We start from the raw sequence: 281,089 nt of genomic DNA on the forward strand, positions 1-281,089 counted from the left end.
AAGTGAAGAGATTACAGTAACTAACACAATAATACAATGAAAAAGCAATTTTTTCACTTGAAAAACAGTGTATCCCTTGCCAGCAGGTCTGGCAATAGACTCTGACATACTGCCTACTGTTTAGAGATTTTTGGGATAAAATGGTCGTCACAGCAACTTAAGTCCGAGGGGACTTTTGCTTGCAATTATCTGCAGTGTTGTGACAGTTCCATGCTGTGAGGAAAAATAAAAAAATACTACTGCTCCAATTCAGATGCCTGTTACGTGTGCATTATTTGTTCATATCCAAATAACCTATCTTTGCGGGGTTACATCCCTGCAGGCTATCACTGAAGGGTAATCCACTGATATTGTGGGTCTAATGGATGTTTGTGCATTGGAATCAAAGTGCAAAAGCGCTGTGTGCTGAATAAATAGTGTTCACTATTCACTATGCACTATAAACTTGGCTTATCAACATGGAAAGCAGTTAAGAAGAGCTGAGGCCTCAGTCGTGGAGCAGAAACTTAAGATTGCAGACGGACTGATAAAGTAAGTGCTCTCAAACTCTCTAGTGAGATAGAGAAGACTGACTGCCTTGACAGAAAAAAACATTATAGTATGACTGAATAAAATTAAACTGACAGTGCTTTGTAAAGACCCTTTTTTTGTCAAATGCAATAGATTATTCATCTAATTTAACATGCAGTGTCATATGATAATTTCTGTCTTTCATTTCCATTTCTGGCACATATGGTGTCTTTGTACTCCGCACAGAGGGCGCGGATATTGGTTGAAAGCAACTCTGTGTCTCAAAGAAGTTGAAGCCATCTCAAATAAAACGTTAAACACATAAAAAACTCCAGCATAGCATAATAACATATTACTACAAATATTTCAGGATGGGTTTATTTCACCATGTTGGCATCAGTCCAGTGTCTTTTTCAAAAATATGTTTTCTGAACAAATTGTAGGGAAAGATCATGGATTCAGTTGCAGTACTTGTTATAATGACTCATGCTTCAAATCATTTTTGCCTTTTTCAATATTTAACCAAGTACCACATCTTTCCCTAATCTTAACAGTGCTGTGAATGCCTGAAAAGAATTATAATAAATATGTATCATGCTTAAGTCGCTACAAATGCATATTGAATTGCAAGAGTATTGTAGAAAAGTAAATGAAATATGATGTCAGTGAACATTTTGCTGATATGGGTAACGCTTTTCTTTAAGTCCCCCTAGTTAGCATTTATCAGCAGTATACAAACATTTAATAAATGGTTTATAACAAGACTATCCTCCCAAGAGAAATGTCACAATAGGTCGTAATGTCAGTTGCCAAAAAGGACATATGTATGTATATGTACTGTATATATATAACAGCCATAGTAATTATGATCCGGAGCAGTGGTGTAGTTCAGTTGACGTATATAAAAGTTTTCCAATTTTCAACATTCAGAGGAGGAGGGCTGGTGGGAGGCTATAACCCAACAGTGGAGTTTGCCACATGAGACTGATGTTTGTCTCCCATTTCCAACTGCGAGTGTCACATTTCCAGAGGCAAGTTGGGACATTTTTCAAAACCGTAACTGCAATCATCCCCTAACCTTAACCCAGAGGTTATTATTGTAGCCATGACGATGGTCACTTAACTTTAAAGACACAGTAACTTTAACCCACACCACATGTTTCTCTAACAAAGTGATCATTGAACCCAAACGATGACGATTCCCTAAACCTAACCTAAGTGGTTTTTATGCCTAAACCTAACCAGGCTTTAACCACAGTGTTGTCGCATCATTAAACATCATTATTTTTTAATGGTGATTTGTAATGGTTTTGGAAAGCGCAAAGTATGTTGTCCTGATGATTACTGGTGATAAGAGCACCAGATTAGAAAACGCTCCTGTGTGTTGCTGTGGCATGCACATGGTCAAATGACGTATTTTGTCTCTTAATTTGGAGGACTTGTTGTTTATAACACACAATGATATATTTATAAGCACATATAAGGACATTCTAAGTGCTTACAACTATATTGTAGTGTGTTATAAACCATTCATGTAATGTTTATAGCTAAATAAGGGGAATTAAAGTACTGTAAAGTGTTACTCAGATATGTTCTGGAAGAATTTTGTTCACTAAAAACATTTCCTCATCATGTTGATAAAAACATAATTCAGACGCCTTATGTTTCTTTCCAAATATATTTTGTGTTGCAGATTACATTAGCATATAAATGTCTAGGTTTGTAAACGTGATTCAGATTCTTGTGGCAATCAGTTGTCTATCTTGAGTCTTTGTTGACCTGAGGGGGGTATCTGCGTTGTTCTTTGCAGAATACTGTATTTGCTTTTGTGATTTGTCATCAATCATCAAGTCTTATTAAAACACTGAGAGACATTGAATAGCCAGCCAGTTAAGTGCTCCACGCAAGACTCTAGATATGCTGTGTGCCTCAATCCTTGTGTCCTCATGTCCAGAATGGCTTAAAGTAGTCTTATATGTGGATAAACTCTCTCTGTAATATCAAACAGACAGTTTTCTGCCACAACTGTTCCCCATGTGTTCCTCAGACAAACAGCATCTCTCACTCTGCTGTATACTTTACTTTCCAAAAATCCATTTTAAAAGACATCCTGCCACCTGTCTAGTTGATGGCTGTGTGAAATTTTAAAGCCGTGGCTTTTAGACGCCATTTTATGATGAATCATTCCTTTCTTTCTTTTGATTTCTGTTTCCTCTTTCCTTCAGCACTGCGCCGTGGTTTAAAGAAGCCCGTGTCTGTTCTCTTCACAGGAGCTCTGTAAGGATTTGCACTGAAAGATTGACACAGTGGATGATGAGCACTTCGATATTGAGGTGAAGGTGGCCAAGTATAAGAAAAAGGTACTTGTCTTTGTAATGAAAATGAACAGAAGTTTAACTCTGTGTCAGAATTTTTATGGAAGCTAACCGCACTTGTACTTTACCTGAGATAACCTCTGGTGTATGAAGATCAAATACTTTACCCTCATCTTAATCCTCCTTCCAAGATTAGATCTATTTATGTCTCTAACCACATTAAAGTGAAATTATTATCTTGTATTCATTCAGTGCCTGAACTCACAGGAAATTGCAGAGATTGGTATGAAAAGCCCTGCGTCATGTCAGATTGTATTCATTCTGCAGACTTTGTGATCTGCTCTAATCCACAAAGGATAGAAAATATACAACTTTTTGTATTCATCTGTAATGGATCCACACCAGGCTTGAAGATTGCAATGAAAAATAGCAGAAACAGAAAGACACCTTGACTGGCCTATTTTCTGTTTCTGACCATCAGTAACAGAATCGCTGAAGTCTGGAGATATACTGGGACTAAACTGAAACACCATGAAGAAAGAGGCAGTGGCTTACTCTGCCTTACAGTATAATTTTCTTTTTCATATTTGAATTTGGGGAACGTTCTTCGCCTGGCATTTCAAAAATGTAAGTGGATCATCTACAGTGTTGCTCTCAGGAAATAAAAAAAATTGCAGCTGTTATCTTCTGTCACATTCAACAATTTAAAGGGTGTCCTCATTCATGACACTGACCCTTACCTGCTCACTCAATGTCAGTCAGTTTGAATGAGAATCTCAGCTAAACACCTAAAATGTAAATGACGGTGAAACTCGATATGACACTAGTGCTCACTGGAGTTTAATGATCCCTGACCTTGGAAATTACATTTCAAAATATGTCTCAAGGCAATGGGATGGATCTGTGGATAATGTGAAATATGTGGATCAAGGTTGGCTCAAGTTCATACATCAGTATCTCTCTTCAATAACATTTCTAGGAGGCACAGTACACTAACTATTTATAACATGTTACAGTTATTGTTAGGATATCTTAAAGGGGCACTCTAGTAATGTAGTGTTATTTCCATAAAGTTGGGGAACTTGCAAGAGACAAATTTAAAAGGTCATGGTGAAAAATCAATGCAGCCAATCCTGATTTTTAGTCACTAGTGTGGGTCAAGCTCCAAAAACACTGGATACTACATTTCCCATAATGCAACTCCATAGTATTTTTCCTTCTGTACCCTCCATGACTGGTAAATCTTTCACACTCCACAACTCCAGTTCAAAACGCAGGATTTCTGTAACAAATTTGAAGTTTCCTGATGGCATCATCAAAGTTATCTTATCAGACTTTAGAAAGCTCCTTCCAGAGCCACAGAAGACATTATACACCTCTTTTTACTAGTTTAGTAGTACTCCACATGATGAAACTGACTAGTGGATTGCCCTTTTTGCCCCTACTCCATCCTCACTGTGTGCGGTAGAGTTCTGGCTTTTTTTTTAGATGCAATTGATGTGTTTGATGCATTGCCCTCAAAGGACAACCTCTATACAGTATGATCAGTTGTCCATAACAAAAGAAATCTAGTTTAAAAAAAAATGCAATAGTTGGCTGGGACATTCCATTTGTGCCAAATCTTTCTGCTGATCTGTCACCCTAGATGACCTCCCAACACCCTTAGCAGACTGGACACACAAAGCTCAGAATTACAGAGTAGAAATCTAACAATCAACCCTCAGTGACAGTATATGTTGCCCCCCTGAGCTAGGCACTAGCACTCTACAATAACCTCTTAATAATAAAGTGGATAGGTATTTCAGTCACATGAAACGCTCCAGAGACTCAGCCTATTAATGTAACAGCTCACAGAACGTGTATTTTCCACTGCAGTGTAACTATTAGACAGTGAGTACGATACACATAGGTGCTCTGGGACTCTTTTATTCATATTGTTTTCTTCTTTTTGTTGCTATGTCTGTTAACTTTCATTTGAAATACATACTTGCAATATATACTCTATAAATCTTACTCATAACCTTTTTATGAAATGAGGACTCAGTTCTCTATATTAAAGATCTACAATGTGACAAAATGGCATATAAATTATGAGATTGTTATTATACAGTACTGTGTTTAACATAAGATCTTATCTACTTTACATTCTGAACTGTTGGTGGCAGTATAGGTCAGGATGCTGTCGCAATAACAAATAAGGGCTCTGACTCATGCTTACAATGTTCACTTTATCATAATCTCCACCAGGGGCTGTCCAAGCATCACCCTCCATTCATCCGTTCATTCTTTACTGATGCATGAAAGAAGGGGGAGGTGGAAGGAATGAAGTGCATTGGCAGGAAGATCACGCTTCACCCCACTGGATAAATAAAGTTAACTGCCCCACAGACAATATACAATATGTGTCTAATAATAAAATCCAAGCAAGACTTTGTATGGTTATATTCCAATTATATTCTTATCTAGAGCAACAGTGAGTGAGCTGGTAGTGTTTCAGTGGATTATTGAAACATATATGTTGACCAGCATGAACAGTAAGTATATATAAAATACCTATAACAAAAATACTGTGTCCCAATCCCCCATAGTCTTGCTCATGTCATATTGCCTTTTTTTCATACTGAACAGATGGCCTTGTTGTGATTGGACACAGATGGGGTTTCCGTGGTAATATCAAACATCCCACACAATGTTATATTTGCCCCGGCTTTGACTCCCAAGCAGAAATGATTTCAAAGGTTTATTGTCTGCTGCTGTCTTATGTGTCACTGTGCTGAAACAAGCAAGAAATAAGCCATGAGAACCCCCCCTATTTTGCCATAAATTGATAATAATACAGTCAAAATGGCTTAAGATGAAGTGTCTTTGAATTACCTCTCATGTATCAACCAAAGCCTTGGTTGTGAGATCCATCCAGAGAAGACTTACAAATAGTTATCTTTTATGTTTGTTGATGTGGCGTTGCCGGGATATAGAGGAGCCTTGTGAAAGTGTCATGGGAGTGATTCAGTTAAACATCTGTGATGGGAGGTGCCCACTTAATAACCCCAGTGACATCCCTTCTCTTACTCACCCCTCTTTCTTAACTGTGTATCAATCGTTTCTACATATGCACTTTCTTTCTCACACGGCATACTTGCATTATACAGTACAGTACATCCTGCATTTTAATAGATAGGAAAATGCTGAATGTTTCACCCGCATCTTTTAAAAAATATTTTCCAGTCAAATACCCGTTGCCATCCCTGTTTTTTTTTTTTAAGTGAATAAATTAAGATCCCACTTTAGGGATGACTTAAAACAGCAGGGAAATAACCACTGATGATGTGGCAAAGATCCATTTATGGACATTAGGTGGATGCCAGTGTGGTGTATTTTTGGTCATATGAGATCTTGGCAACGGCTATGGCCTGGTGAGAGCAGTTATCAGATGGACTGGAAGAGACAACCCATCTCTGTCAGCTCATCTATGGGCAAGTGTGTTTTTTTTTTTTACAAGTGATTCCTTTGTACACTTGCTGTGTTTGAAGAGCTCTCACACCTGACAGAAGGTTTAGGTTATGGGTGCTTAAGAATGCAGAAAGCCAGAAGCAAGAAATCTTTTCCATTGATGTATTTTTTAAAAAGAGGTTGAATTCTATCTTTTCTTGAGTAATGACGGAGGAATGTTAAAACATTTTTTTTCCATAAAGTTTGATATCTGCGATTTTATGCTTAACACCAACTCATGGGAATTCAGTTTACTTTGATGTCATGAAAAGGGACATGAAAGAGTTTTTACCTTTAAACCACATTCTTCACATCATGAGTCAAATTTTTTGACAAACTCTCATATTCTCCCCACTAGATTCAACATTTCGTGAAAGTCAACAAACCAGGGATTCTGTGTTTGCTTTGCTTAGACTTACAGCTGGTGTGACGGAGTCCCCCAGGGAACTGTCCCGGAGCCCCTGAACATGTCAAAGAGTTAGAACTCGAGCCAGGTGGGTCAGAGCGAGAGCTTTTAATCCCTGCTCGAGCGTTCTGCACGCTATGTATAATTGATCGCTATAAATCATTTTACACAATGGAAATGAGCCGTGGAAGGGGGTCAGAAGGCTTAGTGCAGGGAGAGGATTCAAAGCCATGTTCATTATGCACATTAACAGAAGAGGCTTGAATTTCATATGTAACAGTTTCTATTGCAGTGATCCACATATGTACTGTAGATCCACCCTGATCTAACATTATCGTTTATCAAACTGATCTATGATAACACTGTGCAAGGTTTTTCTTACATTTCCCTTAAAGCATCTAAAGAGGTCTGTTTAAATTGCTACATTTACATTTCTAGAGTAGAAAAATCCTTGTATATTGACATCAAGACAATATTCTTGTGTCCTTTTCAATGACTACGTTTACATGCACAGTAATATTCCACTATTATTCAGAATATGACAATATTCTGAATTTGACACTGGTCATGTACACAGCATATTCCGTTTGGATATTCCAAATGAGGCCTTATTCCAGATGTAGCATTTTCCGATTGAGACATGTGGGATATGCCGATATTATTCTGGTTTTAAGAGCATTCTTTGGACATGTATACAGCCTGTTCAGAATATGCCTCTCAATTGGGGTTTTTACTGCAGTTTGCGACACACGGCTTCTTGCCTGTTTACAGTCAGCTCTGTGTGTTGTAAACAAACCAACTAGCCAACAGTTTGCAAGGCTGGGATAGAGATACATGACAGGCTGGTTGTGTAACGCACCCCTGCACAGGCAAAATGACATACGCTGGAGCAGGAAGGCAGACAGAGGAGAGGAATGAGAGGAGAGTGGAGAGCTGTTCAGGGCGGGCTGGAAAAACAGAGCACGCCTTCTCCACGACGGGGACAGGGGGGGTTGGTTATTATCCTGGCTGACAATAACGACTCAGTGTGATGCACCAAAAACACTCAGCAGTGTAGTAAACATCATGGGACAACCTAGATACAGAATGTGCCTTTAACTATACATTTATAATATTAGTCATATTAATATCACCTATAATATCAAACAGCAGCTCGCTAATGATCTTCACTGCGCTGGTTTCCTGAGATCTTGTGATTCCCATTCCTACTGGAGCAGAGGGAAACCCTGAAAACCCTCTGCATGTATACGGAAATATTAGTGGAATATTCATTTTCATTAGCCATGTAAACAGCTTAGTAGGAATATTGTCTTTTTTGGAATAAGGGCGAAAACTGGAATATTTTGTGCATGTAAAAGTAGTCATTTGTGTGGTCATGATGTCACTCAATCTCCACACAGTTTAATACCCCAGTGTTTTGAAGTACTCTAGTTTCATCTCTTTTGCTCACTGAAACTAGGATCTTTGGCAGAAAGGTGGTGCCAGAAATGTGCACATTCATCTTTTTATCCTCTTGATAATCTTACTGTTTGTCTGTGAAATGTGGCAGACCAGAAGTAGGTATTAAGTCAAACATAAACCATGTACCTGGGAAATAGTCCAGATGTGTACTAACGCAGGTGTCTGTCATTTGCTGGCATTTTGGTCTTTGACATTATACAGTAGAGAGATACAGGAAGGAACAAGAGACAGATCATAATGACAATATGTGGATTTTACCCATTGACTGCATATAAATATGGATAATGGGTCTCCACCATGGTCTCCACTTCCTACAGCTGCCATATTACTTGTGTGACGTCATTTGGAGCCAGAGCCTGCGCAGTAGAATCAGGTGGCAGGATGACGGCCCGCGTGACACGCCCCCTCAGCCATCCTTCTACCTGATGGAGGTTTGAGTGCTGTTGTCACAGCTAATTAAAAACAAACTTATCAGAAAAATGAGCACTTAAGCATCAGCGTGATAAGAACTAATTAAAATGACAGAAACCATCTTTGTGAAAAATTTATTTGACCTGTCCTTTTTTTTTTAGATTTTTAGTTTAGCTCATGCCCCATCTGCTAACATGGAGGGGGCGGAGCTTATGACCTATAATGCAGCCAGCCACCAGGGGCAATCACGATGTTTTGGCTTCACTTTTTAGGAGCTGTCATGACATCCATATTTATATATTTACCCAGGATGCTGCAGGTATTTGGTATGCACATCCACCAGCTGAGCCCCGAGACATCCCAGATACCAATCATCCATCATACATGCACAGTGAGAGGAAGGCTGCAGAATGTGTTAATCCATATAAAATTGATGTCTGTCACTGATGATTGTAGTCTTAAAAACTAATTATATATATTTTTTAAAAACAGCTGTGTCCCTTAGATGTCCTGGCTGTTCATTGTTGTTATGGAAACTTTTGTTCTCTTCAGCTGTGATAATACTGTTGCAGAGTAACATATGTGACTTTCATCATTAACAATACCTCTTTTCTACAACTGAATCCAACTTTGAAGGCAAATCCTAACCCTGATGTCAGTCTAAGTCAAGGTGGCAACATACTCTTTTATCTGATCTAAAACAATATGATGAAATGATGACATTTTGAAGGTGTGTTGTAAGCAATATGATGTTAACCTCAGCACCAATTATAGAAGTATTTTTCCTCTGATGTCATATTTTGAAGGTATATATGTGAGGTAGCTTTGACATTGCGAATCTCTCTGGCCTGGGGCTGCAAATAACCTGCATATTGGTCTTTGGTCTGTGCATCCCTGACAGCAGCAGCAGCAGCAGCAGCAGCAGAAAAACAGCAACGAAGTTTCCTTCTTTGTGGCCACATAAACATGGACAAGTATCCATATGCTCAGTGCTACCTCTGCTGGCACTAACATGGTTAAGACTTATGTGGTGACATGTCCGTTTGGTTGTAGCAAAGTCACAAAACTCAATTGCTAAATCACACACACGGTACATTCATGCAAGGCCACAGACCTGAAGAGGCAGGTCATAAACTGGGGTGTGTGGCTGATGTAAACACCTAAGCTCATGATGTAAGTATATCAAGTGAGCATCAGCCTTGAGTATAAGGGCATTACACTAACTCAAAACATGCCCAACCCACAGCATCATTTTTGGCAATCGCATTATACCATGAAGTGATTTTGCATCAGGGCAATGAGGGTTTGGTGAACATGACGTTGTGTGCAAACTAGATCAGGAATGAAAATCTTAGAGGAACCTGCAAGATGAAGGGTGACAGGTTTATCTTCAAATACATCGTTTTTCAAAGGAATGAAAACACATTTTCAGATTTGTTGAGCTAACCTCCTCCCTCCACTCTGTCTTTGTCTCTCTCCTTCCTCGTGCACATTGTTTAACGTTTCGTCACACACACATGCAGCAGGCACATGCACACCACACACTTACACACAATTGCATCTGCACATGCACACAATCAACAGGCCGCATTTATGTCACTTTATCTTAAAAAAAACACATGCAAAAGAGCACCAGCCCATATGGTGCTCATTTCTGCACCAGTGGCCTAATGCTCTTAAGTTCACTCTTTGTTCTGAGCATCATTGTTTTAAAGGGAGCGACAAAGCGGGGCAGTGTCTCCATGCTGCTGTTTCATGATAGAAAGTAGAACACTGCAGCTATTGTGTTTGTCACCTTCTAACTCCCTGCATCTTTAGCAAAACTGCTGACAGACAAAAGGTCACAAATAGCAAGGGTGCATTTGGAGGAAAATACATCACACTTATCAATTTTCTTAGCTTGAAATACTGTGAATACGTACAGAAAATGGTGCTTGATGCATGACTATCATGTCACAGTATTGATGCTAAAAGTAAAGTCAGGGCTGTGACTAATATAATGGACACTGAGGTCATTTCCTCTATATTTTTTCTTGGAATTTGGTGGTTTGTAGCAACCTGGGGGTAGTTACATTGTGCAATGAAAAACTTACCACAGTGACTATCTGATTGGAGTATGTTTAGATTTCAGTTTTATTACTTTTAGGCCAAATAAATGAAACATAATGACGCAACAACAACGATCAAACAATTAAGTATTTCTCCACCATAATTATATTCCAAATAGTTTTAAAAGGCGTTAGAGCCTAAAAAACAACAAAAGGTGGTAAAAGGTCATCAGTCAAGTCAGAAATATAACTGAATATATCAATAAATAAGCGCCACCATTAGGTCAACATTTTATTCTGTTCAATACTTTGTTTTATAAACAAATTTCTACAAAACTAATGACACATTCTAATCAACCTCAGCTGTACTTTGTGTTTTGTGCTAATCAGCAAATATCATCATGCTATCACACTGCCATCTTTGTTTGGATCATTGTATTGAGAAAAATATGTTGGGTTGAAAAAAATATTCTCTATGGTGCACCAGACAGAATATTTTTTTTATTGAGGTAGTTGGAAGAATCTTTTGGAAATACTTTGACAGCCGTGTTATTGTTCTTGGTTTTTCAATGATTGCCATGTATTTATTTTTCAGGAGATCAGATACTGAAACAACAGCTGGGACTATATAGTGTTGACTTAAGGTAAAGTAGACTTCTTTTAAGTGAAAAAGTATTAAAAAAAAAAGTATAAATGAATGCAAGTAAGTGTCATGAAGATCACTTACTTGAGGTCAAATGAAACTAGTAACTATTTCTGTTAAACGGATAACATTTTAGGCCTGCCTGTGAGCAAACAGCCCTCTTTTTTCTCTCCAAGATTAACATTTCATAGGATCGCTCTTGACAGGTGATTTTCTTTCAGAGGCCCCCTAAAGCAAGGTTCTCAAAGTGGGGTCCGGGGACCCCCAGGGGTTCCAGTGGGTCACCAGCAAAAAGGGGAATAAATTATTTTCACTATAATTCCATCCATAAGTAACACAGTGACATAATGTATGACTATTTTGGTCATGAACTTCATACGCTTTCTGTAATAAAACATCTAAAAGCAAAATTCTTATCAGATGAGGGACTCTGGGACAAAATCTGAGTCCGTGGTCTAATTTGTTTCAGTTTAGGGGTCTTTGACGTGAAAAAGTTTGAGAATCACTGCCCTAAAGGATAACCAAAAAGGACACTCACTGCCTAAAGTCACTTTAACTATTGGGAGTTTTACAAGAGTTCTTCCCAGAGTTGACATATTTCATTTTTCGTTTGTACTAAACAGGCTTTGTCGCTAAGGAGTCTGAGCAATAGCTTAGCGTTTTTCAGTGCAAAGAGAAAGCCTAGATGTGCGATTATGTCTTAAAGGGAGGGGCTTGAACGGGTATTCAGTTATCATTGAGTGAAGTGGAGGACCGACTGCAGACTGGCTCCCTCTCCTCTCCTCACACTCGACTCAAGAGCTTTACTTTGTCCCGTTAAGATCCACAGGTAAGCGCAAAAACTTTAAACTGCCTGCATACTGAACTCTTTCGGCTCCGTCCTTTGGATGAAAGTTCATGACGCACTGATGCTTAAGCGAATGAAACATATGATGCCTTTTATGACGATGGCAGATTATCACATTATGGGTCTCTACTGTGCGCATGGGCTGCTGCTGCTGAGTCTACTTTTCACAATATGTTGGCTGTTTGCCGCTCCCTCTTTTGTGCGCTTTCCACGCCAGCAGTTAACTGAAGGCAAAGTAAACTCGTGATTGAGAGATATAATAAACTTTTCTATGGGTCGAGTCATGTAAATGTTTTGTCAACCGCGGGACTACACAAAGAAAAGCGCATATGTCCACTCCTGTAATGCGCGCTCACTGCTTCAGATTCCTATCGAACAAAGTATAAAGGGGCGGGGGGTGTCTCCTAACCCAGGCCAGGCCAGCCAAGTTTCTCATCGCCTCAGTAGCTTACATGGCACTAACTGCAGCCTGAAACAACTTTAAATGATTGCAACATAAAGTTGCAAATATGTTTAACATCACATTTTGACTGTTAATGTATGCATAGCATCCTCCAAACCCAAAAGGAAAAATGTATCCTTGAGCTATAACTGCAGAATGTGGAGTTCCTGTTGGAATTTGACATGTAGAAAGTGTAGTAAGTTAGCTATAGGCAAGGATGTGCCCCATATGGCTACCAACTCCCCACATGACCGTCAACGATCAAATTTGACCATAAAATCATGCTGAGATACAGAAGGCAATTGTCCTTAGTGTATGAAGTTTAAACACATCCAGCATCTCCTGCAGGCAAAGCCATAGGGCAGTGTTGCAAAAAGGCAAGGCCTGCTGCAGATGAATCCACTTCTCATCATTTCAAGGTATCACATTCTTTGCAAACCCACCACCCCTGAGGCAAAAGGCTTTCTTCAACTCTCATTGTACTTGAGTTAGCCAGCAAGTCTTTTGATCTCGCCTTTGTTACATAGTAGTATCTGTGAAATGGAAGCATGGAAAATGGAAGAGGATAGAGGGAGGGAGAAGAGGGTAGATCTGTAGATTCTTTTCTTTTTGAATGCTTTCGGGGGAGACAGCATAGTAATTGTCCATGAAACTGTATCTGATAAGTTGTGCAGTGTTTGGAAAACACGTGGAGAATGCCCTCCGCTCCTTATAAGGCGCAGGCCCAACCTGGTGACAGATGATTGGAATAGCCTCTGGAATGCAATGCATAACAGTCCTCTAGTACAGCGGCTCCCATTTTTTCTGTCTGGTGTACCCCTACAGCCCTGTCAGATGAACCAAGTACCCCTTCATTGACACCACCCATCATGTTCCAGATGTGTTGATCTGAATTGATGTGAAAATATATCTTATTTAACACAGTTTATTAGACTATAGATATTGTTACAATTTCTTCATGCAGTTGAGCTGTCAATGTTTAACTCAGTGTGGTCAAGTTTGCATTTGTACAACAAAGATTTGGAGTGGCAGAAACTGGAGGTTTTAACCTATTAGATGTGTTTCAACCATTAACCTGTTACCTTTAGCTACATATTTCAACCTCTTGTTCCTTTTAGCTAACTCTTTCAACCACGTATTAGTTATCTATTTCAACCATTTATCTGTTACCTTTAGCTATCTATTTCAATCATTTACCCATTACTTTTAGCTCACTCTTTTAACCATTTATACATAATTCTTTGCTATCTATTTGGACTGTTTACCCATCACATTTAGCTAAATATTTTAACCATTTACGCATTACCTTTAGCCATCTATTTCAACCATTCATCCATTACTTTTAACTAACTATTTCAACCATTTATGCATCACTTTAAGCTATCAGTTTCAACCATTTACCCATCACTTTTAGCTAACTATTTCAACCATTTACCCATCAGATTTAGCTAACTATTTCAACCATTTATGCATCACTTTTAGCTATTTCAAGTATTTATGCATCACTTTTAGCTAACTATTTCAACCATTTAATCCATTACTTTTAAAGGTGCAGTGTGTAGGATTTATTGGCATCTAGTGGTGAGGTTGCAGATTGCAACCAACTGGATAACCACCCCCACCCCCTCCTTCCATTCATGATGGAGAACCTTCGGTGGCTGTGAAAAAAATGTGAAAGGCCCACTCTAGAACCAGTGTTTGGTTTGTCCATTCTGGTTTACTGTAGAAACATGACAATGCAACATGGTGGCCTCTGTGGAAGAGGACCCGCTCCCTATGTAGATATAAAGGGTTCATTCTAAGGTAAAGAAAAAACAATGATTCTTCTATCAGATGATTATACACCAATGAAAACATACTTATGAATATTATATCCCATTTCTGCCAAGTCCGTTCTGCTAGATGCCACTAAATTATACACACTGCACCTTTAACTAACTGTTTAGCTTCTTTGCACGATTGCTAATACTTTACTTTACCCCCCTGCAACCAGGAGTACTAGTAGAATGCTAGCCCTGGTTGGGAATCAGTGCTGTAGGATGTTTTCTGTTTTTTGGGGGTTTTTTTTCAGGTTTTGCACGCCTGTTGACATGCATACATACCCTTTCACACTGCTATTTCTAGGCTGAAACACACACAGAAAACAGCAGGCTTTACACTAAAATGCATGTAGTGCTTTGTAGTGTACTTAGAGAGGGATTTTATAATTGGCACGATATGATATGGGTGCAAAAGAATCTGGAGGTAATTGCACAGAGTGATAACAGGGGTTTGGCAGTGTGGGGCGGGAGCCAGGGCCAGGGTTAGGGCTGGGCGGGCAGGATGTAGGGAACATTGCCATGCATTTCCGGAGTCTGGCTTTGGACTGCACAGTGCGGTGAAGGCTTCTAGTTACTGTATGCTGGCTCCCTCTCTCTCTTTTTCTCTCTTCATCTCCTTCTCCCTCCCTTCTCTCGCTGATTAAAGTTAAATGTTGGATAAGGTGACCATACTGCCTCATTAAAATCACAATGGACGTGTGCCCATGTAGGTTTGCATGCACAGTTATGTGTGTTACATGCATGCAGTGCACTGTATGCGGGTGCTTTGTTTTAGTTTGATCCTAGATACTCATAATCCACCACCATATCAAGTTCCAAAGCAAGAATCCAGAGTTTCCTTGCAAGGCAATAGTTTCTTACCACCACTAAGCTAAGGCAGCCAACCAAGTGGCAAACTGAATTTGAATAGAATGGAAAACTGGCAGGGGAAATTTTCTAACACAAATGATCGGACTGTTCTGTTCTTTTATAATAGATGTTTACCTATACTGTGTTCAGCGTGAAAGTTTTCCAAATGTGGTTTGGTTTCCAGTGACTGCATGCTGATATAGCAGTCCAAACATACATTGTTTCTGCACAGCAGGTGCCAGAGCTATTTTCTGGTTTCTTCTCATAACGGACCAGTGAAACTATGTCAAGCATGTTTCCTGTGTTCTAGTCTTTTGCCCTTTGGCTTGGTTTTATGTAGATTTGTTTGTTCTAAGAATGTAGTTTGAGATAGAGATGCCGCCCTACCACGCCAGCAAGAAAACACATGCAAAATTAGGGCTTTCTGTTTAATCAATAACATTGTTGTCATCAGTGCCTACCAGTTTGTGGAAATAAATTTAGTTTAGGTTTTAGGTTTGTGTCTTCTGGACAACTGCAGGAGTAGGACAGGGTTCAATTCATTTGAAGTGATTGTGATTGACATGAAGCTAACGCTCATGGGACTTTGGCCCTGGACTCGAGCCCCACAGCGTACTCGTTCTGTTCCCCCTCGCCTTTGAATTTGATAGCATGTAATTTGAATGTGCTGCATCCAGAACCGCACACTAAGTTGTATAATATGGTGAGCTTGGACAGACGGGCAGATTTCAGGGCTGGAAAAGAATTCTTAACTCTTCACCGGGTAACAACAGTCAAACAAGCAGTAGGCAAAACTGGTAGTGCTGCTTAATTGCTTTTGAAGTCACACAAGGGCATGAAACCTTAGATGGTGTTTATTTAGGTCCTGGAAAATATGCAGTTACAGTTTGTGATGTTTGTGATATATAAATTCCTGTTATTTGCCATTTTTAAAAGAAAAACCTCTCATGCCATGAAATTTCCCTCTGTGTAATTTAGCTTTATTCTGTTTGTTGTTCCTCATTATGCAGCCAAGCTGACATGGAACAGTTCTGTAGGGGAATATCCATGGTGCTCTAGGACGTTCTGGCATTTTTTCACTGTACAATTATACTCTGGTTGTCTCTTGGGTGATGGAGAATGCTGACTTTCATTCCCCCCCCGCCCCCCCTTTTTGTCGACCCATACCATGACCTATCATAGATTCACCACCGAATTAAGTCTTATTTAATCAAACCGCATTTACATAGCTATTTTCAAGCCGCAGATTCAATACAGTTTACATGTGTAAAGTATTTCACAATGATCCTTCCTCCTAAGATTTCTATCTTCATTTTCTTTCCAAACTAACTCCCAAACTTTGATTCTCTTGACTGAACCAGTCATGTGGGCATGAAAGACCTGTGTTTGAATTCCTCTGGGCTTTAGTCACACTCTGATGAAGAGGGTTTGTTAGATCAGCCTCTCACTCGTGTCGTTTTCTGACTTTAAAGTGCTATCACTCAAGGCCAGATTGCCTAATAGGCAGCATGGCATGTCAGTGCTGGTAATTGGCATATTGGCCCGCCATCTGCCAGTTGCCAGATGCCAAGCTCCGCCAGAAGTTTCATAGCTGTAAAAAAAAGACTATTGTATTCCTTTCCCTCAAACAAAATCTTTTGTTTTTTAATGGGTGATGATTTAATTCCGCGCAAGGCAGCCTTGCTTTATATCTTATAAGGTAAAACCTCCTTTCTTACTTTTGTGGTCTACATTTCATGGAGTTTTTGTCGATGATTGATTGTGCGAGAGTGAGGTCAGTGCTCCTAAGCAGCGCTTCTGATGTCATCCTACAAAGATGCATGTTCTCTCCTTCGTTCCCCAAAGCAGGTTTTTGGGAGAAGTGTACAACATTGTTGAGAGGGACATTTAGCCTTTGGGCTTCTTCTCATCTGATAAAACAAGCACAGGAAATGTCTCCGTTAGCTGATTGGCCTTGTGTTTTCCTTTTGCGTCCTCCCACTGGGACCTTAGACGTGCACAGTGTGTCCCTGTGGCAGAGAAACCACCTTACACGTCTCTCTCCTAACAGCTGCATTGACTTTCCCTTTGCCTCTCTCCTTTCCTTTAACACCAATCTGCCTCTGGTCCTTTTCATACCTCCCAAAAAGAAATGATTACTATAACTTTCACTCTCACATCACCTTTATACTTCTTCTCCTCGCCAGCTTTCCATTCTTTCCCCTCTTTGCCCCTGTCCTCTCTTCACCTCCGCTCTCCTCCTCCTCCTCCCCTCCTCTCAGCCTCTCGTCTTCCTCCCATAGCGTCCCAAAACTAAACAAACATGGCTAATCAAGAGCTTGTCAAATCACCTTCTAAAAGTCCCATATTTTAGGGTAATGGGGAATTAAGGGAACGTGGAGGTAATAAGGTGATGTAAATCCCAGCGGCGTGTGTGAAAAATACCAATGAGTGTGAACACATGACCGGTGAGGTCATGTGTTTACACAGTTAGCAAGGTTAACTGCTCTATGAATCGCACGGGGGGAACAGACAGGGCAGTGTGCAGGTCAGTTATAGGCCTGCTGGATTTATGCTTGTGGCTATAGAGGTGCTGTGTGTGCTGAAGTGTGTATGGCGAATGTGAAGGACAGCTTGGATAGTCTACGTTGGACGCCAGCCATAAGGGGAGTGAGAACTGGCAAGAGCGAGATCAGGCTTGTATGTGGTAATGATGGAAGCAAGGACTTACCTCATACACATAAAACAATCACTGTGTCCTTACATGGCTATCCACATGAGTCAGACTTCTACTGTAATTCTGTCTCATTCTTTGGAAGAGCTTAGAAGTTGAGAGTATTTTTTTGGACTGAATTTGGACCAAATCCTTAGTATTTCAATACAATTATTTTAATTCCTAGTGTAAAATCTAAGGACGATACAATGTTATCAGATGGTCCTACAACATATTAATACATAAAAGGGAAACATTTTGGGAAATACACTTATTGAACAAATATGCGTAAAGACCACTAATGAACATGTTGTATTTCATTTATTTAATCCTTACAAAAACCAAGGTGTAAAGCCACAAATTGAAATTATATGTGGGGTTATTTGCCAGACTATTTCTTGGTGTGTGGACCATTTGTCTGGCAATTACACTGGTCCTGACCAAGAAAGGGTCTGGCACATAACCCCTGATAAAACATTTAGGGTTATAGATTAGACAAAAAAGATAGTAATTCTCTGTGGGTTTCCTTCCCAAAGTCTTTCACATAGAAATAGTTATTTGATCTGTGATCAGTCATTTACTCAACTAATTGACTCGTTCAACACAAAATAAAATTTTATTCTTGATGTTTCTTAAACCTTTCTCGGTCTGGTACTTAAAATCAAACTCTGCACATGTGTCTTATAACGAGGCTCATTCTTGCAAATGGTCTGCATCCATCTTTCCCACCTGAATAAGCCAGTCAGGCAGCAGCACAGTCTGAGGTCTGTGTCGAGGCTACAGTCGGGAGCAGTGGTAATTGTTTAAGAGTGCATTTATAGAGTGTACTCTTTGTGCCTCCTAATCAGAAGCATACTCAGGCATTTACATATGAGCCTCTGAGGATTGCTCAGGAATGTATTACAAGCAAGGCGAGAGAACGGGAGAGTAAGAATGCCGGCCAGTGGGCCACTCTGCTATTGCCATTTCTTTCCACTTCACATGTCACTGCCCTGTTGGGAGGGGGTAGGTGAATGTGATTAAGGCTGAAGATCAAAAGCACAGAATGGTGGATGCAAACACATTCTTCCCTCAACGCCTGTAACAAATGTAGAGTATGTTTAGGTACTTTCAGCATTCTCTTCCTGCGTCTTTGAAACATGGATACCAACAATTTCTCAAAAAAAAAGGAGAAATCCAATGCTCTCATCTATCTACCTATCAGAGACCTTTACAGATTAGATCTGTTTTCATGGATTCATTTCAGTATGCGTTTGGTAATTTGTCAATTTTTCTCTCTGTACTCAAAGTCTAGTCTGGCAAGGGGACAAGGAGAACAAAAATATGGCCTCAAAAAACCATTTTAATCAGACAGTACTCCGTAGGGACAGAGGCTGGCATAGGAGAACTCTTTACCTCATCAGAGCTCTGCCAGTGGTGATTGGGAGAAACACTCAGTCAGGTTTTTATTGAATAACCCTAGCTCTGTACTGGAGGGGCTTTACTGTAATAGAGCAGCTCTACGGCCGCTGAGGTGACAGCCAAATGGTACTTATTAAACTAAAGGCTGATTCATACTATATGCCCTACTGCAGTTTAACCTTGTTGGAGGCTAACGGTTTGGCTTTAATGCTGAAGTCCAGTCACATTTTTTATGACTAAGATACATATGCATATGATTATCCTCTGATCAGACATCAGAGTTCACAAATTTCCTACATAAAAAAAGGTGAATACAATTATTTAATACAGACAATAATTTATACCAGTCCTCCTTTAATTTAAGTTGTACAATATCCACTTGAACTGTGTGTTCTTAGTAGTTTAAATCAAACTTTTCACGTTAGCAACTCCTGAGATGCCATGCTACTCAGAAATAATAGCTGTGGGTCCCGTCCTCTCTACTTATTTACCCAGTACACAGCTCTCTACACAAATTGAGCATGACGTCTAATGGAGTGTGAGCGTGGATTAATTACCCCCACATCTAGACTAATGGCTCCTTCTCCTCTGATTAATGATGACACGTCTCACGGAGGAGAGCACAGCTAAAACATATAAATAGTTTGATGATAAAAGAAGACATCAGCTATTTGGATATCATCATATTTACTCTGTCAGAGTCTTCTGATATGAAGTCTGTTTTAAATCTCATTAAAGTCAGAAGCTACTAAGCTCTCTACTGGCGAAAAGTTATTACGTGAAGAGAATGTACAGGACCTGGAACCATCTGGGTATTATCAAAAATAGAGCAATGAATGTAAAGTTTGTATAAAGTTATCCCTCTTTTAGCAATCAGCTAGAGCTGCATGATGATTGGTAAGTAAGTCGTACAACTAGTAAAAACTTTTTTTGAGATTTAGTACTGTTTGTGATATCAGGGAGCAAAAGTAACTGACACTGATACTTGATATTTGAGAAGAAATTTTATTAATACTATTTTGGCAGATAGTTGTATTTTTTGTAAATGCACAAACATTTTTGGTAGGGATCCCATGAGTTTGTTTTTGGGAAGCTATGACCAAAATATACCAAAATTTTTAATTGAAAAATAAGCTTCAGTGCTACCTGGTTGACAAACTATGTAATGGCAACACTGTTTCTAAATGACTAACACATTTTTAATCCTATACTGCAGTTTCTTGTTAATGAACATATACGCTGATACCGATATATCTGCATGAAGCTACAGCCAATATATCAGTGTGACTTGGTTTTATATTAATGGTAGTATATGTAAGCTAAAGCAGAAACCAGAATTAGGTGTTTGGGATGCTGGTGATTTTGGAAGGTTAAGGTTTGAGCAAATGATTTCAGGTGGATTGTTGAAGGTTCATTGGATCAGATGTTAAAGAACATACAAATACTGTAGAGTGCATTTAAGGGATAGGGATAGGATAGGGTGCCCATTCTGGCTGGCCTCATTAAACCTGCCTTAATGAGAAACAAAACACCCAGACGCCCCCCTAGAACAATGGGTTCTTGTTATCAAAGAGTCTGTGTCCCGTGTATGACGGAGTCTGGCTTGCATCCCAGCAGATTTTTCATGAGACTCGGTGTGCCTGAGACAGGTCCTGAGTCCTGCAGTGCCACTCACTCCTGTGACAGCCACCTGGGAGACCACCTTGGAAAATGGGCCCCTATTAGTTCAGGTTAGACTTAATGACCAGTAATGGTACACCGGCCAAGCCAAACTGTGCAAAAGGGCTCCGGGCAGGCCGAAATGAAATACCAGTCACTCAAGCTCTGAACATAAACACAAGGTGGGTGGTGGGTGGGGGTGAATAGGTATGTATTTAGGTGCCTGCATATGTGTATGAGGGGGCGCAGACATGCATCCATGTGTTAAAGAGCAGAGTTGACCCAGGTGTAGGAGACAGTTTTGAGCGAGAGGAGATGGGTGAACCCCCATGGACAGATTAGTGCCGGGGGGGACGGCTGTGGTTTTGGATTTATTCCCATTTAGCTCTGCTGCTTTGTGAACCAAATCTCATTTCCAGTTTTGCCATCAGCTAGAAAAAAGCTTGCAGCAACCTCGACGGAGCAACCAGAGAAGCCTCCTAAGAGCACCGCTCAATTATTTACAATTTCATGGCTGTCTGAGATATGTGTTATTCTAATAAATTTAGGAATTAGAAGGCTTAAATACCGCATATATATTAACCTCTAAAGCTGAATTTTATCCTCAATTTACTGGTAAATACCACATCATGCTAATGGCATTCAGTGATGATTACGTCTTCCATGGTCTAAATAGTCTGTGGTCTAGAATTAGCACAGGCATTAAAAGTAAGAAACTCCACTATTTAAAAGAGTATGATATGAGTCAATCAGCCACTGAATAAAATTACTTTTTACTCCCAAGGAGAATGAAGCACAAAGCTTCCAGGCCTGCAAAAGTCAGACAGAGCAACGTAGTATAATCTACAGTGAAAGAGACAAAGACAGAGGAAGAGAGAGAGCTTTGTTATGTCTCATGAAGCTCTAGGGTTTCCTGGAATTTCTGGCAATGGATTCCAAAGTCACATAACCACAGAAAGAGAGAAGAAATAGAGACAGACACAGAGTAACTCTGCTGAAGGATTCAGTTCAAGATGTTCTGCTGACTATAGCTGCTCTGCAACTGTAAGCTACAGATATGAAGATCACTAGTCTTTGCACTGGTGGTCATTTAGGCCCCTAAACTGACAGAAACAATGACCGTAGTACCAACACACCTGCAGTGAGTGCATATCATAAGATGACATACATAACCTTCTGTCTACTTACAAATTAAAGACTGTGGCTTGTGCCTCTCACCTCGGGGGGGGGGGGGGGTGAGAGGGAGGGATTGAGAGGGATAGTAGACGTGTACCTGCGCAAGACACTCTCTGGCTGGCTGCCACACTAATAATAACAGCCAGCACAGCCATGCACGAAAATGAGATCTGGTAAAGCTAGTGAACTTTAGCCCTGTAGAGCCCTGAAAGGATTTGAGCTATGAGAAGAGTGGAATGTATTTTTTGGATGGAGAGGTGAGCTCTCTGTCACTTAGAGAATGTGCATCCGCTGATTCAAAAGCAATGCTAATGCTTAAGTATGTTAAAATGTGATACAACAAAGCACCGCAAGCTAGAAGAAAGCTAACTTTTGCACAGGAGTAGGCTATGTTTGTTTGGTGTTCATCTTTGTCTAAATGAAAAAGCTCTATATTTCTTATTTCTGGCATCTTATCTGTCAACCAGTGTAGGTGGACTGGGATTAGGACTGGTTTACTCCACTGAATTTTCTGCTGACTTCTGCAGTCCTTTGTCAAAAGCTATGCTCTGGCTTTTTCTATTACATTCCTTCTTCTTCTTGTAACTACAGTATTGTCTTCCATGTGCTGTTTGTGCCCTCGATTTGCACTGGCTCACACTTGGTGAGGAGTATTACTGTAAAAGTCATGAAGTTCAGTATTGAATCCAATCTCCTAGAAAGAACTGAAGCAGTATTGATTTTCAATGCTTTTTGCGCATTTTTTATGCCTTTATTATATAGCGACAGTAGAGAGATGACAGGAAATGAGGGGGTAGAGAGATGGGAGTGACATGCAACAGAGGTCTGCGGCTGGATGCAAACCAGTGACATTGCAGTTCATGGTTGGTGCCTTAACCCCTAGGCCACCAGCGTGCTCCAAACTTGTTTATTAAGACAACACAGTACCAATTTCTACCTAGTTTAAAGGATGGTATACTAATGCAACTATGTGGTGCATGCAAGCCATAAAACACAAAGAAATGTATGCAGTTGAAAACTGGAATGAACGGTGCCTTATTCTATTTCAATGAAAGTTGCTCACCAGGTGCATAAGCCAAATAAAGTCTTTCAGGCTTCCTCAGTTTTCTGCATTTTTAGGTCCAAAGTGTACACATTTTCCCTTATCCAGTTAAGCTATCCGGATATACAGATCACAGTGTAGATGAGGTATTAATATCAGGGAAATAACTGACTGATTCGGCTCCTAGTGAACTTAATGGATCAAATTTTGATAACACAAAGAGCCACTTTGGGGTGTTATGACAGTCAGAATTATTTAACAGCTGTCTCTTTTGTAATGATTGTGTGTGGGAATATTTTCTTATGGCCCAGTGTGAATCACATGACCTGCAATTTCAACTGTGGCCTCTACGCCAAAATCCCCTCATAGCCCAGCGCTGTTCCTGCCAGCTTAGGCGAAACAAAATGCAGAGAATTCACGCAGGCACCAACAATTGGTGGTGGTAACGTACCAAAACATGTAATTATGCCAAAAAGGCAGGTAAAAGGGAGACTGCTAGTTTATGTAAGCAATGCGGGTTTCAAAATATTCAAAATATCAGCTTTGCAATTGTTTTATGAGAGCGTCAAGGCTAATTTCTTACTTTTAGAACACACACCTAGCAAAGTGTGGTCCGGTGTGCACTCCATCAAAATTAAAACCAAAAAGTACACCATGCTTTATTGCTTCAAGGATTCTCACAATAGGTTCAGGTGAGAAACACTTAATGTTAAACATAAGTGTGTTTGTTTAAGGAAAATTCCACAGTGTAGAGTGATAGATGGTGTGCGGTATAACTTAAACCTGTTGAGCGCCTTTTACCTTAAAAATGCCACTTATCTTCTCTTGGTCACTGTCATGGCCACTGACGCCCATTCATCAACTTTCTACTGAGTACACTGCTCAGAGACACCTTTTTAGTTTCCACACCTGGCTGAGGAGTCCCAGCACATCCACCATTGAATGGTTCGGGCCCGCATCAATTTACTGAGAACATGTCAGGGCCACACGAATGCAGAGAGAGAGAGAGAGAGAGAGAGAGAGAGAGAGAGAGAGAGAGTCATAGGATTAAAACAAAAACAGTATAGGTTGTCTATTATCATTCATTTTTCTGGCTATATGTGTGCAGCATGTGTCTTGTCTGTTCATTCCCTCAAGAAAATTGCCCCCCCCCCCTCCCCCCTCCCTCCAATACGACTGAACTGAAAGCACTGTCAGGGGATCGCTCCACATCCACTGTGAGTAATAGACCCTCTTGGTCAAGTCATCCTGCTCGCCCGCCACCCCACCCACAACCCACCCGCTCCTTAATCTCCTCCTATCTCTCTCCAGGAATGCAGCCCCTTATGTTGAAAAATACCTTGTCATCTAATACCCTTGAAAAGCCTCGCAGCGCACTTCAAAAAATTGGCATTCCACCCCGTGATTTACTGACTTGTGTGTTCAAACAAGGCAAGAAAGATAAAGATTTATGACATTTTGGAGAGATTTAAATAAATATGTCCTTTGTGCAAGTGATTTTTTCTTTTGTGTGTGTGTGTCTTTTTTCCTGAAATGGGCCTGTGATACATGCGCAAAAAAGGCAAACTTTTGTCAGGGTTCGCACTCAGCTGTCATGTTTTCAACAGGCTCTCAGTGTGTGAGGGCATTGCATCATGCTTTTTAGCCTCACTCTACCCTCATGTATGTTTCCATGTAAGGTATAATGGAAGACGTTCTCTTAGTGTGGTTTGAGTCAGCCACATAAATCACTCGGCCGTTTACATTCTTTTTTTTTTTTCAACCTTCCGATTTTCTCTGCCTTCCCTCACCAAAGTGTAATTTCTCTCCGGCCACGAAGAGCCACACGTCCGCCACAGCAGAAACGTGGCTTTTATAGGAAGCATGTCACAAATGTTCAGCAGATCCATTCTCTTTCCGTTTTTTTTTTTTTTTTGCCTTAGAGAAACACATCAGGAACCTCTCAAGCTTTATGAGAAATACATTTTTATGTTCCACTTAATGTTTCCAGCATGTCATGTTATTACCCATATACCAGAGGCTGTGGGCTGCTGTGGATCATGCTAATCATGTATACTTTTACATTTTAGTCACTGAGCTTTGGTGCATATCCCGAGTGACTTACACTTATTAAAACGGTACAAGTTCAGGATCTAGCCTCAGGGCCATTCAGCTAGACACACTGGCTTTTTTTTTGCAGTGATTGAAGCTGTAATCTTTCGGTTGCCTGGTTATAAGAAAATAATTGCACCTTCCCTCACAGATTTGAAAGAAAGCAATGTCTTTAATGCGTAGTAGAGGTAATTTCTGTTCTGTTCCGTCCTGTTTTTACCCTTTTCCGTTCGATTCTGCTTTATTGCCATCAGCTGGATAAACTGTTCTCTAGCTGCGGTGTCGGCAGTAGCAGTGCTTAGACTAAAACCCACCATATATCAGCACTCTGGTTCCACAAGTCTCCCTGGTCAGCTCACTAGTAGCAGATTAATGTCCTGTTGAGGAGACACAGACTCCTGCCCGGGCCTCATTTACTCTGACAGAAGGCTGGTGTCAAGACGAGATGTCCTAAAGGAACAAGCGAAGAGGCTGCTTTTCCCCTGGAAATGGATGCGAGAGAAGGATGAGGGAGCGATTCATGGCATGTCACATGTCCTCGTGTTCAGACTAGACATCCTATTCTTTTGTTTAAAACGATAGACAAAAGATTCTTTATAAAATGAGGCAGAACAGGACAGATTCGACTGCTGACTCGCATTTAAAATGGAGGAAATTATATCACTTCACTGGCACAAACACTTACTGGTTTAAAATTTGGTTTTAAAAGAGTGAAATGACTCGGTTAGATGTTTTTTTGTTTTTTTGTTTTTTGCAGTGCATTGAGATTACCATCAACTTTGTCTGCGGCTTCATTCAGCAGCTGTCTGTTATTACTTATTTACGATCCTGTTTAATAGTCTTTAAAGATGTCCCAGTGCACCCTAAGGTACTGAGAGACTCGATTATCATGTCCTTGTGTATTCAACATAACTGTGGTTTGTTTTGACAGGAAAACGATGTGGAAAAATTGCATTTAGTTATTAATTTGTCCTGTCTTTGTAAATACTATTAAAGACTAGTTAGATTTGTGCTCTACATATTAGATTTGCACTGCTGACGTCACATTTGGCTAACAGTGACAAAAAAAGATGGAGGCTTGACTGTAACGACCTTGTTGGATTACACAACAGACTGTTAATATCACACCTCAAGTGCAGGGGTGTGTGTTTACTGAGATTATTTGACATTCTGGTTATTTGCAGCAGAATATCTAAATATATTATTTCAAGGAGGTGTTTACATAAGAATGGCTGTAGTGCCGAAAAGCTAAAACCACCTGAATCCTGAGCAAACAGGAAAAGAAAGAGGGGGAATTATTTATTTATCGCTTTGTTCTCGGCTGTTCATTGTTGGGCAGCAATGAAAAAGACGTTCCTTTCAAAAAGTACAGTAGTATTGTCATAATTGGAGATATTTCAGTTGTTCATTATACCCAGTAATAGTTTTAGGAAGCTAGTGGAACTTTTCTTAGCTTCATATTTAGCGCACAGACATGAAAGTTGCATTAATCTTCTCATCTAACTCTCAGCAAGGAAGGGAATAGGCGTATTTCCCAAAAAAACTTTCCTTTCAGATGGAATTCAGGGATTCAGTGACTTGTTGATCTGGACAGTTTTGTGAAAACAGAAGCACAAGTCCCTTTATTTATTGCTTTGTTCTGTGTTGACTGCAGATTTTTTTCCGTCTCCCAGCAGTTTTGCTCCAGCGCTGGCAGCTCACAAGCACTCCAAAAATCTGCCCCAGATAATTTGATAAGTTTCTTGTGAAATGACATGCCCGCAGACTTTTTTTTTTTTTTTTTTTTTGTGGCAGGAGAATGTCAGAGCTGCTCCATATAGCGAGGGGGGCCAGATAAACAAACCGTTTCTAACTTAAGCAGAGTACTGTGGCGTTTGAGACGGCTGCTTTTTCAGTGAGAGGAATGTTCCCTTTCCAGGGGGCTCCGACTCAAAGTGCACTGCTGAGACTACAGCATAGAGCTCATATGTGAAAGTGAAGAAAGCTTTTGTGTGTGTTTAAAAATGAAATGTCAGCGCAGTGAAAAGATCGGTGCGCCTCTCTTTCATGAATCTGTAGTCGTGTGCAGGTGTGCGTGTGTTTGTGTGTGCCCGACAGTGTTCACTGAGATGTCACGGCAGGTCCAACATCGCCATCAGTCATGCTGTTTTGAGAGGGAGCCAACTCTGTGGCCACTGTGTAGTGAGTGTGAGAGCTCTATCTCGCTGTGCACACAGCATGCAAGAAAACCTTCCCTTTTTTTTTTTTTTTTTTTTTTTTTTCCTTCTTCCCAGTTTGGTTACGGGAAAAGGCAGCATTTTTTCCTTCCATATTTGGTCATATGGAGCACCGCCAGTGAGCAGTAGCCTTTTGATGCCGTACAAACATCCCTATTTTGTGTGGGATTTGTACTTTTGGAATGCTTTTTCTCCTATTCTGCCTGATTGTGGGTGCAGCATCTGAAAGTGCACTTTAAAAAGGGACACAAGCCTTTTAAAAGTAAATGATTGGAGAGAGAAAAGTTTCCTTTTTACAGTATTATTTATGATTTGGGCAGTAAGAATCTAACTCGTAATGCAAATGTTCCTCTTAAAACCAACATTTGAAAATAAGACAATGTTTTATAACCCTTCTTTTTCAGCCAACTGCTATATCAACTCAACTTGGACTGTTATTTAATTTGGTAAATTGGATCAGCAGCTGACAATTAAGAATTTATCATCTTAGCTGGTTAACTTTAAAGTGCTTCAAACAAGATTTTGAAACTTGCTGGAGCTGGATTTAGTAGGATGTCTTCAGAAATTTAAGTAAAGACCAAATATTTGCAGTTTAAATGGAGCACCTGTGCGCTAAAACCTGCTGTGGAAAAGCTGTGAGATTCAGATGACGGCTATGGCATCTCAGGGTAATGTTTTTATTGCAATTTAAGTGTGACTTAGCTTCAAGCGTGAGCTTTAAGAACACATAAACACACCCTCAGCCTGAAGGGGAACGCTGGCTGGTGATGTGCAGGTGTTTTTCAGCCGTCTCCCCACAGGAGAGAAAGGTCATAATACCTTCAGATCCAAACGTGTACAGTGTGATGAGCAGTGAGAGGGACAGCTCCTCAAACTCCCATCCATGTGTGGGACCCTGAGAGAAGAAAATATAAAAAGAACAGTGAGTCATAGTCTAAATATACGACAGATGACAGCGTGCTCAAAGTTTAGTGAGGTTATCTTGCTGACAGTGGAAAATAAAACACAGGATTCAAGAATGCAACACTGAGAGTAATTTGTTTTTATCAGGGCAACACATAGTTTAGAAAGTATCGAGCTACAGCTTCCTTTCCAAGAGGAATTTGTCACTTTGAAAGATAATTGAAACGAATGCTATTTATTATCACAAGTGTATCACAACATGCATTGGCTATGATAAGTAATTACTAAGATCTTGGAAGATGGAGGCATCACTACAATAAAAGTGAAATTGGCCAAGAAACACAATTGATAAGACAATCAGACTCCTTCTAAATAAGCCAAGATTTTAGCTATTTTTTGTAGATCACTTTATTCGGAGATGAAACCAAAACTAAGTACGCCTGAAATAATTAAAAACAAAAAACAGGAAAGTTGTGTGCACACACAACAACCGCATGTATGGAAGGTCAAAGTTGAACCCGGAAATAATTTAGTAAGGTGTTTACAACTGACAGTTTTGGTAGCAAGTACGTTTAGCTAATAAGTTTAGCTATCTGGAGCTTTGTTTAAAACCCCTGTGTCATGCCCTGTTGGAAGGCATTTAAATTGATGCCGTTGTATTCCCAGATCTCAGAATTTAACTTGGTGAGTACAATCATAGTACAGAATGATCCTTTAAAGGCTCTTGAAACGTATTTTCCCAATTAGCTTATTTCAATAAGCGACAGGTCCTACATGAGCACAACATTTTTAGCTAATTTGGAAACAGTTTTGGTTCTTAAAATTGGGTGGAGCTCAGTTTGAAGAAGATGATGTCATGTACTGTATGTCTGTACACCGATTAGAGTTTAGCTCATTTGAATCCAAATCTGTTAACAGCTGTGTGTTTGTTTGTGTTCACATCACTGTCAGTCAACTTTGACCAAACTACACCCAGAAAGTCCTGACGAAGCAGATTAGATGAGCGTTCAACTCTGAAAAAAATATTAAATAAGAATGTTTTTTTTCCCAACTTTGAATGTTGCTTATCCAGTCATGAATACTAATATTATAGAGATACTTAAATTTGAAACCACATGTAAAATACTACAGCTTTGACACTGTTTAATTGCTAGTTTGATTTTGCATTTGATCTTTCGGGTCACTGACTCATAGATAAATTCAGTGGTTGGTTAATCCCAGCAGTGCTTAGTGTAGCCTGCCAGCACCCTGTAAAGTATAATGCATCCAAGGTATTCCATTGAGATTTTCTTGGCTGTGCGTGTGTGTCTGTGTGTGTGAGAACAGATAACTTCAGTCAGTCTGTCTCTGTGTGTATGATTCACATGGCACTGAGAGGTGTTATAGAATGTGAACCATTGTCTGGGAATGCAGGAGTCTCGATTTTCCTCACCAAATGGAAACTTAACATCTTTAACCCTCAGGTCTTTTCCCTACAACTGGTGTGAAATTTCCCCTCGCTGGTTCGTCTTCTATCTTACAGCCAAAGTCAGCATAAGGGAGATTGTAGGGCGATTTGAGGGAGGATTGTGTCTAGTGGCCAAATCTGAAGTCACTAATGACAATGCATCTGAGGCATTCAAAATCCTGAGCCCATCTCTTACCCTTACCCTCAAAAACGTCGGCATGTTATCCCGCTGCATTTCTCGTGCCACAGTGGCATTAGCTTCTCAGGTTTGCCTATGAATGTCATCTGCTCATGCTCAGTGAAATTTTTCCTCATTCGAGCTGAAGCCACACTTTCAAAAATTTGTTTTGGAAGAGATAGAGTGTGAGCGGAAAGCAGATGGTATTGAGATTGAGCTGAGCTCTGATGCTATAGACACAGCTTAAGACCTCGGCTTTGACAACCAAACCGCAAGATATTGTGGTTGATAGTCACACTGTGGCATGCAGACAGATGCAGATACAGAAAAGGAGCTGGCCGCGTGGACATGAGTAAATCCTATAAAATTTAAACCAAGTACTAACCTAAATTCATACTAATCAAGTGTCTCTTCATATTTTAGCTGAACACGTAGTCTGCAGCTGTTGGCTAAACTGCTGCATTGTGGGCCAAGAGGAAAAGACACAGTGAGGAAGGGGTGAGAGAGAAATGCAATACAACTGGGTAAAGACAGTAGAGTCCGACCGATACTAGACTTTTCAGGCAGATGCTGATATTGATATTTTAGAGTAAAAAAAATGCTCACAGTATATCAATAGATAAACCTTTTGTAACAAACATGTAATGTAAGCTATTATTTTTGATAAAAGTCCTGTTAATTTGGTATTAAAAGGCAAGATATGTACTGAGCAGGACATTTTTCAAACAGCAAATATAGCAGTAAATTTTAAAAAGTAAACAGATAATTAAATCTGTATCAATTTTTATGAACAACTGTAAACAACACAAATACGATACTGTTAATGTTGAGACTATATAAAAATGAATTCTATAAAACCCCAAAAATAATCACATTGTTAATGAGCAAAAACTTTAGAGCAGCATTAAACTTTTTTGCCACCTTAGGGCAGATCTCCACAACAAGCTAAAACTCAAACACATTTGACACATTATGGCCTTGTAAAGTTGATAGCAAGCTCTTTACACACGCAGGAGACACTGAGCAACGTTAGCATTCATTTGGAGTTGTGTCTCTGTCCACCTAACACATGTCCACCAGTTCCTGAGAAAAATATCTTCCTTTTTTAGCAGCTAAATGCTCCACTGTGGTCACCAGCTAGTCACTAACTTTGTCAGCTGTTTGGTGGGTTACAGTGGGTTTAACTTTTTGCTGGAAATAGCTGAAGGAAATGAGATTGAACCAAAACACCAACGCTGTGGCCCGTTAAACCAAAACAGGGAACTGAAAGACACTAAAATGCTCTGTAGAGCTGAGATAAACTGCAGAGTGGAGTGGTAATTTTATGTGGGTTTGTCACTACGAGCAACCTCTTTCATGTTACACATAGTCATTGTTCATATAAAAGTAAATTGAGTTATTGTTGAAACAATAACTGTTGTTTCCCAAATTGCCTAAAACATATATGAATTTGAGTACTTTATATTTCCTGTTAACATTCATTGGCTTACAGAGACACCAATATATCTGTTATAAGGTAAAAGCAGCTGATATATCGTCTTGCCAATGTATCGGTCGGCCTCTAAAAGGCAGGCAGAGAAAGCGATACTCTAGATGACAGATGAAGCTGAGACAGGGACAAGCGGAGATGGAAAGAAAGAGAGAAATTCTTGGCCTTGCAGTGCCAAAAAAGCTCCAGTGAATTTATGAATACGCATCCACAGCCGCTCTGCATCCTGGGACTGTAAACGTGTTAATGCTGCCGAGGCCTGGACGTGTGAGAGGAGACACATAGCACACAGAACCACAACCACAAAGCCAGCTTTCCAAACACAGCACTGTAGGTGGTGATGGATATCACACATGTACACGCATTTACTATACCATAAACACACACATACTGCACTTTTAGTGGCCTCACGTACAGTATTTGCAGTATTACAGTTGTAAAAGCATCACACTCATCCGTATGTATATGTACCTCCTTTATACACATCTGCAGACTCTCACACACACATTTGTGTAAATATACAAAACCCATTAACAAATGTAAATCTTGTTTGTTAAATATTGTTTATCATGATGCACACAGACTGAACATATTTTAACTGCCCTGTCAGACTAGTCTCAGGAGACTCTTTACCCCTGCAGAAAACATTAGGTTTACCCAACTCAAACTGTCCCCAGAGCCCCAGCCAAAACAGCTGTTAGTGTGCACTACCTACAGGCATGCAGTATCTCTCTCTCTTTATTTCTCTCTTCCTCCCTGTTTTACTGCAGAAGCTTTATCTATGTGATAAAATCATCATAAAATGATATGCCAGAATACATTACCAGTATATCTTAGCTTACACTGAACCAATAGAACTCTCTCTCTGTCTTTTTTTTCCTTCTAGCCCACATGACTCACTCTCATTTTGTAGATGCAGTACTGCAGTTAGCCACTTGGGTAAATTGGAAAAAAGGTTGACATGCTGTGTCCAAGCGGCAACTACCACGGCTTTAGGCTAAAGCCAATGTGGAAGTACTAGGCTATACAGCGCAATGCCGTCGACAGCTGCTAGATGCTGGCTCCAAGAAATCCCTGGCTCCGACTCCCATTTAAAAAGTGTCAACTTCTGTCTGGAAATATTATTTCAATCATCAAGTCACACCTTGCTACTTCCATCTTTATATGCAGTTTATGGCCTTGTTGTATCCATCTCTATTAGTACATCCATGATCTACATTCATGAGCACACAGATGACACATTCCTGCCAACAGTTTTCCACTTTTTTCCACTGATTGACAGTTCAGGAAATGCAGCACTTCACCAACAACGTTAGGGAACAATGCAAGAAAATCAGCTTTGCTAATGTTTTTTGAATAAGTAAGTGCCTTCAATGTGTTAATTAGGCCTCTAGGTGACACACAATGCATTTTGATTAAAAAGAACACAATGTAAATATAACTGTGTTTATTTACAAGAAAACTCCACAGAGTACCTTTAAGCTAAGGTGACTATTGGCAGAGACAGAGCAAGAGGCAGTAATGTGGCAGTAATTTCTGTCGTGAGGGAGAGCTAGTCTGGAAGACACATGACAGCATTTGAAGAGAGACAAAGCTGTTGTTATAATAAAAGCCTCAAATTTTGTCAGGATGTGGAGGCAATTGTATTTTCATCCTCTGCAGCTTTTGACTAGAAGCCCTAGAATTTAAGTCTGGCTGACTGAATATTGATAGTTGAAGACAGCATGTGTCAAAATACTGAAATCCTGCCGCTTGCGAAAACTTCCAACCTCCAGTATATAGCCTATTCCATATTTTTCAATGATATGTGACATTATTTTGTATCATATAATTAGGTATAATTTTGCAACAATCAGAACATATTTCACTCTAGGGCTTGAATATGTCGCATGTGTTATCTGGTCTCCAAAGGTAGTTTGTATTCATTAGTTCTGAAAAACCAAAGGGTGTGTGGCTGGTAAAAGCCTGGAATTAGCTCATGAGTTCTGCAACTTAGCTACCAGTGAGACAGGTAGCTTGTGCATTGACACAAAGACTAGAAAGGCCAGGCTTTGTGCCCGTGCTTCTCTCACATTTCAGATTACTGGAATACCTCTATTCACCTGGACACCTGCACAGCTGTGACTCCATAGATACAAGACATAGGCACATAACTCTTCCTCTCCTCTTCTGTTCTGTAGAGGTTATGTGTTCCTCTGGAGGCCAAGAGGAGAGCGGCAGTATCTGTAATGTTTTCCTTTTATGTCCTGCTCTGTAAACACAGCCCTAGTAATAATGCACCATTTCTTCTTTTTAGGGTATATGGACAGATATGGCAACTGCAGGCAGTGGTTTGTGTTGGCACCGTTTGATGTTCTTGCTCTTTAATTTTTCACTTGAATGAGAATCAGTGGACGTAACCCAGAATTGTAAATATGTAAACCAGAATTTCTATTGGTGGTAGTTAAATTTTCAGTCTCACACCCTTGTTTGGCCTCGTAGTACAGGCGTCACAGCTATTATAAGAGGGTGGGAAAAGTCTGACCACTTTTTAAAACTATTAGTTTAGACCCCCCACCCCAAACACACACACACACTCTTTCAACATGTTTTTACCATGTTGAAAATCAGTGCATTGGTCTTTCCACTGCTTGCTTATTGAGAGAATACTCAGATCAATGAAATTCAATACCACGTTTTCACTACTACCTCGCACCCGAGCAGATTCTCACATAGCACGCACACACATACACACGAGCGTGCCGCTAACACTAGGTTGGAAGATGGGAAACATGAAAGGAAAGAGGAAAGCAAGATGGCAAATGAGACTAAAAGAGAAAGAGAGAAAGAAAGAATAAGTGAATTAAAAAAGGAAACATAAAGAGATGAAGAGGAGTAATGAAGAAAACAATGAAGGAAGTACCAAGGCAGGGAGGAGCTGTAGCTGTAAGCTTTTGTTGTTTTTTTTTATTATCTTTAAATCTTTTACTGCAGTGCCTCAATTACAGTAGTTGGTACAACTGGGCACCTGATAATTGTGTGAGGTTATGAAATTAATAAATAAATAATAAAAAACAGCAAAAAGCATTCATGAGATTTTTAGGTTCTGTTGTGATGTTATCCAGCCAACTTGATAGATTTGCTCACACACCCTCCTCAACCCTTTGGCACCTATGAATTCAAGAATATTGCTTTTCATGAAATGTGACAAATGGATGTTATATTGATGCCTTTTGTCATGAAATGTTGTGGAGTGCTTCTCGATAGCAGTGTTATGTGTGTAAAAATGTGTGTGTAAACGAAGCCATCAAGATAACTGGCTATCAACCTAATCTAGTTTAGAGAAAAGGCCTTAGGTCCTGCTGATTCTTCATAGTCGTAGAAGTAATTAGAAGATGAATGTAGTTTAATGGAGAATGCATAGCAGCACTTTGACTACACGTGTCCTCTCCACTTTACTCATTGATTTGATAACATGAAAGACATTAATTCAGCAGAAATTGCAGTTGCATGCAAGCATAAAGAGATCCTCAAGTTTAAATAAAAAATGAGTGGTTATTAAAGATGTCTCTGAATTAGTCATCGAATCAATTTCTGTACTTTTAGCTTTTTAATATCTTCAAATATGTGATCTGGGGCCAACCACTTCCTCTGGATGAAATTACAAAATGTACCCATAATTTTCTCATGCTAGTATAGCTAGATAAAAGTATCAAACCACCTGTTACAAGGCATCAGAATACAGGAAATGACATCTACTCTGTTAAAAATTTCCTGGGGAGGTACACCCAGACCCCCCCCTTAGTTTGTCCCACCCACATTTTCAATACTTCCTACGCCCATGCCCCGTAGACTCCACTTTTTATAACGAACTGGGTAAAACATGGATTTCTTGACAGATTCAATATTGCTGTCAGAAATATGATATCTCAAAGACATGTTTATTGTGTGTTGTAACTTTTTTAGACCCGATGATCTTTCAGCACCAGTTAACTTTGACTGCACCATCATAGGAAGACAACTTTTTATCAATGCTAGCGCCATACCTCTAGGAATAACAATGTTGGTCAGTTAGCTGGTCCACCACTCTGGTCCAGATGAAAATATCTCAACAACTATTGGATGGATTGCCATGAAACTTTGACATGCATGGTGCCCAGAGGATGTATCCTAAAGACTTTGCTTATCTCCTGACTTTTGATTTAGTGCTGTCAGCAGGTAGCACCAGTAAATTTCTCTTATTCAGTGAAATATCTAAACTTTTACAAGATAGTTTGACACAATATTTGGTACAGATGCTCATGGTTCCCAGATGATGAATCATACTGACTTTAGTGAAAAGGTAAGTCATGTTGCAACATGTTTGATGTAGCAAGTTATGTCAGGGCTAAATTAAATGTTTAACCATCATAAAGGCCTGTATATGACTGTTGCAGCTGTAACAAGTCACCATTGTTCCATTATTTGCCAAGCTCACAGCTGGCAAGCAAATAACTTACGCTAAACTAGTTTTTACTTGTTTATCCTCTCATTAATTCCCTTTGTTCAACAACCAAAGCAGTCACTGCACGCAAAAGATCCAAAGGAGGGGTTGTTTCTAGCTGGCATGTGAATGAGTAATTTTGAGGTTCTTTCATGTCCCCTCTGCTAAAATCAAAGGTTAAATAGGAGCATTTCTCGCATAGCTCCATAACCATAATGTGGAGATTAATGTGTTTGTCTAAAGGTTGTGATGGGATAGTTGCTTTGAGTATCACAGTAACAGATCTGACCAAAAGAACTGCAGTCTTCTCTTCTCAAAGAATGGTAAGCCAGTGTTAGGAACATTTCACCAAAGCCAAAAATAGATGTGCTGCTAGCCCGTACTTTTTCTTCAGCCTTACTCCCAGACTTTTCCTTGATCTACTTTGTGCCTCATTTGGCCGATAGGGGCCCATTGTTGTGGTGCTTTTAACTCAAGACTTCGTGAGAAGATAGAGGCATTATAAGGTGGTGTAATCCCAGTGGCTGTCAGGATAATATCAACTTGGCTTTTAAGGCTTTTTAAGAGACTGGCACTTAGACACTAGATCCTGTGCCAGGGTCTGGCAGTCTTGACAGGTAGTAATTTGACTGGTAAATGTGTCATTATAGCCATTGTAGAAGGTTGAGGCAGACAGGGAAAGAGAAAGAGGGGGAGGAGAAGAAAAAGAGAGACAGGTTAAGAAGGGAGGGTGCGATGGATGGATGCAAGTATTAGACTTCAATAGTGGAATAAATGGACAGATGCAGCAAAGGATGGAAGAAGACATTTCACAGTGGACAGGCGGAACTTGTTAAAAAGTCTGAAATGTCACAAACTTTTGACTCCAGGGTGCACAACTTCATGGAATGCTGTCTTTCTCTCGTTCTGCCTCTGTTAGCTTTTGCAAAGTGTGGGTGGTCCTTTCAGTGATATACACAACAGTACACATTTCTACATCTTACCCAGGGCCTTTTAGTACAAGCCACAGGCTGCTTCTTGTGCCCTACGCCTGATGTTCCCCCATGTAGAGTCTCCATTCATTGAGCAGAGCAATATATCAGCTTTAAAATACATCTCCTATAGGTTTATTATTCGTGTTAAGTCTTGCATAAACGATCCACTCTGTAATCATTTTGTTGACATACCAAATTTTATACCCTCTTTCATTGAAGGGATCATTTTGTAAAAGTAAATGACACGTTTTTTAAATGATCTATAACCCGTTTTTGTACAAACGTGTTTAATTGAACACCAAATGAAAACAGAGTCCTCACTGCTGCATAAATCATGCATTATTTGCAACAATAACTCCAAATTTATATGCTGCCGTGCTTGCATTACTAATAACTTTGTCTCCCTTGGCGTCGCTGGTTCTAGGAAGTATGTGATTAGACTGGTTATGTTTGGAGGCCTTGTCGGTTTTAGTTATTGCTCTCGTTTTGTCTTAATTACGGTCGTATGAATAGCCCCACATTCAAGTGTACCCCCCCCCCACCCGCCGCTCTACCGCCCCTCCTGTTTTGCGAATGACACAAACTGTGCATCCAAACATAGTGAGTGAATTCTTGTGGTGTTTAAAATATCCCTCCCTCCTTAGAGTCACAGAGGCTTTCACAGTGTAATAGCTGGGAGCCAAGGCTGTGTTTACTGTACAGGCTCGTAGGGAGGAGGAGACTGGGTGAGAAGATGCAGTGGGGCGGGATGGACTTGGTGTTGGGGGTAGGGAGGTGAGGTGAGGAGTTTCTTTAAAAGCGTCTCTCCTGTCTTTGTATTTCCTGTCCATGTGTGGGTTTACCCTTATAAGTGTGCATCTGTCTGCCCATTAGTATGCTTATGAATGTGGGTGCATGCGTGAAAATGCGCATGCTGTAATGCTGCATCTGCATGCTTGTGTGCATGCATACTTCTTCGACTCCTTCTGTGTGGGACTGCAGAGGGAAAAAAAAGGGAGCAGAAAACATGCTTATAGCACACAGGAAGCAGGGCTCAAGAGCCGAGTCATGTCCGAGAACAGAGTTTAGCCAAGTTCTGACATTTCACAGGAAAACAACACAGGAAAAGTTAGTAGTAGAGATAGGGAGAAAAGGAGAGACGGGACAGACGAGGGAGGGAGGGAGGGAGTTGGGGGTAAAACTGAGGGAAAGAAGGAAGGAGGTCACTGAGGGATGGAGGGAGGGACAACTAGCAGGGAGGGGAAGGAGCAGGCATTTGCCTTTTCTGTCAGCTGTGGCCGGACTGTGGGAGACTATTACTAGACGTTGTTGAATTGTATCTTTACTTTGTATTGGCATTGTGAGGCGCTGGTATGGTGTGAAGGAAAAGACATTGAAGGCTAATTCAAGGTATGACGGTCACAGTCCCTTCTTTGTTTCTCCTCTTTGTTCTGCACATACTTTGTGCCTCACTTGTTGCTTTTCAACTTCATCTTGTACCAAAATAGAGTTGGCACTATTGGGAACACACTATAGTATTTAAATGTGATGTTCTTTCAAACCATGAGCCATCATGCCCCTTTGTTTTTTTTGCTCAGTTGCTTAGTTAGCATGTGTTTGCTCTGCTCCAGTGTAGAGTAGATGTTGGTGGTGGTTTAAGCGGGGATCGTAGATGTATGATGGGAGGCTCAGCAGCTCCTGGGTGGTCTCAGTCCTCACAGCACAGCCAGTCACGTACCCTAACGGGGTATTTTTAGTGAGAATTCCCTTAACTGATTGAGTTAACATCCTGTGGTGGCTTGTCCTTCCTCTCTGTCTATCTTTGCCTTTCTTTTCAGTCATTTTCTGCCCAGTTCCTTTTGTTTCCACTAAGAGTTTGTGAGCCTAGATTGTAGTCACACTCTTTGTCACCTTGCTGAGGCTTGTAAACACAATAATGTGACATCACATACTTGGTCAATACTGTGTGTGGAAGGATGGATTGTACTTAGATTTGGTATTCTGATAAACCAGAAATCTGGAAATGAGCTCTTTTGTTTAACAGTTGAGAAAGTATTTTGCCCTCTTTGAACACTACAATGACGTCTTTTTTTATGGTTAAGTTCTTCCTGAAATTGAGTAAATTACAATGTTTGTGTTTGATGATGTCGTTCTTAAGGGCACAACCATGGAGGAAATGGACTTTGAGCGGCGCCGGGAGCTGAGGAGGCAGAAGCGGGAGGAGATGCGCTTGGAGGCCGAACGGTAAGACCCATTTAGCTGTCGTGAAGTGACACCTGCAGATTGGTGCTCCAGGATTTCCCAACTAATTCCTTTTTGCAAAGCAGCAAGTGTTAAGCAAGTCATACTTCCACAATGGCTTCATTTGTAGTCACAGATCACCTGCAGTCCAGTGGGGGTGACGTTGCTGTTGTTTACATAAGATCTTACTACTTAGCTTGTGTGAAGAATTCCTCCGCTGAGGGAGCAGCCTGTGTTGTGTAATGAAGCTCTGGTTGTCAATGCACAGCGCACCTCCTCTGATGTTCATGCCAAGTTGGAAGCAGAGGGAGCCAGCGCTGCTTTAATAGCACAAGACCCTCTTCCGGGTCTTTAAAAACATTGCTCAGCAAATATTGGCTTCCCCGACCCAGGCTAGGAGAAAAAAAAGGTTGATAAGCAATCAGATAAGCAATGTGATGACCTTTAAGTGGGAATTTTCAATCATGGCCTCCCTCCCTCCCTTTTTCCAATTTTCTCTCCCAGATACTGTGGCCATGTAAACTCCCCTTGATTCAATGGAAGAAATTGATTAAACTAAAGTTCATTCCAACAAATTGATTGAGTGGTAACACGCCAAGTGCAGTCATCAAAAATAGTAAAAAGGGGTTTTTATTGTGAGAACTTGATACATAGTGTGCCAAGGCATTTTATGGGGTCTTTTCACTGAAGTCTCTTCATCTGTGCCGCAGCCCTTCCAATTAAGGATGAGGTTGATGTGGATGCAGATACTGGGCAAGGTCACTTGCCTGTTTGATGTATCCCTGAGAAGCGTTTTATTAGAGCCAGTTAGTCCATTATTGGTGAAAAACAAGCTGACACTGCCGAATACATAGATGTTTCTCTCTGATAATTCTTTTTTATGACACAAAGAATACGTGAGTTGCATTTACCTTATTGATGAACAAAGCCTTTAACTCAAAATAGCATTTGTATCCGGAAAGATGGAGGGCACACTATCTGCAATACTGTAGTAGATTCACAAAGTAATAAAATTCAGGATCAGTCATCCAGACATTGAAAATAAATGTCCCTTGTACCCTTGTGAAAATAACTTCCACAAAGGTATTCTATGGAAACTCACAAGTCTGCCTTCTCGCAAATTGAACTTACTGATAGCTAAGAATTTTGGGTAGTGTAGGGAGCTCGATACATCTGACATTTAAGTTGGCCACATGATAAATTGAAGTCCAATATTCTGTCTCCACCAATTCCATTTCCAATGTTTTAGCCACTATGTTCACCAGCTATTGGCTAACTTTATCTGTCTGCTGTTTGGTGCTGTGCATTTCCAGCATTTGCAGTGGCCTGCTGCAGCTGGAAATTAAGTTGATCATAGTGGGTTTTTGCGATGCTAAAATGCTCCACACTCTGAACTGCAGAGTTGGGAGATAATTCTCTGTGGATTTGTGACTAAGAGCGACCCCTTTCACAGCACATACATACAATTATATGTAATTTGATCACTTGTTTATATAGAAATATTGATTTTCAGCTTTAATAACAATTAAATTACAAAGTATTTGTTTTGTGTTTCTGTTAGCATATAAGCATCACATGATATGCTATCTGAATTGAAATTGAAACCTTTGTCATCATTGGACAAAAGTATCAGCCTCACAAATCCAGTATCCATACTCTAATAGTGAAATTCTCAGGTGTGGTAAACAAATAATATATGACCAATTTGCTCACACACCTAACTTAACTAGTGACTACTTGCAGAGTCACTTTATCTACAGAGCCTCCCATCATACATCTTTATCTTTATCATGTGTAACATGAGACAGATTTCCAGTATCATTTAATGGGAAAGATTCTGTTCATGTTGCTTTAGTTTATGTTGTTTTTGTTACAGTTACAGTTATGCAATATTCTCCTTTTTGGCATCTTTTAGCTTGTACCTCTTTTAATCTTTTATGCCTCATTTCCTCAGATGCACTCTAAATAGCTGACTGAAGAGAAGGTTAACGCCTCTTTTCGGTTTCACAGAATAAAACCCCCATAAACCCATCACTCGCTAGAATTATTTATGCAGTTTTGCAGTGTTTATGTTACACGCAGACAATGGAATTTGGCAGAAAATACAGACTTAGAAGAGCCGACAAAGAGAGCAAAGTAGAGATGAGGAAGACAGAAAGAGAAATGCAGCGAGAGTGAAAAAGATTAAAGGTAGTAAGCACCTTTGACATTTACATTTTCAGCTCAGCAGGAGTTTGTTCATGACTGTTTATTTGGTCCGAGCAGCGATCATTTCAGCTGGCAGACGACATGCCACCCCTGTTATTGATAAAAGATTGCATCTCTACATTGTTTCCATTTCTGCCAATATATTGAAACAATCAATATTTACATGCCCCTCTTGCTTGGACTAGTCAAAACCACATGTTGTCTCATTGGCCTGCTTCCATTCAACCATCACTGAGCACGCTGTGAGAAGACGGAGAACACAGGGAGAGTTTGGGCCCATATAATAACGGCTGTAGGAATGCCAAATTCCTGGCTATTATAAGTGTTTACTGGCCAGGTCTACATGAGCTGTTTCCTACATGCTGGGACAGTGAGATTGTGTGTGTGTGCGTGTGTGTGTGTGTGCGAGAGAGAGAGTGTGTTTTGATATATGTGTCTCATGCTGGGACCTGTGTGTGCTATGCATGTGCATGCCAGTGTGTGCATGTGTGCAGAGTTAGGGTGAGTGCATGCATGCAGTTAACCATCAGGGTGCTCACTTTACTCTGTGTGTGTGTGTGTGTGTGTGTGTGTGTGTTTGGATCAGCATCAGGTGATGAAGGTTTGACAAGCTCCATTCACTTTTCTGATCTACAACCGAGTGCAAATGTGTGCAATTGTGTGTGTGTGTGTGTGTGTGTGTGTGTGTGTGTGTGAAGGGAGAACAGCCAAGCCTCCCCTGTTCTGTCTTACATCAGCCTCAGTTATAGTTGTAAGAAAATGATTGTTGACATAGAGGTGCACAATGGGCTTAGATTGACTTGTAGCTCTGTTCTGCTTAGCTTTCTCACACTCATGCTCTTCATCAGCGCTGAAGTATATTTTTGTTCATACACACACACACACACAGAGTCACTCACACTGGAATGTCTTAACTACTTTTTTCTCATTCTTTCCAAAAAGAGAGCACATGGATGTGGAATTTCCCCAGTCAATTCAGTGACCAAAGGGTATCTGCCACAGCTAAAAATAGTCTTCTTTTATAACAGTATGCATAGTTTACAACAAAACAGTTGCTACTCCCTGCAAAATGCAGCTGGAGCTCTTGAGCAATTCATTGGGGTGATATTCTGCATGAAGACAATAGTGAGTCATTATGTCAAATAGTGCATACTGAACATAACTTATTAAAGCAACATTAAATCTAAAGCCACCCAATGTTAATTTTGGAAAAAGGTTTCTTTGGTGTCCTTTTTAGGAAGTGTTTGTTTTTTATTTCCATCATCTGTCCTCTCGTCCTCCTCCTCTTTCTTGTCATTCTCCATTCGTCCTCTTGGCCCTCCCCTCGTCCAGCTTCATCTTCAACCTCTCTTCCTCCTCCCTCTCTTTCCTCTCCTTCTTCTACTCTCCTGTTGCGTCCTCCATCTTAACCTCCAAGTGCCTCATCCTCCTTCCTTTTGACCTCGCTCCTCCACTTAAGTCTTCACCCCCTCGTTCTCCTCATCCCTCTCCTCTGACTCCTCCTCTTCTCTCTCCATCCTCACTCTCCCCCCCCCCCCCGCCCCCCACTTCTCTTCCTCTTCCTCCTCTTTCTCCTCATCCTCTTTTTCTTCTTTACATCTGTGTTGGCCCTGCGCCTGAGAGACCAGGAAGGGCTGAGGAAATAACACCCATCCTCCGTGAATGAGCCATGCCAAACATCCCCGCCCCTGGTGAATGGACCGTTCCAAACATGACCTGGTGCTGCATCGTAAACCTTAGTTCTGACAGGAAGAGGGAGAAACAGAGAGATAGAGAGGGAGAGGCAGCCATGTATGTCAATTATACACTTTCCACATCAACTCGGATAAAACTTTTGCTATTGTTTCTTGTTGCTTACTCTCCACAAAAAGTGCAGAATTTGGTATTTATGTTCTGTATGCGTGCTATACTCCTGCTTCATCTGTGAATAAGAATAAATGCAAGCGAGGGGAATTCTATCATGGCTAACATTGTGTATTCCTGGAGCCGGCCCAGCAGAGCATAGGGTGGGGAAGAGAGACAGACGGGGTGCGTTGTGGTTCTTTGGGCCGGCAGTAGGAAGGGAAATAGTCCAGAGAGGCCAGCGTGGGAATGGGTCAGCATTTCTGACAGCCCAAGCCCCCACCCTCTTTCCCTCCTCTCCCTCTCCATCCCTTTCCTTCGCTCCTCTCTCCTCCCCTCTGTTCACAGCAGCTTTTTCTTTTTCTCTCTCTCTCTCTCTCTCTTTTACTTTTCTTCCTCTGTCCCCCTCTTACCGAGGAGGGGGTGAAGAAGTCTTTTCTCATGGGCTTCTCCCAAATTGTTTTCACTGACATTTCTGAGATATTTCTCTTTAAAGAAAATATTTAGAGATATTACTCCCTAATAGGGTCGCTGATGGCCATGTTTCGTGTCCACGCAGACAGTCGAGTTGTGAAATGTAGAATCCTGCAGGGTGTTTTGTTTTTTGTTTGTTTTAACAATTTATGCACATGTTTAAGAAAGCTGTTCATTTCATTTCCAGATGCATTATAGCTGCCACGTGGAAATCACGGTTTGGTTTGTGAAGTCATATTACATTACATGGCCACCCAAGAAAAGAGCATCTGTAGTATAGTATATAGTGACAGACACACATACCTGCAACTTATAACTGCAGCTACACATCATTCTGGGCAGGAAAGGGTGTCGTCTATGATCAAATCTGCAGATTACTCCTTTTTCCATTATCGTGCACACCCTTTCCTTTTTCGTTTTTCATTTCTCACTTCTCCTCTTTACTCTCACTCTCCATTTCACTTGCTCTTTCTTTTTTTTTTTTTTTTTCCTTCCCCTTCCAACCCCCCCACCCCCCACCTTCCTTTCCACCTCTCCCCATATTTCTGTGTCAGTATGCTGATAGAGTTTGGGGCCTAGGTAAGGAAAGGGATATTAAATCAGGGCTTCGGTTGTGTGTGTGACTCTAGCCAAGGCTGTGATTGACAGGAATGCTAATTCAGCTTTTAGGAGTTTGTTCTTCTCTCCTACTGAGGAATCTTTAACCCTGAGATTGTCATCGTCACCGCCACCAAGGACTTTTTTGTTCCATTTTTAGATGTTGTCGTTTTCTCTTTCTCATGACATTTAGTGCTGTATCTGGGACAACACAGTCCTCTGGGAGTTAAGGCAGTCATTTTGCAACTTTTTTTTAGTTCGCCGAAACAACATATCACTCTGGCATTTTAAATAAGGGTTAATGTACTTTCTACTGCTTGGGGATTCAATTGAAGTCGATGGAATATGAATGAAATTGAAAAAAGGGGGTTTTAAGAGGAGAAAACTATTTCTTTGAGACTGAAACTTCCATCTGGATTAGACCAATTTTGCTGAATTATCCGGACTAAGCACACACACATGCGCACGTGTAAAACACTGCCTGACGTCACTGATGTCACCGTCCCATAGGTCAAGCTTGGGCGTTAACAGATTCATCTGTTCTGTTATGACAACATTCCTCATCTGAGAGAACGAAACGGGAGGCGGGGGGGACAGCGGAGGGGAAGGAAAGGAAGAGGGAAACTGTTGTTCACAAGCTGTAAAACCTCATATAAACCCAGGCAGCTTTAGCTCGGCTCACCACACATGTTGCAATTAACATGCAATAGCACGCTTCGTCGGCTGACCTCAAAGGCTGCGCTGATGTTAGGTAGCTAGGCATGTGGTTAGCAGTGGGAGTGTAAAGGTCAGTCGGGGCAATGCAGATCAAGCATAGAGCTGAGTTCATAGATGTCAGGTGGCCAGAAACACAGCAGTTCAGGAAATGATTTGATACTTCAGAAGAAAAGGAAAATTTCATTCTTTGGTTTTATTGCACCATTAGACATTTCGTGATGGTCATTGGATTCTTATAGCTAATACTGTAATGTATTTCACTGTCAAGTGTAGTGTTATTTTTTGGGTGTAGCCTCTTTCCTTCAACCTGTCTACTTCTAACTTTCCTTCATATCCCAGAATGACTTTGGACCAGCCTCAGAGAAAGGCCTCAAATTGTTGCTTTCAAGCAGATTTAAGCACATAAATACAGTAGCTTGCTAGCCAACTGAATTTTAAACAATGGAGTTGTGTTGATTACATTCAGCGGCACCCTTTACTTAAACCACTGCATTTAATAAAGATGTGTATAATCCCACTGCATGTCTGCTTTGGATTTTGCTCTATTAAATGAGCTAGGGTCTGTAGATCTCAGCCTTTTCCACAATAGATTTATTTTCTTTAATGTCAGGGCAAGACGTTGAGACTAGAGTCGTTTTTTTGCATTAGACACTCAGTCTAATGCAAAAAAAACTAACATAATGTGTTCATTTATGAGCTTTAGAGGTGTTTGTAGACATATTTTGTCAGCTTTTGATAGAGCCAGGCTAGCTGTTTCACCCGGTTTCCAGTATGTATGCTAAGCTAAACTAAGCTAAGCTAACCATCTCCTGGCTGTAACTTAATTTTTACTGTACAAACATGAGAGTGGTGTCAATCTTCTCATCTAACTTCATACAAGAAAGCAAATGAGCGTATTTCTCAAAATGAAAAACTATTCCTTTAAACTTGGTAGGAGATATTTGTGTTGAAATGAGTGTATCAGCAAAACTTAGAGAATTCCAGAACTTCCAGAATTGTATCAAAACAAGTAAAAGTAAGCTTACTGTTACTGTTGTTAACTTAAAAAAATGTGATTTCTTGATTTAATGTGATAATAATGATTTAAACTCCCCATAGAGATATAAAATTTAAGTCTAGTCGTTCTTTTGCAGTGCATAAACACACTCTCTCTCACACACACACACACACACACACACACACCTCTCCAGTTTACTTTATTCCAACACTGACCAGACCAGGACGACCTGTGGGCCAGAAGCACTGTTTTTCTGGCTCTCTCTTATCCTCAGCCAAGCCATGTCTCAAGACTGAGTTTTTATCAGCTCGTGAAAACTGTAGTGATAAGAAGTATTGGTTGTTGCACAGCTTACAGGTCAGCTTAATAGGAGAAAAAGGAGAGAGAAAAAACTCCAGACAAATCCACTAGGTTTGGTCACTGTGATGATTACAGTCCAATGTTAAAGGACTTTGAAGTCTCTAACTGTGGAGCTAAATGGAGGACGGGAAGCATGAGGCGGGAGATGAGAGGTTGAAAGTTGAAAATGTCTCTTTTGTCTGCTCATTCTCTCTTTTCTTTTTTTTTCGCTGCCTTAGGTTGGCGAAGAATGATGATGACGAGGAGGAGGCGGCCCGCGAGAGGAGGCGCAGGGCACGCCAGGAGAGGCTGAAGAGCAGGGAAAGCGAGGAGCCCAGCGGCCAGCCAGACAGTCTGGTCATGACCAACAGCCACAGGTGACACACACACAGACACACACACAGACACACACACACACACACACACACACACACACACACACATAGCAACACAAGCTCTGTCTGTGATAAATAGTGTATGTAGTCAGCAGATGACTTCAGACTGCTTCACTTCCAATTTTTGGTCCAGCTGAGGAAGCAAAAGAGCAACAGGAAAAAGAGAGAACTGTCATGTCATCTTGCCCAGACATACAGGTTGTACCTCATCAATAATCTATGTGAGTTCCTTTTCTGTGAGGAAAAAATCTCAGACAAAGAATACCACCACATTTTTAACAACCTCTGCTGTAAAAAATATATATATTTATATTATTGTAGAGTTGAAGATTATTTAAAGCCTTTCCTGTGTTTTTTTTTTAAAGGAGACAGCTGTCCCTTTATGTAAACAAACGATAGCTCAAAATCAAAGCAGATTTTCTATTAAAGGACAATTCGTAACATTTAAGGGGGATGTATCATGCACATTTTCAGGTCTATATTTTTATTCCGGGGCTTTACTGGTATATTGCATACATATATATTGCAAACAAAACACACAGATCAGGCTGAAGCTCTGGCTTTTGATTTTCAGGGAGCATTTTTACATATATTGACAAGTTTTGCCTTTTACCATGTTAAACATAGACATCTGACATTATAACAGTGTAAAAATAACAGAAAATCACAAAAAAACTTGATATGAAGACAAAAAGAAAAGTTTCATCAGCATACACAATATCTTAATTCTAATATGTCTTAATCTTTTTTACATATGAGACAATCAATGCAATAACTGAACGCCACTTCCTTATCAATCCCAGCTGTCAGTATGACAAACAACCCATGATCTCATACCTATCCATCAGAGAGACTGCCACAGGAACGAAGCAGCAAAAAATGTCATTTCTATGCAGTTTAACTCTGTGACATCAATCAGTCTTGGCTGTGGTGGAAGTGGTGGGTCGCTCTGACATCTAGCAGCACAGATGCTGCTTTGTGGTCATGAATGTTTCCTCTCTATGAGCTCAGAGATACATCCTGGGCCCGGTCGAACAACAAGGGGATTGTGCGGGAGGATGCTGAGACGGGACCTAGCGCTCACTGGCCATTGTCGATTGTTTAGATGCAAGGATAATGTTTGCCAGACTGTTAGGTCAGAATAGTTTGAGTCATGCTGAGGTAAATGGCGGACAGTCGGTGGATTGGAAGAGATATCATAAAAGTTTTTTTTTTTGCGTTATGGTAGGTGGTATCGGAAGGGGTGTTTACAGAAACGGTAATTCAGTCAAGGGTAAAAATCTATTTTCCAGACCTAGAATCCAATAGATTTTTTTTTTCTGATTTGCTGTTTATTTCAAGTCCTGACCAATAGTTTATTTTAAAACATTTCTGTGGTGAGGACCTGTCAATACAGCCAAATGTCAGCATTCTCCACATACTGGCTAAAGAGCAGACAATGATGTGGCAGCCACTCTCTAAACTTTGATTTCCTGTCACAGTGTTTCATTTTTTTTTTTTGACATTTTTGCAACCCAGATTCTTTCAGCATTTTTTTGTAGCAGTGGCCAGTTTAAGTCACAGTAGAAAAAAAAACTGAATTGAATATATGTTACTCACATTCAAACCTGGAAGCTGCTTAAAAGGAACGTATTGTAGATCTCTGCTATTTGCCACTAAATAATTATGGAACAGTTAGGGGTTATGTGCCTTGCTAAAGGGCATATCATTGCTAACAGGAGATAATATTATACATTCACTTTTCTTGCCCACATTTTCTGAGCAGCTTTAGGCCTGCTGCTCAGCCCTCAAGGTTTCCTCCTCCTTATTAAAAAAAAAACCCTTACAGTGGAATGTCTGTCCTCTCTTGCTCCTCCTAGTGTGACAGAGACCGTGTCTGTGAGCAGTTCTTACGGAGGAGGCGGCGGAGACGACGAGGAACAAGCCCTGCTGGATCGCATGGCCAAACGCGAGGAGAGACGGCAGAGACGCATGAAGGAGGCGCTGGATAGACAGAGGCAGCTGGACCCCGCCGAGACGGAGGGCAACGACAGCGTGGCCACGGAGGAAAACAACGCCGAGGAGGAGAGGCCTTCCTCCTGGCGTAGGGGCCGTTACCGCGACAATGAAGAAGAGGAGGAGAAGACGGTGATGTACAGCTCAAGGAGAGAGGAGAAGGAGCAAGAGGAGCCAAGAGAGGAAGAGGAGGCTGCTCCTGAGGGTGGAGATGAAGCAGAGGAAGGAGTAGATGAAGAGGAGGAGGAGAAAGTGGAAGTCGTGGAGGAAAAACCAAGAAGATCTTACTTTAGAGAAGAGGTGAGTCATTTTTTTTATCTTGTACTCTTGTTTTCGTAAGTTTACTTTTGGTAACTGAAAGTCCCTGCAAATGTGATGATGTTTCCACAGGAATCAACTGAAGAGCCTAGAATGCAAAACGAGGTATGGTCATTGATTTATTGACTTTGTGCTGCACATCCTGGAGTTGATCACTGATCCTTCTTTCAAAGAACTGCTATAATCCTTTTTCATAGGAGCTCGCTGAAGAGGAAACACATTCAGTAGTCAGTGAGGGTTTACATCAGGCCAAGGCAGCAAATTCATTCGCTGAGAAGGATGCAGTAGCATCAGAGGAGGCTGAAGAGGTACCTGAGGATGATTATGTAGATAACACATCAGAGAACAAGCCTATGATACTGAGAAATGATACTGAAGTGGACAAAGAGGTATCTGAGATACTGCACTCAGAGGATAATGAGGTATATTATATATGTGGTAAGGATTTCCGTAGAGGTGTGATGCACAGCACAGAAAATCCCTCTGGGTAACTTCAGTGTCTTTGGAGAGATACGTAAAGAATACCTATAAGACTAAACCACACAAACTTCTCTTAATGAGACCATCTTGTTGACTTAGTGATTAATGTCGGAGCCAGACGCTGAAATTACCCAGATACCTTGTGTCGTCACAGTGTGGTTTGCGCCGCTGCAAACTGGAGGTAACTGAGCCAGCGTTTTATGAGGTGTGGTTGCAGCCAGTGCGGTCAGATTTTCAATAAGGTTAATGCTATGCTCCACAGAGTGGTCACGGTGTTTTTCTGCATGTCTTCCACCTCAGCTATGAGAGCAGCAACACTCCACATCACACTGACTTCGCTCTGAAAAATTTGCTGTAGCAGAGGAACATAATGTAATTTTTTTTAAAAATAAGTTTTGACTACAGGGGATATTGTAAAGAAATCATTACACCAGTCAAGAGTTTTAGACCATACTAGACCAGTATTTTGGGCTTATTATAAAACTTGAAAACAAAAATAATCAAAATGTTGAAGTGAGCTGAAATTGGTTGTGATTTTTCTATTAAATTGGAAATACAAAATGTAATAGTCAATAGCCTGATGAACTACAGATCCCTACCTTGGTTTCATCTGTCCACAATATGAGTTTCATGTGCAGCAATTCATTATTTTTTCAAGTTTTTAAGAGCCTCTGAACTCTTTTTGTCACGCAATCCATTAACCATGCCTCCCAAAAACAACGTCTGAGCCTTCTCTTACACAAACTAACTACGCTTTCAGGCTCCATAGACTGTTTTCAGTCTAGGTTTGACCTTTGATAATGTAAACAGCAGTGCTCAAAGACACCTCATGTTTCTTGGCACGTTTTCTGTTAAGATAAAGACATCACTCACGTCCTTGCTAAATATCTGAGACAGATGCGCCAAACACCTAAGTATTTGTAATAAACATATTAATCACAAGTTCTAAAGAGACTCTTATGTAGTGCTTTATTAGAGGCAGCTGTGCTGGAAAGCTTCACCAGATCAGCCAATATCACTGTATGTTAAAATGCATAGACAGTGTGAGACAGTATCAACAGGAAGACAAGTGTATGTTCTGTGTTAGAGGTTATTAATATATGGTCTTTAAACACTTGACTGGCAGCGTACATAATAATTATAAGTTATAAAACTTAAATTATGTTTTTGATGATGGATGACAGTAGAATCTACAGCTGGAGACACTCCCAGAGTGATCACATGTTAGATAATCCTCTGCTACCAGTAATTCTGGAGTGGACGCTGTGTTATGTGATGTTCTGTGTTATTTTATTTCAGGGTGTGCTCTCTCTCTCTCTCTCTCTCTCTCTCTCTCTCTCTCTCTCTCTCTCTCTCTCTCTCTCTCTCTCTCTCTCTCTCGTGCGCGACAATCCCGTGATGTCACATGATAGACCCCGCCCACTCAGCCCACCCACCAATAGCATCTTTGTTTGTTCACTGTGGTTGTTTGTGTGTGTGTGCGGCTGCAGGTGAACGAGAGAGAGGAGCAGAGCAAGCAAAACGGAGGGCTGCATGAGGATCTCAAACAGCACAGGAAACCTGAGAGGACACTCAGGTACACAGACACAACAGACACCAAGTCACCTCTTATGTATTATTAAAGACACTTGTTTTCCCCAAAGCAAAGTTCCAATGATTCATGTCCCAAATTGCTGTCAATGGAAAATCATAATTATCACCTGAATGTGGTTATTCTGTACAGTATTGCTAAATTATTAACAGTTCAAATTGTATCTTTCATCTCATCCTCCTTACTTCACAAGAAATACACCACATCATACATACCTACCATGATTAAATAGGCATGATACTTAGCTAATTGTAGCTGATTTAACAGTGATAGTTGACATACAAACACCACTATTCTCCAATTGCCCAAATACTGACTGTAAAAAATAATATTGGAGAAATGGTGATACTGATGTATAAAGCTGATATTCAATTCAATTCAATTTGTATTGTCATTAGACAATCCATTATATATTGCGTGATTACACCAGTATATTCATATATCAGTGCTTATCTACATTTGACCAGTTGTGGAAAAGTACTGCAGTAACTTAATACTCTTCTTAATACAACAGTTCGCTGAGAAGCTCAAGGTACCTACCAGCTAAAGATCACTGTTACCAAAAATAAGACATCCAGAAGTGAGGTGAAAAAACATTTAGTGCTTTTTAAAGTTTTCATCTAGTGTATTTGTTAAATGATGCAGGCTGGATCTTACATAATCTGAAAATGATGCAGAATAAATATTTATATCAGCATCTCTACTGTGTTTGCATGTGCTGAACAGGAGCACTTTAATCAAAGAGTAATTTATTGACGTTGCAGTCTGACATTTATCATTCAGGCTGGTATAAAAGTATGGAAAAATTGCCAGGGGCATCTGCAAAGTAATTGAAAGGTATACCTGAATCAGATTCTCAGGCTGTTTTTGTTGCTTTTTTGCTTTCTGTAGTGTGTTTTTGACTTGGGTCACCTTAAGTAAGTCTCCAGCCTGAAACTTTAGATGTGCTGTAACATTATCTTTGCCAAGGTGATTGTTAGTGTTTGTATTTGCAGATGTGCTCTGTTTGTTTGCTTACCCCTGAAAGAGAGAAACCCTTGAAGTGCGTGTTTAAATATTCAGATGGTATCAAATGTCAAAATGTTAACCTGAATGTCAACCAGTTTTGCGTCCTACTTACACAGTTTTTGTTTTCAAGTGGTGACCTGCACGCATCAGGTACTCTATTTGTGCGCCCTGACCCGTGTTTGTCTGTCTGTCCCAGTCGCAGCAGTGTGCGTTCCACCGAGGTGTCTGCGGGTGACGACCAGGACGACGCAGCCCGCCTGGAGGCAGAGCGCAAGCTGGAGGAGCTGAAGCGTCGCCGCGACGACGCAGAGAGTGAGGAGTTCGAGAGGATGAGGCAGAAGCAGCAAGAGGCCGAAGCCGAGCTGGAGGAGCTAAAGAGAAAGAGGGAGGAGAGGAAGAAGGTGCTGGAGGAGGAGGAGAGGCAGAAGAAGCAGGAGGAGGCGGAAAGGAAAGCCAGAGAGGAGGTGAGGAAGAGAAAGTGATGTTTTGATCATGTCTTCTTTTTTGAATCACTTTATAGATGCTGTTTGATCACTTCTACTCTGTCTGTATATGTTTCTCTTCTCCTTTTTATCCAATTTCTCCTTGAAATTAAAATTCTCCTCACTTTTTGTGTAAGGCAATAGAAACTATCATGATACTGCAGCTACTGTGCACATTTTACTACTTTTCGAAAGAGGTTTAAACAGTTTTTGGACATATTTGTGGAAACAGCATCTAAACTTCAGGCCTCTGGGTGGGTGGTTCCCATGGCAGCGACTGACAGATATTAGAGAGTCATTGCCAGGAGACATGCAGTCAACTTCTGTGGTGCATTACTGACTGGATATGACTATTTACTGGACATCATAAACCCGTAACACCTACACATGTTGATACAAGATGTTTTTTTAGCCTGTTTCAACAAGCACACATAGTGTAGGCTATGTATTGTTAGCAATTTAAGACATCTTTTCCTTTACAGCATTGAGCAATCCACTACCTCGCATGAATATAGTTAACCTAGCTTGATAGTTAGCACTGATTCACTCTAGACTTTAATTTTAGTTCTTGTTATTTCAACACCTGCTAACTCATTGGCAGCTCCTGTACAGTTTTCAACCTACATTATAGAAAGGACAGAGTGTAGTTAGTGTTAGCTGTCTCTGTTTCATGAGTCCAATACAGTGACCTGCAGGCAGGTTCACAGAGTAACGTAAAGTCTATGGGCCGAGGGGGAGCTTGCAGGAGAAACATGACTGCACATATTCAGTGTGCCTCACAACCCAGATGTAAACACGGAAACTCAAAAAAATTTTGGGTACATGCACCAGGCGAGCAGTTTTCATTTGACTGAATAGGCACCATCTTTGAGTCTAGTATCCAGTTCCCATAATACATCTATGGTTATCTGCCTGCTTTGCTGTTAGAACTGAAATTATGTAACTAATTATTTTAGTACCTTCCCACACAGATGTTGCACCAATCAAATTACAGTACTGACAGTGTCAGTTGATACCAGAAATGAATGTAAAGTGTGCAATCACGGCAGAAAAATTAGCAGGAAGTCAAACTGAAATTAATTTTTTTTTTGAGGATTTTAATTTCAGTCTCTATTTCTGCGTCTTGTTTCTTCTACTATCATTTTTAAATTTCACAGCCCCCTTCCTCTATCGTTGTTTCTCACACCAGCACATTCACATTGATTTACCCTTTACACCTGTGTGAGCTGAAGCTCATGCATCACACTCATACTAGCGCCGTGGCGACGTTATCTCGCCATACTTCACTGTTATCATGACTTAACCTATTTGGGTCCCGACTCGTAACTCAAATATGTCATTCCTTTTTCCTCCTCTTATAACGACCTCATCCTTATGTATCTCAAACATGATAACCTCCGCTTTCCTATGTGTTCACATCCATGCTCAACTGCGCGATGTCGTTCATTTTCTTTCTCAGGCACTCACTCTGAGGCCCCCGCATTCTTACTATTACCCTGACTGGCCGTCTTTGTTGATCTTGGCTCCAAACGTAGCGGCCCATCTCTCGCTATCTGCCGCTGTTCTTGTCCTCTTGTGTGATGTTAATGAGGCCTTTTGGTTTGTAATTAAAAGATGGCCCAGAGTTACAGAGAGACTAATTAACCAAGACAAGGCTGCTGGAGAGGGCTGATATACTGCCAAGTGCCAGCCCTCTTCTGAATACAGTACAAATGGTTCATACACTAATTGTAAAAAAAAAGAAACTGTTGATAGGCCTGTCTCAAGCTTTTCAAAATGGCTTTTTTTCCTGAGGCAGGCTATTACTGTAAATAAGAATTTGTTCAGAGTAATTGAATTTGTTCCTGACCTGCCTCATTGGATAAAGTAAGTGAATCAATTAGAAAGTGGCACATATCTATTGTCTGGGTTGGCTGCATTCCTAATTGTTAGTTGTCTGTCATGTTGGTGACTATTGGCGAATGTAACCTAATCCACACGTAGAAAGTGATCCCTGCACATATGATAAACAATCTGTAAATACACGTGAAAAAACGTTAAATATTTTTAGAAATTTATATGCACGAGAAGGATTTTTAAAAAGCAAATGTTAATGGATTAATGAACACCAAGTTAGAAATAGAAATGTGGAATACTGACATTTATTCAAGTTGGGTTGTATTTATTTGTAAAACTGGATTACATTTGGGCAAATTGGTTGTGGGTTGGAAAATGAATTTGTGAACACCACAAACTACTCACAATCATCATACACGTTTCTAAGTTTTGTTTTTATTTGTGGATCATGAAACACGCAAATTTGTCACCAGTACAAAGACTAATTTCTCTCCACAAAAATCGAGCATGGCTGAACAGGCAAAGAACAAAACGCCACCTTCATGTGCTCCAATTAAAAGCAAATAAAAATGATAAAAATGTCAAGGATTATTAATTTCTTTCTAATTTTGCACTCATAAGTACATCTGCTGAACTGATTCAACACATCTGTCTCTCTCAGGAGGAGAAGAGGAAGATGAAGGAGGAGATTGAGAGGAGGAGAGCAGAGGCAGCTGAGAAGAGACAGAAGGTGGAAGACACCATGGACGGGGAGGGCAAACCCTTCAAGTGTGTCAGCCCTCGTGGCTCCTCTCTGAAGGTCAGTCTGTCATTGTTAACCTCTCACCTCTGCCCCGCATCCAACTGCAGAGCGTCAATCCTGTTTTATTTGCCAATTGACTGTTCGCCAAGCTCCGACCCCCCTAGTTACAGCTGCTACGTCCGTCAAGCTGTCTGTTCTCACACGGCACAAATGCAGTATGATAATGAGTGTATGATTTACCACCTGAAATGTTTATAATATTTTAAACAGTGAGTCTCTGATTTCATATAGTCGATTACGCCGGCTGAAATGACTGTCGCTGGCAGATTTTATCAGCTGCGACTGACTTTCTTATGTTTCCAGGTGACAAAAATCTTAGTGGTGGTTACATACATGATATTGTGATATAATATATAGTGTATATGATAGCACAGAGTTAGTTAGCTGTAGTTACTAAGTATGAGAAACACTATTTAGCTGGTTATTCTCACATACTTGCTCATTTTTAACAGTTTCCACTTTTAATGTTACAAGTGAAAAGGCCAACCAATGTGTTCGGTTAGCATAACACTATCTTGGGCTAACATTAGCTGAGGCTACCCTAAATCCAAACCCTAGAAACTAATGTGCTAAGCTTGTTTTTTGGTTTTAGAAAGGCTAGAAGAAAACACTGGATCCTCCAAACTCTTAAGATGGCAAGTATCGCTCTTACTACAGCCCCTTGCACACCGCTTCACCGTGTGGAGAAATCTAATGCTTAACAGGCCTGCCATGCTAAGCTATGATTGGACGTTCATTGCACGGTTGGGGTGTTTAGCAAATTCATCAGCCATTTCTATAAAAACACAGATAATTCATTCATCACTTAAAACAACTGTAACTGTAAAACATGTTGCCTGTGTTGTATATTTCTGCCTGTATTTACATCCTGTCCAGCCCAGTTGTCAGCATAATGGAACAGAATAGTTCTCCAGAACCTGCAAATCCCACTCATCCGGCAGTGCAGCAAAGCTCAAGTTAAACATTCAAAATATTTGGAGAGATTAAGTGCCAGATGACCCGCATCTGCCCCTCTCACCTCTTTTAGCTCTCTGACTGAGATGAGGGACTTTTCATAAGTGGAAAAGAGCCTAGATAAACCAAGAGAGGAATGTGGAAAAAGTCCACTGCTGGCAAATTTTTCTGTTAACTCACTTGACTGTTTGCTGTTTAACTGCTGACATGCTAACCTGTTTATCAATCGCCTGTTTTCTGCACACAAGAAAGAGCAACCCGAAACAACCCAGTGCATGCCCCTCCCCCACTTCATCCAGAGATAAATGTCTGTCACGGCGAAGGAACGTTTAATTAACTCAAATGTGAATTCACGTTTCAAGTGTTGCCAAAAGCCAACTCCCACAAACTGAAAATCGAGGGGATTTCAGCCGGTGGAGAGAATCTAATTAGTGACAGTTAGCAGTAATATCCATCTGGCCTGTCCCGGTGAGACTCCAGACTCGAGGCTCAGCTTTAATGGTGTGAGCTCTGATTGTATTAGAATCTAAGGTTCTTTGTTTGTTTGTGGTCAGTTTTTGTAAATGATGTTGTTCTCCACCCCCACTGCGCCCACCTCAGACACAGCTTTACTTTGTCGTCATGTTCACCGTAGGTACAGCTGTATGTATATGTGTGTGTGTATGTGTGTTGCATAGCTCATACACTGCACAGCAAATTGTGTATGAATTGTTACTTGTTGTGTTTGTTTTATGGGTATATGTGACACTGTTACCATGTCATAATACAGTTGGATTGTGTGTTGTGTGTTCCAACATTGGATTTACATTTTTTTTACATTTTTTTCATCATACACTTGATTAAGTGAATGCCGTATACACAAAAAAACTTAACATAAATCTGTTACACACCATCTACAATCTACAATTTTTCAGTCAACCATTTTTCTGTTTTTGGGAACTCTGGGACAGCAGAACAAGCACAACTTGATGTATTATCACCGTATAGCGTATCTATGGCTAACATGTTAGCAAGCAGTTGCTTATTTAGACATATAGCCAATATGGCGTCCATTTGGAGTTGTGTTTCTGGCTCACTTGGTGAAGGTAAATCCAGTATTCACTCTCCATTTAGCTCTGTTTTGGTCTTCGCCAACCTCTGAGGGAAATATCTGACTCTTCAGCTGCTAAATGCTCCATAATTGAGCTCACCAGCTATCGGCTGTCTGTCAGCTGCCCTTTCTGCTGCGTCTAGAAACAGAAGAATTGTGTGTTATAAAACCAAAACAATGAGATGCTAAAACACCCCGTTGAGTTGAGGGGAAGTGCAGCGCCAGGCCATAATTCTCTGTGGGTTTGTCAGTACTAGCGACGCCTTTCACAATATACCTAGTCATATGGCCTGTTGTTAGCATGAAAATATTGATGAAGTGCCACTTTAAAAAGTTTAATGGGTATATGGGATGTCATTATAGTCCCATAAATGGAAAGAACACATGAAAAGGGACTCATATCTTTCTCATACAGTATGTTGCTAGTGCTATATAAAAACTACTCAACAACAGTTTTTTTTCCCTCCATTTCTCACATAAATTGGACATTTTTCTGGTCCATTTATGTGCTGAGTAAATTTTATGCCCCTTCAGTTCTTTGAAGCCTGTCAAAAGTCTGTTTCAAATTTCAAAATTGCATGTGTGCTACAGTATTGACAACATACAATCTCTTCTTTGTTGCCTTTGTCATTAAGTGGGGTTTTTTTTGCCCCACAACTGCCATATTGTGGCTCTGTGACACTGAAACATAGAGAAATAAGCCTCACTATCAGCAATCACCTCCCAGTAGGACATAGTCCCAGGAGCTGGTCAACATGTTATCAGCAGTAAACCAGCATAACGCTGCTATGTATTGTTGATAACATACAGTGTTTTCTGGAAGAGAAGGACAGAGGGACAGAATGAAGGACAGGCTGCAGGGATGCAGGAAAGCGATTAGGGTTAACAGGATTACTGTAACTGCATTCGGATGGCTACAGCTCTTTAAAACGCGACTGAGAATGGGGAATTTCCTGTCGGGGAGTATTTTGGGAACTCCCACATTTGGTAGCAGCCGATCGCAAGGTTTTTTTTCACAGAGGGAGGGGGAGAGAGCTTTTTCTGCTGTTTCTTCTTTTGTCTGTTTAAAGGCTGTTGTTTTTTTTGTGAGCGTCTAAGGAACACATGCATTGCCCCCCTTTTACCCTTTTTGCCATATATCATAAACAATCCCACAGAGAGAGATTCCCACAGTCTTAAGGCAGAGATAGGAAAAAGCTTGCTGTGTGTTGTTTCTCTGTTTGTGCATGTATCTCAGAGCATTTTGCACTGAATGGGAACAATCAGTGAAATTGTGCATCGCTGTTCAGGAGAATCCAACTTATTGAACATATGAAGAGGTCCAATACAATATGATAAAACGAGATGTGTGTTCAAAAGTCAATGTAGTCTGCTGCTTGCAAGAAAGTGAAGTACATAATGCTGTTTATGTTATGGACCATCTAAGGAGCCATAAGAGCAGAATCATGTGTGTAATTACTGACTTTCGGATATATAGCATTTTACAATAAAATTCCTCATACAAACAATAGATAAGTGATAAATGCACAGAAATTTGGAGGCTACTGAGGGGTGAAAGAAAATGTTGTGTTGCAGTGAAGTACAGTATGCATGTGCAGAACATCACTGCAATATTTATTAATCTAGAGCTCCATGACCTTTCTCTACAGATTGGAGAGAGAGCAGAGTTCCTGAACAAGTCAGCGCAGAAAAGGTAAAAAAAAAAAAAAAGTTCATGTTTTGTCACGGTAACAAAGCTTTTATTGAAGCTTGTAAGCCTTGCAGTCCTGTTTTGCTGAGTAGGAAAACTGTAACCCTGAGATGGAGGTGTAATTCCCACTTGTGTTTGCAAGTGCCTGCTGTTATGCAACTTCAGACCAAATGGTATATAACATTTAAAGCTGTCCCATTTTTCATTCTGGTACTCTGGTGTGTGCTAACTATTTGCTTTTGCCCAGCAGCACAGTGAAGGTGTCTCATTCTCCCATGGTGTCCAAGATAGACAACAGGCTGGAGCAGTACACCTCAGCTGCTCAGGTTAGCATTGCATTGACTGTGAAGAAGCAAAAGTGTTATTGAAAAAAGGAAGTAGAGTTTGTTGCTTTGTTTTTATTTCCATGCCATGCCAAACATCTGGCCTATTCATCAAAAATATTACATGACATCTCCTGGTAACAAAACCAAAAGAAAAACATTATATGTACTCCTATATACTTTCAGATAACATATGTATGTACACATTTCATATATGTTGTACACCGAATAGCAGAAGAAAGAAGAAAAATGCTACAAACCTAAAGTTTATCCTGATTAAGGGCTTCCTCATCTCCCAGGCGTACTGTTATATGTAACTGTAACTAACCTTAAGTCCCTCGCGTCAAAAATGTGTTTTCCTTCTTGTTCCTTCAGTTGGATATTTGAGCTTCACTATGCAGAATGATGTATGTGCAGAGTTTGACACCAGGAGGCTGTTTTCACATTCATCTGCTGAAAGTGGAAAGTTTCTCTGTGCTCACCAGAAATCTGAGTTTAAAAGGAGGGTACAAGCATGATGTTGGGAGGCAAATTGTGGTCAAGTATACATCTTAGACAAGTGTGATAGGTTTGATACCCTAACTTGAAGCCTCCAGCGATCATACACTGAGAATGGACTTTTCAGTGAAGTAGCAGACATCTTGTGTCCAGCAGTTAAACTTTTGAAATGGAACATATTTGCATATTCATAGATTCTGGACTTTTAAATGAAAGAGAAGAAGTAGGAGTAGTCATTTTAAGATTTTTTAACAAGGCAATTGAACTTTTTTGTGGAAAAAACATAATTCATCATTCAAAGCAGAGGATTTTATGTCCTAAAACATGTCTAGAGGGGATCTTTAAATGTTTCAAATGTAAATAACCAACTCAGTTTTTGTGCATCGTCCATGTTTAAAGAATAAAAAAAATCCATTTCTGTTTTTATCTCACTAAATTAAATGTGCAGTCACAGCCAGATAACCAGACTAAAGTGCATCCACGACTGAGACAAACTAGAAACCTGTATTCAGAAACATACAGTACTGCCAAAAATATATTTCCTTGTGGTTTTTGCTGTTCAGACATGTTTTTAAAAAGTCAGATTCCAGTCTTGATGTGCTAAAAATCCGATTCTGATCCTAAAAGCATCCATCCTGTGTCCTGTGTCCTAACCTGGAAACACAAAAGCAGTCAGATTTGGCATCATGTGGCTGATTTTTTTTAGTCGTCCCCAGTACTGATAATTTGAACACCCAAAGCAACACAGTAATATTTCTCAGTGCACTTTGAGGACATATCAAAGACACAGGAGGAATTTGTCACTCTTATTAATAGAAAGCTCATGTGGATTTTTCTAAAAAAAAGTATGTATACCTGAGCTTTAATCAAAACAGCCATGCCTGCTATTAGCCAGATTAAACCCACCACTCTGTCTCCACAGAGAGAGAACAAGGAGTCTCGATCCCCTCGCTCCGGAGCGGTGGATCTGCCCATGGTCACCGACAGCATACGAAACATCAAGAGCATGTGGGAGAAAGGCGACGTGTTCAGCTCGCCTGGGGGCGGCGGGAGCACATTCAAGGTAAAAGAGGACGTGTTTGAGGATGTGAGATAGTTGATTAAACTCTGTGAATGTGCCTGTGCGACTGGAGCAAAGAAAGAGAGAGACAGAGAGAGAGAGAGAGGAAAAAGCCCAATTCACTGGCACTTCCTGCTCCGGCCGGTTGCCGATGACGACCAGGCTTGGCTGACCTTTGACCTTGTCCAAACAGGAAGCAGCTGTGATAAAGACAGGCGTGGCGGGCCGCATCAACGACTGGCTGAATAAAACCCCGGAGAGCGGCAAAACGTCAGGAGCGAGGCCATCGGTAGGTCATCTCCATAGCAACCCCTGTCGCTGCTGCTTGGAAGTACAATACATACAGTGCAGCTCAGAGCCAGGATTTATTTGGATAGGACCCTATAGAGGGATTATGCATCATTATCATCATCTTTTCTTTATATCTCAAGATCTGCACATCTACTGTGTCCACTTGCAGTTGCAGTAAAGACAGAATCATTTCCAAATGATGCAGTAGAAGCAAGTCATGAAGAAGTCCTTTTGCATGTTTGTGACATTTTATCTGTCTGGCACCACCTGGTGGCCCCTAGTAAAAATAACTTGTAAAGTGTCTGAGCTTGCTACAGCCCACTCTTACATCTGTTAAAATATCCGGATACTGTGCATGTGGATATTGTAGACTTGGCAACAGTATTTTATCATAAGCTTATCGTTAGCATTGCTAGCAGACAGAGAGCAAGATTTTTTTGTACAGTATATGGCTCCATGCCAGCATATGAAGCATGCCTGTCTTCACTCCTGCCCATATTTCACCCAGACCAATATTTGTATTAAGGCTTTCCAGCCTGCAAGATTCTGGATAGTGCTCAGATGGGTAACACACAGCAGGAGAGACTGAGGATATGAAAGGAAACTTTAAATACAAATATTTCCAAATGAGAGTGTCCAACAAGTGAATATTCTGAAATCAATTTCCTTCAGAGTTCAAAACCTGGACGTCTCTCACCATAAATGTTGGTATTTCCAGTGTTAGGATGTTAATAAATCTTCCTCAATTTCACTTTGCGTTGTGATGGAGTGTCTTGAAAGTGGATCGCCTCAGACTCAGGCACACAGTGAGCAAGCTATTTTCCACTCTCACTACACAAGCACCTCTCTGCTTGATAGTGTCTGTCAACCTTTGCTCTCGCTCTTCAAACTCTCTGTCCTCCTCTGTCATTCCTTTCCTCTATATCTCAGGTACTCTGCCATTGCTGCAATATGACGACTATTTTCAAATTGACCTACAAACGCTGAGCACGGCTGATATGATGCTTTGTCTTTGCCTCTTATTTTCTGCCTCTCTTTGACAGGATCTGAAGCCTGTTGACGTCACCAACAAGAGGAGTCTATGGGAAAACAAAGGCGCCTCTCCAACCAAGGTAGCTATTATTAATTTCAAACCATCTACCGTCATCATGCAGAAAGATTTGTGGGGTGATCAGAGCACCAGATTTACCCACCAGGGAAAATCCAAGCGAGCATTATACATCCTGGAGTATCTCCAGATGAAGTTTTAACGATGCCAAATTGCTTTGTGGTCTTGGAAGGCTTTCTGGTGGTTTTTCATGGCTTCCCAGTTGTTGTCAATCAGGAGACTGTTTTGTAAAAGAGATGGTGTAGGAATATTAGACTAATCTCACGATATTTTGACCCTGGTGTAAGCAGCATTGGGAGTAACAATCACTTGTGTTTGTTTTTGTTTTAAAGAACTCTCATAGCTAGTTGACCTCACCGTTAAATCTGGAATAAGCCTGGAGAGGTAAAAGAGTAATTGTTCCACGTTTCTTCAAAGCTCTTATCACGAAATGACCTCACACTCTGCTGTCACACTGTCGACTTTTTGCTCTTTGTCATTGCCAAAGCTGTGCTCTAGTCTGCTGTGGTTGGACACAACTGCTTATTTTATCACAATGATAATAGTGTTTTGGTCCAAAATTATATATTTATGATTTGACGAAGGTATCACCTTGATTTCGCCTTGTCACATTGAATATTATTCAAATCTCTTCATGCACAAAGTCACAACATTTAAGAGGATGTAGTTATCTGCATTTAAAATGCACATTTTGACCAATAAACATCAAGTGTTTTCTGAAAATGCACATAGGGCAAATTGGAATGAAACTCATTACTTGTAAAGTATGTATGTTCTAAGTGAAAAGGAACAAAGTGAATATATCAATCAAGCCAGAGTGAAGCCAGTTTTAAAGAAGGATTACGCTGTTAACACCCATAACTTCTTAAAGCCGACTCAACAAAAATCCAGAAGATTACAGTTTAGTGTAAATTCTGTGTCATAAAAATCTTTCAAAGTATGCCTTTTGTCCAACTGCAGGCTGAATGCTTTTCACAAATGGCTGTATCACATCACCGCTCCTTCTTCTGACTCGCTTTGGACACAGCAACCACAATCACTATTCTCAGCCCAACTTCACTTGACTTTTTATTGCCCTAATGGAGAAACTGTTTACAGCATTTGTTACAAGTAAGACGGCTGGCTGAGTTGCACAATGGCAGTTCCACAGTATTGAATCATTGTTATCACCTCACATTTTCAAACACGTCTGACTAAACCTGACATGAATAAATTGTCTTATCTCTATTTTCATACATAGATAAAGCTGTTTGTAGAGCTGCTTAGTAGAAGTGAAACCCTGCATTTTAAAAAAAGGAGTTTGACAAGGATGTCCTACCTACCCACTTACTTTCTTATACATTTTCCTTCCCTCCCTTAGTCCTACCCTGGTAGTAGTGTGTTCCTGCAGCCAACAGCTGCAGCACAGGCCGGAGACTGTGGTCCGCCACAGTGAGTAGTAGGGTTGGAGGGCACCAGGCGGTGGTCTGCACTGACGTAAAATGGGCCCTGGACAGGAAAGGTAGCGGTTAGCGACCTTGTCATTAGCTAACCATGCAATGCTGTGATGTCAGGGAAGGCAAGATGAGCAGTACGACGAAGGGGAATCTGGATAGATTCAAGAGTCTGTATAGGTGGAAGTGCTAGATCAGAAGTGGATGTTCAGTACAGTAAGTGCTTGCTGCTTTGAAATTGCCTGTGGCTATGATAAGGAAGCTTTGCAGGTACATTTTGCTGAATTTCTGCATCTGTCTGCCTCTTTGCTATGTATTTACTTTCCTCTCTTCACGTCTTGCAGGTGGCAGGCAGAGGGGAGACCAAATCAGTCGCCAACGGTGAGTTTTTATAAGGCACCAGGAAAAGTGTCAGCTTGTAACAGCAGAGCTTGTGAATTTGTGTGCAAGCAAACACACAAATGGGTGGGCAGGCATGTGGGTACTGTAGGGTGAACTTGTGGCTCCAAAATGTCAACTTTTCAGAACCTCTCTGAAATACCGCATTGCTCTTAGTTTGGCCACAGTGCATTTTTTCATGTTTCTAATTGGTTTCAGAAACCGAAAGACTGGGGGTTTTCTCAACCCATAAAGGAGAGCTTAATTCTTTAGTTGAAGTAAAAACATGAAAATGACCACAATGAATTGTAAGGTTTTAACCTGACAGTGACAATATGCATTTCTAAGCATGTGAGCAGCTTGCTGTGAATACACAGGCATAAAACACAAAACATAGACAACCATGTGTCTCCTCCAATACATTTTGTGATTTCAGCTACACTAAAAGGGGATAACATGCACATAATTCAACGTATTCCCCAAAGATCGCATCTACACCCCTGCAGGTGTCTTGGTCAACCAGTAGGGGTAGCTAGTGATGAGATAGCTGCATTGACAAGGACATGATCCCTCACTGGCTTCCCACCAACCAACATTTCCAATTGTGTATATGTATGTATATGCACACAACTGTGATTAAACTGGTCTCCGTTTCTTCAGAAACACTTTTGCAGCATTTGAACCTGTGACTTTCTGGTCGAATTGTGCCACCTTGTCAAAGGCTGTTTGATTTATACAACACCATGTGTCCCAAACCCAATAACTACCCTATCATAGCCCACCCTGGAGTCTTTTTCAGTTTGCCATTTGCCCTTTTGCTCCACAGCGTGTTAGGATGCCACTTAAGCATTGCTTGCTATTTTAAATCTAGATCTGAGTGAAGCCTCCTCCTCCTTTTGTTCCCACAGCAGGCTGAAGAGGGTTTTGGCCTTGAGGGATTCCGTACATGTCTGCGCAATGTGTTGCCTGTTCAGTGCACAGGATCACACAAATACATATGCACACACCAATTTCACCTCTATAAACCTCACTTAACAGCCATCTTGACACCACTCAAACCTTTCAGCCTTTCCACTCATCTGCACGTACCCTTCCTCGCAACAAGCGTCCACTTCTACTGCTCAGACCACAGTCCTGCCTCTGGGAGCGTTTGAAGCAGTGTTCCTGCCAGGCCGGTTTGTCACATTAATAGCTGGTATGTTGGAGATTAGCACACCATCTCGGTCTGACTCTCTCTGATGACAGAGGCTTTGTATAGATTTTGTATTTCTTGCTGGTAGTTGGCAGCAGGACGTTACAGATATTTGACACCACAATGGACCACAAACATGTTAGCAGGCCTACACTCTCCACATGCTTGGCTCTAATAAAGAGCCTCTAAAATAATGTTGACTAATTTGGAAAAAGTGGAATAGAAATGTAATTGTCACTGACTTATTGAATTTAGAATATCTTAACAGCCTAAAAGACCTGTAGATCAATCAAACACCCCCCAAAATGCCCCTTTCAAAAACAGCCTTGTCAATGGAATTATAATTTTAAGAACTATAACCAAGAAACATATTCAAAACGGTGAAAAACTTATATTGATTTTAGAATTGTAAATGGGCGTCTCTTCCATAAAGTTTCATACAGTCAAATCTTTCTTGGAGCCAGCATCATATTGCCTTTAAACTGCATGTTGACAGCAGTTAACTTCACGACTGGTGGTGTTTGCTTGCTTGGTTCGACCCCTTGTGTCACAAGGTCAGAGTCCTTATCCCACACATAGTAAAGCCGCTGATATACTTGTTTGTGTCTTTTGCCAGGTATGGGACACTAATGTCTTGAAGGAGCCACTAAAGCTGGGGACCACGACAATCCAAGACTCTTCCTTTGGCTTTGTCTTAAATACCAAATAATGACCACAATCCCATGAGGGACCCCAAGAAAATGGAGGGACAGGAGAGACGCTGTCCGAGCACTGTACCGAAACAGCATCATATTTTTGTACGGTTGCCACGTATAGTGCCTTTGCACAATGATTTTTGCTTTCTAAAAGAAACAAAATGCTGTGAAATTTGGACATTTGTTATTACTATTACTAATTACTTTATACGATCCTGCCAGGAAGAAAAAAACAAATTAAAATTTAGATTTATCTGTTGTACTCCATTTTGACAGTTTTGGTAGAGACAGAGTAGATGAATTAAAAGTTTCAATCCACATTCCAAAGAGATGGGTGAAATCAGTTCTCTCCCTCATACAGTTCATTTTCCATCTCTTTTTTTATTTATATTTAAAGCAAAAGCTTCACACATTGCTATTTTATTCAACGTTCACCACTTCAGGATAGAAATATAAGCACTTCTAGAATTTAGCTGATTTCACTTTTATTATGTCTTACCAATAGTGCAGCAATGGTCTGAGTAATATATGTTAGCACATGTGATGTTTTGAATATGACCTATCATATTGTATCTTATATAACATCCTTATACTCATAACAAAAGGTATTTTGCTTTTTTTGTATCCAGAAACTATTCACCAACAGTCAGTTAATTTTGGTGGTGATAGGAGTGTTGAATATTCAGAAGGCCATTATGACTTTTTTTATTATCTTTTTATGTCATTTTATTTATGTTTTAATGTGTTTTGTCCTTTTTCTATTTCTAGCTGTTTTTGTAGCTTTTGTACCTGTTTGATCACTTTAAAAATCTTCGGACATTCCTCCTTAAAAAGCAGGTGCACAAGATGCCTTAAAAACTGTAGGTTTTTATAATGTAGGAATTCGGCAAACCAGCCATCTTTTTTCAGTCTACCTTTAACTTTTTTATTGCCTCTATGCACACTCTTATGCTCAGCGATAGTTTTGTCATTGAGGGCATACAAAGTAAAATCAGGGTGCCTAAGCATATAGCAAGATAGTAGTACAATACGAGGATATTTACCACTATGTAACTTCTGGCCTTATGATTGCAATGAAAACATGTATGACAGCTGAGGTACAGTACATGATCGCCTCATAGCAACTCTTTATGATATTAAGACTTTTGATTTTCATGTTTATTTTTCACTGACATGGTCTTAAGTAGCACACTCCCTTTCGTAGGTTTTGCGCGGCACAGGCTTTGATAATATGAACGGTTTGCCGGGGCATTAAATTGATCCATGTTACTGCTCAAAAGTCTGACAATCACATTCCATGGCTCCTGAAAAGAGCAGAGGAGCTGGACCAAAATATTTTTAAGCGTGATTTAATGTGACATTTATGGGTTTTTTTAATACAGTGGTTTCATAATGCCGTATTGTTTTTTTTTACAACCTTATGTCCATTTTATGTTTTTTTGAAAGTTCTTTTGTTTCCATGTTTAACCAGACACTTGTTGTTTGTGTAGCGCTAAGCCTATGCAAAACACACTATCTGTAGTCTCTCTAAACACTCCCAATGTCATAGAAGGGGGCAGTTTCCAACTGGATGAATGTTTTAAACATTGTACCCTTGACTCAACAACAGCAATAAAGACATTGAGGTATTCCGCATTGTTAAGTTTCCTTCCATAACTCTACAGTAGACAACATTTTATGCTGTATATGCCTATTGTAACACATATTGATGAAAGAATTAGTCACTTAATCAAATAGATCAATAAATAGGCAGAAAGCGAAACAGTTTTGACATTTGATCAATCATTAAAGTCATTTGTAAAGAAAGAATACTAAGAGTGTATAGCCATGTTTGCAGCTCTGATGAGTTTAGCGAAATGCTAATGAGAGCATGCTAACATGCTCACAATAACAATGCTAAAATGATTTTAGCATTGTTATGCTAACATCAACATAACAATGTTATGATGTTCAGTTATAATGTTGATATGTAATCTTAGTTTTGGTTCTAGCATGCTAACATTTGCTAAATAGCATGAATCAGTACAGCTGTGGCTGATGGGAAGGTTGTTAGTTTTGCAGGTATTTGGTCATAAACTAAGCTTGGAGTATTTGTCAAAATACATTTGTATCCTAGTGATGGTGCTGTAGGAAAAATAAGTGGCTCACCAAAGTCATTGGGATTCAACATCTGAATGTACAAAATATTGTGCCAATCCATGCCACTGCACAGCTAAAAGTGCCAACAATTAACTGGTTTCAGCTTCCCCAATGTGTGGATTTGCTGCTTTTCTCAATTTTATATCTGATTTTGAAGTATTGGTTGAATGAAATTTATTTTTGAAATTGTGATTTATGCATTTTTCCATATTTCCTGAGGTTTTAGACTAAAAGATTAAAAATAAACATATTCAACAGATTAATCGACAATAGAAATAATAGTCGCAGCCCTAGTAGCGCTTAACATGAATCAAACTACTTGTCATGTTTGTAAATTTATTTGCTCTAAGCACAGGCTTTGTTGAACTGACACACATAGGATCCAGTCATTGTCATGTCCTCTGCTGCCTTTAAGTGCCATCAGGAATATTGTAATTATGAAAAATGCGAACTTGAATCAAGGTGTTTCTCACAGTCAATTGGCCAAGATGTGATGTGTTTACAGTTCGACAAATGTTCATGGTAAAAGCTGTGCATGAAGTATTGATTTAAAAACAGTTACATGTCTTTTCTGCTTTTCACTTTGTTACTGTAGCACAAAGCAGCTCTGTGCTGTTGTCATCTCTCAAAAGAAACAACAACCACAAAAAAACAACCTTACAAGGTTTGTTTCATCTCCATCCAAAAAGTACTTTGAAGGGGAACAAGTTGTGTGCCCAATTTCTAGCATGGAATGAGGTGGATTACGATGAACGCTTGAAGGCAGCATTCCTCTCCAGGTATAACTCATCTTCTGCCTCCAACAATAGAACTGACAACACAAACCAGTCATAGAAAAGATATGTGGTCACATGATGGACAGGGCTGTATTAAGTGTGCTTTTTGGTGGTGGTGGGGGGGAATGATTGAACTTGTGTCTGACTGGATCTGAAAGAATAAAACCAGAAGTTCTTTCTAATCCCATCTCCTCCTCAGGGATACACGGCAGGTAAGAGCTGAGCATGGTGACCTCTGAGTGCATGACAGCGAAAAGGTCAATAATTGAATCTGCATTTAAGTACTTTGCACTTTTTAAATTAATTTGAGTGTCTGTTTTGTTAAATCTTGGTCAATTTATCTAAAACTTGAGTGGGCTATGCTGAATTATATTGATAAAGCTCAGCATGATCTAACAAGAAGCTGTTTCTCATGCAAAGTCATGAATGCTGAATTAAATTGGCTCAGACGTTGCCTAAGTAGACTCTTAAAGATTTTATGACGGCTTTTCTTTGATGTATTCTGATCTGGGCAGTGCATATGCTGGTGAAGAAGGTGCTAAGCTCGCCCCTGAGACTGCCGTGTTGGTAGCATGCTTTGGGCTTTGACTTAATGCTGCCTAATGCCGAAACCAGCACCCGCAACATTCCTGCCACTGTCAGACTGCGTGTTATTCCACAGTTTAAGCCAGACTCGGACTGACCGCATGCATTAAAGCAAATACACGTTTAATACCCCAGCCATGACAGCCCTCATACACTGTGAATTCTTTCTGGGTTTCCAGTCAGTGCTTTTCTTCAACCAGATGGTATTTCTCCTCTGTCTCTCAACTTTCTCTTCATATTTTCTCTTCACTGGCCACATGTGAGTCGTTTGACGTCAACTGCTTAATCTGATGACACAAGTAACAACCACACCGGGACTCCAAGCACCACAGTGTGTGAACTAGAGCAGAGATGTAACAGAATTTAAACAGAAGCATGACTTTTGGGCAGTAACCGTATACAGGGAAGGTGTAAATATGGCATGCAGAGACTGAATGTGCAGCTGGCCCCTTTGAAATGACTCAGAAAGAAAGAATAGGAGGAGCAGGGAGGGTGAAGAGGGAAGTGAGAGAACCAGGGATGCGTATGAAATAAGTCCCTATTATTACCAACAAACTAGAATAAACTTGTTTTTTTTATGATGAGGAATATGTTTGAGAAGCAAACTCCTGAGAGGCATCGTTCGTTGTAAAAATGTTTCCCAACCAGCAGCTGACCAAACTGGCGCTGACAAAAATAGCCTGTCTGAATGTGGGTCCCAGCTTATTGATTTACTGTGAGTACAGTGAGGTGAGCCAAACCCATTGTCTGGAGGAGTAGCTCCACACCTGTTCAAAAGCATGCTCTATTATTCTTAAAAATAGACCCTCACTCTCCCCCACTGTTCACCCCTACTGACATCGGTTTTTATGATCTGTTGATTTATAAGCATATGGAAAATATGTGGTCCAAGGGATTGTTGTGCTGTCATACTCTGACATATAACTGATGTATACATATATTTACACTGCATATAAGGAACGTAATGACAGCCTTATTAAATCCATCTCTGTAACCTTGACCTTGAACCTTAACACCCCCAGTGGCTGAATGTACTGTAACACTTACATGACAAAAATCAAGTGTTACTCTAAAAAGATATTTAACTGTATTGTCTTGATTCAAGTGTTAGTTTCTAATATTAGGGGTAGGGATAGTTTGACATTTTGGGAAATATGCCAAGAAGATTGATACCATTCTTATGTCTGTACGCTAAATATGAAGCTACACCCAGGACACAGTTAGCTTAGCTTAGCATAAAAACTGGAAGCAGGGGGAAAGAGCTAGCCTGGCTCTGTCCAAAGGTAACAACATCCACCTAAGAGCACAATAAATGAGTATGTCTTGTTTGTTTAAACTGTACGAAAACTGAAAGGTAAAAACAACAAGTTGTGGTTTTACTGGGAGGTTATGTGCTATTTCTTGGCTGGGAGCAGTGATCTCATGGCCTGTGGTTTTAACTTGTTCATCAAACTCTAAGAAAGAAAGCAAACTAGTTTCCATAATATCAAACTAATCCTTTTTTTACATGGCCAAAGTAGAAGCAGCAGAGACCGAGATATCTTGACTTTTAGTCCCTAGTATGGACCCAAAGTAAGTTCCATAACACTGGATACTACATTTCCTATAATGCAATTTTAACTCCACATCCCAAATTCATTACACTGGCTTACTAACTAAAACTAACAAACTCGTGATCATTTTCATTTTCAAATTCTGGTCTAAATTGTTTTCTGCTAGGATCTTTTTTTTTTTTTTTTTAAATCCTAAAAAAAAGATTTTTATTTTTTATTTTTTTGGCAATTTTTCTAAGTGTTTGTTGTTGTAATACTCATTCTGGCCACAAGAGCACCACTACCCCATGTTCTGAATAGGACTAAAAGCACTAAAAGTTTTCTTCCAGGTGAGTTTTAATTTATCCATGCATTCTAAACACAAGGTCCATAATTGGCACTAACCTGCTGTTAGCATTAGTTATGCTGACATTAGCCATTAGTCTGCTAGCTAGCAAGTGAAAAATATATTATTCATGGATAACCAACAGCTACAACCTAGGTTAAGTCGACTGAATAGCTAATGTTAGTTTACTGTAACATTAGTCATGGTAATAGGGACACTCCACCCCTTATGAGTTAGATGTTTTACCAATAAAGATTTAAAAAAATACCTTATGAGTGGGACATCTGGACACTTGCTAAGGGAATAGGATAATTTTGTACATTCAGCTAGATTTTGGCAATTTCAATTAATATGATTATTATTCATATTTATGATATAGAATTGGATGCTGTTTATTGAATATTGCAGTTATTGTGTGATGCTTATTCTTCTTGAACACTGACAGTTGAACCATTTGTACTTAGACAATTGGTTCTCAAACCATGTCAAGGACCCCCAAATTGATATGTAACAAGCCGTGGACCCCCATTTGATAAGATTTTGTCCCAGGGACCCCTATCTGAGGAGATAGTTGTTAGATATTATTAAATAGAGCATTCCAACTTTCTATACTGTAGGTGGGGAGATAACTGTGGAGAGAGTGAAACCTCTGATCAGAATAGTCATTCTTATACATTGTGCTAACTTCTAGTGAACAGAATATTAGTAAAATTGAACTACTCCCCATTTTTATGGGGACCCCCTGGGACCCCTTCTAGGACCCTTAGGGGGTCTCTGGACTCCACTTTGAGAACCAATGACTTAGACCAATCTAAATCACCCCTGAGGCCAGTCAGCTCATTTTGTTTGTTTAATATTCCAGATGGAAATCCAACATTTGACTTGTGGGTCCAACAATTCCATCCTAGAGATGTAATCCACGTCGGTGAAGGAGGAGGCCATGTAAGGTTAATAAGCTTTGTTTATTTATTTAATGAATAAAATACTTAAGTAACAGCAACTATGACTCTGAATGATGCTGTCTTGTTTCACAGAGGGCAGAATGAGATCTCCATACTGTTGGGGAGAAATTCAAACCTGATCAGCTGTGCGTAAGAAAGGTGTTATAAAGTATGACCCAAGCTATTCAAGCATATTGGACCAGTGAGCCAAACTTGATTTTGTTGGCAGATGAAAGTGCTCAGAGAGAAAATAAGAATGTGTTGTTAGTCTTACCTCATGAATACTTTTATGTGAAACACAGTAATGATTGTACCTTGTTGTGAACAGTTTAGTATAGGAAGTATTTTTTGAAAAGTGCCTGCCCTTTTCCAAACGGTATCCAAGGACGATTTCTCAGATGGTTTGGTGTAACAAATCATCTGGCACGTCAGGTTGGAAGAAAATTGTTCCTATATGAAACTGCTCACAACAAGGCATGTGGATTATCTTGAGTAATCGGGTCATGATTTCTGTAAAGAGACATTGCTTTTGAGTTTTTCAAATGTATTTCTTTGGTGCTTTGAGCGCCACAAACCGAGTGCCATTCAGCTCCATTGTATTGGAGTGACAGCAGTTATCTCTACGGCAGACATCTTTGCGGCAGATATCTCTAAAACTAGGCGAATCACACCGGAACTATCTGGATGGATAGATAGCACTCCGGGTAAGGTGGAAAATACATTTTTTTGAATTTTAGGTGAACTGCCCATTTAAGGTGAAATGAAAAGGCCTGAAAGATGGATCAAGTAAAGAACTATGGTTTATGATCAAATGATTGGTAAAGTGGTATTATAAAGCATACTTGCTTGATATTTTACTTACCATGGGTGCCATTGATTCTGGAGCAGTAAATGGATAATGTATTGGGATATCTTAATCTTCTCTAAAATCAATTATGAGGATGCATGGTAACCAGAGACCTTGTGGCAGAAACCACTGGGTGGTGCATGTGTAAAAGATCAAAGACATATCTTTGTAACAAAATTTACTTAGATACTGATGATAGGGGTCTTTCAAGTCTTCAGCTTACCATCTGGCTGGTTACCAATACGAAACTGACTTTTCATTAAACAAGTTTATTATACAATATCTTGTTTACAAGAGATTGCATGCAGTGAATTTAATCAGATAGTGTAAATGTCTTTTGTCTTTGTTTATGTCCTCCAAAAATATAGGTACAACTCTCATATAATACTGAAAAGCTGGAAACTTGTTATGTCCTCATCTGATCAGGTTCAGGTACTTGGCCAACAACGGAACCTTCAGGTGTGCTTGGACCCTTGAGTTGTGCACACTATGTTTTTCCTATAGATTTTATCAACAGAAAGAATGATTCATTTAAATGAAATTACTCTACTCCAATTAGCAATAATCTTATATCATAAATCATGGCAAACAAAGGCAAGGGTCTAAAAGTAAAAAAGGGAAGGGGAAAATCCACTACTTAAAGTGAGAAGCATAATTATAATGTATTGAGAGAGTGAGCTAAAAGAGAGTGAGATGATTGGGTCTTTTGAATGCTCTGCACGTTGTACAATCATTACTGTGTTTCACATAAAAGTATTCATGAGGTAAGACTAACAACACATTCTTATTTTCTCTCTGAGCACTTTCATCTGCCAACAAAATCAAGTTTGGCTCACTGCTCCAATATGCTTGAATAGCTTGGGTCATACTTCATAACACCTTGCTTACGCACATCTGATCAGGTTTGAATTTCTCCCCAACAGTGTGTAGGTCTCATTCTGCCCTCTGTGAAACAAGACAGCATCATTCAGAGTCATTGTTGCTGTTACTTAAGTATTTTGTTCATTTAATAAATAAACAAAGCTTATTAACCTTACATGGCCTCCTCCTTCATCAATGTGGATTACACCTTTAGGATGGAATTGTTGGACCCACAAGTCAAATGTTGGACTTCCATCTGGAATATTAAACAAACAAAATGAGCTGACTGGCCTCAAGGGTGATTTAGATTGGTCTAGGGCTGTGTTCCAAATCACATACTAACATACTATTCATATATAAGTATGACGTCAAATTGAGTATGTAGTAGGCAGTACGTTAGTATATGATTTCAAACACACCCTTAGTCGTTGGTTCTCAAAGTTGGGTCCGGGGAACCCCAGGGGTCCTTGAAGGGGTGCCAGGGGGTCCCCATAAAAATGAGGAGAAGTTAAATTTTACTAATATTCTGTTCACTAGAAGTTAGCACAATGTATAAGAATGACTATTCTGATCAGAAGTTTCACTCTTTCCACAGTCATCTCCCCACCTACAGTTATGGAATTCTCCACTAAATCATATCTAACAACTATCTCTTCAGATAGGGGTCCCTGGGACAAAAATCTTATCAAATGGGGGTCCATGGCTTGTTACATATCAATTTGGGGATCCTTGACATGAAAAGATTTGAGAATCAACTGTCTAAGTACAAATGGTTCAACTGTCAGTGTTCAACTAAAGAACAATTAAGAGTGAGCATCACACAATAATTGCAATATTCAATAAACAGCATCCAATTCTATATCACAAATATGAATAATAACCATATTAATTTAAATTGCCAAAATCTAGCTATCATTAAATGTACAAAATTATCCTATTACCTTAGCAAGTGTCCAGATGTCCCACTCATAAGGCAGTTTTTAAAATCTTTATTGGTAAAACATCTCACTCATAAGGGGTGGAGTGTCCCTATTACCATGACTAATGTTACAGTAAACTAACATTAGCTATGCAGTCAACTTAACCTAGGTTGTAGCTGTTGGTTAGCCATGAACAATATGTTTTTCACTTGCTAGCCAGCGGGCTAACAGCTAACATCAGTATCGCTAACGCTAACAGCAGATTAGTGCCAATTAAAATACATTTCTAGCCAAAAGAAAGACATGACAGTAATGTTACATAACTTGCTAATACACAATATATGTATCTTGTGTTTCGTGTGCATGAAAAAATTAAAACTCACCTGGAAGAAAACATAAATGCTTTTAGTCCTATGCGGTAGTGGTGCACTTCAGCCTCTTGTGGCCAAAATAAGTAGTACAACACCAAACACTTAGAAAAATGACACTGGCCAAAAAAAAAAAAATCACCTGACAAGACTTTTTTTCCACCTGTTTTCACAGACAAAAAAAGTAACTTAGAAAAACGATCCTGGCAAAACAATTTTTCTTCACCTGGCAAAACTCCCCCCACCCCCCACCCCTTTTTCACAGATGAAAAAAAACTCAAGGACTTTAGACTGTTAATAAGTCAGACACAGGATAGAAAACAATTTAGGTCAGACTTGGAAAATGGATCACCAGATTTTTTTTTTTCCCATTTGCCACACAGGTCTTCTCATTTGCCACATAGGTCTTCCATACATAAGTGTTAAATAAAGTTTTAAAAAAAAGAAAGGCCTATTATACAACTGTTTTCAGATGTTGGGTAGTACTTCTCTTGACTGATTATCATGTGCTAAATTGGTGAAATGCCTTTTCATTGAATCAAGTAATCATGCTAACAGCTGAAATAAATCACAAAGCATTGCTGAAAATGCAGAAATCTGCAGCAATTTTTTAAAATCTTGTAGTGTCACATACAGGGGAAATTGTATCAAATGCCACAGACTTGTTCAGCATCACCATCTGTACAACTTTGCTGAATTTGGTTACCATGGAATATCACATTTAAGAGAGATGGCAGTTAAGTAATATGGTGATGTTTCACTAATGGCCACAGCGCCCCCTGTGGGTAGAACTATATCAACATTTGTGTAGTGTAGCTTTATGTACAACATTCGCATGTTTGGTTGCAATTGAATTTAGCATTGAAGAGTTATGGCCCGTTAAGTGCATCAAGCCAAGCCTTCAAAATTTTGATAACCAATTACAGACAAACGGTAAGCGATACCCAAAAGTGAACTTATAAGTTTTATTTGGGGTCATCTAAATATGGTATGTACCAAGTTTGGTGAAGATTAGATGAAATATGTGCCAACAAAACAAAAAAATGTGTTTACCAAAAAATCCAAAATGGTGAAAAATTTTTCTAGGCGCAAATGGGCATGGCCTATATCAGTCACATCAGCATCATTCAAGGAATACACAGTGCAAATATTGTTTTTCTACACCTCACAGTTCATGATTTTTTAGCCAAAATGTAAAACGTGATAACCAACCACATAGTGGCACTGTTGGTACCATGCTTTAATATATTGAGTATTTCCACATGGGACACCTGTCCATGAAGTATGAATACTTCTGCACTTTTTATTTTTGAGATATCAACTTTCAAACATTCCTCCCATAGACTTTCCATTATAAATTTTAATACTTTAAAAAATTCTATTCAATCACTGTAATATGCCAGAAAGAAGACAAGTCGTAGTATAAATGTTCTTAACAAGCTTAACATTTTGATATTTGAATGGTTTCTGTAGCTTAAAGTTTTCAGAAGTAGTTTGCGATCGGAAAATGTATGGAAGAATAATAAATAAAGCTTTGAAGAACAATACTGTGAATGCTTGTCAGCATTCACACTAATAACACGATTTGCATGATTATCAGACTAAATCACACTTGTTATGACGGACATTTCTTACAGAGTAGCACTTTAAAGCCTTTTGAGCACCTGGAAAATTGTTTACAAGTGTACATATTAAAGCCAATATGAAACGCGTAACTTCAGATGCATCAGCGCATCCCTGAAGAACTAATGCAGCCCTGGAACTTTCAGCGCTGTTCAGACTCCAGTCAGCTGCCTGTAGCCTTGATCAGTGCCAAGAGGAAATGGCTGAGGATTAGGCCTGGAGCTGTTCAAAGCCCTGGGCCTCTGCTAGCAGTGCCCATGGTGGAATCATTTCAAATTCTACAATTGCTCCAATCTCACAGTATGCAGCCAACTTTTTTTGGTTGTTTTTTAAGGTTTTGGTTTAGTTGTTTGCACAAATGATAAAAGCACTGACTCGAGAAGAAAAGAAGAGAGATACAATCCATCTGTCCGAGAGAAACAAATCTCAAGGGCTCGTGGAAACATTACAGTCGATAAGATACAGAGGAAAATATCACAAAGACAAACAGCAATACGAATCAAAGCAGGAAAAAACATTAAATATACAAATAGAAGTTGAGAGTCATGTCATGGTTGTGTGTGTGTGTCAGTTCTGCATGAAAAACAAGGAAATTCATTAAAAAATGTCTCCTGTGTGGTGAATTGAAGTATTTTGATGCATTGTCTGTTTTCTTCTCTCAGGTTATTGCAATCCAAGATGTCTGAAGAAGAAGAAGTTGTTGAGGAGATGCAGTAAGTACCTTCACAACATTTTCGAAGCATTTCTAGTATTTTAAGAGAAATCCAGCTGATTTAGACTGATCACTTCTATCTTTTCCTGTGTTCCTATCTCCTCAGGGAGGAAGGTAAGTAGAGACTTTGAAAGCATTCATTCACTGTCTTTGGAAAGCAAAATGTCACTTTCATGCCTTCATTGCTAGACTTAGCTGACCTGATTATGTCTGCTCAGAGGTAGAAACCCAGCAAGAGGAAGGTAAAGGCTTCTGCATGGCTTCACATGTATTGCCTTGTTTCCGGTGTGTCTGCTGCCGTTACAGTGTCTGCTGCAAGTGATGAAAGCCATAGCAAGATGAGTGTGTTTTCTTTTTCAATGTTAACTCTTCATTTGTCAACACTAATCTGTCGGCTCATGTATAACTGTCACTTTTTTGTCAGAATTATCTCCATCCTATTTTTAGTACTGCAGTGTTTGGTTAATACATGTATATTTTTCAGTGTTCTCACAAATTTGACTTAAATGGTTCTGAGTAAAAGACTATGTGTTGCATTTAGTATTCCAGTGCATGCTATCACAGTATTTGGTCAAACAAGCATTATGATATTTGCAGTAAAAACTATAAAAACCTATTATGACTATGAGCAGTGTATCGGTACAATTTTGAGTTTTCATTTTTGTGACTATTTCCATTTTATATTGCTTTTACTTCACTGTATTTCAGAGGGAAATACTTCTCTTTTCACTCCATGACCTGTATTTGACTGCCATGAATTAGATAAGAAGATTAATACAACAATATGTCGCTGGAGCCAGCAACCAGTTAGCATAGCTTAACACACAACCATTTTCGTAAAACCTGTGGTTTGTTTTTACACAAAAGCAGTGTCTAGTTGTCACAATTCAGGTGAGTTGTTTTCCCCTCTAACCCTCTCACATGGCTTCAATTAAATAATGTTCAACGCCCGAAGCGGTTAAAATTATCCAATATTTCACAAAAAAACAAACAATAAATATCGAATAACAAAACGTGTTTTCCTACCACATTAATCATCTCTTAACCTCTGAGATTTATCTTGTGACCCTCTGGAAGGTCTGACCCCTAGGTTGGAAACCACTGGCGCAAAATAACTGAGCCAGCTACACCTCAACCTCAACCAGCTATACCAGTAAAATGCAATGGTCCATTTTAAGGGAGTTTTAAGAGGGTTAAAATGGACCAAAACCCATGAAACTCTCCCCTGAATTTCATGAGAAAATTATGGCATTTTAAGGTATAAATTAAAAGGTGGTTTCTACCACTAAAAACGCCTTAAACTGTGCAAATAATCCATAAAAATACCTTTTTATCAATTAATCCATTAAAGCATTAATAAATATCTTAATTCTATCATTATTAATGGGTAAATTAATTGTATTTTAAGGTTGAAAATGAGGGGATTCAGTGTCGTATACAACAATATATCCATCACAGGAGTCATTTTTTTCTGCAGAGGAAGTACTTTAACCTACAAAACAGAACTTTTACTTGCAAGAGTATTTTTACTAACTAAAATAAGTCAAAGTAAACAGAAAACAATGTCTACGAAGATTCTCAGTCATCCAGGTCATGGTTATCAAAGGAGAGTTGAATTGAGGGCAACTGGACCCTCGATTCAACTTTCCTTGGATAAAGAGAAAACATGATTGAATTTTTCTTTTGTTGAGATTTTCCTTTGATATCGGACTTGTTCCAAGCAGCTCACAGGCTCAGTTAGTGATCATTCTCTGTTTTTTAGCTTTGTTCAGAATGAATGTCAGACAGCAGCACTGGTTTCGGTGCCTCCTGAGAGACAATATCATAGTGTTCAGAGTTTGACCAAATCCCAGCCTCAAGCTGTTGGCCCAAGTCTCATTGATCCACTAATCCATAGTTTGCTCACTCAGTCGTGGAGACAGTGAAGGAAGGTTTTATGACTTGTTTTTGTCTCTAAATAACACTTTTTTTTTCTTTTTTTTTTTTTTTTTACTTTTGTAGCATATTATAGTAGAGCATTGTGTGTTTGTAGTGCTTCTTTTGTGTTATCTTCAGTTGAAAATGAGCAGAATTTGGCTTCATTAATCCCTGTTGTTCTTTTTATCTAGAGGAGGCTGCACCTGAAGTAGAAGGTAATAATCTTTTTTAAACATTTTTCATAATTTCTTATACAATAAAATAATATTCATAAAAGGATAGGGTAGGTTTGCTCACAGCATAGCCTATGCCATTTTAAACATTACACACATACTCATGCATTAAACTACATTTTCATGACTTTAGATCGTAAAAACTCTTTTCACATAGAGCCTCCACTTGCACACTACAGTAAAATGGCATTGTCTTCTCAATCACTTCTCATTCACATCAGCACTATTCATTTACTTATAAAAATATAAGCTTTTCATGTTTAGTATTCACTAAACGTTGCTGTTTGGCTGCAGATGAGCCTCCTGCTGAGTTAATATTTGATGAATCTCACTCCAAAATGAGATGTCTGCTTTGTGAAAATTGTGACATTTACTCAGATTAAATGACTGTTTTCATGAAGACTCAGTACAGAGTATTGTTGAAATTTTTGCTGTTTTACTGTCAGAATATTTGCATTTCAGAGATTTTACACATCTGAAACCTTCAACACCTCATTCATGACTGCAAAAAAGTTATCATCATATAAAATGTTATCCAGGGCCTTTATATCATAAAACATGTTGCTGAATTGTTTTTTCTAATGAGTATGAGACATATCTAATCAAATTTTCTTGCTTTTACCCCACCTCAGAACCTCCTCCAGCAGAAGGTATTGACATTTGTAACATAATGCATATAATAACCATCATCCAAATGCTCAAGTGTTAGCTGCTGCAACAAAAATGCTATCTACATTAAGCATAAAAAGCATCATATTACCTCAAAATTTGACATCTTCCATATGGCACATGCTTTTTTTTCTTGATCTGCAGCATGTTTAAGCTAAAGCCATTCTTTCAGGTGACATTAACATTGTAAGTTGTCCCAGAGCAACATTTACTGATGAGCTTTTCTCTATTTTCTTGCATTGACCACAACTAACTGCCTGTTCGCATTACTTTCACAAAGAGCCAGCAGAAGAAGGTAACGCAATCTCTGTTCAAGCTTTTCCATTGTGACATTTATTCAGATTAAATTACTGTTTTCACAAAGCCTCAGTACAGAGCATTGTTGAGATTTTTGCTGTTTCACCATCAACATATTTGCATTTCAGAGATTTTACACATCTGAAATCTTCAACACCTCATTCATGACTGCAAAAAAGTTATCATCATATAAAATATTATCCAGTGACTTTATATTATAAAACATGTTGTTGAATTGTATTTTCTGATGACTATGAGACATATCAAATTATATTTTCTTGCTTTTACACCACCTCAGAACCTCCAGCAGAAGGTAATGACATTTTTAAGTTTTTTTTAAAAGTTTTTTAAAAGGTTTTTTAAAAGTTGTCCCCGAGCAACATTTACTGATGAGCTTTTCTCCATTTCTTGCATTGATCACAACCAACTGCCTGCTCGCATTACTTTCACAAAGAGCCAGCACATGAAGGTAATGTAGTCTCTGTTCAAACTTTTCCACTGCATCACTCTGGTTTGTGCATCCCAGCATATTTTACAGTCATTAGTTGGGGAAAGAAGAATAAGCAGTTTTGATCTCTTCAGGTCCCCGTTACTGATGATTTCATATGTAGTACTGCTGTCTTCCTATTTGATTTCTCACTCATACCTTATTTATTCCAATAATCAGTGTCACACTTTTATAAAAGCTGTCTGATAACCAGATTTTGTGATGTGAACTAGAGTAAATACACCATAAACCAATATGACATGCATATAGAGACTCTTAAAAGTTTGAATTTTCCAGTACGAATTCTGAAGAGGAAATATATTTCATATTTTATAAAGTAGATATCAGCCCTGACTAATAAGATAAATACATTTCTATTCTATCTGCTGATGCACTAACATGTTTTCTGTGCTTTGCCGCAGAGATTCCACACGTAGATGAAGGTAGAGTATCTCCTTAATAAAGACATTATTTTGTGATCGTTGCTGTAGTTTCACATAAATGTCTGTTGTCTGCAGCGGTTCAGTTGGATAACCGCTGCAAACCTCAGCTTGCTCTATCAACTGTGGAGTGCTGTCCAGCACATGCTCACAGACACTCTCCGCCTGCCAAAATAAATATTGTATTTCAAAAACAGATCTTAAGAGACCATGAAAATAAAAAACCAAACGCTTTTCACACTGAGTGTCCTGGATTTCAGCATGCTGTCACACATGCTGTTCATTTTATGAGGACTGTATTGGACATCATGCATGAAATGATAATCTTTTTTTAAAACAAATAAATTGACTTAGTATGTAAAGAATTCAGCAATATTATTTGTTCCACTAATTATTCGCTTATATAGAATCTGTCAGTGTGTGGTGTGTGTGTCTGTCTTCTACTGCTCTATTAGTGTGAGGTTGAGTTAATTCACTGAATTTAACTGTGGTTATCTGCCCTTTTTGTTATGACAGATGACTCTAAACCCAAACCAAAGTAAGTCTTTTGTCATTTTGGTTTTAATCAGTCCACATCATCCAACTGGTGATAAGCTGGTCATGTTCTTATTCTAACCAGGAAATGTTATTGTATTGTAGGACATTTGCTCCACCTATGTCTGTGCCAAAGATACCTGAGGGAGAAAAAGTCGACTTTGATGTGAGTAATATAGTTTTAAGCAACACAAAGACACTCACATACACTTATGAACTTGAATGAGTTTGTCTGTGGAGGTGTGATGAGCAGATGCTTGTATAATTTACTGTATACTCAGTGTGTATCTGCTGATTTCTCTGTATGTGTAAATGTTTGTGATCTTTTATGTCAAAACATCTGCTGCAGTAGTTCAGAGTTGGGACTTTGGTTAGGCCTCAGGTTTAGTAAGCCTAAAACAAAGTCTTGATAGGGTTTTGGGAATGCATGTCATCAATGGCGATCCTCAGAGGTATGTCAATACAAACATATCTGCATGTGACTGCAGGACATCCACAGGAAGCGTCAAGAAAAGGATCTGGCTGAGCTGCAGTCCCTGATCGAGGCCCACTTCATTCAGAGGAAGAAGGACGAGGAGGAGCTCATCGCTCTCGTTAACAGGATCGTAAGTCTCCGAGGAAAGCACGCCAGACCACTGGAGTGATGCACTACCCAGCAAACAATTACACTGTGTGTGTGTGTGTGTGTGTGTGTGTGTGTGTGTGTGGGCATGGATGTGCAGGAAAAGCGTCGTGCTGAGAGGGCTGAACAGCTGAGGATCCGTACTGAGCAGGAAAAGGAGAGGCAGGCTCGTCTCGCTGTGAGTTCCTTCTGATCTCAGTCTTATCCTTTTCAGGACATGACTCAGTCTAAAAAGAGAGTCCAGTGCCTGATAACTGACACCCCGGTAGTTTCACCTAGCTTCCAAATTGCAGTTAGGGTGTCAGACATGTGTGTATACTGGTGGGGAATCTTCTCTGGCTGCAGGATGTGACAGATATAAGCTAAACAGCAGAACATGAACACTATAAAACATCAAAGAAAGGTCAATCTTTTAAAAGAGTGTATTTTACTGACGTCACATTATGAAATTTCCAGGTACATCTGTAGCGTTAACCAATGTTCAAATGGAATAGATTTGGATCAACATGGATCAAGTCTTTGCCTTTGATAGACTCAAGTATATTAACTATTATTCAGTATATGTGGGTAGACTGTGGGTAAAAATACTGTAACTCTTAAATTGAGTATTTTTGCTTACTTTAAAGGAGCTATAAACAACATTTTTTACAAATGGATCAAATAACAATGTGTAATGTAGAAGAGGTCACTCATAGTGACGAACCCACAAAGAATTATCAACCTACTCTGCAGTTCTGCTCAACTCTATTGACCTTATTGGCATTTTTCAGCTCATTGTTTTGGTTTTTCTGGCCCACAACCTTCATTTTGGTTCACTCTCACTGCTCTCATGACATAGTTTTCAGCCAAAGCAGACCCATGTTTCACTTCCTGCCCAGCACCAAGCAGCTAACAGACAAAGTTAGCTATTAGCTGGTGATCATACTCGATCATTTAGCCGCTAAAAAGACAGATATTTCCCTCAGGAGTACATGAATACCAAAAACAGAGCTAAAAGGAGAGTGACTTACATTCGCAAGGTGGCCAGAAACACAACTTCAAATGAATTTTATACTTTCCATGCTTGATGTCTAAATAGGAAACGGTATGCTAACAAGTTCACTATAGCTTAAAATTGTTCACAGTGTTGTTTCGTTGCTTCCAAGTAGCCAAAAATCAGTTATTGAAGGTTTAACTTGAAATTTACATAAAACCCATTTTACTTTTTTTTTTTACATGGCAAACAAACAATATTTTGTTCCTGAAAATGCTTTTGGTGCAGTAGTTAGCTTTTTTCTTCAGTATGGACTGTGTAGTCGGACAGAGACGATAGACAGGTATTGTGTTTCTTTTCTCCTGTGACCATGTTGTACAATCTGTACCTCAGGAAGAAAAGGAGAGGAAGGAGCAAGAGGAAGCACGTAGGAAGCAGGATGAGGATGCCAAGAAGAAGAAGGCCCTAACAAACAGGACTCAGCAGTATGGTGGCGTCCAACAGAGGGTCAGTCATCTCACACACACACAGACACACATACACACACACACACACACACAGACATACACAATAAAAACCGGTTGATTGCTTTGTGCTGATTTACAAATTTTCTGCTGTCACACAACATATTCTTTCTTTTTTCTCATATACAGCAAGATGGCAAAAAGGGAGCAAAGAAGCAGACAGAGAGAGAGAAGAAGAGGAAGATCCTGGCGGACAGGAGGAAGCCTCTCCAAGTTGACCATCTCAGTGAGGACAAACTGAAGTAAGGAAGGACTCAGAAGTAGTCATTTTTCGCATTTCTCCACATTTCCAATCTGATGCAAGTAGTTTGTTCGTGCAATTAAACTCTACATTTCAGTATAGCCTTTTAATTTTCTGTTACAAAAATCCTTCTGGTTTTTGCTCAAAAGGGAGAAGGCCAATGAGCTGTGGCAGTGGCTGCTGACACTGGAGGCTGAGAAGTTTGACCTTGGCGAGAGACTGAAAAGACAGAAATATGATGTAAGTGCTTTGCTCCAGGGTGTTCATGTGCCTACTGCTCCGTGAAATGACATTACAAAATGAAAACCTTTTTCCTCCACATTTTTTTAAAGTGCACTTGTGGAAAAACACACTTTTACAACAACAACGCCAGTGTGGAATTTAACGTCAGTTTGGTTTAATTAAGTTGGGAAACTTTTCGACATTTTGGGAAAAATGCTTATTTACTTCTTTGCTGAGAGTTGGATGAGAAGATCAATACCAATTTAATGTTTGGTAACTATTAAGCTACAGCGAGCTTAGCCAATATCCAGGCTTTAACTTAGCATAAAGACTGAAAACAGTGGGAAACAGCTAGCCTGGCTCTGTCCAGTGCAATATAACATGTTATTAGTCATTATTAGAGAGATTTAGAGGTGCTGCTAGGCAGATTTTGTTAACCTTGACAGAGTCAAGCTAGGTGTTTCCCCCACTTCCAGTCTTTATGCTAAGCTAAGCTAACAGAATTCAGGCTGTAGCATCATTTTTAAAGGACAGGCTCACAATTTTTCAAGTCTGTCTTAAAACATCTCAGGTACCCAAATGAACACTGAAATAGGTTTTTCTTGCCATAATGATGTCTCCTGTTCATACTGGCCATTAGAAGATCCCTTCATAATGCTCTTACAATGTAAGTGATAGGGGCCAAAATCCACAGTGTATGAAGCTTCCATCCAAATTAATCAAATCAAGTAGATATCTTTCAATGTTACAGTCTTTTTAGAGCCAAAGTTCCTCCTTTTGTTACTATACTGTCACCGCAGCTCAACAGGGAAACACTGTCCGAGGAAACCAAAAGAGGGAATTCGATGCTAAAAAGACTGTAAATGTGGTAGATATCCACTTGATATGACTAACTCAAACTGCTGAAGCCTCACATAAGCCTCAGATCAACTTCTAAATGCATTTTTAAATAGAATTACTGTGTGGTTACACTGTGGATTTTGTCCCCTGTCACTTACATTGAAAGCACATTTGAAGGGGATCTTTTAATAGCCAGTATGAACAGGAGGAATGACTACAGCGAGGAAAACCTCTTTCACTGTTCATATGGGCTGTTGTTTTAAGACACTGTTGTTTTAAGACAGACTTAAAAAAATTGTGAACCTGTCCTTTCACAGTGTTAGCTGAGAGTTGTATCAAGAACACAAATAAGCACATTTCCCAAAATGTCAAAGTATTTTTTAGGCTTTTGCTCACAAAATAGGGTAATTTTAAGATGTAATATTTGTGTAATTTAAATATGATTAAATAAAAATGATATCATCATGCCTAAAGCATCAAATTAGCTACAATATATTTACAACGTAACCTGATTTTGTACTAATATCAATCTAAATTAGGGGGTAAAATGATAATTAACACTGAAAATTGATGGAATACAGCCTACAGCCCTAAAAAGCCACAGAATAAGAAAGCTGAAATGGTATGTACCGTATTTGCAAGTGCCGGGCTGTCTTGACTCCTGAGGGCTCCTATCTAAAATGAATGTGGCTTGACTTTCAGATCAATGTACTCCAGACCCGAATCAATGAGCAGCAGAAGTTGTGAGTAACTGTTAATGAGGAGTGTGGGCCGCTTGGTTGTTGTGTAGTTTTGCTGCCTGTGTGTTGAAGGGTCACAAACTGAGACTGCGGCAGTACGAACAAAGCCGGGCGACTGCTGAGTGATTCAAACAGCAGGTGAAACTGGTGGTGTGTGTTGATGAAGAAGCCAGCAGGAGCTGGCATGTGGTTGTGTTTAATCCAGGAATTCAAGAGAAGTCCCAAGAGTCAGGTATTACTGTATGTTCCTAGATTTAGTCAGTATGGTGTCCTACTTAAAAGAAACGAGAAATTTTTGACATTAAAGGAACAGTTCCACAGGTAGGGATATATATATATACGCTTATTCACTTTTTGGTGAGAGTCAGATGAAAAGATCAATACCACTCTTTTATGATTAAGTGGGGTCAATCTTCTTGTCTAACTTTCTAACTAAGAAAATAACAAGGGTTCCTTCTATGTGTCTGCAAGTGTTGGTTATTTACACTAAGTCCACAAAAGTCTTCATGAAAAAGCTCACAATAATCTGCAAATTGTCTCCAGTACATAACTTAAGTTGTGTGTTGTCACTTTCTCTCCAATGTTTGACAGCCATATATTGATCTGAAGTCACATTTTGCTGTCAGGGCAGTATCTTATCCTTCATTTCTGGGTTTAAGCGACAGTTTTGACAGCTTATGATGCAAGTGCAACTTAACTTGCATGATAAACATTTCTGAGATTCTGCAGCTTCCCCTTTAGGATTCAGTTATGTGGTCAGGTGAGTCAAGAGGATGAGAGGTGAGTCCCCATCTGCAGGTGAAATTCCTCATCACAGATGAAAGCATCCTCGGGCCATCCTTCCCTGCTGAGCTCCTCTTTAGGGCCACAAGCTCTGTTCTTTGGCTCTGCTGGTGTCCATGTCTGTCTGTTGTTGTTCCTGTGCTTAGCCAGTCCTCCATGTTTGTCACCCCTCACAGATCAATCAGCTCCTGGCTCGCGTTCAGGACCATCAGGGGTAAGTCGCCATCTTTGATCCAAACCTTAGATTTTTCAGGAAATCTCAGGTGTGGCTCAAATCAGTAGTTTTTTTTTCTAAAGCCATTAAACTGGCTTTAGTAGGGAAATGACATTTAATGGTCATTTTCCTCCTCTTTTAAAGAGCCTCGGGAAAATTTTCATTCAGATCATACATTACTGACAAACCTCAAGTGCAAAATCTGTTTTTTAAAATTAATTTGGTATTTGACATAAAACTGACACACTTTCTTCATTATATTCAATGTGTTACATTATCTCTTGTACCCCAAGGCCTTTTAAGTCACATCATCCCTCTTCATATAAAATGGGAACATGTGATGCATTCTTTACTGACTGAGTTGTGAGCATAGATTAACATAGGCACAAAAATGACATGGCGATCTGTGCTCGGTTTGCAGCACAGATCGCACCTTCCTATGGCTGTAAACAAGTAAAAAAACATATGCATTGTGATTTTTACGTGTTTCATACAGCCATGGAGAAGATCAACTCAGTAGCAAATAGTCTGTTTTGTTCTTTTTTCTTTCAAGTTTTAAGGCATGCATATGACCTTCTACAGGTTTCATACCCTACTTAATATATTTTATTCTCTTTTAACCGATGCAGCCGGTCTTTCTCCATTCATCTATTACTCAACATCCATCTTAACATCTTCATCGCAGCAGTCTGAAAACATTGTGGTCCTGATCCACAGCTATACTTGAGCTTTGAAGTTGGTAAAATAGAGAAGCTGTGTGGTGGTTAGAGCAAACATCCCAAAACCAGACAGTCAAAGACTGAATCCCCACATCAGCCATGTGTCCTGTTGAGATATCTTTGAGCGCAACAAGCTACAAATGCTCATTTCTTTGTTGAAACTCTTCTGCGTAACAGTATCAGTTACAAATTTTGAAATGTAAACTGATCGGCGCCGCCATTCTCGGAATTGAATCTCTTGGAGAGTAAGTTTAAGGCAGAAAGCGAGATGTCTGTTGACTGTTGAATCAGCTGGTAAGTGTTTACTTTTCAAGTCAAATCTCTGGTAGATTAAACTGTGGGTGGATCAGGTCTTTATGGGCAAAGATGCAAAAAGAGAACAAAGGCAGCGTATCAAAGGTAAGACTACTGCTGAGAGAACGCAATCATCATCATTTCCCAGACATTTACCATCTGTGTCCTGTGTGACTTTGTGTGCTCTGCACTCATTTAATAGCATGATGCTTTGGTGTTTGCCCTTTTATCTCTTTCTATCTATTCCTCCATTCAAGTTCACTCTCTTCAATATCTACTCTCATTTTCTTAATGGAAACTACAGCACATGGGGCATTAAAGAAATGTTGCACTTCAGCCCCCATGCAGACATGAATATGTACTGTATGTCATACACTCCAAGGGCTGGGTAATACTTCTCTGGTACTGACTGAAATGTATCCAGAGCATCAAGTACTGAAAAATGTGTGTAAATGTGCTGTAAACTGACATAGAGTATTTGTTTGGATTTGTAATCTTGTTTACTTATTTACTTCTTATTCAAAATTTTCTCAAATTTAGACTGTTTTATTTAGGCAAAGTTCTTGTACAGCATTTTTAAGGTGGACTTTTTTGAGGACTAAAAAAGATTTTCTACAAAACCTGTTTTTCATTTAACAAAGGAAACAAAAGTGAGGTATCAAATAACCATTCAAAATTAATTAAATAAGACAATATGAAATAAATAATGATATTTAATTACAAAATATGGACTATGATGATGAAATTGCTAAATAATCCAATACATTTTTAAAACTCAGCTCATTATTATGAAATATTTCACCCAGCCTCTTTTCACAATGAGGTTATTTTATTTAATTCCAGCACTTTTTATTTAAAAATACCGCCATTCATCACATCAATCAATAAAAAGAAATGGGCAGAGCCAGTTATGTGATTGTCTGTTACATTTTACGGTTATTTATATGTCGTGTTTTTATTTTTAATATTATTATCTATTTTATAATATCTTATTTACACTTATACCACTTTGGGCCTCCATACTGCATCACCACTGGGATCAAAAATGTCAAATGACACTCAGCCTTATATATACACGCTATGATTGTTAGGAAGCACACTTGAGCAAACAAATGAAATTATAAAAATGGACTTAATAAATATGCATTTATGCACACATGCACTCAACTGTTAAATTTTTTTTTTTCTGTGACTCAACAGTGCCAAAGGAAGAGGCAAGGCCAAGGGCAGGGTGAGATAGACAGGCGTATCAGCGAGAGCTCTTCGTGGAGGCGTCTGAAAACGAGCACCAGTGTTGAATTTGATGACATAAACATACACTTAAAGGTTGTACACATAACCAATAAAGAGACTTGTGCTTTTGAGACAATATTTGTGTTTTCATATTTTGTCTTTACTTCCCAGCAATCCCCACTTGGATTATTTATTATTATTTGTCAGCTTAAGAGCAAATGAATCCAAATCAATCAGGTGGCAATAAAATACCTCTATTTATTCTTTCTTTTGGGAACCATACACAGAGAACCACAGTGCACCATAAATTTCACATGTAGGCAGCGATATGTAAACATAATTAAATCATCTACTGCAGTAAGCTGCAATAGTGCTCATGACACTAACCGCACACTTAAATAACACATTAATAAATAAAGATTCTGGTGGCATTACAGTGTCAGGACTTTCTATAGAGTACAGTGTGGTGACAACAGTGCAAAAATCAAAGTGATGGAGTATGTACACAGGACTGTGGTGCTGCGAGTCAGCTTATGTCTTTTCAATTCAATGAAGCAATCCCTGCTGTATTGTTACACTATGACTTTTGAGGTTCCATGGTTTCTGACACGACAGCTATTCCTAAATGAAAAGGTTGCAGATGAGGGGATGAATAATGTTTTATGATTTTATATAACCTGGAGCCAAAACATTTGCAGAAGGCTTTGTGGAGCTGCCAAAATAGCATCAAAACTTTCATTTCTGCTTCACACCAAAGTCCATTTCCATACTGGTTAACCACAATCTGTCAAAATGAGAAGTGCTTTACCTCTGGCTGCACTCACCATCTCCTCCAGGAGCCTTGGGTGGCAACTACAGTTTCTAAAGTCTTATCTTGAACATTAACTTACAGAGGCAGTGCATTGTCATACCATACTGTAGATGACACAAAAGCATATTTAAGGAGTATTTTAAATAAACACTTCAATTAACTTACATTTCTTTCAGGTAGCTGTGAGCCAATATGATACCTACGTTTGGGGCAGGGATCATAACAGTGCATTTTTTTTTAATGGATGCTAATCCAAATCTTCAAGTTTAGACATGATGAGTGCATGATGAGGAGATAACAGACCAACAAGATCAGGTTCAGCTCCCATTGTTGATTTTTCACCACAGATGTGTCTCCCTAATCTCTGCGATCACCTGGCTGGCTTTCTGCAACGCCTGCGGACAAGATTAAAAAAAAAAAACATGCACTGAAATGACCAAAAGAACCTCAACTCATCGGGGAAACACAGCAGACTACAAGGTGGGCGTCTGTTACCTGTAGCATGTCGGCGGCCTCCTTGCGCCGCTGGGCCATATCCTCCGACTCAGTCAGCAGATCATTGAGGAGGCCAGATTTATACAGCTGGCCAACAAGCTCGCTCTGGAGGCTGTCCTTCACATGGTTGACCAGGAAGTGCATCACTGCCTTCGGCACGCTGTGAAAGAGGGAGAGGAAACAGAGCGAACAGATGGTTGAGAACAAGGCGGCAAGATGGCCTGGTGATTGTGTTATCCCCCAGATGGAGGGGCTTTGGTTTGACCCACCAGGTGGCTGCACCTGTTTAAGTATCGAGCTGTTTAAGTACGAGCTACGAGTTTAATGTGAGGTGTTTAACTCTATTGAGCTCTAGGGGGACCTACACCCAAACAATACGGCAAAAAACCCCATTTGTTTTCCTCTTTCAGAGGAGAAACCTCTACTTCTCTAATTGTAAACAAATCTCACGAAATGACTCAAATCAACAATGTGTTAGTCCATCGCTCAGTTCTTTCCAGCTTCCCCAGACTGTGTGTGGCACTCAGCCCCAAGGCCATTGGTTTCTATTGAAAATGTAAATCTTTCAGTTTAAAAAAAAAAAGTCTAGCAATTTTCTAAAACAGTTTGGCAGTGTAGTTTTTAGCAAACATTACTCAAGCAGGAGGAAAAAGGCTATTTGTTGGGGACTATTTTCAGTTGCAGATTGATATATATTTGGTGCACTAGTGAGTATTTACAGCAGCAGCAGGATACTGTGTGTGTGTTTTTGGACAATGGAGCTCTACAGCACAGAGGTTTAGCTATACAGACACTTGTTAGGAGGATCAATTCCTTGTTGTTGTTTACAATTAAAAAATATTAAATATGACCAGAAGAGCGAGCTGCCTACCTGTCCTGGATGTTCTTGCGCACGATAAGGAAGTACGACTTGATAAGGCGCTCGATGACCTCACAGTCCCGCTGCTCACGTGACGATAGCTTCCTGGCAACTGGCACGGGCTTGAGGTGAGGGGAGAGAGTGTTTTAATTAGTCGTTCAATGAAAAATACTCCTAATCTCCCAAATGAGTGAAACTGATTGAGTTACCACATCGAGGAGGTTGACAGCTCCTTTAAGGGGGCTTCCGGGTCCCGAGCCTGGGGCCTCCTCTCCTTTCTTCAGCATCCCCCTCCAGTTCCCTGTGCCGTCCTGCTCACCTTGGGGCCCTGCTGTTGGGGCCTGCGGAGCCATAAACATGACCAAATCAGAAACGAAGAAATTTGAACCCTTACCACATCAACCAGAGCCCAAACTTTCGCTTGTCATTAGGGTTCACAGGGACAGGACGGTTAGGGTATGTAGCATAATAACCCTGACAGGATCATATGCAGGCGAGTGCATAAAAAAAGAAACATTCATAACTGAGCACAGTAAAGCCACTGACAGAATTAAATTTCTTTTTTTGGAGATAAAATTGGATGGACTCCTCCACTGCTCTCAGAGAATGGAAGTGAACTCAACTATTAATGCACCAGTTAAACTGAAGACATGATAGGCACGGCAGTAACCATTGTCACTCCTCTAAAATATGCATTTTTAGAGGAGTAGAGCTCAGAGCAGCTCGGATAGATGGTGCACAGCGGTTAGAAAATCCATCATAAAACAACTCCTATAATCTAAGTAAAAATAGACGAGGCAACCAAAGCGTCAAGAGGTTGGAAAAGAAAATAGAGGGAGGAGGAGGTATTTTCTCTGAGACAGGTGGACCAACTTTGGGGAAAACAGACTCTGCAGAAAACACAACGGTTGTTAGTGCATGTCCACACAGGCTGAGGAAGAGCGAAACAAGAGCACAGCATCAGCAGACAAAGATCAGAGTGCATGCCAGCAGCCCATGCCCATCCATCCATCCATCCATCCATCCATGCTCCATCACCAGCCCCACAGCCAGCAAGGCACAGAGCCAGCGAGCTGCGTATGTGCCCACCTTGGCACCGTCCATGACTGCTCCAGACGCAGGGGGCTCGCCAGAAACCACAGTTGGGCCAGCAGACTAGCAGGAATATGAGAGTGGGGATGGAGAGAGAAAAAAAAAAAAAAAAAAAAAGCACTGAGAAGAAATGTGGAAAGACAGAGGAAAGGAGGTTGGCAGTCGAAAGTCATTTGAGAGGAGGAGAGGGGACTTTCTGAGAAGGAGAGAGAAGATGTGGGATAAAATTCCTCGATGGAAACTATCCGAAGCATTTGGTTCACAGATCCTCATCCTGCAATTAACACTGCGTAAGTGGCCTTTATACTGGGGACGCTGCAGACTGCAACTCGATATTATAACACACTGTGTTAGATTTCAGAATAGTGGTATTTCTTTTACCTTATCCCTGGGTACTGCAGTGGGCAGCTCTCTCATCCTGTTTCTCCTTTGCTCCTAAGAACACACAAAAACAGATGTTGGCAAAATTATTAAAACTCCAACACATCCTAGGAAAGTATGTAAGATCTTTTACTGGAAATCACACGGTGAAAGAAGTTACTCTACTTTTCAAAGAAAATGCTTTAAGCTCTACCAACCACTCTGGTAATTAAAAGCACATTTCATCATTTAAAGGTGCAGTGCGTAGAATTTAGTGGCATCTAGCTGAACAGACTCGGCAGAAATGGAATATAATATTCATAAGTATGTTTTAATTGGTGAACAATCACCCGAAAATAGGAATCTTGTGTTTTCGTTACCTTAGAATGAGCCCTTTATATCTACATGTATCTACTCTTCCACAGAGCCTGATATTTTTTGTGTGTAACATGTATAAATCCCAACTTTTCAAAAGAAAAAAAATTACAGAACGTAATGATACACAAGTTGGTTCCTGCATAATAAAATGCAATTACCTAGAATAAAGTTTCTGGCATCCCTGTAGAAGCAAAGGTGTAATGAAATGAAATATCTGTTTGAATTTATGTGGTTTGAATTCCTCTCTTAAATATCCCAAGCGGTTATTTAAAGTTTTATTTGTATTTTTTTTTCTGGTTTCACAAATTCTGTATTACAGCTTCTCAAATTCTGCCCTGAAAAATTCAAGTCAGGTTTATAAATTCTGATACTTACAGCTTTTATTTGCTTCCATACATTTCATACTTTTTATATACTTAAATAATTATTAATCAATACATATAATGCCTCTCCTACCTACAGTATCCTATCTTGTCTCTTTATTCTGCCAGAAAAATATCTGTATTTTGGGGGCATTTTGTTGTGAGTACAGACCTCTATATTGTTATTCATGACCCCACAAGCATCTGCGAAGTCTGGGTGCTTAGTGTTGATGTAGGCCAGCTCAATTGCAACCAAGTTATGGACCTAATACAGGAAAAAAAAGGACAATTAAAGTCATCAAACCAGTATTCAAATTAAAAGTTCTCAATAAAGCACTGCAATCTAAAAGATGTTGACTTCCGGACATGAAAGCATGCATACAAAAAAGGAGATAAATGTGATGGTACCATCTCATTTGTGATGGGCAGCCTCTTCCTCAGGAGGGAGGTGACGACTTCCACAATGGCCTCATGCAGCTTAGGGAATCTCTGCAGCTCCTGCAGGACAAAAACAACATGAATATGGAAGTCTGCGTGAGAGGGGAAGATAAAATACACATGGTCCTTTCTTTGACTGAGGAGATGTGAGCGGAGTTGATTGCCTGTGTGCTGTAGTTGCTGCAGTGCTGGATGATCCGCTGCATCTCCTCGTGGACCAGCTCCACGCAACGTAAACTGGGCTCCTCCAGGCGTTTCACCTGCTTCTTCACCAACAGCTCGAAGGAAACCTCGGGCACAAACAAGGATGGACGTGGGCCCTGATGTAGAGGAGGAGAGGTAGGAGGTTATCGATTACCCAGAAGAACTTTTGTTACGTGAGCAAACACCAAAAGCAACAGAACATCGTTGGTAGGAGAAACTTTAGTGTCCCTAATGATGTCATGTTTACATAATGCACCAACACTCACTGTTGCATTCCTTATGGCTGTTAGAATATCTATGGTGCTGAGTCCTCCCAGAGGATCCACTGACTCCAATGTTCTGCCAAAAGTCTCGTGGAATATGTAACAAATTCTGGCTCCACCGCACCTGAAAAATAGCAGCAGGGGGATATTAGTTGGCGTGTGAACCCTGTGGTGTACTCTCCTGTCAGCTTTTCCTTCACAGAGGCTGTGCGTGCCTCAACTTACAAGTTGTATCATATTAAATGATGAAACCAATGCAGTTGTTTTGCTCATTTTCACTGAGCTGGCTCAACAGCATCACCATGTGGCCATGCACCGGCACTGGAACTCACAATTCTGCCGTCTCGATGTATTTGGCCGTGCCCTCGATGGTGTTGCAGTACTCTGTGGCGAACTTGGTGATGAGCTGGAGCAAGGTGGCACTTTGGTCTTCGACTGGTTCGCCGTAGCTGCTGAGCAGGGACTGGTACTGGGCTGCCAGTACGTTGATCCGTGTCTTCAGTTCAGGGAGACAGTCCCGGATGTGATGCATCAGTAACCTGACATTGTGATAGTAAAGGGCAGAGGGTTCTGTTTGTATGCAGATATGTCAAATTAGATTCTGAGCTCTGCATTGTCAAGCTAAATATTTGTTTTTTTTAAATAACAAGACAACAGCAATTTCTCTGATGGCTGACCAGGGCTGCTTCTGACAGTCACTGATGTTGACAGATGATGTTGCCCTGGTAACATGTCCATACACGCAGTATAAATATATCTGTGTCTTACTCTTTGTGCACTGACTGACCTGGAAAAATTAAGAATTAGATATTCTTTTTTCATTACAAAAGGCTGCAGGGATGTGGTTCACACAGGGAATTCTACCTATCCAGACTGCAGACTCATTCATTCAATTAACACGACTTAACAAGCACCGCTCTGAAAATGACATACTCATAATAAAACACGTATTATTCATAAACTCTTCTAATTACAGGTCCTGGTCTCTTCTGAAAGGTAATTCTTTGGAGTTTACTATCAAAAAGTCGTAACTGGTCTAAGTGAAACTGAAACAGATGTACAGAGGCACAAACATGATGAAAATATGTTTTTTTTTTCTTGTCTATTTTTCAAAGTGTTGATTTCTTTCTTTTCTTTTCTTTTTTTGATACTGGGATTTTAAAATGGTTCCCACCAAGAGAAGCATGAGACTTTGTCATGCTAATATTCATTTACCTGTTGAGGGTTCTTGCCAGGTATTTGGTTCCGTTTCTATTGGCAAGAGATGGATATTTCTTCTGCAGGAAAGCATGTTCATCCCGAATAGCATCAGCAACAGTCTTCTTATTGTTGATGTCCAACTGACTCCTAAAAGTCCAAATACAACACAACACTGACATTTAATGCTGGGCATGAGGAAAATAAAAATAAATGTCAGGATATACAGAAGACCATCTTACATTATTCATAACTGTCATTTCATTGTAACTTATATTAGAAACACCCCACAATGTGATACAGTGATAAAGGATAAACAACACACACTGATATATCAGCCACCATGTACCAACAGTGCACTCATATCTACCACCTATCTCTATTATTACACACTTGTCTTCATTGTGAATAATGGATTATTTCATAGTATTTATTGTACAATGACTGTTGTTTTACAGACCTGTTGACTACTCCAATGAGGCCCAGTTTGACAGGAATGACTCTGCCCATCAGCACATCCATAGCATCAGTGCCGGCGTCCATAAGGTCCAGCTTGGTCACCACAGCCAGGGTCCTCCGGCCTGGTTAGCCGCATTGGTTCAAAAAGTTCAGTTTGTGTCAAAATAAATGGTAGAAAGTCAGCAAATAAAGGTTGATTAACACTTGACCTGTGTTCTGTTCTGTAAAAGTGTACTCCCAATAGTGGGAAAAAAATCAAACTGTCATAATAGTTTTGGAAAATATCTAGTTTTAGTTTTTCTTACCATCAGGGTCAACCTCCCGGGCCACCTTGAGGGCCTCTGAGGTGGCCATGTCTGTGTTAGCGGCCGTGACAGCCAGGATGATGCAGTTAGGGTTAGAGATGTGCTTCAGGATTAAATCTCTAATCTGAACTTCGATGTCCTTAGGCTGATCACCCACGGGCACCTGAAGGGAACAGTACCAGTTAAAGAAAAGACACAGTACATCTCAATTTGATTCGTTAGAAACCGTAGCTGGGGATTTCTCAAATTAACACATGTTCAACCGGAGGGGAGGAACTAATGAGGCTGGAATCAAAGCCTGCGTACACTCGGGCTTTGATGGTACACGGTTTAGAAGCATCAAGCCTGAGTTAATAATTCCCTGCAGTCTACAAATATCTAATACACAAAAGCACCAACCAGACTGGGATATTAACACCAGTGACCAGGCATATCTTGCTTTTTAGGCTTTTTGTGTGTTTTTTAATGAATAGTTGTATCTTTTAAAAAAGGAAGTGTTGTATAACAAATTTCCTGAGGGGTCTGAGATGATCAAAGCCTTGTCTTGAGGAGTAGGAAGTGGGGAGTGCAGCATGTATTACCTTAGTGATTCCTGGCAGATCCACCAGTGTGAGGTTGACAACGTGAGGAGAAAATATCTTCAGATGAATGGGTTCATCACTGATTCCCTGCAGACGAATAAGAAAGAATAGATGCACACTGTGTATTGAACAGCACAGTACTGTTTTACAGAACAGAAGTTAAAAAAAAAAAAAAACATTTAAAAATCATTTCCGCAGAGCACAATCTTTTTTTTTTTGTTCTACTGACTGTCAATTCCAATGATAATAACAATACTTTAGGTAATATTTCAGTTCTCTTGAGGCTGTTTTTGCTAAGCTGGCTGTCTCTTAGCCCCGCTTTGTGCCTCTAATGTGTGAGAGTTACATTCCAGTCATGGAGCTAAGCAATTTTTTCCGAAAGATAAAAACCCAGTGATGTTTGAAAAACCTGCAAGGTCATTTAACAACACTCATCACTGTTCTGAAGAAATTCCTCAAAGACTTTTCTAAAATTCAGTTTGCTGCATATTGAAAATAAATGATGTTTGATCTGTTTTATAAGTTTCAACTGTGTTTCCTATCCAGGTAGCCTCCGTCTTTATTTGGATTAGGAAACAGAAATGTGTTAAAAATCTTTTGTTTTCATCCAGCAGAAGGAATATTTCTTCATTCAGATGTTTAGAAGGTATTTGAGGATTCTGGAAATACATTCAGAACAGCAGTGAGTGTTGTTAAATGACCTTCTGAGTTTTACTAACATCCCTGGGTATTGATCTTTTGGAGAAACACTGTGTTTTGAATGTAACACTAAAACATGGGAGGCACAAACTTGGGATAGGTGTCCTCTATAGCTGGCCTAGCATGGCTACGGGAGGACGAAAAGTAAAGCAAACATGGTTGACGCCTGACAATAGTAACTGGTGTGGGGAAGAAGGCAGCGAGGTATAATGTTGTGAAGGAGGGAACAAAACTAGAATGCTAATTCAGGTCTGCTGGGAGTATTCTGACTTCCAAGCAGGTAGCTAACACAGTTCCCGCTCTGAGACACTCACTCATGCTACTCAGAGAACTGGAGTTATGCAAATAACCCAAAGTTTTCTCTGAATCACCCTTCAAGCACCTGCAGGATATAAGATGCTATAAGATGAAGTTCTCCAGACACCTCGAGCCCTCAGCTACATGTCAAAAATGTTGGTGTGATTTTCCACTGTGGCCTCAAACTCCATAATCATATACGCTCTCTGTTGTAAAAGCCAGTTTTCTCAGCTCAGAGCTATTTCTGAAGGAAAGCTTTTCTCACATCCTAGATTTGGAAAAATGTTATGTATGCTTTCATCTCATCGAGACTAGATTATTTTAATTCTCTGTACATAATGTGTGTTAGTCACTAATCCTTGGTTTGCCTGAAGCTAACCCAGAATTTGCAGTTAGGCTCCTAACTGGCAAAGAAAGAAGGAACATACTGGCTGCTGCTGTAGTTGCCTTTGTTTTATTTACATAGCTTTGAATATGATCTTATTATTTAAAATCTTCTCATTACTTCAGCTCTCCTCCACATCACCAAATCATCAAACTAAATCCTTCTGTCAATCCCATACACTTGTCTGAAGAGTAAAGGTTCCTGCACCTCTATTGAAAATCAGCACCTACATTGTTTGTGATCTGCAGCTTTTGGTTGTGCAAATGTAATGTTTCATTGTGTTTCATCTTAATCACAATTTCTCATATTGTTTTGTAGGAAAGGAATTCTGTTAACTTCTTTTAAAGTGCTTTATAAGTAGTTGAGTTGTTTATCATACCAGACAGCAAGCAAACTGATACTGGACACGTTTTATGGGAATAATATGTGTCATAGATTTGTCATTCAGTCATTTTTGAGTTCCTTGCTTAACAGTAGGGATGTAAGCCACATGTGGTGCAGTAAATCTGGTATCTATAGATTAGAAAACATACAGAAAGACCTCTCCATCCTCCATCCATGTCTCACCTTATTATTCCCTGATATTCGCTCTGTTTCATTTTCAATTTCTTGCCTGATTTCATCGAAATCTGTGTAGATCTGCACAAAGACAAAAACATTATTAAGAACAGCAAGACTTTATGGTATTAATTAAATGTTTTGTATCACAAAAATTCATACCTTATTTTTGGTGTGTAGAAACTTCCCCCACTCTTCACCTTCTCTGTCTGAGAAACACAAGAAAACAGTATGTGTCAGAGTTTACACTTAGCATTCCTGAGGTAGGAAAGCACAGGTGTTAAAATACAACTACTCTGAGCAGGAGGCTAACGTTAGGGCTCGACTAAGCATGGACGACTGACAATAGTTACTGGTCTGAGGAGTGTGGCAGCAAGAATGACAGCTATAGTGTTGTAAAGGAGGGAGCAGAACTAGAATGCTACTTCGGGTTATTTACATGTGAAGACACCTGTGCAATGCACCTTTATGAAGCACAGTGCTTTTTCACACCCTGGCATCTGCAAGTGATCAGACAGTGACAGAGAAAGAACACAAATGGATATTAATTAACTGGAAATCATAAATGATGGGCATGTTCCCCCCATAGATGTGTGTGGATGGAAGAACCCCAAAACAAACTGCTGGGGGGTAGTTGATCGGTCTGAAACTCTGCTCAGATTAGAGGCATGTTAGCGCCTACCGCTGTCATCATTCTTCCTAGCATCACCAGGATCCACGTTGACCAGCTGGAGGATGAGAGGTCGCCTGGTTACGATGCCGGTCCCACGGGGCAGCAGGTCCCTGCCCACCAGGCTCTCCAGCACAGAGCTCTTACCACTGCTCTGAAGACACAAAATACAGATAAAGACATGAGTTAGATGTGGGATAAACCAGGAAGGACTTCCTTATCATGCAAAACTGATTTCACACACAAGGCCCTGATATACAGTAGAGCTGTGCACCTGTCTTTTACTCAGCAATGACCTGGTTGTGGATCTTAAAATAGGACTGATTGGAGATGATCAAAATAGACTTCACTGCCACTGCCAGTACTTTGCAAATAATGTCTGTAGCAGGCCACCTAAACATGCAGAGCTGCTTCCGTGTAGCCTAAATTCATTTTAGTAAGTGAATATGAAGTATTGCAGTAAATGTTGCCTTCCAAGTATGTCTCCTCTAATAATGTTGTCGTTATTTATGCATTCAGGTTATCAGGCTAGCATGACAGTCGCTCAAGATGCACACAATCACAGTATTTTACCTGAGTCCCCACTACTGCTATCTGCGGCAGCTGTATAATATCCGCGCCCACTGTGTTAAACACATCCTGAAGCTTGTTTATAACAGGAATAAGAGCCTCCATGCTCACGTTTTTGAGAATTAAAAAAAATTTAGCAGCTAATTTCGTGATGGAGCCAAAGTCATTCAATGTCCCACCGACACCACCATTGCAACAACACCCAATGGGTAGACTCTGTGCGGTGCTGGGAGTTGTAGTTTTCGACTGGGGAGCCAGTACAGCTCAGACTGTGGAAAAGACTACAACACCGGAAATAACGCGATAAACTACTTCTGTATCTTTTTTCTTTTTTTGCTGATCTCGCGCATGCGTACACCCATTGTTGATGACAGAAGAGCTGTTAATGAAGTAGGGTGGTTGACTTCCCCTCTTCTAACCTGTAATTTACTGCCTGGTTCTAAGTCAGTAAGTTAGTCTGCTGTTGCCAACCCTTCGTTAATCCACCATGCTACAGTTTCTGGTGAGTTTAACTGACATTATCGTGTGTGACATCGACATTTGTCAGGATGTTGAGAGACACCAGCGGAGGTAGCATAGCTAATGTGTTAGCATGAGTAAAATTCGAGAAAAAAGTTTCTGTTTTATTAAGTTAAAAAGTAGCTGTCAGCCACCAAAAAGCTAACAATGAACTGTGTTACCCTTTAAAAACCAATGAAGTCAGTATGACAGTAAAACTAATGTCTTGTGGAGTCATCATTTGATTGATTGATATTTCGGTCCTAAATAACATTTGTATTTTGTTTTCCAGGCTGGCTTCACTTTGGGGAATGTGGTGGGAATGTACCTCGCACAGAACTACGATGTGAGTTTGCTGCACGTCTCTCTTTATTTAAAAAAGGTCCTCATTTAATTTAACAGGTCAGTGACGTCATCTCCGTGACAGTGACCTATGCCCTCCGCCAGTGTGTATGTAGTTGTCGTACGCATTCTGCTGAGAGTCACCAGGTAACACGGTCACTTGTTAAACCGAAACACCGGCCAAAGCAAGGGTGTCTGGACAGGTGCTGCTAAAGCTGTTCAGTCCTCCCAGTGACCTGCATCAGTTTCCAGTTTATTACGAACACCTAGCAACCATAAATGCAATCTAATGAAATGGCTCTGCAACAACTCTCCCACTGAAGATCATAATGTCCTGTTTTTGTTGAAATTGTACAAGAGAAGTGTTGAATAAACTTCATGGTCATTTGGGAGGCTGTAGGTTGTGGTGCAATTGAATATTTTGGTTCCTCAACATAAATGGAGTGGACAAAATATTTAAGAAATACATTTCAGTGCAACACAATACAACTCAATTTCTAAATTGGATTTAAAAAAAGAACATTATAACTTTCATAAAGGCTGTTGTAAGTACACCTGATGAATTGGCAACTGTATATACATAAGATTGCATATTGACTGTAGGGCTGCTACTAACGACTATTTTCATTATCGGTTAATCTGATGATTATTTTCTTGATTAGTCATTTGGGTGATAAAATGTCAGGAAATTGTGAAAGTGTGTTTCTCAAAGCCCAAGATGCAACCTAAGATGTTTTGTCCTGACCAACAGTCCACAACCAAAATTATTTAGTTTACTATCACAGAGAACTAAAGAAACCAGAAAATATTCACATTTGAGAAGATGGAACCAGAGAATTAAGACATTTTTTCTAAAAAAAAAAAAAAAAAAAAAAAAAGACTTGAAATGATAATCAATTATCTAAATTATTTGTTTTGATTGACTAATCGATTAGTCGCCTAATTGTTGCAGCTCTAATTGACTGTACTGATTTTTTTCCACTTTAGGTTCCCAACATAGCCAAGAAAATCGAAGCTTTCAAGAAAGACGTGGAGGCCAAGAAGAAGCCCCCAGAGTGAGAAAGACGGGACCATGTTGCGAGCAAGAATAGACGGATTCTGCAGAAAAACTATTTATTTTACAGGGTTATGGTATAATGATGTACATTTGATAAAAGGATTGATAATGTAAAATATGTTTGGGAATATTAACAGTGCCTGGAGCAGTATTTGTTTCTGCCTTTAGTTTTATAGGCATGTTCTCATTGTAGCCTATTTTTTATAAGATGCAAGGAGCAAAGTGTGGATTTAAAGGACATTAAAACTACCTTGTGGGAACACTTTCAAGTCCAGTGTCATGGCACTGTTAGCTGGCCTTTTCTAGGATGCACAGTGGTGTTTTAACTCACACATGACATTCATTTTCACATTAGGTGTCCCTAAAGTGAATATGAAAAGAGTAAGCTGGTACATCAGAGTTTAAGGACTTTCCCTCACAAGCATCCTAATTGTCAATAACAACTGCCAAACTTTTTATGATATTGGTGCATACATATACAATTCTGAAACACTCAGCTTCCAATAAAGTTGCTGATGATGAATTTCAAAGTCTTTGTCTCATGAGTTATGTAATGATTTACTGGCACACATTTGCTTAACAGTACTGTATGAATTTGTGGAATCAAAAACAATATCTATATTGCTGCATTGCACTAGTACAAGAAGTGTTTTACTTGTGCTGTCACAAATCTGTCCACCAGAGGGAGCCACAAGCAAGGCATTAAATTTTACTGTCCCATTCATCCTAATGTATTAAAAAAAAAAGTATCTTAGCTTTGGCAAAATGTGATCTACTTTTTCTTCTTCCGCTTTCTTCCCTTCTTTTTCTTCTTCTTATTCTTTGACTTTGGCCACCCAAAGCCTCTGAACTCCAAACAGTCCACTGCATTGTGTGAAATGTAGTAGACATTCTCCATGGCTGCTGGGCTGAGGATGTCAACCTCTTTCTTGCTGGATTTGGCACTGGAAGACCTCTTTTTCGGTGTTTTTGGACTCCCACTCTTCTTGGCGGGCCTAGAACTGTGGGATCTTGATTTCCTGGATTTGGTGGGCTTTGGAAGAAATACAAGTGTTTTACTCAATTTAGATCAGTTACTCCACTTTGACTATAAATAGTTTGCATTGTCTGTTTACTGAACTTTACCATAGTGAAAGACGTCAGTGTCACTTCCTATATGATGATGGATGATCCATCCATCTGTAAAATTAGTTACTTTGTTTAGTATGCTATAATAAACAGTACATTTAGATGAACAAAATGATTTGTCAATAGTTCAAAAGCAGACTACAATTAAGGAATTTGCTTACTTTAAAGGATAAGCACAAAAAAGTGCATTTTCAAAACTACACAGTGAAATTGTTAATTAAAAATATATATCTTACCAGTTCTGGACTTGGCACTGTTCTAAGTGGCAACTGAATGGCTTCAACGGGGACAGTGATACCCCATTTGTTTATGTCCTGTTGTCATAGAGACAGAACAGACTCACTCATGAATGACGGGTTGGCCTCTCCGCCAAGCCTGTAAATTCTTAAGCTGCATCCGAGATGCAATTGTCCTCAAACACATCACAAAGCTGAAAAACTAAACGGAATCTGTAAGAATGCAAATAAAAGTCAGCAGATAGCCGTCTTCACCTTTTTTATTTTTTGTGCAGTGGGATTCATCACTTGTTAAGACAACAGCTTTCAAACTCTTTGGCAACTCTCATCAAGTTCTCCTGATTTAAAAAGCCCTTGCATTCACATTGTGAAAGTGTAGTTTTGACATCACTGTAACATTGAAATACATTCAGTAAATGTAAAACAACCGAATACCATGCAGAAGCTCTTGGATCTCTCAATCATGCACTACAAATAAATATTCATAACCATAATAAGTATGCAGTCACTATGAGTGTAAGAAATCCAATATGGATCCAAGAAACTTCTCAGTTGTGAGAAAGACACACAACTCAAAATAAAAATGCACTGTGCACAATTCATCTGACATCTTGTCTGACATAATTTCACAATCAATTCTGTGCCAATTTACTGCACATACAGTAGTAGTATGGCATCAAAAAACGAACTTTTCTATTGTTGCATTTCATCAATAGCAAAATAAGACTTGATTTCAGCAGTAACAGCGCTGGAGGTTTATAGATCACCTGCATAGAGCGATTCTTTTTTTTTCCCCAAGGCATACTTTGATTTAAAAAGCCCCTAGTACAGCAACACAATGACAGCAGGGTGGTGTGGTGACTGTCCTTCAACCAGAGGACTGCACTTCAAGTACAGTATTTGGCCTGCTGATATGTGTTGGAGAAACACAATGCAAATTTCAACCAGTTTCAGGGTTATTTACTCTGACTTTCCTCCTTGTGAGGATCCCACGGTGGGATCAATGGAGTAAATCACTATGTGGCAGTGATGCAGGAGCAGAAAGACATCTATACTGCAGAGCTCCATGCATTTAAGCCCTTGAGGGTGACAAAAAAGGGTTTAAAGGGGAATAAAGTAGCAGAGCTACTGCGTAGAGATGAGGTGGACTATCATGTGGATGATGCGGGAGCCGCGGGGGCAGCTGCACAGGTCCATGCTCGGGTTCCTGATTTTATCCTCCAGCAGCTGGTCCAGTTCCCAGCGCAGCTCCTTCACCAGCTCAGCCACCTGGGTAACACACACATTAACAAAATCAAGCTCATTTGGTTACTCTGGCTTGCCTTATATGGTAATTTTATTTCCTACATCAGGATTAATTTTCTTCTGCCCTCATCTTAGTTTTTTTTAACCTTCATAAATACTAACTTAACCCCCATAAATGTGTTTCTGTGCTTTATTACAGTGAATACAGACTGCTTTGCAGGTCATAAATGAAGTATGAAAGTTTGTCCTCAAATGATAATGATCTTGCTATAATTTTTATGTAACTGCTTTGGGCCATGCTTATTCATCATCAAAATAATACCACTGTTATTAAAAGTAAAGGAAAGTTATTGTTGATCTGATTCTAAACTGTTCAATCTTTCATCACTCTGACCTGATGAGAAGCAGCAGCAAAGCGGATCCATCCATCATCAAGGGAGATGACAAACTCTCCCTTGTGCAGCTCCACATTGACCTGACCGCCTCCAAACAGCACCAGCGGGTAAACAGACACCATGCTGCAGTCTCTGATGAAGACACGGCTCGTCTTCACCTTCTCGTGGTAAACCAGGTAGGGGCTGTTGTAGTGGCGAACCTGGCAGCACAGAGGAGAGTCACAAGGGTTGTTTCTCTTACTTGCTGTTAAATATGAAGCTACATCTTTTTATACTTGAATCATCTCACCGTGTAGTTGACAGAGGAAGGGTGCACATGCACGCAGCCGTCGTTCTTGGTCATGAAGCGCAGCTCGTTGGCTTTGGGTTGCATCTTCATCGCTCCTTTGCTGGTCATCTTGTAATTCCCCTGAGGAGCTCGCACCTGAGAACCGTGTCAAACACAGGGCAGCGAGTATAAAGCCAAGTCGGGATGTTAAGCATGAGAGATACTTTTATGCTTCATTGGCTTTTGTTTCTTATTTCAACAAAAGAGAGGATGAATACGCACTTGGACCACATTGGGGTAGAGGGCAGCACACAGCATGGCAGACATCAGCCGGATGTTGTCTGAATTCAGATTTGCCTGGAAAGGAGTAGAAGTGGTTAAATGTGTGAATCTGTTTGTATTATGGAAGGTTAAAATGTTTCAGTTTTAGAAATGATCAGATTTGCTTCAAGACCACGGTTACATCTTATCTACAGATTAAAAAAAAAACAACTGTTGATTTAAAAGAAGACTTCATTTCTGAAATAAGAGATTAGAATAAAGATTAGAATAATTTCCCTAACAAAAAATGAAAAGTGATATCAAAGGGTAGCAGAAAAAGCAGTGCTGTACAACTGATATGTTAATGTGAGCTGGAAAGAAAACAAAAAAAATAGTACAATAGTGCGTGTGTGTGTGTGTGTGTGTTACCTCAGGACCAGTTGCCTCCAGAACACCATCAGTGCCTTTAGAGCACATACGTTCTATAATCCTCGCCCTCAGTCCTTCTTTGATGAAGCCAATGTCAGACAACAGCTCAGCAAACTGCCTCTTCAGACTGGCGATCTCCTGCACGAGTTACAAAACACATGCATTAAGAAATGTTTAAGTTGGATACAAAGAAAATTCCTGTTGTATAAAACAAAAACCAAACTGTTCAAGCACTTCATTGTTTTGCATGCAGGTTTAGATTTAAACACTGCAAGAAGTGGTGAATTTAAAAAAAACAACCTGCAAGCCTCTCCAAGACAGAAAGTTCTCCCTGCAGTAAAGGAAGCCGGCCTGGTGGCCATTCTTCGCAGCACAGCACCATCCCTGAAAGAGAGGATAAGCCCATCACATTGATCATTTCAATAAATGAAAAACATACTAGCTTTAGAAGCTAAACATACAAAGTCTGTACCTTGTATGCCTGTAACAAAGCTAGATGGTCACTACTGGCCACGGCAAAGACCAGTTTCTTCTCATTGGCTTCCTCACGCTTATCCCATGGAGATACCTGGAAAACAAAGAGAGAGGACCAAATGAAAAAATGAATATGTCATATGAAAACAATCAGTGCTGTGATGCTGAGGAGAGAAACATATGGTCTCTCAATGGTACCGAGTGGTTGCCTTACAAATGGTGATTTGAAGGCCAGACTGGCCGCAATGGTGAGCGCTGGGTCGAGGCAGCGGAAGATGGCGCCGAACAGCATGAGTTTTCCAATGCGCACGTCCACGGGCAGGCAGGCCAGGTGGTAGCCCAGCGGGGTCAACCTCTCATCTGCAGTCAGAGCTCCCAGGTCCTGCAGGCGCTGCTTGGCTGCATCTAAGCTTCCCATAGCTGGGGGCTCGATGAGGCGAGAGAAGACGGACTCGAGCATCTGCTCTGCAAACACGTCCAGGATCTTTATTCTGTCAGGGAGAGAGAGAGAGAGAGAGAGGTAAAAAAAAGAAAAATCAGACAAAGAAAGCTAGAGAAAAAAAAAAAAGTAATTAGCCAGTTTCCTCTCCATTTCCATGTCATACATAAACCTTACTGTCTGCATTTACAGAGCGACAACACTAGCTGGCATTGTGCAAAGGGCAAACAGATGGATCTACCGGAGGCAGAGCTGCTCGAGAGGCACTCTCTGGATCTCAGGCAGCTGTTGCTCGGGCAGCTGGTGTTGGAAGCAGTGGCTGGTGAAGAGGTGGAAGCAGACCCCCGAGGCCACGCGACCCGCTCGGCCCTTCCTCTGCAGCGCGTTGGCCCGAGAGACCCACGAGTCCTCCAGGCTCTCCATGCTTTTAGATGCATCGTACCTGAAAATACAACCAAACGAGTATGACGTATGTGGATTATGTGGACGTGCACATATATAAATGAGGTTTAAGGTTAAATAAGGTTTAACTTTAGATTAAGTTACCTTTTCTCCTTCATCTTGCCAGAGTCGATGACATATACCACGTCGTCAATGGTTACCGAGGTCTCAGCAATGTTGGTGGAGATGATGATCTTGGTGACACCCTCTGGAGGCCGGCTGAAAACTGCCTGCTGCTCCTCGTTGGACAAGGTTGAGTGGAGTGGATACACAACACACCTGATGTTGGGGACATACACTTATGTTAGTTAGCATTTGACTTATAGATAGTGTTCATTTCCTATCCAACTGAGCATTAGATCAAAATGTTTCATGACGATATCACACACCTTTTACATTTTGTACAATACCTAAATTATATACATGTAAAAAAAGACACAAACGATTTTACCCACATAGATTATCCACATCTGGGTTTTTATGTGAAAATACCATACTGTGAATGATAACCATGTGTTTATCGTAAGTGAAAATGAGAATTGTTATAGTAATAACAATAATAACTTATATAGCTCTTTTCAAAATCAAGTTACAAAGTGTTTTACAAAGACAAAAACAAGAGAAATTACCAGATATATAATAAATAAAAGTAGAACTGATACAGTAATAATGACAAGCGAACTATGAATTACTAAAACACAGTAAAAATGTGAAGTGAAAATGGAGGAACCCCAAACGAACTTTAAATGTAATCATTAAAATTTTAAAATCAATTCTAAAACGTACAAGTAACCAGTGTAGAGATGCAGAGTGTGGACTATTCTGTTGGTTTTTGTGAGGAGTCTTGCTGCAGCATTTTGGAGTTATTTGAAGTTTGGAGATGTTGTATTGAATGAGACGGGAATACAGTGAGTCGCAGTAGTCTGAGCAGGATGTAATGAAAGCATGGATGACAGTTTCCAGATTCTTAGCAGATAAATAAGATTTAATGTTCGAGATGTGAAGTTGCAGAAAGTATGATTGAATGACTGACTTCACCTGTTGGTCAAAGTTGGAAAGCAATAAAACCGATGTTTGGCCATTGTCAGCTGCTAAAAGAATATCATTAAGAACTCTTAGAAGTGCAGTCACAGTGCTATGACCTGCCTTACAACCTGACTGAAATTTATCAAAGAGCCCGTTGCCATTCATATGATTGATGAGCTGCACGGCAACTATTTTTTCCGAAACCATAGCCAGGAAGGGAAGTTTAGATATTGAGGCAGAAGTTATTTAAAACGGATGGATCAAGAGATGGCTTTTTGAGAAATGGTTGAACTGTAGCTGGTTTAAAATAATTAGACACTTGACCAGATAAAAGTAGGGAATTGATAATGGCTAGGACAAATGGGGAGAAATACTTCTTTTAAGAAGTGAGTTGGAAGAATGTCCAGTGAAAACGATTCCATAACGAGGTAAATCAAAAATACCACAGAGGATGAATTCTGTTGTGTTTTATACCCTCACCAACACTAACAATAAAAGGACAAACACACACACAGCTTTCGACAGACCTGGTTGCACCCCTGTTGTTGAACATTCTGTTGGATTGCAGCTGCTCATAGAGCATCTTGATTTCAGCGAGGCCTGGCAAAAACACCAGCACTGCACCTGGAACACACAAAAAACATTTAAAAGATTACACAAACATAACTCAAGTCCACATTAAAACTGCCAAGGTATGCTGGATTACCCTCATGTTAAGAGTACATTTCTAACTCTTACCTGGGGGGTAGTTGTGCTTCCCATCTACGATCCACTCCAGCACACTCTCCACCAGATCCATGTTGATCTTGTCCAAGTCCATCGCAGCAATGGTCTTCAGCACAGACTTCTTAGTATCTGCATCCACAGAAAAACAAAATGTGATATCCAGTTTATTTGGATAAGATGAATGAGGTACAGTTTAAAAACCCATGAAACAGATCAGCTCAGTTTATGACACTTGTTCTCAAATAACCTTTGTATCTAACTGTGAGCTCCTGGAAGCTGAGCTGCTGGTCGGGGACAGAGTCTTTGACAAAGTCCTTTTTACAGAAAGACATGAAGTTCCACATGTCGTCTCCCAAGTCATCCACCAAGTCTCTTGACCCTCCTTTGCTTCCTCGCCCACTTGTGGAGGATGAGTTCTGCTTCCCTGAGCGCATGTAAGGGCTGCCATCCTCAATCACATAGCTGAGAAAGTGAATGTAAAAAATAAAAAGTTACAAAAAAAGATCAGTCAAGTATACTTGTTTGTTGGAGCAAAGGAGGAGGAACTTACTTGGTTTTGGCGATGGCATCTTCTAGGAAAAACTGGTCAACGGGAAATGTACGCCCTGGAATGAGAGATATTGATATTCATTAAGAGGAGAAAAGAAATCTGTGAACAGATGTTCAGTTTAAGCAAAATATAATTTGCAGGTTTGGTGTACAGTATGAACTACATGTGGCAAGTTACCTGGTATGTGGATAGTGGGACAGTTGTAGAAATATTCAGAGAAGAGGTTGGCATTGAGTGTGGCACTCATTAGAATAATCTTCATGTCTGGCCTCTGTATAATCAGGTCTTTGAGCACCAACAGCAGGAAGTCACTGACAGAAAAAAAGTGTGTAAATATGCATTTTAGGAAAAGATTTATGAAGAAACTGATCTTGTTATTTGCCAGTTTGAGATGTCTGCAATTGACTAAATTACAAAAGCTGCGAATAAACATCTAGAAATGTACGATGAAGAGTCACTTTCTGTGCCATATGTCACTGATCTGCATAATCTCACCTCTCCTCTGTGCGCTCGTGCACCTCATCCACAATGACGTGTGTGGTGCCTTTGAGGTCTGCCTCGCCCTCCAGTCTCCTCAGTAACACACCGGTGGTGCAGTACAGCAGTCTGGTGGCGGACGTCTGACAGAACACAGTAAAAAGAGATTATTTTATTACGTAAAGCTTGGCAACATATTGAGAGATTATTTCAAAATTTAAAGTTCAGGATGCTCTGAAATAGCCAGAGTGAATAAATGTTGCAAGTTCCAAATACTGCACACTAGATATATGTTAAATGTCCGTACCCTGACACTCTCCAGGCGGATCTGGTAACCCACTGAGTTGCCCAGGCGCTCTGCACGCTCCTGTGCCACCCTCTCAGCCACAGAGATGGCAGAGATGCGGCGTGGCTGGGTGCAGATGATGTTGGCTACCTGCTCCGCTGGACCATTTAAAGAGGCATCCAGAATGAACTGTGGGATCTGGGTCGTCTTACCACACCTGCAGAGGAGTAAACAGAAAATAAACATCAAACAGAATCATATAGATTATATGAAGTAAAGTAAAATTTTCCATACATACATACATGAGTCTTTGTGAATGCCAAGACTTGCAGCTCTGTGTGACTCACCCAGTCATCCCGCTGACTACCAGTACCTGGCACTGGTCCAACATGTCTAGAATGTTGTCTTGTTCTTGCCAAGCTGGCAGCTTCCTCCTCTGCTCCAGCATGGACCTGAAGCGCCTGGACGACTGGGTGAAAATACATTGTGAATTATAAATGCATTGTGCTGGAGAGGGTAGAGTAAAATATATCGGAGTGTTAAGATGTCTAAATTGCAGCAGGCCTCTTTTACCTGTTTCCTCCGAAACTCTCGACACAGCTTGCTGTTTTCTTGCAGTAGGTTGTCTATTTTCAGGTTGTGCTTGTTCACCATCCTCTTCCTCAGATTGACGTAACTCTCGCTCTCCACTGGAACGGCCTTGTCATCCTCCTCCTCATCCCTCTCATCCAGCTCTTCTGCCTCTTCTGTCTCTTTATCTGTAAAGACATAGGTGATGAGATTTCAACCCAATAACACAAAAACAAGTCTAGTATAAAGTATAAAGTCACTTGTTGACTCACAATCTAAGTGTCTCTGGCTGTAAGATGGAGCAGACCTCCTGCTGTTGGTGTAATTACTACTGCTGGTACTGCTACTCCTGCTTTCCTCAGAAGCATTGCTCTTCACACTCTTACTCTTTGCTATGGCAAGAGAGGGTGGAGGAGCTGCCACAACAGGTGGCGGCGTGCTGTATTTGTGATGACTAACAGCCAACAGTTCCCTCATGGTAGATTCATCCTCACACAAGGTGATGAGAGTGTAAACAACGGGTTCGCTGCTCTTCGCTGCGGCCAATGCCTCTCCAAACAATCTCTCGGTCACGCTGAGCCTCCCTGCAGCTCCCATGGACTCGTCATTGGTGCTGAAGGCTACTATCGGTGCCTGAAATGGGTAACGGTTTCCTTTGGGGAATCGAATCTCTAGTTCATACTCAGGAGGAGAATAGCTGCTGATCCCAGGCTGGCTGGGGCCCATCAGGTCTGGGGAACCAGCCCCAGACCTCCCTTTGGTGGGCATTTGGTGTTTGAACTTGCATTTGTTCCCAAAACGGCAGCCTTGCCCTTTCAGGTAGAATCGGCAGACATCACGGATGTTAACAGATTTTTCGCCATATCGATCTCCGACTTCACTGCCGTTCTTATTCACACCCGTGAGGAATAAGAGGTCCAGGGTTATTGTCCAGACTGTGTTAGCGATGCGCTCATTGAACCGTTCACCGTAAATGGCAGCTAGCGCCAGAGCCTCCTCCTGCCTCTGGCTCAAGCACTCATCCATAGGCACCCCCTCAAGACCATCAGGGGAAACTGCTTTCTGGCCGTAGTGCTCAGTGAAAACCTGGAGGAGGAGCTGTTCCAGTGTTGCCCCAAAGTCTCCTCCACCAACCTCCAGTGCCTGCTTGCTGCGCACCCTGTCAAAGCCATACCTATGTCGAGCAGAGATGGCAAAACAGATGTTAGGGGAGCAAGCACAACATTTGACTTCATTCTTTAAGTTCTTGACAGCACTGCAGTGAAAATAGTGGCTTCAGATCTGAAATCTGCAATAAAAAGAACAAAACAAATCTGTACATCACCTGCAGAGTTTGCCTATGGCAAATAAGGAGATAACAGGTTCAGGGGCAGGACGTTCATCGTCAGACTCTGGGTCATACTCTGGGCTCTCTGCTCTCTCCACAGGATCGTCTTTAGTGGCCCAAAACTGGCCTTCGTCACGATGGTCCAACTCATCAAATTCCTCCTCCTCTCCCCTCGAATAATCTGAACCAGATTCACTGAGGCAGAGAGGGTCGTATGAGTTCATATGAACTCACAATCTAGTATTCCAAGTCTCATTTAACAGATAAAGGGATGTAGCCTATTTCAAGCATATTTAGATAGATGTACTTACTCATAGGGCTCATCAAAGTCCTGGGTCTGTAGTTCCCGCAGCAACTCCTTGAGTTGTTCTTGGTTCTCATTAGTCATGAAAATCCTCTGCAAGGGCATGGTGCTCACCTCTGGTCTGATGCCGTCACCTGGCTTCAGGCATGTTCTGGGTCTCGCCAGGGATCTTGGCAGAGCCTTGCCGCTGCTATTCCCACCGCCTCTGCCGTCTCTGTCTCGATCCCTGCCTCCCCGTCCTCGACCGCCATCCCTGCCAGCACCACGGCCACCTCCACCACTGCCCCGTCCTTTGTTAGGTCTGGAGAAAAAAAAAAACAGATAGAGGCAGACACAGGGGCACAAGAGAGAGGATGATATAATTAACCCTGAGCACCCTGTGATCACTTTTAAATCTTATAATGAACTCCTTCACTATGAATGTATACCTGCTAGGCCGAGAGGGTCCAAAATCAAGGCTGAAATCATCATCGTCATCCCAGCGGCCAGCTCCTCCTTTTCTACCACCGCCTCCGCCTCCTCCTCCTCCTCCGCCACCACCTCCACCTCCCCTTGGCTTGTTAAATCTCCCTCCTCCTCTGTTGGGCTTCCCGCCTCTTCTCCTTGCACTCATTTTCTGTCAATAGATACATATGAGGCTGCAACTAACGATTATTTCCATTATTGGTTAATTTGTTGATTATTTTCTTGATTATTTGATCAGCTGTTTTGTCTATAAAGTGACAGAAAATGGTGAAAAATGACAGTCAGTGTTTCCCAAAAGTCTTGTTTTTGTCCCAAACAACAGCCCACAACCCAAAGATATTCAGATTACTGTCACAGAGGACTAAAGAAATCAGAAAATATCTACATTTAAAAAGCTGGAATCAAAGAATGTGGACATTTTTTCTTAAAATATGACTCCAAACGATTAATCGATTATCAAAATAGTTGGTAATTAATTTAAAAGTTGACAACTAATCAATTAATCGTCACAGCTCTATAGACCTAAACAGATTTTTTTAAAGCACTCCTCGACAATCATGGCTTACTCGAAATACACTGGCTGCCATACCAAAGTATACTCACCTTCAATCAGCGTCTTTTCATCGCAGCAAATAATCTGTGAAGAGAGGCAGGAGATTGTATTGTTTGAATAAAATCTTCTCAGCCCTTGAAGTATCCGATAATAATCCTGGATACACCAGAGAGAAGAGCTAGCTGTGGACACGGACAGAGCAGGCAGCTACTATAACATCCACAGAGTCGCACATAGCTGCGGGGCGGCTCGTTGTGGCTCCTCAGTTCAAGTGAGAGCAATGAGATGGTGGCTGACACACAGCGCTGGTGGCTACAATTATGCAACCCAACTGAGCATGCAGACTGAAGCAACCCCACGCCTGGCTGGATCACAATGTGTTATGTTATCAAGTTACAAAAGCGCAAGATATAGCCTGTATAAGAGGGAACGCGCTAGTGTGTCGGTTTATATATCAGGCTTCAGCTATATAACAAGCTAACAGCTAGCGAGCTCACTCCACACTTGTTTTTAACAAGCTAACAGAGCTAAAAGAAGGTTTCTCACAAGTCAAGTCGAGAGGATACACTTCTCAACAATGCCACAAAAATAAAGGTATATATGACAACAGATAAAAAAGCTAAATATCTTGATAAACTAAACTTTCCTAACAAGTGTACTAACCTGCGACAGCTGTTGAAACCACCGGTAGCTTGCATCTCTTTCATTGGTCGAAACTCTAGGGTTCAAAGTTTCTTTTCCGGTGAGGTTGAGCGAGGTCATATTAATAATAACAATAATAATTTGCATCATATATTTCGTAAATAATATTCGGAGGTCATTCATAGGTCATTTACAAAAGTAAATGCAACATGTGTTGAGCTAAACTGCGTTTTTAACAATTTCAATCATTTTAAAGCTAGTTCCGCATTGAACGTGTAACCATGGCAACAGCAGCTCGCGTCTAGCCGCCCCTACAACATAGACTACACAGAGTATAGTCAGGACTGGTTATTTTTAGGGTGATTAAGTGGACAAATATAGCATAAAGTTATATTGTGTCACTTTCACTACTTTTTCATAAGTTGTTTGACTTTTCACATCGCAGGACTTGGCCGCTACACAGCGTTTCCTGTCGGGTTTGAGCTGTCACGGATGTCTGGTGGGGTGTTATTATGAAGTCTGATTTTATAACACCCACAGCACACTCACAACTCCTGTCTGTCTTTCCTATCTGTTGGCTAATTTTTGTGATTTTTTTTTTAAACTTTCAGACACGAATGAAAGAGATTCTTTAAACACTCAAGGTAAATATCCAAGTTGCATACCTACAAAATTCACCTTACAGCTGAGGTGCTTGAGGGAAATATGTCTATGTTTTTGCAGGGGAAGAACCTGTGAAAGTGAACTACATTTTCCCAAATGGGGACAGATATGGTGAGTGACAAATGATGGATGCAGCTTTTCAATCCAATGCATGCTGTGGGTCTGTGTCACCTTCTCTTTTCTTTCACCCACAGAGGGGGAGTGCAGCAGATCTGCTTCAGGGGTGATAACAAGGAGTGGTTTTGGTAAACACACCTCAGCAAGTGGTATATACACTGGAGAGTGGCATGAGGACAAAGTATGTATTTACTGTGTGTGTACCTACTTACATCTGTGTACATGGTTGCATTTATTTTCTCATACATGCTTGCTCTATCTCTATCTCTGTTCCTCTCCCAGATGCATGGCAGAGGGACCCTCCAGCATCCCTCCAAAGCAAAATATGAAGGAGAGTTCAAAGACAACATGTACCACGGCACAGGAACATACACCTTCCCGGATGGCTCCATGTACACGGGCCACTTTAACAAGAACAGGTAAACTGTTTCATTTCCACAAGAGCTACAACACTTAGGATCTTACTTACATTTATACTTAAGGAATGTGGTTTAATTGGTGCACAATTGTTCAGGTTAGCCTTTTTTATTCCCAGAATACAGCAGCAAGGCTTCAGTTGTACATTTCCAAAGCAATCAGAGGTTTCTTCCACCTTAACATGACAAATCCCACTTAAATCTATAGTGGCAGGACTGAAAGACAGGACTAAAGTTGTTACAGTGTTGTGTACATTAACCCCAAGAACCCTAACATTCACAATATATCCTTTAACTTACCCTTAAGTACTTTTAAAGTTTTTTTCTGGGACCCAACTTGATGTTTTTTATTTTACTTCATTTTCTTGATGTGCAACATGTGCAATGTTACACCAAACATCATATTTTAGATGTCTTAACTGATGTGTTCTTCTACTGTAGGCTGGAGGGAGAAGGGGCGTTCACTAACACGGAGGGACTGGTGTGGATGGGGGAGTTTCACGGCAAAGCAGCGCTGGGACTGAAAATGCAGCACAACATATAGACTAAAAAAAGCATTTTTGTACCAGACTGTGTAAAACATTGTATGATATATTCTACATTAAAACCTTATAAGAAAAGACTATTATCTCGTCTTTACATATTCCTCTGTGCAAGAGATAAATAGATTTACTATACTAAATGCTGACAGATCACACACAGGCCTCACAGGCCTGAGATCACACATCCATGTATTTCTGTGTACTGATGGTTTAATATCATGCAATCAATGAGTCATGTCTCTTGCTCTCAGCTGTATCTCCTGCTTTATTGGTCCTGGTGCTCCAACACAGCAAGTGTCTCTTTGTGTGAGCCTTGTTTCACTCAGGAAATATTATACTATTGTTGTATTGTTTCTGTTCCAACTACATATCACTCTGCTTTCATGTAGCTGTAGGAGATGCATTCAGGTGCACTGAAGACCGGGAAGACACAGACACTAAATAATATCCCCAAAATGTTTCATTTGTCCCTGGTGATACTGTATCTTGACCCTATCAGGGTTAAGGATGAGTACAGGACAGTTTTACATCATTACACTGCCAGCCAATCATAGAGAGGGCATATGCTCCCATCCTCAGCCACAACAGCTGTACCCAAACTGTTGGAACATTGGCCCGAGGAAATGTGTGATGTGATGTGATGTGATGCGAGTGTGTGGTCAGTTTGACCTTTACTGTTTGTGTGTATGGGTGTGTACACAGCTTTGTGTGTTGACCAGCTTTCTACACTCTGTTATCCTGCACGACTTCCTCAGAGCTGCAATGTAATTCATAGTCAACAAACATTCACAATTGTTCAACATTGTTTAATAAGCAACTCTGATATTGTAATTTGTCTTTCTATTGAATAATGCCTCTACAGATCAGTAATTGCACATACCCCTGAACAAATTCAGTGTAGAGTATTCATCTAGACTATGCTTATATGGAAATGTGTAACAAAAACACATATATACTGTAGTAACATCCATACAATGCTTAACACATCTGGTAAAATATTGTACCAGATACAGTAAAACAGCTATTTTCATTGATTGTACAATTTTCAGGTAGAAAATAACATCTTGTATTGCAAACCTTCAGAGGCGATTCGAATGAAAAACCTTAAATACAACAATGGAGGCAATAACAACCAAATAAAAATAGAAAATGGCACTCAAATTTGGCACGAGATACAATAGTTGAAACGTAACTGACATAGATACACACTTACAATGAGTTATTGTGTTGAGTGACTGTGTGAAAATGTACTAACACCCCGACAACGACCTACGCGGCGGCAGTGCTTCAGGTGTTAGTTCAGTGTAAGAATGTGATGATAATGTGTATTCATCACAGCAGGTAGTGAAGCTAGAGTGAGCTATAGTTGCAATATATTATCTCCATAAACCTGAGAATCTATTAAGTATACAATATTATTTTCAAAGATTTCTATCTCCTGATGAAGAAAAACAGTAAAATCCCTTGTAATGCAGAACACAGAAACATTTTCTAATTGTGCTGGAAACATCGTTGGTCAAAAAAAAAAAAAAAGCTGTTCCAAATACAGGTACTCAGAAAACAGAACGGTGGCCATGCACATTTCCACAGAGAAGCACGAGTCAAGACTTAATTATTGATCTATACAAAGATAATACATAACGGCTCTTGACCCCTCACAGCGAGTAGATAACAAAAAAAAAGTGAGCATGCTATTAGTCTTCTGTGCTTGTTTGTGTGTGCTTTAGTAGAGACGTTTCCACTTAAGAGCTCTCAAGTACAAACTCTGATAGGTAGGGTAAGGTACAGTGAAGACGTACTAGAAAAAAAAAAAAAAAAAAAAACAGCACCATTTTTGTGACAACAAGTGCTCACCAAGGCCACCAGGAGCTCAGTGGTTTAGTGTGGTGGTCGGGCAGATGGAGAGGGAGGTGGCCTGTAAAAGTAGTGAAGACGGTGAGCTGAAGGATTCCTGCTATTCTGATAATTGCTGAGGTTGGATATGTGTGTGCGAACAAATCCTGGATGACATCAGTGATTACAGATTTGCGACTTCTGGATTTGATAAGATTACGGAAGTGTCTAACATATCTGGAATAGCAAGAATTCTGTGTAAGGTACATTTTTCTATTTTAAAAGTGAACAAATAGGATAGTTTCTTTTTTTCTTCTCCTCTCAACATCTGCCCTTTTTCAGATAACTGCTTCTATTCTTTTTGCACACACACTTTACATTCGTGAACACTTACAGCTGTCATATTCGTTTTTTTTTGGGTGATCATTATGCCATGAGAGGAAACGGCTCCCACTCTTACATTTGGACTATCAAAATGACCCTGTGGTCTGTTTCCAAAAAGCCTTTTTTTCCCCTAGAAAATGCATAAGAAAACGTTCAAATCCATCACCAACAATCTAAAACCCAATACCTATGATAGGCTTTGTGATTAAAATGAAAAAACCCACAAATTATCAAGACAAAAACTGATTAGAAATCATTTAAATTTACATCTTCTCTCAAAAAAAAAATCATTTATAATAAAAAAAGGTTACCACACACATTGATACAAATAAATAACGAAGGAGGAGTCAAACCAGCACCAACGGGATGTGGGGTAGGCAGTATAACTGGCCAAAACAGTCTCCTGCTACAGCGATATCAGATGTTTCTTATTAACTGCTACCTCTGTTCTTGCCTGTCACGTCCATGTGTTCACAGTAGTCATAGGCACATGTTAGCGTCAAGTGTGTGTGAAGTGTGTGGCGTCTATTTGTGCGTCTGTGCTCCTCAACTTTGCTCCATTTTTCTCTTTCATCTTCCATCTCCGAGGTGACTTTCTTCACCTCCGGCTTCTTTTTTCCCCTTTACCCTCCCCCTCCCTCCGTCACAGAATATCCTACGTCCCCTCCCTCTTTAAAATCGCACCCTAAAACCACTCCGACAGGCTTGTACGTGACCTCTCATTTGCCACAATCCCCTCCGACATTCACCCTCCCTCCCTCCCTCCCTCGTCCCTGCATCACGGATTCTGCAGCAGCCCCTCCCACTGGATCGGCTGAGAGAAGACCTCTCTCTCCAGCCACATCTCGTAGCTGTAGTGGAAGTCCTCGGGCAGGTCCACGCGCTGGCCCAGCACGCTCTGCAGGCAGTTGTCCACGGGTGCGAAGTCTCCGTTCTTGTTCTTGTCGTAGCGACGGCTGTTGAACTTCTCGATGCTCTCCCGGAGGGCGCACTCCTCTGCCTGGAAGTCCCAAGGCCGTGCGTCGATATCTGGGAGGAGGGGAAGGGTGGATAGCAGAGGGGAGGAAATATTTAAATCAATCTCAAGGGCACTTATTTTAATATATACTTGAATGTTCATACACCTACTTTCACCTTGTACTTCAACATAAGGGTAGCCAGCAGCTAATAAAATTATTTTCTTCTATTTCCAACTATTACCCCTCATTTCCCCCCTTTTTTTTTTGCTATTATCCATCTCTTTCTGTAACACTCATGGGGACAGATTACTTGCTCTCCCACAAGGGATGTTGACCCTGAAAAGTCCCTTTTCCCTGTTGCTATGGCAACACGATCCTGACTGTTCAGCGGTGGCTTTTGGGAGCATTATATTTCAAACACATGTATACAGACATAACCGCACGAACAGAAACATAAACACTACACACCCGCTATTAATTGAACAATTAGTATTTATTAACCTGAAATGTCATGTTCACACAGCTGGGGTGAGTGTATTCTTTATAATGAAGTCTCTGTTCTATTAATCAGCTCTGTGTGAGGGCAGAGCAAGACTGCTGGGACTCATTATCTCCATGACCACTTTATTTATGAAGAACTGAAATGCTAAACTGCCTTGTGGCATGAAGAGAATGACAAATAAGGGTCATTGTGAGTGTTCTGAGCACTGCAGATTGTCCTTAAATCTACTCTGAGACCCTACATTCCTGAGGAAAATGAAAACCATTGGCACTAGTTTAATTAAAGCTGCACTTTAAAATGTTTATAACATAATACAACAGTTTTTATCACCATAAATCATGAATAAGGGCTGGAACTATCTGTACAAATTGAGATACTGCTGTTATTAATTAGTCATCTTTTAATGTCTTTTGTGCACTCATAGTCTCAAATCAAAACATACTGAAAGGTTTAAAAGGTCTTTAACTAAACCCTAAGTGAACTTTTTTTTTTTTTTTACCATTTCCGTAGGCCCAGTCGTCATTAAGCCTGTGGCGGACCTTCTGGTAGATGGCCGACATGGTCTTCATGTTGCTCTTCCTCCACTGGCGGCCCAGATATTTGGTCTGGATCTTAAGCAGCTTGAGAACATAGAGCTGCATCATGGCCTGCTTCACCTTCAGGGCTCTCTTCAGGATGGGAGCAGACTTGAACACCACCAGCATCTGACGGGAGAATGAAAATGACGAGAGGAGAATTTCTGAGCATGCTGTGTGTTAACAAAATGTTCATCCATGGCTGGATTAAGCCGCTGACTTTACATGTTGCTACTGGTCAAGTGAGTAACTCAAATTTAATTTAATTTAACTTCCCCCCCCTTTTTTTACTAAAATTTTGATCATATCATATCATGAGTCACATTGGGATTTATACTTTTTACAGTCATGTCAGTGAACGTTTTCCCTCAAGGCTGCTCTCTTTGCAGTGTTGGAGGATTACTCACCATGGTCCTCGAGTGTTTCCACTTGGTCAGCTTGTTCAAGATTCTCAGTAGGTTTATACAAGAAAACAAGTTTCTCCAACAGAATTGATTGTTGTCTCCTGCTTCCTGAAAAAAAACACACACACACACACATCAAGGTCATAATTGGAAGCTGGAAGGCTTCTTTCCTTAGTGGCCTTCATCCAGTGTGGATCAGTCAGGTGTTTTGACTCACCAGGCTCTCAGCTGTGAGCTCAGGCATCTCATGGACCACACAGTGGGGGAAGTCCAGCACACATATACTGCAATGAGAACAGGGAGGAAACATCTTTTGTTTGTTCACTGCTGCATCAAAGTGTGTAAAATAATAGTTTAATTTAAGTCTTCTTGTCAGTCCGGTATTACAGCCTGCACAGACTGGACCTGTTCTTTCACCTGTAAAGTCCTGTCACCTGATTTTTTAAATTTCTTTCACACCCTAATCTGCTGCTGTGAAGCCATCTGTGCCACTTCCTGGATGCCTGCACTTGTACATTCGTGAGATACAGGACTTCCGCTCATACTTGTGATAACCTGTTTTATACTGTCATACCAGAAGACCATCTTTATCTTTAATCGTAATGGGATGAAGATAACGAGAGCTCACTTTTTTTTACTGCGTCTCTTGTGCCAAACTGAACCTGCCTGTCATTAGACAGCAAAACAAAAAGTGCAGTTTTTATACTGAGGATACACTGAGTGAAAAAAAAGATCTTACCTGTTTTTGGCACTGATATAAGACATGATGTTCTGGTTGAAGAACTTGAGGATGAGTGGGATACAGTTGGCAAACACCAGGTGCTGCGAGACAATCTCAAACTGCAGGAAAAGAGGAGGCGGCAGTGTGAAGAGTTAGTTTCTGTCCTAGAACCAAAATACTTTGATAAATATACATTTTACACAGTCTTATGTGGTCTTAAACCATTTTATAGATGAGGTAAAGAATGTTTAAGATAGACAGTGATGTTAATGACACAAATCATGAAAAGGAAATCCATATCTCTGGAAAAGAATAATCCTGCAGCTGATAATCTTGTATCATTGATGAGTTTCCTGTGTGGGGTAAAAGGTCAACAACCAGGAGGATTTCTATTTTCATGAGTCAGCTATGTAAATCCTTTACCTCATCCAGGAAGCTTTACCAAGATGAAAAGCATTCCGCTGCTGAATTATCATGAGCTCATATATCAGCATTTTGACTGATTGTGGTGGTTTAAATGTGCTAATTTTGCCCTGTTTTCTGCATGTAATGATTCCTTGCTGAAGATTATTAAGTATTTGCGTAAGTAATTTATCCTTTAAGACAGTTTTTTATAACACTGTGTCTGTGTGGTTGTAAAACAATGTACAGAGCAGTGACTGCATTATATGTGCAGTCTCCTTTTGTGGCAGCAGAGGGCGCTACAACTATAAGTGTGCAGAGCAGCCACTTGAAAAGATTGTAAAGGAATGTCCCTTCCTAGCAACAGAAAACATACCTCTGTGCCACTGCACTGACACTATTCAATAAGATAATTTTACATCTGGACAAGTGCAGCTGAAAGGAGAAATAAAACATGAAATAGGGCCCGAATCATTTTTTAGATTTTAGATCAGATGCTCTCTGTCAGTCTGTCTGTTTTCTGTCTTCATTGTGAGAACGTAGCTTCAGCTCTTGTGACGTACAAGAGAGGGGATGGTGGTCCAAGGGTGGGGGTGGAGAGGAGAATGAAAGGAGGAAAGTAATGGCACGCTTGACCGGATAATCAGGTGGAGGATAGTGAAGGTAATGTGGGGGGAGGTGCACGGCTACTGGTGAGTGTGTGTGTGTATGTGTAGGCAGACGGAGAAAGAGGAGAGAGAAATGAAAGAGAGGCCAAAGAAGGTAATGTGAGGTGTCTGTAGGAGGGAAGAACAGAGGTGTGTGTTGTGTGTGACCTGATAGATGTGGTTCAGTTTGAAGTGTTTGAGGAGCAGCAGCAGAAGAGCAGAGATGGCCTTGACAATGATTTCCTTGTGACGGTTCACGTCAATTCCGAGCTTCATGCTCTGAAGGACTGTGATACTGGAGGACACACACATACACACACACACAAGGTCTCAAATAACAGTTTTGTCTCAACAAGAGACAAATACAACTATGTTAATATAAAAACATGAAGAGACAGACTGTTCCCTCTTATTTGGAAAAACATATTCTGTTTCCTATGTTCAATTGTCTTTCAGTTCTCTCAGGTTGCTCTCTTCGTCAATCTAAAAAAGCCACCCTGCAGACCAAAAATAATCCAGAGTGAGTGTGTTTTTAAAAGTACTCCATTTGCACAGAAAATATGATTTGAAAAAATAGACTTTTCTCAGAGGTGGCAGCCTGATAAGCTCCAAATAGTGGTTTGAGGGAGCAAATAATGAGTAAATTTGCTTTTCACTTATTCTTTTTTCATATATTCTTCACATTACAAGATTTTATTAATTGATTACTGCTCAAAAACAGCTGTTATAAAGGGTGGTGAAATCTGAAAGCATATGGGTAAATTTGATCTTTAAACTGCCGGATCTAAATGTGGCTCTAGATGTCTGCAGGTGGATAAAAACAGCACCATGGGGGAAGAGATTCAAGGGCAGCAACAGTCTATCCACACTTAAGTACTTACGGCATCTCCTCAGGCAGCACATCAGCTAGGATGTTAATGGAGTCAGTTTTGGCTTTGGAGGTCGGAGCTGCGGCCAGCAGCAGTTTAAGGAGGGCAATCTGACGTAACACACAAAGCAAAATGTAGAGATTTTTATATCTTAGAATTAGGCAAAAAAACGCATATCTGAAAAACATACAATTGATTTTAAGATCTGTCCCCAACCTAAATTCATTCCCACATTTAACCAAAATAGATTTGAATCCAGCTTTTGCCTGTTTACACTGTTTTACTGGATAAAAACACATTTTATAGCAGATGAGTGTGATGTAATGTGTGTTTCTAGGGTCGAAAAAGCAAGAAAACATTATGGAATTTTCCATATGTTGTTCTGATTAGTAATTATATCAAATTAAGTACAATGACGGAAATCAATAATACATTATGAGCTACTCACCACATACTGGGAGAGGTTAGGAAGCATGCCCAGGTACAGCATCTCTGCCGGTGTCTCCTCCACCTCCTCCTCACCCTGTAAAGTCCATATATACAATATACTATCAAAACACACACACATACAGTATAAATCCAATAGGCTGTTAAATCCAATAGGCTGTGTTCATTGTCACATGACAATGACATGAGCAGAGACATGATATTTACTTATGGTGGAATAACTGACCAGGGTCATTGGACATTGTTGTAGCTCCTCCTCCCTCTTGATCTGGACTTCGGCAATGGAAACATATTTGTGCTGGAGGAGAGAAGGAAACCAAATGATACCACACAAGTGACTGTATACAGAGGTGTTGGAAGGATGTGTTAATTACCATTACTGACTGACATCCACAGGGGTATTCCTGTGTGTAACTACACTTCTCAGCCTGTTCAAACAGGGGGTATGGATTTTTAACTGGGATGCCAATGCCAGGGGGATTCAACCGCGAGTGAGAGTATTGATTAGTAGACACTCCAGCCATAATGAAATAAACGAGGAGGACATTTGAGTCTGAGAATCTGCATTAGTGAGTGGCTGAAGCACACTCACCTGTTTAAGAGTCTTGACACTCTCATGGATGGGTCTGGGCAGGCCCACGAGGGTCTCTGTGTCACTACAAAACAATGAGCAGCAAAAACAATGAGATTTCCAGTGAATCATTTCTTCTTCTTTATTTCAATGAATAATATACGGAAATTATTTGCTTCCAGGGAAATACCTACCTTCCCAGGGTGAAGCCGATGAACTTGTTTCTACTGGTCTCCAGGAAGTGCTCAATGTCTTTCTCCCTGTAGATACACAAACAGGCTACAGTCAAAGGAGTTTAAAGGAGCATTTACATGTGTGCATACGCCCACACACACACACACACACACACACACTGCATGAGCTTTCTGAAATCTCATCGGTCACACTGTGTGCTGCTGCTGTCTGTCTTACTGATCAGCATTTAATCAGAGCTGTATGTTGCAGCACTCGATTCAAGGCTATGCACTGACACAGAAATAAACAGAAACACACAAAAAGAGTTCACTAAAGGATAATCAGAATGTAGGTTCTCTGATAATTAATGCCTGATAAATGCAGCGTTAGTAAGTGTTTGTGTCCTCTTTCAGATGCATTATTCATGTGCCTGAAGCAGCAGCAGCACCCTGGGTAGGCACACAGGAATACACAGATGGAGAGCATATTGCCAGATGACAGAGACAAAAGAAAACTGAGAGAGATTTTTTATTTAATATTTAGCTTTAACCTCTCAAATGGTGGTACAGAATTAGGGTGGAAAACAGACACCAGTTGCCAGCCAAAAGGTGTTAAGTAGTGGCTGTGGGTGGGAAGTTTTCTCTACTTTAATGGTTGAAATGGCAGAGGGCCAGCCATCATTTGAAGGTTTTATTCTATGGAATAACACCTAAGTGCTTTTAAACTAATAAAACATGTGACAGACATCCTTTTTAAGCAGTTAAGAGCCATAGGTAAATGTATAATTTGTTTTTAATGCTATTTTGTGTGCAGAATCTGATTTAACATCTCCCGTCTAACTTTTAGTGTAGAGTATGGATAAAGTTTGTGATTCATCTTGAAGTGAGGCAGAGCTGAAATTGCTCTTGAGCACTGCTGATTTACTAGAATTACTGAAAAAACTGAATTAGAAACAAAAACTGTGCAATTAACCTGACTTTAGGGGCCCAGGGAAGGCCTTTAGGGAAGTTGACCCTCTCCGTCGGGGGTCTCAGAGGAGGCGGTGGCGGTGGGGGCTGGATGATGACATCACGGTCCAAGGGGTCCACCTCGCCTTCGATGCCGCTGTCTGTGTCCTCTGGGTCCTCCTCCTCATCCCGTGCATCGTCGTTCTTAAAGGGGTCCCGCTCGTTGTATGTGTCCAGGCTGTCTTGCTTGACCAGAGGCTGGGAGAGAGAGAGAGAGCAGGAGGTCAGCTGCACTGGGAGGATTGCTCATGTTAAGATTATCTATAAACACACTCCAAGGAGTAACTAAACCATCCAATATTTGTAACTTTGTAAAAACCTCACTGTGAACCGTCGTAAGGGACGACCCAGGTAAATTTCTTGTAGATAAAGCATTACAGAAAGCTGCTAGGTTTTTCTGATATATCAGACATTTGCCCCATTTAAAAGATACTATGAACAGCCTGACAAAAAAACTAACAAAATTCCAATTTAGTGATAGATCAAAAAGAAGCATTTAGGTTTACAATGTGAATGTATCTAAAAAGACTAGCACAAACTGTAAAAGAAAACACCAGTATTTTCATTTAAAGGAATTTAACATTTTGGGGAGTTACACTTATTCACTCTCTAGCAGAGTGAGATGAGATGATTGATACAGCTCTCATGTATGTGTATTCTTGTTAAAGACCTTTGCACACCCACACAGGTGTATCCAAAGCTATGTGCTAATAAGAGTGACAAAGCCAATTTGTTGACAGGTGCAATAAAACCAACAGAAGGATGAGGGATATGTCAGTCAAGTACAGTTTGTGCACACCCACAAAGTCCATGGAAGAGATCTAACTAAACAAGGTAAGTGAAAACACCTGTGCGGGATGAGTATGGGTGTGCAGTGGATTTAAAGATGACGCTAGAGCCAGGAGGCAGTTAGCTTAGCTTAGCATAAAAACTGGGCACAGGAGGAAACAGTTAGCCTGGCTTTGTCAAAAGGTAAAAACATCTACCAACCGGCACCTCTAAAGCTCACTAATAAACACATTATATCTTCGTTTTTTTAAAGTTACAGATTTATAGCAGGTTATGTGTTAGGCTATTCTTTGACTGCTAACAGTGACTTCTTCCTTCCTTCTCCCTGTAAAACCACAACTTGTTGTTTTGACATTTCAGTTTTTGTACACAGTAAACAAAAGTGATAAAACATATTAGTTTTGGCAGATGTTTTTTGTATTTTTGGATCGAGCCAGCAGAGATGTTTACCCATTTCCAGTCTTAATGCTAAGCTAAGCTAATCATCTCCTGGCTCCAGCTTCATATTTAGTGTACAGACATGAGAGTGGTATCAATCTTTTCATCTAACTATCAACATGAAAGCAGATAAGCTTGCAAACATTTCCCAAAATGTAAAACTATTCCTTTAAAAAAAAAAGAAACAGTGCTGTTTTTGAATTCTTCTCTTCTATCTTGTACAGACCACTGTTGTGTTGAAAACCGTAGAATTACCAAAATCCTTAAAGGGCAGCTCAAAATCAATGTGACATTTTCCCAAAGTGGGAGGGAAAAGAAAACTTTCCACAGCAACCGCAAGCAACATTTCTGGTTCAACTTACCACACATCTGCATTCAAAGAGATACAGGCATAAAAACAGTAAGAAAACCTAATAAGGCCTTTTAGTTGAGCTCTTATCTACAAACAATTCCATATCAGTTCAAGTGCGAAACACACATTCACACACATACACACACACATAGTATCTCAGTTCAAACCATTTCTCCAATGAATGACTGGGGCAATAGTGCAAGCGTCAGGCATGAGTCAGCGTTCTGGACATTAGTTGAGCTAGTGCAGTCGATGTATGGTGTGCCAGTGGTAGTACTAATGCTGGACTACGTGAGGAATATATAGTGAGTGTATGGTGGGAAGAAGGAAGAGAGGGAGGGAGAGAGGAAGTGAAACTGTGTCGTGAGCCATTCTCTATGGAGAAGCCATTCTCTGCTATGTGGGAGGTAAAGCTAGTGTTTTTCTATCAGGGTTAGGGGGCAACTGCTTTCAATGACATCCATTTAAGAGGTTAACTGAAACCCAAATATAACACCCTCGGAGGAAAAACTATATTCAAGACCTCCTCAATGAATGCAATTTAATGACATTGACCCCTAGTCCAGAGTCTACGGTGCAAGGTGATTTTTGAGGCCAAACCTGGTAGCAAATGTGATGAAAACTACAAGGGGAGATGCTACTACTGTTGATGTCTGAAGTGACTGTCTTTATGGGACAGTGGAGAGTGACCGCTCCAGCGCCAATGACAACAGCCAGCAAGTCAGCCCTGTCTCTCAAACCCCGCCCCCGTACCGAGCAGGCCGCAGTGGAGGAGGAGAGAGGAGGAAGAGGAGGAGGAGGAGAGAGGAAGAAGAAATGAGAACATGGAAGGGACGATATGAGGTGTAAATGGAGAGTGAGGAGAGAACTGAATTGAAAAGTGAGACTAAATAATACTGTGTGAAGGAAAGAGGAAAGGAAAGTGGGAGGACAGGGAGGAAGAGGAGGAGGATAAAAAGCAAGAAGAAGAGGAGAAATATTAAGAGAAAAAGCAAATGAGGAGAGGAGCAGGTGGACGAAAAAAAGGGCCATGAGGAGGCTAAAAATAAGTTAAAAAATGTCTATGGAAGTGATGGAGACATGGAGGCATGTGTAAGAAGAAGTAAATGAAAGGAGGATAAGTTAAGAAAGAAAGAAAAATAAGAGACAAAGGAAAATGGAAATAAATGAAGAACAAACATGCAGTATTAGATGTCCAGCACAGAGTAGGGTTGCACCAAAACCTTAACGTTTCTGATCTATTTCTGTCATCAGATTAGTTTGGAGTGTCTAGATACAATTATTTAGATAACATGAGTAATTAAATTTTTCAGTGTTGTGAAACATCACTCTCTACGTTTTGGTGCATCCCTGTGTGATCAAATGAGGTTTAATAACAGGAGGAAGAGAATAAGAGAAGGAGAAAAAGAAAAGAGCAAAGAGAGGGGAAGGCAAAAGGATAGAAGGTGGCGGGGATGTGGGAGAGGAGTGCAAAAAAGTCCAGCTCAATGCAGAGAGAAAATGCAGAGGGAAAAAAAAACGAAGAGGGAATTTGTGGGTAAAGACCTGCTTCTTGGGAAAGGGACTGTCTCCTTCCAAGCTATCAACAAAGGCACTCTGTGGGGACACAAGGAAGAGGGGCAATGAGAAACCAGAGGGCAATTAGAGAGAGAGAGAGAGAGCCTGTCTGGTTAAAGCTTTACAAACAGCAGGCTGGGCTGAGATTCCCAAAGCCGTCCCAGCACCAAGATCATCTGTGGTCACTGACTTACAACAGGGAACTGATGATGTTGGCACCAAAGCACTTTTGGAAAACTGGACCCAGCAAAGAGTTATAGGAGGAGTTACAGAAGGAATTCGATAGTCACTTTACTGGAAACAGATGAAGCAAATAATTATAAAGACTTAGCATTAGTCTTGAGTGCCTGTATGATCTCAGTTAGCACTTATGATGTTATTGTTGTGCAGATATACTGTAGGGTTAAAGATACCACGCACACTTTTGTCTTCTGTGTTACCGGGTTAGATAAACAGCTGGATGTTGGAGCACAACTCTGGGACTGTGTGTGAAACTGCACTGCTAGATGTGTTTGAAACGAACATGTCGTTCTCGGTGAATGCATATTCGATTTTTGCATTTACACTATGTGTTAAACGAGTTAAACGAGACAAATGAGACTCTGAATGTGTGTGGCGTGTTTGTGTGTGTGTGTGTTTGTGTGTGTGTGTGGGGGAGTGTGTACCCTGCGGCTGCGGCGGCCTCTCTTCTGCTGCTGTTGCTGTTCGATTAGTTCCATGGCGGAGGCCGGTGGCGACGCTGCTCTCATGGCTCTGACCACCTTGATACTGTCCTCTGGCAGTGGGGGCAGGTGCAGACGCTCGCGGCCCCGCACTTTCATCTCCTGCAGCTCCTCAAAACCCCCCAAGGTGAACTGGACAGTAATGATGGAGATGGAAAACACAGAGATTTATGAGCTTATGAATCAAGGAGAGGCCTGAACACAAGTGACTGTATCTTTATCCAACAATTCATTCTTCATACTTTTCTCAAGAAATAAAAAAATCTAGTATGGTTAGGTAATTGTAAGTGCAATTGAACGTTTATAAAAGTCCAGGCAGAATAGGCAGTTTGTAGGTAAATGGACTGACCCCCAGATTTGGACCACTGCTTTAAAATATGTGCAATTTGTGGGTAAAAACAAATATAAAAGCAGCAACAAATGCACACAAACACAGAAGTGCACAGATGAATGTGCATTCTCCTCAGATGTATGAATGGTTGTGATGTACTAACCAAGATGGTCTTCCAGAGCAGCAGAAGTACTTTCTTCATGGGGAAGTGTGGCGCATTCATGCTGCAGAACTTGGTCACCATGGTGAAGAGGAGCAGGGCAAAAGGCTCACCGTTGTACAGAGGTGACCCTGCAGGGTGAAAGGTTACAGACAATATATTTGGACTGGATATGTGAATATATGAAAGCAACTGTGAAGGTATACACTCCTTTCAAGATACAACGTGATGGCCATAAATTAGGGATTTTTTTCCAATTATAGTCTAACTTACTGGAATGAAATTTACCAAACAATGAGATCACTCATTAAAATTGCACAAAGCACAAGACATTAGACTTACACTCACCAGCCACTTCATTAGGTTCACCTGTACAATCTAATGCAATCCAATACAACAGCGGTGGTGGTAGTGTACTGGAGTGCATCATATTGAAAAGTGTTCCTAATATTTTGCTTTACTCATGTATGTTAATGGGTTGCGCTTTTCAATATGATGCACTCCATTAGGAACACCATTCAATATAATGCATTCCAGTAAACCACCACAACCCACTACAAGCTCAATAGTAGACATAAAGTAGAATTATCACCTTTCTGACAATGTCAACAAAAACTGAGAATGTATAAGCTTCATAAATGTGTCAAATTTATGACAGAGCTGTTGTAATGGATTGCATTAGATTGTACAGGTGTTCATAACGAAGTGGCAGGTGAGCGTATATCAAATAAAAACAAACTTTAGTAGTCTATATTCAAACAAGACAAAGTCTATAGCCATGCAACAGCAGTGTATTGAGCTAAAGGCTACTGTCAGCATGCTAACATGCTCACTATAATAATGCTAACATGCTGATGTTCATCAGGTATAATATTTACCATGTTCATGATACTACCATGTTCACTATCTTACTTTAGCTAACATACTAACATTTGCTAATTAGCACTAAAAACTAAGTAGAGGTGGGGCTGTCATTAGTTTTGCAGGTATTTGGTCATAAACTGAAGTTCATCCTCTGGGGACCATGAAATCTGGATCAAATTTCATAGCAAACCATCCAATAGTTGTTGAGATATTTTAATCTGGACCAACGTGGTGGACTGACAGAGCCATACCGCTACCATGACTACAAGTTTGGTTACATCTATTCATATAAAGTCTTAAACTGATAAAGGGAATACTCCACTGGAACAACACATATTTCAGTAAGGGTGCCTTGTATTGGTTTTACATACACACCTAGCTCATTCTTGAAGGCCTCTCTGGCAGCTCTCCACTCTGGTCTGTCGTCCTCTGTTTGAACTCTTATGGTCTCCACCATCAGATACATGATGCTCAGTAACACTCTGTAAGAAGAAGAGAAACGCACACAGGAATCAGCTTGGTCACATGTAAGTGTGTGTGTGTGTGTGTGTGTTTGGTAGGCATTTTACTGGTGCCCTAAACAATGCTAGTGGCCCAAAATAATGTGATAAAAGAAATGATATGTAACAATGAAAGGTAAGTGCAAGTGGCAGATTTGCTTTATGCAAACTGCATGTGCATTTGAGAACGGGAAGAAATAATTTCATGGTCTCTCATCATTTATAATTAACTGATTTAAGTCAGGTGGTGTTTTGTGCATTAAGTGCTTTGTTCACTCAACAAAGCTTCCCATTTTGTTCAAAATAACTATAATGGTTTTCAATTTTGTAGCAGCAATTAGGTGTGAATCTACTCCCCTAGCCTGTAATTATTCGTAAGTGTTCATCTGGGGAGTGCACAGACGGAGCCCTGTGTATGTGTGACGACATTAGTGTGTGTGTGTGTGTGTGTGTGTGTGTGTGTGTGTGTGTGTGGTGGGGTGTTTGGCCTATTTCGTTCAAAAATCAATTCCATTAAGCAGAAGCACACATTGAAAATGAATGTGAGGGAAAGGGACAAAGAACACAATTAAATTTTGCAGATTAGCTGTGTGTGCGTGTGTCTGTAAATGCGTGTGCATGTGGCCAGATGACAGGAAGGAGAGAATGAGAAATACTGAAATGAATTAAAAAATAGGAGAAAAAAAAAAAACAGCCACACAGAAAACACACTGTAAAATTGGGAAACTGGAAAATATCTTATATGTTAAAAATCAGTTTGTACATTACTTATTGGCTTCATTTTTATCAGAGATGAAGGAAAACTGTGTAATGTGGTTGTATTCCTCACCTGAGCTCTGTGCTGTCTGCAAGAGAGATGGCAGGCTTCCTCACTGCACTGCTGCACGCCTGGTTGTTACTGCAGACACACACACATGAACGATCACATCCTTTTAGTGGCTTATTTGAAAAAGAAGAGCTACTCTGTATATAGTTCCAAGTAATATATGACCAACATATAATATTAACAACATAATGATCAAGGGATTATACACATATCCAGTTATTTTTTATGTAAAGCCTTTTTTATGCTTTTTTTTAAATTCCCAGCCAGGACCTGCCAAACGTCATGTGTGTATTTGCCTGATTGGCTTGCTTACACCGCTTTGCTCTGCGGCATGGTGATAGGCCAGACTGTGCCATGATGCCTCAGAGCAGCTTATGTAACAACAAAGAAGCGCCGGATCCCAACTGAGGCTGACACCAGTAGCAACAAAGCCGGTTTGAAGGAGCCGCTGCGCTGCCGCACCGCGTCCTCAGCGGGTGTTTTCGGATCACAGCCGGCATGTTTTCTGTATTCTTGCATTTCAGTCTGTCTGTGTCCTTCTGTCCCTGCGAACGTGCTCTCCTGTCACTCGAGCGAGCGTCTCTTACTCAAAGAGGACATGGAAGGAATTTGGAAGGGAACGAGCAGACATGCTGAGGGACCTGAGCATCAAACATGGGAGTCTGAGAGAATTTTGTTCCTCTAGTACGGAAAGAAACATAGACTCTTTTGGGACTTGAATCTTTGACCTAAGGTTGTCCCTCTCTGTGTCTCTAGCTTGTTTGCCAATTTCCCTTCATGTCCCTCTACTGTAAATACACAAGCAGCAGCACGTCTGCAGTCCTATCAAGTAAATCCATGGTGAGGGTGCACCATTGTCGCTTATATTAAAGAAAAAGTATTCCTGATTTCCTCAATAATTTGATGTCATCACCCGGGCATTTCATTTTACCTGGCAGTTCTTTTTTTTCACCTGCAATAGTCTAGAAATGTTTTAATGACTCATACAGTATAACCTGTGTGTGTCCTACTCACTCTATCTCCATGCTGAGCAGCTCCAGCAGCGCTGTGAAGATGCCCATGTCGTAGAGCAGGAAGACGTTGTGTCTGGACCAGTGGAGCACATCCACCTCTGTGTCACACTCATCAAACACTCCTGGTGAAGAAAGTGTCGGGAAGAATGGGACATAAGAAGTGTGTTTTTAAGCTGTTTGCACTTTTTTGGGGGGGGTTTTGAGGTGTCTAACTAACCAATTACTTTAGAATAATACATAAACTTTCTCTCTTACACATACACGTGAACACAGACACAGAATAAGTGTTTGACACTCTATAAATTAGAGATTAAATATGAAATAGCTGATATACTGTACTGCTCATATAAGTGTGCATTCGTTTTCATAATTCTACTGTGTGCTACTATATGTTGTGCTGACAAGTACTTTATGAGCAGGGGCCCTCGCATTACGGTGATGTGATATTGAGCTGTTCAAAGCAAATTTCTGTTCAAATGTAGCAGAGTATCAGATTACAGCTGTTAAGTAACTGCTGCAGTCGCATGCTGCATCACAGTACGTACCCTGAGCCAGGTAGAGGATTGCTCTGGCCACCTTCAGCCTCTTGTCTCTGTCAGTCACCTCCAGTGCATCCAGCAGCCTCATCACATACGTCCTCTGCTCCTCCACTGTCAGCTCGATCCACCTCCTGCCTCGGGCTGCAGCACAGACACGACAACACCGAGTCCAAGGTTACTTTCAGAAGCACTTCATCAGTATATTTTCCTCTGCTTTGTATGGGTTTTAAAGTGAGACTATGTAACTTTCAGTGGACAATTACACAGTCTTGCATCTAGCTTTCAAAGGTATTCAAGGAATTTATTGTAATATACAGTGCATTTTCATACAATGAAAAACATATTGTGCCCTGACTGTGTTGTGTATGATGCAGTCAGTTGACAATAGACCTGTTTCCTTGTTTCCTTTTTATAGCAGACATGTCGACTTGTCAAAGCAGGAAATGCACGGGTGAAATTAATGACATTTGAATGATGGCTGCATTCCATTTAGGTGAGCCAGTTCCTGGTTTTCGCTCTGGTATTGTGCATGCTCACTCACTGACATGACTTACCGGGACAATTAACAGAATGAAGCCATTGTTAATGTTATCAGTTACACCTGTGCTTTTCCTGCTTTGACAAGTCAAAATGACTGTCATGAAAGGGGTTTATTTGACAATTTAAGTCAAACTGAGACAAAATAAGGAAAATACATTTCTGTAATATAGGGTCTGTTTTCTCTTTTCTATTCGTCACTTCATGCTCATTATCATACTCCTTATTTTTTTCCTATTAGTCACTTTGTACTTGTTATCATCTGGTTTTAATATTTTATCCAGCCATGGTGTATCATGTGTTTTGAAACACATCAATACATGAAAACAAGTTTCAAAGCTAAGTGCAATTTGGGGACTTACCAGATTCAGCCATTTAGGGGGACAACCTCACTTTTTTAAAGGTGTTTTTATGTTCCAGTCTTTCTTTCTGTCTATTCTCTTTAGGGCTTTCCTTCACTCTTCACTCTGCATGTCATACATCTCATCTCCTCTGTCTTTCTCCCCAAAGTCTCACATACAAATTATTTGAACTCTTTGAAGACTATTTGGGGAATCCAGTGACTGCAAATAATGTTAGACTATTATCATCTGGTTACTCACAGTAATAATTCTTTATAGTGTGTAAATATAGAGACTAACCGCTGCTTTGATCTGTCTGTCATTAGTTTTCAACATCATGTTCAGGCGCACTGCATCAGCTCTAGAAATAGCTGAAAGCTACAGAGTGCTGAAGCATACAGAGCTGTAATTAACAGTCAGTGGAGTCATGAGTAGAAAACAGACCCACAAAGTGTACATGCACAAAAAAGGAAGATTACTGTCAAAAGTGAACACTAAAAACTACTACTACTACTAAATGTAAATGTGCAACGAGAAATTCACGCCTCCTCTGGCAAGAATTCAAGCCTAATTTTTTTTCACTGTGTAAGTCTTCTATTCTTAGACTTCATTTGATTAAGTGGACAGTAATGGGCAGTAACATCACCATTATCAGTGAAGCTCAGATATTATTCTACTTATACCCTGCACTGTTTACTCAAGTGAGGAAACAAAAAGTGCTTTCTAGTTTCACCATTGTCCTCCAAAAACTCTCCCTTTTTTGTTTTTTTTTTTTTAACAGTAAGGAGCTTAAATTAGACATGTCATGATAATCACAGTGATTAATGTGAGTGACTGATAGGGAACTGGTAGCACAGGGTAACACACATGAGCACACTGTCAGTCGCACTGACATATGCACACACACAAAGAGCAAACAGGGAACCACCCTCTGACATATAAAGCTAACTGAGCACATACAGACAAACAGACACACACTAATGAAAAGACTGTGATGCAAAGAGGCAGCTCTGTGCTCTATCTCTGTAAAACAGCAGCCAGAGAAGTTCCCATATAATCCCGCTATTCATTACCCCTCAGCTTGGAGAGGAGGTGACAGATAAAGAGGATGAAGCTTGCCTCGCTCTTTTTCTAGTCCAAATGGAAAGACGCTCTTTAGTCTACAGTGTGTGCCATGGTGACTTGAGACCTTCAGAGCAATCTCAGTGTTATGTTACACACAAAATAAAGGTGTAATTATTGGTCCATCATCTCCAGAAACATGTCAGCAAATAGTCATCTCTTGTCAAAGTTCATGTTGGAAAAGCCGCTTTGTTCTTGCTAATCAAACGTTAATCACATGGTTAGGAAGGGCCCTCCCATCTGTATCTGTGGGGATATTCATTCTTTGAAAAGCTTAAAAGAGCAGAGCTTTGATGTGCCTTGCCACCTCGTCTCACCCCGGCTGGCTTAAAAACCACAGCAGCACACTGTGTCCTGTGTTGCACTTCTAAGGTGAGAAAACTGAGCTGAACTGAGTTGAATACATTCCTTTTACAGCATTTACTCTTAAGTTGTGATTTCAAATGTGAAAAACACAAACAATTTGACATAATTGGATTTTCCAGAGAAAGAAAAAATTGTAAAAATGTAAGCTGAAGTCAAAATGCATTTATAAATTTCACTTGTAATTCCCTTTAGTACACATTTTATCATGTGAGATGAAAACTATGTTTACTTAACCTTCACTGTGTCCTTTAAGGACCCTGTTATCAGAGCTGTGGTCACCAGCAGCCACACTGTTAGAGGAGCTGTCAAGGCCTCTGATAAACAAACAGCAACAAAAAGCAGCAGCTTCAGTCTACTGGAATGGAAACTTCTGTGTGTTTGATATGGAACAGCAAAATAGAGCTGGGTGATATGGACAAAATCAAATATCACAATATTTTGGACCAAATACCTTGATATCGATACTGCAACAATATTGTAAGGATGACTATTGGTGCCTTCAATTTGCCTTCATATTTACACGATGAGATTTTTGATAAATAATCATCAATAATGTGGATATAATGACAAAAGTGGGTAAAGACAAATAATAGAACAGCTTGAACAGTCTGGTAAGTTCAGAAAATTACATCACTTTACTGTAATGCAGCCTTTAAAACCAGGAAAAGACAACACTTATGCCAAAACTCGATATTACGATATCCAAAATCTAAGACGATATATCCATATCGACATCATATTGATATGTTGCCTAGCCCTAGTGAAACGCAAGGTCTTGGCAGAGTGTGTTTGTGTATTTGTGATTCCATTTTGTGTCTGGAACACTCTGGAGAAAGCTCAGTTTTTTCTCTTTCTTCATGTGAGCCAGCGACAGATGGGAATGACACACCTGGCTGGTGCCTTACAGGTGAGCTGAACACATTAAAGGATGTAAAAAAAAATAATTATTTTTTTAAGTAAACCTTAAAGTAACACAAATGCGCTTGTACAAACAGTACCATGGCTTCTGAAGTCTTCCTCAAAGTAGTCTCTGTTCAGGGCAAACTCCGGCTCCTCTGTGTAACTGTAGAGCTCTGTGGACAGAATGAAAAAGGACAGAAATTAGAGAAATGTAAACTCCTGCAGGTAAGCTGTACCAGAAGGCAAACTCTGAGCTCCTATCTCCTCAGCATGGATCTCATCTGTTTCATGCACAGTCTAGTGATTTGTCAAGTTGCCATGCATCTCCTCCTGTTCAGAGACAATCTGAGAGCAGTCGTCATTCCTCGACCCCGAGGAGCTGTCGCCAGAAAGCTGTCGTGACTGTCTATTTGTGTGTGTTTGCCAATGTGAGTAACACTCTTGGCAAATCAGCTGTCGCTTGCCAAAGGGACAATCGTTTTGACTTAAAATCAATGCCATTATTTCTCTGCACATCTGCTGGCTTCGAAAAAAAAGTATGTAGTAAAACGGAATTTAAATAATACACTTCAAATAACCTAAAGTGCAATCGGAAACATCTATCAGCGGTTTTGAATTCTGTTTTGCATCTACTGGCTTTAAAATAACCAAGCTGCAAGTCACATATGCGCCATCACCGGCTACACAGATGCTGGAATATTTCAACAGTTTTGAATGTATAATCACAGTGTTTATGATTAGTCACGACATTAGTCATGCAATGTGTCCTATTTGTCCAGAAAACATGCTAGGACCAGGAGATTTTTGTTCTGTGCCTTCAGATGGTAACACTGTTAACATAAAACAGCTGAAAAACCAGAGGAATGCAGAATTATTCTTCCTATCCAATTCTGTATGCTGAGTAGAAACAGAGGTAGTATTGCAGGAATTCTGCAATACATCTTGAGTGTGTCACGCATAACAACCATTCGAAAGTGTTTCGAAAAGTGCTATGTAAATAAAATTATTATTCATAATTTCAAAAATTTTGCAAATTTGACATTAAAGAATTGCAATTTTTTTAAAAAAGAGCACACATTCAAGAAATTAACCAGACTGGAGATGTGCACAAAGGTAAATGATAATCCAGGTTTACAATTAAAAAAAATATAGATCTGTCTTTTATGGATAAAACAGAATTTAGTTAAAAATAAAAAGTAGAATCACAGCAACAGAGATTTTACTAATCAGTCAAGTCTGTATGAGAGAAACAAATTAGATGCAAACTTTTGTTGCACTTCAGTGGTTATATTTTATTTTAATCAAAATGAGTAAAAGTCTGAGATTGTTGCAAGTTTAGTAGCTTCTCAGTCTTACCTGAAAGCTCAGCGGTAAGTGTGTCTGTGTCTCCATACTCAAACTCCAAGTTGGGAGACTCCATCGAGCTCTGTGAACGAAGTACACATAAGCATAAATTACACTGTAGTGTGACACTGCACTCAGCTAACCACAGATGTCCTGACACCCACATGCAAACAGATACACTCAAACATAGGCTATTCACATTTTGCAACACCTACAAATACCCTGAACTCCATTTACAATCACCCACACATGCACACACACACACACACTCTTCAGCCTCTGTCACATTTTTGCTTAACCATATGTATTTTGCTGCTGAGTGGTTTGGATTGGTTGCTGGATCTCTAGGCACCGTTGATTAGTCATTTACATTTTTTCTCTCAGATCCTCTTATCCACAGTCACTCACAATTACAGGTGCTCTCAACGGGCACGCACAGCCACTGCTTTCATCACCCTCATCAAGCGGTTAAAGGATGCTTTCCCTAACAAAGTAGTCCATCCAGATGCTCCAATGTAGCAATAAACTGCTTCTGATGATAATGATGCACACCCAGAGGAGGACGTGAGGAAAGAGAGGGCACAGGAGTCAATATGGTCCCAGTTTCAAAGCAGATTAGTTGCTGTATCCAGTTGAGGGTCTGACTTAGCTCAGACTTTAGCCTCACCCTGTGATTAGCACGTGCCCTTGAGACAGCCTGCACACATTAGTGTAAGGTCCCTGTGAACACTCACTGGCTACAGTACAGTTCATGAGACTGCACCACTGCTAATGTATATGTCGAAAACATCAACTTTTCAGAGATGAGAGAAAAAAAAAAGAGTCTTGTTTTTAGCTTGATGACAAAGTTGTATCTGATGGGTTTTGACTGGGTTTCAAGAGGTCAGAAATCTTTCTCTACCTACTGATCAAGTAAAACCAAAATTGGAAGGTTTTCAGCCACACTACTGATGGCAATGCTGGTTAATCTGTTGGTCAGTAAGTCAACGTGTTCCAGAAATATCTGAACAACTATTGGATGGATTGCCATGAAATCAAATCAGATATCCGTGCTGCCCAGAGGATGAATCCTAATAACATTACTGATCTTCTGATAGATTTTCACTTAATATTTACTAGATGGATAGGCACAAAATTTTATATAGATATTCATGGTTCCCAGATGACAACTCCTAATGGTAAACCTCTAATTTTTCTTCTACTGCCACCATGAAGTTGAGATTATTTATGGTTGTAAAAGGTGTTTTGAGTGAAATGTCTCCACAACTGTTGGATAGATTGCCACGTAATTAGGAACAATCATGTCCCCCTCAGGATGAATCATAAGTTTTTAGTGAAATGTTTTGACAACTACTGGATTGGTTGCAATGAAATCAAAATCAGATATCTGTGCTGCCCAGAGGATGAATCCTAATAACATCTTCTAACAGGTTTTTACTTAACATCTACTAGATGGATTGGCACAAAATTTTACACAGACATTCATGGTTCCCAGATGACGAATCCTACTGGTAAACTGGTCTTGTACTGCCATCATGAAGTTGAGGTTATTTGCGGTTGTACAAAAAAGGTGGTTTTGAGTGAAATGTCTCCACAACTATTGGCTAGATTGCCAAGATTGCTAGACTGTAGGAACAATCATGTCCCCTTCAGGATGAATCATAATACGTTTTTTGATCCCTTAACTTTTCATTCAGCGTCATCATCAAGTCAAAATTTCACTTTATCTAATACCCTGTTGTATGACCAAATGCCTGTAAAACAAACATTTCCATAATTTTCCTCAAGAGTCCAAGACCCTAACTGTATAATGATAACGATAATGACACACACTATCATAATATTGACAACCTTTATAAAGTGAAAGCTGTGTATGAACACCTTGGACAAACAGGAGCCTTATAGTAGTAGGAGAAGATGACTGAAAGATTCTTGGTTATTATCCTTACCTTTTTGGTGGGGGATGTGAACTGATGAAATTTCCCTTCAGGGATGATTAAAGATTCATTATATGTTAATGAGAAATAAGAAATGCTGCTGGCAGCACTGAAAGGCTCCGAGCTCCGAGTGTTAGATGTGTTTAACCCTGTGAAATCTGCCTCGAGGCCAGCACTGTAAATAAGGATGTGGTCTGAGTCAGCTATCCTGGTTAAATAACTGTGTGTGCTGTCATGTTACTGTCTTCTATAAATACCTGCAGTGACCAAGTCAGCAGTTTGTTTATGACACCAAGCCAAAGTAATATGATTTGATGTCATTACTGCACTTCAAAACGAGGAAATGAGAACCACTTGGGAGCGCAGACGAATCAACAAAATTACCCACAACTCTGAGTGCAGATGAAAGAAGCTTTGTGACCAGGTGCTGCCTCCCTTGCTTTTACTTACTTCACTGAAAATATGCAACAGGCTTTGAAAATTATTCTGAAATAAATTCAAGTGCCATTTTATTTAGGAGGCATCCAACTCACTGTTTTGTCTTTATCTTTTGTCTCCTCTTCAGTCCTTTCAGCTTCCTACACTACAAATACATGCGAAAATCTCCAATCACCATTGCGTTATATAGTTTATGACACATATATAACTGCTCAGTATTAATCTAGCTGCAACAAGCAATTAGGACAGCAGATATACGGTATGTTCGTGTTTCAGTACCAGCTGTCATATAATTAAATGCTGAAATTAGAGATGATTAAATGAATCAGAATGTGATAGATGATTCATTGTCATTCAATGAATTCATTGATAATAGTCATTTAAACAGTAAAAAGCTTGATCACAGCTTGGTCATACCAGTAGAAAATGAAAAAGGTTGCTTTCTTTTCCTATCTTTCATATCAATACAAATTGAATATGTTGGGGATTTTGTGGCTTTGGGTCAAACTATGAACTATTTATGGTCCTAAGAAGTAAATTATTTTCAGTTACCCATTTCTACATGCAATCTGCTTCTTGAAATACAATGAATCCATGCTAAGAACAAATTAAAATGTTAAAATGGTTTAAAAGTGTAATCATAATTCATGATTGATGTTAAAAAGAGGAGAAACACAGGTCATAAAAGAAGATACTGTACAGTTAAAACTATTGAACTCATTTAACTGCTCGTGTTGTTCTAATGGGATATTGAGAGTTTAATGATGTGTTGATTTACTATGGCCATAGATAATGGAGACATGACCTAAAATAATAACCCTGTTGTTATACAGGCTTGGTTTTTGAGACTCCCTGAAGATACCTGCCTTAGACCTTGGATTCCGGATTCTCTCCTTGATGGAGGAGATGGCGAGTCACCATTCGTACTTCATCTACTTGGAGGAAGACACCTTTCCTTCATCCCCTTATGTGGCCACACTAGTATGGTAGGACTGTGTTACAATCCCTTTGCTTTATTACTAGGTGCACCCAGAACTCTAAACTGAACTCAGAACTAAGAACAGAAAGGACTGAGGAAACTTGAACATACCAAAGAACTGAACTTTGTTACACCATAAGGGACATTGCTTACAAGATTTTGCATAGGGCCCCCAAAAAGCTAGAAACAGCCCACAAAGAGGCATAACCACAAGCTCTATTACATGCTACTACTATCAGCCGAGTTCTGCTACTATACTTTCCTATTTGAAACTATAACAACCTGAGATATACAGTATCACACACTGGCTGTACAGTATCATCTATGCTGCAAGCAGCTATTCCAACACCAATACTCATCCACAGCAAACACTCTTCCCATTCAACCTGTCTGATGGTTCAGTCAGTTACAAGGCAGCAACTACTTATTTTCATTATTAGGGACCAAGCCCAAAAGGCAGAGGACTACTGTTTTACAGTAGTCCTCTGCCTAAGGGTGAGGACCCTATTGTTTTTTGTGTGTTTGTTTGTTTGTTTCTTTCTTTATTATTATGGGACATCACACCTAAATTTGGCCCCCTAAACACGCTCAAAAACTCACCAAATTTGGCACGCACATCAGGTCTGGTGAAAAATTTGATAAAATGTAAAAATTAACCCCTAAAGTGCCAAAATGTGCTCTCTAGCGCCACCTATGTAACTAAAATGGCCGCCACGGCCCATAGGAATGTTGTAGAGAGATCAAACCAAAACTCAATTATTCGACTGACAAATCATACACTGACTACCCTGACCTGAATCCAACAGGAAGTCCGCAATTAGCCTTTGAAAATAAGCCTTTGCCCCAATTTTGGCCCCTGAACAAACGCTACCTCCTCCAAGGGCGTTAATGGTATCGACTTCAAACTTTAATAGATGGCTTATAACACTATGCTGAAAAAAAATTTCTAAAACTTTGTAATAACTCAAACGGTTTGGATTTTATAAGTCCTCAAAGTTGCAGTGCCACATCACCCTTACAATGTAAAACAATGGGGAGGCATGAACTTTGTGTCAAACAGAGGCTTCTGACATCTAAATTATGAGTCTGACCACTTTCAAACCTGTATCAATGGACTCGCCACGAAATTTCCTTCTAGAATATGATTTTTAATGTAAGATTTGGCCAAAGTCATGGGATTTATGAGGTGATTTTACAAGAAGCGTACTCTAAAATCCTCCTCTCCAACTGCTCCTGCTGATGTCACTCCCTCAGTGCTGTGAAACATTCCGCAATACACACTCATTATAAAATCACAGGAGGAGCAAGAAAAGACTTTAAAAGTCAAACTCTAATATCTCAAAAACAGTAAAAGATAGAAATAACATGTAAATTCAAGATTTGTAGGTCAAAGTCTTGTGACTCGTTTAAAGTTCAAATGAAGTCTGTATCTAAAACTATGTGGAAGCAGTAAATGTTCAAAAAGGTGTGGATTCGCTCACACTCTCCATTTAAATATATGAGTATTTTTCTGTGCCCAGCTGCAGTTACTTATTGTCTCTACACACCTGACAGCACACATGTCAATCAAACTTTCAAAATAAAAACACACCACACTTGTAAATAATAGAGATAAAAGAAATATCCCTCATTTTTAAAAAGCAAAATGATCTGATCCCGACAGGCCAGAGTGCGAGGTCCCGACCAACTCTGCTTGCAGCTTTAATTAAATAATGTGTCAGTTATTTTTATGATTAACCTATGATTAGGCTAATTTTTATTTGTTTTTGTGTACAAAATGGCAAAATTTGCAAAATTTCCCAATGCCCAAGGGGACATCTTCAAATTTCTTGTTTTGTTTAGAACTGCAACGATTAGTCAATTATTCAATTGACAGAAAATTAAACAGCAACTCTTTTGATAATTGATTCATTGTTTTGAGTCATTTTTTGAGAAAAAATGCAAAAATTCTCTTGTTCCAGATTTTTTAAATGTGAATATTTTCAAAACATAGTATATTTACATCTCTTCCATCTTTTTGAACTTTTGGATCAAAGTCAAGTCAACTTTTATTTATACCGGCCAAATCACAAGTTTGCCTCATAGGGCTTTACAACCCTAACTCTAAGTGATTTCGCAATCTAATGTTGACATCAACACATCCGTTTTTCATCTCTTGTACCTGAAATTCATAAAATTCTCAAAAAACTGCAGTTTGTGCGAAAGAAACAGTCTGAAAACAAAGATATTATAAAAGAAACAAACAGAAAAATGCAGAAAAGTGCTAATTCTCACATTTTTGCTTTATAAATGACTCAAGCATTTAATCAACTATATTCTTTTTAATTTTATGTGAATTAATTAATTAATTAATCATACAAGCAGCCTCATCCTCTATGACTCTAGTGGGCACCTGAGGACACAAAGCGCAGGAGGACTTGCAGTCTTCCTGAAAATGAAGTGACTGCTCTTTCCAAACCCAACTGAGATGTTACTTTAACTGTGTGCATCCACACAGACATCCTTGCCTTTCTCTCTCTCTATGTGATCCTCTCTCTCCCTCCAGTCACCCTAACACACCATTTTTCTCTCCTTCATTCTCCCATCTCACTCGCTGTTTCTCCCTCCAGTCGCCCCTCTCTGCCGCCAGCTGATAACAAAAAGCCGTCCTCGCTCCAAACTGGCACAGTCTCTGTGCTTGCACAATCTGCACCACATCAGTGTGCAAACTCTGGGCACTCTGTCAAGGCAGATCACCCCCACTCCTACCAACATATGCCACATAGACAACAGACGACTGCTCTACCCGGCACAAATGACGGACAATTTACATACATGAATGAATCAGATTTGAGGTTAACTTGACCCAACAGACAGACAATGGATCCTGGTTCTGGTGCAGAGGCCAGAGAGCATCAACATCAACACATGGCTTTGGTGTTAAGTGCTTTAGTCCATTCAACTTCCATGTCGTTCACCCCTCCACACCATTAACGACTCCCAGCATCCAATAGCTGTGAGATGAATATGCTCTAATTCCCTCAAAACATTTAATGTGCTCACACAAGAACACACACAAGTCAACGGGTGCTATTGACTGGATTTTAGCCTCAATGACAGCTTTGACTACTCAACATATCTGATGGATCTGAACTGAGCAACCCAGGAATGAAAACCCATCATCTTCTAATTTTTTCATGAGGGGATGAATTATAGCTGCGTGGCACTAAGAGAGTCGTCATCAGAGTGAACATGAGCCTTCATGATTAGAGAGCAGGGCAGACTATGAGTTACTGGTCCGTATTTCATAAAGTTGCTCTCAACACTCTTAAAATCATGTGCAATCTTTTAGTCAGTTGGATTTGTGGAAATGTTTTAGTGTGTTTGATTGGATAAAAAAGAAATACTTGTGGCTGCAGCTAACAATTATTTTCATTGTTGATGAACGTATAATCTTGTGATTAATCGTTTAGTCTCTATAATGTGTTAAAATAGTTGAAAATGTGTGCAAGGTTACATCTTTAAATTGGTTGTTTTTTTCCAACCAAAAAACATGAAGATATTCAATTTACAATCATATAAAATAGAAAAGCAGCCAATCTTCACATTTGAGAAGCAGAAACCAGCAGGAGTTTGGGATTTTTGGAAGAAAATGACAATTAATTGTCTTTCAGTTGGCTAATCAAATAACCATTTTAGCTCTTAAATATTGTCAGTTGGGCACTTTGAAAACGCCACGAATCAAAATCATAAATACTGTGATACCTAAAACATTAATTTAACCACAAGAAATGGTACAAGAAACAAATTAACCTTAAGCATAGAGCTGCAGATCTTTTAATGTTCAATTATTTTTTTGAACAATCAGTTAGTCCTGTACCATATAAAATGTTAAAATCAATGACAAATGTCTATCAGTCTTAAAATTGCACATTTAATCTGAAAACAAAAAGTATCCGATTTGTAATTATGTGCAACAATGTGTGAATACAGCAAATTTACAATTGGTAGGCTTGATAATTTAGTTAAAGGATGATCAGATGGTCAAAACTGATTTTATTTCAGTCAATAAATCAGAGATTAACTGAAGGACAAATTGCAAACCTATGAGGGTAGGAATAATATAATTTATGGGACACTCTGAAACCATAATAAAAAATCCATAAATATTAGATGACATCCTGATATGTTTGGTAGTGGTGGTGTGGTTCTGACAGCAGCAGTCACATTTCACCACCTGCATTCTCCACGCTGAGCACCACTGTAGGATTACTGCTGGGTTATTTATAGGAGCCGGTTGCCAAAATAACACCTCGGTGTCTGTCTGCCTGCATGCATGCACGCATGCTTTCCAGCCAAAGACAGCGACTCACCGCATGGAAAGGACATTGAGCTGATCTGAAAGCTCCCCAGCAACAACACACACACACATATACAGTAGACACGGACACACACACACACCTCCACAGCGCTCCTATACAATAAGCTGTAGTAGCTCACTGTACACAAACGCCTCTCGGATTTACCTCCGACTCCTTCTGCTGATCCTTGAACACATCTTTCCCTTTCGGCCTCAGTCTGTCGCCGTTATCGTTAAGGTTATTAATGATAGGTACCTCCATGTCCTCCGACTGCATCTTTCACGGTCGGCGCGGATCACTTCCTCCTCCGGGGATAGTGCATACCGGTCCGGCGGAGAGCTGAGACTGCACCGCACCAGGAGGAGCACCCGACTCCGGAGCCCCAAGTTGAGGATCTCCTCCTCCTCCTCCTCCTACTCTGTGAGGGCGGGGTTACACAGTCATGACAGCAGAAAGAAGCACCAGCTGACCACAAGAACATTAAACGACGTGGTGTTACACTACACAGGATTAGTGTGAAAATGTTGAGGATTGATGAGTGAAGATAAAGGTAAATACACTTCATAATAGATCCTCGTAACTCCAAAGACATCTGTTTGGAGATACGAGGTTGAGGCTTGACAGTGCTCTCTATAAAAACAAATCATATGATCACTATTAGAAAGATACACACATGTGGGAGTATAAAAGCATAGATAAAAAGTGAAATGTTTCACTTGAATGCCACAGAAATGTTTGGGGGAAATTACAGTGATTTTATTTGAGGTGCAGGTAAAGTTACAACTGTGAATTACTGGTGTTAATTGATGAAAATAGTGCTTTAAGGCATCACAGCAACATTACACAAGCTTAGTGCTCTCTGTAAAGCTCTTTAATGGGATGACCCTGTTTGATAAGTGACTTTGACCTGGTTTGACATTGAAAATACTACTATCAAGTGCATATAGACAACATATAAACCAAACTGATTTTGTTGATGGGGAACTTTAACAGCACCAGCATCATTTTGGATGGACATTTGCTCAATACTAAATGTAAAATTCATGAATAAATAAATAAAAATAAAATAAAGTGAAATTGTGATGTACTTGTATGTGTTTCTCTGTCTGGCCCCATAGCACAACTGTGACATGGAAAACTAATGGATAGATGGATAATAGCATATTAAAACCCCTTAATTGGGCTGAATAAACCAGGCTCTAACACAAGGCTTTACGATGGCAGAGAGCAGTAATTACATAAACAGGCTAATTATTAATCATGAACCTTACATAAAACATAAAAAATGTAATGTACTCTGGTTTGGACAGCAGGGTAAACGCAGTCTGCAAAGATGCATTCTTGTTTCTTTGTCAGCTTTCCATTTGAACTAATGAGCTAGCTGAATAAATTAATTCATAATTTATTACATTTGAATATGTAATTAAATATAGCTTAACCACATTAAAATGTGAGAATTCCACATAGGCTTGGTCAACAACTCCTTTTCTGCTAAGCTAGGCTAGTTACCTGGTGTCTTGTTTTTCCCTCCTTTATGTTAACATTTAGCCATGGACTTATTTATGTGGTATTACAATTCAGTTACAGAGATGTTCGAGTATCAAAACAGATTTTTCAATTACAGTAAACAGATAGGAAAAAGTGGGAAAGTTAGCTTTAGTTAAGGCTATCTCAGGAGCTAAGCTAGCCTTAATGTCCCATAGTGCTGACTGATTTGGATTTAACTGCTGGGTTAGCTTACCTGCTTTGTAGTTCTTGCAAATTTTGTTTTTTTTTTCTTTTTCCCCTAAACTACACTTACACTATACACTTTTCTGTGACATATTACTTTCTATATGCTAAAACTGACATAACATCTTATTCCTTAACTCATTTTGACCACGTTCCCACACAGTCTGTCTTAAAACAACAGTCAGTTTCTCAAATTAACATTGAAATTGTTTTTTCTTGCCATAATTCCTCCTGTTCATACTGGCCATTAGAAGATCCCTTCATAATGCTTACAATGTAAGTGACAGGGGGAAAAAATCCATATGCAAAAATGTATTTAAAGGTTTATCAGAAACTAATATGAAGCATCAGCAAATGATCAAATCAAGTAGATATCTTTCAACGTTACAGTCTTTTTTAGTGCCAAAGTCCCTCTTTTTCTTACTATACTTCCACCACAGCTCAACAGGGAAACACTGTGCAAGGAAACACAAAGAGGGAATTTGATGCTAAAAAGACTGTAAATGTAGTAGATAGCCACTTGATATGACTTCTGTCATGAGCACACTGAGGCAAATTCCTAACAACTAAGTAGTAGGGCAATAAACTACTGAATCTTGAAGTCGTACAAATTGCTGTCAGGGGTATAAGTCAGTTCATGTGCCTGCATCTTCATTTGTCTCTGTTGGAAATGTTACATGGAGATGTAGGGGGAAGTGGGGACCCCTGCTACCGCTTACCTCACCTCCTGCTACCATCCCTTCAGTGGAGCAAGTGAATTATTGATAAGTGGAAGTCGGGGTTGGTGTGTAGGCTGCCACACGCCCCTGCCTACCAACACACACACACAAACCCCTGACTGTGAAAACCACTTAAGATGACATGATTGGATTGTACAGTTGAATGTAGGCGTGAGCTTCTGTTGGAACTTGACCACATGGCAGGGCAGCAGGGGGTGAATTGTCTTCATGATTAAATAATTACTCATTGGTGGTTGAATCAATTAAGTCTGAAGTCTGACAAAGTAATAAATCCAGCATAACAGTTATTTCACAATGACAGAGGAGGGTTAAAATCAAACACTGTCCCTCTGAGGTTATCACTGAAAAACAACAACAGAAACACAGTCTAAAATGAAGTGCTAAAAAGACCAGACGCATTTTCTGGCACAAAATCTGCATTTTGAGAACATATCGCTTTCTTATTTTGACATTTTGAGGAAATTGATACTACTCGCAAGCTTGTACGATAAATATGAAGCTACCAGCAGAAGCAAGTTAGCTTAGCTTAGCACAAAGACTGGAAACAGTGGGAAACTGCTAGCCTGGCTCACTCCAGAGATAACAAAATCAGTCTATCAGCAACTCTTAAGCTCACAAATAAACAAGTCATACCAACTAAAAAAATATAATTTAAAAGTCTAAACAAACAAATAAGTGAGAAAGTTTTAATTGATGGATGTGGTAAAAAAACTAAAAAATTAAATTGCTATCTTAGGTGGACATTTGTTTTGTAGTACACTACACAGTAACAGTTAAAATTTCTGTTTTCCGAGAAGCTAAAGGAATTTTTAGAACACCATTTCTTAAAAATAACTGCATGAAAAAAAGTGGCAAAGAAGGTAGAAATTTTTTTTCATATTGTTCATTTTAAAAATCTTGTGCTGAACTGTCAGAAGCTTTCAGAAAAATTAAACATTTTTCTAAAACCCAACTTTTTACAGTCAGGGTATTGAAATAGAAACTTCAAAAACATCTTTGACAAGCTGTCGTACTTCCTCTTGTGTCAAATGTTAACTTACATTTTGAGGTTTTTAATGGCACAAACAGAAATATGTACAGAGAAAGGGGCAGAACGATTTGTGGTGACATCTGTATATCACTGAATCGGAGTTCATATTGTTATAAATGACATATCAACAATGTATTCTGTATGTGTTGAACTACAGATTTAACCCTGTGATAGAGATTTCGTGTCAGGAATGAATAAAAGGCTTACAGCCAGCTGAACTCTCATGATGTCAGAGATGTCCCTGTCTGATCGCTGCTGGATCAGATGAGGTCACTTTGGCTCTGACGGACCTCAGCAGCTGCACACATATGCTCCCCTCCCCCCCACCAACATACAACTACGCTGAAATCAATCCACTATGACAACACATCAAACATCTACATAAGGATAAAGTAGATGATTATTTGTTGAATAGGAGTCAAATGTGTTTGTAGAAAAAAATCTTAAATACAGACCAGGAGATGCACGCAAGATGGTTACAATTTTTACATCTTTATTCATTGAGATTACAGATTTTTTTTAATTATTGCTCATCTACCAGTATCACTTGCAATATTTAAACATAGGATTTTTTTTTCTTTTATTAGACAACTTAAAATAGGTTTGAGAATTTTGCCAGTTTGCACTGTATGAGGATTTACAACAATAAATACAGGAGTTGATTTTTCTTTTCCTTCCTATACTTTTAAAGGTTGTCATATCTGTATATAGTATGTATATACATATACGATGCTGGTGTCATCCCCCGCCCACCCATGTGTTGGTCAGCTTACAGCTGACAAAAAAAACCAAACAAACAAAAAAAAGGTTTCTCTCCCCCTAACGCACAGGCTAGGATCCTGAGGCAGCTGTTAACAAAGCAACCATGGCCTACAACAGAAAAAAGGATGTATAGAAACAAAGAAAGACATTTAGACACACACACACGCATCATCATCATATAATCAGCTCAGCTTTCTCTCAAGAGGTCACACACTTTAACACACACTCACACATACAAAAAGGGGAAAAAAAATAAGACTTTAGACAGCAAGTTTAAGAACTACACTGACAACAGATGACACTACTTTAAGAGGGGATTCTCAACAGCACAAAGAGACAGAAATACACAAACATTGGCAGGGATCAGTGTGACACTGAGTTTGCATATGGTGGCGGCATATGAGCGTACAGTAGGTTTATCTTAGAAGCTCCAACACACCTTCAGAATTACATTTTCTTCAGGCTTTATTTTGTTTTCACAGAATTTAAAGACTTTGGTTGGAATTCGGTTATATGTACACTGATGGTATCGCTCAAAAGTCACAGGTCACACAAATAACAAATAAAGGATGAAGTGTGAAGGTATATTTATATTTGAAGTGAGTAAAATATTTATTCGACCTGTAAACAAAGTTTTTTTTTTGTGCTATTTCAAACTGTTCAAGAGTTGGAAAATGATAAAATTTGTATTTCAAATACAGTACAGTAGGTCCCCCAAAAAATTTCAGACCTGCGTAATGAGCTACTGCATGTGTGTGTTTAAGCATCTGATCCCACTGTGTGAGAGCAGAGCTGGCAGCGTCTCAGAGAATCTGATTGGTTCAGGTGCACTGCCTGTCAGGTGAAATGACTGTCAGGACTGTCTAATTTCCACCGTCAGGTCAGCTGAGGTCAAGCTGCCGAGGATGACGACTGTGCAGCTCATTATACCAGAAAAGTCTAAGCCTTTCAGGTGGAGAGAGGACACTACGGTAAAATCAGGAGTAGCACGCCAAGTTGGGAAAAAGGCAAATGCACATGAATCTGTACAGACGGGAAACTTGATGGAGAAAATGGTGGAATTTAAGTCCCAGATTTTTTTTGTTGACTACAACTGAGTACCAAGGAGTTGTGGTGTGTATGGTAAGTACAGTAAATCTTAACAGCACCATACTCTTCAATGAGGACCTGATTGAAGAAATCTGTGTTAGTACCGGCCCGGCAGCAACTTACTGCACATTTGGTATCTCTGTAAATATTCTGTCACAGTATTCAAAATGAGAGTTTAAGTACTTTTAATACACTTATCATTAGAACATTTAATTGCTTATTTTATGACATATGTTGATTTTTTTCCAAAAGTAATGATATTAGATGGCGCAAGAGAGAAAAAGATAGAAAAATCTTAATTTCTATATAAATATCTAAATATACAGTTACCCCTTGTAATGATCTGACAACCTGCCATGCTTCTAATACAGTATAGTCATTCTTTATAAAGGAAAAGACAAAATGCAAAAGGTTAGCTCGCACTAGCTTGAAATACTTTTCATTACTTCAACACTGGCGTCGTGTGAGCAGCGGGAAGCCAAGAAAGAAGCTGAACAGCCAATGAGATGGTTTCACTGTGAGTTTGAGTGACAGGTGGGAAGAACCGGTCACCGTCCAGTCATACTTAAAAAAAACCAAAAAAACAAAAAAAAAAAAAAGGAAAAAAAGAAGGTACTGACAAACTACAACTTGGCTTATCCGGAGGGACAGAACGCATTAAAAAAGTGTTTAAAAACAGACACGACTGTGAATCTCAACGAAACGATCAAATAAAAGACATGATATGATTGGACCCTGAGACCCCACCCAACCCCTCCCACTAGGTCTAGCCCCGCCCTCGCAAATATTACACAAGAGAAAACAAAAACATAATCACAGGTAGAAAAGAAAAGACAACAACAACAAAAAAAAAAAAAGGACAGGAAAAAGTGTCCATCACTAAATCTTCAAAAAGGTCATCTTCATTCACAGATTTTTTTTTTAATAATTTTTTTTTTTTTTTAATATAGTATATATCTTTTTAGCGTCAATAATTTCATCTTTAATAGTTAAACAATAAAAGATCTGGCGATGGGAAGGGAGGATGGAGGATTTTACATACAACTCGACACACAGATGGGCGTCTAAAGAGAAAAAGAGATAACGGTGGTGAAATGACGAGTTGACGGGAAATAAAACGTCTTAGAGAAGAAGAAGAAGACGTCCCTTAACGTGGGAGCTAGCTAGTGGCAAATGACGGGAGCAGCTCCACAGAGTTAGAGTTAATGTTATTATTATTATTATTGTTGTCAAGCGTGAATAAATTAAACAACTGCCATAAGCGCAGGAAAAGCCACGCCCCCTCCACCCCTCCCCCCTCGCCCACAGGCTTAATCAGAGCCCCCTCCCCCCCCCCCCATTTATAAAGCAGGTGTGTTGACTATTCTGTCCGTCCTTCCTTCCTTCAGTCCTCCTCATCCTCCTTCTCTTCTCCTCTATGAGTCTGTGCGATTCATGGAGTATTGGTATTTCTTCTGTCCGACCCCAACACTCATTTAATACCTTCAAGAGAAAGAGAGAAAACACTCAAAGTGAGACAAATATATATATACGCTAAATTTGACGATGAACTAGCAGGTAAGAGATGTGGTGTCTTACTAAGTGACACACAGACAGCAGAGGGTTAACAAAATCCCCAGATTCATTAAGCTCCAAGACTAGCAAATCCCTCTCTTTCATTTTTAGCTTCCGCCAGCTGAACTGATAAACTCTTGGCTGTTTTCTAGTGAGTTGAGGTGTTTTCATACCTATAGTAGTTTGGCTTGAAGGGCCCGTTCTTGTTCAAGCCCAGATACTTGGCCTGCTCGTCAGTCAGCTCTGTGAGATGTGCGTCGAACGTAGGGAGATGTAGGCTGGCCACGTACTCATCTGGAGGGAAAGAAACACGTTAACATTCACCAGGCATCTGTGGCTGATTAATCATTCAAATGTGAGACGGAAGCAAAGACGCACTCTGGGATTTACCGTCTCTCCATCTCTTTCTTTATTCTTCTATCTTCCTCTTTTCCTCTCCTCATCCTTCTTTGTGTCTCTACTGCCTTCTTTTCTCATCTCAGCTCTTCCTTCTCTCTCTCTCTCTCTCTCTCCATCATCTTTCTGTCAGTGTGTGCTGTGGTAGCAGCAGCCGTCACCTGAGTGACCTACATTTGGCTCCCTGTTTTTATATACTATGCTATGTGTGCTTCTCTAATCCACAGGGAGGAGAGCTAAGGATGCGACAGGCAACGCTAAAGACACGCTGTGGGCTGTATGCACGCATACATATGTGCACAGACACACAGGGCTCGTTCTACTGTGAATGATTTCGCTATCCGGGGAGACAACTCTGGATTAAACAGATAAAGTCGGCCACATGTGTTTGGTGTTGTCTGTGGAAATAAATGCAACACGCCTGCGGGCTTTCTGCTGAGGCAAACACAAACTCTGTAATGACTTCCTGTTAATCTTCTTGCTTGGTGGCTACTTAAGTACCCAACATGATATCATGTGTCTCTCTGACCTGATATTTTACTGTGTTTATGTTATCAAATCAGAACTATGTTATCAAATTTTTAGTGTCTTTGTCTTATTCGGCATTAAGCGCTCTTTGTCCAGAGTTTCTTCCAATAACACAGACTAAACTGGAGGAAAATCTTACCCATCTTCTTGGGCAGCAGGTAAACATCCTGTTTGTAGCGTCCCTCTGGGGCATTGTACAGCTCTATCAGAGCCAGCGCCTGGGCAGAGACACAAGTGTTACTCACGTGCGCACACAAACACACAACCTCTTCTGGATTTCATATTTTTAACAGTGTTAAATAAAGCTGAGTGAGAGCAGTGAAAAAAAAACAAAATCAATCATGAACCAACAATGGAAATGATGCTCAGGGTTTACCTGGGTAGTGGCGGTGATGGAGAGCACGAAAGTGGGCACAGTGGAACAGCTGAGGTTCAGCAGACGACCCTGAAGAGGAAAAGACGTAGTTGAAAAAGGTTTTTAACTCTTTAGTTGAGAGAACAAAGTGTCAGGATGTAAAAATCTGGCTGAGATGTTGTTAGAAAAGAGAAGTCTCTGTTAGAAATGAATCATCTCGAGTCCAACATAGGGAACAGAGAAGGGTTGTATTGTTGTTGTTGCATGATGAAAGCAGAATTAAATGTCCGGTGCACTTTACAAATCACACATATTCTAACATTTAACTGGCCCCCTTCCTATAAGAGGATGTGGGCTTTTTTAAATTGTGGAAGGAGCTTTAGTTTCTTTATTCTCTCATTGTGCTGTTTTGACCCCTGTGAACTGAACACAAAGAGCCTCTACAGCTGCGACTGTCTTGTCTGCCAAAACGCGTCTTCGTGACCCATCTCTCGCTCTAGTTTAGCGATGGGAGACAAGCACGGATCTTGAATTTGTATAAATAAATAAACGCTTGAGTATTTAGTATTACATTGTGAAACGGTTGTAAAACAAAGAGGAATGAAAAATAGCTCCTCTTTGACGTATTTACTATTTAAAAACTAAAGTAAACTTTAAAAGAAACCCGGCGATCTAAATTCTCTTCGTTTCAGATATACTGAACGATGATGTCTGGGTGATGTGCTATAACTTTAGACAGACATTTTTGGAACAAGACTCTTTTTTTTAGGAAACAGAACTTTTGGAACAGAGTGCGATTACGGAGGCGGGGGGAGGTGAGGAGCGGATCTACTGATGTGGTCGACACCTGCTGCAGATCAAACAGCAGCAGAGAGGCAGGCATCGACGGGCTGGCGGGTTGTCTGTCTGGCCCTGTCAAGACTGCTCTCATTCTGTCACACAAGTAATCCTAAACTGCAATGCATCTATGCAGTGGTGTGTGTGTGTGTGTGTCTTATCGCCATAGAGTGATTTCACTCACTGGTTGAGCAAAAAGGGAAATATATGGTGTATCAGTTGTGAGGCGGCTTTTAAAGTTGTTTGAATAAGTGTGTGTGTGAGTACCTCAGCCAGCAGGACTATCCTCTTGCCGTCAGGCCAGATGACGTGGTCCACCTGAGAGCGCACTCTCTCCCAGGTCAGCTCGGGGGTCCGCAGGCTCGCCTACAGGATGAGACAAACATCATCAGGAAATATTTACTTCCGCTTCTCGTTTTCGTTGGGATGAGCAGTCTTATGCAAAGGGATAAAAGTGTGCTTGCTCTTTTCCAGCATGTAAGAAGTGACAGTTTCCTCTCATATCTGAACTGCTTCCTTTCACCACTACTCTTTCTCATTGCTGTTTTTGAAAAGAAAAATCCATGCAAATCCTCCATTTTTTTCCTATTCCTAATACTTTTATTTTGATGTTTTATGGTTTTATGGTCAGAGAAATACAGTCAGAGTAGCACAACCCTTATCTTTGTATTATACTGGTGCAGTCAGTGTTAGAAGTCTACAGTTAAAGCCTAAACTGTAAATGTAATTCAACTACTGTCTTTATATTTACCTCAAAACAGCAAGCATCAAAGACATCATAACTTTCATTAATGATCTGCTTTAAAAAAAAATTCCTGATGTCTGAGACTCATTGTCATGTTTTAATGGTTTGTAAAGCTCTAGCAGCCTGACCACTGAACTATTGATCAGGCCTTTCACATCAGCTCTACTGGCTCAAGCTAAGCTGTCAGTTACCATGACGACAATGAACACTCACTGCCCAAGGTCAGGCTTTACAGACAGAAGAACAGTCAGCGTGTTGTCACTCGTGTCATCAGAACTGACACTTTTTGTGTCTGGATTCTGTTTTGATATTTGATCATGCTTCTTGATTTGTTCTGTTGTATAATTGTCTTTTCTTGTGGACCTCTAAAAGACAAACTTGCTATAGAACAAGTTGAAGTGTGCGATGGCTGTAACCTGTATTGTTGTTATTAAATCTGTTCAGCCCACATGTAAGTATAGATAGAGAAAAAGGAGTTTATGAGAGCTGGTAACTGACCACATCAATCTCGGTGTTGGAGTGTCCCATGTTGCAGACAATGCAGCCGTTCTTCATACGGTCGAGGTACTCTCTCACCACCACGTTCTTATTGCCTGATGGGAGGGAGAGAAAAGATAAAGACAAATGCACAAAGAGCAAGAAGTGGTGACAGACAGAGAGAGAGCTCAATTGAGACAGAAACAAAAGACAAACTAGAGTATAGATTTTAAGTTTTAGCAAATGAAGTGTTGCAAGGAGGCCCAATAAGGTTCAACTCTTTTTTTACTATACTTGATTTAATTATATCTTATCTCACAATTTATCATAATTAATTAAGTCTGAAAATGTGATTACATTTCAGCGTTCCACTTGTCTGCGTAGTGCATTTTTAAGGATCTGTACATGTTTCATGTTTCATCCATTTATTTTTTAAAATTATGAATATTTTAAAAAGCAATTGATAACTTATTTTGCTCATTATTTCACTGGGAATCCAACAAGCTTTCTGAATTTTGCTGCGAGGGCTCTAATGAGGGAACTTAACGGAGCTGACAGTGAGTGACCTTATTAGAGCTAATGCCTGTCCTGTTTTATTTATTTCACAGCACTTTGTAACTGTATTAGGACAATCTCACGCAAACCACACAAATCGTCTTCCACCTTCATTATCTCTTCCTGTTACATTGCAGACTGAAGTCTCAACCCTGAAGACAGCAGTGAATGAAGTGACAGCGGTGAAGCAGAGACGAGTCGTTCTCTGCTTTAATTAAGTGTTCAGGACGACTTAGCGGAGAACTTGATCAGTAACTGTTTCATGTTAATGATCATGACTTTAATACAGTCTGCAGTGACAGAAATGTGTTACTGTCTCTTGTACTTCTTGAACCTTCCCGATGCACAGGATGCGAGTTTCCCCTGTGTAATAACTGCATTTATTTATGCACTGTTATTTGTGGATTATGCCCCAAAACAAAAACCAACAGGACAAATCACTGTGCAACTACTGCAAAGCGATTAGTCAGCAATTTAATTATTATGATGCAGAACTACTTATGAATCTCAGCTTCACACAGTCAGAAATAAATGAGAGATTCTTCTTTATTGAGACAGAAACACAGCAGCTGAATAAACCTGTGCAGGTGATGACGATGTCCACTTGTCTGATGACTTCATTGAGCTTTACCAGCCGGAAGCCGTCCATGCTGTGATCGAGAGGAAAGAAAATAAAGAGCATAAAAAAAAGAAATGTCAACGCCAGCAGTGAGCTATAAGAAACTCGACCCGTCGAGTTCTTACCAGGCCTGCAAGGCACAGATGGGGTCGATCTCTGTGACGTAGACGATGGAGCCCATCGCTTTGAGGGCGGCACAACAGCCTTTTCCCACCTGCGGATGACAGACGAGAGATATTAACACACATTATAACAGACAAACGTGAAATCAAAGGAGACAACATGATGTCACGCCACATGATGAACATCACTATTGCTTGCTGTTTGATTTTAACTACAGTAACCCAACATAATCATGTACAATATACATTTATTATACCTTTAGGTGTTTTATAGGATAATGTCCATGATATGGCACAAAGCAAACTATGTGCCCTAGTAGTAATAAATAACTTTCACAGAAAATGTTTTTTGTTTTTTTTTTACTTGAAAGATAATTTTATAAGTAGATGTATCATAGCCTTCGTGTAATTTTACCTGGTTTGTATTAAGAGGGGGAGAGGATTGCTCTAACATTTTGGTCTTTCAGTGAGAAAAGCACTGTGTATGAGCTTGTTTCCGTGTGTCAGCCTTACCTCTCCGTATCCACACACCACCACCTGTTTGCCTCCGAACATGACGTCAGTGGTCCTCTTCAGGCTAAGTAACAGAAACAGAATTATTTCAGCGGCTGCTTCATATTTATTCAGACCGTTTGGAGTAGAGCCCTGCGACACTAAATGTTCAAACAACAACTGTTTTCTTAGGAGTTCTGACACAGGAGACTGTTTCATACCCGTCTAGGATGGACTCCCTGCAGCAGTAGAGGTTGTCAAACTTCTGCTTGGTCACTGAGTCGTTGACGTTCATGGCTGGGACGCACAGCTTCCCTGCCTTGGACAGCTGGTACAACCTACACACACGTTAACATACATGAAAAACGATAAAACAGATAAATCATGTCATGTTTAGTGTTGACAATATAAACTGAAACCTCCAGTGATACACAAAGCGATACGTTTGTAAGACAGACCAAGTTTTATCATTTAATGATTTGTTATCATTAAATAAAATGAATATTCTACTTTATATTCTACTCCTATACACACTGCAATGCATGCAATGCTGCAGAATTGTGTAATCATAGCACACTTGTTAGTAGAGAATATTTTCACCACTAGATGGTGATGTTATACCAGAAACTGTATGAGCGTGTCACTGTATGTGTGTCTTTGATTTTGCGTATGAAAATTTACTTGCACATTCTGCCATTTAAAATAATTATCAGTGGTTTTCTCTGCTGAGCAGTGACGTATTTTATGACTTTTACAAGAAGCACTGCTCAGGAGAACTACACAGTCAATGATAGAGGCTTGATGCAAGTCTCACCTGTGCACACCGGTGACGCTCTCCTCTACGATGCCCTTGATCTTCTTGAACATGTTGGGGTATTTTTTATAGATCCAGTGAGTCAGGTCTCCACCGTCATCCAAGATCTGAAAGACAACCAGGGACAGACTGACTGAATCTCAAACTTGTAGATCAGTTCCAGGGTCAGATAACATATCTTCAATTCAATCAAGTTTTTTTTTTTTTTTAAAATCAACATTCAATAGAAAGAAATCTGTTTTCCCACGGGAGTATTTTCATTTCATGATAACATTTAAATGTATGTGTGCTTCAATCCTGGAAGTCAAACAACATATTTGCATGTTTTTAAATCAAAGCTAATCTCAAAATGCAGTCATGCACATTAGACTGCTAATCCTTTTTCTTCTGCACAATGTGGCAGGTAACTAATCATCAATTAAAAATAGACGCTCTACTACATTCAAAAATATCAAATTATTTGGTGAAAATTGCAAATTCCACTATGCACCACCTACAGTGATTGTAGGAGGGGGGGTAAAACAAAAAGATATTTCTCTCATGCTTTAGTAAGCTTTATTGAGAATGTAGGTGTGCTACCATGTTGGGTTGCCAGCCTTCAACGTTGACACAGCGATCGATGCACCACCAGAAGTCGTCCTCTGACTCGCCCTTCCACGCAAACACACTGAAACCTGGAAAGAGACGGGAAGTATTTTATACATAGCAAGAAAAGGAAAAACCCCACAGAGGTGGAGAATGAGTGAAAAGGAGCCTCTGAATATTTTAAGGCAACAGGAGAGAAGTAAAAGTCAGGTGTCACACACACACACAGGAACACAATGTCTCACCTCCCTCTGCCAGGGCAGCTGCCACTTCATTCTGGGTGGAGTAGATGTTGCAGGCTGCCCATCTACACTGAGCCCCCAAAGCTGACAGAGTCTCCATCAGCACCTGAGGAGACGGAACAGGAGTCAGATATGGCTGCCATTATTATGATTATATTTACACTGGAAGTGAGTGTGTGTCTTGTGTCTTGCGTTCCTACTCACAGCAGTCTGGGCAGTGATGTGGGTGCAGCCCACCACCTTGGCACCAGCGAGGGGTTTCTCCCCCTGGGCTCGCTTCCTCAGAGCCATCAGGGCTGGCATCTCTGGAGGAGGAAAAACACACAAAACATACAAAATGGATACGGGGGAATCAGCTGGAAGCTCGAATGAAGGAATTCCCATCATTTAATCCTTCATCGCTAATCCATCGACTCATCCAGCTGAGGGATACTGATGCTAAGGACATAATGATGTGTGTGTGTGTGTGTGTGTGTGTGTGTGTGTGTGTGTGTAGCCTGCAGGGTTCAGCTGAGGCTCTCTGTAAGTTCTGTGAAGTAGGCTAATTAGGGAATGATGTGAATAATGTGTATTTGATTTTTAAATGGTGTTCTCACTTGCGGTGGCAGGGGACATATGGCCACCCAGCAGAGTGGAGGAGGTGTTAGCAACACATGCACATCACTGACACTCTTTGAACGTAGCATGACCTTGCATCTACCCCTTAAACAGTTCATCTTAAGATTCTACCCTTTCAAAGTGAGCAGTGACAGTCCCTTATTTTACAAGATGCCAAATATTCTATTAATAAATGGCATAATAATAACCAAGACTGAGATAAAAATGTCTCACAAGAAAAAAAAAAAAAAGAAAAGAAAAAAGAAGCCAGACAAACCTTGCTCTGCAATCTCAATCTCTCTGCGTCCGAAGTCAGCCTGTTTGATGTTTTTGATACAGAAGTCTCCGTTGCCCTTGGAGTTCTTCTGCTGTTTGTCCCGAGGAGACGTCTCATCATCAGAGCTGTCCGTGTATGACGCCGCTAAAAGACAAACACACACACATACATAAATATTGTCAGCATGTCACACTCATAAAGGCACAATATAGCCAAAAAAAGTCCTGTTGCAATATAAATAAAAGTTTGAAACAGGATTTTGTTTTCTAAAGGATTTTTTTTTTTCATCCAGAGCTTTAAGGTTTCAAAGTGCAGCACAAACACAAAGTGCCTTGGATTTATGTGCTTTTCCCAACCCTGCAATTTGAGTTTGCAAGGCCATGGATTCTGCACAGCACTGAGGTGAATTGATTATAAAGCTGTCTTCAAAATCTTTTCCTCCTACAGAGCGACTCCAGCCTCTTTCCAATATTAAGACTGCAGTGCAAAGTAAACACAGTATAAAAGTGGAAGAAAACATGTCATGGAGAAGTATCAGTGCGGCTCAGTGAGATATAAACAGTGGTACCCACTGCGTACAGCAGCACACCCGGTGAGGAGATGCCTCCGTGACTGGCACCAGTAGCGTGTAGTTCCTGTGTTACTAGCTGACTCATTAAGCAGGTGCAGTGTGTAAAAGCAGTTGCACGATGCCAATATCACTCCTACCGCCCTTTCTAAATGACCAGGGACCAGTATCAGATACCTTGCCAGCATTGTAACAATGCTGAAGTTAAAGGACATGCTGTACTGTGCCAGTACAGGAAAGGCTTAAAACAGAAAGGTAATAATCCAAGAGTCTACTGTTAGGAAAAAATCTTCTTTTGAAATCTGCCATCCATACTGACAGGAGGAGAGGGAGGGGGGGAGAGTGTGAGCTGAGGAGATCTTAGGGGTCATGAGGAATGTACTGATACTTGCAAAGGATTCTGGGACAGAGCTGAAGATAGTGTGTACAGCTAGTCTGTTTCAGACACAGAAGAGATTTAGATTCCTCTAAAAACATAAAAAATGAAATATATCTGACCTTTACCAACCTAATACTTAGTCTAAACCTTGTTACTCACTGTTACTTAAAGAAATATATTTAGAGATTCTCAATTTTTGTATTTAAGACAACAAATTTTGAACTCAGTATTTGCCAACAGTGATTTTTGACCATTCTATCAACCTTTCAATCATTACTTCCCGATCAATATTGAGACATGGTTTAAAAAAAAGGTATGTTCATAAAATCCATCTGCTATGCTTTTATAGAGTTGGACAGTTTGGGAAAAAAAAAAGATCCCTGATTAAGAGAATCTATACCAAAGTGGTCTCGGGAAAAGTATTACTGGTGTGTTCAGAGTGTCTCTGCACTGTGGGAACCATCAGAGAAATAAGAGCCACTCAGGTGAAGGAATTATGGGAGAAGACAGCAGAGGAAGGGGTGGGTGGGGTGGGGGTGGGGGTGTGGGGGTGGGGGTGTGGGGGGGGGGGGGGGGGGGGGGGGGGGGGGGTAAAGAGGGTCAAGGCAGAGACAGTAGGGCAGTGTGAGTTTCTGAAAATAACCCTAATATTGGCAGCGCTGACAACATTTCACTCATTTTATAGGGGTTAAGAATAGCTCAGATGTCAACATAAGAAGAAGCCAACAGCACAGACAAAACACTACAGCCTGTCAAATCACTGCGTGAATTAAATGCAGACTAAGCGCTCTCATCACTATCACAATATCTAAGGGGGAAAAAAATCCAGATCATTATTTTAGTCATGATCTGACAGCGTGGGGCTGGTAGAGGAAGGTTGTTGGGAGGTAGAGGGAATAAGAGCCGAGCTGAGAGGAAAGAAGAAGAAAAGAGAACAACAAGATTTAGTGCGGGAGAACTGGAACGAATCCAACTCTCACCTTAGGTAGGTAGACTACACTGACTGTGCCAATTTTGGTTTTAGAGCTGTAAAGAGTTGAATTCAAAGTTCAAAATGTTACGTTTATAAGAAAGAAGGTTAAAGAGCAGTCACCTGTGGACAACCTGCTCTTTCTGTCAAATGTTATTATGGAAAGGGGGGCGGTAGCAACCAAAAACTCCTCTGGAAAAGATCAGGTGACACAAGGAACACTAGCAAAAATCTTCTGTAACTTCAGATTCCATTATATTTTAGACAAAACTCTTTTCCTAAGAAACAAATACAAGCAGCCAAGAGTTAAATGTGTCATGATTTACTGTATAAACAAAAATTAAGAACAATATTGGGCTGATTTTTATTTTCCTGAGAGAAGATAAACCCCACAAGGCCTTTTTCTCAGCTGACCCTGATTGGTGTTGCTTGCCTAACAAAAACAGCCTCCCAATGTGCCAACGGGAAGTCACAGGATGAAAATGTTTCATCTTTTTCTCAGTAAGTGAGAGTACTCACTACTCAGTAGACTTTTTTTTAGTACCCCTGACCTTAGGGACCCATTACAGCCGTCTGCTAATACTGACTAAAAGTCATTTTGTCCATCTGTCATCCATCTGTTTGTCCATCATATCCTGCCTACTGTCAACTGTCTAACACACAGATTAATTCATCATGTTAATGGTGTCATTGGAAGATCTGTGTCCTGTGACTGACCCTGACACACAGCAACAACTCAAGAGTGCCTGAAATTGAAGCAGATTAAGTGGTGACGTTTCCGAAAAGTCTGCTTTTAGAGTGCTGAGAAGAGGAGTGACAGAAAAGGTCTTAGCCTTATGTTATGTTTCCTTGAGCTGTGTTTTTCAAGGGGTAAAACTGTGGAAAAGGTGGCTGTATGGGTGCTATTTACATATGTTTTACAGGTTTTCTTAAAAAAAAAAAAAAAGACACTATTTTTCTGCATGACTGCTCTGTAATATCATGAATGGCTTCCTCTGTTCTCTTCTGGTTCATTATACTTATTTTTACATCCATTTTTTCAGCCAAGAAAAAGGTATAACTACCTCTAAATCCTCTGCTTCCCTCATCCATCTGTATCAGTGCTATATGCTGCACCAACATGTCCACATCTCTCTCTAACTTTCTCGTCTCTCACCACTGCAGTCATAAATCAGACTGGGGATATAATTTAGTTTCAACCACACCTAATACTTCTCTCTCTCCTCCAGAAGATCCCCAGCAAGCTAATCCTCTAACACAGAGCCCACAGTTTCACATGAACTACAGTGTCAGAGTGTGAGAATGAGAGACACCAAGTAAAACCAAGCAAAGGAGACAAGGTACTTTCTAGATGTTTGGTGTCATAAGAAAAAGCTATGGAAACATAACCAGGCTACAGATATTGAGTGATACAGTAGGAAGTGTGTGTGTGTGTGTGTGTGTGTGGGTTTACCTGAGCTGTAGCTGTCTGTGGAGGACTGGGAGATGGAGCGGGACAGAGAGCGTCGGCCAATCTTGGAGGGACGCTTGTTGAACTCCTGTTTCTGGTCGGCGAACTGGATCTGCTGGTTGAGAGGGAGCTGAGATCAGAACTCAAGGTTTTTTTTACGACTGCATAAATGTAAAACCCATGAACATTTGACACAGGTCGTGCTGGGTTTATGTAAGGACAGCGGGGGGTTTTTTTCTGATAAACTAAAAAAGTTTCACAGATAAGAAAAGATGCAAAAAACCAAGATAAAAGGGGTGATAATAAATAGAGGAGACAGAGCAAGTACATTGCAGTCTCCAGGGAAGGAGACCAGCTTTGAATTCACTCTCACTTTAGAAGATAATGGAGACAATGAGGCTTTTATCAACCAACGGCAAGGCTACACACAAGGTACAACAGTTCATCCTGGTACAGTGAAGTGAGCAGTCAGGCCACCGACTGACCATGATACTATCGCTCTGTTGATCTTTCCACTGTTGCATCAGAGTCAATGCTGCTGCATCATAATTCATGTGCTGATAAATTATCAGTCATTCATTGACATCATCAGTTATTATTAACATCGTCAGTGATAATGTTATGAATTATTTTCCTACCATAAAAACCATACAATCATGCTGATGGGTGAGTTTTGAGGCATGAATACAACATGTAATTTTGAGCTTTTTCATCTCTGCCTGAGAGGAGAAAAGTTGGGTTTGTAACTGTTGAATAACACCCACAAACAGAGATTTTGCCAGTGCCGCAGTTCTCTGACGGAGGTGGTGAAAAGGCTTTTCAAGATTTGATAAAAAAGGAGCAGAACGAATGTTGTTCCTTTTTCATTTCCAGTCTTTACCCTTCTCTGTGTTGAAGGCCGTCCTTGAGTACAAAACAACTTCGCCACAGCAGATATTTTCAGGGTTTTTTTGTTTTGTTTTGTTTTTAAAATTAGAGAGAAATGACAAAAGCAAAATTCTGACTCAAACACATCCTCTGTGAGTCTGTAAGTACGTCAGAAAGCTCTGCGTGTGTGTGTGTGTGTATATTAATTCACTCAATGTGGAACACTCAGTGAATGACACACAGGGCAGAACTGTTTTCCAATCACACAGAACACTGAGTCAGCTCTTACATCGACACATGAAATCATCAACAATATCAACCATTTACTCATTTCTGCATTTTTTTTCTCTCAGTTCTTAAAAGGGAATTATTATGCTTTTCCTTATTTTCAGTCATATATAAATAATGTTTCAGTGTCGGGTGTTATTTTAACATGGCCAAAGTGTCAAATAATGAGGTAAAAGTATGTAGAAATAATAACTGTGAGCAAAAAGCACCAGCTTCAGACTGCTCTGAACGCTCAGTTTTCAAGTTTTTTCTACTTTCAGCCTGAGCTGATATCAATTCGTGACAGATTTCTTTATATGGTCATCTGCTCCACACACAGTGCGCAAGTTCACTGCTCCTCTCTGCTAACATTATGGCATTTTTCTATTGTTTTGGGAGTAGTCACGCCAAGCCATGACTCGCATCAAGCTGGCATGCTGTGAGTGTTTTTCCATTACACAGCAGGGCAAAGTAAAATAAGTAGTGTACCTGTTGGAGGTGTGCTGGTCTTCATCAAACATCATCATCACTGTGGCTGTTTCTGCTTGTACTATTCCTCCCTGGATTATTTCTAACTGATCCGCTGAACAAATAGCTCCAAATATCTCCATATGTTGTTGTGTTGACTGTTTTTTAGCGCCACTAACAAAGCTGTTAATTCAGTGAGGAACACGTTTCATTTCTTGTAAATTCTTCACAATAACGTCCCCTGTTATTTAGTAATTTAAAAGCTTTTAATATGAAGCAGTAAAGCAGGAAATATTGGGTTTGCATCGGCGGTAACTTAACATGACTCTGCCCCTCGGCAGGCTTCCGGAAAGCTGGCCAATCAGAACAGAGGCTGAACAAAGTGGCTGCATAAAGGGCCACTATAAGATGAATAAGGAATTTTTTGAACTGTGAATCATACAAAGTTACTCTAATGGAGTCCCAGAATAAAAATATAGAGCTGGAAATGAGCATAACAGGTCCCCTTTAAGTAGTGCTACTTCCCCACAGCAATAATGCAGATTGGAGCATTGACACCTTCCAGATAGTCCCATAATGAACCATAAACATTATAGCTCTCAGACAGCAAGACCATAATCAAACACATCACATAGAGACAAGGGAGGAAACAATTTCCTGGTACTTAAGTTGTTCAAATCCAATGCAAACAAATTCACTATTTGCTTACTTTCACTTCCAGCTGTTTGTGAATGTTGGCTATTAGCTGCTAAACATTTCTGCTGCATCCAGAAACCGATTTTCTCAAACTCCAGATTCTGAATTCAAGGCATCACCAGACTCATCCACTCTCTCCTCCCGCTCCGTTTTCCTCTTACCTTTTTCACACAGGACTCACTGCTTTCCCCATTCTTTTTCTTCTTCAGCATTGCCACATGTGTTTGATGAAACTATGGTGTGTGCCTTGAGCGTGTGTTGATGGAGACCCGGTCTTTCGAGGTCTGATCATTTAATAGGCTACCCTCTTCTCCCTCTGCATCCGTTTTCCTGCAATCCTGCCAAAACTGGTCGGACCATGTGCCGGCAGACACAATGCAACGAATTGTTTCCCCTTCCTTTCATTTTTGCCCTCCCTCTCTCCTACCTCTGTTTTCTTGTTTAATTGTCGATTGTTCCAGAGATTGGGCCCCTGAATTACTGGCATCCAAACCGAAGCTAAGCTTTACCCCTGCTGACCCAAGATGGTTATGGTTTGTACCTACTAAGAGCAGGATAGAAAATAACTAAAAAGGTATCAATAAGTAAGTATTCTCATTTGAGTTTATTCAGGATTTAAAATAAATTTTTTTTTTTAAAAAAATCACTAAGATTTGATGTAACTCTGTTAGGAACATGTACATTTTGTGTGTCTTGTGTCTTCTTTTTACAAGGAAAGTTATCAAGGAAGGAAAAAATGAAAAAATATGATGTCAGCCCTTGAGAGGCTGCTTGGAGGCCCTTAAAATAGCTAAATGTGTTTTCCAAAAAAAATAGGGTGGGACTCTATGGGATTTACTAAAATGTATCCAGAATTGGAACACAAAAAAACAACCGTCATGGCGTCATCTGAACCACTATTTTTTCTAAATCAAAAAGCTTCCCAAGTCTCTCCCAATGATAAAAACATAACACACATAAATAATCAAGGGAGCAGCAAACCCCTAAAAACTTAATCTAAAATGGCAGCATCATATCTATGTATCAGGTAAAGAAACAATGTATCTGTAATTAAGTTTACTGCCTTTACCTGCCTAAAAGAAATTGAAAGTGTGCACGAGCTTTTACGGTTAAGATTTGAGCATCTTATCTCTACACAGAAGTTAGCAGAGGTTTTTTCATCAACTATGTGCATCGTTTAGGAGGGCGAGTGAGTGGTGCAAATAACCCTGACCCCTATAACAGCAGCTAACAGTAATAGGACTATTGGTCTTTTCGGGTTTATCGGATGGAGGTTAGATGAGGAGTTTTTAGGAGCTCAGATTTGCGCCGAAGGATTGAGGGTCATTTTGGGAGCTCAGGAGGAGCGGATAGAGGGGCTTATGAGATGTTTTTGGGACAAGATTACCACTGGTTAGCTCAGGCCTCAGAACAGGGGGTACTGCCAGATAGAATGGCACGTTGGAGTGTTATTATTCCTGTGCGAGTGAATGAGAGCAGGTGAATAAATGAGGACGAGAAGGTCAATATACCCTCATGACAGCACAGGATTTGATTTCTATCTTGTAGTTGGTCCTTGGCAAGCAAGACCAAAGAATCTCCAGAATTATTATTACATAGTAGTACTTTGTCAGCAACTTTGGAAACTGTAAGAGCCAATAACTATCAATAAATCATCTGTATTTTAATCTGCTGCAGTGAGACTTTTAAGGCAATGAGTGAGCTGATGCTCTAATCCACAGCCGCTCACGATAACCTGCCAGACAAATGCTGACTCTCTCTGACTTTGCCGTTCGCTCCCCTACATTATGGATGGTGACTGATTGGGAGGCTAATGACATGTGAATAATGGATGTTAACTCAATACTGGGACACATGGGCGCTCACCCAAGACTGCCACCTTCCACTCGTCTGTGTGTGCTCCACAGCGAAATGAGATTACAGGTAGCCATGAGGTGAAGTTGCTAAAACTTTATTTTCTGAGGAGAAAACTTTGGTGCCACAGAAAGGAGATGATGTGGGATACAGTGAGTGAAGCCAGGTGTGGCTAGACACTAAACAGATTTATATTTAGCTGAAAACACCGTGATATTCATTAAGGCAAAAATCCAACATGTCCACTATGCATTTTCAGCTTTGTGAATTCACATCATGAAAAATGTTGAAGTGTCATTTTTAATGGTTTAGGAGGTTATTTTATGAGCTTTTTTCCCCTTCAAAAAATAAATTCACTTTACTCAAATGACTCAATATGTTCATTTTTCAACTTTTCTAATTCATTTTAATACAGGATAATGATGCTATCAAGCTGTTTTTTCGGTTGGCTAGAGGAGAAAAATAAAAACTCCATTTGCACGTTGGGTTAGGGTAGAGGTGGAGGTCTAAGCTTAACCCTCAATAATTTATTTTTACTCCAACCGGAATCCCTAAAGCGGTGCAAAGCACTCATGCTGGAGCAAACAGATATCTGACCTAACAGATCATACACACAAGCTTTGTGTTCCATCTGCTTATTTAACTCTATGTGATACAGTGATACTACAGTGATATGGCAAATACCACCATAAATACCAGAAAATCTAAATACTTCCCCCTCTGCCATAACCAGCATGGGCATGGTTTGTTTTAACTCTGTGGTAAGCAGTTATGTTCCAGGACAGGGCAGGGGGATCTCTGCCTGAATACAATCAACAAGCAAGCTTAACGCTATGGGATCTGCTGCACAAGGCAGGAAGAACGTCTGGGCCGGCCTGGTGAAAAAACAGAAACCCCTTTGGGCGAGAGTAAAAAAGAAAACAAACAGGCACAGATGTAGCAGTGAATGTGGTGAGATATGATACTGTACGGTTTCCCCGCAGCCATTTATTATTGCAGGCAAAGCTCATCACGCTGAACTGGCAACTTTCTCTACCAACAGCATAAGAAGTTAATACATTTAAATTACACCTTCGAGACCTTCAGGAACAAGGGCGGAGGTGCCAATTCATACAATAAATGTCAGAACTGCGCCTGCCAAACATCCAAACATTTTTTAAAAACACAGCATCCATGGTTATCGACTTAAGATTCACTGACCAAAAGTTTCCATGAAATGAAAAAAAAAAAAATCTGTGCACACTGAAAAAACAAGCCTCTGATTCATAATGAACAAGGATGTTTAAACCCTTTAGTCAGTGCCACTAGTAAACATACAGAAAACCTGACACACAAAGAAATTCTCTGCTTGCACAGATTGTACCCTCACTAAGACTGAGGCAGAACAAAATATTAATTACAGACGGCGAGGCAAAAACAATGCAAGGAAGGTAAATTTGGTTTACAGGTAGGGTTGTTTGTTTATGGGACACGAATCTCCTGTGGCACAGAGGTGGCACGTAGCCTTTTGTAATGAGATTACTTCAGATCTACCTGAAGAACAGCAGGGTGGACTGTTAAATAAAAACAAACACATAGGCCGAGGTGAGATATCAACAACTGATTGGTGAAGTTCATCTAGGCTAAACAGGTAATAAAGATAAATCACCAGGTCCTTTATATTCCACAAAGCAGCTTGGAAAAATAATTCTTTAGTTTTTTGCAATCCATCAAAAACCCTTTTCAACCCAGGAACAATGCACATATTAAGTGCAAAATACCCAGCTTCCTCTGCATCTCAGCTGCGCTCAATAAGCCTTTGGCATGACTCCAAAAAGGAAAAAAAAAAAAATTTCTTCCCCCAAAAATTAAAGTTTAGCTAAAATGTTTTCAAGTCTTTGCAAGCTAGTCTAAATGAAACAGTCATGCCAGAAGCTGTGCAAAACCTTGGAAGATTAGTTTGGCCAAACATCAACAGTGAATGAATCTTCCACGCAAAAGAATGCGTTAAGAGTACTCTGACATGACAACTCTTTAGATAACGCGACCGTGACTGCATCAGACCTCAACTTTGACGTCCTCAGTGATGTCACTGGTAGATAAACCAACAGGAAAACTCCACATAACAAAACAAATCTGTATCTGAATGCGTGCAGCCCTGACATCACATAGATTTCTTTGGCTTGTGTTTAACCAGGGACTGTTGTCTTAACATGTCTCCTCTGTTCCCAGCTAAATCTGCCACAAACCCACAGTTATACAAACACCTGTAAACTGATCAATAACACTACTAGAGTCGCAACAATTAGTCAATCGACTATTTTGATAATCTATGAATCGTTTTGAGTTATTTTTTCTTCTTAAATTAGTCCTCTATGATAATAAACTTTACTAATAAACTAGGTTGAGGACTGTTGGTCGGCACAAAAGAAGACATTTGAGACTTGGGAAACACTTTACACCATTTTATAGACCAAACAACTAAATAGGTTAATAATAATTATCAATAATGAAAACAATCATTAGTTGCAGCAGCCTTAAATACTACAGTCCTTTGATGCTGACCAATGAGCGGTCCTGTTGTGGGTATGGCTGGGCAATGAGGCGGATTTTTTGATAATTTGTGGGCAAATTAGTGAGAAGTATCCTTGAATTAAGTCATTCATACTTCATTTGTCCCTTCAAGTCAATAATCTTCTTTATTTTGGATTTTGAACTAAGATACTAGAATATGCGTAGTTGGGCTTTTGGCTGTTAAACATAACTTTTTGTTGACAAATCTTGAGTAATAAGTAACTTGCTATAATAATTTGAAGAAACAAAGGAAAAACCACTTTACTCAATTCTGAAAATGATTATCTCACCCCAGCTAGAGGAGATAATTCTACAACAGACAAGTGCAAGAAATTCAGTGTTCAATCATGACGCCGAAATTTGGTATGACACCAAAGAGCCTACATACACATATAGATGGGTGACATATTAAAGGAAAAACCAACATAAAGTGTCTTAGAAAGGTGTTGGGCCAACATGTGACACCAGAACAGCTTTAATGCACCTTGGCATTGATTCTACAAGTCTCTGAACTCTACTGGAGGAATGTGGATGTGGTTCAGTTGAAGTGTCCTTGGGCGAGATACTGAACCCCAAATTGCTCCTGTGTGTATGAATGTATGTGAATGGTTAGTTCCCTCTGATGCGCAGGTTGGGACCTTGCATGGTAACCCTTGTACCCGTTCAGCGTATGAATGTGTGCGTTAATGGACGAATGTGGCTCGTAGTGTAAGAAAGCGCTTTGAGTGGTTGGAAGACTAGAAAGGAGCTATACAAGTAAAGTCCATTTACCATTAAGACCATTCTTCAAAAAGATATTCCCTCATTTGGTGTTTTGATGATGGTGGTGGAGAGCGCTGTCTAACACGTCAGTCCAAAATCTTCCATAGATGTTCAATTGGGTTGAGATCTGGTAACTGTGAAGGCTGTAGCATATGATTCACATCATTTTCATACTCAAACTATTCAGTGACCCCTCGTGCCCTGTGAATTGGGGCATTGTCATCCTGGAAGAGAATACTCCCATCAGGATAGAAATGTTTCATCATAGTATAAAGGTGATGACTCAGAAAAACTTTGTATTGATTTGCAGTGACTCTTCCATCTAAGGGGACAAGTGGACCCAAACCGTGCCAGCAAAATGCCCCCTACATTATAACAGAGCCACCGGATCCCCTCACTGTAGGCATCAAGCATTCAGGCCTGTACTGTTCTCTTGGTGAACGTCACACATGCACTCACCCACTTGTCAAGAATATGGTGAAGGATGACTCATCTGACTGTATCATTGTTCCACATCTCTGTAGAGCAGTACCTGTGGTTTTTGCACCACTGAACTCTTAAATGTGCAATAATCTTTGTAATGAGAGGTTTATGCTCTGCAACCCTACTATAATATCCCTCTCTGTGTAATTGACGACAGACTGTTCTTGCTGACACAGTCTGATCACGTCCTGCATTGACATTCTCAGTCACCTGAGAAAGAGTTCCTCTTCTGTTTTTCCTTACATATCGCTCTAAATCACCAGCATCACGGTCATCAAATGTGGGCCGTCAACCACAATTTCTATTGAGCCAGTTGAGCAGTCTGCAGTCTGCTTTTTACTGAAGCTCCTGCCATCCGTGCCCCAACAATGAACTCCCTTTCAAAGTCACTTTGATGTTTTCTTCTTGCCATCTTGATACAAAACCAGAATCGACTGGTCCTGCTCAGCGTTTTTATACATGCTACAGAGCATGATTGGATGTTAACTGCTTAATTGTACCATGCAGCGCACCTGTGTGGAAGCATCTGTATCTGTTATGTTTCTCCACTCATTTATTCAGGTTTTTCCTTTAATTTGTCACCCGTCTATATATGTGTGTGTGTGTGTGTGTACTCAGCTGTTACTATAGGGATACAAGCTGGCATGCTATGCTAAAGAGAGTTCAAAACATACATCAGTGTCTTCACAGCTGCGTTATCACTGGGGATTCCACACACGTCCCATTTGAAAATTCCCTTCTTCAGGTTTCTTTAGAGTTCCTGTACATTTTAGTTTCTCCAAATTCAGTGTTTGGCCTCTAAAACTGCACAAAGCATGCACCTCTGGGTACGAACTTTTCCTTGTGCTTACACAGCTTGCGTTTTTGATGTCGGTCCAGACCAGAGGAGATTCATCTTCTGTATGTTTCCAGACCTGTGTAGGAGGGAACCCGATCCTAATCAAACACAATGGGTCAGGGGATGAAGCAGAGACCCCTGCAGCAACACAACATTGGGCCTCTTTAGCTGGCAGCTGGGTCTAAGGTCCTCTCTCTAGCCCTGCATAGACATTTGTCAATACTAGTACTAAACGCTGGTGTGATAAACAAGATAAACACCACATCTGGTCTCCTAATAAACCTGCACATACTTTAGATCAGCTTATCCAAAATTGACCAACATATAGCCGATATACCCACTACCTTCATCATTAAGCTACATGAATATTCTACAGGGCTGCAGCCTCAGGGCGGACACTAATGGTGTGGCTCGTTCACAAATTGCCGTGTTTACAGAGTCGGGAAGCCTTGAGGGAGAGACAGAAAGCAGCACACTTGGGGTTAGAGAATCACTCAGGAGGTTGGTGCTGACAAGCTACTGTGAAGAGGTAGCATACTAGGAGGAAAATTGAAATTTGATGATGTTGATAAGGGCAAAAAGGCTTGCTTGTTTTGCTGCAGACAGAATATAATTATTTTTGTTCAGCTCAACACAATTCACCATCACCTTCAACTGGTCAACAAGGTCATGCAATTGGATACGCTTTCTTGCACGTGTCCTGTAGGCAATGTGTTTCTGATTCATTTCTGTGTTTACATCCCGCTCTGTGCTCTTTTCTCATCGTTTCCAAGCTTGAGGCTGAAGCTGTGTCCTTGCATGACTATATAAGCAAGGACTGAAAAAAAACAACAGTGATTCCTTTTTTCTCACAAGAGACTCATATGCAAACTCTCCCATCTGCTCTTAAATGTCATTACACAAACAGACCTCAAATTGCAGTCATATACATATATTTGTATGCGGCGTCGTGTTCGACAGCAGTTTGAATGTTTGAGTTTTTACTCCCTCAGCAAGACATGAACGAGGGAGGAATGTCTGGTAAATCTCTGGTAAACTGTGAACAGAGAGAGGGAGCGAGTGATAAAGAGGAGTGTCAATATAAAGTACCGAGACAAAAGAAAACTCGAGCCTCGTCTCTCTCCGGTAAACAGTACATTTTTATCTCCTCTAGATAGCTTTTCAAACTGCAGAACACCTAATTATCACCCTAAAGAGACAAAACGCTGACCAAACACTCTCCCATCAACTTTAGACAGTTCAAAGAGCTGCTACAGACCATCGTGGGCCAGGTCACTGAAACCCCCTCCATCCAAAACCAAAGAGCCTTTGTCCAGAGAGACTAAACTGAATGTGAGAAACTCTGTGTTTGTGTTTGCCAGAGATACCAAGACCCCATGTGCAGTGAATTGGAGCCTGGTCTGACAGACATCTGATTGTGTGTGTTTTTCTCTGAATGAGGAAACCTTAACAGCTGTGATTTCTGATGCATTTCATTATGTCAGTGAAGCCTTTTCTATATTGAACTCAAGTCTGAACAAGGAAGATGCCACGACGCCCAACAGAAGGTCACCGTCGGACAGATTAGCAGAGACTTCAGACAGCCTGTACATCTATCTGAATCAAGGAGCGGAGAGATGCACTAGAGGCAAACTAGGCTGGGCCGGCAGAGACCTGTTGCAAGGTTTTGAGTGAGGAAACCCAAAGGGAGACGATGGAAGGAAGTGTTCTTCGTCAGGGCCGGTGGGGAAGCTGGGTGTTTATATCTCCTCCCTGCTGCTCTCCTCTGGGGGAACCCTGCCTCCGTGGCTGGCAACACAACCTGAGCTCCAGCCAGAGAACATACACCGACTGGGTACAAGTGCCACACAAAAAACAAAACCCATTTGTCATTCGGCTCTGTTTGCTTTGTGTATCGATATTAATCTTAACAGATGTCCTGATGTTTCAGCTAGTTATACTTTATGACCACACAGCAAACAGCAGCAGAGAATGGGCAATAGTGTGTTATTATTATTATTTAGGTGATGTTCAACTAAGACAGATTAGTCATTTTTTGTCTTTCACATAGAAAGTTTAGTAGAGCTGCAACGATTAGTCGATCGGCAGAAAATTAATCTGCAACTATTTTGGTAATTGAATAATTGTTTTAGTCTTTTTTAAAAAGGAAAAATGGCAAATATTTGCTGGTTGCAGCTTCTCAAATGTGATGATTTGAAGCTTTTTTTGTGATACATGATAGTAAACTGAATATCTTTGGATTTTGGACTGTTGATCAGACAAAACAAGACATCTGAAGATGTCACTAAAATATTATAACAAGCCTTTTTCACTATTTTCTGGCATTTTAAAGATAAAACGATAAATCGAGGAAATAATTTAAGTCCGTTTAAATTGATAATGAAAAGAATTGTTAGGTGCAGCCCTAGTCACATGATTAATACTCACAACTATGCTTTAGTCTTATAGATGCAAAAGATTTTAGAAGATTTTTATCAGATTTTGGGGGGAAAGGGGAGCCGGAAAAGATTCAAGGCTACTTTTTCCATCAGTGAATCAGACCATAAACAGTCAGCTGCACTGGTCCTAAACCAAAACACAATTTTCCAGGGACCCATTTGAATGTCAACTGAAAGCATGAGTTGCTACTCGAGTTTTTCGAGTATTGTGTCAACACCTGCTCCATTCTGGGAAGCCATTACTGGCCAGGAAATCTCACATTACCAGACAGACATAAAGTCTGTATCGGTGATGGCAGGATGATTGTGTTGGCACCGAGCAGCTCAGCCAGGCTTGTGATATGCTTTCCATTCAGACATATAGACAATAAAGCAGCCGGAGGTGGAAGTGAAGCCTAACAGAGTGTCTGATAAAATTTTTTTTAAAAAAAGCCATGTCAACGGGTTTTTCTGAAGAAACCTTGACCACTAATGGACACCTGGTTATCTGTCAAAGTTCCTGTAAGTCAAACTTTGCAGCTGTAGCCAACTTTCACCAAATTGTGGGCAGTGGTTGACCTTAATTCACAATTTTTCCCGAAATGCTTGGCTGGATGTCAGGCCATGTTTCCATGTGATGATATCAGCATAATAACTGATGATGACTAAATGAAGTTCAAAAGAGAACACACAGGCAGAGAGGATCAGACGGGCTAAGTGCAAGGATGAGTACTCCCAAATCAAAGTGCCAATGGGCTTTTAATAGCTTTATGTTTGTACGTTGCCTGACAAAGGCCTAGAAAAGTGAGCGATGGCATAAAAACATTTAAAAAAAAAAAAAAAAAAAAGACTACGTGCAAGGAGAGGAAAGAGGAACATGTTCTGTTAATGGCTTAACGCTATAAACAAATGTCTGGAAATATCCTCAAAGCCAAATCCTAAAAGTGCTTCCGCCAGACTGTCCCCAATCTGGGAGTCATTTGGAGAGGACAAAATACAGGCCTATAACTCTACAAAATCCTCTGACAGCGAGGTGAAATGAATAAAAAGGCATGGCTGGATGCTGAAAAACTGAACACATAAAACACAATATAACCATATGAAATTCAATCAGAGCATGACTTCTTTCTTTCAAAGTCTGTAAGAAGGCACTCTCAATTGTTTTGTATATAATCCAAAACAAGCGGGTACAATTCATCAGCGATATGGTCAATCACTGTGTATACTCAATTACTACATGTTTAAAGGGGTATTCCAGCACTTTGACATTGAGCTTCCATAAAGATTGGACACTCACAAAAAGGACAGATTTGACATAAGAAGCAACAGCAACAATCAGGATCCTACAATTCCCACAATGCAACTCATTTGTGTCTTTCATTTATGTTAAAAATGTTCAGTTAAAAGATCTACGTCTCAAAGCCATGCCAAGATATTTTTTCAGACTTCGGGGGAAAAAGTAGAAGAACTGTAATGATTAGTTGATTAATCGATTAGTCTATTGATCGCTCAAATTCTCTGCTTCCGGCTTCTTGTGAATATTTTCTGGTTCGTTTAGTCCTTGATGACTTTCCACTGAACATCTTTGGGTGGTGGACTGTCTATAGCCATTTTTCACAATTGACATTTTAAGACCGAAACGATTAGTCAAGACAATAACTGACAGATTACTCATAATGAAAAGAATCATAAGTTGCAGCCTTACACAATTAAGGCAAGACAAATAAACCAAATTCATTGTGTTCATTGTCTAGGAGGCAGCTCAGACTAAATTTCTTGTTTGTAATGTTACATTCATGCTTGTCTTTTACATACAATACATTCACTTTACATTTAGAATTGCACTACAGGGGTTTTTTAATTAGCTCTAAATCTGTGCTGGCTATCATTCTGCAAATACTTGGACATGGTATGCCCCTTTTCCTGATTGATCAATAAATCCGGTTGGAATGAATCTCCTCTCATTCACACGTTAACATACGCACTAATATACACCCACACACACACACACACACACACACACACACACACACACACAGGCTTGTTGGCAGTCACAACAAAGTGTCTCCATCCAGCTCAGTCCATGAAATTATCCCTAGGGCCCTGATATATATCAGCAATGTGTCACTCCATTAGAAGCATAATGATGTGACATCTCGTTACCTGTACATGTGGCCTCTTTTCTTAAAGCAGCGGAAGTCCTTTTGTGTTGGTGTCTTTCAGGCCTGTATTAGAGGCTACTGGACAAAGCAACGGATGTCTTGTTGTTCAGACCTCCCACGCACAGCGCTCCATGGAGGACGTGCACTTATTCAGGCTTTTTTTTTTTTTTTTTCTTCCTCTCCCTTCATTTTAGTCATTTCATTCTCTCTTCACCCTCCTCATTTCCTTTTCAACGGCCACAACTCTATTCCTTACACAAAGCGATACAGACTGGAGAGTGGACCACAATTTATTATGTGCATGTTTTTTAAAAAGCCCTTGGATGGCACATCAAAAGAGTTGTGTACATTTTTCTTAATGCTTTCAACTGCTATTCCTGGATTACTATTATGCTTGTGTAGAATAAAAAAAACAAAAAAATAAAAATAGACTTCCATGCATATATAATTAAGCCTAGATCAAACACAATCCCAGCTTTCCTGAGATAGTGCTCTCTGATTCAACTCGCACAACATCAATGTCCGAGGATGAAAAAAGTACAGCCTGTGCTGTTTACTGCCTCAGACTGGTAACGAGAAAAAAAAAGTTGTTTTTTTTTTCAGTTGCTTTTCTTTTTATGATATTCTTGATACATCTTTTTTGAGTCAATTACAGGTCAACGTCAATTCATACATCTCGCCGACATTATTATCTGGCGCAGTTTACCGTGACAGAGCTGACGGAGCTGAGCACGCGGCTGACAATCGAGCATGTCGCCATTACTGTCGAGTACAGGACGGTCTGTCACACTGCAGGCTGTGCTGCCCCTGGATGACTGCTGGCTTCATTCAGTCAGACACAAGAGCAGTAGAAATTTGATTTCTTGTTTGTTTGACTGTTGTAGAACTTAATACTTATCAAGTGGAACAACCAGTGGTTTCAATGGTTAACCAAAAAAAAAACACTGGGGGGGGGGGGGGGGAGATAAACCCTATAATAACATCTGTATGCATTCTGGCACTTGTTGTCTTTTTCAAAAACTGCTTTGTTTTTCGGCGCATTCCTGTTTTTGTTGTTGAATACTGAAGGAGGTTTCTAATTTTGAGTAAAATTGCTATAATTACCATCATGATGACTACCAATATACAGACCTACATTTAAATACAAACATTCAATCTAAAACTAGTTTTTAAAATGCATTTATCAACACACTGGACATACAGGGACCCTTGACTATAATTTCAGTTTCAACTGTTGAACAGTAAGTTACCATTTAACTGTTTTTGACAATTTTATACTGTTTTTTTTTATACTGTCCGTTGAGGATAAACTGGCCAGCAGGGGGGATATATTATAATAATGAGAGACTGCTCGCTCATTGAAATTCTTGAAATCAGAAGTTACAGCAGCTCCTTTGTCCTGCGCTGTCATATCACTGAGAAAAACTGCAACACTGTGTTAAGATTTCATAGAGATCTGAGTGGCAAAAACCTGCCTTAGGTGAAACCTGTGGCAGAGTCCAAGTCCTGAAGTCACACCACAGGACAAACCAGACGCTCTACACTGCTGGACAGACACAAAAACAGGCGTATGACTGTGACAGAGAGGCCTGGCTTTTAGTGAAGCTGCTCTGTAGATGTTGAGCTCTGGCAGCACGCACACGCACGCAGACACAAAGAGACAGACAGACAGAAAGGCACTCGGACTAGAGGACAGCAGCACAGAATAGATACACACATGCATGTAGGCTACACCTTCACAATACATGCACATAGATTACTGATGTATGCCTGCATCCGTCTGTGTAATGTTCAGAAGTAGAGATGGGAGATGTGTGAGATCCAGCTTTTATGACCTTGATGTGCCATTTCCATACTAGGGTCAATATGGCTTTATGTACCACCAACCTGCAATTATCCCTAAGACAGAGTGTTTTAATTTAACATATGAGAGAGATGGTAAATAAAATGTAACGCACAAGTTTAAGAAATACTAATACAGAGCTCCAATGAGCTCAATTACCCACCTCTCACCCAATAGTATAGGATTCCTGACCACTCTCACTAATAGAAGGAGGAGGAAGCAGCTAGCGTGAGGTGGCGTGCGAGTGTGCGTATCAGAGCGCAGCATGCTGCCCTGAGGGTGGCTATGATGTAAGAATGGGTCCTGCTGATTTATATACACAGACAAGTGCTCAGACTGTAAATAATGACACACATACACACACACAGTCACGAGTCAAATGTGCTCACGCACACCCATTACCTTGCATACACTTGGCAGTTACTGGGCCCACACGCAATTACGAGTGGCCCGACACGTGCCCCCGCACACACACATACACACACATTACCAGAGGCTTCACGCCGACACAGGGCTTCACTACACTCAGTATGGCCATGTCACCAGCAGCACCAGAGGAAGTCATCCACTGCTCTCACAGCCTACACACAGCGTCAGCCTATTTAGTATGAATGAATGTACAGATGCATTATGCAGATGGAAAGCTGCTGTAACAGCATAAGTACATGCTGCTTGACAAACCGGTGGTCATATCTATCAGAGCTGCATAGTACATTGCAATCTTGATTAGTTTCTCGAAATTTGAATACAGGAATTCTTCATTTGCATTTGGAAAGCGCATGCATAAAACCAAGTGTGGGGACACTTGGTTTGATGCACGCGGGTGTAACAAGTGGCATTGTGTTATGTTTGTGCAACAAGAAGCAAGCAACAAGCAGGCACAAGAGAACAGCAAAGAGATAACTGAAGGTTAATACATCCTCAATAAACAACCCCCAAAATTTTTCAACTCAAGCTCCCAAATGCACCCAAAATGCTATGCCTATGTTATTTTCTGGTGTGTCTAGATTTGTAAGTGAGAAACATGGCGTCCAAACCACAAAACTGTGATTCTCAATTAATCTAACTTCCCTTTCGATGGGTCTTTGACTGCTAGCCTCTGCAGCCCCGACTGGCTGCTATAAAACTATGGAAAGTATGCAGGGCTCATCTGCGCCGAGCATTGCCTGCTAGAACAGTTCTGATATGGTCTGATAGTCACTGTAAAAGCCAGGGACACTGATACCGGAGGAGAACAGGCAATCAATGATAGGGCTTAGTGACAGATTAAACCCTACCTGCTTCTTAACAGAGAGAGGGGGAGAGGTGAACAACACACTCAGGGCTTTCTGTAACCTTTTTTTTTTCCCCCCCTTCTGTGCTTTCGTGCACATGCCTTTCCCTTCTTATCTCCTACAGAGTGGAGGAAGAGCGCCAAGACCGCAGGCTTCACATGTCCTTCAAGGACAAGTTAAAGCTTTCATTTCTCATTTTCTTGGGAGCAAAACACATTTAAAATTACTCAAATGTTCGACTGCACACTCCCGCATTAAAGCTCACTGATAAATCGTAGGCTGTTTATTCGCAAATGAATGGCATGAGCCGGACTAGTTTAGCTACAAGGATAGGGTTTTCACCTAGAAAGCAAATTAAAATTCCTACTAATTATTACAGGATTATCCTCAAGTAACAGTGTTTGTCTTTTACATACACACACACACACACACACTCCCTCTACACTTGTGTAACAGAGTTTTCTTGCCTGTGTACGCCAAACTAGGGCACATTTTGGTGCCCTGGGGTCACATCAAATAACTGTGGTCAAATGACCTCCATTCACACTGACAGCAAAGTGGTCCGCATTGCTATTGATCAGATGTAAAGAAAACAAATGATGGCGTACAGCAGATGACATTTGATCTAGTGACGGATCAACAATACCACGGCTTTTACGCAAATTAAACAGTAAGCCGTGTCTAATGAATGTATACATGTCTATGCAATAATCCATCTCCATCACTGCATGCTTTTCATCATATTTTTCTACCACTCTAGCTCTGAAGAGTCAATAAATCCTTTCACCGGATTGAAAAAACAGAAAGGCCTGTTAACGTCAGTCAGTAAGCTAAATGATGCAGCGAATCCCTCCGAAACCTCAAAAACCAAACCGAACACTTAAGATTTAACAGTAATGAAGGTCTCAAAAGATGAGTGGTCCATCTCTTGAATTGTTTGCATTTTTCATTGCTCTTCTTGGATGCCAAAAATAGCCCCTACTCCCTGTGGGGAAGGTATAATTACATCAAAGGCGCACAGACGGGGGTGGTTCTGGTCTATTTTTGAACAAAACCATTATGGGGTCAATGATCTATGTTTAATTAGGAGTGTGAAGCAATTCTTCATGAGTTATTAGGCTGGATTTGGATTTTTTTTTAATCCTCTTGACGAAAGCTCTAGATAACTGAATGCTGGCAACAAAAAAAACACTAAACAATGTGAGGAAATTCATTGTTTATACAAAATACTAATTGAGACTAAGTGCTCTCACTGGATGGATGGCAATTCCCCCCGGTGCACAAGAGGGCGTCTCTTCACTTCTGGGTTATGAGGTGTGCATTACTGTTTCCGGTTGTAGTTTGATGTAGTAGTTGTGTGGATGATTTGAGAGAACACCTGGATAGCAAGAGCGATCATGAATGTTTTTAAGATTAGGGAGAAACAATTAACATAAATGGCAAGAAAACGTCTCTACATGGTTGCCTCAATGTGCTAATTCGTCGAGGTACAACTCGGAGATTAGCTTTCATCGATTTCCAATCGATCCTCAGGTACGGGTTCAGTGGCTCATTAAGATCCATAGAGACAACTTCAATCCCACTTAAAATACTCACCTCTGTAGTAGGCATTTGTAGACAGGTGATTTCATTGTGAAAGCTGGGGGGCAGAGAAGACTCAACAAAGGAGCTGCACCTTCTCTGTTTGCCTGGAATGATTATACCATACCCACACCGAGGCTTAAAGTTTGGGAACGTCAGCTGCGATGCCCTCACTGAGCTTCAGTTTGCTTAAAAGACTAATAAGCATTCACACAGATCACTCAGTTTCAGCTGTCTGCTCGTGCTAGGTTCATTAAAGGTTCAGTGTGTTCTCACTGGATATAGCGTAAAGCTTAATGTTCACAGTGAATCTGTGCTACGGTGTTGTCAAGATATCAAAATGCTACAGAGACATTGGAGACAGTGGTAAATTACAGTAGAGCTGTACAGATCAGAAAGCAGTTGCACCACGGAAATAAGTTAAAACATAACTCTAAGTAACAACTAAACAGTTACACACATGCCCCAAGGGTAGGTGTAAATCATAAAATATCACACAACTCACTAATGACAAAACAGCAGTTTTTCTGCCACACAGCATCATTTTTTCATTAATTGCTGCCATTTTGCAACACAGTAATCCAGTAGAAAATAATATCAATTTATTGAAATGATATTTCAGTATCAATCCAACTTACGACGATGTGCTATGATGTCAAATGGCCAGTTTTCACATAGCTGGTGCAACTTAGTGCAGTTCATTGGATCAGCTGACATGATCAGTTGATGTCTCCCAGATGTTTTACTGATTTGTCCTGTTGGATCTTTATCAGAATTTACATATTGTGTTTATCATATTTATGTGTATTAAAATTGAATTTTGATTTATCCTAAATAAAACACTTCTTTTAAATTAACCTGTCTGGTTTAATGGAAAGAGCTCATGTGACATAAAAGACAAAAAAATTAACTGACGATAGCAGGAGGTTTATTTTCAGTTGAATAAAACTTTCAGTCTGGTCAAGTAACATCTCAAGCTACTGATTGAGAGATTTCAGTATGAAAATAGAAACTGCATATTAGTTGCATAATTCAGGTTCATAACATGAGGTAGGTTTAACAGCACCTAACGCAAAAAAACAACCAATTTAAGAGAATAAGACACTACAGATTGTCCAGTGCTGAAAAAAAGTATTTAGACTGAAATATCAAGAGAAGCTGGAATCTTCTTAAAAAAAAATTACTCAATCAGTGATCATTTCCCCCTTGCTCATAGCGATTCTGATCCATCTGTCCTCCTTGTCCCTAACGTCAGCGTAGGCCCGGCCATCTAGGATGTTCCGGATCTCATCGTCCCAAGTGTAGTTGTTCCTCAAAGAACATCTTAAACCGATTGGACAGACATGAGAAGACTAACCGTGTTTTCTTCATTGAATTATAAGACTTCATACCCAGTACATATGGTAACTGTCATTGTCTTCACCACTGGCTTCTGTCATAAACCTCTGTAGAGCATAATTTTACTTCACTCCAGTTTAGTTTCAACTGTTGAAACATCTTCATCAAAGTGACAGTATCTCAGAATAATATGATAGCTTCAGGGTTTCTGCCAGTATATTGCAAGGCCTGAGTTGACTCCCCACCGGGCCTAAGCATCAGAGAATTTTTTTTTTTTTTTTAATAGAGAGAGAGAGAGAGAGAGAAGGGTTCAGTTTGTGCAGCTTTCTCTGGTCTTCATCAGAGCTGTCAGTGTGCTTTGATCCCCATTCTGTTTTTGGAACATTGTAATATAAGGAAATTAAAAGAGATAAATCTGATTAGACAGAGTGTCTTAATTTACTCAAACCTATGTACTCAAAAGATAGCAAAGTTAGCTGGTTAGACAGATAGCTAATCCTATGTGGCTGTTTATGTTAGGTAGCTACTAAGCTAGCAAGTGAACTTACCTTCATAATTATTGACGTAACTGGAGATGTAAACTTACATCTTGAAGCCCTTCTCTCGTTTACTCCTTATTACTGATGTTGCGGCTTGAATGATGCAGTGAACATCATTGATTGTTATCTTTGGAAGATCTTGACGACATCATGTGTAGAAAGTTATTTTGTTGTTTACAAACTGACGTTGCAAAACGGAAATGCTTGTGCTCACCACCCTCAAACCAGAACTCGTACAACATCATCTTACGCAATAGTCAGTGGCAAGCAAAGTTGGTGGCAAGTCCCTTCTTTGTCGGCACAGGTACTCGGGGAAGATTATGATCTATTTCCTGTTGGACTTCCTGTACCAAAAGTATCTGCACCTTAACCATTATGTTGAAAGTTGTTGTGGCAGTTGGTACAGAATACCAAAGTTTCTTATTTCCATATCACTACTTTGTATTGCTCAGCCATACGTGTAGAATCTGTTTCAGGTCTCAGCAGCTATAGTATCATGTCTTTCTGCCAGAGGTTAGTGGTTTGGCCTTACTAATGGGAAGCAGCACAGACAGATGGGTGTGTGGAGGTTAATTTCAGGCTTTGTGAGGGCCCTTTTGTGAGGCAGCACTTTTTGAACACAATGTTGGCCCTTTGTTCGCATGCAGTGCTCAAGTACGGAGCTGCATTCCTCAACATGCTGCATATCGAGTTCAGTGTTAATGTCCACTACTGTCTACAGATCCTCATGTAAACTCAACACTGTCGGCTAGCGGGCACATGTACACACACACACATACACATCAACCGGGGTGGTGCTCACTCACTTGTTCAACAGTAACTAAAGCGAAGGGTTTAAAATTTCACACTATGCCGAGTTCCAGGAAAAGTGAGTGCTTTCCTTTTCCCTTCATTCTGTTCACTTTACTGTTCCAAGAACCCCAGGCTTGTAAAAAGCTTTTGGATGGGAAGATGTGTAACTCAATGAGCTGTACATGCTCAGTGATAGCGAGCTGCGATGACGAGGCAGGAAATGAGTTTCAACTGGGGGAGCCACAGATGCAGATTATGTGTGGGTGGTACACTCAGGAACAGGGAAACACATACACAGATACAGACGCTGCCAATTCCAGCCTGAAAAGAGTGTCAATAACATTCAGACCAAATACTAAAATCCAAGAGCCACATGCCAGAAACCAGGGCAAAGGTCCTTGACTGTCTGCCTTAGGATCAGTGTTATGGCTGCAATATAGAGTGTGAAATTTGAATTGGCATGTCAAGTAAGAGAAATGAGACCATACAGGTGTCAACTTAACTGGGAAACCACATACAGGTGCAGAAACACATACAGAAGCTGACTGAATTTATGAAGTACAGGAGGTCAAGTACAGGTGTTTTCATTTTTCTCGGCTGCAAATCCTAAATGTCGAGGTAGCCCTAATTAACTATTGTATTGTAAATGTCATAATAAGGTCTGCGCTGATCATTACAAAGACAAATTTCACTGGCATTTAGGAAACTGCATTAACATTTGAACACAGCTGAATTTCAACAGAATTAATTAAAGCTAATATGCTCGATATTGACTTAACTTTAAATCTCAGTGAGGGCACGCTAAACAAATTCAATGATACTCCGACGCACATTAGCTGTACATGAGTGCCTGTGTGTTATACTTTATTTTTAAACCAATATTTGTTAATTATAAGACAATAACAAAACAGATCAATTAAAAAAAAAAGTGAGATTCTCATGTTATCCAGATTCATTCAGCTCTGCAGCACAGTAGCTGCTAAAACAACCCATCTGGACAGTGATAAGAGATCACTATCTGGCAACCTGGGGGTGAGAGAAACTCAAACTGGTGTAAAGTACCAACAATCCATTTCCTGAGTCGGCCTCTGTAGCACGGATAAAGACGGTCAGGGAGGTGTGATCTCACACATGCCTTTGCTACATGGTGCTGAGATTTTACACTGCAAGAAGGAAGACAAAGCTCGCACCGTACAGGAACACAATCAGACTGTGAGAACGCTAGATGAGGGGATAAAACAACTAAACAATAAAAACAACAGAGGAAGTGGTGTCCCGGGGCGGGTGCAGTTTGTAACTTAGACGGAGGAGTAAGAGCTCAGTTTTGGTTTATTTTAAGTAGTGTGACAATCCATTTTAAGAGAAGAACCAAATATTGTTGAATAGGCTGACATGAAGCAAAACAGGGCCAGCAGAAACAGAGAGGAGATGAAGCAAAAATAAAAGTGTTGTGACATGGTAATTTGAGGAAGAGGAGAGCACCGCAGAAAGAACAGTTAAATCAGGGTTTCACTCATGGGTCATTAAAAACAGCAATAAACCTCGGCTAAGTACACCGAGGGTAAAGCCGGCCAAATATACACCCTCTTCCATGAGTGGCAGAGGCAGCAAAGACATACCAAATTACACAACAGCACCGCAGAGTTCCAATATGAATTTATTTGGAGACACGTCACTTCTTGTTTTGGTGCCTGGTGGGATTATACAGACATACAGCTTTCCATTCCTTCGTGTATTTTTCTACATTCTTACAACATTGCCCTCCCACTGATTGTAAAATAAAACATTTCCTCACCGCTGGACGCTTTCCATCAAGTGCAGGAGTTCAGCTATAATATATACATCATGAGCATCAACTACAAATAAAATGAAGCAGGGACTACTTACTTTACATATATACCTATAACCATAAATATTATCTAGAGAATCTAATAGATACAAACCCTAACTTGTGGGTGGTAAATACTCTCCCTCATCATTATGCCATGTACACCTCTTAGTATACAGTGCCTACAGCATTCAGTGTACGTAACTGAATACAATTTCCTAAATCAATAATCAGCCACTGTAATGTTTCATAATGCCTGACTGTTCACAGTATGGTTATCTAAGAACACCTCAAATTCATGTCTGGAGGATGCTAACTGATTATTCATTAATCATCAACATCCCGAGTATGTAGTCACACAAACATGTGAAAACCCAGTGACCCTGCCTGTGACCTCTGTCAATGGTCAAACTTATTTGCTGTCCTCCATGATGACTCAATAACCAATGAAAACTCTTGCCAGCGCAACAGAGTTTAATCTAATACGGGGCCGCAAATAGGGTTGTCCTGTCACTGAGTCTCAGCAATTACTGTCAGTTTGTCCAAGAACAGAGTGAAAATATAATGCGGTGATTGTGATGCTTTCACCAAAACCCTCTGTGAGCTACATGAGTTAGGGGGTCGGAGTTTGGGATTGGATTAAGACAGTCACATAGCCACACGAGAGCTGAGCTTGCCGTTTTTCCATTGAGCTCAACATCCAAGGAAAACAAGGAGGAAGACCGAGGGACAATTTTGGGATTTGGATCCAATGTTCCCTTCCTATTTCACATCACAGCGCCACATTCCCCCTGTCAGTGCAGAGAAAAAGGGATATGTGCATGTGTGTTTGCAAAGCCTGAAAGTATGTCCACGCTTCAAAATGGACACGACAACTGCAGACTTGCACGCAGTCAGCGGACGCCCACATGCTTCTATACATACTACATACGCATAAAAGAGGCTTATTTTCATCTCCATAGCTGTAATGTTAAAAAGCAAACCTACTGTTCCAGTGTAAGAAAATACAACCTATCTTCCTGGTAATCCCTATAGGGCCAAAGTCATATAAGTTCATGTCAAGTCTAAGAGACTGGTGTTGTTCAGGTGCTTTACGGGCATATCCGAGAAAGTTGTTCTCAAAATTTGTTAAAGACAAATGCAGCATTAGGCTATGACAACATTTTGACTCCAATGAGAGAAGACAGGATCCCCTGGGGAAGTGCATGTGATTACCACAGTCTCTCACAAATACACACACACGCACGTACGCAGACCAGCTCAATCTCCTGAGGTGACTCACAATGAGAGGGTGTAAGGGAAGGAAAGCGACACGTTCTCCTTTGTAGCCAAGGACAGTCACAGGCAGATGAGGATGCCTAATGATCTTACATGAGGAGCAGTTGCAATTGTACACAATTTTATAAGTGTTGTCTTTAGCTTTTAAAGCCCAGATATGTTTTTTTTTTAAATATATATATATAACCTCTTCTTTCAAACACCTTCCAAGAAGAGCAGCCACAGGTCACTTTAAGCCTGTTAACCAGGAACACCGGTTTAGTGGGTGACATAACATTACATCAGAGAGGGATGATCTTACAGACACACTGATCTGTGGAATCATACAAAAATATCACTCTGCATGTTTTCTTAAAACAAAGTTCAGCCGTTGCTGAATGTTAAAGATCAGCAGAGACTTGTTTCAGTCAGCGTCATGAAGGTGAAAAGACTTATGTTTGGTCAGTGTTCTCAACAGGTAAATCATCTGCTTCAAATAAGGTACCAGCCAATCAGACAGCTGATCCTACTGGCTCAGTATGAGAGTGTGAAGCAAGGATTGCAACACAGCAAACTGTCACAAACAGTGACAATAGAAACTGAGCCTGATGCCTTCGGAGCCCTTTGCTAGTCTCCCTCTATTCCCAGCTGGGGGTATCACCCTGGACTTCCAAGAGGCTGGAGATGTTCGTGCCAAGCTGCGAGGGTTACAAACTCATCACCGACTCAAAAAGCTTACATCTGGGCCCACCTACAACAGAGGGCTGGCCTTTTAATCCCCTCATGTGGCGACATGATAAAGGCATGGATTAAAAGCGAGCCAGTCATCCAGTCACTCAGTCAGGCAACATTGCTGCCTGCCTGCCTGCCTGCTTGCATACTTGCATCATCAGCTCCAGTGCTTCACTTACACTTTACTGCACTGGGGAGGCAGAATTCAGCAGATGCACAAGGCCAGGCTGTGGTCGTATATCTATAATGCAGAGTGCCATAAGACCCACTGTGCCTCGTGATCTATAAATGAGCTGGAGGCATCCTTCTGTCCCAGTGGATAAACACTAAAGTAGTTGATCAGACAAATGCGGTGAAAACAGAGTATTTGAATTAATGTAATGGACAGATTCCTACACCAATGCATTTAGAGTGTCCTATTATCCACTGCACAGGCTTACTGATATCTCTACATTATATGAATAAAAACACTGACCCTAAAAATTCAGAGATGCCCCTTTATAGGTTAAAAAGATCCCTGTAGTGCAGTTTCTCTTTACATTAATATGATCTCTTTAAATTAAAATTCTCTACACAGGCTTTTGTTAACACAGAGGATATCACATACATCACTCTTATCACTAATTTAAATGCACTGATTAAAAAAAAAAGGATTATAAAATGATACTTGTACTGATTTGAATACACTGGGAGTTAAATAAAATATATAGATAGAGCGCTTATAGCTTCTACCAGCGATGTGCAAGTTTTATTGCAACATAAAATACATTATTTGTAAAAACAATCAGCTACTCCTGACAATTTTGACATCATTTTAGGGATTCTTTCTGCTTTCTTTATTTCAAGAAATACTAAAAGATAAACTTCTGATTATATTTCTACTAAATGAAATGAACATATAGCATTTTGGAAATGAACTCGCTGTACCATGCTGTTGTATGAGAACTTGGTCTCCTCAATCCAGATGTGGCTGTTGCTATCCAGCAGGTCCGGCTTTGGGCAGCCCCCCAATTGTGGTTCAACCTTTGGGCCAGCTGCTCTCAACTGCTGGATGACTTCCATATCCCTGCTCGCTGTGACAGTCTGAGGCACGTAAAGCCATCTGCTCCGTGCTGCTGTTGATGCGCTGTCCATTCTCTAACTGTACTAACAGGTTTTCCTCCTAGTGGGTTTCGTTAAGGGGTCGTCTAATGGGATAGGATCGCTGTCTGGGTGTAGTAGTGGGTGTGGGTGGGTGGTGAGTGTATCCCACCCGACTTGTTTGGTCCCCAAGTTTCATCTTTTTCTAATACTGATACCTTTTCAGTTTTCCCATCCTAATGGTTCATAATGAAAACACACTTAACCAGTACTTTCACATCGATGTAACAGTGGGAGCACAAACTGGCAAACACTAGAGTTAAGCCCATTTCAAAACCAAAAATTTCAGCATTTAGCTTGTTAAGATAGTGTGCCTGGAGGAAGTCAATGTATCAGAGAGTTTCTCACCATACGCATATCTAAAATAATTTCCTGAATCTGATGATTGCTGATAAAGTGCACTGCGGTGACCAAAGGCTATAAATCACAGTCAGCTGCCAACAATAACTATGATCAGAAAAACAGAGCTGGCAGCTTCCTCAAAGGACTCCTTATCAAATAAAATTGTTCTTTCTTTGAACATTGCCCTTCATATCCCAATCAAGACTATATGAAACACAGAAAGATAAGAGGCACAGTCACATCCAAACAGTTTTGGGGGCCATGAAATGGAAAGATTAAAACAGTGTGAAGACTCTGAATTAAGCCACAAGGGCAGGAACTCCCTCACGAAAATATCGATCCTAGGTGCTCTACGGGCTAAATCAGGCTTGAGAAAACTAGGTGACAGGAATGCCCCGGGGTCACGGATTACTGACTGCTGTACTGTTATGTCTGAGTTAGATCACACACCTTGGGTGGCGTTGCATCAGCCAAACTAAGCTTAACATGGCATGTATTTTAAGCTGTGTGAACTATGAATACTCTTAATATACTAACTTGAGTTCAGGAAAGGAGTACAGATCAGCTGAAGTACCTAGCTCGTGCATTAAAGCCTCACACATAACAGCAACAATAACGTTTCTTAGGATTACTAATCTCAAACGTAGTGAAACATGTTTGAAAGCAAGACAGCTAATCCCTTACTGAAAACAGTCATACATATATCACTTGCTAGCGCCGTGCTGCAACAAGGCACCACGTGTCCTAAGACTGGAAGTCACTAAAATGTCTATTTTTCTAGCTGCTCACCAAGAAAAATTGGCACAGTTAAGCAAGTTAGCTAAAGCTGTGATTTATGTTTTGATTTTGCAAACTAACGTCAATGTGCCTGCTTCATATTTTATAGTATGTGTACCATTTAATTTAAAGGTAGTGCGCATGATACGTCAAACAGCCACAAAACAACAAAAAATAAGCGTTAACTACTCTTTCAAAAGGGGGGAACAACAAAGCTTTTCCTTCATTGACATCCAATCTCAACGAAACTTAGGAGAACAGTTTGATGCTGAGGTCCAACTCTTTAATTCACGTCCAAAAGATTTAGCGATGTCAGCCTGAATGAAATGTCTACCCTTAGTTTAAAAATGTGTTTAGCCTTTATTACACCCTCTACGTCTGTTATTAGCACCGAGGACTATTATTAAAAAGCGTTAACTGACACGGCTAGCCTGTTAGCATCGCCACACAATGCCAGCTTTTCCCAGCGAGCTATAATTGCAGCGAGTGGTTTGTGGAGGTCCGATAACAAGCAAGTTATGGAGAAAATTGTTGTCTCACTCACCTTTTTCATTCGAGGTGCTTCGGCGACGGTGCCGTCCCGGTTGACAAAAGCCTCTCCGCCGTTCTGCTGCGGGTCCGTCCGCTTCATAGCCGACGCCTGCGGCATCTTCGGGGGGTTCGGGGTGAGCAAACCCGGGCTCCCTTCCCCGGCTTTAGCGGAGGAGGGCTCCGCTGCAAGGGACGCAGCGGCAGAGAAACCGGCCTCGTGTGGGTCGTTTCTGGCGAGGGTTTTGCCCTCCGAGGTCGGTGTCATTGGGGATTCAGCCGGTAAGTCTTTGCCGGTGGGGACGTCTTTGAGCTCGACCTCTGCCATTTTCGCTGCCACAACCTGGACTGACATCGCTGCAGTTTCACAAAGTCCTTTTTTCCAACACAGATAGCGAGTCAAGCGGATGTGAGCGGTGGAGCAACGGCTGCTAAATGCATTCTGGTCTTTGTAGTTCATCCAGTATCTGAAAAATGTACCCCCTTTCCCCACCCCCACTAATAACAATAGTCACACCACTGACATCTTAAAAAGTCGTTAATCAACACAATGAAAACAATAAACCATTAACATATGTATTTAATTTATCTGAAAAACAAACCTAATTAACAATGCGACTACATTTCCCAGCAGGTATAGCTCCACTGCGAAATGCATTATGGGAAATGATGTTTGCCATAAAAGAGGACGAACACGAAACTACAAAACAAAGCGATTTACGCCAGATAATGCTCCCAGTTTGCAAGGCACTTGCATTCAAAAAACAAGCTTTTCTTGATTACAATTTTTTTTTTTAATCAGATGTGACAAGTAAAAACACCCGGATGTGCTAAACTGACTTTTATTACAACACATTATTAAGGGCATGCTGCTACATCACAAATTCCCCAGCCTAACAGTTGCTCCTCAAACAAATGTTGTCTCTAGAATTTTTAATAATGCTTGAAATGTTTAATCAGTATCGCTCTTCAGGCTCAAGCGATTCACTGGAAGTGACAGCACAAGACACAGCATCACATTACAGTGCTCATGCTGTGGTTATGCAGTGTGCCATATGAGAAAATAGGACCAACAGTAAGGTCAAATCGTAACAAGTGAACTACATTGCCACCTAGTGTATATTCAATATAGCCAAAGTGTTATTAGGTGGAGGGAAATGAACAAGCTTAAACACTTTTTTTAATATCTCAATTTTATTTTCAAGTCTGTGGCGATAACTGTAAAATGCAATATCGAAAACAAGTAGACTTAATGCAGAAAATGTGATATCCAACACATTGCAGACATAAGTCAGAATAAATGGCATTCAGAGCTCCTTTGTAAAAGACAACATACTCAGAAATACTCAGACTTTGGCGATTCAAAGGCTTTTGATTTGTGCTCCAACACATATCAAAAGAATAAACACTGTACATAGTTATATGCTGCATTGCAGCCTAGTAATACGGCAAGCTTAGCAACTAAGTATTAGCAACTACTAATACTTCATTACTCATATTCTTTTACTATTGCTTCATTTTGTACACGTCCAATTTCTGTAGGTGACTTAAAGCACATGCCAGTAGTATCCTCACTGCTGCATTCATTCATTCTACAGGGAAACAAACTGTAAAGGGTAACTGAGGCTAAAGGAAAAAAGTCAAAGTCCACACATACTGTATTTACATTCAAGCTAATGGGTCTGAGCCCTTTACCACCCATCTGAGGTATGTTATTTACAAGGCTGCCATGCTGGTACATTCTCAAAATACAAAAATCAAACAACTAAACAATGTTAAAAATACAGCTCTGCATTGTATTATAAGCACACTGTGGTGTAACAGAATAGTGTTCTTAAAATGTCTCTGACAATACAGTTTGCTGCCAATTTGTACACTAAAACTGAGAAAGTGTCCAAAAATATGCATTTGATGTAACTTTCAAAGTCAAGTGCTGTTTTTCCGATGCACCCCTGAAAGAGCAGTCCTTAAGTTGAGGTGGTTTTCCAATCTGTGAAGCCACACAATATTGAGGGAAGAAAAATCCACCTGCGGCTTTTTGTTCCTTGTAAACTATGATGCATCAGTTTTCGAATATCCACAGGATGTTCACACCCGAGAGGCCAAGATTTACTCTCCTGGTGTAAAGTGAAAGAAAATGAAAAGCAATTTAATTACCCCACAAAGACAAGAAAGGTTAAACCAATCATTTTCAATCAGAATGCAATTTGCACCTCACTGTATGACCTTTGTGTCGAAACAGAATCAATATTTCAAACTACTCTAAAATGACATTACTCATGTCAAAGATTATTTTAGAGTTATCTAGTCTTTAATAGGATTTCGACAGCTGTAGTGCATCATCAGTAAAGTAGCAGAAGTACTCACCCCAGCATCCCTGACTCCTTAGTCTTAATGACATACAGGAACATGAGGATTGTGTGGAACAGGTTGTTCCTGCCCTGTAACAGAAATCAAGAAGGTTTCATGTCATTGCAATCAAAGTGAACTGTTTTCTGTTATCCTGAGTTCGCTAGATTTTCTCTGGGATATTTGTGCCACATATGGGGATTGCTGGTATGAAGAAAGCTCCTACATGCTGAGATCTCAATGTATTGTAAGTGTATGACAACACCAAATCCAATGCACCCTTTGGGGAAAAAAGGTACGATTTAGAGCCCTGTGCGGGACTGTTTTCTTAGTCCTGTTCCCGCCCGCTCCCGCAATGTGTGAATTACACTCCCGCCTGCACCCGCAAACATTCTGACCATTCACACCTGCACAATAGAGTTGCATTGCCTTTGTGTCTTCTCTCGTCCCACAGGGAAAACAAGTTATATTACTGTGTAGTATTAATGAAGAGACGCATACTTATATTTTGCTACGGTAATAAGATAGCAAAATTGGGTTCTAGTGCATAATTACATTCATACTAGTGCAATAATTAGTTATTCTAGTGCAATAAGTAGGCTACACCTGTTCTAAGGTAAAATTACATTGTATTTATTTATTTTAGCCTACTTATTATTTTAGAACATGTGGTATTGGTTGTGGTTGTTTGCTTTGCTGAGGTTGTTTTATTTTGTTTAGTTTCCCTGTCTTTTAACACACTGATTAGGAGTAGTGCTCCTGATGATGATGGCATGTAACTCCTCTGTTACTTCCTAAAAGAGCGCAAAAGTAGTAATAACCTGCAGTATTGCCTAACGCAATATGTACGCATTGTTTGCCTGCAGCAAAGTTAAAACCGCCCGCTCCTGCAAGATTTGCGTTGGGTCCTGCAGGATCCCAATCCCAATGCAGTCCTCTAGTAAGATTCTCTAATAAAATTCAAATTGAGATGAACAATCAAAACATAAGGGGAGACCCATTCTTATAAGCAAACTAATAAACAATAAAGGTAAGAAAAAAAGGTATCATTCAGTTTCATCTATGGCCAAAAATCATTCAATACCAGTCTTGGATCTTACCACGTATAAGTACGTAATACCCATGTAGGAACACAAATATTGACAAGCTTACAGAAAGCTGAAAAACAGATTTATTTCTCAAATGTTTTGTGCTTTCTGTTGAAGCAGCTGTACTGTGCAGAATATTAAGTAATGGGTTAAATGTTTGAAGTGTACAATGCAATGTTCCACCTTTGATTTTAACGTACTTTGTATTTGTTGTTCCACATTTTGTCAACATTTGTTTAATTTGTTTAATCATTCAGGGAGTCAATAAAGATGATTTGATCTTATGTTTGATTTCGTGTCACCTCAGGGAGACTTATGAATAGCAAGAAGGAGAGAGATGCAGAGAGACAGACTTCTTTTGGGATTTTGATTTTCAGATCACAAGCTGTTGAAACATTTGTAAGAGCCTGAAAAAAAAATAGAGAAATTATTGTGAAGATGAAAATGTGTTAGTCACCTTAGGTAGACTGTAGATGTGTCCCTGATAGATGAGCTGGTAGTGAGGTGGGGTGGTGCTGCTCTGGTGAATGCAGAAGAGGTTCTCCTTGGTCACATCTATAAAGAGTTAATACAACTGAGACAAAAACAGAAACGCCATTGTCTGCTCGTGAGTGTGTGTGTGTGTGTGTGTGAGAGTGAGAGTGTGTGTGAGAGAGAGAGAGCATTTGTAATTACCAGGTTTGTCTGGGGTGTGGCTGAAGTGCTGTGAAGTGAAAGTCTTCCCGTCTGGGTACTTGGGGTGTGGGGGCAGTCTGGAGTCCAAGTATGTACAAAACACATGCATGAGGATCTGGAGGGATAAACACACAGTAAACTCACTATGGAAAGCAAAAATATTACACAGAGGTATTTGGCTGGTGATCCCACACTGATGAGGAAAGCCACTCAGACAGAACCTGCACTTGAGAAACTCAAAGGAGGCCATGTGTATTCACGCAGGTATTGTTAAGTAGTCTGTTAATGGACACGTGCGAGTAAGTAAAAAAAATGTTTGCATTGGGATCTGTTTCAATCCCTGAAGCTTTTGTGGACATAAAAAATGAGAGCCCTTTTAATGATAAGAATGTAGCACTACTGCAACTGAAACAATAAAATATTATCTACAAAAGTCTCATTATTGCAGCACTAGTCTCCACCTCACAACCAGTCAAAGAATTATATTTCATGGACTGTTGAATAGAAACACAATATTTAATCAGCCCTAAACAAACACAACATTTAGGAAAATATGCATTCAATAGAGAGACACTTTAAACTCTATGAAAACACATATCAAAGAGCCAAATGGATGGAAAGTTACAGATCAAAGACTGGACTTGAATCTGTGCAGTGACTGTTTTTATATGGTAACTGTTTATGCCACCAGCTCGCTATCCGTGTTTGTGTGTGTGTGTGTGTTTGTGTGTGTGTGTGTGTGTGTGTGTGTAGACTCACAGCACAGTCAGTAGGGAGGTCTGTGTCCCATTTTCTGTTCTTCAGATCACCACCACCGTTCCAGCGAAAGGAGCTCATGCAGCCACTGTGGGCCAGCTCTATCCAGACAGAATATACAAAGCACACACATATAGCAAATACAAATTTTGTGTCAGGCACACACAAACACACATACATTACGTACTGTATTGTTGAACCTACCCTTTACGCGATCTACTACATATTCCTGGTTGGGAGTGATGTCAAGGTACTGGACAATAGAGTTCATCGTGGGGATGGACGAGGCTTTCATCACCGCTGCCTGTTTCAAGCTACTGATGCTGGCCTCTGACGGAGGAACAACAGACAGAAACTAGTGAGACTGACCGTTCCCATTTCCATATATCAGAGTATGGTTTTTTTCATTGAGTTGGAAATGTGTGTTACAGACTTTACCAAACTACCTGCTTTCTTGCGATGCATTGTACTTATTTGACAAATGTTCATGTCTGAGAAAAATACAAAACTACAAAATCTAATAGAACTAGCTCTGCAGCTGTATCATGAAAATATCTGCCTTCTACTTAACTCTATATGTTCATTTAGATGTTCAAGTGCTATAGCTCAGTTTTTTTGTCCAGCAAAACATACAAAACCCAAAACATAGTATCTGAAATATTTTAACGCGTAACATTTTCATCCAACCATTAGTATTACTTACAGAAACATAACATTTCTAAAAGATACAGTATGTTTATACTGATTTACATCTTTGGTCATGTTTGACTGGTGTTTCTATTTTCAGGAGATGGTACATTTGTCACGATTCAGGTTCTCTACAGATGATTTACCTCCTATCTGGAGTTCAGGGCAGCCCATCCTCCTGAGCTGGCTGTTGACAGAGTCTATTTCCTTGACCAGGGGGACCAAGATGGTGTCACTGATCCACTGCAAAAGATACAAATAAATTTGTTTTCTGATGCATTTTCTTACTCAAATCAAATGTAGGTGGTATTTTATGTACTGTAGTTTGTAAACAAGTTTCTTGAGTATGTAGTTCTGTAAATATGTTTGAATACTCACATTCCTGAGCTTGGCTGTCCAGCTATCGATGCGATCCACTACAGGGCGACTGGTTGTGATTCTGGCCCACACCTACATAACAGAAGGGGGTAAAATATATTTCATGTAAATCATGTATTCCATACTGACACCAACAGACTTAGATGGCACACGTCTCATTTAGGACGTAAAGACAAGCAAAAGCAAACACAAAGCTTATTTACAGACCTCCTCTGCAGCCTGTTTGGAGCCCAGGTCAGTCTCATCTTTGTGGGCAGACGGGGCCTGAGAGCGGCAGGCAGGCTGGTACAGGAATTTCCTTAGACTTTGGGCGTAATCCCCCACTGAGCGGTTGTAGTTCCAAAATGTTGGACTGTGGCTTGGAGACACAGCCTCTGGACTCCCTACAGAGGGCATCAGTTAATCATCATCAGATCTTCTCAGTTAGAATATATTTTACATAGTTCTATTGTAAGTTTCCTTCTTTCTTTTTATATTTTTTCTTTTATATATTTTGATAGTTATCCACCACAAGACCAAGGAGAAGAAAATTCCTTGTATATGCAAACCTACTTGGCAATAAACCAGGTTCCCATTCTGATCATCATATCTGAAAAGTTTCATTCTACGATTCTACACATCCGCATGTGGATGTACATGACTGACAAGTGTATTCTCAAAACGTCAGTACTGGCCAAATATTCTAAAAACAAACTCTTGGTCTACATCTGCGTGTCTCAGATATACAAACGACATACTGTACCTAGCTGGCTGCGGTGACTCCTCTCCTCCTCAGTGCGGAGGAACCTCTCCAGGCTTTTCAGATCTTCCATATAGTCTTCCTTGCTTCCCGGGGAGTTAAACACAGAGGGGGAAGTGCGGTATCGAGCCCTCAAGCTGGAGCCTTCTGCTGGCCCGATGCTGCTCGGGTAGGGAGAGGAGCCAGGAGAGGGACTGTAGTTCAACACCTGATGGACACAAAGCGGAGATGTTACATTTCCAAAACTCAAGTACACTGATATTAGTGTTGAAATAAACATACCTTTCCAAAGGCCACGGAGGGGGAAAAGGGCCCTCCCGCACTGCTTGGAGTGGATGGATTGCTGAGAGGAGGGCTGTACCCGGGCACACAGCTGGGGGAGAACTTGGGGCTGGTGGTGGCTGGCCGAGAGGGGCTGAAAGTCAGCACGCTCTGGCCCTGCAGTGGAGACGACTGTGCAGGAAGTGGGGTCTCCTTCTTCTCTGGCTTCTGGGGTGGAGAGGCCTGAATACCTGCCAGGGGACAGACACCAATCAACATACAACCAGCATCAATTTAATAACGATTATACAACAGGAGAAATAAATATAAATTCTGCAGGAAAAAAAACAAAACAATGTGTCACCAAAAGACTCACTTGTGTTTCTCAGACCCAGAAGTTGATGCTGCATAGGGGATACAGCAATGCTGGATGGAGCCATTGTGTATTTGAAATATTTCCAGAAGTCAAAAAGAGCATTGAGGCTAAAGAGAGACGCTAGCACCAGTTCTGTAAAGCAGGACAGAAGAGAAGAACACTCTTACTATAGAAATACTTGGGTGTCTGGTAGTGTCAAATTAAATTTTGGACTTTTATTTATAATTTATATGTGATATGCAATATTATATAAATGTTTAAAGTCCCCCTCCACTCAAACAGGTTTTTCTTCTTGTTCCTACAGTTGAATGTTTGAGCTTCACTGTGCAGAATGATGTATTTGCAGAGTTTAACACCTGAAGGCCGTTTTCACATTTCTCTGCTGAAAGTGGAAAGTGTCTCTGTGCTCATTGAAAATCCAATTTTAAGGGGCGGGCTACGAGCATGATTTGTGACATCACAAATAGTTTGGAAGCCAATCCTGGTCCGATATTCAACTCTACACAAGTGTGATGTGGAAACTTGAAACCTCCATTGAACATACACTGAAAATTGACTCAAAAAAACTCATGTGCTTTTTTGTTTTGTCAGATCTTTTAGAACATTTTATGACTTTTTCCAGGACCAATAAACATTCTTCAATAAATGAAAGAGTAGTAGAACCTCACCGATGTACCAGATAGGCCAGTAGGTGATGTTGTAGTATCGACTCAGCAATTTCCCTGACCTAACAGAAAAATTAGATCAGTGATCACAACATACACTGGAAAAGCAAAAATGTGAGACAGCGGGACATTAAATCAGTGCTACATTGCCAGAGAAGACTAAAGAACAACTCACATTTCAGTGTAAATCATGCCAGCCAGGGACATGTTGAGGACAGCCCAGGCGAGAACCACTTGACGAGCCTGCTCCTCCCTCCTCATCCTCAGCGCCCTGTCAATCATACTGGGCATCCCCTCCTTCGGCGGGGTCAACATGACTTTATCTGACTGTTCAGGCTGAGACAAGGAGCACAGAAAAGCTACATTAAAGAACAAACCATTTTCAAGAAATCACTACTAATACGTAGATTGCTTTAAATCAATTCATCATTAGCTAAAACATCAAGTAAAACGAAGTGGTCGCATGGCAGCTGTGGCACAGATAGCTGACCTGCTAGCTAAACGATTAGCTAAAGTTAGCGAGCTAATATATAAACAATGCTGAATTTGCAGACAAAGTATGGTTTAATTTCATGGTGTATAGCGAAAACACATCATAGTGTCTCCAATAACAATACTAGCAAACTGCAAATACAACGTGTAGCAAACTTAAATCGTTCATACCACGCTAAAGTGAATGACAACCGCGGCGCTGCATAGTTTGTATTTTCAACGGAAGCTGTAGAATATACTTCCGGTGGTAGTTCATTCTGAAGAAGCGCCTTATTTTTTCCGTTTTTTCCCACCCGTATTCCGCGAAGACCCGCCCTACTCTTCCTCTGATTGGCTAGTACACGTTGCCTTCGCTGGTTAGATTGGTTAGATTTAGGCATGACGAGTAAGATGGTTGGGTTAGGGCCATATAAAGAAATATGGCTCTGGGATAGGATAAAAATATCAGGGTCAGAGCCAATCAGAGGCAGAGTAGGGCGGGTCTTCTCAGAATGCGGGTGGGAAAAAAAATAACGCTGAAGAAGCAGCCAATTCTTCTTATTATAAAATGTAATATTTAAATGTATAAAACATATTATAATTTAATTTAAAATATGCGTATGATAATATACATATATTGTATAAAAATACTTACTTACTACCATAAAAAATAAAGAAATATAAGAAAAAAAGCAAACTTGAGTCTACCCACAGTTTTAGAAAATGTCGTGTATTCCGACTTTTGTATATTAAATGTGAATTATCTGTTTGTGACAAATTCATCCATTAAAAGAAAACCCCTTTGGCTAATTCGTTAAATTTTCTACAACTGATAGCACAAGTCTGTAACTTTTAGACCATAATGAAGCTGTTGTGCAGGAGGGTTTGGTGATTTGGGGACATTATTTTCTTCTTGATGTGGGCTTTAACCTTTAAATATTTACACCTAGGAATAAAGTGTTTACACAATAAAGTCAAGTTGTTTACCAGAAGCCCAGTTTTTCTCCCTCATAAGTACTCCAGCTTTAATCAACATCACATTTAGAGGGTACAGCAATACGGCATATCTTTAGATTAAAGCCAGCTCTGACATGAAAGCCAGAATTCCTGCACAGATTCACAATGGAAGAAAATGTTCCACAGTCTCAACATCCCTCTCATAGAAACAAATTACACTAGTTAAGTGGTCAGGTGGGGGCGCTGCCTCGCCGCTTTATCCACGTGGTTTTATCCATGGGCGATCATGTGGTGAATGTAAAGCAGGTGGGTAAACTTTATTATAAGTGATGTGTTTGATATTGGTTTCTATGTATGATGTTCTGCTGTGATGCAGATAAAATATTTATTTCAGAAGAAATGGTCAATAAACATGGGATTACTTTCTACTACATTCCTGGATATACCATCAAGTATACATCATATACTATCATTTTCAGTCAACAACACAAAACAGCTTTAAATTATTATTTATTAAAACATTAGGCAACAGATAGGATGGAGCTATAACAATATTATTACATTTAGTCAACACTCACACAATGAGGAATATCACAGAATGCCCAGATTCCTGTTTTCAAGAATCTCATTTCCATTCACACAGACATTTTAAATAAAAATGAAAGGAACACAAAATCCTGCTTTTAATAAATAAAGAACAAAAGCGCAGGTAGTTAGCAATTACACATGATCAGGACTAAAATGCAAGAATATGGCATCAGTAATTTAATTGACATTAATGCACAGCTACAAATGAATATCAGTCGTTCACTCCATTTTTATTGAGAAAGTCAGAATAAGGAATAACAGTGAATGAAAGATAGCTTATATTAACCCCATCAACCAATAATATTACACAGGCCTGAGTTAAATGAAAAAAGAAGAAAAAAAAAATCAGTTGGCTTATAATATGACAAAAATTATTTTAGCAGCATTGATATGCTTGTGAGAGACTAAATATGTACTGATTGTAAAATTCTGGCAAATAAAATAAATCGATTATGTAAGATGTTGCAGTTAAAATTTGACAAAGTAACTGAAATTTGGCAAAAACTAGAGGTACATATGAGTAATGTACTAATGTAGATGAAAAATCAAAACATCTCAAGAGGCACAGTGTTGTCAATGAGGGGGTGACAGGGACTTCTCAGAGTTATATCCTCCAACATCTAAACCACAGTCATCATTGCTGGCTGAGTCAACAAGTCTCTCTCCTCCTCCTCCTCCTCCTCCTCCTCCTCTCACCCTGCCATCATCCTCCTCTTCGTCCTCTTCCTCCTCGTCCTCATCCACGTCCTGCTCCTTACGGGATGCTCTTTCCGTCTTGGGCCCTTTGCATATCTTGAGGTGACGGGTGAGGTGGTATTTGGTGAGGAAAGCTTTGTGGCATTTCTCGCAGACAAAGTCTCTCCGGCCCTCGTGAGAGTTCATGTGTTTCTTCAGGTGGTTGGTCTTGAGGAAATGTTTGTTGCACTTCGGGCACTGAATCCGGCGTTCGCTGTTGAATTGGTGGAAATAACCAGGGAAGAAGAAACACCACATTACAACAATCAGTGCCGAACTCAATCCATCAATCTGCTAACTTATAAAACAGCTGTACGTCTTTATGAAATGTAAAATTATCAAGTTACATACTGTGTGTGAGAGAACATGTGCTGTTTCAGGTCATGTTTCCTGATGAATGCTCGGTCACAGAGGTCACACTTGAGCTTCTCTGCGCCAGTGTGGATGAGCATGTGCGACGCCACGTGGGATTTCTGGGTGAACGACTTCTCGCAAACTGTGCATCTATAGTTCTTCTGACCTGTTGGCAGAAAAATAAAGAGACAATCAGTAAAATAATATTTCTGGATGGATGTCTATGTGCTGAACTGAATCGAATTTGTATTTATACATTGAAACAGATAGGAAAGCAGCATTTTTCTTCATAAAGTATCTCATTAGATAAAATGTTTTAAAAGGACTGGGGTAAAAAATATTTAAGGGAACATATCATGCACATTTCCAGGTCTGAATTTTTATTCTGGGACTCTACTGGAATATCTTTGCATGATTTACAGTTCTAAGAACTCCTGCATATCCTTTTATGCAGCCCCTCAGTTAAGCCTCCATCAGAACCAGGCTCCTGTCTCTTCAAAGCCAAGATCAAAAATACAGATATCCGTTTACACGTCCATTATCCTTGTACATACCTGTGTGAATCTTGAGGTGCATCCTGAGGTTGCTGGGATCACTAAAAGCCTTGCTGCAGTATTCACACTTGTGAGGCTTCATCCCCACATGCCCCATGAAGTGCACATTAAGCTTAGTGGATGTAATGAAGGCCCGTGAACACATGCTGCACTTGAATTTCTTCTCCCGCGCATGGCCCTGACCTTTAGAGTTTGTTCTGGAGGTAACGTTATTAGAGTTCCTATTAGCGCTGCTCCTGCTGCTGCTGTTGTTATCATTGTTTGTTTGTCCTGCAGCGTGGGTGTGACAGGGCCACGGCGAAGAGGAGGAGCTCGAGGTCCCGTTGGTCAGCTTCTCTTCCTGGTGAGTGTGTTGCTGTTGCTGTGGTTGTTGGTCTTGTTGTTGCTGCTGCTGTTGTTGTTGTTGCTGCGGCTGTTGCTGCTGAGAGTGGTCCTGCTGCGATGGGCTGTGGCTGTGCGGAGGTTGGTTATGGCTGTGGTTACTGTTATGGCTATTAAGATGAGACTTGAACTCAGAAAAGGAGGAGCACTCTTTGCCGCAGTGGCAGATCTGGCCCTCAGGCACCTGAGGAATGCCTGTGGAGACATGAGGGACAGTACAATAACAGTCAACGGATGCCCATGTCAGTAATGGATCAGTTGTTGCGTGAGTCGCATCTCACCCATCAGCCTGCAGTAGTCTCTGCTGTAGTAGAAGAGCAGTTCCTGGTCCGGGTGGATCTCTGTGGTTGTACAGAAGAACAGTTTACCGTTGGCAGGGTACGCCACCAGGTTCTGCTCGTCACGGGTCCTTAATACACAAACACACATACATTTTAACAGCATATTGTATCTAAAGTCATACACAAGTTGCTCTAAACAACATGCACTGTTTTAATTTCCTACAATGTCAATACAATTATCCACATTGCTTCTTTGTTGCAGCTATAATCACAATATAGATTTGCACACAATCCAGCCATACATATTTCACACTTAACATAATTAAGTCACACCTCTATTATGTTCTGTGTCATACCTTGCCTTGCGGACAAACATCATCCAATTGCATTCATTCTCATCCGTTGTCACGATGTAGAACTCCAACACGTTGTTGTGGTACATCTGTGAAGGAGAGACGGGTTCATCTACTCATCATGGTTTCTGGATCGACTTTGACAACTGTGGCCCAACCGAAGCCACTGCACTGACCTTCCATAGCTGAGGTGTTTCCTTTTCCGGCCAATCAGAGAGGTCCACGTTGCTACAATGCTGGCCAACCATCGGTCCGAAGCAGGTCCTAGGAGGAATAACGTCCCGTGCAAAAACCCCTAAGAGGAAGCATAACAACATTTCGTCAGCGTACAAGTAAAGGTCTTCTGACAACATTTATAATCTAATATGGGCTCCCAAACTTGTTTCTGTTTACTCATGTGTGCTTGATACTACTTTTTAAAAATGTTTTCACAAAGCTTTAACATACCAAACCAGACCCTGTATATTATTTTGCAATTCTATTATCAGTTGAGCTCATAGGACTTGGTTTTACAATCCTGTATTGTAATAGGCAATCATTCCTTGAGTGGGGGTAGGAGGTAAATGCTTCACTGGGGTCATGAGGTAGGCACCCTCTTTCCTTGGTGTTTCATTGATAGGCCCACGCAACAACAGAACTTCAAGAGGATCAGTCGAGTCCAGGTTTCTTCTATCAATGATTCAGTCCTGTTTATGCAGACTGTTAATCATAACCAGCAGTGGGGGTAGAAGCTATAAGAACCTATCAACAGTGCATGAGGAAATAATCACGTCTGAATACACTATCACACCCTTTCCATCAGATTGATATTGACTGACCATGCCAAACATTTAGCATTTGCAACATCTTTCTCCTATTAATAGACTTCAAGAAAAACAAAGACATACAAGAATTAAAAAAATAATAAAATATGCAGTGCAGTTCTGTGTGGAGAGGTAGTTTGTTTGCCAGCTCTCTTGATATGAACTAGCCTCCTTTAGACTTTGACTATTCAGTTTCTGTATGTCACCTGCTTCTCTTGCTCCACTTGTTGTCTGCCTCATTTTCTCCTCTGCTGCTTTCTTAACTGACCACAATCTCATCCTGGTAAAAAGAGACTGTGAACAGTAATCTCAAACACTATTGTTACATGCTGTTTTAATAAACACTTTAACAGACACAAAAACTCCCTCTTGCCTCCAACAGTTGTCAGTCAAAACCTACTTTGTCACCATTAATGTAGCAGAACGGAAACAGAAACACATAATTAACTAAAACAATCCAGCATTTTATACAAAACTCATCCCCTCCTGCAGACTCCATGTTAACTCTTCTAATCTATCACTATCTGGGTAGCTATACTGCTGCTGAACTGAGGCTCCATCCTACGAATTTCCTGTCCCTAGCTGCAGCTCTGTTTCCAGAGGCTGATGTCTTTTTTTTCTCTCCCTGCTGGTTCATCTGTGGTACAGCAAGTCAAGTCAATTTTATTCATAATTTTATTGCCCAATATCGCAAATCACAAATTTGCCTCAGGGGGCTTTACAGTCTGTACAGCAATAAAATATAATTGTGTGATAACACAACTAGTTTGGAGTCAATCCAAGTATACAAGTGTGACGTGGAAACTTGAAACCTCCAGTGCACATACAACTGACTTTTCAGTGAAGTAGGAGACGTCTTGTGTCCATCAGTTAAACTTCTGAAATGAAATATATTTGCATATTTATCGATTCTGAAATTTTAAATGAAGGATTAGTTGCCATTTTAAGGATTTTAAAGTAGTAATTATTATTTTTTTGTGGAAAAAACTTATAAGGCACACATTATTCCAAGCAGAGTAATTTTATATGTCTTAATACATGTCTGGAGGGGATCTTTAAAAATGTGGTGATTCTAAGGCAAGTTCTAGTGTTCAAGGGAGCGTAATTTTTCTATTAATTCTAAGCAGATTTATGGATGTTTATTCACATTTATGTATCATGTCTGTGTGTTCAGAAATAAGTGAGTTATGACTCAATGGAGGAGTACAGGTTTCGACACAAACTGTGGCTCATGCCTCCTCCACCATGCCCCCTTAAACTCTGTTGTTGATGCAAACCTGATGAAACCTGATGAAACATTGTAACAATATAACATTTGTTGTATCCATGAATGGAGAAGCTGATAAGCGGCTATCAACGTAAACAACATTCTTTGTGAAAGTTGCAGGAGTGGGGCGGGGCGAGGCTGGTGCACTTCGACTTACGCTCCGTCAGGAAATCAACTTTAACAGCCCCAGAAAACTTTGTTTAAGAATGTTAATTTTCTTACCGAGCGGTTCGTCAGCCACTGAGATGCGAATGCACAGTGGACGTGGGAGAGAGAGGCGAGCCCGGCTTTGGATGGGCGTGTCAGGGATGAAGGTGACTGGGCCATGCTCTGGGCAGTCTGAGGTATATGAACGCTCACACAGTGTGCACCCTGATAGATGATAACAACAACACAATTACTACAAGTGACAGTTATTTCAATCACTTACACTTACTGCCTGTTAACAGTGTCAAGAGCTTCCTTGTTGTACATCATCTTCATCTCACTTCCATTCAATGACTGCTTTTTACAACTCATTTTACTGAAGCTTCATATTACTTTCAATTCTTTTCTCAGATCTAAAAATCAAGATTTTCAATTTTAACGTCTGAAGGAACTGTAACAAATACACACTCACAGATGGTGTAAGCAGTGACCATGTTCTCCTTGTTGGAGGTAGAATCCTCTAGCTGCAGGGTGGAGTTGACCAGCACCAGGTTATTTTCTGGCCCCAGCGACACCTCTGCAGTGATGGGGGACACATTTACTGCCTCCAGCCCCATCCCAGAGTGTCCATGGAGGGACACCGGCTCCAGCTGGCCTTGGCTGGCCATGGAGCCAGTGAGCACCACACTGACGACACCCGAGTTCAGCTCCCCATTTGTGTGAAGCTGCTCCCCAAGTCCTCCTGCTCCTCCTCCCCCAGCGTTTCCCACTCGGCCCCCCATATGATCCGGCTCCATCACCACCGGTAACTCGAGCACAGGGGGTCCATGAAGGGGCATCACCCCACCAGAGGAGTCCACCCCAGTCAGGCCCTCATGTGGCTGAGGCTGCCTTCCCCCTCCGAGCTGCTGCTGGCTGTCGGACACCGCCACCACCCCGACCCCGTCCATGGTGGCCAGCTCCTCTCCCATCCTGTCAGGGGACATGGGGCTGCTGACGCGCGACTCCATGGCCAACCCTGTGGAGTCCAGCTCATGAGCACCAGCCTGGTGGAGGTCTCCCTGGCCACTGACCTGTCTGGAGTCCATGGGCACCAGGCCCTGTTCCAATGGGCCTCCAGGGCCACTGTAGGGGTCCAGACCTGAAGGATTGTTGCTGGCAACAGACAGGGTCCCGTCCATGTTAAGGCTGCTGGGGTGAATGTACTGAGGCGGTGGACGGTCAGCCAGATAAGACAGGATACCTTTAGCAACAAAGAGATCAGGCATACTGGGTTCATCATCAAGCATCCCCTCTACAACAATCAGGCTGACTGACTCAAAATTCATGTCTCGCACACAAACAGTACTGCACCTGGCAATATGTGTCGGAAGTAGCTGCTCTCCAGGTGGGGGTATGGGGGAGGTGGCAAGGAGTAGTTCCTCTCCGGCAGGCCGCACATCACTCCCCTGTCCCCCAGAGGACCCATGGGCAACATCAGTGACAGAGCAGAAGGGAGGGAGCCCAGTGAAGGTCCCAGGCTGGGGATGGCCACTGGCATACCTGCACCATCATAAAGAGAATAAAGTGTACATCAGCATGTATCTACAGTATGTCAGTGTGGAAAACAGGAGAAATATATTCAGGAAATTTAAGTTAAAGTATAGACTATACAGAAATACCTGCAGTACACACATTTAGGATTCTTTAGCATTTAAAGTCCCCCTCCACTCAAAAACATGTTTTCCTTCTTGTTCCTTCAGTTGGATATTTGAGTTTCACTGTGCAGAGTGATGTATGTGCAGAGTTTGACACTAGAAGGCTGTTTTCACATCCGTCTGCTGAAAGTGGAAAGTTTCTCTGTGCTAATTGAAAATCAAATTTTAGGGTGTGGGCCTACAAGCATGATTTGTGACATTACAAATAGTTTGGGGCTAATAGTGGTCCAAAATTTAACTCACACAAGTATGATGTGGAAATTTGAAGCCTCAAGTGCACAAACACTGAGAATGGACTTTACAGTGAAGTAGGAGACATCTTGTGTCAAGCAAGAAAACTTCTGAGATTAAATATATTTACATATTTATAGGTTCTGGAATTTTTAATCAGGGACAATGAGGATTTTAAAGAGGTAATTATACATATTTTGTAAAAAAAAAAAACATATCAGACATACATTATTGTTCCAAGCAGAGAATTTTTATATGTCTTAATAAATATCTGGAGGGGATCATTAATGAGGGGGGAAGGAATAATGTGATTTTTTAAGATGTGTTTTGGGGCTTTTTTTTTACCTTTATTTGACAGTTGATAGTGGAGAAGCACACAGGAAACAAGGGAGAGAGAGGGGCGTGACATACCACAAAGGTCCCCAGGCAGATTTGAACCGGGGACGTTGTGGTTATGTGGCATGCACTGTAACCATTCAGTTACCATGGTGATCCAGAGTAGATGTAATTTTAAGGATTTTAACAAGGTAATTGAACTTTTTTTGTGGAAAAAAGACAAATTATTATTCAAAGTAGAATATTTTATATACATGTTAAAATATGTCTGGAGGGGATCTTTGATATGAAATGTTTTCTTCACCAAGGAACACATCACATCACATCACAGTTTGATCAAACACGCTTAGTATTGCCTTCATACCTGGAGTGGGAATGGGGTTGTGTGTGGGGGAGGTGGGCAGACCCAAGTGGCTGGCACTCACTGAGGGCACACTGAGCTGGTCCATGCCCACAGGACTCAGATTCATGTCATTCATCCTGGACAAACAACAGAGTTAACCCAATTAGTAAAGCGAATAATCAGCTGTTTTGTTTTTTGGCTGTAAAACGTAAATTCAGGTTGTGACATACTGTGACTGGTGCAGGAGACAGATTATAGTCGACATTTCACTAAGGAAACCATTCATGTTTGATTAAATGAGCCCCTGTGTGTCACTAAAAGCATATAAATAAATACAAATGCGACACACGTATGCAGTGTTAGCCACATTAGCTCACCTGACTTCAACAACAGTTGTCCATCAGTAACCGTGTGCCGCAGAGAGGTGCATTTAAATGGGTCTCCCTGTGAAATAAAGGACCTGACATGAAAACAGCTTGAGCCACCTGCATTGTCATCACATTTCTTACACAATTCTTGTTCAAACAGGTGAAACTGTACTACAGTTAGCTGATACTTCAAGGAGAGTTGTTTGCAACAGCAACCAGTTTAATACACTGCTAACTCAACATTAGCCTAGCTAACTATCTCCATAAATCGTCAAAACTGAGAATGCTCAAGTGTTTCAGCTCGCTAAAAGTGCAGATAGACCTCACTACCATCGAGTATGTTGCTTCGTTGCAAAAATATAGATTATTTGAAAGGAAAGAAGCCTTAAAAACAAAAACATACCAACACAATACCTCCCTGAACGGGGCCATGACAACATACTGCCCTCCTGCGCATGCGCAGTAACAAGTAAGCTTGGAGGAGTGTTTCGCTGATCTCAGGTCAGTTTTTCTGTCCTCCACTTTCCAGATTTACAAACTGCTGAGACGCAAAATAAAAAACATAAATGTTACTTTTTATATTTTAAAGATCCCCTCCAGGCCTGTTTTAGGAAGTATATAAAATGCTCTATTTTGAATATAATTTGTGTCTGATATGTTTTTTCCACAAAAAAAGTTAAATGATCTTGTTAAAATACTTAAAATTACATCTATTCTTTCTCCCTCAATAAAAATTTCAGAGTCTATAAATATTCAAATATTTTTCATTTCAGAGGTTTCACTGCTGGATGCAAGATGTCTCCCATTTCACTGTGAAGTCCATTCCCTGTGTTTCTGGGAAGCTTCAAGTTTCCACATCACACTTGTATAAGTTGAATATTGGACCAGGATTGGCTTTCAAACTATTTGTGATGTCATAAATTATGCTAGAAGGTCCACTCCTTAAAATTGGATTTTCAATGAGCACAGAGAAACTTTCCACTTTCAGCAGATAAAAGTGAAAACAACTTTCCAGTGACCAACGCTTCACACAAATCATTCTGCACAGTGAAGCTCAAACATCTAACTGAAGGAAAAAGAGAAGAGAAAACATATTTCTGAGTGGAGGGGGACTTTAAGTATTATTATCTTATTTTGTTTTGTACTGTTTCAATGCCTCCACTATCCTTGAGAAGGAAAATGTTTTGAGAAGATGGTATCTTGTACCAGGTGATTTTTTTTGTGTGTGTCACTGACTTTATTTCAGGGGCCAACTTCAAATTTAGGGGATCAACTTCTGCAGTTGATGTTCTACTGCTGATGTAGACCATAAACTGTTGTCATTCCATATAAAGAAGTAGTAGTTTAAGAAATGCAAAGTTGCAGGACTTTTCTAATTCATAATAACAGCCGCAACAAAACTAATGACCATCATAATAATGAGAAATACAGCAGATAAATAGATTATATGGGACATGACACTGCACTCAAATAAAATTGTGTGTAATCCCTGGTGGAGTCCCTCATCATTCACTATTATGGTGTGGATGCTTGAGTGATTCTCATAGGTGCTGCTTAACATCCTGGGCTGTAGCCCATATAGGGGCAAGGCTGGTACTTACTGTATTTTTGAAGTGAAAGACATAAACAGTTAATATAAAGATAAACATGATTATGCACTAAAAAAATTTGAGAGATACATTTTCAATACAATAAATCCTAATCTTGGTTATTCAGTTAATTTATTATTAACAAAACCCCATTCATCATTCAAAGTAAGTGAAATTAATCTGAATTGTACAGCAATGTGAAATTGCCTCTGAATAGAGACAAAAAAAATGATAAATTCAGAGTAATTTGGAAGATATATATTGTGTGCATTTTTTTTCGTTATTTCCTGTACCTCACTGTATGCGTGAACGTGTGAAAGTGAGTAAATTGAAAGTGAGGTCAATATATGCACACCACACTTCACACTTTCTTTTTTTAAAAATCCAACAGCCTTAACATACTTTCATTTCACAGTATCTGCCCAGTGATTTTAAATCCCCATTTACTCTTTTCAGCTCAGTTCTTGCCATCACTTTTTTCACCTTTCTGTGTGGTTCACCTTTCAATTCATCACTTTTTATAAAGCAAGAATAATGATTTACTGAATTCTTGGATATTTTACAACCTGCATCCTTAAAACTTTTCCTTATGCCTAATTATTAATATAAGCATCAATATAAGCGATTTATTAGAATCATCGAAGTCAGTTACAATAAACTTGATGTTTGCCTAATAACATTTTTCATGATGAGAATTGCCTCACAGTTGCAACGGAAGGAAGAACACGTTATGTAAACAGCTTTATCTTGATGAGAAAGCTACATGGCTGCATCTCCGCCCCAGTTCACACCCACTTTTGCCTGTAGCCTCATAACCCCAACAAACAAGTTGTCACATAGACTGACAAAGTCCTGATCGAGGACAGTCTACATATTCAATCCCAAAGTGGCGAGATTTAAAAGGAAACTCTTGCGCACAACACGAGATGATTGTGAGGAGACTCTGACAGTTGGGTAAGTTGCGTTGATTACAGATCATTTTACTTTTGTGCACAAGTTATTTGCATATGTTTTACTGTTTATTAAACATGGCATCTTTTTGGTTCTTAGAAAGATGTCTTATCATTATAAGGACTTCATGGATCATATTCCATATGTCCCTCCACTGGCTCTGCACGGCATCTCTATGGACAACAGCGCAGCACACTACAAAGATGCCCTTCGGCTTGGACTGCCCTTCCACCTGGATGCGGCATACCTCGATCCTGTGCACGGCCAGAGGTTGCCCTACAGACGATTACCCTATTTCCCCTTTCACGGACCCAGTGTGTGTGATTATTCCTTTGAACCCGCGTTCATCCGGAAAAGGAACGAAAGGGAGCGGCACCGGGTGCGCTGCGTAAACGAAGGTTACGCGCGGCTCAGAGAGCATCTGCCGCAGGAGTTTGAGGACAAGCGGCTCAGCAAGGTGGAGACTCTGCGGGCGGCCATCGACTATATCAAACACCTGCAGAGCCTGCTGGAATTAAACGTGTCCGGGATGGAGGTGTCACTTGGGGATGTGCGCAACCTTGCGCCACTGCCGCAGAGGACAGACTGTAACAGTGATGGAGAATCCAAAACTGGCCTCAGCGACAGTGGGGAGATTGTTTACTAGCCTTTTCTCTCTTCCTGATCTGCTGTACATTACAGAAAGTATAAATAATACAAAATAAATGAAAAAAGAGAATGTAGACTAGCCTATTGGTGAAAAACAATCTTGCATGAAACCTGTATTACTACAGTAAAATGTGCCATAAATAAAATCTACTGTACATGAGTAAAACATGCCCAACTGACAAAATCCCACTGTCTTTCATTCAATATAGGCTGTAGATTGAGCTTAAACATAGTTTGTTTAGGGAGAAAAATCAGCATGGAAGTTTATGCTTGGGAAGAGTTTATGTAACAAAATAATCTAAACTAAAAGGCCACCCAATTGAAGAATCAAGTTTTAGTTTAAATTACTATGTTGTTTTATATCACTTTTTTTGATGATGGTTGTGTGCCTTATGACATTATCAACCATGTCATTGTTAGCTTTTTCTTTACCAATAGACCCTTTTCACAATAGACTTTTTGTCTTGTAAAAGCAGGAAAAGCACAGGTAGCATTAATAACATTAATGATGACTGCATTACATTTAGGTGAGCCAGTTCCACGGCTCTAGTATTGTGCATGCTCACTCACTGTCATGGCTTACTAGGACAATTAATGGAATGAAGTCATAGTTTATGTTATGAATACAGCTGTGCTTTTCCTGCTTTGACAAGTCAAAATCTCTGCTGTGAAAAGGAAAAACACTGAATTACTGAAAATTCAGTCATTTAAAACAATTCAGCGTACGAAGTCTTTACCATATTGTGAACTTATGGCAAATTATACTGACATTCATGATAGACTAACAAAGTAGTGTAGGTCATAGTGTGCAGGTGAATAAAGCCATGAAAAGTATTATTCAGCCTACACAGTATATAGAATTAAGACTGTTTTCGGGGACAATGAGCACCTCATCTCTTTACATATTAAAAAAGTGAATTTAGTGTACAGATGACGCCTTCGTTTGGGGGATATAAAACACATTATGTTTGCATGAAATTCTTGCAAAGTTGGACAACCTAATTATAATAATGTCAAATTTAATTAATACTTTTGAAAATGAATTTTAATAAAGAATAAACCAATAATAGCAAGCTCAGCAAGCTCGTGAAACAATCAGGAGCTTTATATTATACAAATTAAGTGTCTCACTTTTTGTGTAGACTAGTAGTGTTAATAACTGAATTTACTAATTTCAGAGGACTTATGTATTCTCTTGGATCCTACGAATGCACCAGCACTAATGTGAAATATTAAGTAATGCAGAATATGCATTTACTTTACTAACACCGAATGACTACCTCAACAGCTCATGCAGTGTTTGCCTGAATTCATGGAAGCACAAACACACATCATGATGTTGTGCTGTTGCTGTAAAATCTGAAAACCTACTCTAATCACAAGACTTTGGGTAATGTCACCTTTTCTATGTGTGCCACCTGATAGGCTGTTTTTACAGCACTTATGCACAGGTGCACTGGTGTAGGCAATAACATTAATTAGTGACTCAGGTCCAGAAATACACCTAATTAGAATGCAGACATTAATCGTGTTATTAATTACGCCAAATATTTAAAATGTCTGCTATAAACAAAGTCTGTTCTGTGTGAAATTGAAACTCTTGTGTCTCTTTTTAGTTCACTGAAATGAACATTATACAGGTTTAAACGACCCCCAAAGCACAGAAATGACATCTCAAACCAGAAGTGTCTATTCTGAAGAAAGTCTCTCTTGTTTTCGTTACCTGAGTGCTCTTCAAAGACCACCTACTTACTGTACCATCTCCGGGTTTTCAGGAAGGTTTCCTCTCCTAATAGCTTTAGGAATGCATTTATCAGGGTCCCCTAGCCCCTGCAAGAACGTCCAGAAACACCTCCTTTCCACCCAGTTTGTGTGTTTATGCTTCCCACCTCCGCAGACCTGCATGGAAGCAGCTCGCATTTTCTGATTTTCGGTAATACCACAAATTGGGGAGAAAAAAAACAAAACATAAACATGATATTGTATATAAGTAAATGGGATTTGGAGATACCAGTAGAGAGCAGTTCAAGTGAACCATGCCGGTATGGAAGAGCAGCATTGACAGCCACAAAGGCGTAACATACCCTCAACAAAAGATGTTTGGCTGTGCAGTATGTGAATTAGACCCAATAATTAGTCAAGTGCTGGTACCCTGGGCTTGATGGTTCAGTGGCAGTCTGAAGATAGAGAACATGAGGCTACTTAAATGAAAGCCTCTGCCATAATGGGTGTTTTCTTTCCTGATGCACACAGGATGACTCTAATCAGATTCCATGCAGGCGTGCGGTACTTGTTGTTACTAATGCATGAAAGTGATTTAATACAGTAGACAGAGGAAAGTTTATAACTCCGGGTAATTATCCAGACCACAGTTTATTTCTGGAATTATGACACATGTGTTAAATGCCTATCCCATCAATTCTGGGAAAATGCACAAAACCATGTCGTCTTAAATCAACAGATGCAACAAAATGCCCTCATACTGCACGCTGTCTTTTATTTACCTTCTCCTCTGATGACTGTCACTGCAGACACACAGGGCCACCATGGGACCCGGAGTAAACACACACTTGGGGACAATGGCTGCACCGTTCAGTTTATGTGGACAAGCATACAAAACAAGATTCTGATTAAGGATTTTAAAAAAGCATGCAAAATGAAAAAAAGTCAAAGAGAAAAAGTGGAATAATAAAGCATTGGTTTGATAGTCAATATGGAATTACAAAATGCTTTGTAGGAATGGGGAAACACTAAACTCTGCTCTGAGATGATCAGAGAACAGCTATCTGTGTGTCTGTAAGTGTCAGATGCATATTTTCTAGGTGCAAGAGAGTTGAGTTCTGTATGAAGCCTGCTAGTGTTTGCTTCTGTGTGCAGGCTACACATTTGAGCAGTGTAGAGAGAATGTAGAGAGGAAGAGAAAAATTCCTGCAAACACGCACGATGACTAGGCAAGATAACGTTTATCAGTTGGAAATAAGATCAGTGCGGGACCACCGGGAAAGGTTGCTGGAGACGTGTCCAGACAGAAGGCCCGCATGTGGAGACGGAAACGGAAGAACACTGAAAAAATATTGATGTACCTCAACTTAAAAAATTAAACCCTTCACTATCTTTTTAAATTCTACAATCATGTAAAAAGAACATTCATCGGATTATCTACCAATTGGGATTCAGTGGATTGGTTTTTGTTACAATAAATATCGGCAATTTTGCAATCCAGTATTTCCAGTAGATACCACACAATAGTGGCTAAACCAATGGCATGTTTATGGAAGTGTTGCATTTGCTGTTTGCATTGAATTTATGCAAACAAATTCAAATAAGTCTCACTAGTTGATGGCTAGATTGTAAGGTGTTTTTGTTATTTTGTCCACACTTGCATCTCCTTTATATATTCAACTACTAGCGTATACATTTCATGTTATTTAAAAGCTGATCATTTTAGCTTTTTGATAATGCAATAAAACCCCATACTGCTATTATATATTATAATATTATCGTCATCTTAATGGGATATTTACATTAACAGGAATATTATAAGATTGACCACAAATTCCTTTTATGCTAACAGGTTGTGGTGTTAATAGGAAGTTATTTCGTAGTGCATGATGACAGCAGGGCTTGGCTTTACTAAAGTCTGTTACTGACTCATTACAGGAATAGTAACAGTCAAATAAATCAACAACCCTCCAGTAACCGCAGCTCACAGTACTGGAAATAACACACAGAAACAAATGATGCATTGTTTACTGCAATTTATTATCTTAAATACATATTTACAAGTGGTTAAAAGTTAGCCACTGTGTGACATTCAGTGAAATGTGAGTTGGCAGAGCAGCACATGTGTGTCTGCCTGTACATATGTGTATATAGGCAGTCAGTGGGCCTGCAGTTCATCAAGCTGTTCAAGAAGAGCGTCTTTTTCCAATTCTAACATGGAGATTTGACGATTCTTGTCACTCACCTCCTATCAAAGAAGAAAAATAACCAAAGATTACATTGACATATAACATCTGTGCAAAAAAAAACCATAGTAAAACTATAGTAAAAGAAATGAATACAAAATAGGAAAATGTGGTAAAGCCTTTGGAGTGGTGAGGAATAAGTAATATGAGAAAGCCAGCATCTACCTGTCCTGGGTTCGTTCACATAACAAAAGCTAGAAACTATTACAAACTACTTTTTTGTGTTATTCTCATACCCGAGTCAGTACAGTGTTGTGCCACCGGAGGTCACTGTCTGCTACTGCGTCAGGCAGAGAAGGGTTGCTGGTGCTGGTGACATTGGGCTCAGCCATCACAGAGCCCAGAGAGCCGTTCACCCGCTGGATACGAGACCTCAAGAGGCAAGACTGTACCTGGAGAGAGACGAGAGAAAGCCAGGGCACTTAGAAACACCTGAAGTCACATTAATCATGGTTATTTATCTTGTGGTGGCTGTGAGAAGGTGGTGATCCAACAAAACTTGCACTAAGTCTGTACTGAGCATTCATCAGACCTAATGCGACTTCCAACCACAGTCTGATTTTATGTCTCAAACTTTACACCTCTGCCTTAGATTCAGGCCCAAGGTGATCTATTGTTATCCACTTTTCTTCCACCAATCTTACAAAGTTCCGTTTAATTTATCATCAGTCTGGGATGTTAAAGGACTGGTTTACACTTTTTCTTTTTTTCCTGTCCTGAAACAACAGTCAGATGCCCAAATTAACACTGACACATTTTTCGTGCTATAATCATTCCTCCTGTTCATACTGGCCATTAGAGGATCCCTTCATAATATACTTCTAATGTAAATGATGGGGGACAAAATCTACAATCCTTCAGTGCAAAAGTTTATTTGAAACTAATATGAAGCTTCAGCTGTCCAAATGAGTCATATCAAGTCAATATCTTCCAAAATTACAGTCTTTTTAGTGCCAAATTCCTTGTTTTTGTTACAGTACAATCCTTCCACTGCAGCTGCACAGGAAAACGCTTTCTGAGTAAACACAAAGAGGGGAGTGTCCCGTTAAAAGGTAATGTTAACTGTGGAAGACTAACTCAAAACTGCAAAACCTCATATTATCTTCAGATAAATTTTTAAAAACAAGGACTGTGGATTTTGTCCCCCATCACTTAAATTGAAAGTGCATTTGGAGGGGATCTCCTGATGGTCAGTATGAACAGGAGGAATGATTACAGCAAGCAAAACCTGTTTCATTGTTCATATTGGTATCTGAATATTGTTTTAAGACAGGCTTGAAAAAATGTGAACCCATCCTTTAAAAGCATTCTGGGAGTTCAAATTTGTTGGTGTTTGTTGATTTACTCACTTTTCCTCAACATTTACCATCTACTTCTGCTTCTATTGAGGAACTACATTCCCTGAATTGTCAATGACAGTTGGTGGTAGAAATGCTATAACTAGCTAACCAATCAGTTTATAAATATTGGGGCATCTTTATATTTGTAGTCTAAAACTGAAACATACATGGGATTATGTTCAATAAAGTCAGCCTTTGTACCTCTGCTGCACTTTCCTGGCAGACATTTGTGGCCTCGATGTTGTCCTGCCGGACTCTGTTCTCCTCCAGCCGCTGGAGGTACCAAAAGCGAGCCTTCTCCAGAATCTCCAGACCGGAGCACAGAGCGTCCTTCTCCTTCTCTAGATCCTTCAAACGCTTAATCTAAAACAGGGAGAATACAGATAGATCAGGAACACAAAAAAACCCTCTCCCTTCATTTCCTGTTCCTGTCACATGTCCCTGTCTGCTATTGGATAAAGGCATACCATGTCTAAAATCTTATAATACATGTTATGTATAGCAAGTTTTATTGGTGTTTGTGTGTTTGCATATGTATTTCTAGATCCTTTAGGAATGATCACTATCTCTTTGAAAGGTTTCAGTCTGGTTTTCAAATGCATCATAGTACAGAAACTGCACTTCTAAAAATCTTAACTGACATTAGGCTGAATTCGGATGCTGACTGTTGCACCATCTTGGTGTTGTTAGACATTTCATCTTTTTTTGATACAGTCAAAGCATCTTAATTGATTGACTCGTCTAGCCCTGTAAACATTACTTAAGGCGTTCCTCAAAGGTCTGTCCTAGGCCCTTTACTGTTCTCAAGCTTCATTTTTATAGATTTTTTCTATATCTTGTTTGCATTGAATTGATCCTAATTTGTAATTGCACTCTGTGCTTTCTGTTTTTGTATATAAGAAGCACTTTGTAAACTTGCTTTTGAAAGGTGCAATATAAATAATGGACATATTATTATTATTATTATCATTATTATTATTATTTTGATGGCAGCAAGGGGCTTTGCTAACAAGCCTGACCAAAAACCCTGCCTGCAGCTTGACGTAAAGAAGCGTGATTGGCACAGCGTTGCCTGTTGTCTTGCAGAGGCCCCAAGGCTTTGTCTATCAGCAGAGTCAATCTACAGAGCAGCAGGAGGCCTTTAGTTCTATTGTCCACACTCGGTTGGTTTACAGGCACTTTAAATAGGCTGAAACAGAGCGAACAGCTCTCCAACAACCAGGGAATCATATGGTGGTAGTGATCCACCTTAGGCATCATGAGGTCAGGCCATCACAGTCACCTCAGGGCAATCAGTGAGATGGATCAGAAACTCATCATACTATTATCATCACAACTTAGTGAATTATTAACTGTGACTGCATTCAATTAATCAAACTTTCAAGAAATGTATGTCTTTGTGGGTTAGTCTTGACAACCGCTTTTATGATCATAGATTTATAGTTGGTGGAACACTGGTTATATTGAGCTTTTAACAGGAAGCTGTGAGGGGCAGACTTGACATGTGGGAATGTGTCACTGGGATGACTGCAGTCACGTTACCTCCAAAACAGCACACAGACATGGAGCAAAGATGGAATAACTGACTGAAGACAGAATGATTCTATAAGTATATTAGTCAAATATCTGATGTAAAAAGTCTATTTACATTGTATAACCATGAATAATTCAGTTGTCTCCAAAATATACAGTAAATGCTATAATTTTGTCAGTTAAAATCAGCTCAGAATTACCTAAAAAATTACTCATAAAAATATATTACAAATTAAGGAAGTTTATTTAGTCAGGTATGTTATTCTAAATGTTACAGATTCTATACTGCTATCAATCCATACACAAATTAAATCTCTCTTTCTCTATCTATATTTCTTTATCAAACACCTATTGTTTTAACAACACGGTAATACTTGTCACTGTTTCTGCAGGGGCGTAGCCGTCAGCAGTCATGTCATAACTTTTTTATGGGAGTTTAGGGGTTTAGAAAACTAAGCAGAGTTGACATGATTCCAGTATTTCTAGACCAAATATATTCGAATTTGACTACTTTTAGTCCAACAAACAAATAAATACAGAGTTCAGTATGTCCTCATGAGAATTTTATTCCCAGCAGCTTTTAGAGCTTCACTTTGGGTAATAAAATTCACAGAAAATAGAATTTAGCAATTCAACTGGATAAATAAAATGTTAAAAATATAAATACTGATTCAGAATTAGAGTCTTTCTTTTTCGTGTCTGGGGAAAATTTCAATAAGGAGTGGTGCATTTCTGGGACATGGAATCATTCCCTCAGTGTTATTAAATCCTGACACCAAGTATGTGTATTTCTGTTGTCAGTACACTCAGTAACTCCTTCCTTACTTGCTTGCACTTGCTTGTATTTTCATTGCAATGTGTAATTTACATACAGTACATAGAGTATACATTCACCCGTGTTTAAAGTGAGACTAAAGAGACAAAATCCTCTCTGAGCACCTCTCTTTTACATGTAATTTCAAATTGAGATATTCATGTTTTGAAAAATGGGACATTTTCTTTTAAGAACATGTGTACCTTGGCAAAATATACCAAACTTTCACAGACACAAGACACAGTAAATGCTTAACTTTAAGTTATCATTTACATCTACTATTGCAGGATTTTGTATGTTACAGTCGTTTTTCCTATTGTTCAGCCAAATGGTGGTGAAAGCATACAAATCTAAGCACAAGTAAGCACACACTGTAGCTGATAAGATCAACTCAGGAAAAAAAACAAACTCACACACGGACACACAGTAAAGACACAAGAATATGTAACTGATAAGAACCATAGCAGTTTTCTTTTCACCATACACACACCACCTCCTTCCACACATGCTCCTCACCCATAGGTAGAAGCGAAGCGCGTCCAGGCTGTAGAGGCTGGTCCTGAGCGGGATGATAACCACAGTGTAGGAGCTAGAGCCGGAGGGACGGCAGGCCATGGAGAGGAGAGATCAGTAACTGACAGCTACAGCTGCCCCATACAGCTGGCCCGGCAACAAACAACAAACCTCAGCTTGCCACTGGTGACGCAGAATAATACCACAGAGAGAGAATGAGAGTGTGTGACAGAGAGAGGAGGCAGGGGTGGAAAAAGAGCAGCACGGTGCACAGGCACAGACAGCATGGTGCCCCCAGGGCGAGGTAATGAAAAATTCCACATGTCACTGCCATGACTGGTTAATCAACATACAGTGACAGAAAGAAAAAGAGAGAGATGGGGTGGAGAGAATATGAAACTGGCAGTACAGGATCAAATAAAAAAGAAAAGAGGAAAGTGAGAGAGGTATGGCAGGAAATGTGAACTGTGGATGGGAGGTTTGAGAAAATGATAACTGCTGGGTAAAATCCTTGTTTATTCTAAATCTTAACTTTACAACGAAGAGAAGAAAACACACAAGCTCTATGTTTTTTTTTTTCTAGGAGTCATGTCATCCTGCATGAACTTGACATTCCTCCGCCTGAGCTGCTGAATGAAAGGAGAGGGCATGTGTTTATTTTCTTCCCTGGTTTCAGGTGAGCTCTCTGTCCTAACATGTTCCCTGGAATGTGACATAACCTGAGGACGAGAGATCACGCAGCAGGCGTGTACTGCATGCCAGTGGACATTATAGCAATTGAGGATGGCTGTTGAGAAAAACAAACAGAACTGTATGTTTTGGTGGTGAGAGCAGGACAGGTTGGATGCAGGGTGGAGTACTCATGGATTTTCAGCCATAGTACATTGACACTAACGTCATTACTATGAGCACTCAGCTGTTCAGCTGGTCAATGCCAGCACAGATAATCAGTGACACGTGTTTTATTTTTTTTCTGCCTGTGGCTGTTAAATCCATTTTATTGGAGGAATTTCGGTGCACTATGACTTCTGAGTAGGGCTGGGTATCGTTTAAAAAATTACAATACCAGTACCAATACCAGTACCCTTAAAGTGATACTGATACCAATAGAGTACTTCATTTGACACCCATCATGTGAATGGAAGAATTTAGTTGTGTAAAATATCACCACTCCTCCCCATCCAAATGATTTTTACACAAATACATTTTGAAAGTGTTCAAATTATTAAAATATGTATTTTTGTGGCATCTCAGCATGCTGAACTACCAACTCCATCAAATATACCATGCTCGACGTCGCCACCAAAGACTGTATGGGTTGTAGCTGCTGCAGTAGTTGGCCAATCACATGTTGCATTAAATCAAAGAATGCTTGCAGTGATTAGCTGTGAGTACAACCATATAAATAGTACATTTTTTTCCAGATCTGGGTACAAAAAAGGTCAAATGCAGGTATCATTTGACTGGAGAAGTTTTGATTTTAATTGGTCCCAGGTTATTTTGGTCGATACCTTAAAGGTATTGAGTACCAATACCCAGCCCTACTTGTAAGTGGAGAACATGAAGACTCATCCTAAATAAGAGATCATCATCATTTGAAAACATTTGTTAGCTTCTCTCAGCTTCTCTAAAAGTTAACACAGATGAATATGATCACAGTCAAAACACTGATACAGTAGTGCCAGAAGTACTCACAGTCGTTAATTAAGTAAAAGTACCAATACAGCAATGTAAAAAATACTAAAAAGTAGAAGTATTCAATCTGCTTTTATGTAAAATCTTAACCTGAAAAGCAGCCAGTAACTATAACTGTCAGATAAATACAGTGGAGCAAATTGTATAACACTTCCATCTGAATGCAGCGCAGCACAAGTAAAAAGTAGCATAAAATGATGTATTAAATATTATATTAAAGCACAAGCACCTAAAATTGTACATAAGTACAGTACTTGAGTAAATGTACTTAGTACTTTCAGCCACTGCAATTGTAACTAAGAACATCTGTATTTTTAAAATAGTGAGCAATAATGTCCCTGTGAGAATGGATTACCATTATTATTTTACTTAATGGTGACTATTGTCATGTTTTTACTTCCATGTTCTATTTTCTCACAGGATAAAGTGGGTTTGTACTACTGTTTCTAAAAAACGTCATTTAACATAAAGTCTGATGATGACTGATCTGAGCTGATTTTGAATTAAAGGCGCACTCCACCAATTTTAAACATCAGTCACTTTACTAGTCACCCCATGAAAACAGTTTATATAATGTCTTCTGTGGCTACAGGGGTGTGAGAAATAATCTATGATGATGTCATAATGATGTCATCAGGGTCATTTAGGTCTGGGTTTGGAAACAACTCTTATCACATGCACACTGCATTACAAAGTGGGGGTGGGATGTTTCAAGATGTGAATGTTTACCAAACAGGGAGGGTCTAACGAAGAGACACAATTGATGGGAATTGTGGGAAATGTAGGATCCAGAGTTTTTGGAGCTTGAGGTAGGACGAAAAGGTCAACACTTGAAAATTAGCATATCTCAGCCTTTGAGTCTTTTGTGTGTCCTCCAACTTTACAGAAGCTAAATCGCTACTCTTTAAAGCTCTTCATGTTGATAAAAGGGTGTGTGAAATATATACAGTGGCTTGATTTTTCAGAGGGTGTGGCTGAGGATGTTTCTTCTGACAACACACATCTTAACAGTCCTCCTGGTTTGACAGTGTCAACACGGGACACTCCCATAGATGCCACCCACTGGATTATCACAAGCTGTAGAGTAAAACCCAAGATACACTGAGCATTTCAAGAGATCTTTATTTTCTTCTGAAACATGTCTATGTTATTGTAATCAGGCGATCTCATGAGCAACAAGCACTTGAAACCTACAAAATACTCACTCAGTGTGTCACTAACTGACTTTCTGGGGGTGGCACTTTCTAAAACTGCAATCCTGCTTGTTCACCAGCAGAGTGAGCTCTAAGTGCACACTGCTTGCTGGAGTTGAGGATCATACTCAGAGCTGACATTTTGTGATTCTCATGATATCCTAACAGGAGTGAAAAGCTGTACATGCTTGTACAAAACACCAGATGGCGCAAAACAATGAGGATCCAGTCCAGGGAGACTTCCTCAAAAGTATGTCAACTATTTATAACTTTTCTGCACCCTATGCTGGGGTTTGCTTTTGTTATATACTACCACGAAAGAAGAAAAATCAAATGATGGCGACATATTTATCTCATCTGCAGCCCTCAGTTGATGCAAGCACAATACAAAGTTCACTGATCTCAACTACAAATGATAAGGAACACTGAGAAGTCACTTTTACATATTAAACACAGGTAACACACTGGTCTGAAACACTTTATTTTTCTTGTATTGTCATGTCAGTGTCACAAGCTGAGGCCAATCAGCCCTGAGGCTTTCAGACAGCAGTAGGATAAAAGACATGTGATTAAAGCTGCTGCAGAGGAACCTCCGAGACATGAGCCTGCAGGGAACCCATGACCCCAGTGTTATATCATTAGACACGCAATTCTCACCAGAATGAAGCCTTAAGCCCCACATGAGCTCATATCATCAAGAATGTTAATAAATGATACGTTTTCGGCTTGTTATTTTGAGCTGATTGTTGCCACTATGGGCTCTTTTCTGGGAGTAAACACAGAGGTAAAGAGAGAAGTTGAGATGAAAATAAAGGCTTAAAAATACTTCTGCAAAGATTACATTTATCTCATGTTAGGGGGCCACTTAGGGGCATGTCAGCAGCCTTTTTTGCTGTTATCACACACATGCAACAGGCAAGATCAAGATTAGTTTCCACTGTGGGCCCCTGTAAGGGGAAGTTCACTACATTGTGACAAAAATATATTCATACAGGCTACATTTCACAAGTTTGTTCAAATTGGTGAGCTGTTAAGTTTTAAATTTACACACACACACATGCACGCGCACACACACAAAGTGCAGTCACCTATTTTCCCCCTGTGCTGACTCTTTTTACTCACTACTACAACTTTGCGGCTGAGTGTGGGCCCCTAGTTGCTTCCTGTTTCAGTCCTTCACACACACTCTTACACAGACATATTTGCCCTCACCCAGTGTCAGTACGACATTTACACACCGTTTTGAAACTGTGTAGAGTAGAAATAACATGCGGATGCACAAACACAAGCAGCTAGAGTGGCTTAAGAGTGAAGCCTCTCTGGTCACAGCTCTCCATCCAGTGCTGAGAAACAGAGCAGAGGAGTCAGAAAGAATTGAGACATTATTCCAGGCCAAAGAAGCCAGGCACTCCCACCGCCTCTCCAGACCCACACCAGCACTGGCTACTCAAGGCTCACTGTTCCAGATCATAGTTCTGAGGAATCTTATCCATATATGTAACCCCCAATAACCACATGCTTACTTCAGGAATGAAAGATCTGGTCTTCCACAGGGGCCTCATTACAGATTCTCATTCACCTTCGTGTCCTTAGAACCAAACCCAAGCTGTGGATTTAAGAAAAACAAATCTTATTGCAGAAATTAATGGATATAACATAAAACTCACTCCTGAAAATCATTGGTATCCATGTCAAATAATTTTTTAAGCTAAACCAAGCAAGATTTTTGTGTAAAATGCAGTGTCGAAAATGTCAAAGTGGGACTACTAAACACACCTACCTAAGAGATCTGAGATTTACCTGCTTTTCTAATATACAATAGACAGTATATAGCAGTGTTTTCCAAAATGTTGATAGATTCCTCCAAGGGGTTACAAGATAAGTCAGATGAGTCGTGAGATGAATAAAAAACATGCTCTGCTGCAGAAATTACTCAGTTTCTCTGACTTTTCTCTAATCTTTAGTTTTTTCGTATGAAGTTCTGGATTGTTTTAGGCCTCTAAGAGATGAAAAATATGATATTAGAAGGAAAGTTATGATGAAACTCAGTAGGCCAGTGGTTCCCAACATTTTTCCTTATGGGACCCCTATTTTACCACTGAGTTATAACTTTTTGACACATTTAGTGTCCTCTTCTCCCTGACACTTAGCCATGGTTCCATTTGCTCTTTGGTTGTTTTAACTACATACTTTTGTAACGCAGGATAAGACTATTTAGCCGACTTTCTACACTATCTCAGCAGAGAGTGAAGGCTCTAAGTATATAAAGATATAAACTTTGGAAAGAACAATTACATTTGGTTGTTTTCTTCACATAAATGAATTAATTGCTGAGACACATATAAAAAAAATCTTACATTCCTTAAAATCAAGAGGGCCTTGTGATCCCTCATGAAGCTTTGGTGACCCCAAGTGGGAGTTGGGACCCCCAGGTTGGGAACCAGTGCAGCAGTTATATGCAATTTACAAGCTGTCGCAAGTAGACATGGCTTCAATTTATGTGGTCACAAGCCAAAAAAAGTTGGGAACATGTACGAACACTTTTCAGTCCACGTAAAAGTGATAAATCAAACTTCAACCTCACTGACCTGCTGGTGAGTCGGTCATTACGCACTCAGAGCTTTATTTTAAATTCTAGGGGCAATCCCAAAGTTTACTAAAGATAAACAAAAGGTCATACTTAATTCAGGGGAAACATCAGTCTTTCATAAGATGATTTCCCCCAAACCTAAAGCTACGTAAGGGGAAATAAAAATGGAAAACTGGATGTTAAGAAGTTCAGGGGCAAATATTCACTGCTTCTCAAACAGAAGCGAGTGAGGACACTGTCTAGACAAAGCTGGACTCACCAGTGTTAAATCCGTATCCCGAGTCATCCCTGTGGTATCCTTAACATCACACACTGACCGGAAAACATGCACATGTTGTGTGCAGCTCTCTGATGTCACATGGCTTCTGGGAAATGAAGTTAAGGTTTTGCAGTTTACTTCTCAGTAAGAGCTACCAGTATGACCAGTGCTGCTTCATTTTTTCCTTAAATCACACAATATGACAAAAAAAGGTCTGTCTTCTGCTTGTTTTCCATCTTTCTATTTGACAGGTTCATACTGTCAGACAAAGCACACCGCTGGAAACCTTGGAGACTGTACCAAAGCCCAGCTGGCCCTTTTACCATCAATACCATGGGCCCCAAAACACAGTGACTCCAAATATCATTGTCTCAACATCTGGAACAGGTCTCACCTTTCACTGTCAAAACTGTAGCAGAAGGTACAGTGAAAGCCTGCTATCACCGTGATTAGACTTGTAGTTTCACTTCTTATGAAGCAATTTGCTCTCTATCCAACCTTGAAAAAACATCCAAAAGTTGTAGTAATCACACATAGGACACTGTCATCCTTCAATTTAAATTTAATCATGAAACCAGCAAAACTCTACTGAAGAGGCTTCCGCCTACAAATGGCAAACAGATAAGGCTGATTGCTGGTCATGCATGCAGATTTCCCTCTTGATAGTCACAGGTCTTGAACTGATTGCATGAAATATCAGATCTTCCTGGTAAACAACCAATTTAATCATTCATATATGTGAACGTTTCTGCTTAGTACTCACACAATTTAAGACAACATTAAGAACACAATCACGCACACACACTCTTTTCAGCACAGTCATTTGCTCCCTCACTCATTTATCCCCTCATCCAGCCCGTCACGCACGCATATCCAAAACTCACAAATATATTCCATGCCCTCTCCTTCTCTTTCTCTCACAGAAACACACATATTGTCACGCTCATGCACAGCTCCGTACTACACGGCCAGGGCCAGATGCAAACCAGATGTTTCCCAGATGTAGATAAGGGTGAAAAACACATCAGCTGAAGCGCACCACCTTTTCACCTCAGCTGCACAGAGCAGAAACACACAACCCTACTGGAATTATGAATGGTACATACAGTTTATCAAAGTTGATTCCTGCAGCTACGTGCATTGTATTGAAGACAAGCATACACTATGAAGGGTGATTCAACATGAATTAATGAAGGTTTTCATTTGTAATCGTCAGCTGTTGCTCAAAATAAACACACAGTTACTCAATTTTTTGCTTGACTTTAAAATAATGCTTCATATTTCAAATATTTCTCCCTCTCGCAGAAGCTTTTTCTCTAGTCGTGACATATTGAACTACTCTCAAAGTTACCACAGCGAGACCAAAACAAGTCCCTCTCAGACACATATGCAGGGACGAAAACAAAAGATCGATTTACACCCGCCTCGTTCCCGCCCTTCAACCCTTCCCCTCCTCCTCTCCTCCTCTCCCCACGCCCACAAACACACTCTGCAAAAACAATATTTCAAAGAGCACCATGTTATCACCACATAGCATGAGCTGCTTCTAAAAGAACAGCCAATGCTTTAAATGTACAGATAAATGCACAAGGGCAACATACACACACTCAAATACCTGCACAGCCCACCAGTGCTCAAAGAAAATAAATGTGAGACGCCAATCTGTATGTTACACCGGCACCCCCCAGGCCAGCCCCTGAGGACCCCCCAAAACAAACACAGTGAGTCAGGGTCTCCTTGGGCGCATTTCATCTTAAACCCGTTCACCCTGACACGCAAGCTCCCCTGGTGAACCCCTGACAATATCCAGCTGCCAGCAAGCGGCCTCGCTCTCCCTGCACCCCAAACTTTTCTGCTGACCCACACACACACACACACACACACAAACCCCCCCCAATCACACACACACATACATGCATCAACCAGCCCATGAAATCAGAGCACAGCTCACTCCTCCTCCCCCCAACAACCCCACCTGTGGCCTCCACAGCTGGGCGAATACTCCCATGGAAACTCCTCCCATCTACGTATGGAGTACTTATGTACGTGTGACTTCAGTTTTGGGTTCACTGCCATTTTAATTCCTCTGCATATTTCTCCACACCCCTCCCCCTAAAAGGATAAGGAGCCCAATTAAGTTCACACTGCACAAATGATTTGCATTTGGAGATAAGAAGAAGCTTTGCATATCTCAGCCTTTATAATAAAGTTACCCCACATTCAGTATTCATATCCCAGTAAGAATAGATTGGGTGATTTGAAGGTCAAATCTAAGTTAAAACTGGTGAAAAGAAAAGCATTGCAGATGCATAGATTACATATTAGCTGAACAATTAATTATTTTGTCTCTGAAACAGCAGAAAGTAAGAAAAATTACAATACAAATTACAACTTCAGGAAGCCTAATTACTCAAATTTGAGTATCTGGAACCAGACATTTTTTTGGCATTTTTGCTCAAAAAATGACAAAAAACGATTAATTAACAATCAAAATAGTTTGCCAGTTCATTTTCTGTCAACTAATTTTCTCAACTAATTGACTAATTGACTAATTATTTCAGTTCTCACAAATAACTGCTGTTTTAGCACCATTAAAATGACTATATTTCAGTGTATACTTAGGACCTGCTACACACTGAAATATAGTCATTTAAATGCATTTAAAACAATTATATGTAATATAGTTCATTTTTTAATTAAATTCAGCAATTATTACCTGTAAACCTGTAAATCCATGCTTACTGGGTCATGTCAATTTTTCATACAACTACTTAATATACAGTCATGTTGCTTCTCCACTGTTATAGCCTACAGGTAATGTTATTGTTCTGGGTTAGATCTGTATCTACTGTGTAAATGTTTGCATGTATACATGTGCATATGTGCATGTCAGCGTATATGGATGAGAAGTGATAAGTCACTTGTAGAGGTAAATTAGCAAGTGTGAGGCTTAAATCTCCAGTTAGCAGACAGCTCTGAAAGGTTCTCTGACTTCTTCTGTTTCCTTTACTCTGTTTTATTTCCTTTACAGTTTGCAGCCAGGCTCTTCTTCTCTCTTGAGGTTTGTTGTGGTGCGTCAGTAAATAATGATTGACGTAAACAATCTGCTGTCTGCGGTGAGCCTCTTCTCTGTTTGTTCTCTGCAACTGAAGGGCAGAAGGATGTGGGAACCCCCCCCCTACTGCACCTGTGAACCAACAACTTCCTCTGCTTTTTTTCTGCCCTCCATCTCTCTATTGCAGCTTCCCCTTCACCAGAGAGACTTCCTGCTGAATTCAAATCGCCATATGGTACATGTGATACATCCTCTTCAACAACTCTCGGTTTACTCTCAGAGTCTCATGAGCACTATGGTGAAAAACATCCTCAGCAGCACACTCTCGGTTTCAAGGTTCTGGTTAAGTCTATGACCTTTGACCTACGGCTTTCTGAAACCTCTGACACGCCTGGAGTGAAACCAAATGGCATTTAAACAGCGAAGTTACAGTTGTATTTTCAAAGAAGAGAACACTATCTCAGTTGGTAGATGTAGATGTAGATGTGCCATCACAGTAACTAACATCACATTTCACTCACAGTACATCTGAACTGCATTTTGTTCCATGCTTCTGTCTCTTTATTGACTACCCAAATGAAGAAAATGTCCTTTTTGAGATAAAATGTATATAGGACAAAAGTTTGAAGCATGTCGAGGACTTCATATTGACTACATCTGCCTTTAATTAGTCTTAAGTTCATTTTCTGTGTTGTTGCTTTGTTTTAAACTGAATTCCTCATAAACTTTCCTCACAGGACTAGATGAAAATGATTCACTTGACAACTGTATTTTCTGAGCAGCATCCTTTCACAAGGCGTTGTCAAGCTATACTTGTATAATTATCCCTCTAATCTGATAAATGGCTTCCAAAACCATTACATTCCACATCATTACCAATTGAGGAATTCAATTTTTTTTTGCAAAGCACAAGACCCACCATGACAGCTCCCCAGCACATCTTCTTATGACCCAAGTCACATTGTACTATGTGACTGTTGTTTGACAGGAATGCTAATGTATTCAAAGGGCACTGACCGTGGAGGGAAGACAATGGTCTTAATGACTGCGTAGCCAACTGTAACAAACAGCACAGGATTAATGATGGGAGGGCTTGGGATGACACACCAAAACACACAACACACTGTAGACAACAAGAAAAGGATTAGGAGTTTAATGTAGAACAATAAGCTGACTGTAAATACAGGTCAAGAGGGCTGACAAAACAGTGAGGGATCATGCTGCTGAGGCCTCATTGTCTGCTGACGGACCCTCAAATATGACAGTGTACAAAGGCCACTTGACACACAGATTAGTGGGGTATTAGGGAAGTGGGGCACCATCCTAACTGACCATTATGTGTCATGATGGGAAGAAAAGAAACAGAGATGATTGTGCTGTCAGTGGAGGAGCAGATCATCCAGAAAATATCATCACTTCTTTTTTTTTCCTTTTAGGGACTGTACAGAAATTATTAGGAGGGGAGGTGGGATCAGAAAAGGGAGAGGTTAAATATTTTTTTCTTTTTGCTAAAGGGAGGGTAGTCTAATTGTTTTGGGACATCAGGGGAGGGTGTTTAGTTTTTTCTTGACCCAGATTTATATTTTATTTCACATTTCACTTCTGAGATTTACTAAAAAAGACAGAATAGTTGTTACTAAAGGACTAAAGTGTGTTTTGCCATATGTAGAGGACAACTATCTCTGTATCTGGACTTTTTTTTTCCACTCTCACAGTTACAGAACTAGCTAGTAGAACCATAATGTGAGTTTTGAGAAACAGTACACATGCTGTATAGTGCACATAACCATTTACTATATGTAAATAAAGTAACATCACTTTTTTTTTTTACCATTCAATATTTATTTCAGCACTCCTTGAACTCTTACACACCTTTGCACTATTTGTATCCTGTTTACAGTCTCCTCGTGTATCTTTCTGATGATCTTTGTGTTTAAGCACATTGAGAGCCACGACAAACCAGAGTCAAATTCCTTGTATTTGTTAGCATACTTAGCCAATAAAGCTGATTCTGATTATCTCTATAAAGAGCACACCATTTTTTCATAAGACAGAACTACAGTAAAGTGAAGTGTATCATACAGAGTTAACCTTTGACATAATGCATGTTGAACACAACCCAACATGTTCTACTAAGGGATGAAGCAAAAATACTTTGGTGCTGAAACCTGTGGCCTGTTCACTTATTCAGTGACAGTGGTAACAACTGTCCATTCAGTAGCTCTTGGTTCATAAATAGAGAGCAGCTGGAATGCTCAATAAACAGAAAACACTATTTCTTATGTTTTGGCAAGTGGTAATTCCACCTCTGATGAGTTATTATTTGGGCTATGTAAAAATCATTGTTCCATTAAGATATTAGGGCTGTTGCAATTTTTTTCTAAGTCAATGAAGGATTCAAAGCAAATATTTATTACCCTGGGGACCCTCTGCAATACTTTCTTTTCCACCAACCCGAATATTTTTTTCTACAGTCCCTTACCATTCAGAATCCAAGTAAATGAAGTCCGAGGTTGACATTTATAGTGTTCTGTGGAACTCAAATAGTTTTGTTTGCTTTGAGCCTTGCGCTTAGCTGCCTTGAACTTTTGCTAAGCCCCACATGTGAAAACAGCGTTTTCTAACCAAGAAACATTCCACAGTGGTGACATACTTACTTCTAGTCCACGGCTGTCACACACAAACAATGACCGCTCCGTGATCACTGCTACCTGCTTATTAAAGCAGTGCATCTCATAAACCGCTGCAGACACATTGCCTGCATTTGCAGAGAGAACGTTACTTATGAGACAGCCAAGGCGCTGACTAATGTGTAAAAATAGCAAGTATGTGTGTAAAACCTGGAATAACCTTTCTGAGTGAGGGGCGTTGGCCAGTTCAGAGGCTTCTCAGATGATTCCTACATTGTGTCATTGAAAAGCTATGCAACAACAAGGCTGTTGTAATGACTGAAGAAAACGTGTAACCTGTGAGAGCCTGTGTAATAATAGGAAATTGGAGAATCTCTTGCACAATGACAATAAGAGAGGAGAACCTACTGTATGTCATAATAAAATGAATGGGAAGATGGAGATGTGTCATAATAGTAATAGAAAGCAAAAGTGATGAAATGAGGAAAGGCTGTTGAGCAGTCATTCATGAGTTAGAAGAAGAGTTTGAAAAAAGAAAAAGAGGTGTGAAATGTAGTATTTAAAATCATCAATAATATTTTAACACTGAGTTCCCTCGTCACTTTAAATAGAGGCTGTAAATATATTATTTTTTAATTTAATTTATCTTATGATTATTCTCTCAATTAATTGATTAATTATTGAAAAATATCCATCAAGAGTTCCAAGAGTCCAAACTGGTATATTGAAATGTCTTGTTTTGTCCAATGAAGAGTCCAAAACCCAAAGACATTCAGTTTATTATTAAAAAGTAGTGATACTGAGGCTGATACTGGGAAATGTTTGTCATATTTTGCTAAAAATATGACTTAAAATGACTTGGTTATCCAATGATACATTGTTGCTGATGAACTTTATGCTGATTGATTACTCTACTCTACAGAGTTTCTACCCACATGTCTGTACACAATAGCTATGTGTTTATGTCTCTGTAAGCCTTCTGTGCTTTTTTTTAACTGTATGTCTTCTGTATGTGTATGTTCCGGTATATTTGTATGATACATTGTATATGGTATATTTTTTTCCCCCGTTGAAGGGTTTTTCCTTATTTGAATCATGGGTCTAAAGACAGACGATGTTGTATTGTTGCACAGATTGTAAAGCCCCCTGAGGCAGATTTGTGATTTGTGATATTGGGCTACACAAATAGAACTGACTTGACTTGTCTGGGAGTACATTGAGAGCCACTGGAAAATCCTTATGTGTCGGCCAATAAAGCTGATTCGGAATAATTATCAACATTTTATATCATAATAATTTCAGTTCTATTAATTTTAGTTAATTATAAGTCTACTGTTTTGATTGCTGACTCAAATTGTATTCATCCAGGTAATTTTTAATTCCAAATGATCAAGTACATTAAAGCAGCAGAAAGTCTTAGTCTTAGTGTAAAAAGGGCTGTAATATTTTTCCTCACATGGCTCCATTATGATAATTATATTGTAAACATACTAAAAGAACCTGCCTTTGACTTTAGATAAAATCAGATTAGTCTTTGACCAGTAAAAACTTTAATTTCATTTGAAATTATCATCATACATGTTTACATATCTATCATTATACATTAAACATGGCAGGTCAGTTAAGATGTCAAATGAACATGATCATGTACCGGGCGTCTCAGTGATTTTTCCCACTTCATAAACCAAAGCAGACAACATATCCAAACAGGGATGTAGCAAATTTACAGAAGAAGTCAAAATGGAGCTGTCTGTCCCGCTCACGTTGCAACTCAACGTGACTTGAGGATGTGGGCGCGGTTCCAAAACAGAACGTGATGCAAGCGCTACACGAGAATGTGTGTCACATTTGAGGAAGAAGGGGAAATGGCCGCCATTGCCAAGATATTTGACCTACTTCTAGTCGCTCTGAAGGGGAGGCGAAGCACAAGGGCGCAACAGAGCGCAGGAGCAACAGGTTTGCAGCAGGAGCGCGCAGAGAATCAGTGCGTTTTTGCATCATGAAAACGGGGTAAGAATATTTATAATCATTATTAACACATTTATAAATATGCTACGCAATAAAATACTTTAATGCATTTCTCTTGTCGTGCATTTTTGAGATTTTTCTGCGCACTTTTGCAGCTTTTGCAGTTTATGCAACTTCAGCTTGTGCGTGCGCTGCGTTTAATAGTCGTAGGGATTTATGATAGCGATGTTTACATCCTGGCTGCGCTCCAACAAGACTGTTTTGATCGAGACACACGTGACCCACCTCTCTAATAGGACGTCCCCCTGAGTCCATAACAAACAAGTCGCAGATAAGGGGACACGACCAGACCCTCCCTATTAGTGTCCACTCAAACTTTCAACGTGAAAGTGTTTGTTTCAACTTTTTATTCTAACGTTGACTTGGATGACTTGTGCGTAATTTCTACAAGAAACTTTTGATTACTCATTGACTACTAATTGACGCTGATGGTAAGATGATTTTTATTTCTTCTGGTTTTAGCTTCACATTAGAGTTTATTTCAATTTTTTTTGTCTTTCTTATAAAGTCGAAGTTTGTCTTTGGTGCGGTTGAATGGAAAGTTGACGCTCTTCTGGAAAAGTTGAATCGCTTTGTCCTTTTGTTAAAATTGATCATTAATAATTATCTGCTTTAAAATGATTATATTTGGCTGTTTGTTATATTTGAATGGATATTATGTGGCTTCTGTGTGTAATATCAGTGGGAAGTGGCTTTACAATATGCGGGCTGTTTTAGTGTGTCGCATCTCATTGACCCACATCCTCAATAACTGCGTCACGAAATCTTTTTCAGTTATTATACAAAACATTTCAGCATCCTCTCAGCTGTTGTTTTATTCAGCGTTGCACAGTTGTGTGCTGGTTTTGCACACGCAGTAGGTGCATTTTTAACTGTGGGGTTTTTTTATTAGTGAGTTGGTGGAAAATACTGGTGGGTTTCTCGGTGTTTTTCTGGAAGTGCATGGGGGGACACACCGACCACAGTGAGTGGTAACCTGATCTGCATACCGCGCCCACTTCATATTCGACGCAAACAACTTTCACTCGGAGACAGCAGCAGCAGCAGCCCTGTCGGTAAAAGAAGGTCGTGTCAAGATGGTTAACCTAGATTTGTGAAAGATCTCGCGAGAATGACCATCTTTAACCCAAACCATTATCTGTCATTAACCCCAACCAAATGTTTTCTGTGCCTGAACATAACCAGACCTTAACTACAGCGTTGTCACATCATAAAACATAATTATTTTGCACAACGCTCACAATGAAGAAACAAATCTCGCGAGAGTCCAAAAATCTAGGGTAACCATCTAGACACGGGCATGAAAAAAGCCAAATGTTTTTTTCCCCCCCTTTTCTTAATGTTGTTACAACAAGTCTTATATTTATCTCATATTTATCCAGCTATGAAGGAATTAATAACGAGGAAAGTTAAGTTGTGCTGGTTAAATCTATAATTAATAGTGATTAAACTAAAGTATGCACTTGGGGAAATGTTTGAATTTGTCGGCTGCTGTGGTTTCAAACACATGTTTTTAACAGTTTATATGGGTAGACAGACATCATAAAATGACAGGCTATTTGACTTGTAAAAGTGCTCTTCATAGCTATATATTCTGTAAGTGTCAAACAATTGCGCAATGCAGTGCTTCCCCCCTTCAGCCCCCTCACAGGGGTTTTTTCAAGCGGGCCTCTTCTGCCTTACTTCAAGCTGAAACGGTAGTTTCTTCTATGTTTCTCCCTTTTCGGTGTTTTAACTGTGACTCACCACAGACATTTCAGTTAATTTCACTTAATTAAGCAGATAATGAATGGCTCACTGCTATAAAACTTTGCTGCACCAAAACAAAACACAGCTGTTAAATAAACTTGTAACTATTTTATGTTCTCGGGAAGAAGTGTATCTTTGTTAATGTTGTTCAGAGCAGAGATGAAGGTATAGGCAACATCAGGTTTTACTTTATTTTGAGTAAATAGGCCAAGATTGTTGCAATATCTTGGATTTGACTCTTGTTATTTTTAACTCTACTGGACAGAGTGAGATTAACCCACCACAGGAGACCCAGGGTAAAAAAAGGAACTGTGGGGCCCCTATTCAGCTCCCCCGTCCCCTTGTCTCCAAGTTAATTTGTGACAACTATATTACATTTAAACATATAGCATCATAAGCAAACTATTAACTGAAGTATTAAAGGGATTTTAAGTTTTTGTCACAGGGCCCCTATGCAAGATGGGGCCTCAAGATCAGGTTAAAAATGCAGGAGTCAGACTTACCAGTATAGTTTGTCTGTTAATGCATATTACCAAAGTAACTGCCAATTAATCATATTACAGTAAACTAATTGCAGTGCCTGGGCCCCAGTGCAGTAGAGCATTAGCGATGCATTAACAATGTTTAAATGTTGGTCAAACACTTAAAGGAAATGTTATTGATTTCACTCAGCTAGAAGAATTATTGTAGTTCAGAAATGCAAAAGTTTGCAGCCTTTAATATCAGGAAAACACAACATTTTAGGCCTTATATAGTATAGTATAACATCAGTAGTAACACAATATCTCTATAATAGTTACAGTCCATCCCTAGGACACGTGCTGCACTGTATATCATTTGAGCTCATCTTGTTTTACTGCCTACACACAGCTGATAAAGCATTGAGTAGTCAAGTGGGAGTCAAACATAGGCTCAGAGTCTACAAGGATGTGGTTATATAACCCACCTCCATGTAAAATATTATGACTCCATATAGAGACAATGCAGGTGGCGATACGATGAAGTTGAAACTCAAAGAGCAGCGCAGCACTTACCCTCAGAATTCAACAGTATTGCTCTAATTAACTTTGTCAGATAGCAGCAGGGGAGTGCTGCAGACATTCCTCACAAGTAGCCCATATGGGCCTTTTCTCTGTGTGACCCTGCCAACCTTTACTGTCGACCTTTGGCTGCCAGACACCAGAGCAGGTGGAGAATCAGGTTCATTTTGACACCGTGGCAGGGCAGTGAATGTTGTTGGAGATTTATTTGGTGTTCGTCCAGTTACCTGTTGCTGAAGTAATTACTCGGCAGGTTAAGGCACACATGCATTTGATCACATAAAACACAAGAGGCGCCCAAGAGGGCAGATACCGGTGTGTGTGTGTGTGGGGGGTTTGAGCCTTAATAGCTTGTATGTGTGTGTGTAATCCAAGCCAATAAAAACCCAGATCACACCTCATTGAAACTCTGCAGGCCTAACAGAACCAACGCTCAACCTCTGCCCTTTTCCCACTTTGAATGTCTGCATGTGTTTGTTCTCTGACAGGGACATGGAGATGGCCTCTTCATCAACAGCAACAGCAGGACCAGCTATGTCGTCTGACTCAGAGCTTTCTCGACTCGGGGGCATCGAGGCCTTGAAGCTGAAGGTGGGGCCGGTGCGGAGGAATCTCTTCGGGCCCGTGGACCACCAGCAGCTGCAGCACGACTTCCAGCGGCTGCTCTGCATGAGCGTGGAGGTGGCCAACAAGCGTTGGAACTTCGATTTCCAGAGTGACGTGCCGGGACAGGCCTCCAACATCGAGTGGGAGGAGCTCAGGTGCCAGGACGTGCCGACGTTTTACCGCAGCTGCACGGTGAGGCCAGTGGTGCGGCCTGGAGGCGGGGCGGCGAAGGGCAAGAGGCGGATGTCGTCTTCGTCAGGCGAGGGTTCGCCAATTTCTAGCAGCTCGTCAGGGTCCGGGGATGAGTACCTGGAGGTGACCACAAGGGGGTGCTACAGGATCCAACGGCTGGGAAAACATAGACAGGCTTCCATCACAGGTAAGCTCATGAAAAATCCTGATATATATAACGACGTAGAGAACAGATTTAAGTCATTTTTCCTGACGTTGTCCTCTTGCCCTCTCCAGATTTCTTCAAGGTGAAGAAGAGGAAGCTTCTCCACTACAAAGCATCCTCTCGGCAGTAGAAAAGCACAACGAGACCCAGAGGAGGATCACTTAGTGGTCGACATCCTCTACACGTCACCTCACATAGATCTTGTATCTTATGTATATATGTAGCATTATGTAACAGACTGTCCACAAGCTCATGCAGCATGGGCTTAAAAACTCCTCTGACACCACATACCTTAAACTTTCAGCACAAGGAAGCTACGATTTTCCTAGTTAATCAAGCTCAGACTTTAACAACGGTTTTTGTGGATAATTATAAATATTATATACATCTTATATACTGTTTTTCTCAGCTTTAGACTATACTGTGAAATGATTTTGAATGCACTCTTTCAGGAAATAACAGAAAATGAGCTCTTGTTCTAGGAGGTTAATTTTCTTCTGAACGGGTCTCAGATAGTATTTGTCAAGGTCCTGACCTCAGTCCTCGACCTTTTTTCTCCCTCTTGCTAAAAGTCATAAGAGGTTTTGATTAGATGAGTTACTATTCCTGGCCGCGCACCATGCTTACAGACTTTAGCCTCACCCCCACCGCTCCGAGAGCTCAGGAGGGGTCAAAACCTCAAAATTGGCAGCGCGACCGTGATTAGCTCCAGGTTAAAGGTCAACGGTGGAGGTTCAGCGATGAGGTAATGCGGCTTAAATTCTGAGTAATAATAATAATAATGTTTCATATGTGACTATTTATTTATTATTCACGATGCTAGATCATCGTCGAAATAAATTAAAAATGGAAAAAAAAGAACAGATGAGCAATGTGTAAAACGAGGTAAGATAAGGTGTTTGTGGAACCCTGTGCCATTGCCCCCAAATTATGCCTGATTATGGCTCACATACACTCCACCGTTGCCACTTAAAAACATTGGCCATGTATAATTTACACAATCGCAATATAGCAAAACAAATTTCCAACTATTTTCACTTTTTGCTTTGTAATATTTGCATAACGGGGTTGTAAAAATCAGCTTTTCTTTGGCAGCAGACCAGAACATACCTTATTTAGGTTTTTTTTTTTTTTTTCAGCTTTATGCTTTTAACAATGTAGCATTTCCCACTCTTTGTCTTCATGTGATGTCCCAACTTTTTAAATATGCTTTTCTCCTTGAAGGGAATGTAGCATTTAATCACTGTGTTGCAGCTCAGATCAGAGGAATCAACACTGGTTCCGCTTCTGGTGATTTTATATGAAGAGTCGAGCCGCGTCACATTTAGTCATCAAGTGTTTGCATTGGGTATATATAAGCATGTAAGTGTTTGTGTGTGAATGTGTTGGTTTGGTGTTCGTGTTGAGGTTTTTCCCACCAGTTGTTAAAGTTGTGGCAGCTGAGGCAGTTGAACCAAAGAGGAATTACTGTGCCATTTAATTAGCAACACATCATTTATACAAGCCGCTCACAGCTTGACTGATCAGTTACGGGTCACAGAAGATCTCAAACCTGCATAGATCTTCAACTATATAGTGAAAACACACTAAAAAAAAAAAAAGACAAAGTCACTGTGTTTTTAAAGTTTTCTGTGATCCATAACTGCGCATTCTTCAAGTTTGATGTGCTTGCTTCTTTTTTCCTTTCCTACAGTGATTCTAATTTGTAAATGGATAAAAAGCCATAATCTGGATGAATCCACTCTTACTACCTCGTCAAGTGATTCAGTAAAATAAGTTTAACACAAGTTAAATACAAAAAAAAAAAAAAAAAAAAAAGCTCAGGTTGTTTGTGTCCACAGGCACTAAAGAGAGACAGAGAGACAGAAATAGGGGGGAGGAGGGGGGGCTTATTATTCTGTTGTGTAAAAGCTTCTTTTCACATCAGGTAAAAGAGTCAGTGTGTCAGAGCGGGGCCCAGCTCCGCACAGAGGAAACTCCGGTCTCTCGGGGGAGCCAGACGGCTTTTGTTGTCTCTCGCTCTCTCACTGCCTCACTTTGCTTTGACAGCTTTCCCAGAAATAGACAGACTAGGGGAGTGGAGGAGGGGGAAGGGGGAAGGGGGAAAGGGGGGGGCGGGGGGGGGGGGGGGGGGGGATGAGGAAAAGGGACTTACTTTAATAGAGAAAATGTCTCAGACCCCTTCTGGATCAAAGGATTCCTCCGGCCGGACAAGTGGCCTGTGATTCAGACAGGCTTTTGTCTGCCCCCTTAAAAAGTCTCTCGGTCTCTCTTTCATGAACCAACCGCCTCAGTCTCTGCGAAAAATTGGCATGAAAGCAGTCGTTCACAATCGTGTTAACACAATGTTGGGTTTTTTCATGGTTGTACAAGACTATATTTCACAGTTTTAAAAATAGCAAACTATTTGAAATTATTTTAAATTCGTCAGGATTACTTGTTTTATTTTTGTCATTGTGTGTGTGTGTGTGTGTGAGAGAGACAGATGTTTGTGTGCACCTACTTTCTCAGCGTGTTAAAGACGAAACTTTCAAAGTCTATATTAACTTATTTTGAGTTTGTATTGTTTGTTTGTAGGGAAATAATTATAAATTCCCTATTTTTTTTTTTTGTTGCTATAACTAACTGTGTTATTTCTGAAACTATAATCTTTGCACTACTTTAAACATTGTTGACAAGAGAACTATTTTTTTATGGTAATCTTTAAAAAAAAAACAACATACAAATCTTCACTGAGAAACTGTGGCACAGATGAGGAATTTCTTGACAATTAAATAACTTCCTCTCCCACTAGACTTGTCAAATTTCTGGACTCAGTTTTTGAATTTCTTCATTGGTTTCTTCGGGTTTCTTCAAGTCTGCTGGGAGGAAAAAAAAACAAAGGAAAACTAAAATAAAAATGCCAAGATGGATCTGTAAATTTCTCACTGTGCCCAAGCAAACATTGCTTTCCTAATTGACCTGTCGCAGCTATATCAGTGTAGTATTTTTTTACTCTGTATATGCATGAATGTATGATAATCTTTGTATACCATTTTGCAACATATGTAAGAAGTGTAATTGTATGGGCTCAGAATCATATCCTTTTTGATAGTGATTTTTTGTATAGAAAATGTAAAGAGATTCCATTGCTGGGTTGTTGGTGCACTGTTGCCCTTTATGATGTTGATTTCATATAAGTGTGCTCAAAATAATAAAATGTTCATGATTGATATTGACATAAACCACAAAAGACTGGTATGAAGTATTTTTTTCACCATATTTTAACTGTTATAAGTATTAAAAGCACCCCCTGGTGGTTTTGAAGTAACATTGTATGTAAATCATCCTATCATCAAAGTAGGCTGTTATTTACGGGTTATTATGTATTTACAGTGTATTTGACAACAATAATGTGGCTAAATGTAGCTTAGAAACTACTAAAACTAAAATATAGTGTATATATACACATATACATACATATATATATATACACACACACACACACACACACACATATATTTTTGGTGCTTTACAACTTAACTCGGATTTTGCAAAATGTAACTTGCATTTATTTCACAGGAAAATTGCATTTACATTGGTTAAAACTTGAAAAGTACACATAAATAAAAATAAAACAAATTTAAAAATACACCACAGGTAGAGTAACACATTCCAATTTACATTCTGTTACATGAGCTTGGCAAGTCTCACTTTAAGCTCCGTCTCTCCAGGTTTGACAATAATATAAACATGCCTTAATACCCCTCTTCCCACATGTTAAAAGCAATTTACATGATGATTTGTGAATCTCCGTGCAAGGAAACAAATGACCTGTTGTGTCGACAATTCTACAGTTTTACTGATTTGAACCAAAAGCAATCATTCTCCAAATGTTGGCTGGTTATGGACCACAGTGTCCCGTAAAGTAGATAACTTGTCCAAACATTCACTAGCATAAGGCTGGTGTTGTACGATAATTTTCCCACCATTTATATGTCAGTAAATACACCATAAAAAGAGAACTGTTTTACCTTCAATGGTTGTTAAAATGTAATAACTAACAGACAGACTGAGTCAAGTTCATCAAACAAACGAATGTGCAGCCTCTGCTACAATCAGACAAAGCTTTTTCTGAAGAGTCAGTGTAGTTCACACTGAAATGTGTCGCTGCACTGTAAACCAAAGGTGAGAGATAAAGACACTAAAAATGGAGGAGTAAACATTCCAGTGAACAAAAAGTGAAACTGGAATGATGAGCAAATATCAAGTCAGACTGACACATACACAGTAATGAGAGGACCCTGCCCCCCGAAGAAAACACTTAACAGTACAGTTTCTGACCCTGATTACATTAAAATGTAAAGGAGAGAAAGAAAGTGGCTGTGAGGCGAAAGTTTCCCAAAACCCAGCTGAGACCTAAGCTGATCACTAAAATCTTTTCAGACTTTGCTTAATTACCGTAAGACTTCAAGAGTGCAATATTCATCATTTCAACCAAAAACAACTAAAATATCATACATATGTACAAAAGTTGACAATATATTTCAACATTACAATTATTAATCACATTCTTTAGGCAATTCTGAACCCCAAAATATCTCCCAAGGGCCTGATCCTGAAGTTAAGAACTTCTGGGTTAAAAGTTTAAATTGATTAATCTAGATTCAAGTACAACTATAGTGCATGTAAAAAAGTATTTACAACCGTTTAAAACCTAAAATATATACACGAGTAAATTCTGTGTTGGCCCTGCGAGGCCTGAAAGCTTCTTTCAATCAGGCACTTCAGCTCTAAATCCTTGCATTCATCCTATAGGAGGTGTACATTTACATTTTAGGCTTTTAGTGAGTGGATAAGACGTCAGTGTTGTGTTCAAAGAGTCTTGGTCTGTGCACATGGGTGTTAAGAGACAAACCTACGGCTCTTGAAAACTCCAGGGCACCTTCACCATCGTGGCTTTCCGCATCTCGAAACTCTGAGCAGCCCTGCTGTGATAAGCCCCGATAAGAGAAAACATTATGCCTGGCAGATGTTGAGGCTTTCACAGCTGGCGGTGCAGCGCTCGTCTGTCTCTCCACATGGCTCGCACTTCCCTGAGGATCAGCGGAGTGATGAACACAATGCTGCCCCCTGTCTGTAAATGTAAAAAGTCACACATTTGTGGTGTTCAATCCATTCAGAAAGACAAATGAAGAGAATAAAGGAAGAAGTACATCATATAAACATTAAGAAATCAGCTGGTAAATTAATTTTTATTTTACATCGATGCAAAATCCCACAGACATGAATATACTGAGTCAGGACTGTCAAGTAAGATGCTGTAGCTGTGATTGTGATTTCAGGAAATGATCTTACCATGACAACAAAGAAGTAGAAGACATACATCCAGCCCAGCTTGCTCTCAATCAGGGACACCAGGTACTAGAAGATGATGGAAACATAAATTGTTGTTCCTTTTGTACTGTTTTATGTAAAGCACAATGAGTTTACAAGTTGCATTGCATGAAATGTCCTGTATTTTTTTTTTTTTTTTTTTTACCTGTCCTCCAGCAGCTCCTATACTTCCAGTTCCATCCACTATGCCGGTAACTGTAGCCAGAGCCTCCTGACTGCCCCTGAGAGCCTCCTGTCTCCCCAGGTCGGCAGATATGGCCGAGCTGATCATGTTGGATGGGCCGCCGATAAAGAAGCCGGTGGTGGCCAACAGCGCTGCGTTAATCACCTGGTCATTAGGCGAGTCTGAGAGGGATGGAGGAGAAGAAGAGGGAGTCAAAATGCAAAATGACAACTGTGGAAAAGATCGGTATTAAATTTATTATTTTATTTTGACCTTTCATACTTCTACAGATATCATGTGTCATGTGTGTACTCACGGCTGTATCCCACCAGAGCTCCCATTGCTAGCGCCAGACTTATGGCCAACACCGGTGCTCTCTTTCCCATGAAGTCAGAGATCAGACCCTGAAGTGTTCCCCCTGACACGGAAAAAACAAGATTACAAAAGACAAAAAGAGAAAAAAAAAGACAGTTAACACTCAAATTCTAAGGATGTTCAATGTTGTATCAAAGAGATAAGGGAATACAAACAAATATAAAAGATATATTGTCCCGTTTTCCCCCGTACCAATGTCCACTGAAAAACACAGAAATGTCATTTTGTTGACGGGCTAAGCCTGCCACTCACCGATGATTCCTCCGACATCGTACCACACAGACAGGCGGTCGGCCTCGGCCTCCTTCCAGCCGTAGTTGTTGCTCAGGTAGAAAGGAAGCCAGAAGAAGAAGGAGTAGTTGACCAGCTTCAGACAGGCATACGCCAGGGAATACTGCAGTATAAACAGAAAGACATTAATATGTGGCGAAAAAACAATGTATCCATGACCATATATATATATATATATATATATATATATATATATATATATATATATATATATATATATATATATATATATATATATATATATATATATATATATATATATATATATATATATATATATATATATATATATATATATAGTGTAGCTGTATTTGTATCATGTATTGTCTTTAAAGCACATACATGGTCAAAATACATTTGTCTTGACATGCTGGAGCTGCAGACTTACAGGCAGCACTCCAGGCAGACAGAAAGCCTGAAAGAAGCTGACAGCTTGAGGGGACTCGGCCGGAGGTTCGTCCGGCTGCTGGACTGACTGGTATCGTCTGGCGTACGCCTCCGCTTCCACCTCATCATCCTCATCGCTCATCAGAGGTCTGTGGCTGTCTGTGTCCGTCTCCACAGGGCTGAGTCCAGTCTCTGACTCCAAACTCAGACCTGGCACGCACATAAACATAAAAGCTGAAGCCTGAATTCAATCGAGAGTTTAGGTAATACAAACACTGAAATGTTTCTATTTCAGGCGCAGTTTCCACAGTTGAAAGTAGCAATATGACCCATGTGAGTACACACACATATATCAAAACATTTAATCTCTTAAAAGTTATATGGAATATTTCCATATTCCTTGCAGTGCTTACCGACTTCTTTTGGAGACGTGAGCAGGCCGAAGAACACCACCACCCCACCAGCAAACTGCACCACTGAGGTCACCAGGAAGGCATACTGCATACACCGTAAAGCAATATGTTAGTATTAAGATGCTGAGAATGCCATGGTAACAAGGCATCAATCAGGTGTGTGTGTGTGTGCTTCACCTCGTATCCATACTTGAGCACGCTGGATGCCAAGAAGGCGCCCAGGATGTTACCGACAGAGGCACACGCGCTCCACAGGCCAAACACAAAGCCACGCCTGGAAAATGAGGAAAAAATACTTTCCAACTACTTCATGTAACATTTAACCGGTGTAATAATTTCCTAAAAATCTCTCTTTTTCAAAACTACTTCAAACACTTTGAAAAGTACAACAAAACATGCTATAATTTACTAAATGCAACCTAACAGATGGCTCACTGACTCGCTATTTTTATATTCAACAAGTTATGTTTACAAGTTCTGCTGCGGAGGAAAACTGAGTCTAAATGGCGTCTATGTTGGGGCAGCAGCACCGGTGAATGGGTGTCATTGTGCGAGTGTGAGCGTGTGTGTTTCCTGTGTTTCCGTGTGTGGGCGTGTATCATAGAGCTCGACCTGGAAGACACAGGCTTGACTAAGTATTTCTAAGCTGGATGGATGCTGCAGTTGTGACTAAACATATCCACCGGTAAAATTTAGAGGTAATGTTGGATAAAAACAGGTTTTGCAAACACTCACCCCGTCTTGCCGAACCAGTTGCCCATGACGGCCACCACGCAGGGCCAGACGGCAGACTGCAGCAGGCCGTTCAGCACCCACAGGCTGCAGTACAGATAGATGTTGTAGATGTGGAGCCATTCAGTCAAAGTGCCAAACACAAACTCCTGCAAACACATGAACAGCTTTTATATTAATGCCAGCGATCACTTCGTCCTAATAGATACCATTTATTTTTCACTTCCCAAATATCTAGTTTTGGAATTTGACTTCTTTCAAAAGCATCATCAAGGAGAATAATGTACTGCATGTGTGAAACAAGAAGTGCAACCAAGGGGTTTCATTTATAACCGCTGCGTATGCACAAAACAGGGCTTGAAAGATGCATACACCACAGAAAAGCTAAGGTTTACAAACATACTTGTTCTGAGAAAAGATGAGACCAAATGGGCACACTATCAATGATTAGATGTGTACTGTTGAGTCAACTTCTGGTCTGTGTACTCACCACTGCAGCGGAGCCACACAGGCCGAAGCAGAGCACGTAGCGCAGGTTCAGTCTGTCCCCGATCACGCCGCTGAAATACAGACCCTGTGTGGACAAGACCGAAGAGTTACAACCCGGACGGGCTGCCAATCCATCACAGTTTACATGATTTATATTCAGAGTTTTTCCACCTGCAGAAGAAATTTGAACTCAACAGGTATCAGGTTCTCTCCGCTCCTACTTGGCACACTGTGAAACCGGTTCTGTTAGTTTTTGTAGCCGACAGCTCTGATGTCAGAAGCTCATCAAACACAGAAAATCATGTTCCCTACTCACCACGGCGTATGAGAAGAGGAAGATGGAGTCCAGAGCTCCCAGGAACAGAGTGGCCTGCTTTTCATCTGCAAACAGATGATTGTCCTCCCATGTCTGGAACAGCCAGAGACAAGACAATTTATTACGTTTATCTATGACAGGGGTTTAAATGTCATAAAAGTTTCCCAAGAGCCCGATACGAGAAAAGTATTGTTGCTGTCCATTTTACATTGAATTGTACTATATACTATAGCTGCCTACAATGTACAGTAGTAGTTATAATACACCTGACAACACCATAAAGTCTTAGTGACAGGTGCTTAGGATCAAAAGAATCCTGCACCCTGTCCATCACTTGACCTCACTTTATCAAACACGTTTCAGTCCTCAAAATGAAATAATCTGCATTTGAAAAATATAAAAAAAAACGTTTATTTTGTTTGTATTTTTTCTGAAGAAACACTATGATTGATCTATGATTGATCTAATCCAGACTGCATTGAACTGTTCTGTATTTTATACTACTGTGTTCTCAGTACCTGACCAGGGGAGAAAGCAGCCGCACTGTCATTCTGGGCAGATGGCGTCCACTGGGCTGAGATGCTCACTTTCACATTGCTGAATGTCTTCCTGGACGCATGCAGCAACACATAGCTGGAAGTGACAGAAGGAACTTAACTCAGCAAGTAAAAGCAATTTGAGGGCGAGACCTATTTAAAAACTATCCGTGTTGAATGGCCCGGGTCAAAGTTCATACTTCAGCTTGAGGGGATGCTCTTTATTCTTTAGCCGAAGGTTAAATTTCACAGAAGTAGCGGTTCACTTCTGCTGAAAGAAATGACAGGAAACACCGGACATCTTTATCTGAGAAACGGGAAATGGAGCAAAATCCAATACAGCTCCAACTTTTCTGCTGAACCGCAGTATTCATTCTGCCCTACCGACTGCTGCGGACGGCACTTCGCTTTGCTCCTGATAGGAGTGTCGTGACATTGGCGCACAAGTACTGTAATTAAAGATTAACTACGCTGACCGAGGGGGCCCTAAACAAAGAAAGGTTTGAAACTCACCAGCTGACTCATATGACTCATGCACTGTTTAATATCGCTGCAGCATCTCAGTTTTAAAATCACCTGATTTTTTTGTTTGTTTGAGCTCTGAAGCGAGCACGGCCTCATGCAGACAATTTTTAAAAACAAGATAATCTTCACAAATCCACATTTTACAAACTGTCTATATTCTTTACTGTTACCACTTATCTTTTAAGTGTTTCCCTACTTCTCAAGACTTTTCCAATCCGTGTAGCAACCCTGTCGATTGGAAATCAACATACATAGCCCATTGATGTCTGACCTGGGTTAACCTTGCCCCCAAGACCTTTGACCTAAATGAACAACTTACATCCATTCACATTCAGTGTTTTTACAGTAGCTACACTGATATTTTCTTTTCGTTCTGCATCCTCTAGTATGCAAGTCCGCTATTTTCTTGTGGTTCATATGAAGCTCAGCAGGCTAGTTAAGCTTTTTTTGGCTCAAATCTGTGACAAAAGAGTTGGAAATCTCATTTTCCCCCTTTTTTCCTGTGACTCTTTCCAGTTAATATACAATAAAGCAAATAGATCATTAAAATTAATCTAAAAGACAAAAACAAAATGCTAAATGTTTAAAATGCTCCAACAGGTTTGAGGGAAACCTGTAAGGCAGCAGGGCAGAGTGGGTGTAGATTACCTAAAGAAGGTGAGGCAGAAGGCAACCAGATGATGATGGGTGTACTGTGACAGGCAGCCACAGCACGAGGGAGGCATCACAGGGGTGGCCGGAGGGAGGAAGAGGAGGTGGACGAGGAAGGAGGTGGCGTTGGTGGAGGTCGTTGGGGGGAAACAGCGACAGGAGAGGGATGGGGTTCAGCTAAAGGCTCCAAGCTACGCCAGATGGGACACGCACATCACTAGAGCAACGCAAAATGAGGTGACATGTAATGACCACAAAGATAAAAACCCACATTAGACACTCTAAGTACCACAAACTGTGTTTCAAGCAATATCCCAAAGTTTAAGGATGGATGTTTCTTTCAGACTTTACCCAAGACTGTGGTCACCAGTTGATTATTTCTATAATTTTACCTGAATGTTCCTCAAACTGGTCCTGGATAATTCCTGCAATATGACAGGCAGTCTCTTGTTGACAGCATCCATCCCCTTAGGGGTAAAAGACAACTATGAAGAGGTGAATCTGTTCTGTGTTTTGCCATGTTCAGGTATCAATGAGCCCAGTGTATATGGAGCGCCTCTAGAACCATTACACCTCTCCCACCAGCCTGTTCAGCTGGGACTATGTTGTTTACACAAGACTCTACCAACTAAGATCTAGGGATGCACTAATCCAGCCTTTTCTGTCCTTTTACTTCAACTCAGGCGTCTACTGATACTTAGTACCGATCCATAGACCTGCAACGATTAATCATGGGGAAGTTAATCATCAACTATTTTGTTATTTATTTATTTATTTGATGGTTCCAGATACTCAAATGTGAAGATTTACTAGTTTTTCCTTGTCATACGTGACAGCTAATTGAATATCATAACATTTTTGACAGTAATCAGACAAAACAAGCAAAGGGAAGACATTAAGGTGACGTCTGAGAAAGTGTGAATGCCATTTTTTCACACTTCATAGACTAAACGATTAATCGATAAGGGAAATAATTGTTAGTTATAGTCATCTCATTCCAATACCAGTGTTTTTTCCCCCAAATTTAAAATCCGTATAACTCATTGGAATATTTTTATGTAAGAGAACACAAGGCCAGGGATTGTTGTTGGCAACCCGCTGTGACTGAATCAAGTAACTGACTGTGGAAAATTTTCATTTTGTAATGGCACTGACAAAGAAACTGTATTTAATGTGGATCAGTCTCATCAGAGCCTAAACCCGTTCTGCTTAATAATTTATCATTGCCGGTCCGGTGTCTAATCGGTCTCAGAAAACGTTTGGGAAACATTTTGTTGAGTAGTCTTGTCTGACTGGTTCACTGTTCCTACTTTCAAACCCTGTGCAGAAACTCTACTGTACTGGAGATATTCAAATGTCCCCTCTTGGCATTTACACTCTGTAATCTGCGGTCAAATGCAAGTTTCTGTTCTGCACCAGTCTGCTTCTGTTGCAACACAGAACTTCACAATAAAATCTGAATTAATTCTGGTTAGTTCAGATGTTTAGAGTTACAAATCATAGATAATAATGATACATATTGTTGAAAAGAGTATGTCAGATTCTTTGGATTCCAGCTGCAATGATTAGTCGATTAATCCATCAGTTGCCAAATATTAAAGTAATCGTTGACTATTTTGATAATCGATTAATCGTTTTGACTCAAAGAAAAAAAGTCCAAATTCTCTAATTCCAGCTTCTCAAATGTGAATATTTTCTAGTTTCTTTAGTCTTCCATGACAGTAAACTGAATATCTTTGGGTTGTGGACTGCTGTGGACCAAACAAGACATTTGGAGACGTCCCCTTGGGCTCTGGGAAACACTGATTGACATTTTTCATCATATTCTGACATTTTATAGACCAAACAACTGATCCATTAATCGCGGAAGTAATCAACAGATTAAGCAATAGCTGCAGCCCTACTTTGACTGAATTACTGTGACACTGTTGTGAGAGGGCTTGGCACGAGTAGATACTATTAAAGAAAGTCATTGGCCTCATTTTCATTCCCTTGACCAATCATTTGATAAGCAGCTGATATTTCACATGACTGTTGGAGGTGTAGAGCCAAGTCTTGGGCACCTGCCAGGCAACATTTATTGTATTGTGTACACTGCCTGCTCACTCTTGACTCTAGGTATAAATCAAACAAGAATAAAAATAAGCTTAGAACATATTGATACATACTTAACCATGCTGTGTGCATTATCTAGTCAGCAGTATGAAAGCATCAAGAATGTAATTAATAACACAACCCACCGAAACAGGACTTTAGTTATTGCAAGTATACTTTTTCTCGCACTTTGCATTTCAGAATTTCTGCCAGCATAAGTTGGCTGGAGGCAAATTTCAGTCCCTGCACATACAGTATCTGGCAGGTGGGACACTTATAATTAACTGTAGGCTGTCTGCAGCATGCTGCATTGTAAGGGGAAATGTAAGCAGGACGTCCTGTTCAAAGGACGCCATCAATTTTCTGTAGATTACAGAACAGGCGAGCTACACTGTGTGCCTCTGTTAAATCACTATTTTGCGACCTGTGTGTTTTAAAAAAAGGATTTTCTTTGTTCGTAAATATGAGCACCAGATGCTTTCTGCTTTTCTCCACAACCAATACCCGCACACATTTTTCAGTCAGCTGAACTCATTTTCGCCAGCATTTTGTTGTTCTTTGAGAGAGTATTTTCCACTTTTATACCTACAAAGCCATTTCTGACCATCTTTGCCTCTCTGAGTGACAAGGCACGTAACGTCACATGGTGGAAGAGCCTTTAGCTACACAGTAACAGCGAAAATTGAGTCTAAGAACAAACAGCTAACAGTTACAGCTTCACATTATTCTTAAATAAAACATAACAGAAAACAGCGCTCTTACCTTTCTGCTCAGGTAGTCGTTAGCTTGCTTGTTCTCGGTGTAGCGACCATTTGTGTTTACTGTGGATTCTGGTGTCACGTACGGACGTCACTGGCCGCATAACACAGCGGCGCACTGCTGCCACCAGCAGGACAGGAGTGGAATTACAGGCCAAACACAGCACAGCTGGGGCTGACAGCAGGAGCCACCAAGGAGACAGCTGCTCAGCCTTCACCTGTCACTGTGCCACTTGTGGGGTTAAAGCCCAACTATCATTGGCTGCAGGCAGATTTCTGCATACATTAAAAAGTGCACCCGCCAAAAAATACTTTCATTAAACACTGACACGGCAACAGGGATTGAGCATTGAACTTGGCCAGCACTTCAATTCTGGTAAGCCCTTAACAATGATTAAATTAGTTTGTTTAGTATAAATGTGTTTAAACTGTATGTACACATTGTAAATGATGTGGTAAACTATTCCAAATTCCCATTGTGATTAAAGGTACTGCTATTACAAGGTATCATATAACATCAGCTTAGTTTCCGATATGTTGTAGATTTTATATACAATGATTCACAGGTTTATTTGTCACATTCAGAAGTAATATGTGTAGTGAAATGGGATGAGGCATGCTCCAAAGCTAAAGACTAAAAACATAAGGTCTAGAAAATGGAAATGTAAAGGATAAAGATTCAAGATAAAAAAAGATTTATGTAAAGAAGTACACTGTACATATGTTAAAAAAGTGCCATGGACCCTCTATGAGCTGTGTCCTTAATAAAGTCTGAATATAACTGAAACAAAAATTATGACAGGTTAAATAAAATACTTTCTGTTTCATTTTTCAAACAGTGAATGTGAAATTTAATGGTATTATTTTGTCAACTCTTGGTGACTTTATCTGCATCATGTCACTGAAAGAAAAACTCTTTTTATTGTCACTTATTAGTTGACATGTCTGTTTTTCATCTATACTCATTAGGACTTAATTATTTTATTTCTGTAAGGAAGTGAAATACGCCATGGGGTAATGGGGGTGGGATATTTTGTTACAGCTCCATGAGCAACTGTAGTACTGAAGCAGTTGTTACGGGAATTCCAACGAGCTCCAGATTCGGAGGGAAATAATGTAATGCCATGACGTCTGTCTCATGTATCACTAATTCCCCCTGGAGCTTGTATACAAGAGTATGGCATGTAAGTAGTTTTTATTTCATTTTGGGTCAGTCATCCTTGTTCACACAACGTATCAGTGGCAAGAGAGACAGCCAACAGATAGAGACAGATGTAAAGAGGGAGAGAGAGAGTAAGAGAGAGTGTGTGAGAGAGAGAGAGGAAGTCATGTTAAGGGTGTGTGAGGAGAGAGAGTGAATGAAAGTTGGAGATTGGAGAACAGGCAGTGAGAGGACAGTCCAGTAGATTGTGGCTGGAGCTCTTATGTCACTATTCTCACCCAATTAAACATCGGCTGGATCACTTTTTCGGCTCAAATCAAGTTGGAAAAACTACTGCAGACTCTTTAACTTGGACATAACAGCACCAATGGATACTATAATAGCAGCATCTGTGGCAATATGCTCCCATTTTACTAATGAACATATGGAAACTGTACAACAGAAGGAGGTAAGGAACAGATTTATTTATGTAGATTTAATAATACACTGTTTTCATTTGGCTGTATTGTCCCACTCATTTAATCAGCTCGTCTCTTCCTGTACAATTACTGCAGAATCTTATTTTTTCATTATGAACTTTGGTGAAGGAACAGCTTTATAATTGTGAAATAAGAAAACTAAGATGCTAATATGGTATTTAACTTAAAAATTATAGATAACACCTTGTTTGGGAAGTTACCCAGGCGTATGTATTTTCTACTCACAACCTTTTTAACAATGGAAACTACAACCTCTTATGCACTTTTTTTTATTAACTGTGCAGCTTTTGACGGCTTGCTGTCCATTATTGTATACAGTAACTGTGTATCTGGATGTTTCCCGGCTAATCAGCCAGCTTACTGCTTAAAGATCCGTATGTACTGTAGTGCCTTTGCTCATGCACACTATCATTAGGACTACACATCAACTAAACAAACAATGACAACAGCTCCAGAGCTGGGAAATGCTCCATCTTAGAGGCCACTGAACTTTGAAACATTGGCTTTAGAGATGTGAAAGTATGAGAATCATGAAGCGTTCTGGTCGCTGTGAGGGTCAAAGGCAGGCCTCCTGTGAAGGAGGAAGCATCAGAACAAGGACCATACAACAATATACAAAAGGGAAGAGAAGGCAGAGAAGAGTGATTCAATCATAAAAGGGCTCCCAAATGACTGCTGAAATGTTGGTTTGTGTGATGAACTGCTTGAGGGAGTTGCTCTGAGTTTCTGGCTGTCATGTTTTTCTTTGAGTCTGCCCAGCTGGCCCCTGAATACTGTACATTACCAGCTGAGAGGGAATGGTCACGCAACTTAAAATGTCAGTCATACCAAGGACCTTAACCTCATATTGTGAAAAAAAAGAAGTCTACAGATTTCACAATATTTATTAAATTGACTTTATTTTTCAGTTTAGATTCAAGACACCAAGAAAACTATAAATTCATCTAATAAATGATCAGATTTCCCTAAAATGATTCCTAATTCAATAGTAAAGAGGTATTCAGTTTCACTCGATAATAACTGTCAACTGAAACCAAGCGCCTGACAGGGTGTCAGTAAAAACTAAACCGAAACTTCATTCAGCAGAAATGAAGACATTGGCTGAAGCTTTTTTCTTGTTTCTGTGTCTCAGGTGTACAGTGATCATGGCGGACGCTAAGAGAATGACAACCGGGCCGGACTGCATCTATTCCACCATCAACAGGTCTGTATCAGAACTGGTTTGTTGGTGAACATTTTTTCCCTTTAGGAAATGGACATTTTCCTCACTAATTTCTTTAGAAAAATAAAATCCACAGTTACGGTTGCCCTTTGCTCATCGCTCATCCATTAAGGAAAAGTCAGAAAAGGTCTTTCAACTTAGGGCTTCCCATTTCCGCTGGTTTATTTATTAAAACATAACAGTTTGATGAAATGGGCGCCGGTCCAAGTATGTGTTTATTTAGTGAGGCTGATGAGAAGAAGATGCTCGGTCATAGGCTTGTCCTCTGGCATTTACTCTCAGGCTGCATTTTCCCACTGTCGCCAGAAAAAGATTGAGTGTCCCCTAACTGGTAGTCACAATGACCGTACTGGGAGTTCAGGAGGCTGCCATAGCCTTTTTTTAAGTATATCATTGACATTTTATGATGTTTTATTCAATTTTATTTGTAAAAAATATATTTCCTCATGTGTTTAGGTTAAAGAAAGGCTGTCTTGGTGAGAAAAGTGGTTTCCATATTGCTTCAGTGGAAAACAAAGGGGCTGAGCGCAAACAAGAGGGGACACCAAAACTCCCCTTCACCCCATTAGACAACCTGACTAACCAGTGGGAGGAATCACCCATGATGGCTCACAGAAGGCCGACCTTTGACCCTCACAGCAATGAGAATGCTCCCTTGGTGGGCAACAAGCTCCCCAGATCCAATGGAGGCAATATCAAGGACAAGATCTCCCTGTGGGAGGGAAAGGAGCCTGCTCATTCACCTGTTACCTCAGGTTCCTCGGGCCAGTGCATAAAAAGGACAGAGTCCCTGACAAAAAGCAACAATAAAACTACTGTTGAGCAACGTGTAGAAAGTTGCAGGAAAGTAGCCCACAAGGAAAAGCAAGATCTTGAGAAAGAGAATGTGGGAAAACTTGGAGATTCAAGGCCTTGCTCACCAGTTGAAACTGGGAAACAGCAAAGAGGGACACTCAAGACTAACAAGCCAAGTGAGAATAAAAGAGGAGAGGATTGTGGCAGAATAGCCCATAAAGAAAAGCAAGATCATGAGAAGGAGAATGTAGAAAAGCTTGGCGACTCAAGACCTTGTTCGCCCACGGCGACGGAGAAGCAGCAGGTGGGGACGTTGAGGAGAAGCAATGACAAGAAAACATCCGAACAACCCAGTCAGGAGAAGAGAGCCGTGTTCACTCTTTTTAAAAAGCTGGAGGCTTTGGGAGAGAACCATGGGAAAACCCCTCCAGAGCTCGGAAACTATTTCACCCCACCAAGCAAGGACAAACAGGTGGAGGTGAAGAAGAAAGAATCTGAATCTACTGGTCAAAGTAGCTCAGGGAAATCCTCTGCGACCAGAGAAGGGAAGCAGCTACAGGAGAATGTGTACACAGAGCCGGGGACGCCCCCCATCAACCCAGTCCCCAAACCCCAACGCACCTTCCAGCACCCAGCTACCATCCACACGGGGAAGAGTCAGAGGCAGAGGAACCTCCCGCCACTGCCCTCAATCTCCACACGAGCTTCCTCAAAACCTCCTTTAGGTGTCTACGGGAGACCGCGGGGTGAGAGAGTCCGAGACAACATCAACAGGTATAAAGAAAGAGAGAGAGAAAATGAATGAGGTATCCAACTCTCAAATAAATTAATTCATACTTTAGGTGTAATTTGTACTTTTCTGTTCACCTTGACAGGAAATCCTTTGAGTTTGAAGACATTCCAGGGTCAAATAGCCCACTCTTCTCTCGATCGCTGTCTCAGGAGCATCACTATGAAGACATCCTGGGTCAGAAACCTTTATGCTTCCTTTATTCTCTGTGCTAGTCCAAAGGAAGAAATGTGCATAAAACAAATCAGGTTTAAATAGAGAGGAAGTTGTTTTTAAGGAACAGCATGACAAATGGGAAATACACTTGTTTGCTTTCTTGCCAAGAGTTACATTTTGTGTAATTAGTGTGTTACATCATTAATTAAATGTAAACCAATATAATTTTTAATGTATAAAAGTAGGAAAATTGCTAATGAACATATGTTGAACGTTGCCATTTTTGGTTACCCTGCAGACTCGTCCAAGGAGAACCCATATGAGGACATCGAGGTGGAGAGTCAGTGCTCCCAGCAGTCTTTGCCTTCCTCTCCTGGCGCTGATACTACCAAGGTTCCTGCAGTACAAACAAAATTTACAGAGACAAAACTTCTGATTTAGATAATTATGAAAAATTATGAATTTTCTGCCTACAGGTCTCGAGACCCGGCTTCTTCAGGCAGAATTCAGGTAGGAGCTTCAAGCTGCTGGACCTGCGGAGAACCAACCAGCAGATCCACCGCACCGGCAGCGGTGCTGGTGTTTCATCTCCACCCCAGCTCAGCCCTCCCACCACCCCAACTGGGCCTGAACACACACCATGGCTCACTGGGGATCCCTACAGCCGCACCTGCCGTAGGATACCGACGGTGTGTGTATGTTTGTGTTAGAGCAGTACATGTATAAGCAAAAGTGTTTTCTGATGCACCATCCCAAAACCTTGAACTGATCTTTCATCCTTCACCCCCTGATGCTTACCATACTCGTTTTTTTACTGCCAAGACATCATTAGATAGATCTTTAATCACATTTAAAGATTAAGTTCTGCTTTAATTTGAATCCAGTTTGGCTGCCTGGTTCTATTATAGCTGCCAAAACATTATTAATAGGAGTTTTGTTCTTATCCCTGGTGAAAGACATTATGCTGTAGCATTTCTGTCCACTAAGTCACATTCCTGCTTTTTCTTCCAACAGGTTGTTCTGAGGATCAACAGCGTCTTTGAAGCTCGGATCGGGAAGAAACATCTAAGGCGGATCTATCATTATGCTGAGACAAGCTCAGGGAGAGGTGATGATGTTGAAATGTTGGTCTCCTAGAAGCAAAACTGTATTCTGCTGTTTTTCATAATATCTAAAATGCAAGTGTGGATTTTTGACTTCTTTTTGCAGTGACAGATGAAAACAGTGACTCTGAGAGTGAGGTGGAAGAAAGAGCAAAAGGTAATTACCGCAGAGCACCTCAGGTTTTTGCTTCTTCTGACATTTTCAATTTATAACCACACTTCCTTTCCTGTCTTCCAGCTCATCGTCAGCGGTTGGTGTCAGTCCAGTCCATACTGAGCCAGCCGAGCCAGACTCAGTACAATGGTACCAACACCAGAAGTAGGTCCCTGGAACAGCGTCAGCTGTTTGAATATTTCCTGGTGGTGTCGCTGCAGAAGTCGAAGGCTGGCGGTCACTATCTGCCGGAGGTCACACAGCAGTTCCCCCCTAAGGTCAGGAGTAGAGGAGTTGCTGGAATCATTACTAGATTTTTTGTGGTGATCTTGATCTTAAATTTGTGACCAAATGCCTCAAAAACAGGAAATTTGGGACAAATTGATGAATTCTAAGAAACTAAAAAAGCAAGTTTTATTAGCAAATTTAATCTAATTCAAAACAGTAATCTGATATTTGTTCATGTGAACACATACTGACATGCAAACTTCTGCCTCTTGATTAAAGTAAAATGTATGAAATATTACAAAGTTAAAGGGGAATGCATGAAAGTAGCTACTAAAGTTTGGTCCACTTGTGTCACTTGTTTTGTTGTGCTGCAGCTGGAGCGGAGCTTCAAGTTCATGAGGGAGACAGAGGATCAGCTGAGGATCATTCCTCAATTCTGTTTCCCTGATGCTAAAGACTGGGAGCCCGTGGAGAAATACCCAAGGTGAGGTCACATCACATCACAGGGGTCCACTGTGTGACATGTATTACAGGGAACTTTAACAACTGAAAATGATTTTGAGCACTCTCCCCAGAGCTATTTGTCTCCCATAGCAACTCAATATAACTGTGACTGAAAATTCAACCCTTATTAACACTAGAAAAGTTGCTGTATAGCCTACAGTAAACATGGCTGCAACATGACGTATGAATGCATCATGGAAGTCCATGTACTGTAAGCTGCATATAAAAAGAATAAATGTCAATATACAGTAATCATTCATGTGTATTTTCATATGTACATTCAAAATATGCTAATCACCGGTTTATTTGTGTATTTGTTGTGACTCATATCCTCCCAGTGAGATGTTCTCCTTTGTTTTGACTGGAGAGGACGGGAGCAGGAGGTTCGGATACTGCCGGCGTTTACTGGTAAATAGAAATGACTATAATAAATAAGTGCGCAGCTACTGGACAGGAAGTGGCTAAATACCACAATGACGGCTGAGTAAATAAGCGTGCCAAAATAGTCGGCGTGCCTGTGGGAAAACAGTCCATCTCAGAGTCTGGGGAGGAAGTGTGTGAGAATGGGAAAGTGTGTATATGTGTTTGTGTGTGTGTGCATTATGAGTGTATATGAATATGACCAGAAATACACTGATAAGTAATGATTTATATTTCCTCTATCTTTTCTATGAGTTTAGGAAAATTCTGCTATCTTTAGACCTATAAAACACTTTTAAAACCACCTGTTACATTATATTTCTCAAGCTACTAAAAAGTTAACCTTCGTCTTTTTTTTTCTCAGCCCAGTGGAAAAGGCAAACGTCTGCCAGAAGTCTATTGTATTGTCAGTCACCTCGGCTGCTTCAACCTGTTCTCCAAGGTAAACCACTCTCACCAGTCCTCACTGATAATTTGATTGACGTTAAAGTAATTCAGCAACTGTATTTATTATTTTAAGTTCTTTGTGTCTGTGTGTATGTGTATACTGTAGGTGTTGGATGAGGTGGAGAGGCGGAGGGCTCTGTCTCCTGCTCTGGTGCAGCCATTCATGAGAGCCATCATGGAGGCCCAGTTTCCAGCTCCGGGCAGAACCATCACCGTCAAAACCTTCCTCCCCGGCTCAGGCACTGAGGTGAGTGACACTGGAGCACCAAGATGAGGCAAATGTTACTGTAGGCACCAAAAATATTATGGTTGTTGAGAAGAAGAACATAAAGTAAGCTTAAAGGATGTGGCTGGCGATTTGTTATATTTTATTTCTTGTCAACAAATCTCATGTGCAGAGCCAAACCAACAATGAACTGATCTACTTACAAGTATTAGGTGTGTATCCAAAGCCTGATATATCTATTCCTCTGTGCCATAAACCTCCATTGTTGTCCAAAAACTATGTCAACGTCAATGAGTCACACTGCTGGGTGATGTGTTCCTTCACCACAAATAAACACATTGGTTCATTCACATGCGCAGTGACGTTTACCATACATGGAACTACTCTCCATAGACTGAAAATGTTATTCGTCTTTGGAGCCATTTCTAAACAAACTGACGTGACGGTAATCTTTGTGGTGAAGGAACATGTCACCCAGTGCAGCGGTGTGGCTAAATGACATGTTTTTAATACATTAACGAGGTCTATGGCGCAGAAGGAATAACATATATCAGGCTTTGGATACACACACAATACTAAAAAAAGATTGATTCATCAATGGTTTGGCTGTGCACATGAGATTTGTTGACAATAAGAAAAATATAGAAAATCACTAGCCTTAACCTTTAAAGACAGGAAATGGCCTGCTTTGACCAAAGTTCAATTCCATTAGAACTTGCTTGTTCAGACTTAATTGCCTTAATATGTTCAGCTGGAGCATGACACTATTTTTTCTTTAACCTTTTTAAATTCATCTTTATACTGTATCCTTCAACTGTAATTTTCAGGCCCTCAGCTTTTTCAAGAGTATTAAGCAAAAAGTTAAAAAAAGGGAAAAAAGTTTGTTTTTTCAAATCTAATTAAGATAATTAGCACTTTAAAACAGTTTTCAGTGTGTATTACTGGTAAGTTATTGCAAACTTTCTGGTTTCCAATAAAGGTAATTATGGAACAAAGTATATTAAATGTCTATTTAAAACCAATAAACTACATGAATGTTCGTTCTTGTGCTTGGAATAACATTATTTTGCCAAAGCTTCAGGGTAATGCTGTTCTTTACCTCTGTTGATGTTTTATACCTTTTGTTCATCCCTTTCCCAGGTGATGGAGCTCTGTCGTCCCTCTGACTCCCGCCTGGAGCATGTGGACTTTGAGTGCCTGTTCTCCTGTCTGAGTCTGCGGCTGCTTCTCAGGGTGTTTGGCTCTCTGCTGCTGGAGCGAAGGGTTATCTTCACTGCTGACAAACTCAGGTAAAGCCAATTACCCCTCACACTTACAATAAACAATGAAATCTGCACCTTCTCTATGTGACAGCTCTTTTGATTGCTCTTAAAACACGAGATTGTCTTAAATATCTTTCCTCAACTGTTTATGTAATTATGGAATCTGTAGATATTGGGTGAAAACATCAGGGATGTTTTCATTATTAAAGAAATGTGGGTGGTCCAGGTCCAAATAAATTTAAGGCAGCCCCAATTTTATTCAGGGAACATCCAGAAAGATATTTTGAGTGCAGCCTGTTGAATTGTTGTGCTGGGGCCGTGTTTGTTTGTTCTGCAAGAAAATGCCAGTGGGAGTCAGAAACAGCGGTCAGAGAGAGTAGTAGACGACTGGAATGCAAAGTCCAGTGACGTGAATGAAAGAAGTATGCAGCTTTGCTTTTCTCTCTGGGAAATGCTCTTACTTAAGGGAGTAGTCTCTGTGTTTAGCCTGTATTTTAAACCATAGCACCCTCACGTGGCGAGAACGAGGGAGCCATTCCATTAATGTGTTTTTGTCTTCTTTTTTCTCCTCTTTGCTTATCTTTCTCTCTTTTCAAACTCCGTCTTTTCACATGTCTCTCCCTCTTTTTTTCATTTTTGTCTCCTCCTCTGGCCTCATCTCTCAAGAAAAAAGTGAAAAATCATTGTTAAGCAGCTTCAACCTTGGTGTAATTTCATAGCTTTTGATTGCGTCTCTCCTTGCAGTACTCTGTCCCAGTGCTGCCATGCAGTAGTGGCGCTACTTTACCCGTTTGTATGGCAGCACACCTACATCCCTGTATTACCCTCAGAGATGCTCGACATTGTCTGCACCCCGACCCCGTTCATCGTTGGCCTGCTTTCCAGCTCGCTGCCCCAGCTCACTGAGCTGCCCTTGGAGGAGGTCAGTAAGAGGAGCTGCACATTAACACATAGCAATGATGGATTGTAACTGGAATTTAGTAAATTGGTTCACCAAGATCAATACCATAAAGTTGTACATTATGAATTTTCAATGTTCTTGGACAGGTTCTGGTTGTGGATCTTGGAAGTAGTCGATTTCTTAGACAGGTAGGCCATTCATAAAAGTGTATTTATTTATTTTTTTCACAGTTGTGCATGATCTACAAGATCTGTGTGGATGTGGAGAGAATTTTTTAAGCTGTTTCCGACCCACATATGAATTTTCTGTCCTGTCACTTTTAGTTGGATGATGAGGACTCCATCTTACCCTCTAAGCTTCAATCAGCCCTAGAGAACGTTCTGGAGAGGAGAAGAGAGCTCGCTAATGAAAGAGGAGGAGATACACCCAGTGGTGAGTCATAACGAGGACTTTAATATACTATGAGAGTTTCTGGTTGTAGCTCTTTTAACTCTACATAACTTTGAGCAAAGGCAACTGACAAATTTGACTTCTCCTCTCATTAGACTCTGGCCATCTCAGCACTGTTGTGTCTGAGGCCTTCGTCCGTTTCTTCGTGGAGCTAGTTGGCCACTATCCGCTCTTCATTATCAGCGAACGGGAGGATGGCTACTCTTCCTCGTCCTCATCCCCTGTCCCCTGCTCCTTCCAGCATGAGGGTTTTCGCAAAGCAATCCCGTCTAAGACTGTGCGTCGCTTCCTGGAGGTCTTCATGGAGACCCAGATGTTTGGCTGGTTCATCCAGGAGAGAGAGCTCCACAAGCAGGCCCTGCGAGGTAAAAGAGGGGTAGTGGAAAGCAGAGGTTCGGCTACAGGGATATAATCATGAATCATGGTTCATGAATCTTTTTCTCTCCTCAGGGCTGTTTGAAGTGAGGGTGCAGGAGTATCTAGACTCCATCCATGAGAATGAACACCGGCGGGTTAACAGGTTTCTCAAAGGCTTAGGTAAGGATATTTCTCAGTTATTCTAAGCCATAAATTCTTAATTATAATGAAGCAAGCTCTCTACTCACTGTCATCCTCTTTCTTTTCTACAGGAAGCAAAATGAAATTTCTGTCAAAGAAATAATGCCTCAAGAATTGCATAAAAGGAGACAAATAGAAGCACTGAAATAAGCAAAGACTGATTACCAAATTAACATTTGAAGCATTTTTTACTCACCAGTGAGTGAAACTGAGGGTTTTACTTAGGACATGGGGTGGCTGCAATGAATCATAAGTTCAGAGGAAGATGCTGCTGTATTTCACATGAAGACATTTGGGACATTCCCTCTAGGTCACTGAGTGGTTTGATGAGTATGACAATGATGTGAATCATACACTATGGCCTTCACTGTCACCAGATCTCAAAAGGTGTAATAAAGTTTTTCTGTAAATCTGTAATTTCACTTGAAAGTTCATGGTCACAGTATTTTCTGAATCCACTAGGGGGCAGTAGTATATTTTCTCTGATGGGATGATCTTGGCACTGACAATCACTGACCAAAAATGACATATAATGCATCATAACAGTGACAGCATCACAATTGTTTAACAAGTAAATAAATATTCTCTGTTTCCTGTTTTGAAGCTGTGAGTTATTGTCTTCATCTTGTCATGTTTTTTTTTTCTTCATCAAAACAAATGCCCACATTTCATACAATCATTGCTTTACATGTTTAAGTCATTATTGTAAAGTTTGCAAATCATCATCCTACAGTTTGCAGATTATGAATGACGTGATTACTTTATGGTAAACACATGATGTATCCAATAACACTTTGCACATTTTACAATATGATTTTTGTTACACACTGGAAACTCCTAAGAGGCAAATCAAAGCCAAGGGAATCGTGTTCACTCAGCATTTGTGTGCCAGTTTTACACAGTGAGTAATCCGCATACCACCCATTTGCTAACCATTCACTGCTGTGTTTGTGTGTTCTTAGTTATTTGCCCTTTTTACTACAAAGAACCTCGGTTCAAAGTTGGTGGCAGCTTTACTATTTTAGTCTCTGAGTCATGGAAACAAAGCAGATCTTTAGCCCACAAAGAGGAGAGCACATCTTTGTCAGCATGAAAAGATAACACAGGTGCAGAGCAGAGCATAGTAGTGTATTGTCTGAGGAATAGTGAGCTCAGTTTGTGTCTGCTGAGCAAGCTTGTGGGCCCCAGGGCATCCCACTGTACCGAACCTGTCACCCTGTTAGTGGCAAGTTCACACACACCTGCTGACACAGATGTTGATGCATATACAAGGAGGCACAGCATACAAAACACAAACACATTGCACATGCAGAAAACAGTGATTCCCAACCAGGGATACTGCTAGCCCAAGGGGAGCTTGCAATTGTTGGTATGTGGACAGATTGAGGAGTAGCTAAACTAATTTTTAAAAAATTATTTGATTAAAAAATTAAATATATAGCGCATATCCACATACCAAGTCAGCAGTAACACCTGAACACTAGCTCATGTATTGCAATTGCGAGTGTGTGAAAACTTGTGAAGTGAACAGAGACATTTTAAAAGGTTAGCTAAAAATAATGGATATTAATGGAAATAATAAATGTGTGTAAATAATAAATAGTTAGCTAAAAGTAACTGATTATGGCTCCTAATAACTGGATTATTAAAATAGCTTAAAGTAGGCTAATAGATAAATGGTTGAAATAGGTAGCTTAAAGGTGCAGTGTGTAGAATTTAGTGGCATCCAGAACTCGGAACAGACTTTGCAGAAATTGAATACAATATTTGTAAGTATGTTTTAAATAGTGTATAATTCCATGAAAATAAGAATTGTTGTGTTTTAGTTACCTAAAGGCCCAAACGCACTGAAAGCGTCTGATAGGCGGGTTTTGAAGCACACCTATTGTTTTAAAAGGCTGAACGCACACTGAAAGCATTATGAGGCACATCAAACTGCCTTGACACCCCAACTCCAACCTTCTTTCGATTTCGGAGTGTCAAATGAGGACCCAGCGACAAAAGTAAGCAAGTAAGAGAGAGTGAGAGACAGCGCAGCAGTGGTCGAGCATGGAGAGTGAGCAGTACTGAGAACAAAGCCAGTCACTGAGAGAAATAAAATGTTATATTCTGATTGATGGTTATTTATTTGTGCTGTACAACGTAACTGCCATGAAATAAACACTCAACAGATGATTTACTGTAGAAACAGACGCTCTCAGTTTGTTTTTCCTCCTCTGCATTTCTGCTTTTAATTCATTCATTGCATCCAACTAATGCAGCAGTTAATACAGAGAACAAAAGGATAAATCTGTGTTGGTAGTGTGGTGTTGGTATTTCAAATCTTATGCCTACAGCGTGCCATAAGAGCATCAAATGACACACATCAAATGAGGTGTGTCAATTACCGCTTTTAGTGCATTTCGGCTTTTAGAATGAGCCCTTTATATCTACATAAGGAGCGGGTCCTCTTCCACAGAGCCCGCCATGTTGCACCACTATGTTTCGACAGTAACACTGGCTCTAGAGAGGGCCTTTCGCGTGTTGTGGCCACCTTAGGTTCTCCTACACACTTGGAAGGGAAGGGGGAGGGGTATTCAGTTGGTTCACCTCACCGCTAAATGCCACTAAATATTACACACTTGTCCTTTAAAGTAATGGATACACATTTGAAACAGATAGCTAAAAGGAACAGTTGAACGGCTGAAACAGTTAGCTAAAAGTAATGAATAACCAGTTGAAGTAATTAGCTAAAAGTAACGGATGAACAGTTGCTAAAAAGAATTTAAAAAAAATAGTTAATGAGTAAATAGACAGCAAAAAGTAAACAAATAGCTAAAAGTAATGAATAAATAGTTGAAATAGTTAGCTAAAAGTAACAGATACACTGTTAAATTAGCTAAATGATACAGCCACCAACGTAGTACGCAAACTTCAAGCCACCCTAAACTAAAATTGACAGTTCAATTGTATGAAAAAAATATTGGAACAATATCCAGTGTTGAATAATTGGCAATGTTAAATAACAGCCAGTTTACAATCAATTCAAATGAACGCATTTGGTGCATGACGCGTGGCATTGATGGAGGGGGTACCTGAGCTCATCTGACAGGTCTGGTGGGGTGCATCAGATGAAAAAAGTTGGGAGCCACTGCTCTAAAACACACATGTTCAGTAAAGCTGTCACAGAGTAACAAATGTGAAAAACTTACCGCAGCTTCCTATCTGGCTCCCAAGGTGGGAAAGCTGTGGTGCTGTGGGACAGGAGGCGTCTCAGGAAGATGGATGGATGTGGTGAAAGACGAGCACTGACGGCCGCTGAAATGTTTGCTCACTTACTGCAGGTTTTTGAGCCTGAGTGTATGTGTGTGTGTGTGTGTTTGTGTGTGTGTGTGTGTGTGTGTGTGTTTGTGTGTGTGTGTGTGTGCAGATGGGTGAACACCAAACCCAAATTGTCACATACTGTTTCCTGCTAAACACCTGGCTGCAGCTCAAGACAACTGACTCGTTAGTGCGGAGGTAATTATGGTTTAGATTAATTCCAGTCAGCGGGGGTTGACCCCCAGAGGCTTCTGCACTGGTGTATTTCCACAGCAAGCCTCTGTGGAATATCTCTCACCACTGCAAACACAAATGTCATGTGTTTCCAGTCAGGGAGAGAGAGCACTCTTATCTGCCTCTTAGAAACAACAATAGCTTGTTGAAACTCCAATCTTCTCTGCAAAGTGCCTTTCACAGGTCCCTATAACCTGACTGGATTCCACCTTTAAAGCAATGCTATGCAGTGATACCGCATTATGCAGGTAATTGAAAAAACGTTACCTACAAGTGAGAACCTGCTGCAGTGCTCGGTAGTGCAATGCATGCATGCAGTTATGCCTCTTATTCTCAGCAGAAATAGAATCATACAAACATCATGGTCCATTAAAACCAACCACCAATTCAATTATAAAATCACTCCAGAGATTTACTGACCTCATTTTAAGCCTTGTGAACTGCATTTGAGACTCTCCTGACTTTGCCTCTGCTAATTACATGATTTATGGAGTAATTTATGGAGGCAGGGAGGTGCGGTAACTAAACAGCCTCTTGCCATCAATCAAAATGAAAAGTGTAATGTCATTTTCCGTCATTTTTCATACCTTTTCTCCCTCACCCCTCAATCAAAAGGGCTATTTTGGCGAGGCTCTACACTAAGTTTAATCTACTAACAAGCTTTGGGGGTCATAGAGGTTGTAACTCCCAGGTGCTGTATGCGATTTCATATGAATTATGCTAGTGTGCTTGGGTATTTTTGTCATCAAAACACAAATACTGTATCCACAGGTTCCCATAGAGGCTGTTTGTGCCTGGCGGATGTGAACTTGGGAACCCTAGGGGCCATAATTGAGTCCACTGTTCCTCTAAAGGCCATCTCACACTGATTTTAAGTTGCCTGAAGCTGCCTGTGTGAGAGCAGAAGTGTAAGAAATAACAAAGGAGAAAAAGCATGAAAGTAAAACAGAGGGGGAGACTGAGAAGAAGGGTACAGAAAAGAGCGGGAGTTTTATGTATGAGAAAAATGCTTGACGTGTACACGCTAAAATGCATGCGCGTGTACAGTACACACACACACACACACACACACACGCACACACACACGCACACACACACACACAAACCCGCCGAAAGGTTCCCGAACATGCACCCGTCAGCTTGTTTTTCACAGTTGCAGGTGCAGTGTCCAGCTGCAGCCCTGCCATGCATGCCAGCGGCCTGAATCATTTCCCCTGCTTAGAGTAGGAGCCATCAAAGCATATGGAGAACATAACAGCAAGCAGGAGGAGGTGGGAGAGGAGAGGAGAGGTGAATTGGACAGGGAAAGAAGTGAAGTGGTATGAAGTGTAGAGAAGAGAAGGAGAGTGAATTCCCATGTCCCTGCTGTATAAACATGTTAAAGAAAAGCCTTCTCTTTTTTTGCCAGCAAAGAGGGTGGAGGAAGTGGAAGGGTAGTGGACATGGAGAGTAAGGGTAGTTTGAGGGGAGCAAAACCATTGTGGGTTGTGAGTTTGACCCTTTTTTTGTGGCTTGTCTCTCCGCCTTTAATGGCAAACTTTGAGAGAAAAAGGGGTGCGGGTGGTGGTGGTGGTGGGTGGGGGTGGGAGTTCAGGCCACACACATAGCTTTCCAGGCCTGAGGGTGCGTCAGTCAGGCCTGTCTGCATGTGGTCTGCTGTATGTGTCCAAGTTTATCCACACCACTATTACGCCACCATTAGTCATGGCATCTGATGACAAGGGTTAAAATCCTTCTCTCTTTCTTGCTGTCTTTGTCTCTCACTCATTCAGCTCAATTGGACCTTTTAAAAGGTCATACCCCATAATTTTCAACATTTTCCTATCTCACCTTACATCCTCTCGCTTTTTGTGTCTGTGTTGAGCATGAAGGGGAGTCTGTCTGGAGCCTGTGGAGTGGACACACACGTATGCATACACACTACAAAACACACACTCTCGCACACATAGACCAGACGCAGGGGACTCTTTGTCAGAATAATTCCAGGGTGGTCTGGTCTGTAAGTGTCAGACTCATCTCTCTTCATGTGGTTAGTGTATGTGGACGTTGTGTGTGTCCTACAACTCTAATATGTCATCCTTTTCAGTCTGGTGCACAATGCACCAAACAGGCAGACAGAAAACTTTATTTTTAGTATTTAACCAGAAAATTTGCAACTCAAGAAAGAGGTTGCATCATAAAAGAGTCTACAGTCACGCATGTAGCTCCGTGTGAGGCTGTAGTTGAAAACATTGGTTCTATGAGCTAAATGCTAATGTCTGCATGCTAACATGCTCCCAATGACAATGCTAACATGCTAATGTTTAACAGGCTCCCCCTCTTAGTTTAGCGTATTGGCATGCCATTAGACAGTTTTACAATATTTCAGTCTGGGCCTAAGTGATAGATGGACCAAACAACATTATCATCCCTCCAGCCACACTGCTAGCATGGCTAAAAAGACACGCTTGTTTGGTTTTGTATGCACATGCATTACTATACATGCATGTGCACACAGGTACCTTCTTTGCACACATTTCTTTCTATGCACTCTCCTTCTTCACCTTTCACCTCCCTTCTCAGCGTCCCGCCCGCTGTAGCTTGCCAACATTAACAAAGTGACTGCCAGTCAGAGTCCACAACAATCAAAATATCTTTTCCTGCAAAGTCTGCCATCTGCAAAAAATGACATTCTGGCTGAAATTTGATACCTGCGATGGCGCTCACGCCGGCACACTTGTAGTTTTACAGTGGCCAGCATGACATAAAACAGCTTGACTGACAATTACTGCTTGCTGTAAAGTCAGAGAATATACAGTACAGTAACACGTGGTTTTCACATTAACATCAGGCCTTTGTTTGAGTGTGTGTTTTATGTGTTTTTGTGTGTGTATGCATCAATGAAATTGGGGGATTATTTTCCCACTTGTGGTAGCATCGCACTTAACATTATCCACCTATTTACGCAGTATAATCCAATTTATCTTAACCTCTGTTATGTTGACTGTGATTTCAAATGCAGTAATTGAGGGTGTTCTTAAAAACAATCTAATTTGCAGGCATGCGGAGCATACTGAGTGTGTTGAGAGAGCGGTGCTATTTGCAGAGAGAGAAAATTGCCTGACAACTGTACATGCTGCCTGTGAGTAATGTTGCCATGAGGAAGTACGCCCATACAAATAAGCTCTGTCTTTAAGCTGTCACTCAGCCATTCATCACCCTGTGTATTTATTCCTGGGGATTAGAAATGCTTATCTCTTGGTGGCCGTGTTTATTTTCCTCTAGAGCTGTCACAAGAGTGCTTTTAGCTGCTGTCTCCGTGTGCGTCCAGAATGATCTACACCTCCACTCAGGTGTAGGATTTTTATTATTTACCTATTTTGCTTCTTTGTATGCTTTAAATCTTCCCCCCTTCTGATTTGAAGTGATAATGACTTGAAAGGAGGCCACTATTCAACAGTATTTGACTTGCATTTTGAGCTGCTAATACCCCCTGTACATTTTGTCCAAGCAACCTTGAAACTTTCCACAGGTTTCTCGCACATCCTGCCAAGATACTATCAAGTCTCTTAAGATATGCAGTATATTGCTTTGCTCCAAATGTTGTATCTTTACTGTAATGCTTTGGCTGCATGCTGTGCTCCACTTAAGATGACAGTAATAGAAAACATGCTGCGATGAAAAAAACATCTTTATTTTGGGTCCTCTTTGTTTTCTACTTCAGTCAGTCCTCATAGTGATTTGTGCTCCTGTAGGTTTTTAACTGATATAAGTCTGGAAAGTTCTGGAAAAGGTTTTGGGGGACTTTTTCCAACAGTGCAGAGTGTGGATGGTATTGAATAAGTTATTACGCATTAAAGTATACTTTTTTACGACACCGTTGCTATGTGACTTGATTCCGACCGACGCTTTAAATGCTGAAAATCCATTATTTTAAAAAACGAAGGACTAAATATATGTGACAAGTATTCACTTTAGCTGATTTGACAAGTTCAGAAAAGAGAGAGGGAGGAACAGTAAAACTTTGGCAAGGACAGCTCCCAAGCACATGTCAAATCCATTGAAGTGTACAGTAATAAAGAGGAGGTGTGTGTGTATGTGTGTGTGTGTGTGTGTGTGTGTGTGTGTGTGTGTGTGTTTGTGTTTGTGCCACTTTTGAATGCAATTCTGATCGAATTCCAGGTCTCATCTACTGCTGAGTTTCGGAAAATGACTTTTGCTATGATGATTTGGACATTTACTCACAGAAATGTGATACTAAACACACAGACACTCACTCACTACACAGGTGCATGTGTGTAATCCTGCATCAAACTGAACTCTGAGGATTAAGTACCAGTTTAAGTAAGTCTCTGAAACTTAATAAAACAGTTGAAAAACTATATTGAATCTATTTTTTCTCTGGGTTTTTTTTCTCTTTGTTTTTGAGGTTAGTGATTCTAATAGAAAATAATCACGTTTCAGGTGCGTGGAAATTTACAGATAACAATAACGCCATTTTTGGCTGATGACAGACATCACGGTAGACACACTGTTTTGTACGTACAGTTCACATGAGGTAACTGGACCTCATTTTGATAAATGTGGGAAAGGGGGAAGTGGCTGCGCTCTGTGTTATCTTATCTGTGTACCGTCCAAGCCACTGACTGTGCCGTGTCCTGGGAGTGACAAGCACAGTTGTGTGTGTGTGGTAGCTGGCAGCGACTTCAGGCCTGTCTCTCTATACAACAGAGGGAGTCTGAGAGACAGTGCAGAGGTTTTAACTTATTCTACTCAGGATGTTCAACTGTACTATGAGGCGATATGTACAAAACTGTCCAGAGAGAGAAAAGATGTTGTAAAGGAAAGTACAGTATAATTACACTCAGCTCATGAGCTTGCATTTGGCCAAAGAGCAAACTGAAGACATTAAATGACTAGAGGCCAGAGACATTTAATGAAATCCTCTAAATGACATATGGGTCAATTTGGCTGCAATAACCCTTGAATATTTGAACATTTTGTGCCAAAATGAGATATCCATTATTGGAAAAAGGTGAAACTTTGTCTTGCCAAACAGCACACAATGAAATTGTGAAAAAACTTGACTCCTCCATTGACAAAACACTTTCACATGTTGGATTCCCTTTATTTTAGAAGCAGTGATTGATGACCTTCCCCAAAAGTCTTTTTCCTTTGTAAAATAAATATGTGACATCTTGAAAGTGGGCTCTTCATTTTCTACTGCTGCAAAGGCAACAGTCCCTGTCTGGCCAAACCTTTTCAACTTTAGACTTTAGAGTGAACAAGCTGATTGATTGACTTATGGACTCTGGCCAGTGTGTCCTCATTTGAACTGTCTGAATCAGAACGGCCTCTGCTGTGGTGGGAGATAAACTCAGCTCTTTCCCAAATTGCAGCAGGTGGCCTGTGTTTGGGTCATACGCTAGGTTAGTATCAAATTACCTCCTCATACACATGTTATCAATTAGTAGATCCTCTATGTGCTGGAGTGGATTGCTCATAGCTCTCTGTCTTGTCACTTCCAAACCCAAAGATATGTAGAGAAGTAAACAGTAGTAAACAGAAGAATCTGACCCCACCTCCAGTAAAGTAACTTACATTCCAATATCTTTTATAATCAGTGAGGAGTTGAAATTTCAAATAGACCTGTGGGCAAAGACACAGGTGTAGCACAGTAGGCCTGCAGAGGAATTCCTGAGAAATGAGGCAGGCGTCTGTAGACCCTGGAATCTGACTGGACCCTTCAGAGAGGAAAAAGTTGTGATTCCGAAAATCGTCCGTCACGTAGCCTCATTCAGAAATATGTCTGGGACCGGTCCTATGTGAAACACTTGTACAAACACAGACTCTGTCCTTTTTATACATCTTGGCTGTCGGTCTCTCAGAGAACTGCCTCCGGGGAAGGGTCTCCTTCCAGTCAGTTTCCAGTCAGAAGGAACCATAATACATCCTGACCTGGCCACGGAGAGCGTGACATTTCAGACTATGTGTATGTAAGAGAGACAGATTCACAAGGGAAGGAATTTATATGAATTAAGGGGAATTGTGTAACTGTTAAGCAGGAAAAAGTGAAGGTTTTTTTAATCCGAAATGCTATACAGCCTCCAAACAAAAATGTCACCCAATGTCTCACTCGTATAATTTGACCTAATCTCATCTGACCTTAGCTTCAGCCTCCATTCTGCAGTGTTGTTTTGTCTTGATTGCAATCAGAGCAGACAAACAAAGATAGGTGGTAGCAAAGAGCATCTATATCTGCCTAAGCTATTAATGAGAGGGCTGGATATTCATTTTGACTTTGTACCCAGTTTCCATTCTCAAACCAACGTCTCATCTGGTGACAAGTTCACCAACTTCTGATTGGCACAGTTCAGATCCTGTTATATTTTTGTGTGTGAGACAAAGCATTAAGGGAGTTCCTTGTCCACTTTGGTGTGACCACAACTGGAAAATACTTAGTAAAAAAAAAGATCCAGTTAAAAGATGTTGTAGTTCTTCCAGTTTTCATGCACTCCCAGTTATTGGTCTACCGGGTAACTTCTGTTCCAGTTCTTTCAGCTGCCATGTTCTTCCAGGAACAAGTCGTACACAATATTGAAAGTGTTGTGTTTGTGCAGATGGTTCTTTAGTTTGTTAAAGCAGATTTATCCATTGCTTTTACCTCTACTATTATGGCAGTGATCTTGTCAGACTAAGAGCTTTAGCTAATGACAATCATCTGACTCTGGTAAATAGCAACAGTTGGACATCTTCACTGCATGTTTCACTGAAAAACACATTGAGAACGTTCAGTTTAACTGGTCAAGCAGAATGAACAACTTGGGTAGCAGAGTTCAACACAGGTTGCCAAGGATGGTGCAATGTGTCCACATCGTATTTTAGGCAACCTCATTAATCTGTATATCTACAACACTTGTGGACTTGTCATCGCCTTGACATCATCTGTACAAATTCTGACATATTTTTGTTGTTGTTGTCACGCCCAAAATCATACCAGACGTACAGTAGACAAGCACATTGGCAAAGCTAGCAACATTTGTGGTCAAATTAAATTGTTGTGAAAAGCATCTGCTTATGTTAATGCATTCTAGTAGCAGCCTATCAGCATCATCTGCCACGTCGATCATTATAGAAGTCACTCTTATTGGGACCGAGTCACCAAGTCCAGCTGTGTCTCTGCACACATAATACAGTATGTGTCTGTGCTTTGCTTTGTTTTGCTTTGGGAACTGGAGTTGCACAGGTTGTCAAGATATAGAGCTGCTTGAGATTTTCGAGTTTACTTTAAGAGAAAATCTTTTAAGACCACATACTTAGTTGTTGAGTGCCATCTCAGCTATGTCAACCTGATCACATTACCTCGTACCTTGCTTTACATTGCTAGCAGCATTGTATCAGCCTACACTGTGGAGCAAGAGTTGGTGACCGTAACTCTTCAGTGTCAAGAGGTGTATCTGATTGGTTGGAGCTGTTGTCCTGTTTTGTCTGCTTTTTCAACCACGACAAAATACCTTATTTCTCAGCACTATGCACACATCTGATACAACAGAAGTATGCAGTCAATGCATGGGAAAAGTTGGACTATTTGCATTTTAATGAAAAGAAAATAATGGGGGAGAGGGGGCAAAAAGGCAATTTAATAATGAAAACAATCCTTATTTGTAATTGAATGCCACAATATTAACATTTTACATAATGCTGTATACCTGGTTGCTTGTTCAGTTGAAGAACTGCTGCAAAAGATAAATTAAGCAATTGAACAGTGGTCCTTATTGCACTGGAAGAAATTTGCTAATAAATATGAGCTGGATTGGCCAAACCTCATAGAGGCGTAAATAACGGTCACACAAATTGTGTTTTATTGCCATTAAATCCAGATGTTGGTTATGGGAGCATTTGGGGTAACAGGTAGGGCCTGTAGCCTCATCAGGAACTCTCCAAATCCCTCCGCTCTCTGTGCTGGTCCTGATACAGCTCATTAAACTGTGATTATACTGCTCCCAAGGGTTTGGGCCCTGGACCAGCTCATTATAAAGGCAACAGAAAACAGAGCTCGCAGAATGAATTGTAATAATGCAGTGTGCCTCCAATCAGTATCATCTGCTATGGTAGTTTGTCTCAAAACAAAAGAGCTTCACATTGAATTTGAGGAAATGCCTGACCTTACAGTTTGTATAGACACACTTCAAAAGGCTAGAATATGCCATAGGGTGCTACAGGTTATTACCATCAGAATTAGTGGTTAGCTGCCCCCATGCGCCCTCCCAACCACTCTACTTCCCAGCTAATGTCATGCTCCGCCCCTCACCTATCATAGGCAGTTATAGTGGATCTGGAAGGACCTGCAGCATATGTTAGGAGGGGGGAGTGTGGTCAAATTAACCTGACCTGATCAAGAACAGATTTTAACACAGGTGTTTGAGAGGAAATGCCTGGGAGGCCTAGTCCTCACATTTTCCAGAGTCTTTTAATCAGGGTGCTTCACCACTTCTTGGCAAAATTACACGCCGAAGTGCTCAAGTTTATAAAGTTAATTCCATAAAAAGCTGAACAGGTATTAACTTTTACTGTGTTCTGCTTTAGTTGAAACATCCAAGTGGTGTTCATTTCATATTGCCTAAACACATCACCTTTGAGTTTGGGTTGTTATTGTACTAACTAGTGTAGGGTTTAAAAAACAATGACTACCCTGGAAGGAGATAAATCTTCTTCCCTATGACTTGCTAAATACTTTCAGCAAAAAGTGCTTTATAGAAATAGGTCAATATTTTGGAAAATACTTTGAGAGGTAGAGGAAAAGATTGATACCATCCCCATGTCTGTAAATATGAAGCTACAGCCGGTAGCTTATCTTGGCTTAGCTTAGCTTAGTTTAGCATAACAACTGGAAACAGGGGCAAGAAGCTAGCCTACAGGCTTACTTTTTTTTACACTTCCTTTTTGTACGGATTAAACAAACCAGATACAGCATGTTAATTAGGGAACTAGCAGGCGAGTTGATTCCCCCTGTTCCCAGTCTTTATGCTAAGCTAAGCTAATCGCCTCCTGGCTGTTATGACTGTAGCTTCAAATTCAGCGTACAAACATGAGTGATATCTTCTCATCTAACTGTCAGCAACAAAGCCAACTATTCTTTTAAAGAACACTGAACAAAATAGCAATTAATACAATTATTTTAGGATTTTTAGGCCAAGGTAGGAAGAGATATAAGTAGACTATACAGATTTAACTCGCACAGACTGGTTACACAGGCCCCATTTCACTCCTCGACAAGTTGCACTGAAACCACTGCCATCAATCATCATCATTTCAACAATCTGCCTCTCTGTCTGTACTTCTGTTCACCTACTTCTGCTTGGTATTTCAGGCAAGCAAAGATTAGAAGTGGTGTCAAGTATCCTGCTCTATGTCTGGCAATGTAACCTCCCCCCTGTGTTTTGACAGTCATTAATGAGTGCAGATAATGCAGTGACTGAGAGTGTTAAAGCCCCTAATGGAGAGCACATCCAAAATTGTGCCAAAACAAGCATTCTTTGTGAAGAGAGGACAGGATGTTACTGTAATACCTTTGACTGGTGCCAGACTGTGGGGATTGGCCTCGATGATAGCTGGAGTGCAGTGGAAGCCAGGCTGAATACCAAGACAGTGAATTTACAGACGATGCAGACTGAGGAAACAATGGCTTTAACAGATACCAATGAACTCTTGAAAATCCATCTTTTCAAAGGAGATACAGCATTAAATCATAAATGTAATTAAACCTTATGCAGCTGGGGGCCTGAAACTTTTGTCCTGTCAGAATAGACCAACAGTTGGATCATTTTTGTCAATATGCACCCTAACCCTATGAAAAGAATTCATACTATGTTAACTCTACCAGGGGCTATTTGGTTCCCACTCCCCCCCTTTTTTGCCATCCAGAGAGCCACACTTCATGTCTGTCAGTTGGTCTGTCCACCACTTTGGTCAACACTGAAATATCTTAAAAACTAAATTAAATTTTGTTTACATATTCATGGACACCAGATGATGAATCCTAATGACTTTGGTAATTCCCTTATTTTTCCTCTAGCGCCACCATGAGGTTGATAGTTATGGTTCAGAGTGAAATGTGCTGACAACTATTGGACAGATTGTCATGTAATTTGGTACATATATTCATGTTCCCTCAGACTGAGATTTAGTAACTTTGGTGGCCCTCTGACTTTTCATCTAGCACCATCATCAGGTCAAAATTTCAATTTGTCCAATACTTTTGTTTATGACCATATACCCACAAAACTAATGACATTCCCATCAGGCTCGACTTTGTGCTTAGTGCTAATCTCAAAATGTTAGCATGCTAAGATGCTAAACTAAACACCAGTATATTGTTATTGTGAGCATGTTAGCATGCTGATGTTAGCATTTAGCTCAAAACACTGCTGTTCTTAAGTACAGAGCCGGTAACATAGACAAAAGGTAATTTAGACAAAAGCCTTAAAATGAGTTGAGGTAATCTGATCTAAAATTAACCCAAAAAAAGAGACACAAAACTTAAGTGCCAGGTCAGTTTTGTAGTTATATGACAAACATAAAATTCAAAGAAATGCAACATACGCCTTTTTAATTTGCTGCACAGTTTTGCCAAATTAGGCCTGACAGGCTCCTGTGAATTAGTGGAATATTAGTGGATGCTAATGTATCAGTTTTTTTTTTGTTTTTATTTTAACTACTGCTTCTAATCACATCTGGATTTTACTATATTTACAAAGACTTCCCACTGGTATAGTCTGTTTCAGGTGTTCCCTCCAAGAAATTCAGTACATTTACTGCATGCAGCGTTTCCTCCCTTTTTTTCTGCAATTTTTCATTTTTATTGATCTGCTGAGGTCTGCTGATCTTTTTCCAAAGAGATTTTTTTTTATTAATGTATCCATGCACTAAAGAGACACAGGAAGAGAAGAAAATGGAGGGACATGAAATAGGCCAGATTTAAATGCACAGCACTGTGGTCACATACCATGCATGCCAGCCTGCTTGAGTAACCAGGCACCAGGGCCTTAAAAATGTGAAGTTCTTAAACTGAGACAGGGTGAAATATGAAGGATACTCCAGAGCCGAGATGCAGGACAGAAGCCCAGAGCAGCACTCCACCTCATTCTGGAGAGAGCTCATGTGTCATGTTCTCCGGGCATCCACTCAAGTGTTATACAGTGCTGGATCTACACCATGAAAGGGTGGTAACCGTCGTCCTGTTAACAAAACCGAGTCTGTGCACCGGATGTGTTTATTTTAAAATCTCCAGTAATTACTTAACTATGCCTTAAAGATACGCTCGGCAGAAGAAGAATGCCATGTGTATATTTAGAGTAAATGCTGGGATAGTTACAGTCAAAACACTATATAGCAGCGCTAATACACCACTGACATTAAAATGAACGGCTTCCTGGCACTAATGTGCTGGAAAGTCATTCAAGGGAGACCTCGGCACTCATTTTCTATTAACGTTACACAGAACATTTGCAAATCTGCGCTGTTGAGAGCTGTGGTTGGTGTGCCATCGGGAGAGCTTTCAAACAATGGACAGAAGGGGTTTCCGTTGCTTTATGATGGAGAACCTGAGCCATGGCTGCCTGCCATCCGCAATGTACAGGCCGTAGTTAAGAGGAAGGAACTGGCACTGAAGCAGAAATGCGAGGGCACACGCTCAGATGTGAAGGCACACACGCCACTTTGATCTCCGAAGCAGTTTGATGTCCTTGCTGAAAAGACGGAATAATCTGGTCCTGTGGTGTGTTTTATCAATTAGAGGGTGCTTATTTTCACAGTGAAGATGGCTACAAAAGCAAAAAAGAAAATTTAAGAAGAGTTCACTGCAGTTATACCATTAAATCTTCATTTTCAAGAAAATACTGCTTGTAAACTTAACAGCTAAAATTTCCATTGAAATTTGTGGTGAGACTTCTGAAATTACGTGTGGAACCCAGTCAAGTAGTTTCAGTGCAGCTCAAAGAGCAGCAAAATGCTCTCTTTCTCTTTCATACACTCACACACACACACACACACGCACTCACACACACTTTAGGGAAGTGTATTTTTTGCAATATTGTGACCTACTTGTCACGGGAGGTCCAGACTTCTGCCATATGCTGGGCCTGCAGGTGCAGGAAGCTGACAGCTCTAAACACTGGGCACATTTGGGTCTATCGCATGCTGCCTTTTGATACTCGACCCAAAGTGTTGACTTAAAAGCCTTTTGCATTGTCTGTGAAGTTTTTAAGAATTCCTGTTCATTTGAACGGGAGCCAATTACTTCCACCAGCCAAATGTCTGTGCAACCAAACAGCAGCAAGGGTCAGAGAGTTCAGATTATTTCATTATCAATTCTAAAAGACTGCTCTTCCCTTCAGATTAATTTTGCATCTTTATTCTATAAAAGTACTTCCAAAAACGTTGAATTGATTTTGATAAAAGCAAATGACTGCTCTATATTATTCATAACTTGAAAAGTGGACCAAATCTGGAGTTTCAATCAAATCAAGTGAACTTTTTTCATCCAGCTGGCGTAACGTAAGACATTCACTGACTGGTTGAGATGTTGATTTAGTTCAGTGTGGTCCATAATTGTTCTGAAATCCAGATTGCTCACATCTTTCCTGTCCACTATGCTGACATGCAAAGTGGAAGCTCTTCAAGTCACAGTCTCAAAGAATACTGAGAAAATTATTTGAACCATATGATGCGAATGAAAAATTAATACGTTTTTTTTTTCACTCTCTGTGCAGCTGTGCAGACTGATTAAAAACATTTACCCTTTGAACATTTTTAGAGTGATTAAAAACATGAAACGGCTTTTCACCAGAATCTTAAGGTTGAATCTGAAACCCCATCTCTTTTTTTTTTTTTTTTTTAAAGTGCAGGCTGCAGAATGTAATAAACAGTAAAGGTTTGAAACAAGGCTACTCTGACAAATATTGTGTTTGGAGAGCAGCCAGATTCTTGAGCTGGTGACTCTGTGCCAGAGGCAAAGCTCATCCAAGCTCAGAGTACTCTCAAGTGGGCCTGAGTGTTGTTTTGGAGATTGAGGCAAAAGAGAATAGGCCAATGGCTCCCCGTGAGATAAGATATTATAATCCACTCAACACACACAAACACAGAAGTTCCCAAATCTGTGTTTCTTCAAAATGTATAACTCACACTGGACAGACATAAGACAGATCAGGCCATTGTTGAATTTTGATAGGGCGTGTATGAGTAGTTACTTGTGTTACGGTCTACATGTAGGTAATCCTAGTTTAGCCCAAACTCATCTAGCTCGGCTTAGTCGTTTATGTACTGTGTGCTGCCCCATTGTCGCACTACATCCTGGCCTTTGTGTTCGCTTCAACTTTCACCAGAGGGGACTTTTTGGTACTTTACGTGTGTGTGCCCGTGCAGGTCTAATAGTTTTCATACCATACATAGTTTCACTTAAGAAAGTTTGAGAGGCATCATATTCTATCTGTGCATGAATAGTTTTGCATACTTTAAATGCAAAACAAGAACCAGAATTTTGTCATTCTGCCTGAAAATATTATTCTGATTGCAGATATTTATCTATGGCAAATTACAAGAGTACTTCAGGGAATTCTCAGAAGGCCAGTTAGATTCAACATCAACATTCTTTTTTTTTTTTTAAATTGTTTTTCTTGTCTGTATCTTGATCAGAATAATTTGACATTTTTGGGAAATAGGTTTTTTTTGCCTTCTGGAAGAGAATTGTATGAGAAAATAGATACCACTCTCATGCTTTTATGTTAAGATGAAGCTGTATCCAGCAGCCAGTTAGCTTAGCTTAGCACAAAGCCTGGAAAGCGGGGGAAACAGCCAGTCTGGCTTTTTCTTTAAGTTAAAAAATCGAAGTTGAAAAGTGACAAATTGTGCCTTTACGGTGAATTATGTGTCAGACTATTTCTTGACTGGGCACAGTGACTTCCTGGAGTCTCTGCTGGTTGCTTGGCTACCTCATGGTGACAATAAAACTCCAGGTGCTGGTAGGTGGATTTTGTTATGTTTTGACAGAGCCAGCTAGTTGTTCCACCCTGTCTTTATGCTAAGCTAATTGCCTTTTAGCTGTGGCTTCAAATTCACTTTGAGAGCGGTATCCATCTTCTCATGTAAGTCACAGCAAGAAATCCTCAATCCTCAAAAAAAATAAAACTACTCCTCTAAGTATTGTTTGTAGAAGTGCTTATACTGTATGTAACTAAAACTGCAATAGAATATGTTTTTAATATAACTTACTCAACCTTGCATATTTTTGTGTGTTTACTATAACTAATCTTAGCCCAAGGCCTCTGTCATCTTTCCCATGCCCCACTGTCACACAGCCACATGGTCACGTCTCAAGCTAAGGTATTTCCTCTGTCATTATTATCATTATTAATAATATTTCTTTTCAAAGCGACCTGGTGAGGACCCCTGTGCTTGGCTCATTGCTTGCATTTTTACACACAAGCTGTGTATACAGTTTTCTTCAGAGCCCAGTTTGGGCTGAGAGGGTTACAGCAGATGTTTGGGTTCTGCCTGGTGCCATCTGGTAGCCCTGGCTCCCAGCAGAACTCAGCTGGACATGGATTTCACGGTTGAGGAGGAGGGTGGAAGGTAGATATGGTGTCAGAGAGATGAGAAGCGTACAGTGGGAAATGCCAGATGAAGAGGAGAAAGAACAGGAGGAATTAGGGAAGGGAGAGAGGAGAGCTGGCCAAAGCAAAGAGGGAAACAACTGTGATGAGAAAGAGCAGAGAGCTGAGAAAGTGAAAGCCGGGAATACGTTAGGAAGACGTGATGGAGGAGGGGGTTAAGGTGGTAAGAGGGGAGAAGAGGGATTTAGGTGTGTAAGGAGGCAGTAAGTGGAAGAAAAGGAGAGGAAAAGTAGTGGGGGGATACATGGAGGCTTGATGGTGGGAACGTAGCGTGTGAAACTGTGGGCATAGGAAGCAGGAAACAGCAGGTCGAGGGCCACAGTACAAGTGTTACACTCAACACATCTGCTGTGATTTTAATTTTCTCACTGACTTGAAAGATGACATGTTCCTCTGTATGCTGAGTAAGATTTATAACTCCCACCTGATTGAAAGTCATTACAGCCTGTGTCTTTACACAGGCTGTAATTTCCAGAATGCAAGTATGAAAAGAATAGCGACAACGTTATTAGTACATTAAACCATTTTTGGAGACAAGTTATTTATCAGCGGTGACACACTACTGATATGCATGAAACGGTTTAACCGGCCTTCGTATCTGTGCAGCCAAATCACGAGTAGTTCTTGCTCTAATGTATTTTAAATCTATACCAAGAGTGAGAGTCTATAGATAGCCGCAGCAATGCTCTGAGCTAAATGCTGACATCAGCGTGTTAACATGCTCACAGTGACAATGCTAACATACTGAAGGATTAGGATAGTGTGTTACAATGCTAACATTTGCTAATTAGCCCTAAACACAAAGTATGACTGAGGCTGTACTTTAGTCAAAGTGGACAAATTGCTATATGAAAAGTTAAGAGACCAAAGTCATTACAGTTCCTCCTG

The 281,089-nt window shown here is 40.3% G+C and overlaps 16 protein-coding genes across 46 annotated transcripts; 7 read left to right on the top strand and 9 right to left on the bottom strand.

Annotated features, from left to right (window-relative positions):
* Nucleotides 1–12,009: 12,009 nt before the first annotated feature.
* cald1a (caldesmon 1a) lies at nucleotides 12,010–67,619 on the top strand. The gene is made up of 16 exons (XM_044343046.1): nucleotides 12,010–12,112; nucleotides 39,109–39,194; nucleotides 46,605–46,742; nucleotides 48,620–49,055; nucleotides 49,146–49,178; nucleotides 49,271–49,381; nucleotides 51,044–51,129; nucleotides 52,349–52,616; nucleotides 55,132–55,269; nucleotides 58,966–59,009; nucleotides 59,257–59,332; nucleotides 60,750–60,890; nucleotides 61,081–61,176; nucleotides 62,222–62,290; nucleotides 64,064–64,100; nucleotides 65,906–67,619. Exons 2-16 carry the CDS (start codon nucleotides 39,118–39,120, stop codon nucleotides 65,917–65,919), a joined length of 1,764 nt encoding a protein of 587 aa, XP_044198981.1. The 5' UTR covers nucleotides 12,010–12,112; nucleotides 39,109–39,117; the 3' UTR covers nucleotides 65,920–67,619.
* Nucleotides 67,620–68,999: 1,380 nt separating this feature from the next.
* On the top strand, nucleotides 69,000–89,754 carry tnnt2e (troponin T2e, cardiac). 20 transcript variants are annotated; one of them, XM_044342891.1, is made up of 19 exons: nucleotides 69,000–69,111; nucleotides 77,585–77,635; nucleotides 77,741–77,748; nucleotides 77,853–77,876; nucleotides 79,743–79,766; nucleotides 80,417–80,434; nucleotides 80,734–80,748; nucleotides 81,049–81,063; nucleotides 81,205–81,219; nucleotides 81,660–81,680; nucleotides 82,194–82,215; nucleotides 82,317–82,377; nucleotides 82,700–82,816; nucleotides 82,934–83,011; nucleotides 84,200–84,313; nucleotides 84,460–84,572; nucleotides 84,721–84,811; nucleotides 86,336–86,376; nucleotides 89,584–89,754. In XM_044342891.1, exons 2-19 carry the CDS (start codon nucleotides 77,601–77,603, stop codon nucleotides 89,621–89,623), a joined length of 852 nt encoding a protein of 283 aa, XP_044198826.1. In that variant the 5' UTR covers nucleotides 69,000–69,111; nucleotides 77,585–77,600; the 3' UTR covers nucleotides 89,624–89,754. The 20 variants fall into 20 exon arrangements, with proteins under 20 accessions (XP_044198826.1, XP_044198827.1, XP_044198829.1 ...); XM_044342892.1 differs by lacking the exon at nucleotides 86,336–86,376 and adding an exon at nucleotides 87,333–87,370; XM_044342894.1 differs by lacking the exon at nucleotides 81,660–81,680.
* Nucleotides 89,755–89,849: 95 nt separating this feature from the next.
* On the bottom strand, nucleotides 89,850–100,830 carry LOC122974864 (dynamin-1-like protein). Of its 2 annotated transcripts, XM_044342889.1 has the most exons (19): nucleotides 100,603–100,830; nucleotides 100,042–100,183; nucleotides 99,522–99,568; nucleotides 99,369–99,440; nucleotides 97,421–97,507; nucleotides 96,840–97,002; nucleotides 96,536–96,656; nucleotides 96,094–96,225; nucleotides 95,211–95,417; nucleotides 94,882–95,002; nucleotides 94,576–94,731; nucleotides 94,382–94,471; nucleotides 94,146–94,238; nucleotides 93,255–93,308; nucleotides 92,871–92,936; nucleotides 91,991–92,122; nucleotides 91,794–91,903; nucleotides 90,923–91,082; nucleotides 89,850–90,822 (listed from the first exon to the last, which is right to left on the bottom strand). In XM_044342889.1, exons 1-19 carry the CDS (start codon nucleotides 100,702–100,704, stop codon nucleotides 90,766–90,768), a joined length of 2,112 nt encoding a protein of 703 aa, XP_044198824.1. In that variant the 5' UTR covers nucleotides 100,705–100,830; the 3' UTR covers nucleotides 89,850–90,765. The 2 variants fall into 2 exon arrangements, with proteins under 2 accessions (XP_044198824.1, XP_044198825.1); XM_044342890.1 differs by lacking the exon at nucleotides 92,871–92,936 and having other exon boundaries at nucleotides 100,603–100,829.
* A 103-nt stretch (nucleotides 100,831–100,933) lies between these two features.
* Nucleotides 100,934–103,019, top strand: stmp1 (short transmembrane mitochondrial protein 1). Its single transcript, XM_044342915.1, has 3 exons — nucleotides 100,934–101,101; nucleotides 101,390–101,443; nucleotides 102,427–103,019. Exons 1-3 carry the CDS (start codon nucleotides 101,087–101,089, stop codon nucleotides 102,496–102,498), a joined length of 141 nt encoding a protein of 46 aa, XP_044198850.1. The 5' UTR covers nucleotides 100,934–101,086; the 3' UTR covers nucleotides 102,499–103,019.
* LOC122974870 (small lysine-rich protein 1) lies at nucleotides 102,710–103,672 on the bottom strand. The gene is made up of 2 exons (XM_044342914.1): nucleotides 103,622–103,672; nucleotides 102,710–103,529 (listed from the first exon to the last, which is right to left on the bottom strand). The coding sequence occupies exons 1-2, from the start codon at nucleotides 103,622–103,624 to the stop codon at nucleotides 103,269–103,271; spliced, it is 264 nt and encodes an 87-aa protein (XP_044198849.1). The 5' UTR covers nucleotides 103,625–103,672; the 3' UTR covers nucleotides 102,710–103,268.
* On the bottom strand, nucleotides 102,710–114,923 carry dhx57 (DEAH (Asp-Glu-Ala-Asp/His) box polypeptide 57). The gene is made up of 27 exons (XM_044342888.1): nucleotides 114,760–114,923; nucleotides 114,147–114,180; nucleotides 113,507–113,694; nucleotides 113,086–113,379; nucleotides 112,772–112,969; nucleotides 111,720–112,621; nucleotides 111,451–111,635; nucleotides 111,225–111,346; nucleotides 110,899–111,094; nucleotides 110,610–110,734; nucleotides 110,292–110,425; nucleotides 110,115–110,169; nucleotides 109,812–110,026; nucleotides 109,577–109,693; nucleotides 109,366–109,462; nucleotides 107,918–108,091; nucleotides 107,613–107,813; nucleotides 107,147–107,423; nucleotides 106,931–107,026; nucleotides 106,759–106,842; nucleotides 106,459–106,596; nucleotides 106,051–106,125; nucleotides 105,790–105,924; nucleotides 105,500–105,700; nucleotides 103,861–105,129; nucleotides 103,622–103,675; nucleotides 102,710–103,529 (listed from the first exon to the last, which is right to left on the bottom strand). Exons 3-25 carry the CDS (start codon nucleotides 113,689–113,691, stop codon nucleotides 104,986–104,988), a joined length of 4,350 nt encoding a protein of 1,449 aa, XP_044198823.1. The 5' UTR covers nucleotides 113,692–113,694; nucleotides 114,147–114,180; nucleotides 114,760–114,923; the 3' UTR covers nucleotides 102,710–103,529; nucleotides 103,622–103,675; nucleotides 103,861–104,985.
* Nucleotides 114,924–115,011: 88 nt separating this feature from the next.
* morn2 (MORN repeat containing 2) lies at nucleotides 115,012–118,831 on the top strand. Of its 2 annotated transcripts, XM_044342912.1 has the most exons (7): nucleotides 115,012–115,097; nucleotides 115,184–115,237; nucleotides 115,350–115,385; nucleotides 115,456–115,512; nucleotides 115,596–115,699; nucleotides 115,801–115,937; nucleotides 116,376–118,831. In XM_044342912.1, exons 2-7 carry the CDS (start codon nucleotides 115,231–115,233, stop codon nucleotides 116,476–116,478), a joined length of 444 nt encoding a protein of 147 aa, XP_044198847.1. In that variant the 5' UTR covers nucleotides 115,012–115,097; nucleotides 115,184–115,230; the 3' UTR covers nucleotides 116,479–118,831. The 2 variants fall into 2 exon arrangements, with proteins under 2 accessions (XP_044198847.1, XP_044198848.1); XM_044342913.1 differs by having other exon boundaries at nucleotides 115,036–115,237; nucleotides 115,350–115,382; nucleotides 115,462–115,512.
* A 630-nt stretch (nucleotides 118,832–119,461) lies between these two features.
* On the bottom strand, nucleotides 119,462–148,299 carry strip2 (striatin interacting protein 2). Of its 5 annotated transcripts, none has more exons than XM_044342919.1 (23): nucleotides 148,108–148,299; nucleotides 146,532–146,784; nucleotides 138,685–138,754; nucleotides 137,427–137,501; nucleotides 134,069–134,203; nucleotides 133,525–133,645; nucleotides 132,514–132,582; nucleotides 131,560–131,666; nucleotides 130,324–130,451; nucleotides 129,773–129,961; nucleotides 129,096–129,146; nucleotides 125,937–126,169; nucleotides 124,985–125,050; nucleotides 124,812–124,875; nucleotides 124,446–124,517; nucleotides 124,221–124,295; nucleotides 123,785–123,882; nucleotides 123,072–123,198; nucleotides 121,873–121,973; nucleotides 121,351–121,417; nucleotides 121,137–121,241; nucleotides 120,654–120,858; nucleotides 119,462–119,722 (listed from the first exon to the last, which is right to left on the bottom strand). In XM_044342919.1, the coding sequence occupies exons 2-23, from the start codon at nucleotides 146,640–146,642 to the stop codon at nucleotides 119,472–119,474; spliced, it is 2,520 nt and encodes an 839-aa protein (XP_044198854.1). In that variant the 5' UTR covers nucleotides 146,643–146,784; nucleotides 148,108–148,299; the 3' UTR covers nucleotides 119,462–119,471. The 5 variants fall into 5 exon arrangements, with proteins under 5 accessions (XP_044198854.1, XP_044198853.1, XP_044198852.1 ...); XM_044342918.1 differs by having other exon boundaries at nucleotides 147,876–148,299; XM_044342917.1 differs by lacking the exon at nucleotides 148,108–148,299 and having other exon boundaries at nucleotides 146,532–147,413.
* A 2,041-nt stretch (nucleotides 148,300–150,340) lies between these two features.
* On the bottom strand, nucleotides 150,341–192,028 carry ahcyl2b (adenosylhomocysteinase like 2b). Of its 3 annotated transcripts, none has more exons than XM_044343057.1 (17): nucleotides 191,635–192,028; nucleotides 164,284–164,395; nucleotides 160,914–161,057; nucleotides 160,244–160,344; nucleotides 160,043–160,145; nucleotides 159,792–159,886; nucleotides 159,213–159,319; nucleotides 158,620–158,736; nucleotides 158,420–158,483; nucleotides 157,910–157,998; nucleotides 157,745–157,815; nucleotides 156,632–156,726; nucleotides 155,656–155,754; nucleotides 154,573–154,641; nucleotides 154,336–154,414; nucleotides 153,446–153,566; nucleotides 150,341–153,200 (listed from the first exon to the last, which is right to left on the bottom strand). In XM_044343057.1, exons 1-17 carry the CDS (start codon nucleotides 191,971–191,973, stop codon nucleotides 153,194–153,196), a joined length of 1,812 nt encoding a protein of 603 aa, XP_044198992.1. In that variant the 5' UTR covers nucleotides 191,974–192,028; the 3' UTR covers nucleotides 150,341–153,193. The 3 variants fall into 3 exon arrangements, with proteins under 3 accessions (XP_044198992.1, XP_044198993.1, XP_044198994.1); XM_044343058.1 differs by having other exon boundaries at nucleotides 164,284–164,392; nucleotides 191,635–192,027; XM_044343059.1 differs by lacking the exons at nucleotides 150,341–153,200; nucleotides 153,446–153,566 and adding an exon at nucleotides 153,731–153,807 and having other exon boundaries at nucleotides 191,635–192,027.
* A 751-nt stretch (nucleotides 192,029–192,779) lies between these two features.
* Nucleotides 192,780–200,361, bottom strand: tmem209 (transmembrane protein 209). The gene is made up of 15 exons (XM_044343940.1): nucleotides 200,256–200,361; nucleotides 199,768–199,928; nucleotides 199,596–199,654; nucleotides 198,928–199,059; nucleotides 198,573–198,802; nucleotides 198,294–198,498; nucleotides 197,759–197,934; nucleotides 197,552–197,623; nucleotides 197,320–197,416; nucleotides 196,691–196,816; nucleotides 196,490–196,587; nucleotides 195,731–195,845; nucleotides 195,513–195,610; nucleotides 193,986–194,059; nucleotides 192,780–193,735 (listed from the first exon to the last, which is right to left on the bottom strand). The coding sequence occupies exons 2-15, from the start codon at nucleotides 199,905–199,907 to the stop codon at nucleotides 193,681–193,683; spliced, it is 1,677 nt and encodes a 558-aa protein (XP_044199875.1). The 5' UTR covers nucleotides 199,908–199,928; nucleotides 200,256–200,361; the 3' UTR covers nucleotides 192,780–193,680.
* Nucleotides 200,362–201,513: 1,152 nt separating this feature from the next.
* prdm4 (PR domain containing 4) lies at nucleotides 201,514–209,960 on the bottom strand. Its single transcript, XM_044343643.1, has 12 exons — nucleotides 209,862–209,960; nucleotides 209,468–209,534; nucleotides 209,112–209,227; nucleotides 207,837–208,025; nucleotides 206,956–207,726; nucleotides 206,559–206,708; nucleotides 204,443–204,561; nucleotides 204,270–204,355; nucleotides 203,914–204,041; nucleotides 203,252–203,827; nucleotides 202,695–202,863; nucleotides 201,514–202,557 (listed from the first exon to the last, which is right to left on the bottom strand). Exons 3-12 carry the CDS (start codon nucleotides 209,224–209,226, stop codon nucleotides 202,182–202,184), a joined length of 2,679 nt encoding a protein of 892 aa, XP_044199578.1. The 5' UTR covers nucleotide 209,227; nucleotides 209,468–209,534; nucleotides 209,862–209,960; the 3' UTR covers nucleotides 201,514–202,181.
* Nucleotides 209,961–211,870: 1,910 nt separating this feature from the next.
* Nucleotides 211,871–212,823, top strand: LOC122975479 (achaete-scute homolog 4-like). The gene is made up of 2 exons (XM_044343927.1): nucleotides 211,871–212,001; nucleotides 212,098–212,823. Exon 2 carries the CDS (start codon nucleotides 212,102–212,104, stop codon nucleotides 212,642–212,644), a length of 543 nt encoding a protein of 180 aa, XP_044199862.1. The 5' UTR covers nucleotides 211,871–212,001; nucleotides 212,098–212,101; the 3' UTR covers nucleotides 212,645–212,823.
* Nucleotides 212,824–216,389: 3,566 nt separating this feature from the next.
* Nucleotides 216,390–221,004, bottom strand: sapcd1 (suppressor APC domain containing 1). The gene is made up of 4 exons (XM_044343463.1): nucleotides 220,818–221,004; nucleotides 218,156–218,317; nucleotides 216,851–217,006; nucleotides 216,390–216,616 (listed from the first exon to the last, which is right to left on the bottom strand). The coding sequence occupies exons 1-4, from the start codon at nucleotides 220,914–220,916 to the stop codon at nucleotides 216,527–216,529; spliced, it is 507 nt and encodes a 168-aa protein (XP_044199398.1). The 5' UTR covers nucleotides 220,917–221,004; the 3' UTR covers nucleotides 216,390–216,526.
* Nucleotides 221,005–234,072: 13,068 nt separating this feature from the next.
* On the top strand, nucleotides 234,073–239,907 carry cdkn1d (cyclin-dependent kinase inhibitor 1D). Of its 2 annotated transcripts, none has more exons than XM_044343714.1 (3): nucleotides 234,073–234,246; nucleotides 237,542–238,038; nucleotides 238,128–239,907. In XM_044343714.1, exons 1-3 carry the CDS (start codon nucleotides 234,236–234,238, stop codon nucleotides 238,184–238,186), a joined length of 567 nt encoding a protein of 188 aa, XP_044199649.1. In that variant the 5' UTR covers nucleotides 234,073–234,235; the 3' UTR covers nucleotides 238,187–239,907. The 2 variants fall into 2 exon arrangements, with proteins under 2 accessions (XP_044199649.1, XP_044199650.1); XM_044343715.1 differs by lacking the exon at nucleotides 234,073–234,246 and adding an exon at nucleotides 234,515–234,695.
* Nucleotides 239,908–241,579: 1,672 nt separating this feature from the next.
* On the bottom strand, nucleotides 241,580–251,262 carry slc37a3 (solute carrier family 37 member 3). Of its 2 annotated transcripts, XM_044343353.1 has the most exons (15): nucleotides 251,167–251,250; nucleotides 248,703–248,777; nucleotides 248,308–248,527; nucleotides 247,117–247,231; nucleotides 246,599–246,691; nucleotides 246,284–246,367; nucleotides 245,797–245,942; nucleotides 245,239–245,335; nucleotides 245,062–245,146; nucleotides 244,650–244,858; nucleotides 244,223–244,364; nucleotides 243,912–244,013; nucleotides 243,578–243,777; nucleotides 243,394–243,459; nucleotides 241,580–243,172 (listed from the first exon to the last, which is right to left on the bottom strand). In XM_044343353.1, the coding sequence occupies exons 3-15, from the start codon at nucleotides 248,382–248,384 to the stop codon at nucleotides 243,080–243,082; spliced, it is 1,509 nt and encodes a 502-aa protein (XP_044199288.1). In that variant the 5' UTR covers nucleotides 248,385–248,527; nucleotides 248,703–248,777; nucleotides 251,167–251,250; the 3' UTR covers nucleotides 241,580–243,079. The 2 variants fall into 2 exon arrangements, with proteins under 2 accessions (XP_044199288.1, XP_044199287.1); XM_044343352.1 differs by lacking the exon at nucleotides 248,703–248,777 and having other exon boundaries at nucleotides 251,167–251,262.
* Nucleotides 251,263–251,434: 172 nt separating this feature from the next.
* On the top strand, nucleotides 251,435–262,602 carry LOC122975122 (DENN domain-containing protein 2A-like). 2 transcript variants are annotated; one of them, XM_044343351.1, is made up of 20 exons: nucleotides 251,435–251,538; nucleotides 253,936–254,007; nucleotides 254,482–255,594; nucleotides 255,696–255,787; nucleotides 256,065–256,159; nucleotides 256,243–256,455; nucleotides 256,781–256,874; nucleotides 256,976–257,026; nucleotides 257,108–257,301; nucleotides 257,626–257,735; nucleotides 258,094–258,163; nucleotides 258,540–258,617; nucleotides 258,729–258,869; nucleotides 259,989–260,137; nucleotides 260,855–261,032; nucleotides 261,158–261,199; nucleotides 261,335–261,443; nucleotides 261,557–261,826; nucleotides 261,912–261,998; nucleotides 262,091–262,602. In XM_044343351.1, exons 2-20 carry the CDS (start codon nucleotides 253,949–253,951, stop codon nucleotides 262,120–262,122), a joined length of 3,177 nt encoding a protein of 1,058 aa, XP_044199286.1. In that variant the 5' UTR covers nucleotides 251,435–251,538; nucleotides 253,936–253,948; the 3' UTR covers nucleotides 262,123–262,602. The 2 variants fall into 2 exon arrangements, with proteins under 2 accessions (XP_044199286.1, XP_044199285.1); XM_044343350.1 differs by lacking the exon at nucleotides 251,435–251,538 and adding an exon at nucleotides 252,530–252,772.
* The last annotated feature ends 18,487 nt before the right edge of the window (nucleotides 262,603–281,089 follow it).

The sequence above is a fragment of the Thunnus albacares genome, chromosome 23 (assembly GCF_914725855.1).
Source record: "Thunnus albacares chromosome 23, fThuAlb1.1, whole genome shotgun sequence".
Classification (NCBI taxonomy): Eukaryota; Metazoa; Chordata; class Actinopteri; order Scombriformes; family Scombridae; genus Thunnus; species Thunnus albacares.

Coding starts and splice junctions, on each gene's coding strand:
- tnnt2e (XM_044342891.1), top strand. CDS start 77,601: ATGTCTGAAGAAGAAGAAGTTGTTGAGGAGATGCA. Junction 82,817..82,933: donor TCGCTCTCGTTAACAGGATC/GTAAGTCTCCGA, acceptor ATGGATGTGCAG/GAAAAGCGTCGTGCTGAGAG. Junction 84,573..84,720: donor CTCAGTGAGGACAAACTGAA/GTAAGGAAGGAC, acceptor TTTGCTCAAAAG/GGAGAAGGCCAATGAGCTGT.
- LOC122975122 (XM_044343350.1), top strand. CDS start 252,741: ATGAACATATGGAAACTGTACAACAGAAGGAG. Junction 254,008..254,481: donor ATCTATTCCACCATCAACAG/GTCTGTATCAGA, acceptor TCATGTGTTTAG/GTTAAAGAAAGGCTGTCTTG. Junction 256,875..256,975: donor TGAGACAAGCTCAGGGAGAG/GTGATGATGTTG, acceptor TTCTTTTTGCAG/TGACAGATGAAAACAGTGAC.
- cald1a (XM_044343046.1), top strand. CDS start 39,118: ATGGAGGAAATGGACTTTGAGCGGCGCCGGGAGCTGAGGAGGCAGAAG. Junction 39,195..46,604: donor ATGCGCTTGGAGGCCGAACG/GTAAGACCCATT, acceptor TCGCTGCCTTAG/GTTGGCGAAGAATGATGATG. Junction 60,891..61,080: donor GCGGCGGGAGCACATTCAAG/GTAAAAGAGGAC, acceptor TTGTCCAAACAG/GAAGCAGCTGTGATAAAGAC.
- ahcyl2b (XM_044343057.1), bottom strand. CDS start 191,973: ATGTCAGTCCAGGTTGTGGCAGCGAAAATGGCAGAGGTCGAGCTCAAA. Junction 159,320..159,791: donor AAGGCTGGCAACCCAACATG/GTAGCACACCTA, acceptor GTTGTCTTTCAG/ATCTTGGATGACGGTGGAGA. Junction 155,755..156,631: donor CCAACACCGAGATTGATGTG/GTCAGTTACCAG, acceptor CTCATCCTGTAG/GCGAGCCTGCGGACCCCCGA.
- slc37a3 (XM_044343352.1), bottom strand. CDS start 248,384: ATGCCTCCCTCGTGCTGTGGCTGCCTGTCACAGTACACCCATCATCAT. Junction 247,232..248,307: donor TTCTGCCTCACCTTCTTTAG/GTAATCTACACC, acceptor TGTCACTTCCAG/CTATGTGTTGCTGCATGCGT. Junction 244,365..244,649: donor GTCTGCCTGGAGTGCTGCCT/GTAAGTCTGCAG, acceptor TTTATACTGCAG/TATTCCCTGGCGTATGCCTG.
- stmp1 (XM_044342915.1), top strand. Junction 101,444..102,426: donor ACCTCGCACAGAACTACGAT/GTGAGTTTGCTG, acceptor TTTCCACTTTAG/GTTCCCAACATAGCCAAGAA.
- tmem209 (XM_044343940.1), bottom strand. CDS start 199,907: ATGTTGACCCCGCCGAAGGAGGGGATGCCCAGTATGATTGACAGGGCG. Junction 195,846..196,489: donor ACCTCCCTACTGACTGTGCT/GTGAGTCTACAC, acceptor TTATCCCTCCAG/ATCCTCATGCATGTGTTTTG. Junction 194,060..195,512: donor ACATCTACAGTCTACCTAAG/GTGACTAACACA, acceptor TTTCTGTTACAG/GGCAGGAACAACCTGTTCCA.
- LOC122974864 (XM_044342889.1), bottom strand. CDS start 100,704: ATGGAGGCTCTTATTCCTGTTATAAACAAGCTTCAGGATGTGTTTAAC. Junction 99,569..100,041: donor TAGGAAGAATGATGACAGCG/GTAGGCGCTAAC, acceptor TGTGTTTCTCAG/ACAGAGAAGGTGAAGAGTGG. Junction 94,239..94,381: donor TGCCCATCACAAATGAGATG/GTACCATCACAT, acceptor TTCCTGTATTAG/GTCCATAACTTGGTTGCAAT.
- dhx57 (XM_044342888.1), bottom strand. CDS start 113,691: ATGAGTGCAAGGAGAAGAGGCGGGAAGCCCAACAGAGGAGGAGGGAGA. Junction 106,126..106,458: donor TGGAGGCAACTGGTCCTGAG/GTAACACACACA, acceptor ACTCCTTTCCAG/GCAAATCTGAATTCAGACAA. Junction 105,130..105,499: donor TTGCTGCTGCTTCTCATCAG/GTCAGAGTGATG, acceptor TGTGTTACCCAG/GTGGCTGAGCTGGTGAAGGA.
- morn2 (XM_044342912.1), top strand. Junction 115,386..115,455: donor TTCTTTAAACACTCAAGGTA/AATATCCAAGTT, acceptor ATGTCTATGTTT/TTGCAGGGGAAGAACCTGTG. Junction 115,938..116,375: donor GGCCACTTTAACAAGAACAG/GTAAACTGTTTC, acceptor CTTCTACTGTAG/GCTGGAGGGAGAAGGGGCGT.
- LOC122975479 (XM_044343927.1), top strand. CDS start 212,102: ATGTCTTATCATTATAAGGACTTCATGGATCATATTCCATATGTCCCT.
- sapcd1 (XM_044343463.1), bottom strand. CDS start 220,916: ATGGCCTGCCGTCCCTCCGGCTCTAGCTCCTACACTGTGGTTATCATC. Junction 218,318..220,817: donor CGCTTCGCTTCTACCTATGG/GTGAGGAGCATG, acceptor TCCCTGTTTTAG/ATTAAGCGTTTGAAGGATCT. Junction 217,007..218,155: donor GCCAGGAAAGTGCAGCAGAG/GTACAAAGGCTG, acceptor GTCTCTCTCCAG/GTACAGTCTTGCCTCTTGAG.
- cdkn1d (XM_044343714.1), top strand. Junction 238,039..238,127: donor TAGACAGGCTTCCATCACAG/GTAAGCTCATGA, acceptor TGCCCTCTCCAG/ATTTCTTCAAGGTGAAGAAG.
- strip2 (XM_044342919.1), bottom strand. CDS start 146,642: ATGCAGTCGGAGGACATGGAGGTACCTATCATTAATAACCTTAACGAT. Junction 129,962..130,323: donor TGCTCTGGAAGACCATCTTG/GTTAGTACATCA, acceptor ATTACTGTCCAG/TTCACCTTGGGGGGTTTTGA. Junction 125,051..125,936: donor CCCTGGGCCCCTAAAGTCAG/GTTAATTGCACA, acceptor GTGTATCTACAG/GGAGAAAGACATTGAGCACT.
- prdm4 (XM_044343643.1), bottom strand. CDS start 209,226: ATGAATGACATGAATCTGAGTCCTGTGGGCATGGACCAGCTCAGTGTG. Junction 202,864..203,251: donor GCACCTCAAGATTCACACAG/GTATGTACAAGG, acceptor TTCTGCCAACAG/GTCAGAAGAACTATAGATGC. Junction 202,558..202,694: donor CACATGTTCTCTCACACACA/GTATGTAACTTG, acceptor CCAATTCAACAG/CGAACGCCGGATTCAGTGCC.